This window comes from Coffea arabica, chromosome 1e (genome assembly GCF_036785885.1).
Source record: "Coffea arabica cultivar ET-39 chromosome 1e, Coffea Arabica ET-39 HiFi, whole genome shotgun sequence".
NCBI lineage: Eukaryota > Viridiplantae > Streptophyta > Magnoliopsida > Gentianales > Rubiaceae > Coffea > Coffea arabica.
Genome location: NC_092311.1, coordinates 50,171,651 through 50,415,794, shown reverse-complemented (window position 1 = coordinate 50,415,794; position 244,144 = coordinate 50,171,651). Strand labels below are relative to the sequence as shown.

At 37.0% G+C, this 244,144-nt stretch overlaps 28 protein-coding genes and 1 long non-coding RNA gene across 40 annotated transcripts; 20 read left to right on the top strand and 9 right to left on the bottom strand.

Annotated features, from left to right (window-relative positions):
- The first annotated feature begins 2,822 nt into the window (after positions 1–2,822).
- On the top strand, positions 2,823–9,851 carry LOC113712126 (uncharacterized). Of its 2 annotated transcripts, XM_072061439.1 has the most exons (10): positions 2,823–4,013; positions 4,871–5,056; positions 5,951–6,043; positions 6,188–6,370; positions 6,454–6,556; positions 6,709–6,894; positions 7,679–8,050; positions 8,234–8,802; positions 8,904–9,289; positions 9,382–9,851. In XM_072061439.1, the coding sequence occupies exons 1-10, from the start codon at positions 3,741–3,743 to the stop codon at positions 9,440–9,442; spliced, it is 2,412 nt and encodes an 803-aa protein (XP_071917540.1). In that variant the 5' UTR covers positions 2,823–3,740; the 3' UTR covers positions 9,443–9,851. The 2 variants fall into 2 exon arrangements, with proteins under 2 accessions (XP_071917540.1, XP_027091222.1); XM_027235421.2 differs by having other exon boundaries at positions 7,679–8,802.
- Positions 9,852–14,434: 4,583 nt separating this feature from the next.
- LOC113712119 (uncharacterized) lies at positions 14,435–38,805 on the bottom strand. 2 transcript variants are annotated; one of them, XR_003453234.2, is made up of 2 exons: positions 23,008–38,805; positions 14,435–20,880 (listed from the first exon to the last, which is right to left on the bottom strand). It is a non-coding gene; the product is annotated as an uncharacterized lncRNA (long non-coding RNA). The 2 variants fall into 2 exon arrangements; XR_011819873.1 differs by having other exon boundaries at positions 14,435–15,075.
- Positions 14,842–19,397, top strand: LOC113712098 (probable serine/threonine-protein kinase WNK4). Of its 2 annotated transcripts, none has more exons than XM_027235390.2 (7): positions 14,842–14,981; positions 15,784–16,049; positions 16,656–16,879; positions 17,264–17,421; positions 17,500–17,812; positions 18,111–18,389; positions 18,634–19,397. In XM_027235390.2, the coding sequence occupies exons 1-7, from the start codon at positions 14,880–14,882 to the stop codon at positions 19,137–19,139; spliced, it is 1,848 nt and encodes a 615-aa protein (XP_027091191.1). In that variant the 5' UTR covers positions 14,842–14,879; the 3' UTR covers positions 19,140–19,397. The 2 variants fall into 2 exon arrangements, with proteins under 2 accessions (XP_027091191.1, XP_027091205.1); XM_027235404.2 differs by lacking the exon at positions 14,842–14,981 and adding an exon at positions 15,382–15,577.
- Positions 38,806–41,799: 2,994 nt separating the features above from the next.
- On the bottom strand, positions 41,800–43,317 carry LOC113712088 (transcription repressor OFP3-like). Its single transcript, XM_027235379.2, has one exon. The coding sequence runs from the start codon at positions 43,139–43,141 to the stop codon at positions 41,927–41,929; it is 1,215 nt and encodes a 404-aa protein (XP_027091180.1). The 5' UTR covers positions 43,142–43,317; the 3' UTR covers positions 41,800–41,926.
- Positions 43,318–45,715: 2,398 nt separating this feature from the next.
- LOC113712079 (transcription repressor OFP17) lies at positions 45,716–46,875 on the top strand. The gene has a single exon (XM_027235370.2). The coding sequence runs from the start codon at positions 46,102–46,104 to the stop codon at positions 46,654–46,656; it is 555 nt and encodes a 184-aa protein (XP_027091171.1). The 5' UTR covers positions 45,716–46,101; the 3' UTR covers positions 46,657–46,875.
- A 1,144-nt stretch (positions 46,876–48,019) lies between these two features.
- Positions 48,020–49,375, bottom strand: LOC140019761 (protein GRAVITROPIC IN THE LIGHT 1-like). Its single transcript, XM_072071544.1, has one exon. The coding sequence runs from the start codon at positions 49,373–49,375 to the stop codon at positions 48,020–48,022; it is 1,356 nt and encodes a 451-aa protein (XP_071927645.1).
- A 9,891-nt stretch (positions 49,376–59,266) lies between these two features.
- Positions 59,267–63,814, top strand: LOC113712058 (polygalacturonase-like). Of its 2 annotated transcripts, XM_027235345.2 has the most exons (4): positions 59,267–59,941; positions 60,054–60,179; positions 60,423–60,472; positions 63,275–63,814. In XM_027235345.2, exons 2-4 carry the CDS (start codon positions 60,056–60,058, stop codon positions 63,521–63,523), a joined length of 423 nt encoding a protein of 140 aa, XP_027091146.1. In that variant the 5' UTR covers positions 59,267–59,941; positions 60,054–60,055; the 3' UTR covers positions 63,524–63,814. The 2 variants fall into 2 exon arrangements, with proteins under 2 accessions (XP_027091146.1, XP_027091142.1); XM_027235341.2 differs by having other exon boundaries at positions 59,268–60,179.
- A 4,089-nt stretch (positions 63,815–67,903) lies between these two features.
- On the top strand, positions 67,904–69,924 carry LOC113712050 (CBL-interacting serine/threonine-protein kinase 11). The gene has a single exon (XM_027235331.2). The coding sequence runs from the start codon at positions 68,141–68,143 to the stop codon at positions 69,464–69,466; it is 1,326 nt and encodes a 441-aa protein (XP_027091132.1). The 5' UTR covers positions 67,904–68,140; the 3' UTR covers positions 69,467–69,924.
- Positions 69,925–76,907: 6,983 nt separating this feature from the next.
- Positions 76,908–82,694, top strand: LOC113712041 (uncharacterized). The gene is made up of 12 exons (XM_027235319.2): positions 76,908–77,044; positions 77,243–78,187; positions 79,002–79,120; positions 79,245–79,364; positions 79,551–79,635; positions 80,332–80,423; positions 80,500–80,604; positions 81,264–81,373; positions 81,785–81,872; positions 81,963–81,998; positions 82,095–82,279; positions 82,367–82,694. Exons 2-11 carry the CDS (start codon positions 77,341–77,343, stop codon positions 82,176–82,178), a joined length of 1,686 nt encoding a protein of 561 aa, XP_027091120.1. The 5' UTR covers positions 76,908–77,044; positions 77,243–77,340; the 3' UTR covers positions 82,179–82,279; positions 82,367–82,694.
- A 4,236-nt stretch (positions 82,695–86,930) lies between these two features.
- LOC113712024 (uncharacterized) lies at positions 86,931–89,213 on the top strand. Its single transcript, XM_027235303.2, has 4 exons — positions 86,931–87,212; positions 87,404–87,542; positions 88,170–88,303; positions 88,394–89,213. The coding sequence occupies exons 1-4, from the start codon at positions 87,019–87,021 to the stop codon at positions 89,118–89,120; spliced, it is 1,194 nt and encodes a 397-aa protein (XP_027091104.1). The 5' UTR covers positions 86,931–87,018; the 3' UTR covers positions 89,121–89,213.
- A 569-nt stretch (positions 89,214–89,782) lies between these two features.
- On the top strand, positions 89,783–90,944 carry LOC113712013 (uncharacterized). The gene is made up of 2 exons (XM_027235294.2): positions 89,783–90,175; positions 90,548–90,944. Exons 1-2 carry the CDS (start codon positions 90,060–90,062, stop codon positions 90,771–90,773), a joined length of 342 nt encoding a protein of 113 aa, XP_027091095.1. The 5' UTR covers positions 89,783–90,059; the 3' UTR covers positions 90,774–90,944.
- Positions 90,945–91,495: 551 nt separating this feature from the next.
- Positions 91,496–94,885, bottom strand: LOC113712006 (CBL-interacting protein kinase 2). Its single transcript, XM_072061373.1, has 3 exons — positions 94,705–94,885; positions 94,492–94,541; positions 91,496–93,578 (listed from the first exon to the last, which is right to left on the bottom strand). Exon 3 carries the CDS (start codon positions 93,136–93,138, stop codon positions 91,690–91,692), a length of 1,449 nt encoding a protein of 482 aa, XP_071917474.1. The 5' UTR covers positions 93,139–93,578; positions 94,492–94,541; positions 94,705–94,885; the 3' UTR covers positions 91,496–91,689.
- Positions 94,886–106,681: 11,796 nt separating this feature from the next.
- Positions 106,682–109,347, top strand: LOC113711992 (LOB domain-containing protein 15-like). Of its 2 annotated transcripts, none has more exons than XM_027235270.2 (3): positions 106,682–106,976; positions 107,097–107,346; positions 107,561–109,347. In XM_027235270.2, the coding sequence occupies exons 1-3, from the start codon at positions 106,963–106,965 to the stop codon at positions 108,038–108,040; spliced, it is 744 nt and encodes a 247-aa protein (XP_027091071.1). In that variant the 5' UTR covers positions 106,682–106,962; the 3' UTR covers positions 108,041–109,347. The 2 variants fall into 2 exon arrangements, with proteins under 2 accessions (XP_027091071.1, XP_027091064.1); XM_027235263.2 differs by having other exon boundaries at positions 106,685–106,976; positions 107,088–107,346.
- Positions 109,348–113,784: 4,437 nt separating this feature from the next.
- Positions 113,785–115,901, bottom strand: LOC113711983 (peroxidase 4). The gene is made up of 4 exons (XM_027235253.2): positions 115,616–115,901; positions 115,098–115,289; positions 114,788–114,956; positions 113,785–114,459 (listed from the first exon to the last, which is right to left on the bottom strand). The coding sequence occupies exons 1-4, from the start codon at positions 115,850–115,852 to the stop codon at positions 114,068–114,070; spliced, it is 990 nt and encodes a 329-aa protein (XP_027091054.1). The 5' UTR covers positions 115,853–115,901; the 3' UTR covers positions 113,785–114,067.
- A 6,122-nt stretch (positions 115,902–122,023) lies between these two features.
- Positions 122,024–123,454, top strand: LOC113689847 (peroxidase RIP1-like). Its single transcript, XM_027207643.2, has 3 exons — positions 122,024–122,273; positions 122,424–122,618; positions 122,708–123,454. Exons 1-3 carry the CDS (start codon positions 122,061–122,063, stop codon positions 123,263–123,265), a joined length of 966 nt encoding a protein of 321 aa, XP_027063444.1. The 5' UTR covers positions 122,024–122,060; the 3' UTR covers positions 123,266–123,454.
- A 1,010-nt stretch (positions 123,455–124,464) lies between these two features.
- On the bottom strand, positions 124,465–127,600 carry LOC113711977 (cationic peroxidase 1-like). Its single transcript, XM_027235242.2, has 4 exons — positions 127,052–127,600; positions 125,952–126,143; positions 125,548–125,719; positions 124,465–125,082 (listed from the first exon to the last, which is right to left on the bottom strand). Exons 1-4 carry the CDS (start codon positions 127,277–127,279, stop codon positions 124,697–124,699), a joined length of 978 nt encoding a protein of 325 aa, XP_027091043.1. The 5' UTR covers positions 127,280–127,600; the 3' UTR covers positions 124,465–124,696.
- A 1,463-nt stretch (positions 127,601–129,063) lies between these two features.
- On the bottom strand, positions 129,064–137,480 carry LOC113711968 (protein TIC110, chloroplastic). The gene is made up of 15 exons (XM_027235232.2): positions 136,786–137,480; positions 135,882–135,941; positions 135,499–135,622; positions 135,311–135,379; positions 135,108–135,206; positions 134,841–134,907; positions 134,026–134,090; positions 133,817–133,911; positions 133,380–133,504; positions 133,102–133,202; positions 131,890–132,106; positions 131,501–131,655; positions 130,841–130,966; positions 129,726–130,697; positions 129,064–129,630 (listed from the first exon to the last, which is right to left on the bottom strand). The coding sequence occupies exons 1-15, from the start codon at positions 137,328–137,330 to the stop codon at positions 129,379–129,381; spliced, it is 3,072 nt and encodes a 1,023-aa protein (XP_027091033.1). The 5' UTR covers positions 137,331–137,480; the 3' UTR covers positions 129,064–129,378.
- Positions 137,481–144,073: 6,593 nt separating this feature from the next.
- On the top strand, positions 144,074–148,878 carry LOC113711960 (putative tRNA pseudouridine synthase). The gene is made up of 7 exons (XM_027235219.2): positions 144,074–144,532; positions 144,678–144,713; positions 145,254–145,366; positions 145,461–145,609; positions 146,557–146,701; positions 147,008–147,493; positions 148,158–148,878. Exons 1-7 carry the CDS (start codon positions 144,265–144,267, stop codon positions 148,572–148,574), a joined length of 1,614 nt encoding a protein of 537 aa, XP_027091020.1. The 5' UTR covers positions 144,074–144,264; the 3' UTR covers positions 148,575–148,878.
- Positions 148,879–156,198: 7,320 nt separating this feature from the next.
- LOC113711953 (protein NUCLEAR FUSION DEFECTIVE 4-like) lies at positions 156,199–158,356 on the bottom strand. Its single transcript, XM_027235206.2, has 2 exons — positions 156,978–158,356; positions 156,199–156,855 (listed from the first exon to the last, which is right to left on the bottom strand). Exons 1-2 carry the CDS (start codon positions 158,108–158,110, stop codon positions 156,429–156,431), a joined length of 1,560 nt encoding a protein of 519 aa, XP_027091007.1. The 5' UTR covers positions 158,111–158,356; the 3' UTR covers positions 156,199–156,428.
- Positions 158,357–162,830: 4,474 nt separating this feature from the next.
- LOC113711946 (RNA-directed DNA methylation 4-like) lies at positions 162,831–166,777 on the top strand. The gene is made up of 10 exons (XM_027235194.2): positions 162,831–163,117; positions 163,253–163,333; positions 163,509–163,600; positions 163,791–163,859; positions 164,273–164,314; positions 164,997–165,145; positions 165,228–165,346; positions 166,078–166,165; positions 166,246–166,316; positions 166,410–166,777. Exons 1-10 carry the CDS (start codon positions 162,859–162,861, stop codon positions 166,676–166,678), a joined length of 1,239 nt encoding a protein of 412 aa, XP_027090995.1. The 5' UTR covers positions 162,831–162,858; the 3' UTR covers positions 166,679–166,777.
- A 2,411-nt stretch (positions 166,778–169,188) lies between these two features.
- LOC113711936 (alanine--glyoxylate aminotransferase 2 homolog 3, mitochondrial-like) lies at positions 169,189–172,830 on the top strand. The gene is made up of 9 exons (XM_027235183.2): positions 169,189–169,563; positions 169,687–169,917; positions 170,049–170,219; positions 170,819–170,962; positions 171,053–171,232; positions 171,615–171,840; positions 172,048–172,161; positions 172,257–172,343; positions 172,439–172,830. Exons 1-9 carry the CDS (start codon positions 169,306–169,308, stop codon positions 172,480–172,482), a joined length of 1,455 nt encoding a protein of 484 aa, XP_027090984.1. The 5' UTR covers positions 169,189–169,305; the 3' UTR covers positions 172,483–172,830.
- Positions 172,831–175,320: 2,490 nt separating this feature from the next.
- On the top strand, positions 175,321–177,219 carry LOC113711927 (tetrahydroanabasine acetyltransferase-like). Its single transcript, XM_027235172.2, has one exon. It carries the CDS (start codon positions 175,495–175,497, stop codon positions 176,899–176,901), a length of 1,407 nt encoding a protein of 468 aa, XP_027090973.2. The 5' UTR covers positions 175,321–175,494; the 3' UTR covers positions 176,902–177,219.
- A 2,393-nt stretch (positions 177,220–179,612) lies between these two features.
- Positions 179,613–182,894, top strand: LOC113711918 (protein LURP-one-related 7-like). 2 transcript variants are annotated; one of them, XM_027235161.2, is made up of 3 exons: positions 179,613–180,141; positions 181,477–181,686; positions 182,593–182,894. In XM_027235161.2, exons 1-3 carry the CDS (start codon positions 179,854–179,856, stop codon positions 182,737–182,739), a joined length of 645 nt encoding a protein of 214 aa, XP_027090962.1. In that variant the 5' UTR covers positions 179,613–179,853; the 3' UTR covers positions 182,740–182,894. The 2 variants fall into 2 exon arrangements, with proteins under 2 accessions (XP_027090962.1, XP_071917414.1); XM_072061313.1 differs by lacking the exon at positions 179,613–180,141 and adding an exon at positions 180,160–180,636.
- A 10,017-nt stretch (positions 182,895–192,911) lies between these two features.
- On the top strand, positions 192,912–208,557 carry LOC113711910 (E3 ubiquitin-protein ligase listerin). Its single transcript, XM_027235151.2, has 16 exons — positions 192,912–193,261; positions 193,350–193,461; positions 193,818–193,880; positions 193,997–194,074; positions 194,669–194,760; positions 195,718–195,820; positions 196,306–196,458; positions 197,441–198,099; positions 198,256–198,736; positions 199,274–199,731; positions 200,920–201,652; positions 203,408–204,119; positions 204,686–205,728; positions 205,934–206,386; positions 206,968–207,198; positions 207,542–208,557. The coding sequence occupies exons 1-16, from the start codon at positions 193,206–193,208 to the stop codon at positions 207,767–207,769; spliced, it is 5,655 nt and encodes a 1,884-aa protein (XP_027090952.2). The 5' UTR covers positions 192,912–193,205; the 3' UTR covers positions 207,770–208,557.
- Positions 208,558–209,500: 943 nt separating this feature from the next.
- Positions 209,501–213,058, bottom strand: LOC113711899 (uncharacterized). 2 transcript variants are annotated; one of them, XM_027235139.2, is made up of 7 exons: positions 212,610–213,058; positions 212,334–212,497; positions 211,795–212,006; positions 211,317–211,571; positions 211,101–211,187; positions 210,405–210,580; positions 209,501–209,812 (listed from the first exon to the last, which is right to left on the bottom strand). In XM_027235139.2, the coding sequence occupies exons 1-7, from the start codon at positions 212,999–213,001 to the stop codon at positions 209,701–209,703; spliced, it is 1,398 nt and encodes a 465-aa protein (XP_027090940.1). In that variant the 5' UTR covers positions 213,002–213,058; the 3' UTR covers positions 209,501–209,700. The 2 variants fall into 2 exon arrangements, with proteins under 2 accessions (XP_027090940.1, XP_071917401.1); XM_072061300.1 differs by lacking the exon at positions 211,101–211,187.
- Positions 213,059–221,444: 8,386 nt separating this feature from the next.
- LOC113695982 (senescence associated gene 20-like) lies at positions 221,445–222,417 on the top strand. Its single transcript, XM_027215253.2, has one exon. The coding sequence runs from the start codon at positions 221,779–221,781 to the stop codon at positions 222,313–222,315; it is 537 nt and encodes a 178-aa protein (XP_027071054.1). The 5' UTR covers positions 221,445–221,778; the 3' UTR covers positions 222,316–222,417.
- Positions 222,418–223,995: 1,578 nt separating this feature from the next.
- Positions 223,996–227,905, top strand: LOC113711884 (U2 small nuclear ribonucleoprotein B'' 2-like). Of its 2 annotated transcripts, none has more exons than XM_027235128.2 (5): positions 223,996–224,311; positions 225,342–225,479; positions 225,803–225,887; positions 226,383–226,465; positions 227,351–227,905. In XM_027235128.2, the coding sequence occupies exons 2-5, from the start codon at positions 225,447–225,449 to the stop codon at positions 227,630–227,632; spliced, it is 483 nt and encodes a 160-aa protein (XP_027090929.1). In that variant the 5' UTR covers positions 223,996–224,311; positions 225,342–225,446; the 3' UTR covers positions 227,633–227,905. The 2 variants fall into 2 exon arrangements, with proteins under 2 accessions (XP_027090929.1, XP_027090922.1); XM_027235121.2 differs by having other exon boundaries at positions 224,000–224,311; positions 225,307–225,479.
- Positions 227,906–229,453: 1,548 nt separating this feature from the next.
- LOC113711863 (F-box/LRR-repeat protein 3) lies at positions 229,454–235,001 on the top strand. Of its 4 annotated transcripts, XR_003453168.2 has the most exons (9): positions 229,454–230,344; positions 231,096–231,221; positions 231,299–231,403; positions 231,501–231,894; positions 231,973–232,102; positions 232,917–233,211; positions 233,298–233,549; positions 234,380–234,521; positions 234,592–235,001. XR_003453168.2 is itself a non-coding variant. In XM_027235106.2 (8 exons), exons 1-8 carry the CDS (start codon positions 229,685–229,687, stop codon positions 234,413–234,415), a joined length of 1,995 nt encoding a protein of 664 aa, XP_027090907.1. In that variant the 5' UTR covers positions 229,454–229,684; the 3' UTR covers positions 234,416–235,001. The 4 variants fall into 4 exon arrangements, 2 of the variants coding, with proteins under 2 accessions (XP_027090907.1, XP_027090896.1); XR_003453171.2 differs by having other exon boundaries at positions 233,298–234,071; positions 234,383–235,001; XM_027235106.2 differs by having other exon boundaries at positions 234,383–235,001.
- Positions 235,002–237,525: 2,524 nt separating this feature from the next.
- Positions 237,526–240,578, top strand: LOC113711853 (WRKY transcription factor WRKY24). The gene is made up of 5 exons (XM_027235085.2): positions 237,526–238,056; positions 238,317–238,484; positions 238,584–239,203; positions 239,311–239,472; positions 239,957–240,578. Exons 1-5 carry the CDS (start codon positions 237,733–237,735, stop codon positions 240,378–240,380), a joined length of 1,698 nt encoding a protein of 565 aa, XP_027090886.1. The 5' UTR covers positions 237,526–237,732; the 3' UTR covers positions 240,381–240,578.
- Positions 240,579–244,144: the final 3,566 nt, after the last annotated feature.

Sequence of the window (244,144 nt, the reverse complement as noted above, 5' to 3'; positions counted from 1 at the left end):
TTCCTTCACTTTTTTTGCCGGTAGGAATTGTTTGCCATGCCAGAATCAGGCAATCAGCCACCAATTCATTACCAAAATGCAAAATCATCTTGCTGCTGAAATCCAAGAGACTTTCATTTGTTATAAGTATGGTTCTTTCAATCATTGTCACGAGGTTAAAGTGCCATTCCTATTTGCCAAAGAATGCAGAACTGGTGGCTGAATTTGACGGGTTTGGAGTGTAAAAAATTGAAAGGCGCAATTAATTGTGCATTGGACTGAAAATAAAAATATCTATCCACCACTAACTATGTACTACTATATCATAAGATTTGTCATGGTCAGTGCCTGAATAATTTATTACTACTAATATTATGTTATATCCATAGGATATGTCTAAAATCTAAATAATTAATTACTATTATGTCCAAATAATTAATTGCGGGTTGCGATTCTTTAGTCCATTTACCATGATAAAACATGTCACACGACAAAACCGACGGCGTAAAGCTCATACTCCATATATGAGACACATTGCAATTGAATCATCGTGTGATTCTCACATCAATTTATTTGCATACTTGCTAATTATTGTTCTTTTCTTTTTCTTTTCCCCTTAACTTTTTTAAACCTCTATTTTGTTGTTAACCTACCTTTCGTCACTTCGTTAGTGTAAGAAAAGACAAAAAAAATCATGAGTCATGACCTCGTTGGAGTTTGTGGAGACGTAATTAAGTGAACGATAGATTTCCAGAATTTGCTGAAAATTTTTCCAAAAATTACAACCGGGAAGTATTACTAGCACTACGTCGTTTTGACATGCTTAAACAAAATCCGCGTGGAGTCAAGGGAAAAGAACGGATGACATCCATTCACATCAGAATATATATATATATATATATATATACAGAGAGAGAGAGAGAGAGAGAGAGAGAGAGGGGGGTACCGGGCTAGTGTCTACTGTCTAGTAGTAGCAGTCCCGCGATGATGACATGCTCTTTATATAGGAAAAACAAACGTGGACATGTTCATCCAACATAGGACTCTTTGATTTCTCATCAAATTTAAGGACCCAGATTGACCCACAAGCAAAGAAAAATAAACAAAAGGATTGTATTTGTAACAAGAGGACAAAAGCGAAGGTAGGATATTTTGCTGCCACACAAAAAAGAGCCATCGATTATTCTGTACCATGTATTTTCATGAATGAAACAAACTATTTATTTCTTACTAACTACTTGTGATATGTCACATAAATAGCCACGTTAATATAATTACCATACTTTGCAGTTTGCAATCCAGCTCAACCCACCCAAAATTCACATTGTACTAGTGGTATATCTAAAATCACAAAATTATTTTTTTTTCTCGTATTAGTAGAAACGGTATTAATTAAGCGATTGTTAAATTTTAATTCAATCCTCAAAATTTTATCTTTTGCTTTGGATGGGAGTCCCTCTTTTTTTTTAAAAAAAAAAAAAAAAAAGCACAAAAAAGGGGATATTTTGAAAGACCTCTCTTGAGATTTTTAACAATTTTATCTAGTTTTGTTGAGGTTTCAAAATTACACATACCTTCCTTGAGTTTATTGTTTTGGTAATAAAAACTATTTAATGGTCAAAATTTTGAATGAATAACGCAAAATGCCCTTATTAGATTATGAATTTCATTTTACCTTTCTTATAAAATTCTAAAAAAAAAAAAATGAAACATGCACAAAATCTTAAATACATTCTCAATTATCATATCTACTATTTTAAATCTTTTATATTTCCATGTCTCAAAATAGTAACATAATCACCATGGTCATTACCACCATTAGTTTCTAAATTCTAAAACCTCAATCTTAGTTTAAAAAGGGAAAAAAAATCATCACTACTAAATTCAAAAAATTTCACTAACTGCATGAATGTAACATCATATCCCTTAAATGTTGAAGTTTTACCACCAGTCTCATCCTGTTTAAACCTTCATTTTACATCACTTTCTGTTCATCTTTAAATCCTCAAAGCAAAGCTAAAATTAATTTGTAATATATTTAAATTTTGTTTAGAACATAATTGGTTATTCCATACATGAATATTATTTTTGTTTCCACTAAAGGCTTAATTGTGTGATGCATTCATATGCACAAAAGCTTAGGAGCGAATTATTTAATTGTAAGAAAAATATTTTAATATTTTAAGATTATTATGGTCATTTTATAGAATCAAGGGAGGTAATTGTAATATTGGGTCTGTTTGGATATTTCATTTTTTTCAAATAATATTTTGTTTGCATCATAAACACATTTTTCAATCCGTCTTGTTATCTTACATACATCTTATCACAAAAAAAAAATGCTGCAATAATTATTTCAAATAATACTTTATTCAAGTGAAATTGTCAAAAATCTCAAGAGAGGTTTCTGAAATTATTCCGAAAAAAAAATTGCGAGCAAGGAGGGACCCACAGAAGAGACTAGGGATGGTTGGTTTGGCGGGTGACGACTGACATGTCATGTGAGCTACATCAGGAGTGGGATTTGCGCGGTGAATTCAGTTTGATATTTTTATTTGCATCTAATCAAGTAATTATGACAAATAAATACCATATCAAGGAGTAATAAGTAATACTAACCATATTCTGAATATTAATATAGAACAGATGTATTTATTTAATTAATTGATCAGAAAACCGAGGTACATTTGTCCCAGAAGGCCAAAAATATCTGGTTTACAATTTTAATCCGGAGTAACGGCAGACTGTACAGTAGGCCCCTTGTAGAACCGAAACGACGTCACCCAGTCCCAGCTGGATTTGGTACCACTAATATATATAGTACTAGTAAGACTGGAGGTAATAAGGTGTAGTACAGTATATGACAATATGGATAAAAAAGCATAGAATAGGCCACCGGGCACCGATTAGGCCTTTACTGACACGCTACTCAGTTTTGGGGCCTTCCTCATCTCATTCTCCGCTTCTCATCGTCTTTTTGCTTTTCTTTCGTCGCGTCGCATTTTGCTTCCTGCGGCGGACGACGACGGCAGACCGAAAACATAACGGATTTTGCTTTTCCCCCGTATACTTTCTCTTATTTTTTGGCTTTATTCAGCCCTTTCAAAAAAAAAAAAAAACCCAAAATTCCGATAGATTTTGTCTCGGCAGGGGTATAAATCGTATAGAAATAATAATTAAAAAAAAAGAAAAGGAGGAGGAGGGGAAGGGGGGCTTTAAAGAGGTCCGTTTGTTTGTTTTGTGTGTGTGTGTGTGACTGCTGCTGCAAGAAACAGAGCACAAAGAAACAAACTCAGATCGAAACAGAAAGAAAGAAAACAACAAGTCATCCTCTCCTCCTCCTATTCCAGTCCTCCCCATCATCACTCAACAGATACTCAGACGAAAGATAAAGTAGCCTCCACCCCAACCCCAGTTCTTAAATTCTCGCTCCCGAGTTTTACGTCGCCTTTTTCCCTTTTTCCTTATATGCAACGCACCTTCTTAAACGCACAGATACATACAAATTTGTGATGCACACAGATAAACCCGAACCCATTTCACACACCAATGCCCCATTCTCTACTTGTTCTTATTCTTCTCTCTAAACCCCCTTCTGATTTCGCCTCTGAAATTTTCCCCCTCTGGGGTTAATCATTAATGCCAGCACCAGCGCCCGCGCACCTATTTCTGTTTCATTATAGAACCATGGTGGCCTCTGTTCTTTTGATGATTTTTGTTATTTCTTTTTTTTTCCGGGTAGATTACTGAATTAGAGCTAGATGGGTGACGTAGGACGGGGTGGGGACGCTAACGGCGTGGTGGTGATGGGGGACGAGCGTCCAAGTTCGACGTATGATAACACCAGCCACCACCAACGGCACCCTGGTCCTGATCCTGATCCCTCCTCAATTAAGCTGGAGAATTTGGGTGTAGCTGAGGAAACCGCCCTGGAAGTACTTAATGCAATTCATCCTACCATGGACTCCGAAGAGAAGCGCAAAGACGTCATCGATTATGTCCAGAGACTCATCCGCAATTCTCTTGGATTTGAGGTCTCATTTTTTTTCCTCTTTAATCCCTGCATGTCTGATTTTTTGTCCTTTTTTATTAAGATTTTTCTTGTTTTGGTTACTGGAGTTATGCGGGCCCTTTTCAAAACTCGTGCATGTTTTTTTCATGTGGCTCTTTAATTGGATTGTACTTCAGAATGGGGTGTTGTTTAATCTCATCTTTCATTTCCCATTCTGTTATGCATGCTGTTTTGTTTTAATTACGAATAAATTATTTTTGTGAAGGTTGGTTTACTGTAAGACGAGAAGTTACGCGTCTGTAAATTTCGTTAATTAGGATGGCATTGGTTGGATGTTACGAGTTTTTATTCCCTGCAACTAGCCAAGCCTGCCTGCCTGCCTGGTGGAATTTGTTGCGCGTGTTTCATAGTCTACTGTGGAAATGCATCGGAACTGTGACTTTAATTTTAGAGGGGTTTTAAGCTGGGATTAGCCAATTTAATAATTGGATTGGATCTTTTGAGTGCTGTTTTTTGCATGATTTTCATTGATGTCAAGTAACAATAGCAACTTGCATTGCTGTTGGCATCTTCTACCAGTAGTTGAATCTCTTTCCACTTGTGCACGTGTGCAGCTCTGCATCTTATCTCTCTCTTTCATGTTGATGTGGAGATGTATCTCAAAGTTTGATTTCTTTAATATATCCCGCCAAATACCTTACTGTTTACTACATTCAATTCGTGCAAATACTTGTCTCTTTACTGGAATGGCATTCTTGTGTTCTGAAGTTGCGGTATAAACAACTTTTTGTGCTTTAGATGATTTCTGGATGCTGCAACCTTTTACACTTTTTTTTTATGTGCATTCAGAGTTTTGCTAACAGTCGACTCATTGAATAGGTTTTCCCATATGGTTCAGTGCCTCTGAAGACTTACCTTCCCGATGGAGATATTGACTTGACCATCTTCAGTAGTCCTTATGTAGAGGAATTTTGGGCCAGCGATGTCCTATCTATTTTGCAAAGAGAAGAGCAGAATGAAAATGCTGAGTATGAAGTGAAGGACACACAATTCATTGATGCCGAGGTAACTTGATGTTTGATGCTTTACTCAACTGTATAAATTTGTTGATTCTATTTAAAGGGCTGAATGACATTGCAGTTGATTTGCTATCCTTTTCAAGAATATCTTTTGGTACTTTTTGATGATTCCTTACTTAATGTTTCCATTTGGCAATACCTTAGCATATTTCGTTTACAACTTATTGAAATTTTACTGCTGATTTTCCACTTCCCTAGACAAGCATCTTTCATATATCCCTCCTTCAATGTTAGATAATGGCATGGACACTTTTAATCTTCAAGGTTTTGAGTCAGAAGCTTTCCTGATTGAAATTTGTAGTCATTCTACGACGCACATACCCATGGCTGTGCACACAACAATCCATGTGCAGTAGACCTTCAAGATTATCGGGTTTTAGCAGGGTTTGCCAATTTTAGAAGCTTTTCTAGTCATAGATTTTGTACTTCATAGTGTTTTCAGTTATGTTGCTTAAAGTTTTCTACCTAGTCTGAGTGCTTCCAGGTTTTTTAGCTCTCTTAGGTGCTTCTGTCATCTGCTACTGTCTCATGTTCAGTTTTGCAGCTACCTATTGGTAACTTTCTCTCTGTAGACAATTATAAACAGTCCGATCTATGCTACTTATTGCAGAGTTTGATGAAGAACAATGGGCATCGTGGAATTCTAAAATATTATATTCATAGAATTTCAGTATCAAGCCTTTACTTTCATATGTTGTGCTTGTAGATTGAAAATTCATATAGTAATCTACAATCAAGTACCTTTTGGGGGTGCATTGATCACTAATGTCATATCCTAATTATTTGCTCATTGAACATATTTGTATGGATTCATGCGTGAATGTATATATGCATACAGCTCTCTAGTTTGTTATGGTAATTTTGTGTTTATGCCTGGCAGGTTAAACTCGTGAAGTGCCTCGTTCAGAACATTGTTATAGATATTTCATTCAATCAGTTGGGAGGTCTTTGTACGCTTTGTTTTCTTGAGCAGGTAAAGTTTGATTATTTTCTTTTTAAACTTTCTTTTCTAGTTTCTGAATACGTGTGTTGGCTTGCATTATGCTGATGTTGCTCCCCAAATTTTCCCTGGTTTTTCTTGTTTCATGTACTCTTTTTTAATTATCGATTTCAACAGGTTGATCGGCTTGTTGGAAAAGACCATCTCTTCAAACACAGCATTATTCTGATCAAAGCTTGGTGCTACTATGAGAGCCGTATCCTTGGTGCACATCATGGTCTCATTTCTACATATGCTTTGGAAACACTGGTTCTTTACATATTCCATCTGTTCCATTCCTCTTTACATGGCCCTTTTGCGGTAATTTCTTCCAGGCTGACATCATACATAGATGTGAAATGTACCTGGGCTTTGACTTAACATGCTCGATTGCATGTATATAGGTTCTATACAGATTTTTGGATTACTTCAGCAAATTTGACTGGGAGAACTATTGTATTAGCTTGAATGGTCCAGTTTGCAAATCATCCCTTCCTGAAATAGTAGGTAAGCAGCATGTTTTGGCTTTCTGCCTCTGTCATATCCTGCTCTTATCTTCCATATGTGTTCAGGAACTCTTTTTTTGTATTGTACCCATTAGAGGTTTGAGGGGAAAGAAACTGTATTTTCTTTTAACTATTTATTTCACTCCTTTGCAGCTCAGACACCACATAATGAAGGAACTGAGTTGTTGGTTAGTGATGAATTCTTAAGAAACTGTATGGAAATGTTCTCAGTTCCGTCCAGAGACCTGGAAACAAACTCTCGACTGTTTTTGCCGAAGCACCTCAACATAATTGACCCCCTGAAAGAATACAACAACCTTGGGCGTAGTGTCCACAGAGGTAATCAAAACTTGCGTATGATTAGCCTAGAGGATCAATAATTGCGTATGATTAGCCTAGAGGATCAATAATCAATGGCCTCAAAGGAAAATATTCTGTTTCAACCATAGTTTGGTTTTTGGACAGTATGCAGAAAGTAAGTAATATGACACTTAATTCTGTTCTGTCTCTCCCCTCTCCCTCCCAGGCCTCTTTCCCTTGCTCTACGCTCTTGCTCTCTGGGACTTGTTTTGAATAGTAATTTTAGGCTTTTATTGAGGATATCTGTCATGGTAGAGGCTTTCACTTCTCAACCTCCTTAATGAGAAACAAGCTTGCTTGTTGAGGTAATATGACTTTCTTAAGAGCCCATATTTGGATATTTTATTGGCCAGTCAATTTCTAAGTTTGGGGAGACGTAGTTCTCTGTTGGAAGAATATGACAGACTTAGCATTTTCAAAAAGCAAGAAGAAAATGCCTTTGCAAAAGTCAAATGTATAATACTAGAAACATTTTTTCTTTTTTTCAAAGAAGAAATGCCTTTTCCAAAATGGAAACTTATGCTATCTAGCAAGCTGTTGGGCATTTCTTGCAGCCGTTGTAGAGTAACTAGTCTTAAGACACAGAAAACCATAAACTACCTTCACGCTTCATATGCTATGCTAATGTAATTAATCTGTATAAGAGTATCAATCTTTCTCGAACAGAGTTTACATGTTGCATTAGCAAGCTTGTTGTTCTTTGAAGAATATTGGAATCAAAATTCATTTTGTATGTTCATTTTCTGTTTGTTACTTCCTCCAGGTAACTTTTACCGAATACGTAGCGCTTTCAAATATGGGGCTCGCAAGCTTGAGCAAATTCTTTCATTACCCAAAGATGAAATTGCAGATGAGATCCAGAAATTTTTTGGTAACACTCTGCAGAGGCATGGACGCAATTGTGGGTCTGATACTCAAGATTATGCTTTGCTATTTGGTGAAGGGTCCAGTACACTGTATTCATCTTCTCCTGCTGCAGTTTTGAGTGAGGATGACATGCTTCTGAGATCATCAACTAGCGATTTGGAGAGTGATGGTCTTTTGATGGAAGGGCACTACAATTCTGTACAGCTGTATAGATGTTCCAGTGATTTAGATTCCTTACAGACGATGTCAGAACCCTGCTACTCTCTGGGTGGGACTCCTGTTTCAAGATATCTATGCAATGGGGATTCTTGTGACCTTGCAACGCATAATTCTTTAGACTTCAGGACTTCAAATGTCACATCTGATTATTCACCATATATTAATTATAGCGGTTCAGGTTTTGGCCAATATCTTCACCTATCACAATTGTACTTACCCAAGTCATATGCAGAAAATGGCCACTGCAGCCAGACTTACTCATCTGATGGTGAAGATGAAGAAGATAAGCTGGGCCTTGATCAATGGCTGGAACAGAAAGTGAATCACTTGGACTTGGTCGACACCTCTCAGTCATGTGCAGATAGCTTAGATGGCTTTTGTTCTCGTAGTTCAGCTGTCTCAAGTCCAAGGACCAATATTCTAGAGAATTTATTACCTGATATTAGAGAAAGGGACTCAGGCAGTGTAGTGGATGCAGAACCTTTAAACCCTTTGGCAAACCTCAGTGGGGACTATGATAGTCATATAAGGAGCTTGTTATATGGACAGTGTTGCAATGGGTTTGCTCTTTCAGCACCCGGGCTTTCCAATCCTTCTGTTTTGCGGTCCCGTTTTGGGAACAAGAAGCCTTGGGATACTGTCCGTCATTCTATGCCTCTTAAGCAGGGCTCATTTTCTCAAATGAACTCAAGCACTACTATTGTGGGATCACCTGCTAGCAGTCATGCACCACCTGTTTCTGCTTTTCCTTCTGAAGAGAAACACAAAGCTCGAGGGACAGGCACTTACTTGCCCATTAAGGTATTGCTACATTTCATGCCCATTACTGGATTTACTCAGCATGCCATCCAGTTATCCAAGTTACTGAGCACCCTATCTATCCTACTTTTTCAATCTTGCAGAATTGTTCTTCCAGGGATAGACCCTCACAAGGTCGGCCTAGGTTTAAGGCAACAGGGACTCCTTTTCAGTCGGAGAGACACACTCATGACAATGGCTTTGTTCCTGCTTTCATGGAGACAAACTCTTTGCCGAAAGGTGGCCGTGAGCTCTTGCATGCTTGGTGTCCTGTTCAGCCTCGCACAAAGTCTGGTGTATCCTGCCAGTCTCTCCATTCCAAGGCAGGTGATACTTGTGCCAATGGATTCTCCAATTCAATGCGCCGAATTGAATTCGGATCCCTTGGGAACCTGGCTGATGATGTGATATTAGCCCCTTGTAATGCTTGTCTCTTAAGTTCGAATAACCAGAAGAATGCTACGCCTGATTTAACTAAAGAAGAAGCAAGGTAGGAGAATTGGACATTAGTAAGATTAATTGGAGTTTTTTTTTTTTTTTGGCATTTGATCTAAATCTGTGCCTGTGATTTTGGGTTTACAGGGTTGCAGATCAGCTATTTGGCCTTAAGAATGAAGATGAGTTTCCTCCTTTGTCGCTATGAATGCTTTTTTCGTAGGCAGGTCAACTTGTATACAGAGATACAGAGTGGTAAATTCTTAGGTGCTAACAACCTACAGGACCTCAGTTAGACCTTTTTTTTTTATAAATAATGTTTTTGACTTTTAAAGCCCAGCTAAATAATCGTTTTGCTGTTGATGGTACAGTGTACAAAATAATAATCCGTGTTTTGTAGATCTTTTGGTGGTGGTTTTCATGGTGATGATCCCATGAATGACCTTCCAGCATGCCGTGTTGTGTCTAAGCAGTGTTGTAAAATAGTGTCTGATAATGTCCGCAAATGCTTCTCTTTCTGCTCCCGCATAGGCAGGTCGGGAAACTCAAATATGAGATGCAGATGATATGTAACGCTCTTCAAAAGCAAATGTAGTTACTACTGTTTTAATGTGCTCCTTGCTTTGACCTCTTGATGTTTCTCTATACAAAATTATTATGATGGTTATGATGAATGCATGCGGATACAAAGTGCATGGGTTTGAATCTAGTACTATATTTGATGAAAATTTTTATATGAATATGGAATAATATTCGGAGCAGAATTGGGGGTTAGGTGATGATGGTTAATAATCTATCTTCGATGGCTGATAATTATTTTCCAATTTTTGGGTAATGGAGTGAAGAGTATTTGACTCTCAGAATGCTTGGGGGTAGAATCATGGTCCTCAAGAAAAACATAATTATGGCCTAACATTTCCCAACTCCAGTAAAGTATCGAACACATTAGAGTATTATGGAAATCGTTGTCCTTGAAAAAAAAAAAGATATAATTATGCTCTAACATAATTTATCTAACTCAGGAGAACAATTCCTTCTATCTAGCTCAAGATAATTATGTCCACTTTCTTGATTTTAGAAATTTTTATATTTTAAATTACTTTTTATAGGTGGATTCGAGGATTATAATTTATAGCCTAGGTGAAAGGTGAACTAGTTTTGGGCCAACGTGTCTGCACCTTGAGACGAGTTGTAGGTTACCTTTGATATTGACGTCATATATTATTATTCTTTGTTATGCAGTATTATGTTCTGCTTTTGTTTTTGCCTTTGGTTATTAAAAAAATCTCCCGCACCAACAAACAAACACAGATGTAATTTGCCTGGAGAAACATTCAAGTCGCACGATTTAGGGACGTCAATGAACCTGTCGCTTTAGGGCCTCCACTTGATTATATAATTATTTTGAAAAGTACACGGAGTACTAATTTATAAGAGTATCATTAGGGCTTCAAATATACAAATATATACTTGATTACGTCTTTTTAATTCAGTTAGGTTGCCATTTTTTGGAGTTTTTGTAGAAAAATATACCGTAACAATTTGATATAAATGAAGTTAAAAGGCGATTGAAAAATGTGATTAGGAAAAAAGGTTAAAATTTTTCTTTGAAAAATTACAATCTCCGACCATTTTTCAGTTTGAAATTACCATGTAACCCACATGTAATTATTCTACTTTTTTGGGACAAAAATGAACATGAATTAGATCAGATCCTACTTTTTGAGGAAAAAATGAATATGATTCAGATTAAATCCTACTTTTTTTTAGGGGTAAGATGATTATGGATCAAGTTATTTATTTTATTATAAATGAAAATTAACTTATGTTCTGAAAAAATGATCATGCGTGGATTACAAACATGATAGATTTAGATTCAGACTAAATTTTACCAACTTGATTTCATAAGAGATGTAAACTTATTATTTTAACGGACGAAAAAATTCATTCAGTGAAGTGTGAAACACGTTTTGATAGATTTCCCCTGAATATAAAACTATGGGTATAAAGCAAAGCAAACGCGTAGAGAAGGATAATGAATATATCTCAGGGGTCAACTCCAAATTGAAAACAGCAAATCAAGACCAAAGAAGCGTAGCAATAACATCACCGGTCGGAAATCTCGTTGGAGAGAGCGAGAGTCCCGTTATCCCCATTGACTACGCTTCATACATACCATATGAAGAAGGAAGCTGATGAAATAAAGGAGGTGGATTATGGACTATGGATTGCGGATGAAGAATAATAACAAGAGGGAAGAAGACTTGTTTCTATTTGCGGAGCATCACCCATGAAATGATAAGTGTAGCAGAAATGAAAATGGTTTTGTATAAGATGCATTTATCTATGCATCCTTTCTGACACCAGACACGTCTTCTTTAGCTGCCGTGTTTGCACTTTAATTTACACGAATCCCATGTCAAACCATGAAACAATCCCCGGAAAAAGTCTCCATAAAAAGCTCATCAAACAAGTTACACCGGATTCTTTGGTACAAGTAACTCACAATTTGAATAGGGATAGAAGGAAAATAAATAATCACCAACTACTAGCTAACTGCTACAAGGCACTTCTTTGTTAGCGGAACATTGACAATTCGTTATTAGACCATATCAGTTCAAATTGCTCCATGTGGGTGCTGCCCAATTTGAAGACTGGTTTTCTCATTTCTGTCGTTGAACTTTACCTTCCGCGGGAATATCATTTATGGTGCGGCCAACGAACCCAGGAACAAATATCTGTAGATAGAAGAATACATATGCATATATATACTCTGTCACCGTCCAAACTTTGGGGTGGATCAGTTGTGAGCAAAGAGGCGGGGCCGGCCATGGGCGGTCTCTTAAGTCTTGAGCCCACGTGTTAATCATGTACTGCACCACGATCAAGGTTAAGCTCAATTTGGTCTATTTTTTGGCTTCTCTAATTTTGTACGTGATAAAAGGCCAGGTGTCACATTTATCCAATTGGTGACGTAAGATTTTGACCGCGGATGATTGGTCTATGCAGCAATGAAAAAAGAAACACACACACACACAAAAAAAACAGCATTATTATCGAGTCAACTAGTTATGATGTTGATTCTTTCTTATTCCGTGATCGTAAGGATTACATTGACAACAGCATAAGGCACATTATTGCTGCAGAACATTGATAAAACTGTCAGTTGGTGAGATTAAATTAAATTGCACAAATTCAATTATACATGTCTATATTGCTCCGGTCTGTAAATCTTACATGGGTCAAATGACTAAAAGATTGCACAAAAAACTATGGCCATTTTCATGCTTAACCAACAATTGAATCAGGTCCAGCGGTAAGCAGACTCTTAAGGACCCTTGTGGTCTTGGATTCGAATCTTACCCTGGAGTTAAACTCCCGTGACTCGCCCGAGATCGCTGCATGAGCCGTGGCTCACTTCTCCGATTTGGTGTGCTAGATCGGATCCTAAGGATTCGGGCATGTTCCGGATTAATTAAAAAAAAAAAACAATTGAATGGACAAAACTCCAAAAGTTGTTCTCTCCATTAATCAAATCTTTCTTCATAAAAAATAGTAGTATTCTTTTTAATGAAAGAAAAAGGTCTGGAGTTTACGTCCCTCGAGGAAATAACTTCTTATCTCGGGTACACAACAAAACACCTACTAAGGCAACAGGCATCCTAAACAGATTAAGATAGGACATATTTAATTTGTTGGGACATGTATACTTTCTTCCCCAATTTAGAAAGAATATGTATCCCCCCGTAAAGTTTCATTAGCATGCTCGTATAATATGCAACTATTGTCGTAATTACTTATCAAATAATTAATATGGTATTAAAAATTTGACACAGTTTCCTTATATTTGTACTAACAATTGCTTTGAAAAGTAATTAAACTTTATAAACTGAGAATATTTTAGGATATTCATTTAAATTATTGGCCAACTTTAAGGTTCGATTGGTAAAAGCGTCAAATTTAAAATGATAAGCATAAATTTTAAAATTTCAAAGAAACTCAGTAAAATTATCAGAAATTTCATGGGAGGTTTATAAAATTATCTCTAATATGTTTGATTATAAACTTGAAGAAATTAATATATTAATGTGGAAGGAGAATTCAGACTTGGTCTCCCCTCTCCTGTTAACGCCGTTAACAAACATATAACCTCAAATGACATGACACCACATATACATTGCGATAGGGCTGGAGACGCTGGAGTGGGCATTATTGCTGCTAGTGCTCTTTATTACATGCTCGATGTGTGTGTAATAAAAAAAATGTATAATATTTATAATAAATAAATTTTGTATGAATTTTTATTACTAAGGTAAATTTTAATCTCTTAAGTTTCTTCCACATAATAATAATGGTTGTATTGGTAGTTATAATACTTAGGATTTATCATGTCAAAAAGTAAATAATTAAAATAATTAATTAATCTTTTATACACTAAATTTATATACATTTTCATCGTTAAATGCATAATATATAATTTAAATTTAAATTTTTTATTTGTGTCATGCATCCAATTGTAATAATATATACACTGTCAATATATAAGATTAACTCTAAAATAAAACATGTTTTTAAAACAAAAGTAGTTTCAATAAGGTAAAAACTGAAAGTTGAAAAAGTGGCAGGATGTTGCCACGGAACCTCCCTCCGCTATCTTTAGATATTGTATAGATTATTATTATTATTGCCAACAACCCACGGAGCCTGCCAAGTGGGCAGCCAAAGTAGGCCCCACCCGCTACCTCCACAGGTTCCGTTTACGACGGAAGTCTTCATATTCCAGCCCCATCCTCCACTCCAGCATCCGTGGTCCACCATTTTTCAAGACAAATTTCCTTTCGATTCTCTTCACTTCTCAATCTTGCCGCTCTTACGTTTGTCTGTCGCTGTGAAATTCTGATCTTTGTGTTAGATTCCCTTTATTGGCGTTTTTACTTTTCTCCTCCTCTTTCAAAACCCAACGAATTAATCGTGTTGGTTTTGGCTTAATAGTTAATACTACTACTACTACTTCCTAAAGTTGCAAAACTTTATTACAGCCACAGAAATGGAAGCAGCTAAGCGCAGCCACAGATTCTTCAAGTTCAGGTCTCCTCTGCCACTATCTACCTCAAACCAAAACGTTGTACTCCAATCATCCTACTAGTAATTGTAGTATTATATAGCCAAACTTTTCTGATATTTTCCAAAAAGCCCAGTATTTTTCTTTTCCCTGTACCGATCACGCTAATTGGCATTAGTAACATCCCAAGACCACTTTTGTTTGTTCTGATTTGTGCTTGTCAAATCCATCACGTTTTTTCTTGTCCTCAATCAACCAAATGCTTACTAGGAATTACTACCACAACAAGGAAGACTTTTCTCGCGCGGTTGTGAAGATGGCCTGGATAATGCTTAGCATTGACTACTCCAGACTCTTTTGGCTCCTCTTTGGCGTCTTCTCTTACGAAAACCATGAAGGAAAGCCTCGAATTTAGTGGCAGGCTTCTTCTCTTTCTAACTCTCTTTTCGACTTGAAAAAAGAAAAAAGAAAAAAATTCCAGTTCCTCAAAACTTTTCGAATTTATTCATTAGCTAAAACATTCTTGAAAAGCTAAGACATCGTACTTTGTAGTACTACTGTACTCAGGTAGAAATTAGAAAACATGTACAGAGCCGGGAGGTTGTCAGACCGTACGGGCAGTACCGATGAATCAGAGGACGATCATGGATATGCTGAAACTGATCCAACAGGGCGTTACGGTCGAGTAAGTTCGGCTTCTTCTTCATTTCTTTTCTTCTTTTCCTCCAGTTTTCAGTTTTCTTGTTCACCGTTCTTGTTCTTCTGACACGCATGCAGAGCTACAAACACCAACAATCTCAGATTGGAGTTAAGGGAAGCAGTTGCTGGCCTTGACTTGATTTGATTGAATAATAAAATCAATTAGTTTGCCTGGTAAAAACTGAAAAGGAGCATCATGCATGTGCTTTCGCAATGCTAGAATGGGGTAGCATCTAAAGAATAACTTTTTTTAAAGTCAAAACAATAATTATAAGTAACTTTACAAAACTCGTTAGTGCCTTTAAACAAAGAAAACTTGTTAGTTAATAGGAATACCGCTGTAGTGCTACAAAAATTTGCTTAGCTTTTCGTGTATGAAATTTACTTGTTTGTCATAATTTTTTCTGTGTCACTGGTGAGTCAAGAAGTGATGGTTCTGACTCCCAAGTTAGAGTTCCGATAACCATTTCGTGAGCAGTTAGGTCCTCTGCTGACAGCCCGAGACTAGACCAGTTAGCATGGAGTTCTGGATCCTAGGATTACTTTATAATAATGAGGAGGGCTAACAGGAGCTAGTTTACTGTAAGTAGAAATTAAGGCCTATGGTTCTTTCGATGCTTCTCTACTAAATGCGATGATTTATCGAGTCCATTTCCACCATAAAGTTAGTTGACCCATCTAGTCCATCTGGAATTTTAGCTTCGGTCTCATGATTGATTTATAAATTGTTTCATATCTATTATTCTGCGGGTAAGAATCCTGACATGTCCCTTTGCATGCGTTGACAGTTTGATGAAATTCTTGGTAAAGGGGCGATGAAAACAGTGTACAAGGCGATTGATGAAGTCCTTGGAATGGAAGTAGCTTGGAGCCAAGTTAAACTCTCTGACTTGCTCCGATCAGCAGAGGACTTGGAGCGACTTTACTCTGAAGTGCACCTGCTCAGCGCACTTCATCACCCTTCAATCATGAAGTTTTACACATCTTGGATTGATGTTGAGCGAAGAACATTCAATTTCATCACTGAAATGTTCACTTCCGGAACTCTTCGACAGTAATTCTTTTTCCCCAACCCTAATTCATTGAATAAACTTATGGTTTCACCTGTACAACGAAGGTTTAAAAATTGATCTTCTTCAGATGTTTTGAAACTCTTTGGCATAAGAATATGTTTATCTTAGCTTCATACTTTGTCTGCAATTCCCACATTTGTGTTGGGAACATGAGGAATGACGAAATGAACTTATTTGACTGATTGGCCCCTTAATTGAGCGGGTGGCAGAATTTTGTCTCAGTCTTTACAATACTACGATTTCATCCATTGGGTCATGCTAGGTCCGGTTAATTTTGCAGTTTGTTTGAATTGTTAAGCATGGGAGCCATGAAATGTCTAGAGTAACCAACCTAATGCTAGAATTTTTCCAAATTGACTTGATTTTATTCCTTAATTTTCTACTGTATAGAGGCCTCTGTTTTCTTTTGTGGGCTTGCTTAGACTGCGATTTGGTCTTCCTCATGCAAGGTTATTTTCTCATTATTGTTTAGTTGGTTCTTAAATGGGTAGTGTCAAATAACACATTAACTGTTTTTTCTTCGTTATTATTGAGTTTCTATATTTCATGATAACAAGTGTCATGTGCATGATCGGGTAAAATTGCAGGTACAAAAAGAAGTATAAGAGAGTGGACATTCGAGCAGTAAAGAATTGGGCTCGCCAAATTCTTGAAGGCCTTGTTTATTTGCATGGCCATGATCCTCCAGTTATCCACAGAGACCTGAAGTGTGATAATATATTTGTCAACGGCCATCTTGGACAAGTGAAGATTGGTGACCTAGGGCTGGCAGCAATTCTTCGTAGTTCTCAACGAGCACACAGCGTTATAGGTTAGTCTGCTTCAAAAGTATACTGATTATGTGCCTATTGGACTTAAATACAAGAGTTACTAGCTGTTAATGAAGCATGTAATATGTTAACAAAGTCAGATGTTTGTCTGTTACAACTTGTAGGTCACCCAAAATCAATAGTGGATCATACATTTAGTTTTATTTCCAAGTTATGAAACTCTCTGTAACCTATGTGAGTGGCTTTTGAGGAAAACCAGTACATAAATTTGTTCACCTTTGGCAAACTTCAGGTAGCAACACATCTTAATAGACAAGGTGTGCATTAATGTTGCCTTTGCGAACTTGGACTCTTTAACTGATTGTGGAAGAATCATATTGTGCATGCTAAATAACTGATAGTGTTGTCTTTTATGGTGCTGGTAGGTACTCCCGAGTTTATGGCGCCTGAGCTATATGAGGAAAACTATAACGAGCTGGTTGATGTTTACTCTTTTGGCATGTCTATCTTAGAGATGCTTACTTCTGAGTATCCATATAGCGAATGCAACAATCCAGCACAAATTTACAAGAAAGTGACATTGGTAAAATGAGGTCAATTGGAGGATCATTTTCAATGAAAATAAATAATCTTCTAAGTACCATTTGATTTCCTTATTCAGGGAAAGAAGCCTAGGGCTTTTTACAAAGTTCAAGACTTGGAAGCTCAGCGGTTCATTGGGAAATGCTTGGAGACCGCATCAAAGAGGTTATCAGCGAAAGAACTGATGCTTGATCCATTTCTAATGGTGGATGATTTTCAAGACGGGCCTTTGAAAAGGATAGGAAGTCAAAAAGCTTTTCTCAATGACAACATTGGAATTGAGGACCTGCAGTTGAATGAGGATATACCAGAGACCAACATGACCATAACAGGGAAGTTGAACCCCGAGGATGACACCATCTTTCTCAAAGTTCAGATTACTGATAAAGAAGGTAGCTGGGAACCTTGTTGGTTCAGGAAAGATCTTTTATTCTTTGATGATTATTGGTGCTTTCCTGTAGATTGAGTGAAGGCATATAACTGTCTATTCCATCATGAGAGTAAAAAGACCAAATACAAGATTTTGGTCCTAGAGATATCCGTTTGGAGTTTCTAGAGTTTTATTTCTATAACCTTAAATTCGTTCTTTTTATGTGAAACCTGTTTTGTGGCTGTATGCTTTGCTGGCATAAAAACCCAACCGTTATTCCATCAGAGCTCAATCAACTGATTTTTTGGTGTTGTATACAGGTGCTACAAGGAATGTATTCTTTCCATTTGATATGGCAAGTGATACTCCCATGGGTGTTGCCCGTGAAATGGTGAGGGAATTAGACATTACAGACTGGACTCCATCTGAAATTGCAGATATGATAGATGCAGAGATATCTGGTCTGCTACCATATTCAAAGAAATGGGAGCATTCTCAGCCACCACGCTACCATATACTTCATTATGAGGAAGAAGAGGATCACAACCACCCTTTCGTTGATTTCTCATCTTGTTCATCATCCCAGGTCTCAATCTTAGGTATGTTCACTTTTCAAGGCATGAATGAAAATACTCATGATTTGGCATGTGTTCCACGCTATTCAATGTCAGGCATATAGCTTGAGACTTGACAGCAATAAATGGATTAACAAATAATATCCAATGTGAAATCGGGGGCAAATCACAACTTTTACAGTTACTTCTTATTATGATTTCTATAAGATGAGAAATATCGCTCAAGTAGAAACAGATATGATAAAGTTGACAACATCTCTTTTTGTAGATGAGACATTTGATGATGGCAGCTCTCAGAGCTCTTTGCACTCCGAAAAGCATTCCAACTTGAACTACTGCTCTGATGAATGTGATTCCCTGAGATTCCCAAGGCAGCAAAAGTTGCCTGCCACTTTAAGTACCCACAGTTCTTCAAGGTTCTGTCCTGGAGGGAATTCTAGCATGGCGCAATCCCTTGCTAGAATTTGCCCTTCATTGTCCAAGGGTATGCTAGTTTCACAAGTAACTTCCACAGGTAGTGGTAAATGCACAGTGGACTTGCGCAAATTGACAAGGAACAGATCCCTGGTGGATATGCGCAGCCAGTTGCTGCATCGGTCCTTAGTTGAGGAGGTCAGTAAGAGACGTTTGTCAAAGACTGTTGGTGCAGTGGAACACATAGGGTTTCAAGATCCCTGTCGAGTTTCCAAAAAGGCCTCAGGGACAGTAAATGGTGCAAGTTCTGTGAGAGTCACCGGTGATGTTAGAAGGCAGGGACAGACAACAAGAGCTTAGTTTCCCTTTTTGTCTGAGTTTGTAATTAGAATGAAGTTTCACTACTTCAACACGCACAATGGAATGTACATAAATAATGAATCAAACGAACGTGTGAAAACAATTGCCTTGATTCCAAATATGTAGTTGAAGCTCATCTCTTTGCCAAAAAGTGGTGAATCCAAGTTTGTAACCCCTCATTGTTGTAAGCTTGACATGTCATCTGGGGAGATATTTCCCTGCCGGTTTTAATTCTAAACCTGCACCAGCTTCTCAATATGTTCAACGCGACCATTACTTCCTTTTTTGAGTTTTAATGGCATTATATTAAATCATTTGTCATGCATGTTGGTCTGTGAGTCTGACAGCTTCTAGGACAGGAAGTTCCTTTGAATAAGTGGCCAAGTTTTCAGGTTCAGGTAAATATGACGGAGAGCATTCTCATGGCTTTCCGTCACTTTCTCATCAAGTAGCATCCAAGGCATTCCCCTGGCCCCGGCTTGAGGGGTCCTCCTCTCTTGCGAGGCTTCATGCCTAGAAATTTGACGCAGTAACTCTTAGATGTCATGCAACTTCACATTTTGGGAGACTGGGACCTGTTAGGACAGGAGGTTCCTTTGAACAAGTGGCCAAGACTTTTTAGTTCAGGTAAAAGTATAACCGATAGGCAATAACGGAGAGCATTTTCATGGCTTTACATCACTTGCTCATCAAGTAGCTCCCCAGGAGATGCCCCTGGCCTGGCTTAAGGGTCCTCCTCTTATCACGCGCAACTATAAATATTACAGTGATCAAGCTGAATTTGAGCCAAAGTTCGAAATTTTGCCCAACACAAAATGCTATTCGTGTTAGGTTTGACTTTAATTGACAAATTAAAATCAAGTTAAACTTGAGCCAAAGTTCGAAATTTGGTAAATTAAGATTGAGCAAACTCTATCCGGGATGAACTTGATTCAAGTATCTAAGTTGTAATTTAATTACCTTTCTGTCCTGACTAAATGTGGTCGAATACGTCTTAACGAAGAAAGTGACATCGACCAGCAAGGGTTCCATTCATTATGATCGTCATCAAGACTCGAAGAAGACGATTAGCTTAGTCAAAAAAGAAGTTCGTTTCTGCAATCCCCTCCAGCCTCCCAAGGCAAGTTCCGGGGCCACCAAGGCAATGCCCGGATGCGACACATGCACGCAATTTCCTTGTCCTGTGTCCAACCCGACTCCCCCCGAACCAGCCTTTTTCTTTAGAGATGAATTTGGAACTTCCATTTTCCTTTTGATCAGGATTTCACTGACTAGCACAATTTATTTAATTAATGGCCACGAGCACCTTTCTTTTATCCAAAGAAAAGGGCATCAATTCACTAATTTTTGGGTAAAAAATAAAATCTGGTTGCTGCCTTGGTTTATAACAAGTATAGTATAGCAGCTGAAGAGATGTTCCAGTCTCTTTTTTTTTTTTTTTTTTTTGAAAAAAGAGATATTTCAGTCTTGGAGCAACCCACGTTGTTTTTGTTTAATACGAGTATGTGGACTTCCGAGGAAGAAGACAAATTTGAGAGAGAGGACAAGGAGGTGGAGCATTGGCTGTGGTTGAAGACTTGAAGAGGCTGGTTGCTGTTGACTTTTCCCGTCTTTCGTTTTAAATTAAGATTTGGGCAAATCCACCTCAAAGATAGCAGCTTCCCTTGATTGCCTCCCGACCCGACCCGACCGTCTCGTTAATCATCAGGCATCTTGTCAATAAATCTTATCAACTAAAAATCTGTCGGAAAGAAAGAGTCGAGGCTTAGCAGAAAGTTTGCAAGACTTTACGACAGAATCCAGCAGGATTCTTAAACAACTCCAACATAAAAGTTGATGCAGCAAGTTTGATCGCCTGATCATGCGATGAAGTCAAAATGCTGGCTTTAGCCTCTTAACGGTCAAGTTTACGCAAGAGAGAGAACCATTATAAATTGATACTACCACTAGATTAATTTCATAAAAAGAGTTGAGCATATCGGAGATGTTGGGTTGGGCTTTGCCAGAGAGTCAAAAGCAGCATTCTATCTTGAACACGATGAATAACGAACCATTTATGGGGTTAGAGCATGCCGTGTTTCCATTCTGTCAATTCTGGAACAAACCCACTGCAGAATTATGCTGGTCTTGCATGCCACTAAAATTGAGCATTTATGGTGGATCCTTTCAAGCAATTATGATGTTCCGCCTTTTTCTAAAGGTCTTTTCGTTCTCTCTTGCTTTCCTGGTTTTTATTCATTTCTTTCTGGGGAACACAAATTTCCATTAATACGTGGGACTCAATAATTATCATAATAATTCAAGTCTATAAATCTGTGTTGCCTACTTTTTTGCAACTTGTGGAAGGCATGACATGCCGTTAATCAATACGTCACATTCCAGCAAATTCGTTTACGAAACCCATATTACTTTCGTCAACTGGTTGATCACATTTAATTCTCTCGGTGTGTTTGAAAAGAACCAGTCCGAAGAGTTATTTGTCATACTATTAAATAAAAAGAAAAGGACTCGTCGAGCGTGCAATAAAGGGCAGCTCCTCATCTTCTGTGTTTTCATTGATGTATGATATAAACTTTCGGAGGTGGGAGATCCTTACGGAGAGCTACTACTACGAAATACGAAGTAGTAGTAGTATACTACCTCCGTCCCACTTTGATAGTCCTGTTTTCCTTTTTCGTCTGTCCCAAATTGTAGTCCACTTTCCAATTGAACAATGTAGTTGTATTTTAATTTTTCTAAAATGACCTTATTCAATGTAAGTTATTGTTACTATAAACCTATCCCATTTAATGAGAGTTGATTCTTTTTTTACCATCAATTCAAGTTCCCATAAAGTTATACTCTATTTAATGTGAGGGTATTTTAGGAAAATAACAATCTAAATTTACTTTTCCAATAAAGTTAACTATTTTTTCTTAAACTGTGTGAAAAAAGAAACATGATTATCAAAGTGGGACGGGGAGTATATTTTGCTCTCATATTTTTTAGGCGAAATGGATGATCTTTATTCCATGTGAAGCAAAGGAGTCTTGTCTCTTTAGTACTTGCAGAATCTGACCCTCAAATCCATGACTTTTCCTTTGCCAAATGACCGGGTCAAGGTGCCCGGAGAGCCTTATCCTGTGCTGTGGAGTGTGGACCCGATTGTTTATGTGCCACTACTATAAAACCCAGCCCCCTTCCCCCCCAAAAAAAAGAAAAAGAAAAACCTTTTAAGTTGAAATCCCTTGTAACGAAATTAGAATGGTCCTTTCCACCAAGATGCCCGTGATTGAATAGGACGCCGAAAGGGGAATAAATTTTGTTATTTGCTAACCCTTTTGTTTTTTTGTTTTTATTAATAATAAGTGAGAGATTTTAAATTCAAAATATTTTAATTACAATCCTTATCATCTTACCACTCATCCCGACTCTTCTCAAGTTAATTACTGACCTTTTTTTTTATTAAATTACGCTCCCTCCGCTCGTACCATCAAATACATTCCTCCCTCTATTTAATTGCTAGCCTATTAATTTTTTGTTCTATACTTAATAAAACCGAGCGGGAGAAAGGAGAAAGGGTGCAAAACTTGATCGATATCTCATGCCATAGTAATAATAAAGGCAGGGATAATTTCACAAACCTTCCCCTGAGGTTTCTAACACTTGCCCTACACCCCCTGAGGTTTTAAAAATTTCACTGACCATCTTTGCTTTTGAGATTTTGGTAACAATTCAATCCAAATAAGATTAATATATTATTGTCATGACTCATGAGTGAGATGAGAGAAGATTGCAAGTCCTTAAAAGGTCAAAATAATTAGTAAAGTTGAAGGGGGGGGGTTAAATGCAATTCAGAAACTTTCAAGCACCACATGGGAACTCGTACCTTGATTTCTGGTTCAAAATCACCTTCACTCCCAACACAAGAACAAATCTTCACTTTTTCCCATTTTCTTCTTCTTTTTCCTTTCTCTTCTCTATTTCTTTCCTTCTAGTTATATGGCAACGACATCAGAAATGTGTTCAATCATCCTTATCAAATTATAGCTGTCAGAAAAAATGGTGCCAAATTTCTTCATCAATTGACGCCTTTGTGTAATGGAGTTTTATCAGCTTAATAAAACATCAAAATTTTGTTATTCTAGCTAAATGTAACTACCTAATTCAGATCCGTTTGTTCCCTAAATTTAGGTTAGTAACGAGCCCTGCCTTCACAGGACAAAGTGATTGTCGCGCCCCACTTTTTGATCGAGTGAATGTGAGTGATGTGTGTGTGAAGTGTGGTGTGAACGTGTGCAAAATGAAAAGTAAAAAGGCCATGGGACTTTGGAAAGCGACGATTTGGCCAAATGAAATTTTAAAAAGGGTTTTTAAAATATGAAAAACGGAGTCGCCACTTGGTATAGATTTGGGGTGTACCAAGTCACCCAAAAAAGTGTTTTTTAAAGACAAAGTAGTAAAACCCTTTTTAAAACGACTCCTAGTCCACGTAAGCCAAAGAAAAAGGTTCGGGGGTCACGTTTGACAAAGGGGAAGGCAAGGATAGAATCCAAGGCACCCCTTTGACCTAGCCAAGGCTAGTTGCGCGACTTAACCTTACCTTTCCTAATTTTCTACCCAATATATGTTCGCACGTTGGATATGACTATATGAATGCAATACGGAAAGAAAAATGCAATCCTAAATTCTACAATGTCTCTCGTGAGGCTTTTGGTCCCAAACCACATGAATTGTGGCGGTCAACAAAGGAAAACCCCATAGAGGTCGATTAATGCAAATGAGACTCAAATGTGCAAGTGTGGAAGTGTATGAAAGAAATTAAAAATCCAAGTGTTTGTGTGCAAGTGTATGAAAAGGTGCACGTATGCAATTGTATGAAAATTCCAAGTGTTCGTGTGCAAGTGTATGAAATATAGTGATAAGTGCATATAGGTGTAATTAAATGCAATTTTGTGAAGTAGAAATCAAAATGAACAATAAGGAAAGGAAAATGTGAATTGAAAAGAATGAGTGAGTGATAAATGAGAATGAATGAACCTAAGGGAATGCATCAGGTCGGGTATGGGAATGACTCCTAACTTGTCGACTTCGATTTTCCCTTTGATTAGAAGGCAAAACTAGCGTGCTAAGGCTATCGAGTAGCCACACTCGCTCGTCTCCCTTATCGGAAGGGGACTCTCAAGCAAAATGAACCCTATAGCTAGTATGGGATGCAAAACCTAAGAATGAGGGGAAAGGGGTTCGAGGATCATGCCAAATGATAAAACTAAGAAAAATGCGTGATATGTGGTGAACAAGCAAATGATATGCTAATGAGGGGAAATCCCTAAGGGTCTAGCATTGGACTAGCCCATTCTATGAATTCCGACTAGCATTGGACTAGCGGAAACGTACATTCATCAATTCCATTCATTCATGGCCATGAAAGCAAGTAGACATGCCAAAATACTCGTAAACACATAGCACATAGCATTTAACATGCTCGACTAGATGCAAGAGCCTAATAAAGCAATTAAACATGTAGCAACAAAAACAAGCAAGCAAGGGGAAGGGGAAGTGGACCAGATGCTCTCCGAGCCCTATCTATTACAAGCCAAGAGGTGTACACATACCCCATAAAAGCATAAAGGGGAAGGGGAAATGGACCAGGTGCTCTCCGAGCCCTATCTATTACAAGCCAAGAGGTGTACACATACCCCATAAAACTTAAATAAAATAAAAAGCAAGTAAATGCACGCAAGGAGGTAAGGAAAGCGGAGTAGGCATGTATATTCACATAGCACATTGGATCACATAGGGTCAAATGAAGTGCAAATGAGGGATAGAGTGTACCTCCCTTGGAATTGAGTCCAAATGAAGTGAAATTATTCAATTACCCTCCAAAATAATAAACAGGTCATGGCACCACTTTATTTAAGAAAAATCATATGAAACAGAAATTACACACAAAAATGGAAATTAAGCATGAAATAAGCATTAAACATGGAATAAATCGTGCAAGTGCAGGCGAACTCAGCCCCAGATGAAAGGTTCCAAAATCCTACGATGAAGTTCTAAATTGAATGGATTAAAGTGGACAAAACTTGGCTTGGGCTAAATCCATCAAAACACAAGATTAATGCACCCATTTAAAAGCAAAATATGAACAGGACAATTTGAATTCACCAACTCCTTCAAAAAATAAAATCAAGACACCACAAGTAGCTAGGAAGTTTAACCATCAAATCCCATCAAATGACCAACACGAGTCCATATTCATCAAATGAGATTCCAATTTGAAAAGGAAAGAAAATTCGAAGGATGAAATTGATTGATCTTTTCAAATGCTTGGGCCATGGTAGAATAAAGGGAAACTTGGGGAATTAAAGGGCAATCTTCATTTCTGTTTGCATGCATGCTACGAATGCCAAGCTTTCCTTACTTCTGCTATTTTTGCTGCAAAGTTTCGGCAGCTTGATAACAAGCCAGAAAAATGACCAAAACATTATAAACAGAGCACAAACTTCATCCATTTCTCTATAACCCACATTGACATGAATTTTATGTATGCAAACCAGAATTTGAACCAAGATTTATGCTAAAAGGATTCGGCAGCTAAAGCAGTTTTTTACAATAAATTTTCTGCTGCACACTTGCATTTTCAGCTCACGCAAATGAAGATCGCACAATGGCTCAATCACTTAGTTACCAAAACCACACACATCTCCCAAACATAATCATCCATCCCCATGAGATTTAATTAAAGCCACCAGGCATGAAATGCAGCAAAGCAACGTGGGTTTTAGCAGCAATTTCGCTTGACCAGAAACGTTCCCAAAGGTGTTGTTAGCAACACACAACTGCACCTAACTACTCTCAACGTGTCCAATAATGCTCTTCATACGAAAAATGCAACCCAAATGCAAAGCAATAAATTCAATAATAATGAAATGATCACTGCTGCAACAAAAAATGGAGCAAAACCTGTTGTTCGAAGCAGCTTTGCTCGAAAAAGTTCATATTTCAGACAGAAACATGCAGCTTTGCTCAACAATTCTCAACCAAAATCATAATTTTTAAACTAAACAACAAGACACTTGGCTCGGTCATCCAAACACACAAGCAAACGTAACAGAAATTGGTGCAAAAAAATTCTGGACAAACATTCGTGTGACAGTGGCTTAGCAACCTGAAATTTACTTTTTTCATCAAGCATTTGAACATGATTCAAGCATTTCAGTCTCTAAAGCATGCAAACCCAACACCAAATCATTCCATTTCTTCCATTCTACATAAGATTAAGCATGCCACTTAAATGCAAAAGCTCAACGAATCAGCCACAGAGGAGAAAACATCGCAGGAAAAATTGTAGTTTCTTTTCCTTTGCTGCAAATTTCATAGCCTCAAACTTGCGTAGGTTGTTGTGTTAAACTCACCATTTATTCATCAAGCTCACACACATCTTTAAACATACATCTTAACATAGTTTAAGCAGGATAGCCTATCCCTTAACCATCCCAACCAGTAGGAACCAAATCAAGAAAACGAGAAAACACAAGGGGATGCAGCAAAGCAAAAACATAGCTTGCGATAAACTTGGATAGCCCATTACGGTCAAAATGAATATTTCGGTCAGGACAAGAAACTCCAGCATAACGCAGGAAAAAGAGACTAATAACATGGTACTCTGAAAAGGATTAGCAAATAAAAAATCAGCGAGTAAAAGAAAAGAAAGGCTACCAGCGCTCCCTTGAATTGCAGAAAAATGGCATCAGGATGGAGGAACAATCAACCTCAGCGTAAGCCGAATGAAGCTAGAAAAAATTCCATCTTTTTACTGCAACTCCTTTACAGATTCGGTACCACCTCTCTTCGCGCTGAGTTATCCCCACGATGAAGCTTTTTCCTTTTCCCTTAGCTCTTCTGCTCTCTAGCTTTCCAGTTTTTCGTTCACCCTCGGTTCTGCCTTAGCCCCAGAAAAGCTTGCAAGCTGCTAACTCTCTCCCCGTATCCCACACTCTTGGTTTCTTGGACAAACCCTCTTGCTTTTGTCCTCTGTTTTTTCTTTCTTTCCGATCCTCTCCCCCGTCACCCCTAGCCGCCACTCCAGATTTTTCACACTCTCTGCCCGTCACTTTTTCCTCGTTTCTTTTCTTTTTGCTTTTGTTTTCCAGAATCTCCCCGTTGGTTCTAGCCTCTCTCTATCTCCCCCAAACTCTCTCCGTCGCCCCTCTCTAAACCCTCCGGTTTCCATTTTTCAGATTTCCTCCGTCACTCTTTCTCTCTCCCTCCCTGGCGGCTGTCCCCTCTTTTTCTATTTATACCAGAAACCCCCTCCTAAACCCTTAACAACTTCCTCTCTATTTGCAGCTAAGGAACTGCCTCAAAGTTCCTTTGCAAGCTGCAAAAATACAGCTTGCATGCACGTATCTAGCTTTTTTTTTTTATGATTTTTCTTTTTTTTTCAATTTTTCATCTTTCCCTTTTTCCTTCAAGAAAACATGGAATTTAAATCAAAACAACTAAAACATATTTTTTGAATGCTTTTCCTTTTCCTTTTTCTTCTTTTTCGAGAAATTCTATGCTAAAAACTTACAAATAAAAATAATAAAATAAAAACTAAAAAACTAAAAACTAAAAAGTGAATAAAACTTAACACGACAAATAAAAATTAAGACAAAAATAGTAAATGCAAATTACACTAAAATTTTGGTGTCTACAGTTTGCCCCTCTTTGTCTGAGTTTTGGAAAAACTTGAGACAAAGAAGTAGACACCAAATATTTATCTGCATTATTTGGCTGCGAATGATTCCAACGATGGGGACTGACCCATTTTGACGAGATTGACTGGGACGAGAAATTTATAATGGGCTGATCTGAACAAGAAATTTAAAACGGGACTGACCCGAACAAGAATTTAAAACGGGACTGGGCCGAACAGGAATTTCAATGGGATAGACCCACGGGATAGATCCGGACAGAAATGTAAATGGGATAGACCCACGGGATAGACCCGGACAGAAATGTAAATGGGATAGATCCAGACAGAATTTAAACGGGACTGACCCGAACAAGAATTTAAACGGGACTGACCCGAACAGGAATTTAAACGGGACTGACCCGAACAGAAATTAAACGAACTGAAGTGAAAATGGAGTGTTGGTGGGATTGACCCATGTTTATTGGTGAAGCAAATGCAAGAAGTGAAATGCTCACTGGCGGGACTGACCCACGCTCCAGTGGCTGTGAAAATGAAATGCTCACTGGCGGGACTGACCCACGTTCCAGTGGCGGTGAAAAAGAAATGCTAGTATGTATGAAGAGACTGTGTAAGACTTGCTCGAAAAATTATCCGAAGATTTGCCCCAGTGTGATGAATTGGTCAGTGGGTTTAAACCCAAGCCTGCCTTGATGATTGCTAGTACAAAATTCAAACCCAATGTGATGTTCGTGAAGTTGGCGGCACAGAATCCAGGCCCAACGGGATCTTGTGAATGTTGGCGGCACGAAATCCAGGCCCAACGTGATGATGTTGGCGGCACGAGGTCCAGGCCCAACGTGATAAAGTGAAGTTGGTGGCACGAAAACCAAGCCCAACGTGATAAAGTGATGTTGGCGGCACCAAGTCCAGGCCCAACGGGATCTTGTGAATGTTGGCGGCACGAAATCCAGGCCCAACTTGATGATGTTGGCGGCACGAAATCCAGGCCCAACGTGATCTTTGGAATGTTGGCGGCACGAAATCCAGGCCCAACATGATGATGTTGGCGGCACGAAGCTCAGGCCCAACGGGATGTTTGAGGTGTTGGCGGCACCAAGTCCAAGCCCAACGTGATTTTTAGAATGGTCAGTGGGATAAGACCCAATCTTGCCATCCAATTGGTCAAGAAATTGGATTTGATTTGTCAAGATCAAGAAATTTGATTTTCCAAGTAACAAAAATTTGAATTTTGATTTTTGATTTTTGACTTTTGAATTTTCTGATTTTTCGAGAGAATTTTTTTTCAAAAATAATTTGCCCCAGTGTAGGGCCTTCTCTTTCCCTTCTTTCTTCTCTTTCTTCGGCATCGCCCTTCCACAACTCAGAAGCTCTTTCGTCGATTTCGACTATGAATACCTGCACAAGGGGGCTTACATGCACTTCAAATTTTCATGAAAAGGGCAGCGTGATTGACTTGAAAAATACATTATTTGATTCTTGGACGAAATCCTCAATTGCATTACACAAATATTTGCCCCTGTGTGGGCTTATTTTGTGAAATCTCATAAACAAAAATTTGCCCCAGTATGGGCCCACTTGACTTCAAAAATTTTGCTTGGATGACGCTCCATTTGTTTGAACAAAGTATGCATAGCATGTGAAGAAAATTGAAATGTCTTGCTTAAACTCATATAGCAAAATTCATGATGAATATTTCCAAGATAACACCAAATTCAAGAAGATTTCTTCCTCACTTTTAGCATCGGTGCTTTGGGTAGTGGGTGACCCTTTCCAGTTGGCTCGTCTCTCAGGACCAATCAAGTGACTTTATTTTTGATTTTGCGGTGGTTAAGGGAAATGAGAGGCTAAGATTTATCTGGCTCTTGTGCTCAAAAAAGTAATCCATTCAACATCACAGCTTAGTGAAAGCAAAGAGTTTGTCATCCTTATTTCTTAAGAAAACCTAGTCAACGTATAAGCTTCATGGGCTTGCAAAATTTTGGGTAGAAATGATAGCTAAACATGTGAAATCTGGTTATACCCTCATGATCATGAGTGATCGATGGGTTTTTATGAGCATAATCCTCACTTTGGATTGTCATGAAGGAATAAGTCAACGATGGACTTTATTAGCTTGTAATGTGGATTGAAGACGACAGCTAAAGAAATAATTTCCAAAGGATATTGCACCGAAGATCGCATTTTCAACACTGCCCTCATCTGGACTCCAGATTCTTGGACTTTGTTTGACTTTTTATCATCACCCAACAGGGTCTTTCAGCATCAAATCTTTTTTCTTTTTCTTTTTGTTTCGTTTTTTTTTTTTGCATCTTTCTTTTGCATTCATTTCGCTCATTTTTCCTTTTCCCTTCTTTTTCAGAAATACCCTCTCGGGGTTTCACATGAAGAGCAGTGTCAACCTCACACCAAATCAATTCAGAAATACAGCTAAAATTTTCGACATCAGAAATTTTCTTGACAGGGCCATTGCAAAGAACAGAAGTCAGGGCTTTCGGCTTTGTAATGGGGTCAGGTGGGGTGCTTAGAAAAGTTAAGGTTTGAAAACGGATTTTGAAACTGGTTTGAAGAATCTGAGATCGCATCGTTGTGCCAACCCTACTTTAGGGTAAAATCAGAATTTGCCCCAGTTTTTGCTCAATTGAGGCTTTTCTCTTTCATTTTCTTTTCCCTTTTGATTTTTCGGCCTTTGCCGTTCTTTCGAACTTTCACAAAATTTGCCCCAGTTTATTTTTGAACTGAGGTTCTCTTTCCTTCCTTTGCCTTTTGATTTTGTGGCTTTTCACTTTTCCGCTTCTTGAAATTTTCCTTTTTCAACCCAACTTGCCCCCAGTGTGGGGTTTACGATTCTCAGGGGTTGCCAAACGAAATAATTTATTCTGATGGCTCAAAAGGGATAACTAGGGATAAAATGTTCGATTGGAAAAGAAGATGGCCTGACTTGTATTCCGTTCCTTACAATAACTCTGAAAGGAAATTTTCGCTAATGCGAAATTTTTTGCGTGTATCTGAATTAACTGACTGAGGAAGACCCTTGTTCGTCCATATTTGGGAAACGTAGGCGATCCGTGCGGACAAAACTCTTCCCTTTCTTTCTCCTTCTTTTTTTCAAAACTGGACCCCAAGTGGAATCAAATTTCCCCAATTTGCGGTTCCCTCCTTATTCTAGCATTTTTGCTTTTCTCTTTTTTCAAAATTCCCCAATCTCCTTCCCCAATGTGGGGTGCGATCATATGTGCAGTCGAAAAGAACCACCAATTTTTGCTCAAATGAGGATGCAAGGGATAAATAGTGTTTGGATTGTAGAAACGATGGCCAAAGTATCATTCTTACACTTCATGACAACCAAAGTAACGAAACGGTCATTGAAAATCCATTCCCCTATTTGATATTTGAAAATTTCCAATATAGGGTAGAGATCATTAAGGCCTTTATTTGAAACGAAATTATTCTTTCATAGGCTCAAATGGGAGAGCAAGTGATAAAAATCTGTATAGCTAGTGAAACAAATGCTCAAAGTATCATTCCAAATTTTCAAAACAAACAAGAATAATGCACATTTTTGCTTTCACTTAGATGTGAATTGAATCCGATTAAACCAATGGGGATTTTTCTAAGCAAAGAATGTCTCAATTTGCAATTTATCAATCAATGTGACTGATTTTATTTTGAGGTTAAATGAAGGAGAAAAGGTATCTCATTGGACCTTTTGAGTGACCATCTTTTTAGCACTCTTATTGGATGACTCGGATCAACAATCTGGTGTACATAAGGATTTTGGAAAGCAGACACTTATGATCATGAAGCTTCTCCATTTGGTCTTACTTCTTAAAATTCATCATGAAATCTCCAATGAATAAGAATAAAGAATGAAATGTACATAAATATACACAAAACAATAATTGTCCAAAAATTTTATTGCTGAAAAAGTTTGAAACAAAATTTCTCATTCAATTATGGTACAAATGAGAAGAGAGACTTGTAAAGAGCTCCACATATACACTTTTTGTCTCTTTTCTCTTGGGAACAAGATGTATTAACAAATCAAATATACAAAATTTTCCTTTGGAAAACAATTACAACATCTCTCAGAGGCTTTAGCGTAGAGCTTCCAGATAAATCATTTATGTTTTCGTTGTAGGATCTGCCCAAGAATCAAATAACACTTGCAGTTTTGACACTTTTATTAGATCAAAATTATTATCAGGTATAGAAGAAATATTTCCACCTTATTGAAATATTTTTATGAATGCAGGGGAGGGGGAAAACAAAAGAAAAATATCCAGAGTTAGTAATCAAGACTATAAAATCGGTATGCATGCCCTATGGGGGAACCCTTTTTATGCCAAGGGTAGGCCTAGCATGAAAATGCAATCCTCCAGAGCAGGCACTATACAATACCTGATGAATCCGATCAACCGCTAGAGTGAAAAAATGATTTGGAAAAATTTGGCCAATCGAAGTGAAAAGAGACATTTGTCCTAAAATGAGGAAAAAGTCCGAATGGATTGCTACTTTGAGCGACGCATGGAATAATGTGTAAAAGAGATTGCAATGCCTCAATTAATTTATTCGGTGACCCTTAGACTTAAACCCTAAAAAAGGAAAAAACGGGTCAAATAGATTGGATAGAATTGATGATTTATTTAAAAATGACCAAATTGCCCTAAAAATAGGTAAACTGGTCAAATGAATTAAATGAAATTTGATTTATTCAAAAATTGATCGAATCACCCTAAAAGGGTAGATTGGTCAAATGAATGAAACTTGATTTATTCAAAATCGATTCGATTGCCCTAAAAATGGGTGAACTGGCCAAATGAATGATTTATTAAAAAATCGGCCGAATGACCCCAAAAAGGGTAAATCGGCCAAATGAATTCAAAATCGACCAGGTGACCCTAAAAAGGGTAAATGGGTCAAATGAATTAATGATCTATTCAAAATCGACCGGATGACCCTAAGAAGGGTAAATTGGTCAAGTGAATTGATGATTTATTCAAAATCGACCGGATGACCCTAAGAAGGGTAAATTGGTCAAGTGAATTGACGATTTATTGAATGAATTGGCAAAATGGATTGGTTGAATTGTCCGGCCATTAGTGATTTCAGAAAATTAGTCTATGAGCCTTCTAAAATCAAGATTTGGCCTCCATATTTATCATCTCAACCATGAGGAATCATTTGTGAATTTTCTTCAAATTAATGTCCTTTACGCAAAGGATTTTTACCAATTTTGATAAAAATGGCCAAAAGTGATTATTAGATGCTCATATTCCAAGGATCACTTTATGAAAATGATCGGATCTTTACCTTACCTTGTGCACTACCCCTTCGGATGGTACGAGAAAGGTAAACGTGCAAGTCTCATTTGGATTATATATCCGAGACATGGGGTGGTTCATTCCTAACACGGGATCCCCTAAATGGCATTCCCTTTCTAGGGTTTATGCATGATGCCATTTTATTAAAGCGATATAAACATGTGACAAACATGGTCTAAAGGATATGAATAATGCATCGGGGGAAAAGGTCTAAAATGACATGTACTTATCGAAAATTCAATGTAATGACTGAAATTTAAACATGTGAGCTATCTAGTGGGTAAGTCACTAAAAGAGTGCCAAAGAGGCCTCTTATTGCTAAGGCATATGAATGCAAGCCAAGAAAACACAAGAATGGTTAGTGCAATTGATAATACACATAACACATTGGGAGCAATTAAGAAAAAGAAATACAATAAAGCAAGTAAAAGGGGTGGAACCCCCTCCCTCGTGCCTAATGTGCTTAAAAGGGTGAGGCTGACTCTAACCTAGGCAAACTTTAACATGGATGCATGAGGCTGGGGCTCACTAATGCAACTAGACTCGATAAGGTTTCGGCTCCCAAGCCTTCAGACCTAAAGGCGAAGGGTCATCACTCCCAGGGCCTTTGATCGGTGGCTCGAGTGATCCCTTAGGTAGCGCTATGGGCGCAGAGCACACCAGCCGCCTACCCAAGGCAATCGATCCTAATCCTACAAGGCGGTGTGGGAAACGCCCACGAAAAACAAAATAAAATGGGATAAAAGCAAGTAAACGTGCACGTATGAAGTGTTCCCCTATTTTGAGGGAAGGGGTTGAGAACCAACGTGAGGCTCTAAAGGTGACACACCCCCTCCCAAATGCAATGCAAGCGCGAGATAAATAAGTAAACATACATCCAATCAACCAATCACACATACGTAAGTGAGGGAAAAGTTTGATACGCGCGCGAGGCGAAAAAGTCCTAAAATAAAAAATGCAACCCTAATATCCAAATGCAATGCATAAAAAGGGTAGAAAAAGGAAACGAATGGCTAAGTCAAATGCTCGGACCCACTTAGGAAGTCCCCAGTGGAGTCGCCAACTGTCGCGCCCCACTTTTTGATCGAGTGAATGTGAGTGATGTGTGTGTGAAGTGTGGTGTGAACGTGTGCAAAATGAAAAGTAAAAAGGCCATGGGACTTTGGAAAGCGACGATTTGGCCAAATGAAATTTTAAAAAGGGTTTTTAAAATATGAAAAACGGAGTCGCCACTTGGTATAGATTTGGGGTGTACCAAGTCACCCAAAAAAGTGTTTTTTAAAGACAAAGTAGTAAAACCCTTTTTAAAACGACTCCTAGTCCACGTAAGCCAAAGAAAAAGGTTCGGGGGTCACGTTTGACAAAGGGGAAGGCAAGGATAGAATCCAAGGCACCCCTTTGACCTAGCCAAGGCTAGTTGCGCGACTTAACCTTACCTTTCCTAATTTTCTACCCAATATATGTTCGCACGTTGGATATGACTATATGAATGCAATACGGAAAGAAAAATGCAATCCTAAATTCTACAATGTCTCTCGTGAGGCTTTTGGTCCCAAACCACATGAATTGTGGCGGTCAACAAAGGAAAACCCCATAGAGGTCGATTAATGCAAATGAGACTCAAATGTGCAAGTGTGGAAGTGTATGAAAGAAATTAAAAATCCAAGTGTTTGTGTGCAAGTGTATGAAAAGGTGCACGTATGCAATTGTATGAAAATTCCAAGTGTTCGTGTGCAAGTGTATGAAATATAGTGATAAGTGCATATAGGTGTAATTAAATGCAATTTTGTGAAGTAGAAATCAAAATGAACAATAAGGAAAGGAAAATGTGAATTGAAAAGAATGAGTGAGTGATAAATGAGAATGAATGAACCTAAGGGAATGCATCAGGTCGGGTATGGGAATGACTCCTAACTTGTCGACTTCGATTTTCCCTTTGATTAGAAGGCAAAACTAGCGTGCTAAGGCTATCGAGTAGCCACACTCGCTCGTCTCCCTTATCGGAAGGGGACTCTCAAGCAAAATGAACCCTATAGCTAGTATGGGATGCAAAACCTAAGAATGAGGGGAAAGGGGTTCGAGGATCATGCCAAATGATAAAACTAAGAAAAATGCGTGATATGTGGTGAACAAGCAAATGATATGCTAATGAGGGGAAATCCCTAAGGGTCTAGCATTGGACTAGCCCATTCTATGAATTCCGACTAGCATTGGACTAGCGGAAACGTACATTCATCAATTCCATTCATTCATGGCCATGAAAGCAAGTAGACATGCCAAAATACTCGTAAACACATAGCACATAGCATTTAACATGCTCGACTAGATGCAAGAGCCTAATAAAGCAATTAAACATGTAGCAACAAAAACAAGCAAGCAAGGGGAAGGGGAAGTGGACCAGATGCTCTCCGAGCCCTATCTATTACAAGCCAAGAGGTGTACACATACCCCATAAAAGCATAAAGGGGAAGGGGAAATGGACCAGGTGCTCTCCGAGCCCTATCTATTACAAGCCAAGAGGTGTACACATACCCCATAAAACTTAAATAAAATAAAAAGCAAGTAAATGCACGCAAGGAGGTAAGGAAAGCGGAGTAGGCATGTATATTCACATAGCACATTGGATCACATAGGGTCAAATGAAGTGCAAATGAGGGATAGAGTGTACCTCCCTTGGAATTGAGTCCAAATGAAGTGAAATTATTCAATTACCCTCCAAAATAATAAACAGGTCATGGCACCACTTTATTTAAGAAAAATCATATGAAACAGAAATTACACACAAAAATGGAAATTAAGCATGAAATAAGCATTAAACATGGAATAAATCGTGCAAGTGCAGGCGAACTCAGCCCCAGATGAAAGGTTCCAAAATCCTACGATGAAGTTCTAAATTGAATGGATTAAAGTGGACAAAACTTGGCTTGGGCTAAATCCATCAAAACACAAGATTAATGCACCCATTTAAAAGCAAAATATGAACAGGACAATTTGAATTCACCAACTCCTTCAAAAAATAAAATCAAGACACCACAAGTAGCTAGGAAGTTTAACCATCAAATCCCATCAAATGACCAACACGAGTCCATATTCATCAAATGAGATTCCAATTTGAAAAGGAAAGAAAATTCGAAGGATGAAATTGATTGATCTTTTCAAATGCTTGGGCCATGGTAGAATAAAGGGAAACTTGGGGAATTAAAGGGCAATCTTCATTTCTGTTTGCATGCATGCTACGAATGCCAAGCTTTCCTTACTTCTGCTATTTTTGCTGCAAAGTTTCGGCAGCTTGATAACAAGCCAGAAAAATGACCAAAACATTATAAACAGAGCACAAACTTCATCCATTTCTCTATAACCCACATTGACATGAATTTTATGTATGCAAACCAGAATTTGAACCAAGATTTATGCTAAAAGGATTCGGCAGCTAAAGCAGTTTTTTACAATAAATTTTCTGCTGCACACTTGCATTTTCAGCTCACGCAAATGAAGATCGCACAATGGCTCAATCACTTAGTTACCAAAACCACACACATCTCCCAAACATAATCATCCATCCCCATGAGATTTAATTAAAGCCACCAGGCATGAAATGCAGCAAAGCAACGTGGGTTTTAGCAGCAATTTCGCTTGACCAGAAACGTTCCCAAAGGTGTTGTTAGCAACACACAACTGCACCTAACTACTCTCAACGTGTCCAATAATGCTCTTCATACGAAAAATGCAACCCAAATGCAAAGCAATAAATTCAATAATAATGAAATGATCACTGCTGCAACAAAAAATGGAGCAAAACCTGTTGTTCGAAGCAGCTTTGCTCGAAAAAGTTCATATTTCAGACAGAAACATGCAGCTTTGCTCAACAATTCTCAACCAAAATCATAATTTTTAAACTAAACAACAAGACACTTGGCTCGGTCATCCAAACACACAAGCAAACGTAACAGAAATTGGTGCAAAAAAATTCTGGACAAACATTCGTGTGACAGTGGCTTAGCAACCTGAAATTTACTTTTTTCATCAAGCATTTGAACATGATTCAAGCATTTCAGTCTCTAAAGCATGCAAACCCAACACCAAATCATTCCATTTCTTCCATTCTACATAAGATTAAGCATGCCACTTAAATGCAAAAGCTCAACGAATCAGCCACAGAGGAGAAAACATCGCAGGAAAAATTGTAGTTTCTTTTCCTTTGCTGCAAATTTCATAGCCTCAAACTTGCGTAGGTTGTTGTGTTAAACTCACCATTTATTCATCAAGCTCACACACATCTTTAAACATACATCTTAACATAGTTTAAGCAGGATAGCCTATCCCTTAACCATCCCAACCAGTAGGAACCAAATCAAGAAAACGAGAAAACACAAGGGGATGCAGCAAAGCAAAAACATAGCTTGCGATAAACTTGGATAGCCCATTGCGGTCAAAATGAATATTTCGGTCAGGACAAGAAACTCCAGCATAACGCAGGAAAAAGAGACTAATAACATGGTACTCTGAAAAGGATTAGCAAATAAAAAATCAGCGAGTAAAAGAAAAGAAAGGCTACCAGCGCTCCCTTGAATTGCAGAAAAATGGCATCAGGATGGAGGAACAATCAACCTCAGCGTAAGCCGAATGAAGCTAGAAAAAATTCCATCTTTTTACTGCAACTCCTTTACAGATTCGGTACCACCTCTCTTCGCGCTGAGTTATCCCCACGATGAAGCTTTTTCCTTTTCCCTTAGCTCTTCTGCTCTCTAGCTTTCCAGTTTTTCGTTCACCCTCGGTTCTGCCTTAGCCCCAGAAAAGCTTGCAAGCTGCTAACTCTCTCCCCGTATCCCACACTCTTGGTTTCTTGGACAAACCCTCTTGCTTTTGTCCTCTGTTTTTTCTTTCTTTCCGATCCTCTCCCCCGTCACCCCTAGCCGCCACTCCAGATTTTTCACACTCTCTGCCCGTCACTTTTTCCTCGTTTCTTTTCTTTTTGCTTTTGTTTTCCAGAATCTCCCCGTTGGTTCTAGCCTCTCTCTATCTCCCCCAAACTCTCTCCGTCGCCCCTCTCTAAACCCTCCGGTTTCCATTTTTCAGATTTCCTCCGTCACTCTTTCTCTCTCCCTCCCTGGCGGCTGTCCCCTCTTTTTCTATTTATACCAGAAACCCCCTCCTAAACCCTTAACAACTTCCTCTCTATTTGCAGCTAAGGAACTGCCTCAAAGTTCCTTTGCAAGCTGCAAAAATACAGCTTGCATGCACGTATCTAGCTTTTTTTTTTTTTTTTTTATGATTTTTCTTTTTTTTTCAATTTTTCATCTTTCCCTTTTTCCTTCAAGAAAACATGGAATTTAAATCAAAACAACTAAAACATATTTTTTGAATGCTTTTCCTTTTCCTTTTTCTTCTTTTTCGAGAAATTCTATGCTAAAAACTTACAAATAAAAATAATAAAATAAAAACTAAAAAACTAAAAACTAAAAAGTGAATAAAACTTAACACGACAAATAAAAATTAAGACAAAAATAGTAAATGCAAATTACACTAAAATTTTGGTGTCTACAGTGATAATTTCAGCCATCATGACGTAAGCAAAGCGCTCCAAATATCTGTCAGCTGAGGCCAGTGAAATTTTCAAAACCTCACGCAGTGTCAATGCTAGTGTTTTAAACCTTTGGGCAGTTTGTGAAATTATTCCATAAAGGTGTGATGGACGCATCACGCATGGTATCTGATCCTTGTCCCTAACGTGTTAAAAAGCGTAATACGGAAGCTAAAGCGTAAAAGCAGCGCAGCCAGCTGACCTCATTTTTCTCTCTACCAATTCAGTTCAAGGGATACATCGCATTTTGCCACATTTTCACAAAGAAAAGAGAAGTGGTTTTATCTAACAGAAATGCCTCTTGTTTTGGCGCCGCAGACATGCTTCAAGCAACCCTCCCGATTATGCCGGGGGGTTTCCTTTCTTTTCTTCTAATTTGTCTCGTCGGTTCGGGTCATTTTTTTTTTCTCAATTTTGTTTTTTGGGTCTTCAATTTTCTTCCGTTTCGCCTGTCTCCAATCATTGACCCTTGCAAAGGGGAGAAGAAATCAAACATGCCCTCCTACCTCCCCCCCCCCCCCCCCCAAAACAACAAACCCCGCCCCCATACCCAAAAAAAAAAGAAAAAAAAGGAGGGAGAGAAAAAAGTCCTAGTACTAAAATTGCAGAAAACATAACATAAACAACAGGAGTAGTTAGTTGGCCACAAGTAATAAAGGGACAAAACACCTCTAAGCGAATTCTTAGACACTCCGATTAACTAATTTAAAATTCCATCAGCTTCAATTCTGCCATCAACCAGCTGGCCTCCACATATAACTTTCTTAATTTGTTCATCCAAAACTTTTCCCCAACAAAACAATACTAGAATGCACTCTATTTTATTTTATTTTTATTAGGTCCTATACTCGAATATTCTGATTAAATTGTTAAGTCAGATAAAGAAAAGACAAAGCTCTTTTCTTCGGTTGGGAGTAGCACTGGCGACAAGTTATCCCGATTCCCATATAATAATCTCCACATTCTGGTACCTTTATCGTCCTATCGCACATGACACGATACCAAAGTCATGGTTATTTAATTTTGATTAAACTCTCTAAGTGCCGAAAAAAGGAAAATAAAAAAGGTTTGGTTGAATATATGATATTTTTTTTATTACGTGTTTATTAAGTACCTAAATGGTACTTTCTCATGCCAAACAAGACCATTCGAATTATACTAACCAGTACGTTTCTGGTACATGGCAAATCCTAAAATTTAGTTAGGTATTTCGGTACCTAAATACCTAACCTGCGTAGCTTGCGCCTTGCAGAAAGGGGACCTAAAGAGATAAATGGAAAGTTGGAATAGACCGAACCACCACCACCACCGATCCACCGGTTCAGATCGAAGAGACTGAACCACCATCGATCCAAATGGATGCCTACGCATCTACTGTCGAAATTTTCAAAAAAGCCTGAATATTTATAATGCAAATTAAGAGATTTGATCTCTTGATCTACACTCAAACTACTTACATACAAATACTATATGCATTCTACGAAAACTGTCCTACATACATCTGAAATCACCATACGGTATATTCATCAGCTTGGTGGTCCTTTCTCAAATTATGTGTGTAATGTGACAAGACTCGAGAGAGAGAGAGAGAGAGAGAGAGCAATATACATTACATGCTAAGATTGATAGATATGGTTCATCATGGCGCAATTTGTTTAAATTTGAGCAACGAACTACTGCGTGGTCCAGTTGCATGGCATGGCAAAACGCTTAATACTGAAGCCACGTAGTATTCGGAGCTCTGCCAAAATAGGATCTAACAACCTCTTTGCTCCCCGTGCATTTCCCCGGTGGTCCAATTTCCGCGTTTTGCTTAAACAAGTAGATTAGTGCTTAAACCGATTCTTAAGCCGGATAATTTCTGCGTTTGCCTCTTGATATAATACAAGAACGAGACACGTTAAGCAGGTTTAGCATGCGCAGTTGTCATGAATGAGGAACATAGAATTGAATATTTTATGTCCGGTATGCAAAAGGGACCAGGCAAAAATGATTTTCGTCCATCGAAACAATAATGGTATAGTAATCCATGCATGGTTCATTAATAATGTGATCCCGAGGGTCCATTTTGTTGTGCGCATCAATATCAAAGGTACCTTTTCAACTTTTAAACCAACTCTGCAAAATCAAAAAGCAGCATTTACCAATAATAGGATTTCTTTTCTTCTTCTTCTTTTTTGGTTTATTGTTTTCTCTTCCTCGTTTCCCTTGAAGACAAAACCGGAAAGTAGATGAGTTTCAGACATCAACCCCGGTATATGTTGTACAGGTAACGGCCATTTGTGCTCAAGGGCCGAGACCCATTACTCGCTTACTCATTCAAGTAGGGGTCCGGGGCTAGTAAGAAGCTTGTAATTTAGTCTATATCTCCAACAATTCAACAAAGCGACCTAGAATAATGCATAAATTAAGAGATGGGATAACATTTGAATCTCCTTTATTAGGAGATTAATTACCACACTTGAGATGATTCTCAGACATCCACAGCCGTAAGGGGGGAAAGTGTTTTTTTTTTTTTTTTTTTTTTTTTCCAAACAGCGATGTCTACACCTACACTTACTCCTATATACTATGAGTAGATCAGACGAGAGAGCACTCGCTGGGTTTAAGAAGTCAAGAAATCTTGGCATTTAATCCTGACAAGGAGATTTGATCCTCTAATCATCACCTCCAAGAGGGACTTGAGAGGGCCAGGTCCAGTGGTTAAGACTTAAAGAGGTGAAGGGGTTGCAATATCCAGAATCCACTTTCTAGTCTATGCCTACCAAAAGTAAAAAATGCAATTGCAATGACAGGTGTGTGTCGTGCAGTGACAGTTATGCCCAAATGGCCCCCTTATTCAGCATTCAACAACTCAATGCAATCTCTTGTCAGAATGTAACATTCCATAAATTTTTTAAGAAATCAGTTCTCACACGATCACACACAACTGCGCTCTCTCATTACTTTCTGCTCTTTCAGCAGAGCAGTTTGGACACTTTTGGATTCATCTGTTTTTTGTTCCATTGCTGACAGAACCTCAAATCTGGCTTGAGAAGGGACAGGACTGCATTTACATGTGTGAGCTTGTGTCAGTATATAGAACGTGGACTTTTGTCGGATATATAAGTAATTAAATTTTCTAGTAGTAATAACTAATAAGTGCTACAAGCTTACAAGTCGAGGATAACAGGATTTTTTTTTTTTTTTTTGTTAAAACAAGTTACAGATCAGGCATGTTGAACCAGATTTGCTCAAATGCCTTGATGATGAGCTCATGATACTCATCTGAATTTAATGAAAGATAACAAGCAAGAAGCTCTTCTAAATCCTTTGATGCCCGGATATTGTTTTCTACGATCATCTCCATCATCGATTCTCTGAAGTCTTTTTCAGGATCGATGGATGCTTTTACTATTGCAAAGCTCTCTGAGAAGCCCTTCTTCTGCAATGTCTTTGAACGCCTATTACCTGACACGCTCTTTCTGCCTTGACCCTGAATTTTCTTGCTTGCTAGTTTTGGAGAATTAGCCCTCAGCTTTATCCCAGTAGAGTGGGAAACAGATTTCCGCGTTCCAGGGCTGCTTGTTGTTTCTCTTTTTGCCTTGACAGTTTCCTCCCTGACAGTTTTGCTAGAAACTGAACCATGACGGGCTGCCGATTCCCTTTCCAATTTAGGCGAGTTCCTAAACTTGGCTGCTTTTTCTAATGCATCGTCGAATTTTGCAGGCTTTGTCAGAATTGGAGGGAGGTCCTCCAGCTCTGGCATTTTGTCAAATGCATCTAGCTTCTCAATTTTCCTAGTGTAGGATTTTGCATTCACATCAATAATGATATCAGTAGCCGAAGAACTGAATCCACAGCTGCAAGAACTAGACCTTGATGCCAGTCCATTGGGCGATTCAGGTGCATCAATGACATCGGACTCGAACACTGAGGATGGAGATCTCAGGAAGTCCGGCTCAACAGAACTATCAGTGGAAGAATCAAACAAGTCTCTGACCAAGGCTTGTTCAGGCTTCAGCCAGACTGAAGTTACCGAGGAGGCATGACAATTACAATGATCATCAGAGGCGAAAGAGGTCGTATTCATCCGTCTTGGAGAAGGTCTATAAACAGTCTTTCTTCTTGTTCTTCTCTTTGATGATCTTCTTGGTGGATCAGGGAAGTGAAGATGATCAGAGCCTTTTGGTAATGTGCTTCCATGGCGAAATTGGTGGCTGCCTTTTGTGCTGAAATCTGAGCTGTAGTAGTAAGATTGTCTTGGCTGAGAGAGGTAGTAGGGCGATTTCTGAGAGGGGGCTTTAGTACTGGTTGAGGATGACTTTTTCTTGGCAGGAGGATGAGAAGCAGCCCTGCTTCTGCTGCTCATATCTCTGAGCTTGTAAAACCAGGCATTTGGCATCATATCCGACAATCTAAATCTGTAATTCCCCATTATAACAATAAAGCTTTTCTTTCTTTCTTTCTCTCACTCCCTCTTTGGCTCTCTACCTGGTAAGCACGAAAGCTAAATAAACAGATGGAGATACAATGAGAAGTTCTATAGTGAAAAGCCTGGGAAAATAAAGCGTCCTCTATGGTAGCATTAAAATAAAGATGGGGACCCAATATGGACTGACAGCAAGTGGAGCAAGAGGCCAGGTTTTCTAAATTGCCTGCCTTCAATCATCACAAGCGGCGCAATCTTTTTTTATTTTTCCTGTCTGTTGATCCTATGCTAAATTAACTAAAACTTGATACTGTTTCTCCATCTCTAAAGCAAATATTATAGTTTTATTCCAACCGTGTGGCTTCAGAATCTATAATATGCCTGCTGTTGCTGTGGCTTATAGGATAAAAGATCAACCTGGGACTCCTCAATTCTGTGGCATTGTAGTTTTTGTTATCTGGCCACTAATCAGCTGCCATTTCACATGATTTTTTGGCATCTTAATCAAAAGATATTCCCATATGGCTCCTAATTTTTTTTTTCTGCTTAGTGGTATTCCAACCTTTGGATCAGACTAATCTCCTAAAATTATGTAGAGCCTTGTCCAAGGATATATAGCGAGGTAGCACGCGGAGGTCAGTCATGAAACCTGCTGATAACTATCATCAAACGATATGAAATCAATCGGACTACCCACGGAACTATATGACTCCTAATTACTCTACTTAAAAACGATAAAAGAAAAGAAGTGAGGTCAACAGCAAAAAAGGCCCGTGTCTCCACAAAGTGCAATTATCCAAAATTCCATATGCCCCAGAAAATGATGGCATGCAGAACCTTTCAACTGTATAGAGTTGATCCACACGCGTGCAGTGCTAGACCCTTTTAATTCATTTTAGGATGCCTGCACAGAATCACAGTCCACAGATGCATCAGAACCTTTGTTGAAGGAAAAAATAATGCCAAGAATAAAGGCAGGCAAAATTACACCTGTTTCAGTTCAAACTTTAGTATATGCAGCGGAAGACATCTGCAGTATTTATTTGGACCTTTGGATAAGAAATTATGTTAATGCGGTTAGTCATCCAGTAGAACAGCACAAAAATGTACCGTAATCACTAATCCCAACTGAATACTACATTTTGATTTCTTCGAACATGGGTTTCACTTTTCAGGCACTTCAAAATTTGGTAGAAGTATCTTCCATTATGAAACCAAAGATCGTTGGAACTTGTAATCTAGTGTTTGGTTTTCCCCCCCTTCTATTTTGAGTGGGATGCATCTTGGCCTAACTTGACTGCAGGAGCAAGAAACCTATATCGTGCTGCTCTTCTTGGTTTCTCCGACCCATCACCATCACGGCTTAGACACATGGACAACCCCGGACCAGCCTAGCTCTGACCCCAGTAACTTGGGTCAAAGATAATTCTTTTCCTTAATAAGTTAGAACAACTTTTGAATATTATTCATCTATTTCGAGCAAAAAAATTATTATTCATCTAAAAATAATAGTAAATGCAAAATTTACAACTCTAGACATGTGGAAATGCAAATTCAGTTGCGGCATAAGAATTCGGTGGGGATGCTATTTGGTCAGAACCCCATTCAGTCCGCCTAATATAATTGATTTTTTTTTTTTTTTTTTTTTTTTGCGGGGGTAGGAAACTCGAAGAAAACACCGATCGAGAGTTTATAGCTAACAGCTTCAATTTAAAAGAACACAGGGACTGTTTCTGGATAGCAAATCATTTATATTTTAAGCAAATTTATCTGATTACATTATAAACATATTTTTTTTCAGTTATCTTTTTATTTCATATATATTATATTAAAAAAATCATAAATATTTTGTAAAAAGATTATCTCAGATTATCGCCTATTCAAAGTTCAAACACACTCACTGTATCGCCGTAGCTGCTGAATTCACGTACTTGAGAGTTTTCCGATGATTTAATTGACAACGCATGATTGATTTGGTCCATCCCAAACCATGTGTCAATCGGAGAACCGTCCCAACTCCCAAAAATGAATGACACGTCCATTTCAGCTAAACTCAGGTTGAGGCCCGTTTGCATGTTTGCATGGCAGACCATCAATCCAATTAAGACACCCTACGGCCCAATCCAAAATCTCTGCTGCCTATGGTCTTGGACCGAATAAACTGGACCACGTCTGATTTAACAGTAGTGATCTAATTGCAGCCAGACCCAAAAGATAAATAAGTAAATAAATTTATGTAACCCTTGAGCGATTTTCACCGCAAAACCTTCTTTCATTTTCTCTTATGAAGCCCACGAGAGATTCGAGAAAATTTAGCAGAAAATTGGCGATGGATTTGACCTAATTGCTGATTCCTTCCCCCCCCCCCTCCCCCTGCGCGATTTTTCTCCTTCCCAGTGAATTCTCTCTCCATTTCTCACAATGCAAAGTATGATTATTTTAAATTTAACTAATTATAACGCTTGCCACTATTCCAAAGGAATGGAGGATGGAATGATCGGGTAACTGAAGATAACAGTGTTGAGAGTCCAATACTACCACAAAGAAATGTGACTTCAACATTACCGGCTCTGCGAATAAAATTTGGGCCAATTGAGTGGATCGCGATTACTGTGGGCCTCTCAATGGGTTGTGCTGCCTAGCTCAAACCCAATAGGAGCTATCAGCCATCACGGTCACTTAGTCTCCGGCGAGACGTGACTTCCACTTCTCCAGTAGCATCTGCCAACCACCACTAGCACCAACATGGCAAACACCTCCCACGCGATATATAATGCCACCACCGTTCTTGCCAGCGTTCCCCGTATTCCTTAGGCACCAATCGCCAAAAATAGTACCAATACCTAAACCTTCATCATAGCAAACGGCAGAAAACATACACTAACAACTGCTATCACTTTATTTCCATTCCTTCCCTTCATCGACACGCTGTCCTCCTTGAAAATCATTATTATTATTATTAAGTGATGAAGGTGAGAAATCCAAGTCCCTTCAAATGCAAGCTTTTCAATCCATGCAAAAAGTTGCTACATTTCTTTAAGCTTAGACTTGGGAAGCCCCTCTTTATAAGAGCCCTTCAGTTTCGTCGTTCCAAATATCCTCCCAGAAAGCCAAGAAAGCGAGTCCTTTCCATTTTTGATTGCCTAATGCCATCAAGAGACATGGATCGAGTCCTGGAGCTCAAGAGCTTTTCAGATGCTGGCCACAGCAGAGCACCATTTCCCTCGCCTCTCACGCCTGCTTCCGTGAAGATGAGGGCAGCCATTGAAGAGGTAGTTTCTGGGGAGGAAGAGGTGGAGGATGCGTGCAGAAGCTTCGAGAACCACTTGGTTGACATGATTGTTGATGAGGGGAAAATGAGAGATCTCATGGATGTAGAAGAGCTGCTCCATTGCTGGAATAATCTCAAGAGCCCTGTTTTCATTGACTTGGTATGCAGATTCTATGGAGAGTTATGCAGAGATCTGTTTTCCAACAGTCCCCAACAGAGTGCCATTGCTTCAAAGACGCTCCTACACTAGGCTCAGTACCATTTCCAGCAGCAATGTCTGTCTTCTTCAAGTTTCTGTGCTAATTATTCAATATTCGGATTGACACAATAAACCATCCTTCTAAAAATCACACATTTTTCGTTTGTAGCTCATCATTCTAAGTAAGCATGAGGCAGCAAGAACAAATTAATGCAATTGTCTGTAAGTGAATCTATTCAATAACATGGACTCGAGAAGTTTTAAGGAACAGCAGGCACTTGAGGTTGCATACAAGTCCATTGAAAGAGGGCTCCTCGATACGCTGAAGATGAACCCCAGAATTCCACGAACTAATCTGGAAGCTAAGCTACGTCTTTTCGTCAGGCCTCCAATTGCCTTCAATTATCCAAGCACTTAAAATTTAAGCAGTGAAATAATCAATTGAAGTCTGCGCTGCTTTGAGTATTATCATGTCTCAGCTCATTAGACCAGAAACGCTTTGCCGTGACGGGTGCTTCTGCACCCAAAAGTCAGCAAACCACTAACAATAGCATGCTCAGACATCCGTTGACTTACATGTGGATTCCACTTGGATTCTTGTTAGCTTCCACCAAAGGTTGGGGAAGTGACCCTACTTTTAAGGGGAATCCACAAGATGGATCATCCAAGGGCAATAACGAGGCAAGGTACAAAACGAAAGAGGTATGTATGAATGTAATCCCAGTGTTGGAACTTATATAAATGTTGTCCATAGAGAAAACAAATGCATTCAACCAACCTTATTTAGTATAAATACTTTCGAGTTTCGAGTACAGGGCAAGACGAGCCACTATGCAGAACAGGTTATAAGTTTTAATACAGCATCTAACTGCTGAATACACCACCCACTCAGCCAGTTAATCTAAAGTTCTTCTAGTTGTGTATCTTTTAAGCGTCGAACTGGTTCCCTTCCCACTGTGACACTTCAAAACAGACAACCAAAAGACCGCATTAGCGAGACAGATGCCATCCACATGGCTTCTCAATTTATCATTAACACCCCGGAAATGTACCAAGCTAAATTCACATACAGCAGTATTTTGGAGAAGATACCTCAACTAAGCATTTATCAATCAAACAGCAACTAAATTAGCTATGAATTTGCTCGCCACTATCTATAAAGGAGGCGGCAAAGATCAACGCAAACGTATTCAACAGAGAAGATATAATAGATGGCATGCCTAAAAAGATACATATTTAGGTTGTTACATAAGAACCAAAATTTTACAGCAGCGAGATAATTAATAGTGTAATCATAGCACCAGTTACATCACCACAGCCAGAGAAAGATAAGCATATAGATTTATATATTGTAATTAACTGCACTATTCTAAATTGTCTTACTTTACCAGAAAGCGCAAACACCTCTTCCCTATCAAGTAACATTTGAGGACCTCACTTTAGAAAGATAGACTTGAGACCTTATCAAAGTGTCACCGATTCTAAACCCAGGCAAGATCATAAACTCAACTTTAAACCTCTTATCTCCACGACTGACCATGAATGCATCATCCTTCAACTCCTCTACACATTCCATGTAACTGCCTGAGAAATCACTTCCTCGATCAACATAAAAAATCTCAACTTTTGGAATTGTTGCACTGTAAGTTCCTTGCAGGATCCAAACCCATCTTGCCATTCTGACAAATGCTCTGTAGAATGGTGTATATGGATGCAATCCATTCGTTACAAATGTTCTATGGTCAGTGTTACCGAAAAAGGATGTTTCCATCCACGGATGAATTAACAATAGGTACTTTTTTCTGCAAAATTTTGCAAACTCAGATTGTGGGTCCTCAATTAGAACATTAATTGGGTCATCAAGTGTCATTATTCTCTCTGTATCGCATGACTGGGACGAGAACCCATGAAACATTCTCCGGGCAATGTAAGCTTCGAATGCATACTTCTTGTGGGACCTCTTGGCATACACAACCTTATTTTCTATAGCATTTGCAGCGTGGTCTAAATCCCAACCCGAAACTTTCATTAAGGCAATCAATGGCTTAGCAAAATCGTGAGTTGCCTTTGAAACTGCTTTCACAATCTCCTCAAAGGAAGAAACATTCACAGTCTTTATACACTCCATTCCTCGTTTCTTAAATTCCTCACTCAACCTCTTGTTTTCCAACTTCAAATCCTCAAGCTCTCGATGCAGATTAACCACCTTAGCCTCCTTAGTTTTGACTTCAGACTTCAATTTCTCCAAAAGCCGCTCTTGAACTTGGATTTCTGCAAGCAAAAGAGCCAAGCAAGCAGAAACAGAATTCACTTCCCTCAACTGCTTTTCCTTAAAAGCTCGCTTAATCGCGCAGAGTGTTTCAAGTTGAGAGACCACAACTTCATCAGCTGCAACAATTTTATCAGGGTCATAAGGAATATGAGCTTCTTGAAGCTTAATATAAGCTAACTTTACAGTTGAAACTGTATCAAACAACTTGCAAATCTCCAAATGCCCACATTCACATCCTACACTCCCCTCGTCAACCAGATGGATCTTCTCATTATCACGCTCGGCCTCCGCAGAGAGACCACTGCTGGTTTCCTCTCCTAAAAATGCCACCTTTTTACCACCATCACTGCACTGGTTTTCGGCAGTAAAGACCCCAATGGACATGAACTTGCAAACTCTCGCAAATCTGGAAACAATGTCTGAAATATTCGAAGGGGTATTGGACGGTTTAGCAGCTGCACATTCCATCATCCCCTCATAATATGCTTCCAAACCCATTTTTTTAAAAAAAAAATCTGATTCCAAGAAACCAGACCAATGGGAAAGTGGGATTTCAGGAAGGAAGGAAAAGCATGATTCCCTCTGAAATTAGCCTTAAACAAATGGCCCAAAACAAATAAAGGTTCAAACTTCAATTCAGTAACAAGAAAAAATAATGCCAGTAGTATTAGTAAGATTCTCAACAAGTTAAAAGAAAAAAAAAAGAGTTAAATTAACAGCAAACAAGACATCTAGGTCTTCATAGATTTGTAACTTCACAAGCAAGTTAAAATAGAAAGATTCGTTAGCTTTACTACGAGGCTATTCAACCAAGAAATCAAATAGTAGCAAAAAGAATATGCAGATTGGGAAAAGATAAAAAAAAGATAAAAGCTTTGAAAGAAACAAAAGGAAACGACAAAATCTTACTGCGAAAACGCAATAACAAAAATCCACCAACTTTTACTGTTAACAAGCTCCAAAAAACCGAAGTGGCTTTATTCGTTGCTTGAGGGGCTGGGAAGTCACGGCGAAGAGAATCAATGGGATGGAAAAGAGGTTAAAAGGGAAAGAGAGGAGGCATTTTGATGATGGAAAAGGCCGTGGGAATAGAGACAGCAGTGAGGTTGCAGCTTTATTTGATTCAAGATGGTGGACAGCTGGGGTTCTGACACTTTGGGAGCAGGGACGACGTCCTGTGGTACCTAAACGGTTGGGTCGAGAGTCGAGACAATACTAAAGAAGTTGAGGAGAAGAGGGTGATTGGAGAAGCTCGAGCCTAGAGAGAGTTTCGAGTTTGGGTACTACGGCTATACTTTTTCTCTGCAGAGAAACCAGCGAGTGGGAAAGGGAAAGGGAAAGGGGCAAAGAGCTTAGAAGGGAAGAGAAGCTATGCCCAAGCTTTCAAGTGTCAGTCAAGGGCGGGACGACAGAGAGAGCAGTATGTTGTGTTTCTTTGAAGGTTCGTTTGGTTAGACTAAATTGAGCTCATTTGAATTGCTATTTTCTAAATTTTTTAAGTGTATATTATACTCCTGATTTGATGAATGTGAAATAAAAAAATAATAAAAAAATATATGTATGATAAATGTAAAAAAAATTTATGTAAAACGTGCAACAAACATCACAGACTACTTTTTCGGATTAAAAAAAAAAAAAAGAAACAAAGAGAGAGTGAATGGGCAGAAGTTTTCATTTCTAACTTGTAAAGTTCTGTAACCTTTAAATCAGACTAGCAGTAACTCGACTCATCGTATTCAGCCAGCCAGCCCAAAATTGGAAGCTTCAATCCCGCATTCGTATTCGGCTCTTTCTTTCAATTCTTTGGTCTTGGCCGAATTCTTCAGAAGAAAAGCGTATTCATGATTCATGTCACTGGCTTATGTATCCCAACATTTTCATTTCCATATTATTATTGGAATCCTTAACGAAGGCAGAGTTTTGAACACTTTGGTTTGTTTCTCTGATTTTAATGATCCATGCTGAGAAATTAGACGACAGGCAAACGACAAGGATTCATGTACGTTAGGCAATTCTGAGAGAGAGAGAGAGAGACAGAGAGAAGAAGAAGAACAATGGGTGATTTCTTGCCCATTTCTTGAATATATATAAACTTGCGAATATAAACAACATAACTTTAAGGAACGAAAATTTGTTCTTTTGGACTTGTAAGATTTAAGCACTGCTATTGGTTCTTTAAACTGTTACTATAAACAACAAATGAAGCGAAAATCGAAGACTAGACCATAATTTAAAATTTTAAAAATAAAGTAATTGGTAGACAGTAGACTGTCAAAGATTTATGTATTTGAGATAAAAAAAAGGGTAAAAAACAAAAAATTCCTCCACGACAAATCTAATATACAAAACAATTTCACGTAATTTCAAAACGTACAACGCAATATCTCATGGTTTGAATTAAATCGTAAAGATGACAAAATCTGTTAAATTTAACAGAAATGGACGAAATAACAAAAATGCCCTGATATAATTAAGCAAAAGACAGTTCAACAAAATCATTTGCTTTATTCTCTAGAGAGAGAGAGAATTGAGGGTTAAGGGGTAGAACAGGTATATTTGATAAAAATTAGATATAAATTTTTTTTTAGGTTCCAATAAGTCATTTCCGTTAAGTTTAACGGATTCAGTCACCTTTACAATTTAGTTCAAAGCATGAGGTATCATATTGTACGTTTCGAAACCACGGGAGGTTTTTCTGTATATTAAATTTACTACGAGGAGTTTTTTATTATTTTTACCCTAAAAAAATGATTAGAACACGTTTGGATTGTTATTTTTAAAATTTTTTTATAAAAAATAATATACTAAAATAATGTGATATACATTAGATAAAAAGGTAAATAAAAAATAGTGTAATTTTTTTGGTTGAGATAAGGGTATACCGACCAATACAGGCTCAGACTAGCCAGAATAACACATACTAATTTTTGGGTCCTGGATGGGCTCTCTGAAGTTTACGTAACTAGGCTAACATCATTCTGGAGGTCCAACTCTTTCTATGGTAAGTTGGATCACAGCTGTTAATATGGCACAGTTTGCCAGGTTATTCACGGAGGGTTGTCCAAATTCAACTTAGCCCAAACGAGTCGAGTGAAATTGGAGTCATCCTCCTGCTCATCCTTCCTTGGGCCCGTCTCTTTTTTTGATCCTTCGACAAGGCAAGGCGGTCACTGCTATCATTTCCATTGAGTACGCTAGGGGCGCGGGGAATGTGCACGCAAGTGGTGGCACAGATTACACTTGGAGAACAAATGCATAATGTATTGATTTTTGTTTTAATTTCCTTTTTTTTTTTAAGTAAGAGAGGAATAAGATTTAAGAAATGAGAAGAGAATGATGGATTTTAATTTTGAACCTCAGAATCTCTAATTTATTGATTCGATTAGTAAAGACAAATCATTTCTTGACAAAAAGATTGATATTAAGACTATGTCAGAAGATAATTTATAAGTATTCCTATAACCGACCGATGATTGATTGCTAGTGATGGTGATCGAAGGCAATATCACCTAATTTTTTTTTTTTGGTTCATTGAAAAAAAAAAAGAAGAAGAAGAGATTGCACAAGGAGGAAGTAAATAGAAACTCAAAGGCAACAGACGTACAATTCAACAAAACAATGTAAAAAACCATAATAAATATTCTACCCGTATGAAAACTATTTCTCATATTTGATCCCAACTATCTAAATTCAGAATAGCTCAATTTCCATTTTCCATTCTCAAGCTCACTCAATAATCACACCCGTGAATGTGATTCCAAACTCTTACACGGTCCACATTCAGCAGGGTCTTCCCCTTGATATCCTTTTTCATCTGAATATTTGATAGCGACCCATGATCAAGGTCCCTGTTCAGCTTCACGCTATATACTATTGTTATGGATGATATTAATGGTCTGAAGCTGGACTATTCATCAGATGGACTAGGAATTGAATGGTTGGGCAACTTATTTGTTTGGTTGATCTAGGCTATAACTGGTTCGAATCCCTTCTCGTTGGGTCAATTCTTGAGGCTCGGCAATTGCTTTTTACACCCTCAATGCTTTCAGTTATGAAGAAAATTAAAAAGCTTTCTTTCCGCAGAAAGATTGAACGTGTCGTGTCTGTCGTACTTCCTAAAGCTCGGAACTATGAATCTCAGCAAAGAAATTAACTTTTGTAGTTGAAAATTAAAATCGTATAAAAAAAATTAAAAGTTAAAATAATATCTCAAAGACCAAGGAAGCTGTTTTTATGTATGTGCCTAGCAATTCATTTTTGGTAATTGATTTTGTCATATAGCCCTTTTCCAAGAACATTAAAAGCCTAATAATTGATGTACAACGTGATTTGCATTTTTCTTTTCTTTTCTTTTCTTTTATTTTTTTTCCCTGGGGTGAAGAGCACTGATTGGACTTCCTATTGAAGTTTGAACGACAAACAGCCCATATAATCGAGCCCCCGATAGTTCCTGGCAAGTGCTTCTTATCTCCAAATTTGGGCCCCTCCTTTCCTCTTCATAAGTTTGTCTTTCCGAAGGAGTCGCTGTCCTTCATCTGTTGTTTGCTCAATCATGGATCCATAGAAGGAGTAATTGGGGGTTGGGGTGGCGGGAGAGTGATTGTACCATAATTATTGTGTATATTTACATTTTAAACTGCTCATCATTACCCCCAAGAACAGAAAATTGCTATCTTGGGTCTTAAATTTTGTTATTCACCACTGCATTGGGTTTTTATACGATACATGTATAAAAATGGTATATATGGAAAGGTAGTTTATGCACTCCCTTCGTGCACAAGTTGTGAAATTAGAAGCTGGCATGTTTTTGGAAAGTAAAATAATAATAAGGGTTTTCTAACGGGTGCCCAATAGACACTTATAACTAGGGATGTACGCGAGTTGAACTACTCGCGAGTATCTTGGTCAATGGCTTGACTTGAACTCGGTTTGACCGAACCGAGTTCGAGCCGAGTCTCGAACTACTCGAATGTACTTTCGAGTCGAGTTTCGAGTCAGTATTTTGGGGCTTGTAACTCATCGAGTTACTCGTCGAGTCAGGATATATTTAAATAATATATATATAATTTAAATAATATATATATGTATTATACTTATAAAATGACCGTTATGGGTATAATTTATACTGAATTTACAATATACTCTTCTTTATAATAAAATTCCATAATGACAGAAGTGTAAATTTTTCGAGTCGAGTCAAAAAGCTTGATTAGACTCGGCTTGATAAGGCTTGACTAAAGATCGAGCCTTATCGAGTCGAGTCTTGAGTTTAAAGGGATTTTCTCGAGTCAAGCCTCGAGTTACGATTTTTTAGGCTCGGTCGAGCTCGAGCCGAGTTACATATGGGTCGAGTCGAGCTCGAGTATAGTAATACTCGAGCTCGACTTGACTCGAGTACATCCCTACTTATAACACACATACAATTCACTTAATTTATCATATGTATATACATATTTTAATAATTGTTACATTTCGTTATATTTATATACTTTTTCTATTTAATCTTGGAAAAATGACATGTTTCATCCCTTATATTTCGTAAAAATATTCTTTCCGTCCCTCACTTTTAAAATGAAACAAATTTATCCCTGACATTTAAAAATTAAAGCTATTACATTCCTGAACATAATTTTCAATCTGAATCAAACCATCCAATAACTCAGTAATAAATTTCGAAAATAGAATTGACAGATCACTCGATCAACTTCATCATATTTACATGACATTTATTAAACCAAAAAAATAAAAATTATAACATAAAAGGCCATTCTTTGTCTTGGAATAGTAGATTTTTTTTTTGGTAAATCTTTTCATGCACTATTAGTATATCCGATTGCGAATTTAGATGTGTATCATAAATATAAAATTTGATGTTTAAATTAAAATTAAAATGATATGACGGTACATAAAACCGTCAGTGTATACAATGATAATGTAGGAAAGATTAATTTTTCTTTTTTATGTTATAATTTTTTATTTTTAGGTTTATTAAATTTCACATGAATATCAAGTTGAGTTAACCAAGTGATCTATCAATTACACCTCCAAAATTTGTAATCATGTTGATTGGTGGTTCGATTCAGATTGAAATTTGGATTCAATGATGTAATAACTTCAGTTTTTAAATGTCAAGGACGAAATTGCTTCGTTTTAAAAATGAGGGACGAAAAGAATATTTTTGTGAAATGTGAAGGATGAAACCGATCATTTTCCTTTTAATCTTCACTACTCTCTTTTGTATTTATTTACTTTCTCTAATTAATCTTACATTTTTTAAAATATACTTTAACGAGTGGCGGAAGGACACTTGATAAACTGACACATAATAATATTATAGTTGCTAGAAGTACAAATTACTCTAAGCAACTATTTTTTTAAATATTTGTTACCTTTGTATTTTAAGTATTTTTACTCTTGATTTTTACACGTTTTCGCCAATTCTTAAAATCCTAAACTATAAAACATAATGATTAACAAAATTTAAATTATATGCTTATAACTTTTGATGTTCAATGTGTGCCAATGTTACAATGAATGTGATGCTATTAAAATATTTTTCGAAAATTAAATTGGTAATGAGCAAGTGAATACGGGGGTCTTCACATTGGTGGAGACAAAACAAAGGCACTTGACAGTTGACACATGCACGAATGGCTTAGCAATTCCGACAACTCACCGAAGCCTTTCTCACTAATATGCGACATGTTTTCTCTGACGATGGCGATGCTTGAGGTGCTTTCGTTGTCGCGAGATTGTCACCATGGGCCCGAATAACTCCCCCTCACTGCGAAGCTTCAACAATCTCCACCCACTCTCCTTCCATCTTCAATCGCAAACGGAAATTGGTGATGTGAAGTAGATGCTGGTGTAACTTCAAATTTTACAGGACGACTTTTACTCACTGTAAAAGTTTGATACGCCCACTTTCTTCAAAAGTTTGGTACATCTAATGGTGTAGACTGTGTAGTCAGTAGTGAAACTGCATTTCGAGTAGCCATTAACAATCATAGTAAGGGTTCTATTTGAAAGTTGAAGCTCTAGCTTTGGTTTCCCCCCCCCCCCCCCCCAAAAAAAATGGAAGGATTTCATTTATGACAAGAGAGCAGCCGTTCCAGTAAATCAACTTGAGCTGCTTCAAGCAGCTACATGGAACTGCAGCTTTATACAAAACTCAATCAAGCTGTGAGAGTCACCAATTCATTTCACTAGTTGCTTGATTTTATTAACGAAAACGAAAAAAGGAATGCCACCTGCACTTGAATTTATCAGGGACTCAAGTGAAAGTACAGTGATGTAATAACCAAATATGGTACATACTTCTACCACCCTTCAAAACCCAGAGAACAAGGAAATGGTGTTAATGATTTGGACATGATATGTGCCAGTTAAGGTACGTTCGAGTTGGACTCAACAAGCGGGTGCGAAATCATGCCATAATGCCTTTTTTTTTTGTGGTAACTTTGGGACCCCAATCAATTCCAAGTACCACATGTGTTCTAATTTTAAGTTGTAGTAAAAGCCTTTGCCCCCAGCCCCCTTGCATTCTGGAATCTACGGAAGTGACGGAGGACAGAGATTAGAGAGTGATGGGTGTTTTCTGCCATCTGCTCTGCTTATTTGATCAGAGAAACCACATCCCTCCCATCCCTCTAGGGTTTCAGAATGTTGCAAGTTGCGACACCTCCATCAGTGGAGTATATATGTTAGTACTACTACTGTCTTACAGTATTATTAGTTGCTAAACCCTGCAACTAATTAAACTAAGCATTTAACGAGTGTACAGGCATGAAAAGTTACGTAATTAGTGTATTACCGAGGACCAGATTGTCCTGTTAGCCTATAATTCATATCATTTAATTCCGCTGTCAAACCCTTCGCATGCATCTCTAATTATAATTATCTTGTTATTATTCCCTTGAATTTCCATGATCATTCGTAATACTAGTACTTTTCACAGTCTAATGTGAGACAGAACCTGCCTGCAGCAAATCAGTTAATTATGTAGTGGACAGATATTTTGTCACCTGGTTCTTTTTGGATGAACATGAAATAGAGGCAAGCGATTGATTGACATTGTATTGTACACAAGCCTAATTAAGGCCAGTAAACTAATCATACGTGGTGGGATATCATCATATTTCTGATTTAAAGCCAGGAATATTTTCAGCGTACTCTTAAGAGTAAAAGTATTCTTCCAGGGAATTTTGATGTCTCACATTCTTGCGTTGCTTACCGAATTATCTCGTGCACATATAGTCATTTGTCTTTAATACTAGTCAAACCTCAACATTGATGGGAATAAGAAAGGGGCCGGAAAAGGGTCCGGCTGTCAGCTAGGATGCATCAAATCTGTTGGTAGACGTAATTTTAACAACTCATGAATTCGTGGCTTCTGCTTATTAGCAGGGTCGATTGCTGGATTTATGTTCCAAACCAAGCGTATCCTTTTGGTTCGAGCCCTTTACACATTGCTTCTTCTACGGGATGCAAACGAATCGAGCGGCTTGTGAGATCAAACATGTTCTTTTGGTTCGAGCTCTTTACACATTGCTTCTTTTATAGGAGTGTAAATGAATTGAGCGGCTCGTGAACTGCTCACGAGCTGATCGATTAAACAATCTACTTAACTTAGCATTAACCGAATTCAATTCGATCTCAAGCGGCTCGTTTGACTGCGTTGACCGAGTTTGAGTCGATCTCAAATGGCTCGTTTAACCAAACGAATCAAGCATCGATTATTTTTAGTTAAGGTCGATAGCTTGTTGAGTCTTATCAAGCAATACATACAATATATAAAAAATATATTTATAATACATACATATATATATTTGTGTATAGTAAATTACATATATAGCCATTAAATTCTTATAAATTTTCAAAATATCTCCTTTTCTAATTGAATTCAATATATCGAGCTCGATTGGGCTTCAGTTTGTTCGAACCAAATGAGTCGAACTCTAACATCTCAAAAACATCAACGAATCGTTCTCGATTTGTAGAATTTCAAGTTCGATCAAGTCGAGTTCAATCTTGAGTAGTGCTATATCAAGTCAAAATCGAGTTCAAGTATAACACTGCTCAAGATTGACTCCTTTCATTTGCACCTCTATTCTTCTACTCCTTAAAACTCTTCTACGCTTTTTTCTACTGGCAGGTACTTTTGGAAACAGCACTATCAAATTAAAACAATCGGAAATTTTCATAAAGTGGCTGAATTAAGTAATCTTATGAAAAAAAACCACGTGAAATAAAATGTGCAAAAAAAGATAATACGCAACAAATTGACAGATGGCTAGTCGAACGCTGAGAGGTGAGAAGATTGGATTAGGGAGGATGGCATCGGTTTGGAGCCAGTGCAGGGAGTGTTATCTTCGGTCAAGAAATGCACGTTGGCGCATCTCTTCAAAAATTTTCTGTGTCTTCCAATCGGAAGGAAAAGAAACAAAAAAAGAATTGTCGAAATTAAAAACTAATGATTAGGCATGTTAACGAGTCGGATATTAATCAAACTTATCATCCTGCAACGGAGCACTTCTTGTTTGGATTTGATTTTTCAAAATCAAATACTATTCTGATCCATACTCTATGAAAATTGATCACAATTCATTCTTTCAGTTTCATATTTTTTGCACGCAACACTCTTGAATTTGATTCCGTCATTTGAAAAATATAATTGGACTGCATTTTAGTTACCTTTGAATTTCATATATTTTTTTTGCTGTTTTTGAATTAAACCTCTTAATTACACAATTAGAGATACCTATAGATACTCATTACGTACCAAAATCCACAAGGATGTAGATCTAGATTTTGTTTTCGAGACCCCATGAAGGTCTAGATCCGGGTCTGGGTGTTGATAAATTTGGTGATTCTGAGTCTTAATCAAGTAGATCTAGTCCAAACCCGCCAATTGACATGCCCAACACTGACTAACAAGTTGCACCAAACCACTGCAGAATATAAATGGTTCCTATAGCAGAGAATCATTGAGACATTACGCCAATCCTGTGTAGCACACTCTGCATGGTGCTATAACACTGGTGCTAAATGTTCGCCTAGCAACAAACACAAGTATTAACATCGTACACGCATGGATATATTCAGATCTTAGGAAACAGGGGAGAAAGAGAGAGAGAGAGGGTGATGAGAGCTGTTGCAGCCATGGTTCAAAGTTGCGGTCGCGGTCGCGGTCGCGGCTTGGAACGTTCCACATCGGTCTCGGCATATCGGTCACGGTCTCGGTGAGACGCAAATTTTAAAGAATTTAATATTCTAAAAATTGTTAATAATATAAAAAAAGTATGCTAAAAAAAATAATAAAAAATAACCAAAGAAATGGCCGAATCAATCCGTCGCGGTGTAATTCGGCCAATTTCTCGTCTTGACTCGGGATAACTCGGAGTGACTCGGCCGAGTCAATCCGTCGCGGTGACGTCTCGGCCGATTTCTCGGCGAGATGAGTATCTCGGTCTCGATTCGTCGCGGTCTCGTCTCGGACTAGGCCGAGACGGTGACGACTCGGCCGAGTCGTCTCGGTCTCGGCCGAGTCTTCGAACCATGGTTGCAGCAGAGAGCTAGCAGAGGTTTGAGAGATAATAGAGAGTATTTTTTGGGGGGTTTTTAGTTAGACTTTTACTGGGAATAGGAATCGGTGAAGTACAGTGAAGAAAAGACTGGCAAAAGAATCTGTGGCCTAAATATGGCAAAGCAGAGGAAAACACCATCTGTTTAGTTCCTCGGAAACCTCCTCAGTCCTCCAGGCCCACCCCAAACCAAGGCGAGCCCTTCTTTCAGCATTATCTGTACCTACACTTGTCAACTACTCCCACTATTAAGCTATCTAGGATTCCCCGGTTGGATCCAAGAAGAAGACCTGAAACCCTTTGCAAATTAAGAAGAAGAGGGACCAAAGGGAAGAGTAGTTTGTCTGCAGGAGGAAAAGGGACTTGACGTGACCAGAAGAGTTGAATGTGTGCTGTATAGGAATGATTCTGCTGCGTAAGAGTTGTTGCATGGGGTGGGACTGGAGAAATTAATCGGAGCCTGATCAATTGGCAACACAGGGTTAGCCTTCGGAAGATATTAATTAATCTTGATTCAGTTCCTTTCCACTTTTTGCTTGCTTCACCTCCATCCGAGTTTGACTTTTTCGTTCTGGGCTTGCTTCAAATGAAAGAGATGGAGTATTGGAAGCTGAATAGTCTCAAGTTGACGAACACAAGGCTTCTTATGTACCTCGTTTCCATCGCCCTTATATCACTCCTTGCAATGCTTGCCAGCATCACCCGAATGTTTCCTCCAGGTAAGGGATCAGCCTTATTAGTAATCCTATAAACGCGTAGTGAGATGCAATTATTTGCATGAATTGTTGTTGTAAAATTTATTTGATGATGATTTGGATGAATGATTGTGCCGTAAACTTGGACAACTGAATTTCTTTCTGTGTTCCCTTTTTATTTTTCTTATTTTTGGGAGATATGGTTTCTTTAGTCTCTGCAACTATCTAATTCATGGGCTTGGCTGGTTCTTTTGTCTTCCTCTCCAGGTTCCAGGTCCCTGCTGACTAGTAAAGCTGATTTTCACTTCCAGCTCCAGGTGGGTGCGTCTAACTGTCTCTCTAATATTTACTTTGCACTAGAGTCTAGACAAATGAACAAACGGAGAATTGTAGGCAGGCAGTCCCAATTGGTATAACAAATTTTTACAGAATCAGAATTGAATATGGCAATTTACTGCACCGGAGTAGTAAATCAAGGAAGTAAATTGCAAATTCTTGGGCCAGGGCCAAGAGGGTCGTTAATCTTGTGAATCAAATGAATTCCTCCGAGCAAATGGTTCACCTGAAGAAGAATTCTTATCGTCTGAAACTGAAAGTTGAAGCTTGCAGGGGATTAGGACTCCATAATTTAGATAGCTGAATACACCTAGCTTAGTGAAGTGAATGTATAAATGGAGTCTAGGATGTAGCCAGGATGGTAAATGGCTGACCCTTCGGATCGCCAGACAATAAATTGTTCCTGGAAATCCCCGTTCAAAGTGTGCTTAGCTTGCTTGGTCTATGCTCCGCTTCATGCAGCTTGACTTGACCATATAAAGCTGGAGTGCCACCCTTTTTGCCCTTTATGGCCATCCCACCACGTACCTTCACATTGATCACCTGTTGAAAGAATTAAAAGTACCAGTACCATTGGATTTGGATGCCAAAATTTTTCTGCATATTTTTTTTTGCTCGAATTCTAAGTACTGGTATTATTGGATATCAATATTTTTTTTAACGTCATTTTTCTTATATCGCAAGCATGTTTTTCAATCAATTTTTATTTTTAATCTTTTCAATTATCTTTCTATCTCACACGTACATCACATTACAAAAAAAAAATATATACTTTACAATGATCTCTCATCCACACACATTCTTAGTTTATAGAAGAGAAACAATTTGTGTTGAACATACGTTAATTTAATGGTAGCTAAAATTATAAGTTTAAAAAAGGTAGAGGCCCTGGGTTCAAAATTCTTTGCTCCCTCCTCTCTCTCACCATCGTTTCTTAAATTCTCCTATTCCTCCTCTCTGTGTCGTTAATAAAAAAAAACAAAAACAATAATAGTAGTAAAAATGAAAAAGATATGTAGGGATGATGAGGTAGTACCGAGTGTTTTTTTTTAGGCGTTTGTCGTGTTTGGAATGAATGTGTGGGGCGGTGGGCTGGAGCTAGGGTCTTCTGTGTTGAAAACTTGACCAGCGGATTCAACGGAGCCATGTTCTCTGCTTCCGCCTCGTGATCCCTGGCCCGCCAGGTGACTGATTATGAGGTTGACAGTAGCAACACATTCTGCTTCTCTTCTGTGTCACACCGCCTGAATTTCAGTGTAGCCGCTGCCCTCCTCCTCCTCCTCCTCCTCCTCCTTTCATCGTTTCGTTCTGTAAGAGGCCCCGTCTCAATTGCCTTCCTTACAGAAAATGAAAATTCTCATTTGGCCTTCAGAACTGAGCAATCTGCGTTGAGTTCATCTTACAATCCGACGGGACAATAATACTAGGAGTAATATTTTGCGTGGTCTCTAGGGCTAACTGACGAATTTTATTGACTCAATAATAGTAAAATGTTTTCTTTTTTAAGATGAATAATAAAAAGGCGTTGTAAATAGCAGCAGTGAATCCCATTGTCGACCCCTCCTAAGTAGCTCGAGTGATTCGTTGCCTCTCTTTAGGATATGTCGACCACGATTCGAGTCCCAAGAGTATCTCACTCGGAGTTCAGGTTGGAAGCCTTTTCCCAGACCTTAGGGGATTAGTTGGACCGTAAGATCCGGACACCCCAAGGTGAAAAAAAAAAAAAAAAAATCTCATTGTCGACGTGGGATACAGCAGCAGCACAGGAACCTTGAATAGGTCCAAATAGCATTTCCGAATTCTGGGCTGGTGTGACTTGTGGGAAACCCATCGATATTAGATGTATGTAGGTTGGGCCTGTGGTGCGCTGAGCCACTTGGTTGTTTAGCCTGCTATTTAGCCTTTTACGACCCATTGCGATGAAATTTAATTGCTCAATTGTGTTTTGGAAGACTCGAAATCTGAGAAAGAAGGTGTTCATAAAACGCTGCTGTAGCCTGTACATAGCTGATGAAATCGAAAGAGTAGAGAAAACAAATTGAAAGAGATAATAGTTAGCCTATGCAAATTCAAAGACATGGCAATAGGATATACATATCCTACGCGGTTGCCATTTGCCATTTGTAGTTGTGTGACTGCTCATGCACTTGAACTGTTTCTTTGTTCTCCCCAAGTGGGAATTAAAAGCTTGTGGTACTTGTGCGAGTCACCGTTGAGCCCATGATTCCAATAGCAGGCCTCAACTCTTAAACCCACAGAGGTCGAATCATATTGTTTGCAAATTCCGCTTGTTTTCCAGCCCAAAAACTCCCATGTACATTTAACTTTTCAGCTATTTGCCCACTCCAACAATTTTTAGAAAAACTCCAAAGTTTATATATATGCATGTATGTATATGTGTGTGCGTGTATGATTAATTTTTTATACGTTGATAGTGTAGTGATTTTTTTACACTAACGACTTTGAAATATATCATATATACATGATTTAAATTTCAAATTTTAATTCATATTACGTGACATAATTTAAAACTATTGGTATAAAAAACATCATACATTGGCAGTATATAAAAAAAAATTATTCATGTAGGTATGTATGTATTTCACTCCCTCAAATTATTTCTGGTTCCGTCGCTGAATGGTCCGACTAGCCTCTTTTTTTTCTTTTTTTTTTTCAAACAACCCAACAGAAATCACATAATATAGTAGTAGCATAACAAATCCCACTAGCACGAATAACATGTGGAGTATTAATACTGATTTTGACGAATTTTCCGAACTCAGATCCAAGAGGCGCAGACGCTGGGGCAGAGGAATAATGGAGCAGTGGAGATTAAGCATTCCCTGGATGCAGGGGGAAGGAAGCTTTTAGGCGGTCCCGGTTCATCACCTCCTCGATGCATATCAAAGTGCGGTAGATGCACACCATGTCGGCCGGTCCATGTTCCGGTGCCCCCTGGAACGCCGGTGACGACCGAGTACTACCCTGAAGCATGGAGGTGCAAATGCGGCAATAAGTTGTACATGCCCTGAACCTGCTGATGCTTCATTTGGGGCATTGGGCTAGAGCATCATGTCATGTGTCTTCCAACTGGAGTAGCATCATCCAAGTACAACCAACGATCACATATCTACTTGCAGATTTAGCTTATTCAGAGGAGGATGACGCTACACAACGTCCTCATTATAGGATAGCACCATTCCAATTCTACTAGTATTATTATTATATATAATGCTCTATGACACTTGCTAGATAGTTAATGACATAATTTTATGCTATAAGCCCAACTTAATTAATCTTAAGGCTTCCTGTACCCTCCTTTATTTTCTTTTTCCGCCTTGGTCCTCTTCTTTCCTTTCATTTCTCTCCTTCAATCCAAACGGCACCAAACATCTTAAAAGTGCTTTTATCGATGAAAGGTGGCTTTGTTTGGATAGAGTATTATTCCAAATAATTATTTCGAATTATTACTATAATATTTTTTGTGATATGATGTATATGAAATAAAAATGTGATTGAAAATATAAAAGATGGATTGCGAAATGTGCATGCAAGCGATACTTAAATAGAAGTATCGCACCCTCAGTCGAGCTCTAAGGTAGGAACTCCACCACTCTTTGATTATAAAATAGTGTCCTAATGTTAATAATTGAATTTTTTGAGTTTGTCTATTGGAGAAATTTGGAATTTTAAGGTAAGGCGATGTCTAAAGAAGTCTTGAAACTTTTATATTTACGGGAACTCAGACTCGGAGGATGCTTTCGCTTGGATTAAATACATGATGACACGGTACTGTAAAAGAAGAGTTTTAGGGTTTGTGCTTATTCAAAATTTTAAAAAATAAATTTGAATTTTGAAGTTTGTTGAAAAAATCTAAACCACAGAAAACGAAATAGTTTCGTCGCCTCTAAAGTATCCATACGAATAACTACCACATTTTTTTATTTTCAAGTTACTGAATATTATGTTGTTTATTGAAAAAAAAAAAAAAAAGCTAGAAACAAGTGTAACATATCATTTTCAGGTTCTCTCTCGTATGGGTGTTTTTAAACTCGGACCGGACCGGCCGAACCGGGAGCCGGCCAATTGTCTGGTCCGAGTTAATCCTAAAAATCGGAAAATCAAAAACTCAATCAAACCAGATCAAAAAGCGGGGTTGACCCGATTTGACTGGAAAAATATGAACCCGGTCTCTCTTTTTTTTGGAAAGGTCAAAATATTTTTAATAGTATGTTTTGACCCCTAGGTTGTTAAAAATTATTAATATATTTCAAATATTTCACACTTTATAAATGTTGTCTTAAAGTTTGGTGTTATTTTTCAATTAAATCCATAATTTTAATTCTAAACTTGTTAATGCTCATTTAATAACGTAATTACTACTTGATTGTTCTAATTTATTTGTATTTTCTTGTTAAATATATTTAAAACATCAAATATATATATGAATATATCTTTATTAATATTAACATGTTATTATGTATTTTATATATAATATTTTAATTTTTAAATAATTTTTATTCATGACATTATCCGGTTCAATTCTGATCGAACCCGATTGAATCCATTAATTCCTGACCCCTGAATTCGATCGAGTGGATATTCGGTCCGATTTTGAAAACATAATCTAAGATCGCTCGCGCAGAAAAATTGGCGGGGCTTTCCAGTTACCATCACAGTCGTAGAAGATAGTAATAGTGAAGCCCTTAAATGGAGACCGAGTGATGGTGGGGGCTGCTTCGATTTGACAGATGAAGATGAGGAGGTAACGTTCGAAATGGTCCACTAGTCATTCTGTAACGTTCGAAATTCATGTGAAAACTCCTTTGCAATTTGCGTAAGCCCCCCACTTGATCTCCATCTGTCTCTTCCCTCAAAAAGTTTCTGATTTCTACACGTCTCCTTGCGCGTGAACGGAATAGTACCACGGAACGTAACACGAATTTCACGTTTCACAGTTCACGCCGCTTAAGAAAAAAAGAAAATCTACGTTAATATTTAATACACACAAATCCTTTTACTTTATGCTGGTACGGTACTGCCGTGCAAGAACCGCAAGCACCGAAAAAAAAGGGGGATGGACTGGGCTGTGTGAGTTGCTGTATTAATCAATTATTGGTTGGAAGTTTGATTTGGATAGCGACATATAGTAATTAAAAAAACTTTAATCATTTTAGAAAGCAGTGTTTTGGTTGATTAAAAAGTAGAATGAATCAATCACGCTTCATATTCATAATTTAGCTTCAATTATTTGTTTCTTGCCGACGCAATCAGCATCGTGTGGTTATGGGCCTTATGGCGGCAACCATGTGTTGCTGCCCGTTACCGATCCAATGGCCATTTTCGAGTTTTTGACTTGAGATCGCACTCCGAGCAGCCACCACTTTCCCTGCCGCGGCGGCAGAGGAAGTTCGACCTCTTGTGAAAGTTGAAATGACAAAAGAAATGATAAAAGGTCCATGATGTCAAGCAAAAATAATTGTGTGCTCCTAAATCCGTACTCGGAAGCTTCAGTTTTTGTCTAATGTTCAACATTTTGATGCAAAAAAAGAAAAAGAAAAAACGTACTAGCGGATGAGTTGACATTCCTTTGTGATATACTACACAATTTTCCACTTCTGATTGAAATCAAGAGCTATTTTAATTTCTCCAAGAAAAAAAAATTATATATATTAGATTTCATTCTTTTTCTATATTAGTGTACAATTACTAATTTTATATATTCATTTATTTGGCATTTTAATATCTATTAAGCTTATAGGTTAAATTTGGAGGATTTTTTGATAGATCAAAAGATTTAATATATATATGTGTACGCGTGAGTGTATATACATTCGCACATACATGCACACGACACGAATTTAGTTGAAGAAAAATTATATCCCAAGTTAAAAATGCGTGTATTTGGTTAGCAAATTATTTATACAAAATTATCTACTTTTATTATAAACATATTTTTAACTATCTTTTATCTCACATACACCACATAAAAAAAGTGTTTCAATATATTTTTTTTAAAAAGTTTATCTCAAATAATCTCCTACTTAGTATGATAATTCGACAGGATTTATGCTGGAAGCTCGATAGGGAGTTAGAAGAAAGAATATATCATTTTTATTTTTAAGGGATTCTTGTACCATTTTGTTCTTGATTCATTTTTTACTATTATGGCAAGAGTTTTGAAGTGATCTTTTTTTTTTTTTTTTAAGAGTTCTACGCATAATTATTAAACCTGGCCTGGTCCGGCGGTTCAACCAATCAACCCGTTGAACCGGCAATTGAATCGGGCCGAATTTTCAATTGGATCGTTTATGCATTGAAACCGTTGACTTTTCAACGGATTAATGGTTCAACCGGTTAATCCGATGAACCGGCCGGTTTTATGAGGAACCCGGTCCGCATGGAAAAATTTTGCCGAAATTTCGTCAAGTTGCTGAAAGGAAGATTCGAACATTAGATCTCCAATATGTTAGTACAATACACTCACTCACTCACCGCTTGACCAATCACCATTTGTTTATTATTGTATTCACCTTTTATTATATATTAGACTTTTATTGTTATTTTATTTTTTCAAAACAAAATTTATATGGAATCTTTAATAACCTTTTATTATTCCCCAAACTCTATAAATTATGCAATTGGCTTAAAAAATAACATATTACACAATTCTTTTTAAAGACAAATATCATTTTTAATAAACTTTTGCACTTAAAATTCATAAATAAACTAGATAATTACATTTAGATAACATTTTTTACTTGAAATTTGATAGATTACTAATTAAATTTAGGTTCTTAATTCTTATAAGAATTAATGATTTTATAATAAATTAAACTAACCGAATATTTGTTATGACATAAAAATTTATGAGATATAATATTTAAATATATTTAGTGATCCACCGGTTGGACCACTCACTCACTGGTTGAACCAATAACCCGTTGACCCACCTCTTTCACCGAGTTCCTCCCCGGGCCGGATTTAATAACTATGATTCTACTTCTACGTAATAGGATTATTACTAAGCTATGGCTTCAACTTATGTTTTTATTTTAATATAATTATTAAAAACAAAAATGCATCTACACATGTAATTTGGGTAAAGAAGTAAAAGCAATTTTTCAAACAAAGGGAAACAACAACAGAACTCATTTACCATTTTCGGTCAAATGTGCTTTAATCATCAGACTCAAGAAAAGGAAAACTAATATTCCACGCAATCAGATAAAGATAGAAGGAGGATATTGACACTTGTATTCTATGTATACCGCTCCCGCTTTCCAGCATAAGACTTTCATTTATGGAAAGGTAAATCAAATCATGCAGTAACAATTTTCCATATATATGAGCTAATAAAGAAAAAATAAATTGACGTATATATAGAGACCACTCAAACGCTCCGGAGGTTGTTCTTTCAAACTTGGACGATCTTAAACGCGCCAGCCGCAAGCGCAAGGTCCACAACCAACTACGACAACAAAGCAAACTAGAAAGCCAGCCGAAGCTGCAGCCCTGCCAGCTGCCCAATATAAATCTCCACCATTTACTTCCTTCTATTTCTATTTTTGGTGATTCCTTCCGTTTCTTAATAATCTCCCAAATCACACGTCTTTCCCAGCCGGTCTCTGGCTCACCCAGGCATCCCTATGCCGGAGATCGAGGAAGTCCCTCCGGCTTCGGCCGTATCGGAACCTCCGTTATTCGGCAAATACGAAATCGGACGACTTCTGGGCTGTGGCGCATTTGCAAAGGTGTACCACGCTAGGGACGTCAGAAATGGCCAAAGCGTGGCCATCAAAGTCATCAACAAGAAGAAAGTATCCAGCACCACCTTGATGTCCAATATCACGCGCGAAATCTCCATCATGCGCCGGCTGCGCCACCCCAACATCGTTAGACTCCATGAAGTACTCGCCACCAAAACCAAGATTTATTTTGTCATGGAGTTTGTCAAAGGCGGCGAATTATTCGGGAAGATTTCCAAGGGCCGCTTCTCGGAAAATCTCGCCCGTAAATATTTCCAGCAGCTGATCTCCGCCGTCGGTTACTGCCATCTATACGGGGTTTTCCACCGGGATTTAAAGCCTGAGAATCTATTACTCGACGAGAACGGCGATCTCAAGGTTTCCGATTTTGGGCTTAGTGCCGTGACGGACCAGGTAAGAGAAGATGGTTTCCTGCACACGCTTTGCGGGACCCCGGCTTATGTAGCACCCGAAATATTGAGCAAGAAAGGATACGACGGAGCTAAGGTGGACGTTTGGTCCTGTGGGGTGATTTTGTACGTTTTGACGGTGGGTTATTTGCCGTTTAACGATCCAAATCTGATGGCCATGTACAGGAAAATCTACCAAGGCGAGTATAGATGTCCTAAATGGATGTCATCCGAGCTCAAACGGTTTTTGTCTCGTCTTTTGGACACCAATCCCGCGACTAGGATAACTATTGAGGAGATCAAGCGAGACCCTTGGTTCAAGAAAGGGTACAAGGAGAGGAAGTTTTACGAGGAAGATTTTGTTGAATTTAATGATGACAAGGTTATTAAGGATGATCGGGTGATTCAAGGTTCCACGAGTTTCAACGCCTTTGACCTAATCTCGTTATCTTCCGGGTTGGACCTTTCCGGGCTGTTCGACGAATCGTGTAGCTCCGCCCGGTTGGCCGTGGAGGATTCTCCGGAGAAGATCATTGAGAGGGTGTCGGAGGTGGCAAAAGGGGTGGAAAACGCGAGGTTGAAGAGGAAGAAGGAATGGGGCGTGGAGTTACAGGGTCACCGGGATAGCGGTAAATTCGTAATTGGATTGGACGTTTTCCGGCTGACTGATAGTATGGTAGTCGTGAACGCCAAGAAAAGAGCCGGAGATGCGGGATTCTTTCATGAATTATGGGAAAAGAGAATTAGGCCGGCAATTCTGGGCCAACAGCAGGGGGTGGAATTGCAGGCTTCAACCTCTGGCTCTAGTTGCTGCTAGCGACGATTCTTTGCACCCGATGGCGAAAAAAAGTATTCAGATTGGGTGAACCCAAATGATGATTCATAATCATTACACAAATTTTATTTCTTGGTGATCATAATTATAGAGTCCGTGTTTGTCTGTACATGTATGTACATGATTGTAAACAAGAGGAAGAAGGTAATTCTTGTCTGGGTTTATCGATAATTACCTAGGCAGGATTTAAACCATTTTTTACTACTAGTTTTTTATTTATTTATTTATTTTATAGAGTCGAGCCTCTTACATGGGGAAGAAAAATGACTCGTTAAAGCATGAAATGGATTAGCGTCCAGTTATGGTGTTGTATTATTCTGTCAAAAGTGTATACACCATTATTAAGCAGCCGGCAAATGTATGCGGTGCCAACTGCCAAGTCCGATTTGATTCTCGCTGTACATATATTCAATAAAAGTCGACTGAATCATTTTGGCTAATATTATTAACTCACGTCGCTGTTTTTGCAAACATATTGGGTACGTTTGGATTGGTGTTTTTGAGCCTGTTTTTGAAAAACTGTTTTTCACATTCCAAATGCTACAGTAAATGTGTATTTCAAAAACAACTTCAAAAACACCAATCCAAACAATATATCAAAAACAACTCCAAATATATTTCAATTATGCATATTTAATTTGTATATTTTAATAGGTATATTTCAATTTGTATATTTTAATTATGTATTTTATATGTATATTTCAATTATATTTTAATTATATATTTTAATATGTATATTTCAATTATGTATTTTAATATGTATATTCAATTATGTATATTATATGTATTATATTAATATAAATATATTTATTTCAATTATGTATAATATTATATATATTATGTCAATTGAAATAAATATTATATATTTATATAAATACATTTATTTATATATAAATTTATAAATATATTTATGCAATTTTGTTTTATAAAATATATTAATATGTATATTTCAATTATGTATATTATATATAAATTATATTAATATTAATGTATATTATATATATTATACATTTCTAATATTATATATTTACGTATACATATCATAAATATTTTATTTTATTTAAAATATATTTTTATATATTCATAATATATTTACATAAATATTATATGTTATATAAATTATATATAATATAATATATAATTTATTATACATTTATATAAATGTACATTTATACATAATATATAAATATTTATGTATATTTATAATATACATTTATATTATATATTATATATAATATAATACATTTATACATTTATATTAATATACATAATATTAATTTTACATTTATACATAATATTAATACATGTATACATTTATATTAATTATATTAATACATTTCAACATAATATTAAAACATATTTATAATATATTAATTTATACATTTATATAATATTCATTTATAATTTATACATTTTTAATAACATACACTTATACATTTAAATATGCATTTATATTATGTATTATATATAATATAACACATTTATACATTTATATTAATATACATAATATTAATTTTACATTTATACATAATATTAATGCATATATACATTTATATTAATTATATAAATACATTTTTACATAATATTAATATATATTTATAATATATTAATTTATACATTTATAATAATATACACTTATAATTTATAATATATTTATAATATTCATTTATAATTTATACATTTATAATAATATACACTTATACATTTATAAATATATTTATATTATGTATTATATAGAATATAATACATTTATATATTTTTATATGAATATATAAATATATTTATTTATAAATGTATTATAAATGCATAAATGTATATTTATATAAAAATTATAATTTATAATTTATACATTTATATAATATTCATTTATAATTTATAATTTATAATTTATAATAATATACATTTATACATTTGTAAATATAAATGTATTATAAATGCATAAATGTATATTTATATAAAAATATAAAAATTATAATATTCTAAAAATACTCAAAAATATGTTTCAAAAATACCTCTAAAAATAATCCAAAAAAATCTACAGTAAAAGTTTTTCATATAATTTTTGAAAAACAACCCCAAAAACAACTAATCCAAACGGACTTGTTTTTCAGATTCGAAATGCTACAGTGGTGTTTTTGAAAAACAACCCCAAAAACAGCTAATCCAAACGGAGCCATTAACTGTTGTGCTTTCATTAGTCTGCTTGCTTTGACGGGTCAATTTTGTGTTAGCGGAAGTGAACCTTTTTAATAAGTTTTCCAAGAGTAGGTTTCAAGTTTTCTAAGCTGATTTGAGGCAAATAGTTGTTCAACTGTTTTGCTGTTGTAATCAATGCTATTAGTTGAATTTTGGCACCTAATTTGCCTTAACTGTCGCTGATTACACTTTACATACACAGTTGGGATCTTCTATGTCATTATTCAGTGTCAAATTTAGTGCTAATTTTACTTATCACGTGATGATAAAAGAAATTTAAATAAATAGCACATTACAAATTAAATAAATAGAACAGTTGACATAAATATAGAAGTGGCATTAAATTGTCACTGGAGAAATTGCACTGAGGATTCCGTGTGACACACACAGGCCCTGCTGGTTGAATGAATGGAAGTCCGCTGAATCCGCCCCATCAAGGAAGCTGCCAGAGGCAGATACAACGGTCATTAGGTGCCAACGGTCGTTAGGTGCCGTTAATCCATGTCGACACTTACCTTGACGTGCCTTTGATCTATGTCGTGCTGTCTTCTTCTTGATGTGACGTCGGGGAAATTTCATGGCAAGCGATCCAGTTTGTCATTTTTAGACGACTTTTTTTTTTTTATTCATAGAGTTCAACTCCAATTGAAACATTGGCTGGCACAAATATCTCAAATAATATTTCGTTTACATCAATATATTTTTCAACTCATATTTTTATATTCTCAATTATCTTTTCATTTCACATACATCACATAACAAAAAATGCTACAGTAATTATTCCAAATAAGATTTTAAATAATACTACTCTATCCAAACAAATCCATCCTCACTTTTACCGTCATAGAGGATGGTATCAAAAATATTTTGGAAAGCAATTTTCTAAAAAAAAAATTATTGCATTTTTCGTGAACACATTTTTCGATCATTTTTTTATTTCACATGTATCAAATTGTTATAGTAATTTTTCTATAAAAAAAAATCAAATAAATGCAATCCAAACGGAGCATTAATTGTTAGATTTTAATTAAACATTTCATGTCCACAACACAAGTACTTCATAATACTTTCATATTGAATGTATTTTCCCCGCTTTCAGAATCGACATTCACACTTTATCTTGAGATATGGCTTAGGTGTTTAAGGTTTTGTTTTAAAAATAAGAAAAATTAAATATTAGTATGCCGATTAAATAAGTATTAAACTGGAAACATCCATTTTCACACCTACCTGTTATAATCTCACAAATCAGCTAAATAATCAGCTTCCATTTTGTTCTCACTTGGCATCTATTGAGCGCATAATTGGACTGGAATCTTTACACACTACATTATTGCGTGTCTTGCAATTTGCAAATGTTAAAAAACGCAACGCATTGACAGATCTCAAATAAGCAATCGCGAGTCTCTTAATAATTAAGCAGTAGAGAGCGCTTTGATTGGTAAATAAGTATAGCACTAATTAACCTCTCTCTCTTTTTGCCGAAAAAGATGAATTATCATTCTTTAATCCTTTCTACGTGTGACTTAGCTTTTACTGTTTGCATCGAGTGATATACAATTAACCAATCAGGTCTACGAGCTGTACTGGAAAAAAGGAGGCACTTTTTTTTTTTTTTTTTGGTTGTCAAGGAGAGCTAAGCAGCTCAGTACATAGATACTAAACGCGGGGTGGTTACTCCCACAATATCTAAATTCATCCATCTCCGAACTATATCCGGTGGACTCTGTAAACGATATAACCCTGACTCCTTATTGAGGCTATCTTTAGCTAAACAATCCGCACTATTGTTTCCTTCTTGCCAAAGGATTGGCACCTTATGATGATAGGTATATATATCAATCAGGTCTACGAGGTGCAAAATTTTGAACAATTAGTTGTATGTTGATCGGTATTTATATATTCTCTGAATGAAGATGTGTCTTTTAAGCGACGTCACCAATTCAATTACACCTCAACAGCAAAGAATTTCAAAAAAAAAAACACACACACACACACACAAATCATTTGTATGCCATTTGTTGATACCAATAAAAGTCACCCTAATGGTTTGTTTGAATTGTAACTTATTTGACTGTATCATTAATACTTTTTTAATCACCTTTTTATCTCACGTATATCGCATAAAAAAAAGTACTACAATATTAGTTTCAAAATATTATCCCAAATAATCTACTATTCAATTACACTAACATAACCTGCAACTGTTCACTTCCAGTTTTTACCTTGTTAGAGCACGGCATCATAGTAAATAGTTGAATTGTTTATTTCTTCTCAATTCCCTTTTTTTTTCCTTTAGGTGCATTGGAGTGCCAAAGGCCCGTTACAAAACAACTAACGTGGGATAAGACCCCCCCTCCCCTCATTCATCATTTAAACTTCCTGTATTAACATCTGGTGGGCCAGTGAGAATTGTGAACTCAAGTTTCTGCTGGTGACTCCATTCAGCAAGGCAATGTTTTTAAATCCGAACCGAAGAGTGAACCGAAAAACTTTTCGATTCACGGTTTGACCAATTCGATTCCAATTTAAAAGTTTAATAATTTTTTATTCATTTTAGTATTAAAAATTTTGAATAAAATCAAAATAATTATTTTAGAAAATAAATACTTAATAAAAATCTATTAAGCCTCTTGATTTTTATAGGTTCTTAACCGGTTTTGAACGATTTAATTAATTCTTTGTTTTTTTAATTAAATCGGACTAAAGGCATGACCGGTTCGCGATTCAATTGGTTGGTCCGGTCCGATTTTAAAAACATTGCAGCAAGGTGATCTGCGCACACATTGCCTTCAAGGGTGGGTCAACCTGAGCTCCCATTCTCTACTCCATCCATTGCCTTATCCTGTAGACTGTCCCTCTTTGACCATATCTATGCTAGTTAGTAGTGTATCGCCTTGCTTGCATTCAAGACTTGAGCATTTTTTCAGTGTTAGAAAAAGAGGCATTGAAGTAGGATTGGTCAAATGAAAAGGGGATATCACATAATGGGGACAGCCACTTGGATATTACGAAATTTCTCTTCAAACGTTAACTGGTTCATGGAGAATTCTTGAAAATATTTAGTGCTTGTTCCTCTAAAAATTAAAAGAAATTTGAATGTAATCTCCAAATCTATGCATACACAGACATGTATGATTTGCCAAATCCTTAGCCTGGTGGCCTTAATTACAAGTAATAAGAGTCGATGCATTTTCTGTCACCCTTTAATCATGGATTTATCACAAGTTTTCCTTACATTTTATCAACTTTTTTTTTTTTCGAAACCATAGCTTGTATTAGTAGTGCCAAAATGTATAGTATATGGACAATAGTCCAAACAAAAAGGACAAAGGTCCTACCATCTGTTCCAATACTTTAGCACTAAAGATTGGGGTTAACCTATTTTTCATCTAACCAAATGTTGAGAGCATAATTGCTAATTTGAACAATCCTGTCATTCTTATCTATGTTAATGGGGAAGGAGGAGCACTGTGAAAACAATGTACTAAGGGATTGTATGTCTTCAATGATTGTAGCCAGTCGACTTCCTTGATGACATGAACTTTGAATGTAACTTATCAGCTTCTTGCTTTCCAACTCTATTCAGATATTTGTCCATCTTTGGTTTGCAGCTTTGATTATGGCCATCTTGACTGCTTCTGCTTGGTATTGCACCGAGTCTCCAGTTTTCCTTTCTTTTATTGCCCAAGTAGCCTGCAGTTGATCTGATTGATTCCTTGCCAAGATCCCAATGCCAACTTCCGGTTGCTTCTTGTTCTGTGCGTATGTATTTTGATGAACAATCTTCCTTATTCCTGCTTGTTCCTTAAGTGTGGCGGATCACATTAACGATCTTTGCATTGTCCAAATCTTCAATTGCTTTGGGCACACCGACACGCTCTTGGACGACCTTGACTAACGCTTGCAAAGATTCATTTAACTTTTTAGCTCGTGTACATGTCATTGGATCAAACGGAACCTTGACTCACTCAACTTACAGAGTTAGACCATCGACCTCATCATTAAGGTTGTCCTGTTATGTGCCGGTGTTTCTTGAGTGCTCCCCCTATGATCAATTTTCCTATTGGCTTCGTCGAACTCCATCCATCCCACTCGTGCCTTCCCAATTACTTTGTGAGGTTCTTTTTCTTTGTGGTTGAACAACTTGAACTCCCTCTCATTCCTGGCTTTTCAAATTTGCCATAGTACATTGATTGTCAATGGTATCTGGTCAGCCACTGCTCTAGATTCTTGAGCTTCCATGACTGCTGTCCACCATTTGTGAAAGTATTCTGTGAAGTTGTTTATGCCATCCCATTGTATTGGAGACGTCTTCCATATTTCCCTAACTTTGCTGCATTGAAGTAGCATATGTTCTACTGTTTTTTCCTTCTCACCGTAGCCGGACTAGATTGGGTTCCCTTATCTTGTTTTCTTGTGAATGTGATCCTTCACAGGGAGGGCATTATGTAAGCATTTCCAAATAAACTACAAAATTTAAGGATGTGTAACTACAAAACTCAAATATATGTAACTTAATAGAATATCAATTTTGACATTGTCTACTCTCATTTATGCATTCACAGATAGGATTGAAAGATGAATTAAACAAGTCAATACTTGAACGAGTTCAACTTAGTTAGAAGTTGTTTGAGTTTTGTTCGCCCACTAAACAAACTAAATGTGAATGGTATTTTTGTGTTTGACAAAGTTTCAAACTTAGGCTATGCTTCACTCAATTAGTAACAAAATATTTGAGACTTACGTCATAAATATTTGAACTAATAGAGCTCGATTTAAATTATACTCAATAAAAGCTCGTGAATTCGGCTCAATAAATAAATAAATCAAGTTTAAAAATATAAAAATATTAATCACACTCCAATTTTTATTAACGATACTATTACCATTTATTTTATTATGTAATTTAATAAATAAAAATCATATAATACAAATGATAGTGAAAGTATCATTAATAATTCTCAAATAAACAAATAACCTTAAACAAAGGAGTGTTGGGTTTGATATTTGATTCGTTCATTGTACCCCAATCTTCGGACACGAGCGTCATTTCGCTTGAACAAAATAAAAGGGCTTAATTATCAGCTTGCCTTGGGTTATTAAGCATTTTTCTGAAAGCGTCCTGTTTCGGTCCACCTTCTTGATTGGGCTCGAGTTAGGGTCCAGACACGACATAAAACTTGCGGAGTGGGTTTCGGAGTTAACTTAACGGCCGCATCTTAAGCAACGACGTCGCTTACCTTGTGGTTTCATTAACTCTGATGAGTGAAGGGCTGAGTAATCAAACTCGCGAGAGAGCGGCAAACTGAAAACGGAAAAAGCACTCAACAAACCTTCCAGAAACTCTGTAGATACTCGCAGGTAACTTTTTTCACATTGTTATACTGTGCTTGCCTGCTGCCTGTATGTTACGTTTGTATGGTGCCTATGGAGGAAGCTGCCTTTATGCTAATTGTCGTTGCCCTGCACTTTATTTATTCACACTCTCACTGACAAACCATCAAACAATTCACGTGCCAGCATCAATGGCGCATTTAATGGTTTGTTTGTTTAATATAGGTTGGCTTTCAAGGTAGCGGCTTAACATTGTGTCCTAGAGAGGATTTCTTAATGGGGTTTTGTGGGTTTTGAGGGTATGTATGTAGAACTTCTCGACAATGGTTCTGGGCAGAAGTCTGCAGAATAATAAGCAAGAGAAGAATTTCAAACCTGCAAACCGAACATTTGGGGGTTCTGGTGCTAGTAATGGAAGATTAGCTTCTAAATCAAAAGGGAATGGCAGAAGTAAAAAGGTTCAAACTGGAGGGAATAGAACTACAGGTGCTTCTCATCCTAGTCAGAGTAAAGTGACAAAGCAAGGGGTGTTTGGAAAAAGAAGTTTCAAATCAAAGATTAATGGTGAAAGCAATGGATACGTGACTAAGGGAAATAGTTGTTCTAAGCCATCTAATTCTGATAAAAAAAGAAAAAGAACTTATGCTGATCAGCCTCCAGACGAGGAAAGAGTGTCCAATGACAATGTAGGATTCCCAGCAAGAAGGTTTTCATCTAGAATCGTGAAGAATAAGCTTAATGATCATTATCATGAAGAAAAGCGGACAACAAAAGGAAACTCCTCTGGGTTTGGAGATTTGAGTAGAAAAGGTTCATTGGCTGGAAGAGGAAAATCCAGGGAAAGTGAGTTGGCGGGCAAGAAAACGTCAATAGCCAAGGTAAAGGCTGTAGATAAACTGAAAGATGTTGAAGTTGAAGGATTTAGGAATGATAAGCTGAAGAAAATTGCTAAAAGCAAATCCGACGTAACAAAGCAAATGGAGCAGAACCATGGCAAACATGCTGTCGGCTCTCCTGAAAGACCTTCCAAGAAGAAAGTGCAGTACAAGAAAAATATCACTGATGATTCAGAAGTAATGGATGAAAAGCCTAAGAAGAAAAAGCGAAGGATCAGGCTAGATCCTCATGATACATCAAATAAGAGGCTCGATGATGCAGCAGCTATTAATAGTCAGTAACATGATACACTTTGTCTCCTCCTTCTCACTCTCCCTCGACACTGATGCGAACATACACCCACAGACATATCTTGAGATGTCATTTTTTTTATAGGTTCATTTTTCGTTCATCAAAATGATGCTTTAGGCACATGCTTATCGCTATTTACCTCTTTCTTATTATATTTTAATGTCAACGGGGTTCATGCAAATAACATTGAGTTAGGTTTTCCTGGATACATTTGGAATGTAGGACCACTTACATTGTTAGGGCTGGTGCTGGTAATTAAGGAAGGGAAAGACATATTGGTATAGTTATTGGTATACTCACAGACATATTGGTATACATTGTTGAAAACACAAGAAGAATTATTATCTGTCCATATCAAGCCATTGTCTCTATGTGAAATTTGTGACAGGGTTCTCTATGTGAAATTTGTGACAGGGTAAGGACTAAATTACTGCTTCTTGCTCTTGGCAGCGCAATATGTCATTCAGTCACTCTAATTGAACTTAAACTACTTAAAAGGAAATTTGAACTTGAACTTTTTGAATTAGATAAGGTGGGTTCTACCTACTTTCTGAAGTTGCAAAATTTGCTGCAGAAACTCAGAAATTGTAAGTAAATCCTTTTATCTGAGCTAGGTGAAGTTTAAAACTATTGTTGATTATATATGTGATTCAAGCTATGTGTGTTTGTCCCATCCATTTGGATCAAGCATTCATACGTCTTCATAATAATCTGTATCTTGGCTCTTTTTAGAACTCTGAGCTGTTTACAAGTGTTGTTCATCTCTTTCTAACTTATTCTCTTGTTTACCTTCCAGATCAGGTTAAAAAGAAGAAGGAAGATGACTCAAAAACTTGTGTTTTGGAGTTGTCCAGAAATGCACAATTTCGAGCAATAATTCCTAGCCCCTCTATCCTTTCCTTTGTCGAAGACAATGTAATTTACCTATTTAGACGTTCTATGCTTGAATACCAACACCAAAGTCTATATTTTGTCGAACTCTACTTAGCCTACTCAGAGATAAAATTACGAATAAAGTGATTTTTCAATTCTTATACAGTTATTAGGCCGAAGACGAGAAATTGAATTTAGGAGGGCTGGCTACAATACTGAGCTTTCTGCTCCTTTAGACAATATTCCCTATTCATCAAGCTCTGAAAGGGAAAGGATTGAAGAAACGGTATGTTCATATGTCATGTATTGCACGGGGTTTTTAACTGGTATTGAACTCCTTTTCTGTTGAGGGATGGGTTGAAGGAAAATACAGGATAGTTAGGTGGATCCATGTTAACTATGCAAGGAAAGAATTTACTTCTGCGGATTAACTTTTTCGATTTTCTCTGTCTCGGTTCAATTTTCTGGTCAGGTATTTAGAAATAAATTGACATTTTATGCTGCTGCAAAGATTTCCTCATCATTTCCTCCTGAACTTCCAGAGATTGCATTTGCAGGTAAATCTCATGGAAAATTTTTTTTCATCTTCTTCGTGAACTCTTCTGCTTATTTATGGTTTGAATAAAGTAATTTTGTCATCCATAAATTGGCCTTTCAGTAGCTGATTAATGTAAAGATGATATGGGTTTATATGATATGGCGAGTGCACTTTCTGCTGGCACCATAGAACTATATTAGGACATAACAACTGTGTAAGTTGTATGAGAAAACATCAAATGCACACTGCTCCACATTAAAGCCATTGTACAAGACACATAGGTTTGCATGATGAAAGTTGCTTGTCTAATTTATGTTAACATGACAAAGCTTTTTGGTTACGAAGTTTCTGTTGTGAGAATGTTCTGTTTGAGATTAGTTCGTCATGACTTTTTAGCACGTCAGACAAGATATACGCTTTTTTGGCTCCTGTATTTTCTCAAACATGATGAAATTAAACATTGTTTTTGAAGTGGTTGTAGGAAAGAGTGTTATTTTATTTCCTTTCTGTCAGATAATCTTGCTGACTTCTCTTTTCTGCATTAAAATTCTTTTTTTCAGTTCTCTTTACTATTACTTTTTCATGTTTCTCATGCCTATTGAGGTTGCTCTAGTTATTTCATTGTTGTATAGTAAATTTATGGAGCTGTGCCTTTGAGACTATTTTTGATAATGATATAGTTGTAGAGTTTCATTGAACTCAATCTTTTTATCAGGGAGGTCGAATGTAGGAAAGTCATCTTTACTGAATGCATTAACTAGACAGTGGGGTGTTGTGAGGACATCAGACAAGCCTGGACTTACTCAGGTGTTACATTTATGATGTCCTTGGATTAAACTTAAAAGTTGCACATGCATATTATCAGCTTATGTTTTTCATGTAGACTATAAACTTCTTCAAACTTGGACCAAAGCTATCTTTAGTCGATTTGCCTGGATACGGATTTGCGTATGCAAAAGAAGACGTCAAGGAAGCTTGGGAGGAGCTTGTGAGTATGCAAATGGCTTTTAGCTTCTTTACAAATTTCTATTCCACTCTTTAGTCTGCTTGGTTTTATCCAGATACAATTGTTGCAATTATTCACTGACGAGTTAGGTCATCGTGAATATTTCGCAATTATGATTCAGATTTAGACTTATCATTTAGAACACTATGCCACTGTTTACTTTTTAGCAAAATTACTGTTCAATGCATTATTTTGGTCATAGGTGTCGGAAAAAAAAATTGGTTTGAAGCAGGGTATTGCCTTGAACTTTAATAGTCGTTTTAGTACTCACTTAAAATGGAACTGCAGTTTATACTGCATTTCCTGTTCTGGATTCTTTCCATTCTTCTCAATTAGTACCTTATTAAATGCTCATACTGAAAGGTTGAAGGTATGGGTTAGAGCTATAATTTCTTTTGGTTATTAGTCTTTAGTTGGAAATGTTAAATGTAAGTTATATTTTGTGGTAATTACCCTACTTGTTCTATTAAATCTAAGTTTTAGTAATTGCTGGTTGCCATTGTTCATGAACTAGATAATGCCTTTTCAGCAGTGCAGCTATCAATGATCTTCTTTTCCTGGGTTATAGCTGTATGATTCCCTTGTAACCTTGGCTGTAATTTGCTTTTTTTGAATGTCTTTAATATACTTCCAATCTCTAGGTGAAAGAGTACGTGTCTACGCGTGTTGGTCTAAAGAGAGTGTGTCTTCTTGTTGATACAAAATGGGGAATGAAACCAAGGGATCATGAACTTATTGATCTGATGGAAAGGTACAATAAGCATATTATCTGCTCATTAAAAATTTTCTCCCTATACAGTCATCTTCTGCTTGGTTTGGTCTTTCCCTCATGTTATTCAAATTGTTAGATGAGATTTTTACAAGAATTGAGGTTTTAGGTAAATAAAATGTAAAGGACACATATATGAATGTTTATGAGGTCTCACCTTGGACTTACTCCAATCATGAACTTATTGATATGATGGAAATGTGTAATAGTGGATGACATTTTTTACAAGAATTTAGTTTTCACCTTGGACTTGCTCCACATAATGAATGTTTTTGAGGTTTCAGCTTGGACTTGCTCTGTCAATAGTTGTTTCTGTAAAGGGATATATCTTTTTTCAAGTTAGATTTTGTCTCAACCTGTAAGTCTACTTTCTTCTGTATGGTTAATGTGCAGGTCGCAAACCAAGTACCAGATTGTTTTGACAAAGACAGATATGGTTTTCCCAATTGATGTGGCACGTCGGTCAATGCAAATAGAAGAGGTGAATGCAGCAGAAATAATTTCCCCTTTTACTTCCAAATGTTTTTCTACTCTTTGCTGAGACTAAAATAAGCTCTCTCTGTTGCTGCAGAACCTCAAGGAAAAGAAGTCTGCGGTTCAACCTGTGGTAATAGTGAACATCAAATAAATCTAGCTTCTTTCATCCTGTATTTATCACACTGAAAAAGCATCCCTGTTTTTTTTGACATTGGATTTATTGCAGATGATGGTAAGCTCAAAAAGTGGAGCTGGTATTCGAAGTTTAAGGACGGTTCTTGCTAAGATTGCTCGTATTGTGAAGCCTTAGGAGATACTGCTCAAGTGCACCTTTACTTTCCAAGCATATTAGTAGTATGGCGTTGACTAATTTGGTCGTCTTGATCTATGAGTGACTCTTGACATTGGCTGGTATGTGAATGAATAAAGGCTCATGTAATGTCCGCAGATTGATGATATCTTGGTTGAACGTCTAACCAAGAAAAATTTTGGTTGCAGATGTTGAAGGCGCATTGGAAATTGTTGCTGTAGGTCATTGAAGAGCGTTTGAATTCTGAACAGTTTCGAGTGTGAAAAAGTCAAGATTCAAGTTCTCTTTTTAGCCCAATACTTCATCAAGTTTTGGTCAAGAGGAAGAAACTTATAATATTGTAGCTGCTCATGGTAAAGTCGGTAGTAGATTTAACATATCTTACTGATGATGAATGAAGTGTACTTTTTATGGGGCTTTCCGGTGATTTTTAATTCCGTTCAATTTCCATATAACTACAATTGGATTCTAATGTTTTGAACTTTTGATATTCTGATTTTCACCTCTTCCATGAAACTAACTCTCTATTTGGTCTAAAAAACAAGATGATGTAGTAAAAGTAGCAGTAGTGTGTTATGATAAATTCGTGATACACTAAAGGATTATGGTGCAAAATTCTGGAATGAATGATGATATGAGGAGGGAATTGAATATATCATTGGTGATGCTCTGTCAAAAGTTTTAGTTGGGCTGTTACAACTCACAATCAACACCATCATCATATTTCATGAAGTTGTGTCTGTGTAGCATATTGATGAATGATGAGTGAGAAGTTCATAAAATTCAAGAACGGGTGGACCATTGGCGGTGATGATGCATTCTGTCAATTCAATTTGTGTGGATTTGTTCCATTTTGGCTTTGCCCACTACTGCACTAAAAAGTCTCCATTGACTGGGTTCAGTGTTCATGCAGCTCCATCTCCATTTCACTAAAAAATGCATGACGGTTGTGTTTATGAACGAAATTTCCACTACTATTAAATTGGTCCAATTGAGAAAAAGGAAAGGGGAAAAAAAAATGAATTAATTTAGAGAGTTGTTCACCTAAACCCCAATGAGATGCGTGTGTGTTAGAAAAGTAATCGGATTGACTTGTCTTCGTGCCTACGCTTCTCCCCGCGCTTTTGACATACGTGATTTCCAACTTCTGATATGCCTTGGTGGCCTCCATATCCATTACTAGCAAGCAAAATCATGCTGGTAAATGTACACGTTCTTGGAAGCTGATTGGTTCCCATTACCCTATTTTGTCAACTCCATTCAAATTAATTTTGTTACAAGATGAATTAATGGAAAGTCGCCAACTAACACTTGGAAAAGAATTATTATGGTCGTTGTGGAATAACAAATTCTTTTTTTTTTTCTAAAAAAAAAGAAAGGCGAATGCCATCCCAGTCAATCTCCATCATTGCAATTTTCTTTTATTCTTTTTTTAAATTCTTTCTCACCAATTAAAAAAAAAAACTAAATCATTTGAGATTAAAGTCTATAATAGTTACATACCTCCCAATAGAAAGCCATCCCTTTTGTTAATACTTCCATTCTAGAAAAAGATAGTAATGTATAAGTAAAAGAATTTTTTTTTTTTTTTTTTAAAAAAAGGTGTTCTTGAGGCACTTGTTACTATACTTTCTCAAATTAATTTCACTTTTTTGTCATGAACAAATTAACACCCGAGACCAAATCCACAAATAAAGAAAAGTCAGACCCAATCATACCATGCATTAACTAGTAGTAATATGAAAATAGAAACCAACTAATGATTTATGGATAACCCTAGGAAATTCTAATATGATCATTAATTGTTCTACGTAAATTCGTACCAAAAAAAAAAAAAGAATGTTCTATATAAATAATAATAATATGTGATTATATGAATCCACTTGATCATTTAGAAGTCGCTGGTGGCCACCAAATCTTTTCTTCTTACCCACCTCCTTCCGGAAAGGAACCTCGCACTTCCCACCTAGGCCTGCGCTTCCCGGTCTTTCTCTCTCTCCTCTCTTCAAAACCTCTCAAAGCAAAGCAGCAAAGGAGGGAAGAAAAACAGAAGATAGGCTAAGCTAAGAAAAGTAAAGCAAAGGAAAAAGAAAAAGAAGAATGTGTCCATTGAGAATTATCCTAATCTTCCTGTCTGCTACTCTTGCCGGATTCTTCGTCTTCCGAAATCTCAAATCTCAACCCACCACCGATCTTGACTCCGACACCGACACCCTAAACACTGTAGAATGCAATTCCCCAGATAACCTCTCAAAGTCTCCTTCTTTTTCCTCCAAGGTTCCCCCTTTAACTTTCAGCCTTTTTCCTTTTCTTTACATTGTCTAATTATCTTGGGTTCATGTAAATTTTTAACCCCTTCTCTCTTTCTGAATTAATAGGTATGTGGGGCAATTGGGAAAGGGTTTTGGACGTGCGTGGACATGGCAAGTGGAAGATATTTGTGGAGGAATTTGGTGGGCTCCGAGTCCTCTTCTCCAGCTTCTGAAAAGGCCGACTGATGATCCCGGTGGTAAAGGTTGATCATTGGGTGGGATTAGGTTTTGTGATTTGTTACTCCACTTGTTGTATTGTATGCTATGGACTGAACTCAAATTGTGTTCGCTTTCCATTTGTAATTTTGCTTTTCAATTAGGGCTACGAGTTTAGGAGTCTGTATCATCTTAATTGTAAAGCTTTACTGTTATGAAAATACCACGAGAATACCTGCGTGGAATGTAGGTTATTTTTCGTAATAATATACATTGTGTTGGGAATTTCTTTCTTGGTGTCTCTTTATGGATATATTGAACTTACTGTCTAGTTGAGCCTGAGCAATGTTCTGTTTCTTCCTTGATATCGAAGTTGGTTGACTTTGGAAGGAACATGTTTGGATGGAGGCTTCAGTTTAGTTAAGCCTCAGTGATTGATCATTCGCTTTGGATAACCAGAAATCAAACCCATTAGTCAATAATGCTAAACGTCTTTAGAACTCAATCTTGTGGCTGCTTTGGTAGTAATTGTTCCTCTAAACGTTTTCTCCTTTTTCTGAACTTGTTCAGTTGTGTACTAGGTAGAAGGAAACTCCACTTATTGATGTTTCTTTCCTGTATGAAGCTGATAAAAGAGCTAGTAAGTTGTCCTATTGTAAATCTTCCTGTAGACGAAGCTTTTACATGTCAAAATATGGTTTGCATGTGTCTAGTTGTTATTACATTGAGAGATCTTAGTTGATTTCCTATCTCTGGATAACTTCAGAAGACTTTTCTTGAGTATATGGATTTTCGAACTTTATAGATGTAGAGATCCATTATCTCTTGGAAATTTGTCAAACTTTGTTGCTTTTCACTGGATATGAATGTTCTCTGGTCTTGTATCTGAGAATGTTTATTCATGCAAGAAGCTTGTCAACAGGAAAATTAGGATAATTACTTGTAAAAGTTGTTCTGTTAGGATCATTGCTTGTAAAGGTTGTCTTCTGGGAAACATCATTTACAATTGTTTTCTTGTTGACCTCTTAGGGCTCTAAGAGCTGCAAAGATCCAGTTAAACCAGGCGCATTCGGATGAACATCTTGATAAATTGTGATTGATTACGAGTGTTGTAGTCAACATATTTAAGATTAGTCACTGTGTCCACAAGCAGATGTGTAGATTACATTACAGCATGTCTGTTTAACCCCCTTTTCTACTAAAGACATCGCGCTGGGTAATGTTTGTAGGGGTTTGCTTTCTTTGATGGGAATGGGCATCTACAAGCAAATGGTATATCTGAAGTACATCTATGTTGTAACATCGCAAGGTCAAAAACGTGTTTTAGGAAATTGTAATCTTTATGGATCTTGTTGACAGGCTGAGACTAAGATAGATGAATTCCTTTTCCAACATACTGGGAATTAAATTTGCATGTGTGTGTTTTTGTTTGATCTTATGCCTGGAAATGGATTGCCAAATTATTTGAATCCTTAACTTTAAACCGGATATGATCCATAAATGATGGCGTGTTTCAAGAAAAGCAACTCAGATTGACTTGTAGATTTCATGCGAAGACGCTGCCGTACAATGGAGTTCCAGTCTTCAGTGTGTGTGATGCATTGGGCAATAGAAGCAGTTCCAGAATCCGAGCAGTGCAAGTTTTTCAATTCAATTTTGACATTGAAATTGGACATCCATACGGATACCCTGCAGTTTCAAATAAAAAATTTTTTTTCTCCGGGACAGACATATTCAGGAGTTAATTCTTTAGAACCATTGCAGCCAACAGCCTCTTGGGCTCTTGTTAAGTCTTGGTGGGAGTGGGAGGTCAAGGGTTTAACCCTTGCTTTCCACCGTGCCACTTAACTGTGGCTTCCTTCAATTAAAAAATCCCATTGGCTTCTCCTTCCCTTAAACTAGGTTAGAGTAGGTTATACAAATGTTATGGTTGCGACCAAAAAAAACTTAACTGTGGCTTCCTTCAATTAAAAAATTCCATTGGCTTCCCCTTCTCTTAGATTAGGTTAGAATAGATTATACAAATGTTATCGTTGCGACAAAAAAAAAAAAAATGTTTAGAACCATTGCACTAGTATGTTGACCTTGAGGGTATTTAAAAGAAATTAATAATAAATAAAGCAAACCGGTTCTAACCCAAATATACAGGGTACACGAACTATGGGCTTTTTAAACTGGGAATCGTAAGGCCCAAACAGAAAAAAACGTTCTCATGTTCGTTAGCCCGCTATTGGAGCCAGTCAGATCTTTATTCGAAAAAGGGACGCAGAATTCAAAATATTGATCCAATCACAACGGTCGAATTACGCCTGATCCAAAGGATAGCTAGCAAATCCATAACACAGAGAGGAGAGAGAGAGAGAGAGAGAGAGATGGGGAGAAGGAAAGGGCGAACAGAAACACCGGAAACCCTAAATCCCGAACAAGGAGAAAATGATCAAACGCCACCGACTTTATGTGAAGCAGAAGGAGAAGAAGAAAGAGCAGGAAAAGGAGGGAGAAAGTTTTACGCGGTATATCTACTAACTTCGCTTTCCCCAAGATTCAAAGGTTCCTCTTATATCGGGTATGTAGCAGGTTTGGATCCCCGTCATTTCTGGATCCATTTTTGAAACTTGAGTTGGTTCCCTAGCTTTATCTTGGGAGTGTTTTGGAATCAGGGGAATTGATTAGTGATCGGTTGCCAAGTTTCTCAATTTTCTTTGTATACAATTTAGCATATATTTAATGTCGTGGAGTGTTGGGTGGGTGCTGTAGGTTTACAGTGAATCCTCGTCGCAGAATAAGGCAACACAACGGGGAGATAGGGAGCGGTGCTTGGAGGACCAAGAAGAGGCGACCTTGGGAGATGGTCCTTTGCATTTATGGCTTCCCCACCAACGTTGCCGCTCTCCAGGTACATGTTACACGATTCAATTCTGTTGCACTAGCAGTGAGTTAGATGTTACCTTTTGTAAATGTCGTTGACACGCCTTGGACTGCTTGTTTTTAAGTTCATTTTTTTAAAAAATTTTAAGCTGCTAAATTGAGTGCTATACTGGTGAGTGGTCGTAAGATTAGGCCTTGCTTGGATTGCTGTTTTCCGTAGAAAAATTTCGTCATTTTCCGTGAACACATTTTCCTATTACCTTTTTTCCTCACATACATCAAATCGCTACAGTAATTTTTCCATGAAAAATGACGGAAAATACAATCCAAACGGGACCTTAGTGTTTATGAGTTTTTTTCTGTGACCGCTTGGTTAGCGTAGGCAAAATCATTTTTGCAGATTGTGGATTCTATGCAATAGATTTGTTCTTTTTAGCTCCATCTTTTGTTCTCCTCTCTGATTTGCCCTCTTCGTGCCATAGTTCTCTGTTGACTTACACTTCTGAATTCTAATAGCTTTGTAACCCACAGCAAGTACAAACTTTTTTTGATCATTGATGGGCATAGAATGATGTTAACATGAGAGCCAGTTCTTTTTGCCTTAATTATGAAATGAAGCAGCATACTAATTGCTGTCTAATGAATCGAATTGCAGTTTGAGTGGGCCTGGCAGCATCCACTAGGATCACTGGCGGTAAGAAAAGCAGCTGCTACCTTCAAATCTCTTTCTGGGCTTGCAAATAAGATAAAACTTGCCTACACTATGCTCACCCTTCCTTCTTGGCAGAGGTATTACAGGATTCCTAGACGTGCTAAGCTTGAAATACTCACTGAATTTTGGTTATTTACTGATGGCTAAAGTGTTGCTCCTGTATACAGCTTAAATCTCAGAGTAAACTACTTTTCCACAAAATACATGACGCTCACATCTGGTTGCCCTAGCCTGCCGGAACAAATGAGGGTACAGTTTGGTTCTATGGATGAGCTTCCGTGCTATACAGGGGGCAATTTATGTGCGGGAGAAAATGATGACTGGGATCCTGCTGGTGACGACTGTGAGCACAGTGGTGGATCTGAGGAATCTGCAGAGGATGGGTCAGCAGATGCACAACCGCTGAGCAATATTGAACTTGTTCAAGATGGCTTCAAAGAAACTGAAAATCTCGGTCTGTATAACTGGACTGAAGCAATTACTCACCAACAACAAACGTCAACAGAAAGCAGCGTCTTCGAACTGCCAAAGAACTTGCAAATTAGCAAAGAAGAGGCCCAGAAGCAGTCATTCCAGCTCGACGACTTTCTGGGCAGAATTTCACGTGGCTCTGTTTTCAGCTGCAGTAACGCAACAAGAATTGCTGAAGATACAGGAACATTCAGATTGTATGATGAGTTTAACGTCGCAGACCCTCAACTGCCCAGGCAACAATCTGTACAAAATGTAACTCTGAATAAATTTGAACTCCCTTGCACCTCATCTGAAGTTGAGGTAATAGATTTGTCTACTCCCTCACCTTGCTACAATGTGAGTACAGGGAATAAGAAGAGAAGACTCTCTGTTGGATGTCCTGAAATAATAGACTTGACCAATTCCCCCATGTTTGTTTAAATACAGAAATATGTCTTAGAATAATGTAATTACTGCTGGATGATGCAAATAATATATGCGATCCAGAAATAAATTGAGTTTCTTACACACTTATTTTGCGACTTCTTATTTTCATCCATCTGAATCTTACCCAGGGAAATTGGATTTCGTAGAGATCTGTTACTGGGGCTTTGCCATGGTACTTTCAATTAATATGAGTGCAAAATGGCTTACCCAGGGAAATTGGGGTTTCATAGAGATCTGTTTCTGCCTTACAGGGGATTTGGTACCTGAATGAATGTGAGTGCAAAATGGCATTCCTGCTTTATACAACAGCTGATCGCTAGATGAGTGTCATTCCTGACAATTTAATTCCTTGACAAGTGTTGTTCTCGACAGTTGACAATTTATCACTATTTAAAACGGTCATTCACACGAAAACTGCCGCGCATAGGATTTTGCCTGGTTCAATGACCTTTACTAATTCATTTACCAGGGAATTTCCATCCAAATCGATATTGATAACCTGATAATGATGAAGGATTAACCAAATTTAGAGCCCTGAGGTTTTGCTATAATTTCATTCGCACCCCCGGGATTTCAAGAAATAACTAAACCCCACCATCCCCGTTTCACCTTCCCTCGCTCAAGAAGTCAACTTTTATTTTTTTTGCGTTGTGGATAAGGGATGATGGACTTGTGGCCATCGTTCTCTTTAGTGTAGATCGCAGACTACACGCTACGCAGCATGGCACACTATTTGATACAGTAGTATAGTATGGGCTTGCGCCTTACAGGAGACGAGCAGAGAGAAAAGCCACACTAGCCATCCCCGGCCTCCTCGCACCAGCAGCTAGAATTCCCGGACTTCTCCTTCGCCGGAAATTAAGTTCCTATCTCAGTATTGCAGTCATCAGACAGAACCTGTTCGTGGACATAAAAAAGGATCACCGAAAAAGAATGTTTGAGCACGTCACCGCGAATGAAATAGCAGGGTATGGTGTCGGTGCTTTGCTACTTTTTGCCACAATTTCAGCTCCCAAGATTGACTCTTTAATTGCAGCTTCCCAGCGTAGGTAATATTATTTTCTTTTTCCCCTCTTTCGCCTTATATCATATGTCACATTCTGCTCTCTCTATCTCTGCTGTAAAACCTACTAGATGAGTAGGTTGACAAGGATGAGGTCGTTAGTACTAATCCTGATTCTGCATGGTAAATTTTTTTATGGCTGTTTGTTTTTGCCAATGTTTACGTGTGCTTTTTGTTCAATCACTGTGAAACATAGCGTTCATAATCTGCCAATTACCACATCAGGAAAAGCTTTAGCTAGTTACTGCTTCAATTTAGAGAAATGGAAGTGTTATTCTAGCTGAAATTGAAGTGACTAGCTATTTGATGAATGACACGACACGGTAAGATTTCTTTGTGCATTTTCTTGGACAAGCAGTTCATTGGGCATGTGCAAGAGATGTGGTGATTTGAGGTTGATAGCATGCTCAAGATGCAAGGGATCTGGTTCGATCACTCGAGGAGGTCCGTTCAGTCTCAATCCAGTAGATGGTGCTTACCAGTCCTTCAGGGTCAAGTCCAAAGAATTATCCATCTCATGCACCAAATGTCAAGCCAAAGGACATTTTGGCTGCCCAGCTTGTTCTCGAGTGCCCCAAGCATGATCTTCCACACGACATGAAAACCAGAGCATAAGCAGTTGTTATCAAAATGAGATGTTATGTGGTAACATACTTGTGCTTCATACTAGTGCTCGAAAGGGAAATCAGTATTCTACTAGAAGTTCATGGAAAGACGTGACCACGTCTGATAATATCAGAATTTATATTCATTTACTTGCATGTGTCATAAACCTGCAGAAATTGGCTATAATGTCCTCAACCGGATAATTCTAGCCAAATTGAGATTTGAGAACCGAATCTCCCTCAGAGCTAGGACAAACTATTGAATCGGCCAGACCATACAGGTTGCTTACAGAGAAGTATTTCGTCTCTAAACAGGAGTTATTTCTGGATTGTTCTTACTTCGTCGGCAAGGACAAAAGGAAACTAACTCTTGCCCAATTGAGTTGCTATGTCTATGTTCAGTTGTAAAAAAAGCTATTTGTGGGACATCCGATTAGACTCTTCTACGAAAGGCTGATACTCGAGGCACACTGATTAAAGCATATCAGATCATTCCTTATCAACCCGGAATCCATTAATACTATAGCCCCAGTGCATGAAACAGCAAATACTGCCCGTCAGGTCCTTTTTTTTTTAAAAAAAAAAAAAAAAATTTGGCCTGCCATTGGTTCAATGAAGGAAAATGTCTTAATATGAATAAAAGGCCTGAAAGTCACCATAAATAAATTAAAAACTGGGATTCTTTAACATAAACAGAGGTATGCAGTGGCAGCAATTGGTTGAAGGTACCCATAAAAATACTTCAAGATTGAGACGTTGGTCTACAAATGCATAGGCTATATTTACACATGCATTAATATGCTACATACAACCGAAAGTAAGGGATTTGGAGTCGGGGAAAAGGGACACCTTGAACCCGTAAAAATACATGACAATATGGTATACAAAGACAGACTCAAGGTAACTTATCCTGCAGTATCAGCAGCTGCGGCGGCTGCTGCTGCTGTTGCTGGTCCTCCGAAACTTGGGTTTCCAGCTGTCGATGTTGAATTTGCTGCTCCTGCTGTTCTGACTCCTTGCGTTCTTGTTCACCTTGCCAAACCCAGACAATATCCTGCAGACCAGGTCGTAGACCGTCATCTAATATCTTCAGATATTCCAGTGTATCTCCACTTGATTTCTTCATCTCCACCAAATGAAACTCAGGAGTGACCTCAAAGATCTCCGCATCAATGGACAATATTCCCTTTCTACCTTCTTTTGTTCCTTCAAGTTTAAACAATCCTCGATCCCTTTTTGTTGTCTTTAGCTTCAGACGCTTGGCAACTTCTTCCAGCTTTGAGATTATGACAGCTGCTGGTTGCCAAGAGGTGAATCTGGCTTCTTTCTTTCGTGAACTTTCTTCAAACAGTCTGGATAGATCAAATCCAGCAGAAAAAGAGATGATATCAAACGCATTTAGGTTGGTAACTGCCAACAGGTCTTGTGTGCCATCAGTGGCTCTACTGCTATTCTCAAGGGATCTGGTCCCTGCATCTGTACTTGAAGAAGCAACTTCTTTGTTTTCTATATTGGGCTTGACTAATTTTGAATTCAATCCCCCCTTAAACCAAGGATGATCCTTGATTTTTGCAATTGAGATTCTAGTATTCGGATTTGGATCCAATATGCGCAAAAGCAGACGGCGCACTTCTGGTGGAAACCAATTGGGGCACTTGAACTCTGCTTTGCCAATCTTCCGATACATCTCCATCAAATTTGAGTCATGAAATGGAAGATAACCAGACAATAGAACAAATAAAATCACCCCACATGACCAAACATCAGCTTTGGCCCCATCATATCCTTTCCTATTAATGACCTCAGGAGCAACATATGCAGGAGTACCACAAGTGGTGTGAAGAAGCCCATCTTGGCGTTTTGATTCAGCTAGGGCACTTAAACCAAAGTCAGATATTTTCAGATTTTCATTCTCATCTAGAAGTAAATTTTCTGGTTTCAAATCCCGATGATAAACCCCCCTGCTATGGCAGAAATCAACTGCATTAACCAGCTGTTGAAAGTATCTTCGTGCAACATCTTCCTTCAGCTTTCCTTTAGCAACCTTGTAAAACAGTTCGCCCCCTTTGGCATATTCCATTACATAATAGATCCTGGTCTTAGTGGCCATGACCTCATAAAGTTGAACAACATTAGGGTGCTTAACAAGTCTCATAACAGATATTTCTCGCTTGATCTGATCAATAAGCCCAACCCGCAATATTTTCTCCTTATCTATCATTTTAATGGCTACACTCTGTCCAGAACTAATATTCCTACCATAGTAAACCTTAGCAAATGTGCCTTGTCCTAGTAATCTACCTAATTCGTATCTTTCCATCAATACACTCACTGTATTTTCCATTTTTAAGCTACAAAATCAGTTATTTGATTAAATATTTTTTCTCCTGTTGATGCCGTACATAAATTGCAAGCAGGAGTGTTAGATACTTGATATGGCTCACCCGTCCTCACATATGTCATGCTTTAATAATACCAGCACTTTAAAACTTCTTGGACCAAGTTTTCCTTTGGCATTAGATGCAATTAAATTATGATCTAAGCTAGCAATACCATCATGGATGGAGGAATGAGAATTTGCAAAGGTCAAAACCTCGTCAATATCGGAGGGAGGCTGTGAGATGCTCAAGCACATCTTTCTGCATTCCCTGGTTTCTCCCTTTCAAAGATCAACTGGTAATGCCAAAAATATGTTGCTGAGCAACTTAATGAGCTTGGTGCCACTTCAAGAGTAAGCTGAGATAGAGCAAGAAGTACGATCACCAGACCAGATAACCCTTAGGCCTGTGGAACAAGAAGGATAAGGTATGTGTTTATCTACAATGAGATAAGACTGCAGTATGATTGAAAAGAATTAACATAGTGAACAACAAATGATTGCAAATTCCCCTTCCCCTCCCCACTTCTTAAATCCCACCCGTCCCCTGCTAGAAAAAATTTAAAAAAAAAGATTGCAAAAATGTAGTGTCAAGAGCAATCGACATCCACCATTTCCAGCGACAGGAAACACTCAAAAAGCATCAGTACACTCAATGGCAATAATTTCACCAATCATCCTTTTGAAAAATGCTTATCATGAAGACCATTTTTGTCTAATATTTAAGGTTGTGAGAGTAATTACATACTGTAGACAACATATTCAGAGAAGAACTAATGGAATTGGCTACTTCAACGCAACTCTAACATAGTTAGCGTTCATGATTATGATTTAGTGGCCAAATAATATTCTTAGGAAAATATTATTATTTTCTAATTGCTACAAAATCAACAAGATAATTCATTTCTCGGAGAATTACTATGAAATTAACTAAAGTTGTTCTCAAGCCCATATGCATGTCACGTAGATATCCTTCCTGTTCATCACGAGTCAAATCTATACACCCAGTATTACACTGGGGACAAATAAGGACACGAATATCAGAAAAAATCATGCTCAATGTTGCCTAAAATACTAACAGAAACTTATAAACCCCAATTAACAGGCTAAGGATTTTCAGCCTTCTTCCTCTGTTGCTCTGCAATCAAGATTCAAGCTTTCCACCCCATTAAGACAAATAGACAATCCAAAAAGGACTTTCAGCTGATCAAAAATTGAACATGACTAATCTCATCTCAGCAGTTTAGTAGAAATGCAATAAAACATAATAATCAAATAGTAGTAGACAACCATAAAATTGACCCCAAAACCGACACTTACCTCTCTATTTCTTTGAGCAGAGATAGAAAGACCCCACATAAAATCTGCAACTGTAAAAACAATGGAAAGATGTCCGGCTAAGAAGAAAGGTCTTTCTTGATACACATATAGAGAGAGAGAGAGAGAGAGAGAGAGAGAGAGAGAGAGAGAGGGAGGGGGAGAGAAGAAGAAGAAAACTAAGAAGAGGAAGGAAAAAGAATACAAGTGGCCAACCATATATGGGATGAAAGTGCGAAAACAAGGATGGATGTGCTAGAAGACAGCGGGAGGAGGAAATTTCTCGTGTGGGCTCGTCTATGATAAAGGCACGTGAGGTGTCCTCAGGATCCGGAATCTGTCCTGAATTTCATCATCTTTGTTACAGGAGCACTGGGCACTAAAAGACGAATCTTAAAGAACTTTAATTTGATCCGGAGTTGTTGGAACCCACATCGCCCAACCCGGTCGGTTCTTTCATGGTACCTATGATCCCATTACTGTAGTTAAACTAAATATGCAGATTAACAATATTGAGTTGCCTTAAAAAAAAAAAAAGAAAGAAAAACAATATTGACTTGTCTAGACAATGATTTTATTTCAATTTATTATTTCATTATTCGGAAATCTTTTGGTTTTCTTGTAAAATATTCCCTGGATATTTGATCAATGTAGAGATATCCAACGTATAATCTTGGCTTTGTGAGATTGTGATTGGAGCGTTCTTAATAATGGATGAATATTAGGCATAAAAAGCAATTCAAAGGAGGTATGAAAAAGGAATTATTCTATTTTGGTGAATCAACTAAAGAAACTTGTATGTGTTCTTAATTTTTAATTAATTATTGAGTAGTATCACATGGTACGGGAAAAGACAAAAAAAAGGAAAATTTGAAGATAATTGCACATGACACTTCTTGAATTTCATCAAGTTTTGACTATCAAGTGAAGTCAATAGCTAGTAGTGTTCGGGATATATAGCCCAAGATGGGGGATGATATGACTGAAATCACGGTGAAGTAGAACATTATATTCACCAATTGGCTGGAAGTGGATTTCTCGTGGGTTTCCCTTAAATTATTTTTTACTGTGTTGTTTAACCGCTAATCTCCTGAGTGTTTCTAATCTAATTGGGTGCGTGTGTTTCTATCTCTTAACAGAAAAAAAAAAAAAAAAAAGTAGAACATTGTATTCCATGAAAGGGGATAATTTCTTGCTAAGTTGATTGGCAAATCACTTAAGACCAAATTTAAAGATGCCTCTTTGAATAATCAAAATCTCTGTACCACTACACAGCAACAAGTAATCCCTGTTATTTTATTTACGAAGAGAAATGTCCTTAATTCATTGTCTCATGACTTAATTGAGCAAACTAATTATGATGCTTTATGGCCCGAAACTGTCGCACAATAACTGTTCATGCATATGACTTTGAATCTTTGATTGCATTAAGATTTCAAATGCTACGGCTCAGGATGTTTAATAATAAGAAATCCGTCAACCTCCTCCAATGCACTCAATTGAGTTAAGCGAGTCTGTATTAATAATCGTAATAACGGCAAAGACTAAAGAAAACTGCATCTCTAACGCAGGAAAATTCACCAACACATCAAAGCAAGAAATGCTTCCCCATCCTTCGACTGTAAATTACCAGAAGAATGGGATGCTGCAACAAAAACTGGGCTCTAAAACTATATGATTCAAATAAATGCGATACATCATTGTCATTGTCATGTGAAGAAAACACAAAGAAATGGACGCATCGGGAACATTGAAAAGGAAATGACGGGGGTTGGCAAGTTTGGACGAGTAAGAACACAGGAGTTAGGACAGGTGGTGAAACCGTGATTAAGTGGTTACGTTTATTAATTCAGAAAATTGAAAAGGTGGAATTTGTGGGGTGAGTTTGAGCCTACGTGGGGGTCGGAGGAATGGAGACAGACAGTCAAATGACTTTCATCTTTAGTGCACCTAATTCCCAGCATGGTGCCACGTAGCCAAATCAAGTTAGAGATAATAACGGACCTCCTGTCCCACATCCTGTACCATTTTTTATTATATTGCTATTTCTCTTATATAAATATCATGTTTTAATTCTTTTTTGTTTTCTTAAGATTCAATAACTATTAATTAAGTAAAAAATAAATACAACAACTTCAAAAAAGCAATATATAATAGAAAATTAAAAAATACAGCAGAAAATTCATAAAAAATCTCATTTTTTATGCATTTTGATTTTTTGAGTTTGTTAAATTTTGTGTATTACTCAATTAATAGTTATTGAATTTTAAGAAAATAAAAAAGAATTAAAACATGATGTTTATATAGGAGAAATAGCAATATAATAAAAGATGGGACAGAGAGTGGCACAGGATGTGGGACAGAAGATCCGTTGCGGTTAACGACTCAAGATCATGACTCCCTCTCTTCTTCCTCTTCTTCCTTTTTCCTTACCCCTAATAATTTATTCATTTGTTAAGATGAACGTTTGATTCTGGAATCTCAATAATCTTTCTACCTAGTTATGAAGAAGTCCGATTGAGTATGAATCAAAATTGTAAGCAAGAGCTGTATTTTGGTAGGAGCATTACTCTTGTAAAATTGAATGTTGGTACTTCTTTGATTTACAATGCAAAAATAAGCCCGTCGCATTTCTACTTTTCATTGTTGTAACGCGAAAATCTGAAAATCTTTAGTTGTTGATCAGAATCAGATACTCCTATGTTTTTGAATTTATTCAGGCAAGGATCAATACAAACACATGAAAGATAATCGTGAGCTTGTAAGCTTATAGAGTTAGAAATTGCGGTGATATTTCCTCTAATTAGATCACTAAAAGTAATAAAAACCTGACAGGCCACCAAATGTTTAAAAGAGGAGCTATAGTAGGAACAAAACAAACATGAAGGGAATTCATACTCGCCCTTTTTCTCATCGATGGTTGCGCATATATAGAACATAACAATACCAAATATATAAAGGAAATTTAAAGCAATGAATTATGCGATTTTTGCATTGAATGACAACTGTGTTGATGGACGATTTGTAATAGTAATAGATATATATATATATATATATATATATATATATATATATATATATATATATATATATATATATATATTGGAATTGTGGGAGTGTAGAAGCTGCCCTTAATGTCTTTCATGGCCTTCAAGCGAAAAACGTTATTTGCTGGAATTCTGTCACCGTTGGCTTGGGCACGTATGGTTATGGAAAGGAGGCTATAGATATTTTTGTTTCAATGGAGAAGGGAGGGATGAAACCAGATGGCATTGCCTCTGTTGGATTTTTATGTGCATGTAGCCACTCTGGGATTGGTTCTTGAGGGCAGAAGTTATTTCTCACGACTGCGTGTAGCTTTCAATTTCATGGCGTTTAACATTACGGTTGCATGGTTGACCTATTGGGTCGATCTGGATTTGTGGAAGAAGCGCTGAAACTTGCGAAGACCATGCACATGAAGCCTAATGCCGTGGTCTGGAGAAGTCTGCTCCAGGCATGTCAAATTTGTAAAGATACTAAAATCGGTGAGAAGGTAACTCAGAATCTCTTGGAAGTGGATCCACGTGAGGGGGGAAATTATATGTGTTTTTATCAAAGTCTATGTGCATCACCCAAGTGACGTCAATGTATGCCGGAAGTTAATGATGGAGAGAGAGGAGTACATAAAACCCCAGGATGTATTTCAATTGAGGTATAGGCAATGTTGTACACCGATTTCTAGCTGGGGACACTTCACATCCTCAGTTCCAACAAATTTATTCATTTCTGGATGAAATTGAAAAGGAGCTACAGGCTCATGGGTACCAGCCAGCCAGATATAACTTCAGTTCTTCATGACGTCGGTGATGAAGACAGAGAGAGTGCAGCCAGATACCACAGTGAAAGGGTTGCTGTTGCTTTTGGGCACCATCAGGAGAGAGAGACTCTCCGTGTAGTCAAGAATCTTCAAACTTGTAAAGCTTGCCGCTTAACTATTAAGCTTAGTTCAATGTTATTTAAGAGGAGAGATTATAATGAGAGGCCGAGATCAGTTTCACCATTTCAAGGATGGGTTTTGTTCTTGCAATATTTGCTTTGCTGAAGAAGATCATCCTGATTCCTCAACCTACAGAACATTGGAAAGATGTTGGCTTTGCCTTTCAACTGGTGATTTTTTTTTTTTTTTTTTTGGTTCCTTTAACAGGGAAGTGATGAACTTTAAGAAGCAGGGAGAAGAAGGGGGAATTAAATCCAGAACCTCTAATTCCTTTTAATTGGTGAATTTTTTTTTCAATTGGTGATTTTTTTTTTTTTGGTTCCTTTAACCGGGAAGAGGTGAACTTTAAGAAGCAGGGAGAAGAAGGGGAAACTAAATCCAGAACCTCTAATTTCTAGAATCTCTGCTTTAACCATTAGATCAAAACCTTCTTGACGGTCCACTTTGATGCATGGATCCTCAAGAGTATGACGATGATGTTTTGATCATAATACAAAAATAAAGTTTGTGCATTCACCGTGCACCATGAGATGTTAGATGCTGTTGTTTACAATTATACATGTATTTGTTTTATGCAAGTGAGCCAGTTGACTCAACAGGAATGCGAGACTTAAAAAAACACTTGTGTTGAAGAGCTCCTATATTTGTTTTAGGCTGCCTGCTACATTTTTACCATTCACTTCAGATTGGGGCAAATTTGAAGCTCCATTTCCTTATAACTTCACTCCTCCTGGTAGAAATCCATTTTCTAACTTTGTGACCGAGGGTTATATGCGTGCTGGTGTACCAGAAACATCTTACTTCGCTCCGTCAGTCTGTTGTATCATTTCTACTACTAGTAGTAGGTATTTTTGCAGTCATGTATGCATGATCTACAGTATCATCATGTTGTATTCTACTAGCAAGGTTGTTCAATGTACCAATGAGTAGTCCGGTAAAGTAAATAGACTAATTTGCTAGAATGATGATGAGAACCTTGATTTGATTGCGATTGAAAGTCATTATTATTATTTGACGAGGGTCCCCTGCTTTGAGAAAGTATGACCGGGTGACTTTGAACTTTTTAAGATTCGTATGGCACAAACCACAAAGTACTCCGTATTTGGTTCAATCTCAATACAATACGTCTGTATTTGGCAAAAATAAAGTGGCAGTCAAGGTGCATTAATTGAGCAAGTGTTGTTTGGATTGTGAATTATTAGAGATATTTTTACTGTAGCACTTTTTGTGATGTAATGTATGTGAGATAAAAAGGTAATTGGGAAGATAAAAAGGTGTGTTGGAAATTGTAATGATGATGTAAGCAAATATATTTTGGCAAATAAACCGCAATCCAAACAATGTCCTGGTAATTCAGCGTTACATTACAGAGCAATGGAGTCGAAGCCTGTATTAAACTCCACGAGATTTTAGGAGGTGCTCTAATCTAGAAAATTCCGAATTTAATCGACTGCACGTGCATTCTTCAACTCCATCGGCAGGATCGAGATTGCAGGTTTCACATTCACATGCCCAGCCACCCCATAAATTATGGCCAAACATACATAGTGTCATTTTCACATGCCTTTTTTTTTTTTTTTTTTTCCCTGAGACGATAAACCTAATCTATCCTACACTAAAGGGAAGGGGGCGGACCTAAGGAGATCCACGAATAATTCGGAAGGGACTGAACTACCACCGGATCAGACTGGTGCACAGCACACCCTTGCCTCCCAGCTTACCAACTAGGTGATGGTCACTGAGCCATTGGCCCAGTGGTTAACATTTTCACATGCCTGCTTACGAGGTAGAAGTTAGAACAAATGTCAGCCTTGCATTTTAATTCAAACCATTTACGCTTTGAATTGGATTTCGTCTTCCACTGGATGCGCATACAATCAATTTAGCGGGTTTATAGCTATAAGTTACTATAACATGCCTGTTCTGATAAAAGTTGACTTGAAAAATTATTCTTAGATAGTCGCTGAATTTCCCCCTTCGTGCATGCTTCTGTATTCTTTATCTACCGGACAGGATTGGAATGTATTAAGAAACTTAAGCTTCATGGATAGGAAGGATGGCTGTGGGTCGGATACCCTTAAATATTCCTCTCACTTCGGGTTTGAATTATCATCGAATATCCTCTACCTACAATTTAAATAGTTTTAAAATAAGGGAATTAACTTTTATCAAAACTAAACTTAATGCATACATGTTAAATCAACACACTTTATTGAATTTTAAACTTGAGTAGGCTTATAGAGAAATTCGGCATTTTATAAAGGGTAAATATACAATCTTTTAAAAGAATATTTAAACAATTATCGTATCTACGGAAAAGATCTTAGTCTCATAATTAAGATTAAAACTCTACAACGTAGAGGTTTTGAGTTCTTTTTGAACACACATACATGTACACATATAAGATCCTAACGGGTTATCCAACGTCGTCCAACTAAGTGATTTGGGTCGAGTACCCCGTGGGTGTTGAGTTTTACCCTGCTTGCCATCCCTATGCATGCAACCTCTCTCCATACGGTTTTAAATGAGAAATGAGAAGGCAGCTAGTTGAAATTTAGAGAGATAGGGTCCGTTTATTATTTGTAATTTATATTTGATTAAAGTGAATGTGGTTAAAAGAAATCAAAAAAACGAAACAATACGTTATAACTTCACTAGTTAGGACTACCGTATTCTTTATCGTAGTTTGATTTGAACCCAAAAAAGAAAAAGAAAAAGAAAAAAAAAAGATTACTGTATTCTTACCTGGCGCTACCTTTGCCCATATGATATGACCGGGGCGCCAAAGCACAGGGAATAAAGACAAAAAAGAAAAAGCCCTAGGCAAATAGAATACGAAGTCTGTATTGGGAATCTAACTGTATATAAAGATGGTGCACTCACATTCATAGTCTGGTGTCTGCTTCTTCCCTTCCCCGTCCTTCAAACATTTATTATTGAGGAAACTTAATCAGACATTTTGCAGAAGTAATCGAAAGAGAAAATGCACACGCGCATGTCGGATGTTCCCATAAAGCCCATGAGAGTCAAGTCTGAGGCCAAACTATCCTCTTGCTCTACGACTCTGTTGAGGCAGCCATCAATGAGCAACTCCTCTAATGAAGTCTACTATGCAGATTCGTCTGCCGGCATCCCATTCAGGTGGGAATCTCGACCTGGAACGCCTAAGGTCAAGCTCAGCGAAAGGGAAAGGCGGCCGCTTCCTCCTCTCACCCCTCCACCTTCATACCTATGCAGCCCTGCTAGGATCTCTGTAAAGAAGCATCCATCGGAGGCGCCTACGCCTACGCCTACGACTGCTAACCCTAGTAGCATCTTGCAAACTGTTCTTCCTAAGCTGAACGTAATCAAGAAGAGCAATGCGCAATCCTCACCGTCGTCGTCTTCTTCTTCTTCATCCTCTCCATGGTCTTCTTCGCGTTCAGTTCGCTCATCTCCTTTTACTCCAAAGCCTGCAGGCGGGAAACAACGTAGAAAATTGTCTTTTCACTCATGGGGGAAAGATGTTGAAGGTGATGAAGACGAGGGATATGTATTCCATGTCTCAAGTCTCTGCTTTGGCGGTGTAGGCGGCCGTTGCTCCTCCAATAGTGTTACGCCGAGCCGCGGCTCTGCTAATCTGCTCAATTTATTGCTAAAAGAATCTGCATGATCGATTCTTCATAGCCCTTGTTGTTTTGGGAAGCTACGTACTACTACAATTTATTGCTACAAATCTGCTCTTCAGTTCAAAAAAGTGTGTGGAATCAAGTATGTGGTAGCATGTAAGATAGCACTGTCATGTACTAGTAATTTTCAAGAAACATAATGGCACTAGCAATCACTAAGTTATTACAGCTCTGCTTTCCAGTTCTCCTTCAGTTTTTATTAGGATTTAGAGATTGTGCTCGATCTCTTTTCGGGAAACCTTGAAATGAAAAGTTTTCTTGTAACGCTGTTGACATCTTTCATTTCTGTGTCTTCAATTGCCCAGTTGAAATTCGGAAATGAAGGAAGGCTAAACAAAGCCTATGAGAATCGCATTTCAGTCTGTAGTAAAAGCAGGTTGATCTGTGGCCTTGCATTGCCATTAAGGGCATAAGCAAGAGCGAAATTTGGTGCCCCACCAAGGGGGTTATGCAATTCAAAGCTGAATGACAAAATATTTTGTATAAAAACTCCAGGATTTCATCAGAGTCCAAAATGCTGCATCACAATCTTAATTCAAATGATGATCTACTATTGATCTCATTAAGATTCAAAAACTAAAGTTTATGTCCAAGATTTCTGGATGATGACATTTTAAGAGGCAAAAACAGATTTAATCTTAAACAAAAAAGTTTAGGGCACAACCCCATCGGCATTCTAATTCTACTCGGATCGGCAAGATTTGTGCTGCTGCGTAGTAGTGTGGATCTTGTAGGTTTCCGCTTTCCAAGTAGCAATACATCCAGGTGATATGAATTTTACACCGGTACGAGTGCTTCGGACCACCTGCTGTCAGATTTTCAATTCGTGTGTTGTACAATATACAGGCAGCAGGAGAGCACGTGAATAATGGGGAGGGGACATTCAAAAAAATGGAGCCCAAACAGTCGACGGAAGCTTCTGATTTGGATTCATTACTTATATATTTACCTATTCAAAAAAGTAGAGGTCCTATGGCGTTTACCTATAAAATGGCGTTTACAATATGGGCTTGTTATTGTGATACAACAAACTCGGGCACCTAAATCTCTCTTTTGACTATGCCACTGGACCGGCTTAGTGGGCCAGAATTGTCCGTATCAATTCAGCGGGCCTAACAATGCAAAGGGCCAAGTGACGACGGTTGCTACCTGTTAAATATAATTTCTCCTTTTCGTTTGCTTATGTGATACAATTACCAAAAGGGCCGTTCGATCCCTTTCTGTGGAGTCCGTGGGAGCCCATATATTTCACTGAAAAATAGCAACAATTTTAAATTTAAAGTTTGACGTGTTATTTCCACAATAATTATCCAATGATCAGAAATTCAGAATGCATTTGTGCAACCCCAAAAAAAAAAATTTACATAGCGTAAATCTCAAAATAAATATGTAATGTTGAATCTGAAACAAACGAGAGGTAATTCTCGTCGAGGCTGTTGATGCCAGTCTAACAGTTTTGGTCTGTGAGATGAAATTAATGTATGAAATAATTAAAAACAATATAAAATTTTCTAATTGGTGCCTGTAAACCAATCTAAATTACAGCTAACTTATTACATTAGTGCACAGAAACACTTTCTCTACATTTAAATGCTTACTCAGATTAAATCTATACATACTCTTATTTCTACTCCCATGCTAATCTATTACAGGAAGATTGATCTAACACGATCACGAAGAACTCACGATAACTATACGAATGCATTACGCACCCATATAAATTGAAGAGAATATATATTAAGTGACAATTTTGACGGAAAGTAAGGTTTGAATCCATCCCCACAATATACAATATATGTGGTGGTCAAAGCTAGCTGGTTAAATATAAATAGCTCTGTTTTTAAACTCGCACCAGATCGGCCGATCGAACCGGGAACCGTCCAGTTGGCCGGTCCGAGTTAATCCTAAAAACCGAAAAATCAAAAACTCGGTCAAATCAGGTCAAAAACCGGGTTTGACCGGAAAAATGAACCCGATCTCCCTTTTTTTTTTTTTTTTTTTTTTACTTTTTTTGAATGGTCAGAATATTTTTAATATGATGTTTTGATCCTTAAGTTGTTAAAAATTATTAACATACCTCAAATATTTCATACTTTATAAATGTTGTCTTAAAGTTTGGTGTTATTTTTCAATTAAGTCCATAGTTTTAATTCTAAACTTGTTAATCCTTATTAAAAAATATAAATTGCTACTTGATTGCTCTAATTTATTTGTATTTTCTTATTAAATATATTTGAAACATCAAATATATATGAATATACCTTTATTAATATTAACATGTTATTAAGTATTTTACATATAATATTTTAATTTTTAAATAAATTTTATTTATGACGTCATCCGGTTCAACCCCTATCGAATCCGGTTCAATCCATTGACCCCTGACCCTTAAGCTCGACCGAGTCGATATCCGGTCCGGTTCTGAAAACATATAGATAAATAGGTATGAGGGGGCCAATGTAATGTATTCGGAAGAAACAAGGTTGCGATTTCCTAGGCTTAAAATACGGGTCAAACGATAAAACGCATCGCTGCATTGCCTTGCATTTAAAGCAAGTCTTTACATCACACTAGCCATTAGTATTTACTACTTGCAAGCATATGCAAATGGGTAATGGGGATTTGTTTATCCTTTCCAATGCTCCAAAACCAACCCTCCATTTTCCATTCCCTACTCCTCATCTATGTCAGGTCATATATACCCTTTACTGGTGTCTCTCCTTTTCTGCACCTACTCTGTGATGCCAACTTTCGCGAGAGTTGAGTTTTTGTCTGGCCAACTTCAACCCACCACTTTGACGCTCACTGGACATGCCCTCATTTTTTTTTTTTTTTTTTTTGCCCACCTATTTTACTCTTCACTGGAATCATGTACACTGGGGAATTTTCGAGAACTCGACAAAACAATACACTAATTAATTGAAGCCAATTAAAAAAATTTTCTCTAGTTTTCTTTGAACAGTATAAACTGTTTAAGTTTAATATATACTTTAACCTTGAAAGTAATTATTTACCCAAATTTAGAAAAACCTCTGACCGGTAATTTCTTTTCTTTTTAGGTTGCCTTTAACATTGAAGGTATGTGTATTGCTTCTTGTTGTAGCAAAGTAGGTTTTACTTCCTTTCCTTTGATATGAAACAAACGATACACATGGAATCTCGTAGATATTATACACTAATAACAGTTTATGTTTTACCTTCTCTTTTTTCCCCTCATGGGCGTACATGCAAGCCAAAAGGTTGTTTTTCTTACAAGAACTTCAGCCATTGTATGCCCTCGGATATGTGGACTTGCATCCTACTTTGTTACGCTTCATTTATCTAATTCCCAGAAAGATTTTTTTTTTTTGGGGTAATTAAAGATCAAAGATATATAAGTTAGTTAAGAACCTTGTTCATTACAAGATTCTGGGTATATGTCCTTTCTTACCTTGACATGCCACCCACGAATGACAGCTTAGATCAAAGATGTGGATGGCGCTAGTACAAGTTATTAGCTGTGGCTGAAACTGTTAAACACGTTTTGCGAGTCAATAGTTACTCAAGAATAGACTGTTTTGAGGGTTTAGCTTAGGTATAAATTGTGAACACCGTCAAGCAATTCAAAACCTTTTAGACGAAATCCCTTTTTGCTACGACTACATTTGCATAGGGATTCGATAAGAAAAAAAAAATAAAAACTTTTGTCATGCCTGGCAGTGAATTTCCGAAGCAACTCTTTTTTTTTTTCTTCTTGAAAGCCGACTACCCAGAAAATCTCTCAACTATTAAACTCCTACTTTTTACTGCAAATCTATTAAAAGAATAAAAATAATAAGTTCCAAAAGAAAATGTATTTTTGACATGTCTATCTCAAAGGATAAAATTCTTCTCCAGTTTCTTCTAGACACTAATTTCTGCCTCGTATAACAAAGGAGGAGAGCCTCGTATAAACAATTTCTTGACATTACAAATTATGAAACTAATGAATGAATGCTACCGTTTTGCAATGAGAAAGGTTTAATTCTGTTGCTTGGAGGAGTACTTCGCCTGAAAATTCCAGATCGTGAAGTCCATTGCTGTATTTCTCAAGGCGACACGACATGTATCACATGAGAGGTGGGTTCTAGGACATCGACCCGGACTAGGAAAGAAAACAAACCAAAAGATTTTGCCTGGAGGAACTAAATCTTTAGCAGTACCCTGCCTCAATAAATCTACCTTTAATATCTAGACCTTCACATTAAGTCATCTTTGTTTCATCAAAGCGATCATCATGTTTTCTTTACGTCTAAAATTAGATGTTGAAAAACACAAAAGAATATTGTTAAGACAAGAAAATCTGTCCATTGCTAAGGCTGAAACCCCAGTTGGCTACCGTCAAAAAAGTCAATAGCCATATGAAGTCACACGTGGGGGAAAGCAAGCTAGCTTTGACGGAACACCCCAAAGGGAGCGTGGGGGCCAATGTAAAAATTTGTCCAAATCTTCAAATTCAATGATGTATTGATTATCACTTCTTTCCATCATCACTCTCGATCTTCTAATTTAGGCCGCCCTATTCTTACTCTAGCTCATAAGGTTGGAGTATAATATTTCACCATCTCAGATACACTTAATTTGTTAGTTTGTGATGAAAAAACATTGACCTACTTTTTCTTGATACCTTGCCTTTTAAGCACTCCTCTTTTCCCTCAACTGGTTTCTTTCTTTTTCTTTTTCGTTTCTCCTCCTCTCCCTTGAAACTTGAAAGTTGAAGCTTTCTCTCCCTCGCCTTTAGTCTGTTCCCCCAATCCCATCCCCACATCTAATTTGCAAGCCGGCCGTGACCTACACTAGCATTCTTGGATGTCCAGAGAAAGGTATGATCAAGATGGTGATAAGGCACATATACAACCTTGATTCTGTAATCCGAAATTAAGCAACTGTTTCTAAGTGTTTTTTTTCCCTTATATTTCTTTTGGAATTAAAAGTATATACAGGGAGAGATTAGATGAGATAGCAAAGAAGTTGAAAACAGAATTCGATGCATCGTCACAGATGGGAAGGAGAAACATGTTAGGTCCTCCAGGAACCTTGAATACCATTACTCCATGTGCCGCTTGTAAGCTGCTCAGACGAAGATGTGCGGAAGAATGCCCTTTTTCTCCTTATTTTTCCCCACATGAACCCCAGAAATTTGCTGCTGTTCACAAAGTTTTTGGTGCTAGCAACGTTTCCAAGATGCTCATGGTAAGTAAACCATTTAATCTTAGATATCAGATAAGAATCGAGAAATTAGTCCAACATAAACCCTCCTTCTCCACCTTCTTTTCCTCTTCCCTTTTCAATTTTTTCTTTGATCCTAGGAAACAGTTATTAACGAATTGAACTTCTTCTGAATATGTGAAACTATTTAAACACTGCAATTCTTGTTTTGTTTACTTCAATTCTTTGAAATTTGTAGGAGGTCCCTGAGAATCAAAGAGTTGATGCTGCAAATAGTTTGGTATACGAAGCAAACGTGAGACTAAGAGATCCAGTATACGGATGCATGGGGGCAATTTCAGCATTGCAACAACAGGTTCAATCTTTACAGGGCGAACTTCATGCAGTTAGGAATGAGATACTGAGATATAAATATAGAGAGGCTGCAAATAATATCATAGCATCTACTCATGCTGCTTTGGTCTCCTCTGGAAATCATGTATCTGTTGCTATGATGCCACAAGCTCCGGCTACTCCAACTCCCACCCCCGCTCCCGCTCCTTCTACTCCCACACCAGCTCCCGCACCACCTCCTCCACCACCGGCCCAACCTTCTGCTTCTCTTGTTGTTGTTTCCACCACTTCTTCTGCTCCTTCAGCTCCATCTTTGTACACCCCACCTTCTAGCACAGCTAGTTTTAGCACTATCACAAACAATAATATACCCTTTTTCGATTAATCTATCAATTTCACCCACAGATTTTTTTCCCATCATATCTCTCCGTATACGACTTCGTTTGAGCTGAAAATTGCCTATCAACAGAAGTAAATGACCCATTCATTTAGTTAGGCAGCACGAGTCACATTCTTAAGACATCAAAAGTTAGGTCAAAGCCAAAGAGAAGATAAAGAAACCGACCCTATTATCCTCATCCTACACAGAAAAATACCAGTGTACTATTTGGCCTTAAATATTCGGATTGTAGATTCTTGTTTTTGTCTTTGCTTGACTTAGATGAATGGTGCCTGATTAGAAATAAAAAGAAAGAGGACTGAGGTTAATGAAGCATAAGCAATGTGTTTATTGAAGCCTTTTCCTATTCTGTTTTTATATATTTATTTCAGGACTTTGTGTTTTTGTTTTTCTTTTCTCGTTCAAAAAGAACTTTTCTTGAAGAGACAAATTCTTGTTAAACTATCGGTACCTGCAACTACTGACCTTCATTAGGGTTTCTGAAGGAAACTCCACCCTTTATACATCTACTGGGCTTTCCGTATTTGCCGTCCCTTTGGGGTTGGAGTTGATAGTATCAGACCAGGTTTCTGTAACTAAAGAAAAAAAATCCAAATGGAAACTAGCTGGTTCCCAGAATGAAAATTCTGAATTTCCGAGAGCTAGCTTGCCTTAATTTTCCGAGGAGGCCTTTCTTTCCCCTGGTTTCAAAAACTTCAAACACGCGAAGATCGAATGGGAGCTTGCACGTGTGGGGTACAAGGACAATGCCCTCAGTAGTGAACTACAAATTGGAAGTCTGAAACTGTCTGCTGCTCATACATGCAAGTCTGTGCCCGTTAAAGGAACTTCAAGATTAAGGAATGCCAGAGACTCCAGAGAGGAGACAAAAAGTATTGTACATGTGCAAGATCAGAAACATGACCCCGAGTTCCGGTCAGAATTGCAGTGCCGTAACGTTATATTATTTTCCTCCTTTTTGTTTTCGTATTGTGAATTTTATATCATTATTCTCCCAATAGATTTTTGTAGTTTAGATTCTTGTTCTTTTTTTTTTTTTTTTTGCCTGGAATGTGAAAAAATTTATGCTACTTATTGCCCAGGATTTAGCTACAGCAAGCTTGTTCTACGCGAGTACTGAACTCGCATCTAAGGTATCGTACTAAGTTGGTGTGGCTGTGGCTGTGGCTGTGGTGGTATATATGACAGAAAATGCTCTGGCAATGTGTTATATTCTTGTTCGTCATCTCTCCAATTTTTTTTTGTTTGTAATTTATATAGGATTTACTTATTATGGGGTTCTGTCCTTTTCAGATTATTTTTTCGTATTTAATTGCATTACCACTCACACTGGAGTGCGTGTGATTGTGCCGAAGAAGTCATTTCGTTTGCTTTCGTATTTTGTTTGGTTCATTGATTGGGTTATGGCGTATTCCGAGTAATATTAAAGAAGTCGCAATATCTCTTACTCTCCTATTGGATCCTATATATCTTGTTCTCTCGTAGGTAAAAGAATACGTATAAAAAAAAATTCCAATTTGGCAAATTTCTGGTATATTCACTACATTAATTGTGTGATACTTGATGGATTGACAAGAAAGACTCACCACTGGGGTCTCTGTACAATTTGGTTGAAAGGTAAGCATCATATCCTTCACTGTCAATCCGGTTTCTGGGCAAGCAAGTATCAGGCTCATCATGCCCAAAAACAAGTGTCATCAACTGCTCCGACCACTATCTTAGTTCTGAATTTCTAAAGGTGAATCAAGAGGAAGGCAATTCTTGCAAAAAGTATATATGCACAGATGAATGCTTCAATAATTGCAAGTACATAACAGTACTAAATTACTAATATATATATATATATAGATTCAGTGTTTTTTTTTCCTCCTGTTTATAACAGCTGTATTGAAAGGTGGTTCCAAATTGGCTGCTGTTGAAAAACAGAATGCATATGTTTGTGATAGGGATCCATTTCACAAGGGAGAGAGATACAAATTAATTAAGGATCTCCAAAACCCCATATCAATTGCTTTGTGTAAATTATACTATGTGCTAATTAATTGGGTTGTCAACGAAACTGCCCACATCCAAGGCTTTAGTACTATTGATTAGTGGCATAATTGTTAGAGAGTTTTCTTGGCGTGTGGAGCTCATCCAGAGTAGGAGTAGGAGTGATAGGTGTAGTAGCAGGCATTGGATTTTAATATTGGGCACACCATGCTCTTGCTAGAAAGTTAGCGGAAGCTGTACGTAATACTACGTGTATTTACAGTTTTATTCCAATTTGGCTTTGAGAGGAGCGTCTGGAATTAAGATGGAATTTGTTTTCACGTCATGGTTGCTTGAAGCAGTAGTGGCTTTTTAGCTTGTCGTTTTATTTATTTTGTATGGTCAAACACCAATCCAAATTTCTCATATTTCTGCGAGGGCAACTAAAAGAAGTTAGGGTGTGATATTTAGAATAATTACTGTAATTTTTTTTTATGATATGATATACGCAAGATAAAAGGAAAGATGATTGAAAAATATGTTTGTGATATGATACGACAAGTATATATATATATATATATATATATATATATATTTTTGTAAATAATGCCAATCTAAACACACCCTTAATTTAACTAAATGTTCTCCCCAAAGGCTCACACCACTGCTCAGAGATTTATAAAGTAATAGAATAAATTAGAAAGGTCAACATTTAAAAAAAAAATGCATTTATTTATCACTTGGAAAAACCCTTGTGTCCAATAAAAAGAAAGAAATGTAATTAAATGGAGCAACAGATAGGGGCAAGTAAAATGTACTTCAAGAGCTTCCAAATTTCCCAGCTTCTCAATCCTCTGTTCCCTTTTTGCCTTTTGTTTTTTTTTTTTTTCAGATTAAACACAACCAGAAGTCAGGTTCATGTTTGGTAATGTTGACTGGCTCTGGTCGATGGACAGATCACATTCAACAAAGAACTGAAATAAGCACAGAAACGTGTTTAGAAGTTATACAGCGTTCATCTTGATGATAGTCAATGACCGGTGTGGCATTGACAATTTGTGTGTGATTCCGATATCAACAAATGTAAATAAATATAATTAAGTTCCCGACGTAGGATATTGAGAAACTGCTTTGCTTACTATCACATTTACAACAAAAAAAGAAATTATTATTCAAATCAAGCTATTTAGGTATTTTTAAATATTCAGAGACAGAAGTGATTTGGATCAATCAATGGTGCCTAAATTCCCATCTCCTCCATTTATTTATGTGTTGGAGAGAGGCGATTGCCACCACGACTTCAATCTCTGGGCCTAAAATTAGCGTCCGACACTGTTCATATTGCTAGGTCATCACATGGTTTGTTTCAATATGAATGCTTTTCAAAGTTCGGTCGCTTCTGCACAGTTTAATTAAACTAACTATTTGCGAAATCTTTCAAGTTTATGGATGGATTAGATAGACTATTAGCATAATTACAGACAGAATTCATTAATTATATAAGCATTCTCTGTACTGGCAAAGGGTGTTGGTGAATATACTTAAATGTTATCCTCCGATCTCAAGGTCATTGCCACCCAATTGAACACACACAACATCGTTCCAACGCTCAAAACATGAGTTGACTTTCTTCGCAAAAGTGTTGATTAGTGATTTAAGTGTGGTTTAGAGTTCAGACTCTATTAGCCGAGTCGGCACTTGTACCGATAGTGCTGCCCTTAATTATATACTAATTGGTATATCAACGGTTGTTTAGATCATCTAATTAAGCTCCACCCCCTCTAGTCATCTAAGGGGAAATCTTCAAAAATCCAAAAATCTTTGCTCATTTAGGGGTGCAAACGAGCCGAATAGAATCGAATTTCAACTTAGTCTTATAAAACTCAAGCTCGACGAGCTCAAAATGTAAAGCTTGAGTTCGAGCTTAAAAATTAAAAAAAATTATTATATTTTTTTAAAAATGAATAAAATAATAATTTTTTAATAAATAATAAAATATTATGGATATATATGTAATTTTACTATTAAAAAATATATATATATAATTGAGCCGATTCGCGAGTTAACGAGTTGAATATTTTTGAACTCGAGTTCGACTTGATTAACTCAATCTTGACTCGAGCTCGATGTTCATCAAAATCGATTGGACTCAATTCGTTTGCAGTCAGGGGCGGATTTGAGGCGGGGGCACAGGCCCCCTTAAATTTCTATATTACTTGTACAATTTTGACATAATTTTAAGTGTGCTCCCGAGTTTTTTTAGAAAAGATGTGAAAGAATGGGTCACAAAATTTAGTTTTGTTACTTATATTGAGAAAAATATATTTCGTGAAATTTAAAATGAGAAAGTTATAAACCGTTATCAAAATATGAAAACTCGTCGTGAGCAATTGTAAATAGTTTAGTTTGTTTTTGAAATAAAATTATTATTACATTAATAATTTTGAGTTTGTCTTTTTATGTTTTTCATGGAATATACGTATCATTTGTACTTGTTGATGAATTTATTATTATTATTTTTTACTTAAAAAACTAAAAAAAGAGTAAATAAAAAATTTTAGTGTTATTTTTGTCCCACTAAGATTTTTTTCTGGCTCCGCCATTGTTTGCAGTCCTAGCTTACTTACACATCCCATCTATTTCCTGCCAGGCAACATGGAAGAATCTAAATCTTTTATCACAGCTTTTGTGATAGAAGTGAGGCCTAGTCTAGTTTGCTTTCTGCTTTCTAGAATTACTTGTAGAAAGGTCAGTGTTAAAAATGTTGCTCACGAATTTAAGGATTTTTTTTTTTGAAAAGTAGAAATTTAAGAATGATTTTAAAAGCGGTTTATAGAGTTAGCTTATTTATATGAGCTTTAGATAGAAAAATCAAATGAAAATAAAAGTTGTTTTTTATTGGGCTCAATAGGCCCATGTGAAGTCCCATCGGGTGTTTGGCGTGGCTTGGCGATCGACGGATAGGTACTGTTAGGGGAGCCCTTAATTTCTACAGGGTACTTCCAATAGTAGACTCTTTCCAAGTGGTGACAAATCTAGGACTAATTACCCCGTTTCTTACTCAAAAGGCCCAATGTTTTGAGTGCCCCATTTGCTCACTGAATCCATAACTTGACGTGGCATTAAATCATATATCTACTCTCTGCTACTGTAGCAATTTTCGGAACCAATACATTATTTCATTTTTTTTCACTAAGAATATTTTTGTTTTTGGTTTTTTTTATTTTGTTATTAGATTTGAATTTATTTCAAATCTGATTGTCAAATTTGAAACTTTTTGGATCTTGGATTTATTTCGACAAAAGCTTAAAATTGTTGATTAGCAGATTTGGCGATTGCAATATCCACACAAGAAAATTATAATAATTTATTTCTTGTATTTTTCAAATATGTTAACATTTTGTAGATATATTGAATCTGTTAAATTGCAAATATGTTATTTCTAATACGTGTTTAACCTATCATTAATAATGATGTAAATCAAATTATGCATGACGATTTTCAGCAATTCATTCACGAAATTTGCTTTTTATCAAAAAAAAAAAAGACGACACAATTCTTGGCAACGATGATCCTGTTGAGATTCAATCATGTACATGGCCTAGAACTCTATTCCTACACTTTGAGCTGGCATCCAAAACTTTAAACCTAAAAAGCGACCATATGATTAATCAAAAGAAAAATTGAAAAACATGCAAAATTTATAAGTTGGATATGCTGTCACAAGTCTCAATTCATCTAATATAAAACTATTTAAATTTTGTAAAATCACTAGTAATACGTATTTTTCTTTCTTCAAAGCAATACATTGAAGTAGAAATTAAAATAACTATACTCACTTGGTTGCCTCTTTGGCCTCCAGAATACGGAATGGTAAGTACAACTTACTTCGAAAAAGAGGATAGAAAAAGACGAATTGAACGCTTGGTGGGGGGAAAAAAACACAAACCAAGGAAGAAAGACTTCCCAAAACTCAATCAAAACTTAAAACAACGTCCTACACACAAATTAATCACCACGTGCAATTGATGCTATGATCAATCAGTTCAGCTTCCTACAGTTTTTCCTTATCTGGCCTTGAGATCGCGTAAGAGGATTAATATCTCCCATCTTGATCATTGCTTTCACAAAATCAGAGTTGAAGGTCTTCGAATCCTTGCTGTACTTTTCGACCAACGAATCGGTGGAGCCGCCGTTGTATAAAACTTGATCAGAGTGTAGGAGGCCCCTCTTGTGGATAAGGTTCTGGAAGTATTTGGTGTCAAAACCAGTAGGAGTTTGAAGGTCTAATGGAGCCAAATTGTTGTTTCCTCGGCCGACGGTTGCGGGACATTGACTCCGTCTGGTTTTAGCAAAAGAAGTGTCTATATTGGTCTCGTTGTATATACGAGTCCGGAAGTTGGTACATCTCGCTTGCCCGATGGTGTGCGCTCCTGTTGTTAGTAACACCAAACATACAAGGCAGGCATTTTAGAGATTGACCAAAATATTAGCATTCAAGTGGTCTGTATAGTTCTCCAAATTAATTGTATGAGCCAAATTGTAAGGATTTACACTAAAAATTATACAAATTACATAAACTGATTTGAATTGGATACAACTCAACTCATGAGACCCTAATTCATTGTTAGTAGTATTTAACTTCTTGCTTGTAATTAGTCATTTGTTGCATGAGAACGTCGGTGCCAATCCTAAGTGGTAAAAAGGTAAAAGGAGAAAAAGAAAAGAAAAGAAATGGCGGAAGTATGGAGAAATGAGTACCAGACAAGGCGACCATATCCTTTGCTGAGAGGCCGACGGCTTGAAACCTATTAATGAGGTTAGCGAGAGTAGATGTTGGACCCGGAAGACGGCCACTATTGGCTTGAGAAAGGCTGGCCGTTTTGGAGTCCCTTCTCCCAAGTTTGACATCCCAACTAGGTCCTCCAAGCTGATATGATGATCCAATGAAAAATAATAAAAACAGTGAAATATAGGAACTTTATGAGCAATGGAAGTTTTTGTTTTTGTTTTTGGGGTGGGGGGGGGGGGAAGAGGAGGAGGAGGATACCATATGCATATGTAGACTTACAATGACAACGGAATCACGAGCAGCAATGGCAACAATATCGGCGCAGGACACTACACCTGGACAAACTTTTTCTACCTTTTTCTTGATGTCATCAATTACACCGAATCCTCGTATCGAATTAATGTTGGGAAAAGCAGTCTTTTCCCCCTTGAAAGAAGAAGTGTCGTCTAGGAGTATAGATGCATCGCATCCCTGAAAAAAACATCATTCATGCACCTGGCAGACTTTAATACTGGTATTATATGGTTGCATATATGAGGATTACATATATCTGATTCTTGTCATTAACTTTTGGATGAAATCGAACTGATTATAGTAATTAACCCCCATCAGAATCGTTGGTTCTTGTGGTGTTGCCGTGCATGGTTGGGGACTTTGGGGGTGCCCTCACGCATTAAAGAACATTTTGAAGTCGATTATCCATCGTTTTAAAAAAAAAAGTTGTTTGGAATATTTGAAGAAGTCTAAAGAGATTTTTGATGGACAGAAATCATGAAATCAAATGCTGGAAATATTACTTGGACAAAACAATCATGAAAGAAGAGCCGAACAAGCGAAGCCCCCATTCTTCTTTCCTTGGACACGGCTGAATGAACTTCTGATCTTATGGTACCAATCACTTTCGGACAACTCTTAGAATAGAAGCTAGTCGAGAGTTGGGCAGAGGCAAAACTCATCATTGAGCACATAACCATAAGTAACGTGACACTGACCATAGTAAAGGAATTACGGCAATAATTAGATGAGGACGCCATTTCAAGTTTTGGTAACAAGTCGATATTTTTGAAGCTTGTAGTTGAGTCACATACACCTGCAGTTTATATAGACTCCTAGGGGATGTTGTTTGGCGCAGGCATCTCGCCTAACAATTTAGACTACTGCATGTAACTGAAAATTTTACCATATTTTACAAAGAGTGAAAGCAAAACTAAAATTAACAGAGCCAAAAAAGAAGCAGACTTGGAATTGGATACTGATTGATAATATATGCACGTGAAATGAAATGGTTCAGTTTTTTTCTTTTTCTTTCAGCTGTAAGAATTAGAAAGTAATTCTTGAATTGAAAAAGGAAAAATAAAAAAGAAAAGAATTATTGGTTGATTGGCTTGGGATGGAAAGTGGTAGGTAGAGCAATCTGTCAAGTTTTGTCTGTTACGCATGCCTTTTGCTTTTTTGATAGTATATTCTAACCAAGAAAACTCCATGCAGGATGGGACATCTTCACGTAGAACATCGTAGACAGTTCAGCAACCTTTTGGGACCGTTAAAGCAGCCATTCATAGAGGATAAGTACTCGAGAACTTTTGCTCGTCAGCTGCGTGATACTTTAATCAGTCTTAAGCGTCCTTTTCATCCTTTAATTTCACCAAGCCAAAACTATGACGGAAGAATATGCCCCCCCCTCTATAATTAACTACGATAATAAAGAGAAAACTGTTCAATGGGCTTATAGAATTAGTAACTCGTTGAAGTTTTACATGCTTTTACAAGTTACTGTTTCTTAAAAGGATATGTATGTTTCAGACAAGTCATCAAGGATATTTGGACAGCTCGAAAATTATCTTTAACCTCGTGAAACAATTGAGACTTTTCGAAAGCAACACTTTTCCCGCATAGTGAACTTTGGTCCATTTTTGTCTTGTCAGTATGCTTAATCAATATAGGTTGATGGAAAATTTTTGGTTTGTTTCGGGAAGTCTTTGCCGCTTACTATTCAAAGGTAAGAGAGGTGGAGTGTTGGCATCAGCCTACTAGCCAAGCAATTGAATGAGGCTATCATTTAATACTCCTGTAAGTTTTAATCTGTCAAATAAAGCTTCGTATTGAGGATTACCTTATCCAGAAAGAATATCCAGAAAATCGGTGGGGGTAACCGTTTAAACGAAGACAACAATCTTAGGGCTAGCTCATAAATGTTTTTCTTCAAAATTACTGTTACGACCGTCTAACCATGGGCGAAACCTCAAAAAAAAAAAAAAAAAGTGTGTTAATTTCAGTAAATGTGTTTGAAGAAATTGGCCGCGACCATGTTCTCTTTTACTAATATTCAGATATTTCACCTCTAAGTTTTTGGGCTAAGCTCGAAAAAATGGATAAATAGAAAATTAAGAAGTATGATTAATTGGTAATTTAGTTATTTTTTCAAAGTGCACAGAAAATTACACGGCCTTGTTTTTTCTTTTTGCGTCAGGCCCTTTCTTCATATGCTTAAAAGAGTTTATCTTAAGGATTTTTACCACAGCTAAATCACAACTAACTTACCATGTTAATACACGCATGCACGCACTCACAATTAGTGCACCTCCCGCATTTAGACGCTTTCTCAAATTAATTACACTTTTTCAAAAGATCAACATCCGAATCACCTCTTAACGAATGCCCATTAAGTACTAGTTAGTCAAATCGATCATATAAACAAGATTTTAAAAGCAGGATAGAAGGGTAGAATAATAAAATAATAATTTAATAACTGCATAAGTATCATGTCAATTGGGAGTACTACCTTTAAAATTCTCAATTACTTAATTTCTTGAAGAAGCGTGGGGGTGTCAGATCCTTCATGTACGTGCCTTGGATCCACACTGGTTTGATATGTGCATAATTTCATGAATACAAAAGGGTTCTACTGAGTATGATTGGATGAGCTTACGTGCTTAACTATGATATGTGCATAATTTTATGATTGATCCCGTCGCTGTAAACAAGTAAAAAGAAAAGCAAACCAGTAATGTGATGATTTATAAGGTCAAGCGTGATCATGCGATTGCCAAGATAGACTCGCAATAGCGTAGACATACATGAATTAGGTTCACCATTGAAATAGAGGCGACGGCCGACGGCTGACGGCAACTTTTTTTCGTTCAAAACCAAATGCCTTTTGGTTCCTTAATTGGATATTCCAAATCATGTTTAAAAAAAAAAAACAAGGAAAATGTAGTTTCAAATCATTAATTCAGGTAATCTTCACTTCTTCGGTTCAACGTTTACGATAATTAAAGAAGAACATGCATTACTTGATCAGTTGCCAACTGCCGACAGTTGTTGTATCCAAGACTATCATGCTAATCAATTATTTATGAGCTTTTCTTTTTTTTTAATCTTATTATCCTAATGTAATTAGGAAAACAAAGTCCCCCCGAGTCCATAAGATGAGTTTTGATTGGTCTCATGAAAACAGTAGAGTGCATCACTGCAACAGATGTGTTGATGGTTATTTTGGCTATTCATTCAACTTTTAAATTTGGCACGATCAGAGCAGGAACTCAATTTCTCTAACCCGATTTTGTTCATCCAATTAAGCAAGGGAAGTCGATGAATGAATGGAAATCTACATTCATACCACACACTTTCTTGTTAATAAACTAAGCAGCCTTATTTTTTTTTAAAAAAAAAAAAGAAAGCAAGAAAGAAAGAAGCTCAAGCAAACTTTGGCTGCTTTTGAATTTTCTATTTGGTAGCAAGTAGCAACGTTGTCAACACCTAATCCTTGATGTTATCTCCTTTATAATATGAGAATCTAGGTGTCTAGGACGCATGCCCCCGATTAGACTTGTATTGACGACTAGTAGTTCTTGATTAATAGCCTCGAAAAATTAAGCAACTGTAGAAGATGGTCATGTTCTTTTTTTCTTCCTTCTTTTGATAACTCTTGTCCCCGATGAAAATTACAGCTTAACTACTTCGGCAGCTTTTTGTTCCACCTGTCACACCATCATAAGGCAAAAATATCAAATTAAAACAAGATTTTTTGGTCTGATCAATTTATTTTCTAATTTTAGATTAAGGGACTTATTGTGCCGTACGTATGAAGTGCTAAAACAAATGCTTGGACTCAAAATAGGTGATTTATGCAAGTATTTGAACTTTGAAGGCTAGCCATGGCCCTTTTTTCTTCCCTGTGTAAGAGCAAAGACTTTGTAATGGTAAAATCTTGAGCACTTGCTGATAGTATAAATTTGTACTAACACGTAGTAGTGCTACTACATAAACATAATAATATATGGACTAAATATACATGCAAGTATTATGGACTACATAATAAAACCTGATCCGCAGCCATTTCCTAAAGCACTCAATTTGTAACTAAATGTGATATTGCACCCAGCAAAAACCAAAATTTCCTTTTCCCTTTGTAGTTGTAGCCAAGTCAATTTATTAGAGGAAACAAAACTAGGGCCGACAAAACTATTATACATTCCTGGCTGCAGCAAATAAAACTGTCGGTGGCGCATAGGGAAATGGAGTGGTATATATATTCCAGGCAGTTGTTACAAGAAAGAGCACATATATAATATGGCAGATGTTTGCATGGTTGTTGCTGCTGAACGGAGAGGGGTGGACCAGAAGATGCAGGAGAATGTGCATTCTGCATAATGCATTGAGAGTGAATTTTTCTGTCTTTTCAGTTAGTTAGATGGCTGGAACTGGTTGAATTCTGTGGTTCTGATACTGAATAATACTTTTGTACTGGTTTGGGCGTTCACCTCGCTCGTGTATGCTTAATCAATAATAGAAGGAGCTTACAAAAAAAATTTTAAAAAAAAATAAAAACGACGAAAGAACACGTATGAAGTGATTTGGTTCATACCAACATAACACGAGAGGAGACATTTTACGCACATAAAAATATTCGTGGGAAAAAGAAATAAATTCAATAATATTCGACAGTTCGCGTCCCACGATAAATCAGGCATTCTCTCTTTAAATGATAGCTACATCGAATTATTTCATCATGCATTCTGTCTTTAAATGATAGCTAGATCGAATTATTCTTTCAGTCCTCGATGAGCATCCCAAATTCAAATTGGAACTTGCAATCGTACATGCATATGATGATATACTGTGAGTTTTGAAGCAAATCACTACGTACCTATAATTCTTCAAACGCCACTTGTCATGACATTCACAAGCCAGCAAAACGTTTTCCATGCATCACATATTAAAATAAATATGACTAATTATTAGCTCATTCTCAAACTGAATGTTATTAATTAACCTGGTTTTCTCCAGTGATTTCCAAGGCACATTGGCCAAATAGCTCAAGTATTAGCCCTTCAAGACTTATTATTATATGCAGCGACCGGCCGGGGTCCAACATTAGGTATGAAGTACTGCTTCAAAAAGTAGTGGTTCAAACTTCAAACTTCTATTAAACATAAAAAATAGTGAAATGATCATGGATTGATTTCTGTTAGTTTGTGCTGAAAAGGTCAAGAATATGAAATCCTAATCACAAGAAGTAATTCAAAATCTGTAAAATAACAAGTCGGTGGATTTCGGTTCTACCTGCCGTTATCCCTCTTTTCAATATGATATTTTTAGGAAGTCTTCAAATGCCATTCTCAAAGATGAGTTTTTCTTTTCCCTTTTGTTGGGCATATCACGTAACTATATCCTAGGAAAGAGAAGCAAGGCGGTGCAATAATACTACTAATAAAGAACACTTACAAAAAAAGTGAGGAACAATGTTAAGGAAAATACTAGTGAGGGTAAAATTCGGGTATATTATGAAAAAAAAGGGTAATACCAACCACTTGATGAACCTCGTTCTTTCTCAAAAGGTAAAATACACTTTACCCTTGTGTAATTTACCGATTTTTCACATGACCTCCTATAGTTTCAAAAATTATAAATAACCGCCTTGTGATCTTAACTAAAATGTTAAAATAAGGGAAATGATCCTCTGTAACGGAGCCTATAGAAATATAGAGATTACTCTTGTTTAAAAATTAAAATGGCTAAAGTGATCAAAATATATAAACATAATATGCATGACACTTTAACTCCTTTTATGAATTTGTGTTTTACCACATAACCTCCTTATAATTTTGAAAATATATACATGATCCCTTGTGGTTACTAAATAATTTTTAACTTTACATAAGGGTTCTTTTGACATTTTAGTTGACTCCATTATAAAATGTAAATGCGCTTCATTTTGATAATGTAATCTAAATCATAAAAGAGTTATGTAGAGCTCAGAAACTTTCAAACAACTATGAAAATTAAAAAGAAATAAAGAAAGGAGCAGTTAAAAGTTGTGGCTGAAGTAGCTTCACCAGTTGTTTAGTTTCGCAGATGGAATTCGTCGACATCTTTCTCATTTCATGTGTAAACGCTCCAAGACTGTGTATCACCCTCTGATCGATCCACCGAAAGTAATTTGCAAAGTTCATCATGTCGCACGGGGCGACGCCAAACAATTGGCCGGATGTGTGATGCGATTAATGTGGCTATCCAGAAATTGTTTTGCATGCGATTCCATTTGGCTATTTTGGAACAAAGTCAAAGCATTTACTTGGAACTTAAAGTCTTCAAGACACCTAATTAAGAAGCTTACATCCACCAAATCTTAAATTGTTTATGCATCAAGTTTTACGTTGAACTTTAAAAATTTTCATCTGCAAACTTGGGATTCTGATTTAGCAAGATTTAGAATATTCTACTGCTCCTGTAAGGTCAATGAAACAACTGCTACATTATTTTCGACAAGAAATTAAGATTAAGACGTGATCGTCGCACAAATTAACTCCTCAGTCATTTACTCTTTCAATTACCTGCCTAGCATTTGCTCGCTGCAGCCAATGATCGATTAGTAAGTAAAAATAATGATATTCTGAGATTGTTTGCATGGAATCTACGCGGGGCAGGTAGATACATCCGGGTCATATCACGCGACGAAGCAAAGCCAAAATCTAAAAAGATTTTTGGTGAGCAAATTTAACAAGAAGGCCATGGTCAATTATCCACTACTGGAAGAAATGAACTGGTCTAATACTATAATATTTACCTTGAAGAAAAATTTAATAATTACTATAACAACTTTGACAACAGCCATTAGGGCTGAAAAGCGTATATCTTGAGATTACTATAAATATGACCCCAGTACTCTCTTACCAATCTCCAAGAAAGAGGCACCCGATAAATTGACTGAAATTTCTTCCTCGATCGCTAATAACCACAATGTCTAGATTCCAATGTTCTCCATTGTGTTTGACGGTTGCTGCTATTATTGCATTTACGCATACTTGTGCACAACTTACTCCTGATTTCTATGAGCATGTGTGCCCAGATGCTTTGCCCACGATCAGAGGCGTTGTTGAGCAAGCAATTCAGCAGGAGCCACGCATGGGTGCGTCGCTGCTTCGCTTACATTTTCACGATTGTTTTGTCAACGTAAGTTTTTTAGTAGTATGTAGTTCCTAAGCTAGCTAGATCATATACGTTAAATGTTGTACATATCTTCTTACTGATCAAAAAGTTTTTCTGGAGTACCATAATTCACATGGTTAGATTGATATACAAAATTTCATTGTCTGGTGCCAGGGTTGTGACGGATCAAATCTATTAGATGATACCCCAACTTTCACAGGAGAAAAAACAGCCGGTCCCAATCTTAATTCCCTGAGAGGATTTGATGTGGTCGACCAAATCAAATCAGAGTTGAACTCAGTATGCCATGGCAACGTAGTCTCGTGTGCTGATATCGTCGCAGTTGCAGCTAGGGACTCCGTAAACATTGTAAATTCACAGTTATACTTCTTTTGCGTCAAATTTACGTGCTTATGTCTGATCACATTCTTGTAACTACTTTTTAATTATGTTTCCAGTTTGGAGGTCCAGCCTACCAAGTTTTACTAGGCAGAAGAGATGCAACAACCGCCAGCTTCAACGATGCTAATAACGATATCCCCCCTCCATCTTCGAACCTCCAAGCCCTTTTGTCCAATTTCCAAAATCATGGGCTGAATTTACAAGATCTGGTGGTCCTGTCCGGTGGCCATACCATCGGTGTTGCACGGTGCGGTATCTACCTGCCCAGGATAACCAATGACACAAATATCGATTCTGATTTTAGAGCCTCATTGCAGAAGGGATGCCCTAATGCTGAAGCTCAAAATAATAATACCAACCCTCTTGACTCCACTACAACATTATTTGACACTGTCTACTTCAAGGATTTGTTGCAATTTAAAGGTCTTCTTCACTCTGATCAAGAGCTCTTTAAAAATGATGGAAGTGAAACGGATGGCCTAGTGACACTCTACAGTAACAACCCCGAGGCATTTTGGGCTGATTTTGGCGCCTCTATGATCAAGATGGGCAATTTGAAGCCACTCACTGGCCAAAATGGTCAGATCAGGCAGAATTGCAGAAGGGTCAACTAAGAGATTACCTAACGTTGCTATTTTATATATGCTCTCTTATTTTCATTAAATTTGAGAATGTGATTTGAGGTTGTTTATTGTTTATCATTCCCTAAGTAAGCAATTCTTTTCACCATTATTGCTTGAGAGAATTGTTTGAAATGTATGTCCTATTGGACGGAAGCAATTTGAAGTGCTATATATATATATATATATATATATATATATATATATATGAAAGTAGATATTTTAATCAGAGTTATTTTTCACTCCTATGTACCATGTCTAATTGAAGAAAATTAACGGGTTATAGATCACTTGGGTTTTACCCATATTGAATCCTATTTGGACTATATTATATGTTTAAAAATTATCTCTAATTTTAAAGTAACTTTAAAAAATAACTAATCTTATCTTAATGACATTGCTTTAAAAATCAACTAATTTTATATTAATGATTTTGCTTTCTATCAAATTATTATATATAGAACTATAGTAAAACCTCTTTCAAATCACAATTATTGAAATGTTACATATTCCATAAATTATTTCATTTCACCACTATATCATTGATTAGTATTCAAATTGTTCATCATCTCTTTCCTTAATTTTGAATTAACTTACTGTAAAATAGAGAATTAACTATTACACTGACAGATTTACCAATATTGTTTGAAACTAAATATTTATTAATGAAAAAAGTGGATTGTTGGATCTTTTCTACTTAATTAAATGCGAATATATAGTTCTAAGTTTATGGTCATTAGAAAAATTTAAATTATCTAAAAGAATATTTATAAAAAAAAAAGAATATTTACCAAGTTTTTTATATGAGATACATTATTTGATGTATACTAGTATATTATAGTGAAAGTATGTAGACAAATTTTTAAAAATTAGTAAATAATTGAACATTTAGAATACATTAATTTTTTAAAAATTAATATGAATGAACATGTATAATTGTTGTTAATTTTTGTATTTAAATTATTCATATTTGTATAAATTCATAATAAATAAAAAAAAGACCGTGCTAAGACACTGGCAAAATTCTAATTCTTTGTTTAAAGTGATAACAAATCTCCTTGTGCTTACATCCTTCTTTAGTAAATTCAAGAAGTCAAAATTTCCTTTCAAAGTAGCAATAATTTATATCAACTAAAAGAAAGAAAAAAGACAAAAAAGTGACTGACATGCATTTGAACAAGTACACCACAAAAAATTCAAAATCACTCCCAAGGAACAACTTAAGAAAGATAAGATTGAACAAAGTTTTACATTGCAACCGCAACACACCAAATTATAAGTTTGAAATATCCAGAAAGCCCCGCTACAAGATTGAAAGAAAGTTTTTCTTGCCTTGCACCTAGAGTTTCCAGATAGCACTTTATTCATTGCATTATCAACTACTGCACTTACAACAGTATAGGCATCTTTTAAACCAAAGCCAAATCAATTGACTTTCCTGCAATTAGTTCTGATCTCGCCATTGTTACCGGTAAGTGGGCTGAGATTTCCCATTTTGAGGATTGCATTGGCGAAATCGACAAAGAAAGTGATAAAGTTGGCTCGATAAGCACTAACTTGAGAATCCGTGGACCCACCACTGAAGAGTTGTTGGTCCGAATGTAGAAGGCCTTCGTTTTTAACAAGATTATGGAAATAACCGTTGTCAAATAGAATCGGGGAGCTGGCGTCCAGTGCAGTAAGGTTGTCATCACCAAGTGTGATAGGACAATTAGTTTTCAGTGAAGTAGCGAATGATGCATCAATCAGAGTCTCGTTGTAGACGCGATTGCGAAATGTTAAGCATCTGGCTTGGCCTATTGTGTGAGATCCTGCATACAAATATATAGATTCTTGAATACTATTGAATGGGAAATGAACGTGATTCCCTTGTATCTATTTGTCATTTTAGTTTGGCAGGACAGAAAGAGAGTGCAAGTCTTTTGAAGCACATGCAGATTAAGAATAGAATTGAAATCCAAATCCAAACGTTGTGCGGTCACAAGATATATAATTGTCTTTTTTCTTTCATTTTCCATGCCAGACCAAACGTTGAGGTAAAGAATTGATGCCTATACCAACAAATCGAGTTCTTGAATTGGTCATGGCGGGACTTGAGACAAGATTAAATTCTTCATGATTGTATTTTGAAAAATAAAAACTAAAAAACCCTCCAATAATGACTAACCCCAGAAGAGAAAATCTAAACTTTCTGCAGAAAAATGAAATTGTCAGTCTTGTTAAGAATAAATGTGTTCATGTTTCACTCAGCATACTTAGTCGAGTTTCTTACGTACCCAAAAGGGCAACCATTTCTTTAGTGGTGAAACCCTTGTTGGTAAAGACGGTTATAATGTCACTGAGATCCATTGCAGGCGATGGAATGTTGGCAACTTTGTTTGCATCATCAAGACTTGCCGTGGTAGAGTCTCTTCTGCCTAATTGAACGTTCCATGTCGGTCCACCCAACTGATCATTAATCAACACAATCTCATAGTCAACGAACAACAGCACACCTCTACGTACTTGATTTTGTAACTCTACACAATCAAAGTGAACCTTTTTTTTTCTTTTCTTTTTTGTAGCCATATGAAAGAAATAAACTTGAAACTCATTAAATTGTTAGAATCCAGGGTACACATAGAACATATTCGAATTTTAGAAAGATTTCCAAATGATCATATATGGGGAAGATGCTTACAGCAACAACTGAATCTCTTGCCGCAACAGCCAGAATATCTGCACAAGAAACTACACCCGGACATATGCTCTCTAGCTGAGTTTTAACGGTGTCAATTACGTCAAAACCCCTCAAAGAGTTTACATTTGCACCAGCCCCCTTTTCTCCAGTGAAACTTGAAGTATCATCCAGCAAAACTGAAGCATCACATCCCTACAAATGAACCACACGCATTAATGATTCTAAGCACCAGCAGGAATGCGGTTTTTTTCCTTTTTTAATTTTTGAGTGTGGCACTTTTATCTCATGGTATTTCACTGTATTCGTATAACTATTCCCCTTGATGCAATTCATTTGTAATTATTACTATATAAAACCAAAAGGGAGCATAATTGTTAATTGTAATGTATCGAAGGGGATGAGGGAGCGAGATTTTAATCCAGCGTTAAGCTATAGACGACGATGGAGTAGTTCGGTGGATGGGGCACGAAGGCGTGCAACTTGTTTTGCTATAAAGTATCACGCCATCAATTAAAACAGCAGCCAGAAAAAAGAAAAAAGAAAAATAAAGTTCCCCTTAACCCTGAGATAAAGTTGTACAAGAAGCAAGCCTGTTGTAATGGCTGATTTTCAGTTTTCATAACAAAGCTTCATATTTCTTATCAAAAAAGATCTTATCATATGGGAATTTCAAAAGATTAAAGAAGTGCGCCTGATAAAATTTGTGCACAAAAGCTACAGACTCAGTAGCTAAATGACTAAAAATTACTTTTGATTTTAAAACTATCTATTTTTTTTTTCCTCTGGAGAAGAATATTTATTGACAAAAAATATAAAGATACGATTCATAGAGCTCTATGGTCTACTATGCATGCATGTGAATCTCTCTCGTGCATGAAGAACTCAAACTAACCAACAACATGCAATTGCTTCCACTTTGTTATTCAACCAAGAACCATGCGTAGCTACTATGAACATGAAGCATGCAAGAAGATCTCAACCCCCCCCCCCCCTTTCCTCTCCCAAAAAAAAAAAAAAACTAAACGCATGCATCCAGACCATGGATGTATTTTATGCAAGAAAAGGCGCGCATGAAGGAGATGATGAGATGATGGACTTGCATTGACAAAGCAATCATGGAAATGAAGGCGGAGCAGGGAGGCCCCCATGCGATGCTCCTTGACCACGGCGTTACTGACGACATTTCTGATGGTGTAAAGAGCTTTGGGGCATGTTTTTGCATAGAAATTTGCGGACAATTGCGCTGACGAGAAGTTTAAGACAAGTAGTACTAGAAAACAGGATGAGTAGACGAAGCTGCACTTCACTGATGAGTGCTCTATTGCCATGATTCAAATACGACGATGGTAATTAACCAGTAGAGAGGAGAGAAAGGATGTGGCTTAATTGCCTAGCTATTTGTAAATGTGCAACTCCAAGTTTGACGACAATGCTGCAGGAGTCACCCAAGGGATTTAAAGACCTAGCCCATTGACAATCTGTCCACGGTCATTCACCATTTTGGAGTTAAAAGACACTTTAAAAAGAATAAGTAATGAGAATACCCTTTGACAAAACCGAGATCCGCACAAAACTTGCCTGTCTGTGTCGGAATATGCTGTGGTTTTCAACTTATAATCATGTTTATGGCTTTTCAATTCATTGAGAATGACGGGATTGGACTAGATCGCTCACTCTTAATTTGGATGTCTTAGTACTGTAGTATATCAGGCTTTCTAATCCTCACAGCTTCTCATTTGATTAGCAAGTCGAATAGCTTAGAGTATTTCACACTTTAGTATACTTAATTACGATAACATTATTAACAAAAATGGATTTACGAAACTCTTTTTTTTTTATGGAAATCTCTCTATGATTGAGAGTGATTATACTTACACGCTGATAGAATTAGTATACATGGTGATATTTTTTTTTCTCGACACGATAGATTCTATGCAGGAGAAGGGAACTTAAAGAATTCAAGGAAAATCCGATGAATCATCACTGATTCAAACAAGTGCCTACGCACCCATTAACGAAATATTTTCAAGAAAGTTTAGATATTGGAATGCAGGTCAAGAAATTTGATCTCTTAACCTACGTCAAAGTAGAGTTTTAAAGATTTCTTGGTTGGCTAATATACATGGTGATAGTAATTGGTGCACGTAACATAACCACGCATCTACCTGCCCGAAGAGTTTATTTGTATGGCACGTTACCCCTTTGATTGTATGTCATGTTTGAGACCAGGTGGGGAAAGTCTAAATTGTTTGGATAATGGAGAGAAAGAAGGTGCACTAATATTTGGACTTTTATGCTTGGAATTAATTGACAAATTTTGTATTAGAATGAGGTTGTTGGCGTGGTGGGTTGGTGTGAACACAGGTTTCTCGAGAGAATCTCATCATTAGTCAGACGTATTATGCTTCTTTAATTAAGCTTCAGTTTCTGTGTGTTCAGTTGAATATCCATTATGTGCTTTGCGAGGCCCCCAAACTTTAGAACCTTCTCGGGTAGACTGAATGACATAAAGCCCACCAAATACACTAGATGTAGGTGGCTGGGCAAACAAATGTTATCCCAACTCTTAACCGGGACTTTCACTCGGCAAATACTATCTGAATTATTCGCACTCTTAGATTTCCAATGAGGTGGTATCCACTTGCAGGCTTAACCCAGAATTTTATTAGCAATTGGTAGCGTAAATTTACCGACTTTTTATCGTTCTGTGAATTTCTGCATACACATATAAAAGAAGAGCATAAGTTAATCTCGTTCTCGAATTTTTTTTAGTTTAAAATTTATTTACCTAGCCTATAGCTGCTTATAGACAAGATTCTGGTTTTTCAAACTTCCAAGACAAGATTTTCTTGATATTTATGGTTTGTTTAATAAAACTGAAATTTGAAAATTTAAATCTAAAGTTTGAATTTATTAAATTATTAAGTATTACATCTAATATATTTGAATATATATCACATTCAGTAATAAGTAAATAACTAATCACTTAATTTTAGAAGCAAATTTTGCATTAGAAATTCAGTATCAGTTAATTAATTTACATGTTCAATTTTTTATTATCAAACACATCTGAACATGTTAAGATCTAAATCCATTAAATTTAAATGCTGAATTGCGTTATCAAACAAAACCTTAAGCTTATTATCAGTCACTGTACCATCATACCAAAAATCTGTCATAATATATAATTTACAGAGGGGGAACCCCAAAAAAAAAGGTGAGGATATTTGACAAGTGCGTGTTGAGGCTCTTCTTTTTCTTTTCATTTCAAACCCAAAGCATTTTCAACTCAAGCCAAGAAATTACTACGAGCCTATAACCCATTAATGGGCAAACAAAATTGTGATCTTTTCCTTTCCATCTACAAGGAAAAAGGGGCGAAGTAATGTGACTCAATCAGGGTCACAACCTAACGTGGTTGGACCCTTCAAAATACAAACTCTTCCTCACCAGCAGCAGCATTTCCATTTGGCAGTGCTCTATCCTTCATTGCTTGTAAAGCTTCTGCTGTTGAATCACTTATGTTCAGTAGATACTGTAATCTGGACAACTTTTCTGGTGCTGGATCATTTTTCAGATATATAACGTACAGATCAGCCAATTCCTCTGGTACCTCCCATGTTAATGAGGTAGAAGGAACAGCCTTGTCACAGGCTAACAAGTCGTTCAGTGAGGATGCCTAAAACAGTAGGAAGAAGCATTAAATCTAAGACATATCAAGCGCAAATACATTAGAAAACCAGTCAAAGAGATTCCAAGAATAAGCTTTCTTACCACCCCAGTATGATTTCTCTGTCGAAGAAGTGCCACGGCTTGAATAAGTGAATTTGACAATCTACTCCGTGCAAGATCGTGAACAACTCGTTTAGCTTTCTCCACATTGATGTTTAGATCTTTAGGAATTTTCTCATACACTTCCTCTACATCAAACTCTCCAGTACCGGATGAGAAAATACTATCTACAGTTTTTTTGAAAAGATTCTCTCTTAAGCTCTCAGAAATCATAGTATCCAATTCAACACCAGCCTCTCTCAGTTCCCTAATTTCCTTTATGCTAAGCCTCCCCTGTGCAACAGCTGTTTCGAGAGCTGCTGCCATTTTAGTTGTTGTAATGCCCTTAATAATCTTTTGTGCATACTGAGGCGGCAGGCCAACATCCTTCTGCAACTCGTTGAGCTGCTCAATTCGGGCTTTTGTCAATTGTCCATCTGCTAAAATCACCTCTGCCTTTTGCCTAAAGGCCTGCTCCGCTAAGCTTCTATGTACTTCAACAATCTCCTTAGAAGTCAAGCCAAGTATGCCTCCCAGTTGGTTCAGCAATACATATTCAGAATCATCCTTCTTTGTGGTGAATTGGGTACCCAGAGGGATATTGGTCACTTCTCCAGTTATACAATAAAGCAGATATGTCTTGTAAAGATCAGTTCTGTCCCTTTCTGGTAGGTCATCTTTAAGGTTTATCTCTGTCTGGCCTTTCTTTGCCAAACTTTCTTTACCAGGTCTTACTTTCCTAAGTGACTGCAACAACTCCCATTCCTCATCCTCGCCCTCATCAACCACTTTTTCTTCCTTTTCCACAGGGGGCTCTGCAGGTGGAGTATCAGATGACTCGCCTTTAATATCTGCCACTAATTCTGTCACAACCAAGCTGTTGAAAGCAATCATCTTTTTGAGCTCTTTTGCAGATTCTGTTCGGCTACCAGCTGCTCGTGCTCTTTGGATGTAACTAATAAAGATCTTACGGACCTGAACATATGCAGTGCAAATGGGAGGGTAATTATTACTGGTATTACCGTGATTGACACCAGAAGAACACGGGGCTTGTTCAATAAAACAAAAGGTTCTGAAGCAATAAGTAAAGTGAAATGTAGCCAGGATCTGATACTTACTGCCTTGCTAGCTATATTCATAGCAACCTCTCTAGTTAAGCGTAAACCAAATGCAGCCTTTCTCACGGATTTCTTGATTTCAGCATCATATCCATCGACTCCAGCGGCAATTGCTTCCTTAACAACCTGGAAAAAGAATCAGGCCAGTATAACTGTAGACATTGCAACTATATAGAAAAAAAATCTTCGATTCAAGACAATAGGGCCTATATCCGGAACATGAATACAATACACTAGAAGTTCTTAAAGCTACACATTCTGAAAATTTTAATACCATTTTGAGAAAGCCACAAGTAAGCATTTTGTTGGAAAACAAGCTGGCAGTGTTTCTCCCAATAAGCACACAAAGGGCATCACTACTTTAGTCATAACATGTTGGTACTTTATGACTCCATCATTCATCAGAAATCTCAGTGACTATCAACTCTAATCAAGGTTGTAAAGATTGAAAAACACTTTACCAGTTATGAACATCAATATGTATTTTAAACGCTTGCCAGATGCACACTTTATCTTTTCTACCAATTTACCAGCCAAGCCATGTGTAATTAATGGAACATCAGGTCATTTAATCCCTGATGGAAATGGCCTTCCATCTGTTTTCCGTACTTCCAATCTGATCACAGAGAACGACACCAATGGAATTCAAACAGTGGTTACCTTCTCAAATAAGCTACCACAGATGTCTGCATGAGCTGCTTCAACTGTTTCCCTTGGAATGCAGAACATAATCTGTAACTTTTCCAACACTTTAACAACCTCGTCACTTAGTGCTCCATCAGCTACAGCTTGCTGAAGCTTTTGCCGGTAGATTTCTGTAAATCAAAAACATGATCTTGACAAGTTGCTCAACTATTATATTAGGAAATATACATTTAAGAGAACTTTCTGCAAATTGTTAATTGCGACCTATACCATAGAGCATACAGTCACTAAAGTAAAAGCATGTCATGATAGAGTTTTAAAGGAAATAGTAGAATATTTATATTTAACCAGCCCGTGCAAGTTGCAAAGACAGGAGAGCTGCCACTTATTTGAACCACTATTACCTTCATGGATCTCAACAGCCTTCTCCGCATCAAACTGCAACTCTTCACAGAGGTTCTGAAGATAAGCTGCTTTACTATCAGCAGCAGCTAAATCACCACTAGATACAGCTTGAGCAAGTTGCCTGCGATACACTTTTGAGGTAACCTCCAGTTTAATGGATTCTGCTTCTCGCATACCTAAACCGAAAATATTCCTCAACTGGTTCAGTGCAGTGAGCTACAGTAGAAAAGAAAGTCAATGTCAATAGACACAAAAAAAAATAAAAAACAATAACATGTAATATTGACAAACAACGTCCAGCAAAAGCTATCTTTCACTCTATCTTCCTTTCTTTTTTTCAATACTCTCCATTTTATGTTTCAACCCCAAGGGTTCTTGTCATTTCTGTGAAGGTTTGACTTCCAAATGGAAGTATACCACTCAAATAAAGTACGTTTTGACTGATATTTTACATCTGACAAGTGATGTGGCCACTGACTAAATAAAATCTTGTTTCCTGAGCACCAACAGTCTTACATCTCCAGAAATAAAGCCTTCCTTTGCACCCAATCTTTAAACTATTTATGTACACAAAATATCATTGAATGTGCTCTAGCTTTGGCCAGCATTTTTGCAACATCTTACACACAGTTATGAGCTTTAATGGGCAATCCACAATTTTGTCATACATGAGCTCTGATAGTCAGCAACAAGCTTGCCAATTACAAAATGTCATGAAAGAAATTCTGGATTGTCTCAGTTGTAAATTTAACAGGTCCCCATACCCAAACATACATTTTATACTCAAGAATCTTGAGCAGAAAAGTATTTGCGCTACAAAGCAAAGGAAAGAAGATCAAAAAGAAAGGGGCAAGGATTGCAGGGGTCAGGTGGGAGACAAGCATGCAACTCGTGTTTCATTAGCAGTCAAAAATTGTTCATGAAACAAACTCGTGCCAATGCGAGGCCACATGTGAGAAATCTGTTCTGGGCATGCATGATAATGATAGTCCTCATTCCATGAGGCAGGGCATAAAGCATCATTCCGTAAAACTCAGAACTCTTAACACTACCAAGAGTTATACAAACAAAAGAATGCAGGCATGAACCATTGCAGTTTGAGTATAACAATTTATAGGTTAATCTGCACATTTTGTCTCTGAACTTACAAACACACACACACATATATACAGGTTGCATGTGTTTGCAAAGGAAAGAGGTCACTTAAGCACCTTATCTTCTTCCATCCGACCGCTTGATAATGAGTCCCAGACATAGGCTCTGTATAGGAGCTTTAGGTCATCTATTTTTCTGTCAGAGTCGTACTCCCCACCTAGGCAATAATGTCACATTAACTTCAGCTGAAAGTTTAAACAGTATACATTGAAAGAACCAAGGTCCAAAATTGCAATCAATTACAAAACAAAAATAACAACGAAAACAAGGAAAAAGAAGAAAGCCACATCATCATTTGCGCAGACAAGTGGAAAGCAGTTAGCATCCTCCTTACCTAACAAAGAAACTGGCCCAACTCCCCGAGCAAAACGGTTGGCTTCAGGATGGTTCTTCAGCGAAATAAGCAAATTATTAAATTTCAGCACCTTATTGAGCTCTTCAACAATACGAGTTGCTTCCCTGCAGGTACCCAAATAGGTTTTCGTGAAAATGATTCTACAAGCTGACACAAGGAAAAGAAAAACAGTGAAAGATATCACCACTGATAACCATAGTTGGCCAAACCCACATTTTCTTACTGACTTGTTCCATAAAAGTTTGAAAACTCATCTTCAGTAAAAACTAGGGATTCTTAAAAGTGCGTTAAAAGGATGCCTATCAATTCTAACTTTCTGTATAGATGCAAGTTTACCTCCTACAGACTATCTAGTTCTGACCATGCGCTTCTCATCCTTTCTATTACCAAGAATCAAGAAGGAAAAAAATACATACGATGCTCTTGTCCTGGATTTTAATATGTTAAGAGCAGTTGATATATTCTCCTCTACAAGCTTCCTTGTAAGCTCTTTAAACATATCCTCAGCAAGCTGCAAAAGAAGGGTAAGCGATGAGCCATCAACATTCATGTGAAATACTATATGTCTTGTTTTTGTAACATGCCAGACAATTGCAGATAAGATCAAATATACAGATGGCAGTACCTCATCTGAAAGCCGATACGCAAGCTGTGCTTCTCTGAGGCCAACCAGCTGGTCAACATTAACATCTAACAAAAATTCCAACTCTTGTTAATACAGAAGAGCAGCAAGTGCAATTTGTCTAAATTACAGTATGGCAATACAACTTGAAAAACCCAGCAGCTCATCCAATGGCTCTAAAAACAAGCAGCAAAATGGAAATAACCAGACCCAAAAGCGGATAAGCAAAACTCTTACGAAATTAAAATTAGAGAATATATCTTGAAATAAGTCTGGATACTAGCAAACCGATCAGAGTTCAAATAAAACCAGTCCATCATGAAAGCCAAGGACTTACAAATACAAAAGAAGTGATCAAAACATTTGCATGTTTTCCAAGCCATTTCCATATGAATATGGAAGGAAATCAATCATTTTAGAATGAAACAAAAAAATACAAAGTAAATTAACCTTTTTGATCCTTCCAAGCTTAGATGGCAGCGTTTGATTTCATAGAAGGATCAAAAGCCAGACTTTTGCATTTGAAGTTGAAATGGCTTCAATTATTAGAAATTCAAAGTTTAACACAAAATATTGCATTGAAGATTAGACTAAAGCATAAAAATTTGCTTTTCTGAGCTGATTATTCACTACAGTTTGTATAAACATGAAAATGAAAGGAATACACTAGTGAAGTTTACTGGATATTTCTGCTTGGGCAATGTATTGTTATACAAAGTGAAAAACATGTCGATTTGGGACATTCCCTGCCACAAATATATGTCAAATATTACAAAAGTAAAGGCACATCAAACAAGCAGGAGAAACTCAGCAGTTACCTTGACCAATTGATTTAACCTTGAAGCCATACAACCGCTGTGCATTGTCTCTAACAGCAAGTTCAACCTAATGAACAAGAACATTAAAGACATTAAAACATGGCAAATAAATTCAACCTTAGGCATGCCAGCTCTGTTCACAGTGCCTTCAGAAGACCAAATGATGCTTAATAGTAAAGCATATTACATGAGAAAGATAGCAAAGATCAAAACTTTGCAAGTTAACAGGAATAGAAGTCCGTGGAAAAACATGAACAAACTAGATACCTGTGCATCAGTGACTTTGAAAACTCGTTTCCAAGGTAAAAGGAAAGAAGATGCCTCCCCAAACACAAGAGTTGAAACATATATCAACTTCTGAAATGCCTGCACTGGAAACACTGAGAACGGTCAAGTTCCAAACCTTGTTTTATAGACCTGACCACCTGCTAACTAACTGTCTTAGTAGATTTATCAAAGCAACAACATACCCGACGCTGCTCCAGATCAGCATCACGGTCTCCAGTTTCAAGCCTTTGTCTGAAAATTCGCCTACCAATCTGAGAAATTAACAGTTAAATTAGTTCCAAGCAAAAGGAAATATGACCTCTCCATTCAAACTTAGCAATGGAAAGATTCACATCCTACATAATAAAATCAAAAGAACAATCATACTTACCTCCATGTGCATAGCTGCTGCATCTGGATCATCGATACCCAATGCATTCTTAAACTTGATGATTGTCTCAACTTCATCACCTTTGAGATCTTCATTTCCCGGAGGAAGGATGGAAGATACATATCTGAAAAGTTTGAATTGCATAATGCAAATCCAAATATATATAGTTCCATTATTTGCACATCAAAGCGACAGTTTAAGATCAAAGAGAACCCGAAGAACATACAGACCACTACAATCACTAATAGTAGTAATACGGTTTTCTCTTTCCTAACAGAAATTAGTCCAAACTGACAACAGGCAAGAATACTAATCATTAGGAGAAATTACTCGAAAAGATTAATTATCACAGCTACTTTTATAGAATGAATTTCTATCCTCACCTGCAATATATATCACAAAGCTCTGCATTGAAGGCTTCATTTTGTTTGCTAATACCATATCTGAAAAGATGTGCGAAATTAGAAATAAAACAAAGAACATACTGTTGGGTGACTAACTAATACTAGTGACAGCACAATGTCAAAAACTGAGAAAGTGCAAAATATGCAACCAAGACAAGATAAAATTAACTAAAAAACCAAGATGAAAATAAAACACAGCTCATACATAGCACATCAGCACATGCTTTCTGCATTCCCTGAGCAAACATGACACCAGTTCGTTTCCGGCAAGGAAAGTGGATGCCAGACAGAAAGTCAAAGCGGCCTAATCTGGCCTATAAAATGCACAAGCAGCTAAGCTAATACACTCTAGTGGGGCAGCCAAAGTGCCAAACCAATGGGATAGAATACGAATAAGCATAGCAAGGCGATGAGTACTTTCAAGCTGACCTAATTGCTGTATCTTGGCGTAATTCTCTGATCTAAAATGACGGTGATTAGCAAAATGAAATCAAAAACCATTCTCAATTGCAAAACAAACTTGTGTTCCTCAGAAAAGCCTCCTTGGTACAACTCAATCCTAACTAAAAGTAAGAAACTTTTAGAACAAATTCACCATTCCCATTATCAGCTTTTGGTACCCCTGAAGTATTTCAATTCATAATAGCTACCAGTGTTCGAGTGTTCAATCACCAGATAATGTGAATTTATCATGATATAGAACCTTAATAAACAAATATTACTCCACAATACGAACAAAAGAAATATCAAAACTTAAGGCGACCCTTCCACAGACTGATACTTTGAATTTCTTTATAGACAATTTTTGAAATAGAAATAGCTAAACCAAGGAAACAAGCAAACAAGACCATTCAAAACAAAATTTTGAACCGTCCCAAGTTACCTATTTGCTATTACTTCAATATCTTCCTTGTTCAAGGCAGCAGGGTCATCAAAATCAGCCACATAATTATGCAAATTGACAGCAGCAACTTCAGGAACGCAAGAATTCAATGCGTAGGCCACTCCAGCGCCGGCAGTGCCAAGAGCCACGGCCCCACCCATGGCCACGTTGCGGGACCCACCAAACTTGGACCCAAGTCCATATCCAGCAGCAATAGCACCAGCAAATATAAGGGCTGAGCTTGCAATTCTCACAGTCGGCGACATTGCATCCACCAGGGCTTGGAAGCCCGTGAGCTCTTTCTTTCCCCCAAATACATCCGGTTTAATGGCCTTGATGGGCTGGTCCGAAGATGATGACGCGGACAGTGAGGTGGGTATGCTGGCGGAGCGGATTGTGGATATACGGTAACGGCGGCGGCGATGGCTCTGGTGGTAAGCTAGTGTGGTGGAAAGGCGGAGCGGGTTTGGGGGAAGAAACGGGGAGAAGAGTACTTTCGGTTGGGCAACGGATGGGCTAGCTGTGAGGAAAATGGATGTGTTCATTTTTGGTTAAAATAAGAAAAAATATGTCTTTTTTCTTTCTCTTTTCCCTCTATTTGTTGGTGGTGGAGGGTTGGGAAGAGAGAAAGGGAACTGGGTGTTGGAAGGCAGGGGTTAGCAAAATGGTGGAAGTGGGGTTTTATAGGGTTTAAAGAATGTTTTGTCAGAAAGCAGCGGGGAGAAGATAGGTGAGGGATTGGAGCTTGGGGTGGAGAATGCGAGGGAGAAGATAAATTGCAACTGTCAATGTAAAACCCCAAATTTTTACCTCTCTTTGCTAATACCAATTTAGTTTAATCACGTCAATTATATTTTTAGAGGATTTAATGGTATCCTATCTTATCTCAACCACTAAGGATGGTGGATGTTGAGAGGGAATGTTTTGTAACTCACGAAGATACCTACTCAAACTAACCTACTCTTGGATAAAATAGTAGTAGTGGGAGTCCTTAAACAAAATGATTTTGCCAAAGTATTAAACTACTACTCAACAACCTATTTCTTTCCATAACTTCTAATTTGTCACAGACCAAAACCCAAAAGAAAGAAAGTTGTGTGCAGATGGTTATGCAAAATAAAAGGGAGGAATTATGCAAAAAGAAGACAGAATGCAACATCCTTAAGGTGTGAACATGTAAGCCTACAGATTTCGTTATTATTTCTTTAGTTATATTATTTATTTATTTATTTTATTTTTCAAGGTTTTGGATTCATCATTATAAGCCTTAAGCATGTCTGGACCGAAGTAGGTTTTACATAGGTTTTGGAAATTCTTTTCACAATCAAGACCTGATTGGCTTCACGGCTGACTACATGAAATCTATATGTTATACAATGTTTTTAAACTCGGACCGGTCAGTGAACCGGAGAGGTGGCCGGTTCGCGGTTCGACCGGTCCGACCGGTCCAACCGGCCGGTTCAAAGGTTCATTGTTTTTTTTTTTTTTTTTTTTTTAGTGTTAAGTACTAAGCAGGTTTCATTCTACACTTGAACTTTACCAACATAACTTAATTTAAGTTATGATAATAATAAATTTTCTAAAAGTTATACACAAAACATGGAATGATAAATATAATTAAAATATCATAATTCACCATAAATTTTCATAAATTCATTATAAACATAAAGAGATACAATCCAAATGTGCACCAATTATCACAAATAAAAACACAAAAAATAAATAAATTAAATATTGAAATTCTTTTACAACCCTTAAAAAAATCCATAAAAGAGTTCAAATTAAGACAAACTATTTGAATAGCAAACTTTTATCAGTGGCATGATAAGCAACCACACCACCTTCACAATTTCATCAACTTAAGCTGAAAAAGTTAAAATTTTATTATAAAAATATAAATCTAATTGCTCAAACTAAAAAATTTTGAAAAACAAATATACAGTTAAACACATAAAAAATTAATTGCTACTAAACATAACTAATTAACATGTTATATTAAATTCAATGATCCTATACCATTAATTATTTTAAATTCAATTATCAATAGCTTCGATTATGTGCCAACTACCATATTTTTGACCAACCCAATGTTATTATTTGTAATTCCTACCCAATTCCTACACGGATGTGCACTACTTTTGCAAAAATTTCATCCTTAATTAATCGAATAAAAATAAAACAAAAATGAGGGAAACATATGAAAATTGAGGGGAAAAAGAAGAAAATGCAAAAAATCAACTAAAGATAATAATATAGAAAAAAACCTTGAAAAGAAAAAAATTAAACTTACTAAAATGTTGGAAAACAAGAAAAGTTGAAATTTTCAACTTGTTTACAATCTGCTAAAGATAATAACCTGATAATAATGGTGAAGACTTGAGAAAATCTTGTTGTGGATATTTGGGTTAAAAATGGTTAAGAAGAAAAAATTGAAAAAAAAAATAAGAGAAGAACTTGATGTTTTAATATATTTTTTAGTCAAGTAGAATTCTCAACAAACTTAAGTACAGTCTAGCGGTAAGATTGTCATATTTAAACTTGGAGACCCAGGTTCGAATCTTAGCTACACCATTCTTGATATTTTGTTGAAGAATTTAAAAAACCGCCGGTTCACGGTTCTTAACGGTTCGCACGGTTCGTCCGGTTCGTTCGGGTTTCAACGGTTCTCCATGAACTTCCGGCTTTAACATTAGACCGGACCGGTGACATGGCCGGTCCGGTCCGGTTCTGAAAACATTGATGTTATACTTCTAGTTGGGATCATTACACTCTTCGACATTTAATATTGGTACTAATACCTTACTTTTGTCAAAAACCGGATTGACCGAAACTTGTAAACATGAATTTGTCATGCATTATTCCAATGGGTTCTTTGGTTCGGAAACACAAAAAAAAAAAATAATAAGTCTTTCATCTTCACGCCTTGAACAAGTAAGGCTCTGACTCATAATTTTCTGATTTATTAATTTTACGAATTTTCTTAGCCTAGAATTCACTAAAAATATACCTGGAAGTGTCTACCACTAGAGCCTTTTAGTTCATAGTCCGTAATATTTCAGTCAGTGTAGGGTATCAGCATTTCATCTTGTGCCGCTAGTTAGAAAGTAAGAAATTTTAAGGCTTTGCATGAACTAAAGTCAGGCCTCGGATTTGGATAAGTTAGACACAACCACTGGATCTTATTTGGTTTTCTGCCAAAAAAAAATAGAAAAGTCTTCAAATCGAGGAACTTTCTAAAAAAAATAAATGAAACTTTCTAAATTAGGAAATTTTGGGTAGGGGAGCCATTCTATTTTTATTGGGAAACTATTCAGGTGCATTTTAGAGAATACGCAAACATGTTTTCTAGGTTGTTTAAGGTAGGGTTAGGCACTTTAAGAATAAGATAATTAAATTAATTAAGGTATATATATTATTGGTTATAGGCTTGAAGCAAGTTTAACGGTGCGCTAAGAATCTCTTCAAAAGTGCAGTTTGAGGTAGGTGATGCTTACCCCTCTGTATTTTTTAAATGTTAACTATGAATATTTTTCGAGTAAGAGCTTTATTTTGATATATGAAGAAATGGATTGTGTATGCCTATTTCAAATGTTTTGCAAGCATGAAATTACGAATACTTGAAATATTTTGCTATGCAATATTTTATGGAATGAGTGGCATATTTTCATGAAACAAAATAAAGGTGCATGTGACGTGTGAAATGATTTTATGTTACGAAAAGCTCAAAACAGTTATGGAATAGACGGTAGGGGCTATAGTCCTGTCTAATTGTCATGGTAGCTTGGTATAGAGTCCGACCGATTGAGAAGGTCATGGTAACCTGGTATAAAGTCCGGCCGATGAACCCATGTATGAAATGAGACTAATCGATAGTTGCGAAATCTATTGGTCACCCACTTAGAAGGGATTTAATCTCTAGACTGAGTACTCATAAGCCAAATATTGCATATGCTTGTTTATGAGCTATGTTATGAAATGAGATGACGTGATTGATATAATTTATGATTTGCAATTATGTTCAATGAATACGATCATGTTATATTATGTATATTTCTAAGCTATGTTCGGCGGGGGCCACCTCTAGGATCTACGGGACTAAATGCCACGTCGGATAAATGGCACTTATGTATAAGCCACTCACTTTCAATGAAATATACTTATGTAATATATGAAATGGGATGACAAATGTTTTTAATTGCTTTTTGCATGTGGTTTGGTGTGACCGAATTTGCAAATGTATATAGTATGTATATAACTACATGATCCGACAGGGGAGTAAATACTACCTACTGGGCATATGTCGCTCAACCCATGTCTATTTATCTTTCTTGCAGGTTAAGAAAGCCGACTCATGTACATTTAGAAAATAAGTGAGAAAGGTATATAGATAGATGTTTAAATTCTGAGGAATTAGAATAAAGCATTTTGTAGTGGTAATTTATTGAAGTTTATGTGTCTCATTGGTATATGTAAGTTTTAAAATTTTAGTGGATTTTGTAAGTTATGATTATGGTGCCTTATATTTATAAGAATAACGTCTCATAGATACGGCGTGCTAGGTTGCAAATCGGGTCCAGGGATCCGGATTTGGGGCGTGACAGTCAAAGTTTTGTATAATTAATTATTAGCCCTCTGTTTTTCAACTAAATGATTGTTGCCTCCATCATTGACTACTTTGAAAACTCTTCACACTTATTTTGTTAATTTTCTCTAATATTGGCCTACTAAGAAAACATTTGTACTGAGTTTCTTACACAATTAGAGCAATTCTATCATTTTTATACCTTCTTTTATGTATTTTTTTCGAATTTCAGGATTACATTTGCAAGTTTTTAATTTCCTTGCACAAACCCAAAAAAAAAAGTTTTTACTTTTCTTATTAGCTTCAAAATTTTGCCATCTGATGATCATAAAGTAAAGAACTCCTTTACTCTTTGTTGTGATCATATTAGTGTAATTTCAAATGTTACAATATTTAACTCCGCACACACAATAAAAAGATACATTCACAAACCAATTATGATTAAATTGTCAAATCGTCTAATATTTTTTTTCCATTACAAAAGAGGTAATATTTGTTACAATCATCTTAAAAGTGTTTTTCTCTTCTTTTATACCTATTACTGAAAATCTGTTACCTTAATGAAGTTATGATCCCAATCTTTTATGGCAAATATTTGCCATGGTCTTTTTTTTAACAAACAATTATTTTTTAAATATGTAAATGAGAATTGGAACGACATAAATTTGAAACTCTTCACTTACACTCTTTTCTTTTATACCATCAAACTCATTCCTTCCCCAATATTATCACAGTCTAAATTTTATTTCCACAATAATTTTGATTATAAAATAAAACTATCCTTTTGGAGTTTATCTTGTATTTCGGCTTGAGAGGTGTAAGTTTGAACATTTAAATGCAAGAACGCTCGTGAAGATGGAATTTGGACCATGACATTGGCTGCGGTCATCTTTTATTCTTACCCACACACGTACTAATCTTCTTTTTGTTCTGGCCAAAAAAAATAAAAAAGAAAAAAAAAACCTTTTACTTTTGTATATGGGATAATTGCAGAAACCTCCCCTGAGTTTTTTAACACTAACACTCACCTCCCATATGATTTCTAAAATTGTATTAACCTCCCAATGGAGGAAATTGGACCTATTACTAACAATAAATTGTATGATTTTACTTTTATACCCTAACTAATTGTAGAAACTTAATGAAAGAATTTTAGAAAAGAAAATTTATTTTTTGTCAACAAATTGAGTGACTAATTAAACTAGATTACCTGTGAGTTTTAGCATCATTAGTTATTGTAAGCAAAACTAAGAATTAGTGTCAATTGAGGGGAGAAAACGACGTACATGTTTCTATATTATGTTTTTTAAACCATTCAATTTAAATCTAATTTTATACAACTACAGAGAGGAAGTCCAGTAAGCAATTTTGAAGGTTCTATTAAAGTAAATACAAAGAGAACTTGCACAATATAGTTGCTCAAGTCTTTTCTATTTCAAAATTTCTTGTAGTTTAGTCTACTACTACTTCTCGAGTTGCTACATCTCTTTCTATTAATACAGTTACAATCCTACAATTTGAAAATATCAACAGTGGCAGCAGTTTTAGTACGTAGTTCTAGTGTACTTATTGCAGATTTCATTTACTAAAGATAACTTTATCTTATTAGCATGCACTTTTAATTACTTGTAACTAGGCTTATTTCATGCACGGTAACTTTTAGTGATGTTTAAGTATGCAGTTAATTAGCTGATTGTTCAGCAATAATTTTTTTGTATATGATTGGTGCTGACAACATAAGCAGTTATGTTACTCCTATAAATATCTATTCATATTACTAATAGAAAGTTTTAAAAGTGACACTTCTTTATAAACTTTGCTGCAAGAATTTGGATATATAGTCATTTAACTAATCGTTAATATCCAATGTTGTTTCATGTATTATTGGTAAATTTCATTCAGTTGCACTTATACCCCTTGATTTTGCTAATTCTTAATAGTATTTCATATTTTGTCATTCCTCTGTTAATATAATTTGACAAGCAGCATGAAGGGCAAATCTGATACAAATTTCTCATCTCACTCCTTAAATTTTTTTTTAATGATAACTTTTTTGGCATGGACTAAATCTGCAACACAAACCTTAAGTTCAACGATGGTAAGTGCTATTTTCTAAATCATAAGGAAGATGAGTACTAGTATCAGAAACATCAGGGAAGGTTTCTGTAATTATCTCTTTGTATATTCTTTGTAATTTGCTTGACTTTGTTTGGATTGCATTTTTCTGGATTTTTTGTAAAAAAATTACCGTAGCAATTTGATATATGCGAGGTAAAAAAATGATTGAAAAATATATTTATAGAAATATAGCAATTTTTCAAAGCAATCCAAACACACCAAAATTGCCGCAAGCACAAAAGCATAGCATCCTCCTGGGGTCTTTCAAGGCATTTTGCCAACAACAGTAGACCACTGCTGGGAGTAATCGATTAAATTATCAGCTCACAATCAGTATCAACTCTTAGGCTTAGTTTGGGAATTTAGGATAGAAAAGAAAAAAAGGGAAAGCTTAAGTTACAAGAGAAGACAAGAGAAGAGATTGTTATGTTGTTCGGGAGTTTTGAGAATTAGTGGAATAATTTTGAATATGAAAATCATTAAATATTTGTTCAAGGCATTTTAAGGACAAAATAGGTATTTTAGAAAAATTAACAAGCTTTCTCCAAACTCTCTCTTCATTTCCTTCCAATTTGGGAGAAAACATTTTGGTCACTATTCATCCTCCCATTTGCTTTCTTTTCTTTCCTACTTAAAATTACCAAACAAAATAAAAGCAGGCTTTCTCCTCTTTCCTTTTCTCTTCCGTTCAAATCCTCAACTCCCAAAGGCACCCTTGACGATCTAAACTCCGTTTCAGATGGTTACAGTAGCAGACCGGCAGTGGCTAAAGCAAAAGAATGGCAGTTATTCCATTACGGCTTCCGCTATCACCGTGGCTGGCTGCGCGAGCAGCTCCAACAACCCTCCAATTCTTTAACCCAAACAAGCCTCTCAAACCAATTCTTCTTCGTTTCTCCACTTCAGCAGCTGCCTCCGATGCCGCCGCCCAAGACTCAGTCCCTCTGCCTCCCTCTTCTTCTGCTAGCCCTCCCCAAAACAAATGGGAGCCTTTTCGCAAAAAGAAAGTGGTAATGCGCGTTGGTTATGTAGGGTCCGATTATCGAGGTACTATACCTATCTCTTCCTCCTTCCTTTCCGTTGAGAATTCGAGTCGTTCTTTTCTTTATTTTTTTCCATCACTAGTTTTCAATTTTCAATTTTGGTGTGATTTGTTAGTGTTGCTCATTAAATAGTGATTGTTGGTGGGCAGGTCTTCAAATGCAAAGGGATGAACATGCATTACCCAGTAAGTTTTTTTTTTTTGTCATTTCCCTTTTGGATTGAGTTTTTATGGCATTGTCATTCGTGTCTGGGTGCTTCATTTGCTTTCTTGATCATTAGTCTTGCTTGATCAATTCTGCTTCTTTAATGTCTTTGGCTGAGCCAGTTAGACTTTGAGCTTAAAAACAAAAATTTTTGGTGAGTTTGTTGGCAAAAATGGTCCTTTTATTATTATTATTTTTTTCAAATCGACATATTTCCCGACTTATTTGGTGCTTATCTTTCCTGAACTGCAATTGGATTTTGTTTTATATGAAGAAGTGCAGGCTTTTGCTTGCTGTGAAATCTTCTGTTGTAACTCTTATAATTGCATTTGCTGCGGTTTAAGAACTGAAGAGACTTTTGATTATCTTTACCTTCACAAAAAGGAGGGAAAAAAACTTTTGGCGACAATCTCTACCATTCTAATGATATAACGTCCTGTTGACTCGTCCATATTACATATCTCATTAGCATAACTAGCATGGATGGAATTGGGCTAAAGCATTACAATTCCGTAATGCAGCTATTGAAGGTGAACTGGAGAAGGCACTTCATAAAGCTGGCGGAATTCGTGATAGTAACTTTGGAGACTTGCAGAAAATTGCTTGGGCAAGAAGTAGCAGGACTGATAAAGGAGTATGTTTCTCAAACTCCAATTTATGCTGATATTTTGCATTACATGACCTGTTCCTGGCTGCTTGTTGGTCTCTCAAGATAATATGCATTTCAGGTTCATTCGCTGGCTACGATGATATCTTTTAAAATGGAAATCCCTGAAAATGCTTGGAAGGATGACCCCAACGGAATTGCTCTTGCTAACTATGTCAACTCATTTCTTCCGGAAAACATCTGCGTGTTCAGCATTTTACCATCACAAAGGTGAGTTTTTGTATTGTGTCTTTACCACTCATTTCATTGTCTTGCATTTGTAGCTGTCTAGAGGAGACACTTCAGCTTTCTAGTTAGTCTCCATTCTGATGCTTTAGAATATCTGACGATATGAATTTAAAAAGCATGGTGCATTTGATTCATGAGTGCAACTTGGTTTTAAGTTTAAGCACCTAGGATATTGATATATCTGTATGAACCCTTCTTGCGTGGCTCTTTTGATCTTATTACAGTTAGTTTTGTAGAGAATTTGCAGGAAATAAGGAGAAATATTGTAATCAGATTGCAATATCTCTTTCATTTTTAACTTTCCAGAGAAGAAAGATTGAAAATATAAATGACAGGTAAAAGAATGTACAAGGAGTATGAGCTGCTTAATCCTGGATAAGTATGCAAATTGTAAAAGCAAAATTCAACAAACAATATTAATAGAAAGTGCTCTATAACACAAACAATGTTAGTAAATGGTATTTCGATTTAAGTACAAGTTTCTCTATCCCTTTGTACTGTTATTTAAGGATGATATTAATAGGAGGCGCCCAATAACATGGAGATAGAAGAGAGGCCTAGAGATTGTAACAAGCCTGGAAAAACATCAGATCATTTTCCTCAAATGAATCCAAGTTGGAGAATGAATTGAGTGTCTTGCAATACAATCTTCTCACTAATGCCATTTTCTAACATTTTGAGGACAGCTGAAGTTGAACTATGGAAGCCATCAACTCAATTTTTGTGCCATTAGTGATCTCAGGAATAAAGGCCTGCAACTTTTTAGTTTCCATTGCTTCTCTGAATAGCAAGGGTAACACGGCCTTCTTGCAATGGCGGTATATTCTTGGTGCTTGTCTGCCACCTGTTCAAAATTATGGAGTTCTTTGTTTCATGATGTTTTTGCTCTTACAATTTAGTGGCATTTACTTTATTTGGGAGATTTTCAGGAGCTTTGATGCCAGAAGGGAATGCGATGTCCGCAAATATTCTTATCTTCTTCCTGCTGAAATTATTGGCATAAAGAATGAATTTACTGCTGCCGAAGTTGATTTGCATTTATCAGAATTTAATGGATTCCTGAATTCTTTTGAGGTCTGTTTTTAATGAGTAGACAGTCTACCATTCCTTGCTGAAGCTTTTGCTTGTGCCACTTACCAGTTTGAGGTTTCCCTTTAAAATGTAGAAGGAAAATAATTTTCCATGTTCAACAGAAGTAAGTCCTTAATAAAACATTGATGAAAAGAATTCCAGTGTAATTCATGTTAGCATTTATGGTTGTCTTAGTCTCCACCAGAACTTCACTGAAATTCGTTGAATTGTCATTGTTAACCTATTTTGTGGATAGTTCACCTAAAGAATGAATTTCGTATAATTATTTTGTCATTATGGGTGGTGTAGGGAGAACATCCTTTCCACAATTATACAATAAGAGCCAAGTATAGGAAACAGTTACGTACCAGAAGCTCTAATATATGTGACAAGGGAGCAAGATCATCTGATGAGGAAGCAGCCTCTGAGCATGAAGGAAGTGATGGAGATTTAGTTTCTGAAGGGAAAGAAGTTGATACAGTTGATGAAAGTGATGGAGTTGAGCCTATCGATGGGCAAAAAGTTGCGCCAGAGTTAGTCAAAAGGATTTATGATTCTTCACCTTCTTTTTGTGAATCTCCATCAAGCAGCTATGGTGAGGATGGAAGAAGTTTGAAGAAACAAAATTCTGCTTTGCCAATTGCACGATGGTTGTATGAACCTGATGCGAGGGATAAACTTAGTGCTGCCCACTTCAGAAAGATTTTTCAGTGTTATTGTGGAAAGTTGGAGCGCATGTGTGGTATGAATTATGTAGAGATCTCGATTTGTGGAGAATCGTTCATGTTGCATCAGGTAAGTCTCTTTTGACATGAGTGCAGGACTGCAAATTCTCATTTTCTATCAAATGCTTATATTCTGTGACGAAACTTCAAAATTTTGTGGAGGCTTACTTCGGAATATGCTATCAATCACCTTCTTCATCCAGCATAAAATTTTAGTTCTGCAGAAGAAGAAAAGTCCTTTTGTTTTGACTTGTTTCTCTTCTCAAGTCCGCAATGAAGCTGTTGAACGATTTTTGGTATTCTTGATCGACTTCTTATATTCTTGCACATTTTCCACTAATAATATATGTTCCTGCCAGTGCTATATGCTTGAGATTATTTTGCTAGTAACTGAAAAGAGTTAAGACTTTTCCGCCAGTTTTTTTTTTTTTAAACAAAATCATATTTGATTTGATGATGTGGTTCTTTACATTACTTCTGCGAGTTCTAATTGGGCATTGGGGTAGCAGGAAAAGAACAAAAGAAGTTTCTTGCCATAGCAATGGCATTCTGGATGACCATTGTTCAGCTGGATTATTTGCTTAAATTCGCGACATTTCAGCTGTCAATTAGTTCATTTGTTCCATGCACGATATACTGAGATTTTTGTTAATGTAAATGGTTTTTGACATTGATGTTGCATATGCTGATATATTTTGCTGCATCTTCTATGCCTACTTGTGGCATCAAATTAGATACGCAAAATGGTTGGGACAGCTGTGGCAATAAAACGAAAATTACTTCCGGTTGATGTCCTGCAGTTGTCTCTTTCAAAGTTCTCGCGGATTGTTCTACCTCTTGCTCCATCTGAGGTTCTTATATTGAGGGGAAACAATTTTGCTTTGAGAAAACGACCTGGGAAAGAAACAAGGCCAGAGATGTTGACCCTTCTTGAATCAGAAGAAATTGTCACTGCAGTGGATGAACTCTACCATTCTGTAATGTTACCTCAGGTGTCTACTTTCTTGAACCCTTCAAAGTACCCTTGGAATGATTGGGTGAATACTTTAGATGCTAACACAAGCATCCCAGAATTCCAACTGGCAGAAGTCAGGACTGCTTGGAAATTATGGAAGGAAAAGCCAGAAAATAAAATCAAGGCTTTCTTGTAATTTCCTTAATCTACCATTTAGCTGTTTTACAGTTCTTTGCAACCCCCCCCCCCAAGGCGCCGGGGTTGGGGGCGCGGGACACAAAATTTTGTCTTTGCAGTTGGTTCTTCAATTTGTAAAGAAGATTATCCCCTGCTGAGTAGCAAACCCCAAATCTCTTCCCCTACAAATACTAGTGTGTAAAGAATGTGATGGAGTTATGGATGCTTTCACAACAGTAGTTAGTTCAGTTTTTGATGTTTAGTTGATTGCGTGAGTGCAGATGATCAAGAGGTACAACACTTTGCGGGGTGTGAATTGACTACCTTGTGTGTTCCCCAATTTTTGAACAGAACTCACTTGAAGGTACTTTCTGCAAAGCACCGAAGTTGCCAGCGTTTTGCGAATCATCGAGCAAAAGCTGTTGCACACTATATTTTGCCATGTCTTTTACATTCTCTTGCGGTGAAATGCTAAAAATCTGTTTGGATTGCATTTTTTGTTATTTTTCATGGAAAAATTACTGTAGCGATTTGATACATGTGAGGGAAAAAGGTGATAGAGAAATGTGATCACGGAAAATGATAATATTTTCCGACGGAAACAAGCAATCCAAGCAAGGCCTAAGTAAGGACCAGCTGCGTGGCGATTATTATATAGTCTTTGGTCTAGCTTAAGGTGCATGAATGTTGGAGAAAGTTTCATGGTAGTCCACAATGATTGGATGTCCAAGTTGTTCTCCCGAAATGAATTACTGAATTAGTACGAGGATTATATACGCATGGCAACTAAAGAGATATGCTTGATTAACTTTGTTTCCCCCCTTTTTTACCTCTGTTACTTTTTTCTTTTGCACAATTTCCTGTTCTTGTCAATTGGCTGTACTTGTACTAGTCTGTTCAGTCTGTATATGGGTGTAACAAGAAATGCCTTATAACTAACTACGTCTTTACTTGTTGACATTTGCCAGCTTTTAGTTTTACCTCTTAATTTGCAAATAACTGGATAGAGAAAAGTAGTTGTTACTCTCTATTGGTGAATGGTTTTTAGACCTTTATGCAGTCTATATTTACGGATGTATTAATGTCTTGAGATTTGGGTTTTTGCCGAAGTTTGTCTAACAGGACTTGGGCTCTGGGCCTGTCGATCATTTCCAGTTCAATAAACCTCGTACGGCCCTTTATCTCCAATGTCGAGGTTTCCCTGCTCATTTTCATCCTTTATAATTATCTTTCTTAGGGATGGCAATGGGGCGGGGTTGGGACGGGGGACCCCTCGCCCCGCCTCGCCCCGCTTCCCCCACGGGGTTAATAAAATTGTTCTCGCGGGGTTAATAAGATTTTATTATAATTAAATTTTAATAAATAATCAAGTACTAAAATATCAACACATCATCAAGTTATTATTCATTGTAATTTTACAATTGAAACTCATAAAAATAATCAAACAAAAGTTATTTGAATACAATCCAACATGATGAAATAAATACAACTAAAATAGTCAAGTTTTCACTTTTTGTACAAATACAATCACTAATTCATTATTGTGTTTGTGCTTTTTTTTGAAAAAAAAGTGTTATTCTATTAAGTGTAATTAGAAATTTAGTATAAATGTATTAGTAAATTTAGTATAACTAATTAATAAATTCTATTAGTAGACGTGTCTAATTATTCATATAATTGATAATATCAATTATATTACATACACTAATATACATTATATAATACATCTAACTAATAATATTATTATCATAAGTTTATACCTAATTAAATTACATATTATATATATTTATTTATATATATATATATATTTTTTTTTTGCGGGTGGCGGGGAGGGGGTATACTCCCCTACCCCCGCCCCGTTTCTAAACGGGGGGGAAAAATTCCCCCCCCCGGCCCCGCCCCAACCCCCGCCCCGCGGGCAACCGCCCCCATTACCAGGGCACCCGCCCCCATTACCATCCCTAATCTTTCTCTGTCTTCCAGCTCCTCTGCAGAGTAATCCATCTTCCGTCTAAGATGAGATTAAGAGGTACCATATATCGCCCAGTGCATGTATATATGCAATCGAATTCCGTTGTCACATCCAGCAATGCTGAAAATGGTGAGTGAAATTAAAAAATAAGATAAAAAGAAAAAAAAATTGGACCGCAGACTGTTGCAGAGAAAAAATCAGGGTGGGCTTCCCCGCCGTGACATCATCAGAAAAACATATAATTCAAGAAACCTGGATACAGTGAGAGCAATATACTGGCTGAGCCGTTCAATTGTAACTGATGTGTTGCTAGATTACTGGGACGGGAATGGGGTCAATGAATTCATGATATTGCTGGCTGGGGGATGGCAAAAAGATCAGATGCTGATGTATCAATAGAAACTTCATGGGGTATAACGGAACATTAACTCTAGTTACAGATAGGGAAGGAGTGGGTGGCACTACTGCTGCATGTAGTAAAAGATAAGATAACTCGGAATTTTCCACTTTGTCTACTGTCTGAAAAGATAAGAACTCTTGATATTGGGCACCATGCCTTTTTTTGTTTTTTTGGTTTGTCCATTCTTAAAGATTGAGTTACCCTCCCGTTAAAAGGAAATAGGGAGTTTGAAGGTTGAATTCACGAAAAGAAATCATGATCATTCATCGGTAGCCCATGCCCTTTTCTTCTCCTCCACCTGCATGTCGTGCGAGACCACTCGGGTATACAGATGCCACGTTTTCCTTCCAGTCAAATTTATTGAACCCCTTCTATTCTTCCGATTATTTCCAACACCAAATTTTGTTCATCATTGCAGCTCTTCGCCGAAGCATTAATTTGAGACCCATACAGCGCAACATGTCTTCTTGTATTGGATCAAGTTCACAGATACACGACACGAGGCAGATACTCTCCTAAGTAGTTGTATGTACGAGGGTAGTTCATTAATTTCTGGCACCTAGAAAAATGTGCCTCCTTACTCTGCGGATCCTTGGCTTGCATTCTTGTCCAAAATTTTTTGAAAATTTCATCAACGGGGAGCAGTTCAGTTTCTTTCGGATTCTCAATAACTCCCTTTGGGTTTATCGTGTTCAGAAAAAAAAAAAAGATTGTTTAATTCACTGTTTCGTCTGCTTCGCGGGATATTTTTTTATCTATGTGGAGGCTTTTTATTCATTTATTTTTGCCATTTTTTTGTGAGATTTGAAATTTCATAGATCTAGTAGTGAAATTTCAACCTTTTATCACATCAAATTAAAATTTCTGAATAGGTTTGAAGCAACGTTTTATTTTATTTTAACATAAGAAAACATGCATAGATTTATTGAGTTACAATAATTCTTTGGATGATAAAGATACATTCGAGTTACAAATAATGTTATTTTAATGCGTGATGATTTATCAGATTTGCTACATCCATTAAATTTTAGACGTCAATGCACTATAATTATAACACGATGTATTTTCTAAGTACATAATTATTGCAATCTAGCCTATGAAATGGTGAATATTTTCGCGAAGTGGAAGTGTCCTGTATAATGCCGCCATTAGGCATTCATGTGTAGATCGAGGTCACAAAATCGTAAAATTCAACAATAATTTATGACCTGTGCGTCTAGTCTGCCCGTCCATTTCTCGCCTGTGGTCCTAATCATTTACTCTCAGCTCCAAAAAGTAGCCGACTGGTCATCCTCGTGGTTTTTTCGTGGCACAGGATCTGCCTTCTTTTTTTTACTTTCGGTAGATGCTCTTTCTCGTCCAGCTATGAAGTACGTAAACATTTTGTCACACATTTGACTACGAAGAAGCCGATGCAGATGCAAGGAATCATACTATAAAAATATCAAGATTGTAAGAAAGAATTTCGATTCAAAGTCGTATTTCATTTTGCAAAAATGTATGTCAACTTTTTTTTTTTGATACATAGTTGGTGATTGAACCTTGAGACTATTGTCTGAGAAGCACAAGTATATGGGGACAGTTTAAGAACCTTAGGTTGAGTAGCACGTACGGTCACTGTATAACAACTGTAGCAAAAATTAGAAAAAATTTTCTTCTTTCCTGTTTACGGAAAACACGTACAAACTTTTGGATGAAAAATTTTTGGAAGGATAAGGATACATACTTAGGTAACATGGTGTAAAGAATTATCTTGTACAAATAACAAACCATATTTAGAAATGTATCTTGAGAAGTGTGAGACTTTCAAGAAGTGCTTCCTTGAAAATTGAATTTAGAACTTTTAATTCTCGAATTTAAACCTTAATTATAAGGTGAGGAACTAGGCTATACTCGATGTGTGTGGAGGTCAATTGTGGATTTGTCCACCTCGGCACCGTTTTGGGGTTAAGGGTGAGCCCTTTAAACTCTGGTAGCGCTTTTGGAGGGACCTCCCTAGGATTCGAACCCTTGACCTTTAAGGTTTTTGGGTTGGAATGCCTGGTATCACTTGGGCGCTAGGGTTTAAAGGGCTCATCCTTAACCCCAAGACGGTGCCGAAGTGGACAAATCCACAATTGGCCTCCACAAAAAGGCAACCTTTGAGGTTGGAATGCCTGGCTTTTTTTGTGGAGGTCAATTGTGGATTTGTACACCTCGACACCGTCTTGGGGTTAAGGGTGAGTCCTTTAAACCCTAGTAGCGCTTTTGGAGGGGTCTCCCCAGGATTCGAACCCTTGACCTTTAAGGTCTTTGAATTAGAATGCCTGGTACCACTTGACCTCGCCCAAGTGGTATCAGGCATTCCAACCCAAAGACCTTAAAGGTCAAGGGTTCGAATCCTTGAGAGACCCCTCCAAAAGCGCTACCAGGTTTAAAGGGCTCACCCTTAGCCCCAAGACGATGCCGAGGTGGACAAATTCACAATTGGCCTCCACAAAAAGACACTAACTCAAGTGGTACCAGGCATTCCAACTCAAAGACCTTAAAGGTCAAGGGTTCAAATCCTGGGAAGGCCCCTCTAAAAGCGCTACCAGGGTTTAAAGGGCTCACCTTTAACCCCAAAACGGTGCCTAGGTGGACAAATCCACAATTTGCCTTCACAACGTGCACACTTCTTCGTTTAAGATTAAGAATAATCTCATAACATGAATCATCCAGATTAATGATTAATAATAATGTAGCACATAACATGTCACATAACGTACATGAATCATCCAATACCTTTTTCTGGATTAAGATTTAAGGGCTGGCTTTTGTGTATGGCGCAACATAGACTCTCATATAGGCCTGTCAATCGGGCCTAATGAGCCGAGCTTTGATAAGCTCAAGCTCAGCTCATTTAATTTGAATCATTTTCGAGCTTCGGGCTCGTAAATGTGAACCTCATACTCAACTCACATAATATTCGGGTTGTGAGCCTTAATCGGGCTTAGCCCAATCTCACTTATTACTCCTTAATTTTCTTAATATAATTACTATAACTATTAAGTTGTAAAACTAATGTAACATTTACAAGACTATAATATTAAAACTAAACATGAACAAATAATAGTTCTTAAAACGTATATAAATCAAAAATTTTTCAACAATATTTATATTTAATCCATTCAAAATGCATGAAAAATAGTAATAAAACATGCAATCATAAGCCAATACATCTTTAAAAGTTGAAACTTTTTTTATAATATTGTGATTTAAATCCAAATATGCTTGATGATTTTTGTGTTTGTAGACAAAAAAAAAAATCAACCAATATTATGCCAATACAAAAATTTACTCAGCCAATAAGAAAAATTAGAGATTTAGTTATACATTACCAATATTGGCTCTCAAGAAAGCTCATGAAAGAGTTTTTAGATGTATTTTTGTGTTTTGTAATTTATGTATATATTTAGTATTTAGTAATAATATATTTGGATATATAATTATACATAATATCAAAATATAAATATTATATATATAGGTAATTAAAGGGCCGGACCTATATCGGGTTTGAGTCTAATAAGGCCCAAGCTCGGCTCACATTTTATTCGGACCTAATTTTTAGGCTCAGGCTCAGACCGGCTCACTAAATGATCGGGCTCATCGGGCTTTCTGTCGGGCCGAACGAGCCGAGCTTGGGATGGCCCAACCCCATCGACAGTCCTACTCTCATACAACAATACAATAAATGCAGATACTGAACTAATTGTAGATACTAAAATACTAGCAACACATAAAAGCACAACCAATTTTTGTTGCTTATTAAAATTGTTGCCAACAAATTCAATCATAGCCATCCATTTCAAAATCACACACCATCACTGTCAACTGTGACCGCAAAGATCCAGATTCGTCAATGATATGGTCCGTTGGTCCAATCGTAGGTCAAAAAAGCCGGACAAGGTAAAAGAATTTTCCAGATTTCCGTCTTCAACAAGCGTATCAGTCATACTCAAACAATTAATCGACCCCACTTAAGTTAAGTCCCTCGTTAACCTTTGTCAATAAGCCAAGAAGTATAAAAAAGAAAAAAAGGATCGTTGAGAGCCAGATAACCCCCGAGTTTCGACCATGGAGCCATCTTTCAAGACATTTACCAATCACCAGCGTTGGGTGGTCGGATACATTAATGTTGTACTTTTTGCACTTGGGATGGCAGTTCCCTCCGTCATATGTGGCGCTCGGGTGGCCAGAACCGACGGAGCCCTTCTGTCGTGCCGACTTAGGATTTAATTTCATCAACCTCCAGAATTCCAACATTTCTCAATCCTACGCCACGAGTTGTTGCTTAGGATCCGATTAGCGGGAGTGAGGGCCAAGAGGACGAGCTTAGCAGAGTTCATTTCGGACATTCCTAATACGTCCCATAAAACACGTCCGACGTACATTTGCAACGTTCTGCGAACAGGAGGATCAACCTGTACTAGTACTAGCTCTCTAGACGTCCAGTTCAATCATGCTTGAATATGCGTAGCAAAAAATGTCACGGTACGTGGGCAGCCTGTATCATGAGATTAATCTTCAAAGAACAAAAAAAATGCACGAAAAATTGTAAATATTTATAAATACAAAGAAGCCTCGTTCTTGCTGACTACGACCGGCGCCGCTATAAAATGTACTGGTAACAGATGTTCCAGCGGGCAACCACACATGGAAGCTGCTGTAATTGCGATCATTGATGGAGCAGTGCAAGTGTAAATGGATTTAGGCTAAGACGCAAGCATTTGCGTTATCTAACCGCACCCCACCCCACCCCACCCCACCCCACCCCACCACCAAGAAGCGTAATTACGGCAACTTCCCCACTTCTTAATGAACTCTATGAAACTTTTCGTTGCTCCAGTTTACTACCAAATTGATCAGGTATGATGCTGGATGACGTCAACAGGACGTCATGCCTAATAGTTCCACTCAGACTGCTTCGTTTACAAAGGTTGAATTTTTGGTCATGTCACGCACGCCACAAGACGACAGCTTGGTATCAATTTCCGTCTTTAATTATCGGCTCAGATCAGAACGGCCATAAAAATCAGGATACAGTGCCAGGCAACAATTTGGTATCAGAATTTTGTCGCAATCTGCCTTGATTTCGATGTTTAGTGAAGAATTAACAGGTGAGATGACGTGAAAATCAAGCTCAGCTACAAGTTATAGCTATATATCTCGTGTACAAACTACTTGTGGTCATTTGGAAATCCCGCATTCAATGTTAATAAGCAGATCAATTCAGAAGAGTGACACAGCAGAAGAAGTAATACTCGATCGATCGATCGATGCTGTCATGTATCATTTACTGAGTCACCATATATATATGTATATAGCTGTAGTATATCCAGCTGAAGGTAAAAAAAAAAAAAAACAAGTAATAATAATAAATAAGGAAAACAAATCTTAACTTGGTGAAAAGAGAAAAATTAAAACAAAAGGAAGTACCATCTGGTAACTTTGCAGCTGTTCTTCGCCGCCAAGCCAACTAGCTATACTAAATTTTGGGAATAGAATTTTCTAGTTCTTGCATGGAGAATAACAGCTAGTAAAGTTCCAAGAAGGCATAGAGAACCCCATATGATAAAGGTAGTTTCATAGCATTTTACCCCCATACAGCTGCCATCTGCTGCGGTTTCTTGATTCTTATAGAGTATAGCTGCTAGATCACCAAATACAAATGAGCCCACTGGGATATTGGTAACCAATATGTTATGATTTACACCAAAGTTTTTTGCTCCGAACAGCTCGGTTGTGGTAGGGACAGAGATAGAAGTGATTGCGCCTGTGCATGTACCTATGATGGCGGTGCTGATGTAAAGAGAAAGATTATTCCCCATGAGAAGCAAGAAAAAGGCTCCAGATAACGGGATCATCGTCAGTGCAATTGATGCTGGTCTTGAAACTACGTAGTTTTTTCTGTCAATTCAAGACAAGTAAAGCTGGAAAATGAGCCATCCCAGTCTCAAGAGAGAAAAATCAAAAAAAGAGAGAGGAAAATATTCGAGTTTAGCCTCTCTTTTTTCAATTTTTTTACTTACTTGGTCAAATGATAGTCCACAACTGACGGAATGAGTCGACCGAAAAAAGTAAATGATGAACACAACGAGACAAGGGATGAAGTCCTTGAGCTGCCGCGAGACTCAACAATCTGTCCCAAGTTATTGAGATAAACTAAGCCAAGGGTTGCTCCCAACAGATAGGCGAAGTAGTACAACCAAAAATCTACTCTTTGTAACATCAATCTCACTCCCAGTTCCTCCCTAACACGCACGTTATAGACTTCGCTTCCATTTTCTTGCGCCTCTCCACTCTCCATTGATCTCATGATATTGTCATCGTTATTTTCCGTGGCTACATGGCACACTCTCATTTCTCTTCTTAACCAACATTTCTGCTGTAACGATTCCCTGATTTTTTCACCCAATGGAACTGCGAGAGGGACGGCAAGAAATAATCCCATTCCAATAACCATAATCACCGGTGGGAGTGAACTTGTGATGGAGCTAAAACTACTTAGAATAGCATAGATTCCCGTCAATGTTGTTATGACAAACATAGCAATGAACCCACCTGCCAAGTTCTTTGATTTTCCTATCTTGACATGCTTCGCGATAGGTGAAGTTGCAATACATACTAACAGAGGCACTACAGCGTTGAGGAGTAGGTAGGTTTTGGCTCTGTGACTTGGTGAAGTGCGACTAACAACATCAACAAGGACCGTGAAAATCTTTGCAGATAGACCTTGGTAACTAGTCGATAAACCCACAGCAATTTGGCGATCAAAAGGGAAATTTTGAATGGCAATAATGTAACTAACAGTGTTGATCCAACATATGCCATTTCCAGCTAAAGAAGTCAGTAAAAATATGTGCCAGTAAGATAAACCGGAAATTTGGTTTGTTATGAAGAGATATTGAACCCCATAACCCATAAATCCAAGAGTTGCGCCGATCATAAGGACTAGCCAAAGTGGCAAATAAGCCGTGGCGATCCCAGAAAGCCAACCGAGCAATTTCCCGGCATCAGAAGCAAGAGCCAAGTTGTTCAACTGGAGTTGCGATAGTGAGAGAAGATGCTTGAGTTGGGAAGAATAAGCAGGAAAGTTTGTGTTGGTTCCATTTATGCATTGTAGCCAAATGGCAGCTATCAAACTAAGCCACTGTATGGCCATAGAAGGCAGATAAAACGTAGCTTAGCAGTGGAATTGGTTGAAATTCTTTCAAAGTGATGAATATATATGTTTATATAGCGTGTTTTGTTGTGGGGTAATATGTGGAGTTAAAGAGAGTAAATAGAGAGAGTCGAGATACAATGGAGATGAACAATTTTATATTGTGGTGGTTAGGCCAAGAATGTGTTCGTTCAAGGACCACCACCTTTGCAATTAATGGCTTTTGGGTTTGATGTGTGTGAAATGAAAAATAAGGTATCAGCAATGCTACGGATCGTTAATTGTCAATGGTGAAGGATGGTAATCTCGTAATTGGGCAATCAGCAGCGACTAACGGCCACCGTTTCCGTGCCGTCGCCTAATGAAGACCTGTAATCTCTGGCGAATAAAAAAGAGGTTTATAACTTGAAGTTATTGGCGTCATGCTCATGCACGAGAATACGTGACTCGTCCTCCTCCTCCTCCTCCTGTTTTTTCGAATTTGGACATTCCCAGTAGATTTGTTTTGAATAAAGGCCTCTGCATCTTAATTTTTCAACTTTAACTATTGTACTAAAATCTCTTCGACAATAGGACAATTAGCTTAAACAATACTTTTGCGAGAATACACGCATGCAATATATTCAAACCCTTAATTTCCCGTCTTTGACCTTTGTAAACTGTGATTGTACTTGTAAAATCATGCATGCACACGCCAGAAACCAGTTAGTGAACGAGATTGTTATTACTAGCAAATTTTAAGATTCCCTCGGATCGACTACAAGCAAGACGACGATTAAAAGATCTTTCTGGGTTTGTCTCCTCCCCTCTGTCAAAGCATTCGGCATTCTTGACCGTAATCCAGAAACATGGAAGAAATATTTTGGTTTTGAAACAAGAATTCCGCCACGGAACGGACCCCGATCGCCAGTAAACTAACACCGCAGGTGGGAAGTGGGCTTAAGTATTTTACTAGTGATTATACACCACAACAACAAAAATTTGACAGAAACTAGACAAGAAGTAGTATATTTTTTTTCTTTTAATCTCCCACCCTTTTCATCACTAACTATCAAGTTCAAGATTTGATTTCTGAACCTAACAGCAATGTTTTCAGAACCGGACCGGACCGGCCGGTTCGACCGGTTGGACCGCGAACCGGCCATGTCACCGGTCCGGTCTAATGTTAAAGCCGGAAGTTCATGGAGAACCGTTGAAACCCGGACGAACCGTGCGAACCGTTAAGAACCGTGAACCGGCGGTTTTTAAATTCTTCAACAAAATATCAAGAATGGTGTAGCTAAGATTCGAACCTGGGTCTTCAAGTTTAAATATGACAATCTTACCGCTAGACTGTACTTAAGTTTGTTGAGAATTCTACTTGACTAAAAAATATATTAAAACATCAAGTTCTTCTCTTATTTTTTTTTTTCAATTTTTTCTTCTTAACCATTTTTAACCCAAATATCCACAACAAGATTTTCTCAAGTCTTCACCATTATTATCAGGTTATTATCTTTAGCAGATTGTAAACAAGTTGAAAATTTCAACTTTTCTTGTTTTTCAACATTTTAGTAAGTTTAATTTTTTTCTTTTCAAGGTTTTTTTCTATATTATTATCTTTAGTTGATTTTTTGCATTTTCTTCTTTTTCCCCTCAATTTTCATATGTTTCCCTCATTTTTGTTTTATTTTTATTCGATTAATTAAGGATGAAATTTTTGCAAAAGTAGTGCACATCCGTGTAGGAATTGGGTAGGAATTACAAATAATAACATTGGGTTGGTCAAAAATATGGTAGTTGGCACATAATCGAAGCTATTGATAATTGAATTTAAAATAATTAATGGTATAGGATCATTGAATTTAATATAACATGTTAATTAGTAATGTTTAGTAGCAATTAATTTTTTATGTGTTTAACTGTATATTTGTTTTTCAAAAATTTTTAGTTTTTTTTAGTTTGAGCAATTAGATTTATATTTTTATAATAAAATTTTAACTTTTTCAGCTTAAGTTGATGAAATTGTGAAGGTGGTGTGGTTGCTTATCATGCCACTGATAAAAGTTTGCTATTCAAATAGTTTGTCTTAACTTGAACTCTTTTATGGATTTTTTTAAGGGTTGTAAAAGAATTTCAATATTTAATTTATTTATTTTTTGTGTTTTTATTTGTGATAATTGGTGCACATTTGGATTGTATCTATTTATGTTTATAATGAATTTATGAAAACTTGTGGTGAATTATGATATTTTAATTATATTTATCATTCCATGTTTTGTGTATAACTTTTAGAAAATTTATTATTATCATAACTTAAATTAAGTTATGTTGGTAAAGTTCAAGTGTAGAATGAAACCTGCTTAGTACTTAACACTTTAAAAAAAAAAAAAAAAAAAAAACAGTGAACCTTTGAACCGACCGGTTGGACCGGTCGGACCGGTCGAACCGCGAACCGGCCACCTCTCCGGTTCACTGACCGGTCCGAGTTTAAAAACATTGCCTAACAGTGGACAGAGGTCTAAAAGCCCCGTTAGAGCTTTCTCCGGACCATTGGATCAGTTACCGAAGTTAATTAATCATGTGTATGATAAGCTCATGTGCACGTAGGTTATCTAAAATTTTGGAACTCCTGATTAAGATATCCAAATCAATTGGGGACATGAGTTAACCAAACGTGGAGTAGTCCATTTGCATTTTGAACTTTTTGAATTTTGAGTCAAACACAATAGTATCATGTGAAATAAATTCTCCTCAAGAGGGGCATATGAAATGCCAGATCGATATAGAACAACCGAACAAATGCTCACCACGAAATCACTGGCCCGCTTGGCTTGATTGCCCTTTCTCAGACAATTTAGGCCAAGAAATCACTGGATGCATTTGATAAAATTGAAGTTTGAATTCATTAAATTATTGAATTGTTAAGTATTAAATATAATATATTTGAGTGCATATTACATTCAGTAATAAGAGAATAAGTTATCACGTAACTTTAAGAATAAGTTTTGCCTAGGAAATTCAATATCATTTAATTAATTCAGATGTTCAATTTTTTGCTATCAAACGGTTTGAATATATTAATATTTGAATCCATTAAATTTAAGTGCTGAATTGGATTATCAAACAGGGTCTTAATCCGACAGATACATCTTGGACAGCATCTGTATTATTCTGTTTTAGAGTTTACATTTTATTGCATGGTAGAATCACGCTTGGCTTAGATTTGTCATTTTAATACGAGTACTTACTTTACATCTAAGCTAGCTTAATTTCTTGACGATCAATCTCAGTACTTTGGCTAAGGAACTTTTATTACGTGGATTTGATTAGTGTATTAGAACATAGCACAACTTATAAATGTGGTACAAAAACTTAATACACAAGAAATTTTGTTTAAAGCTCCTGAAAGACTACAGAACAAAGTAGTTTGTTTAAAAAGCTATACATACCTTCAGAATAAGGAACAGGCGAGTGAAAACTCATGAAAGATTAAGAAAGGAAGGCGAAAGGCTTACCCTTAATACAAACAGTGAAGGATCCTTTTTCGTCTAGTTCAAGTTTTGGATATTTCTTCACGGAAATAATCGTCTAGCAGAATTATTTTAACACGCATCATTCAAGCGTTTCTAAAGTTCCGGTCGAGCACAGTTTAGACTTTAGACATGCTTTTATGAAGGAAAAAGGAAAATCCACTGTTAAAGAACATGATGAGCAACTATGTAAAAAGTCAGAAAGTGTACGTGGTTAGGATATTACTGTACGGTAAGTTAAACGGGGAAACGGGAAAGGTGGTAAAAAAAAAAAAAAAAAAAAGGAAAAGAGGGAGATTTAGTGTAAATATATTATTTGTCACTTTTTTAAACTTTTATTTTTACCCTTATAGAAACTACTTTTATTTTTAACTTTCTAAAGACATATTTGTGATTGATTATCTTGAAAACATGTGTTACTTTTCAAGATGACTAATCCTAAACATTATTATAACTAACAATATAATAATTATTATGTGAAAGAAACTTAAGAGATTAAAGTCTACTTTAGCAATACAAAATTCATTTATCATAAATATTATGCATTTTTTTATTACACACTCGTAGATATATAGAACTCCCCATACGATGCATTTCTCTAATTTTGTTTAAGTATCGGACCTGAAAAGTCACATTGCTTGTGCCACGTGTGGGTAGAGCAATTTGAGCTACATGGGTAGGCTTTGATTCAGGAATATTCTTTTTTCATATTCGGCAACACATTTATTCTTGTATTTTGGTTTTGACTTTGACCACAAAAAGAAAAAACTGACCTCGATAATCATGAACCATGATGCTAAAAATTGAAGAACAAAGCATGATACAATAATGTACCGTAACACACGTTAAGAATTAAGATTATGATAACTACTTGATGGTTTGTTTGTTGTTTTTTTTCCTAACTCGCTTTAGAGAATTCAAACTTGACATTATTTATTGGTTATTTTCTATGTCACCTTGAATACCAAATTCAAACTCTACTTTGACGACCAAAAGATAAAACAAGTGAGATTCACGCCAAATCGGAATGAGGGCAAAAAAAAAGTAAAATGGAACCTTCGACTGACGGACTGGGCCTGGTCACCAAAAAGTAGATGAAGCAAGTCCATAGGCTTGTCGCATCTGTAAGAGTCACCCTACTATTTCTTGGACAGGTTTTATTGGGCTTGGGCCACAAGGAGATCTTTGATTCAACACAGAAGCAACGAGGCACAGGCCCCGCGCGTCGGGAGAAAAATGTTCCTTCGTCTTCTTCAGAATTTTACTGACTCTGAAGAACAATTCCCGTTCGTTATTTATTTATATAAACAAATAAATAAAAAGAACTTAAGAAACCCACCTAGTCCAAAATCACGCTGGTTTTTGTTTCCTTCCTTCGAATTTCCCTTTTCAATGGCTGCTACGGCGGCGAGTTCTTCGACTCCGGCCGAGAATGACAAGCCCGTAATTGTCAGGGTTAAAAGGAAAGCTTCTCAGTCGCGGATCGATGCTTTCTGTGGGTTAATTCTACGGTTTACTCTTGCATTTTATTTCAGCTTTGTATTTTTCTCCTCTGTTTACCGGAATTCTGGCCGAATTTACTGATTTTGAGATATGAAGTTGCGCTTTCTGTGACTGTTGCTTGTGGTAGGGCTCGAAATTAATGAAAGGCCTTTAAAGCGCCCATTGCTCGACTTTGAGAAGCTCTCAATCTCCGATTCTTCTACTAAAGGTATGCTGAAAAACCGATGCTCTTGCTCTCCGTCTACTTATGCTGTAAGCTTATATATGGCGTAAACGTGTTCAACTTTACATGTAAATGTTCACAAACATTCTGCTGAATTATCGTCCTATTGGGGATGGCTAAAATTAACTATTTATGGTAATGCTTTTCTAAAATTTGGCAGTTGAGGAACTGAAGAGTAGAAAGGTCTTTGTGCGACATGTGGAGACTGTGACGACTTCGGAGGTCACTGTCGATATTCTGCAAACACTTGTGGTGAGTGTGGTTGCTAATCCCCTTATTGTTATTTGATGCCATGCTGATTTTCTTTTATGTGCTAATTGAAGCTTGCTTGTTTTGTTCTTTATCCTTCAGTTCCAAAGGTTAGCTTAGTGATAATGAAAAGGCTACTTTTGTTTAAAGCTCTACATATTTAGTAGTCTGACATTTGCTCAATTTTGAACAGTCTAATCCAGCAGATGAGGTGGAACTTAAAGGTAAAAATGAAATCAAGAGGAAGTTTAAGACTGAGAATGTAAGTTCTCTTTCTATGTGTGATGTCTGTGCATGCATGCGCAGACTTGAGATCAGTTCGTAACGTTCTTTTTGTATTGATACTTTCCTTGTTTTAGATTTACAATTGGAACGATAAACTTCCTGCTCTGTTTTTTAAGAATTATCAGCCAAAACCATGTCATCTTAGGACTGCCATAGGAAATATTGTTTAAACTTTTTTAAAATGATATTTTATGTATAATCATTTCGATTGAATTTATTCATTGAATCTTATTTTGTGCTTCATCTACACATGAGTAGTTGTGGGTTCATCTATTTGTTTTCTGTAAAGCTTCTTTTTGCCTCATGAGATAGGCATAATCGTTTCGTACTTCAGATTATTAGAAGACTACCTTTATTTGTATGACTAATCCGTCAATGTGATGTCTACAGAAACAAGAGAAATTGCTTTCTAAAGCAAAAGAACAGCAAGAGGTATGCTGAACTGTAAACCTTGTTTCTATCCATCTACTTCTTGAATTTTTGGTGTGTAGTTATTTGTAGAACCTACTTTTTCAGTTGATAGAGAAGACAACAGCTGTAGGTTCTCTTGTTCTGTATTTGTCTTGTGTTGTAGGCTTTAGTTCTATCTTTCTTTTGTTTTGAGGATGGTATTTGTCTGTTTAGTGGTCTCCAATTTCTTTAGTCTTTTGTACTCATGCACCCTTTTTTTCCCACTAAGTTATTCCTTACCATTGAGCTTGTTGAGTTGCCATATTTCTTTTGGCTGTATTTGGGAACCAAAAAGGTCAAAGCCATATTCTGGAGCCCACCTGTCAAATAAAAATTCTGTAATAGTTAATTGAGAATTTGTAAATGTCAGAATGTTGTTTATGGAGGCTGCAATAAATATCAGAATGTTGTTTATGGAGGCAGCAATATATTTATTTTATCCTTACATTTGGTGTGATAAGATTGTAGATTTGTTCCTTTTTGAATCACATCAGAGAACAAAAATGTTATTCCTGTGAATTGTAGTTGATCTAACCATTTAATGGTCTTCTGAATCTTCTGTTTAAAGAAGAAAGACAGTCTTTCCTTGTTTCCTGATGTTTAAAAGTGGAAACCTTACCATTTTCAATTTGCCTTAGACTTATTTGGCTTTCTCTTCCTCTAGATTTCATCAAAAAATGCTCGTTTTGAGCAAATATGGAGAAGCAGAAAGCAGAAGAATGAGTATGCAAATGATGATGCTCTACAGGAGATGTGTCGACTCTACGATGTTGTTCGTGTTGATGTTGAGAAAAAGAGTGAAGTTAATGTAGAGTAAGTTCAGTACATGAGATGATATTGATAGCAAATTGCAGAACTTTTTGAGAGTAATGCAGCTTCTTTGATTTTCATGCAGTTACTCTGAACTTGAGGACTGCAGGATGATGTCTGAATATTTGCCTCTCTTAAGAGAAGCCCTACCTAGTGTGGCAGTGGAAATTGAAGCCGATATTGTTGGCTGCATGGCAAAAGGAGGTCTTGAATCTTTATCCATTTTTTCTCTAGGGTAGAATGTTTGGGTGGGCTTGGCCTATTTTCCAGTTTCTTGCTGTGGATGGAGTAATTTGCTTCAAAAGTTTTTGCCATTCCGAAAATTAATTTGTTTATTAGCGTTATCTAGAAATAGAAATTTAAATGCTAGAGAACCAGTGGTTTTCTCATTTATTTCTTATGGAATACTTCACTGCTTAGAGGAGCTAATGAAACTGGATTCAGAATTGTTAGATTGCCTGGTATTTCTACCTCTAAAACTGGTATTTTGGTTCTTTACTTTTCTTCTCTTGTTAGCATGGTTGTAAGTAAACGAATCTAGTTAAGATTCTCCTGGAAGTATATAATTAGTTATGATAGAGATGGATCACTTGAACTGAATGTCTGACCAATGAAGGCAATAGACAGGAGGGAGAAAACTTATGCAGTAATTTATCTGTATGTCATGAAAAACTGGGACTTGATTGTTGTAATTTGTCAATTTAGGTTTGGTTTCTGATCCCATGGTACATAAGGAAATGCTGGTTTTCCATGACATCAGTGAGGATAGAGCTGGCGCATTTAAGTCTACTTCTTTGTGTTTTTCTTTCTTCTGTTTTGGTTTATGATGCCCATGGAGGATTTTTTTTCTTAAAAAAATTTTTTTTTACTTGGATAGTTCTGCTCATTCATGCCCTTTTTGAATGATGTGAGTTATTATCTTTATTATTGTGCAGAGTTACCAGATAAATATGTCTATGACTATTATGCCGTTCAGGATGACATGGATATCACTGAAGAAAATGCTGCAAGCCCATTTCCTTTGTAAGAATTTGTGGTGATAGTCAAACGTAATGATCTCATCTGTTGCCATTTTCACTAAGAGAATGCTTTAACTGTTCCAGGTTGCAAGTGGAGGATGATGATTGCTATGATGGTCCAGATGATTCTGAATATGAAACTGATGATTCTAATGGTAAGGCATTTTTCTCTTCTAGTTTTGACTCTCTCCTTGTGTCCCTGGAATTGAAGGTGCTTATCATGTAGTTGATATGCTTTGCATTTTCAGCTGAAAACAATCCTTTGAATGACTATCCGGATGAACAGTCCTCAGACGTTGAGGATGATGTTGGTAGCAAATGCTCCGAGGATGATTCAGAAATAGACGGTAGATCCTCTTGTCATCAATCAGAAGAAGCTGAAAGTATCAGTCAAAAGTCTATCGAATCTGGACTATCGGGACAACATGATTGGTCTGAAGATGAAATGTATGATGACTATGATGGTGTCGAAAGTTATGATTATGGTGATTTTAGTGACCTAGAGGAGTGGAGATGACCAGAACCTTGGTTTTGGCCTGGTAGGATTGTGTATTAGTTACTGTACGCAAGATTGCTTTATATATTTGGCATCGTGAATATTTGCCAAGTTAGTACATTCTTCTCCATGCTCCCCGGTGATTTAGAAGCAACTAATCTGACTTGGTGACACTAGTGGGCACTCGAATTGCAACACTGTAAATTTAGACGAAGGAAAAGGCCATGAATGAACTTAATATGGAGTTGTTTGAAGAAGATGAGCGGACGTATGAATTTGTTGTGCCGTTTTCTACGTAACTTTTGCCTTGCCACTTACGCGAAGTTGCAATTGGCTTAGCACTTGTGCTGTCCCGACCAATGACTTTTCATTGATGTGTCCTGATTCTATATATGTATGGAGTTACACTCGTGTGGAAGAATGCGAGTGTTTTCGGCCTTCAACTGGAGAAACAGGACACGAATGACTCGTAGTTTTAGCAGATTCCTCGTTGCACTGAAGCGGCATCAGTTAGCATCAAGAGTTTAAAAGCTACTATTGATTCCTCGTTTACCAAACAGCACATACTTTTGTTAGGTACGTTTGTATTTGTTGTTAATTTTGTTTTATCTTCATTTTCTTGAGTAAATTGTCTTCTACCAAAAAAGATTACTCATATACAATAGGTCAATTTATTTTACTCAAACAAAGCACTAACCAAAATATCATCTCAAACGAGCAAATCAACAATAGAGATGGATTTTCAAATGAACAGATTACAAATTCCAGTAATTTAAATATTTTGGCTGCCAAGAATTATCACGAGAGCGAGACTTATAATTAGCACATATAATTTGGGTAAAGTCGATATACTCGAGAATTTAGGGGTCAATTGTTGAATTTCCATTTTTCCTTTCTCCTTCGCACAAGGAGACCCACTAGTTTTATATATCTTCCTATGTCTCAATGGAAGGTATCGCCGTTTCTGTAGTTTTGTGTTCCATCTCTCTTTCATAGAGAAGATACCTTTTTGGTGGCCGATGAATTTTTTTCTCACACGCAGAATAGCACGAGTAAGTTGGTCTTTATCACGGCATTGGAGCCATCGTCGTGATAAGGACAGACATCCACAGTTCGCTATACATGTGTGTGCATGATTTCTCTTTCCGAAGGCGATGGTGGAAGACAGCGATGTCATGTTTCTAACATGCTTCATGAGCAGAAAACCATCTCAGCCAAGCAATAGAGACATGGAACGAGGGATGTCAAATGACTAGTAATTTGAGGGAATTTCAAATTCATATTCAAGGGTTAACTACAATTGATCCCTCTAAAGTATAGTCTAATTTTCGCTTTATCCTCTAATTTTGATTTTGTGTCACTTGACCTCCTAAGAAACAAAAAATACCTTTCTACTACGATGAGTTTTTTATTTTTAAATTTTTAATTTATTTTTTAATGAATTTTAACCTATGATTTAGTTTTCACCACTCTAATTATTGGTGATAAAGTTTCACATGAGAGGAGTATATTTATTAGAGAATACATTAACAATTGATTATTTTTGCAGAGAGAAAAAAAAAAAAGCTTGTGAATGTCCACGTAGCTAGAAATCCTAAAAATGCAAAGAAAAGATCCTAATAAGCTAAAATCTAATACAGGAAAAAAGAACAAAAAATGTCCACATAGCTAGCTTGTGAATGTGTGATTGTAAACAAATGAAAATTGACTTTGAATTTCTAATTATAAGAAAATACAATATAATTATTTTCTTAATTTCTTAAATTGGAAAGTACATGAAACTAATTACATAAAAATTTATATAGTTCCTTCAATTTTGTACTATATTACAGAGTGGGAATCCAAAATTTTTTTGTTAGATAAATTTTCTATTTTGGATTAAAACAAAATTTTGAAAAAAGAAAACTAATTTGGAATAAAAAAGAAAAAAAATTAGCATGGTAAGCTGGTATTTTGAAAATTCATCAAACTTTGAAAATAATGTGGATAGTTGTGATGAATGGTTGGTGTAAAAAAAAAAAAAATCATAGGAAAGGTGAACATGGGTCAGTTCTAATGTATGTTGTCTCTCCTATGTCTTCTTATTAATGATGTGTGCCCTTCATGCGTTTTATTTCTTCAAAATTAAATGATCAAATATCAATTTCTGCTAAATTGAGTGATTAAACATCGATTGTCCCTTATTGACCAGTGAGTAAAGGGATGAAATGTATTTCTCTTGAAACAATTGGGACCAAATTGGTCAAACCGTCAACATGGGGATGAAAAGTACATTTTTTGAAAAATCCAAAAGAAAATCACATCAATCCCAAAAAACCATTTTTTTTTTTGGCTGAATGAAAAGCAGGTATTCGGGTATTGAATATGTGATGACACATGTAAAGCAGGTGTTCGGGTACATTCCGAAGAACATGACAAGGGCCAACTCAGCAGCCGCAAACAAACAAATACCGATGACGCTATCAAGTCACACCCGAGTATTTTCTGATTGAATCTCCCGCACAGGGAGTATTAAATACTCAAATTCTGTATCAGCCTCTGGCATTTCTGCCCACCCCACCTTTCAGTGTCTTGCCAAAACAAGATAGCCAATATCTTTTCCTCTTCAGTGCTTCATCCCCCGGTCTCATTATTGTTTCCCTGAAAAAATGCAGCGAATCATCAAACCCAAGGCGGTGTTATCAAGAAGAAAGCCGATCATCTTAAGCCGTCAATCTCTGTCCACGCTATCGCAGCAGTCCCATTCCAGTACGTCTATCCAAGAAAATGACGCATTTGTTTCCGTTTCCCAAATGCCCCCCTTCGACTACACCCCACCTCCCTATTCCGGCCCCTCCACCGAAGAAATCCTCCGGAAACGCCAGCAATATCTCAGCCCTGCCATCTGCCATTTCTACAAAAAACCTGTAAGGATCATTTATTCATTCTACCTCCGTTTCTGCATTTCTTTTCCCTTTTTATGATACCAAGTTTAGGTCTTTTTTTCTTTTCCTTTTTTTTTCATGTTGTGTTTGGTGGGCTTGGGGCAGTTGAATTTGGTAGATGGGAAAATGCAATACTTATTCGACGAAAAGGGTCGTAGATATTTGGATGCGTTTGGCGGGATAGCAACTGTGTGTTGTGGGCACTGTCACCCTGAAGTGGTGGATGCAATTGTTGATCAGACTAAGCGATTGCAGCATTCCACCGTTTTATATCTCAATCATGCCATTGCTGATTTTGCGGAAGCTCTTGCATCTAAACTCCCCGGTGATCTCAAGGTCTTTTTTTTTTCTTTTTAAATTTCTGGTGTTTTAACTCTCGTCTTCGTTCGGTGACATTACCTTTTTTTAATCTCTTCTAATTCTTGGTTGGGATTATCCGATGATTGAATTTGGAAGTTTTTGTGTAGGTTGTTTTCTTTACAAATTCTGGGACAGAGGCGAATGAGTTGGCAATGCTGTTGGCACGTCTGCACACGGGTTACCACGATATCATTTCTCTGAGGAACTCTTATCATGGAAATGCTGCTGGAACAATGGGAGCTACTGCTCAGAGCAACTATAAATTCAATGTTATGCAGGTACTTGAAGCTATCGCAACGTGAAATACGTATTATTCTTTCCTATTTTCTCTATGTACGAGAAAACTGGGGAACAGTAACACTAGCTTTATGCTTTGTAATCTCAGAAATGAGATTGTCGAGAACATGGTCTGTACATTAAAAATGTTCTAAGAAGATCTTTTGCCTGTTTCTGTCTCATGATGTTGTGATGACAAAAAGATCACATTTTTGGCATGCTACATGCAGATTAATGCCTAGTGAAAGTACTGATATGATGCTTTCTGGCATTTGCTACAGTTATGGCAGTCGGCTAGGCACTTAGTAGAGGACCAGGTGGTTTTAGATGCTAGATTTCGCATAACTTGAACTGGTCAAGAGCTGAGAAATGTTCTTTGGTTATTTTAGTAGTAAGCCAGTGACATATCTAGTTTGTTTTTTTTTTTTTTGATGTGCAGGCCTTTATGTTTTATGTGTGATATGAAGTATGAAGGTCATATGAATTTGTCTTCTAACTTGTGAAGAAACGTTTATAGTGGTGATTTTTCTTGTGTAAGTTTTTTTGTGATTCTGTGTTTTGTTTGGCTTTCTTATTCTTTTATGGCATGATGGGTCAACAGACAGGAGTACACCATGCCCTAAACCCAGACCAGTACAGAGGAATCTTTGGATCTGATGGACCTAAATATGCAAAGGATGTGGAGGATCTCATTACCTATGGGACTTGTGGCTATGTTGCTGGCTTTATTGCAGAAGCTATACAGGTAATCATTCAACCATGCGGCTACGAAAGCTAAAAACATAGATAAACGAATGCATGGCTTTCTCAGGGTCAGTTGTGTGCCTTTTGACAGGGTGTAGGTGGAATTCTAGAGTTGGCCCCTGGATATTTGCCTGCTGTCTATAGCACCATTAGAAAGGCTGGTGGCCTCTGTATAGCCGATGAGGTTCAGTCAGGTTTTGCTCGCATTGGAAGCCATTTCTGGGGTTTTGAGGGCCACGGTGTTGTGCCTGATATTGTTACTATGGCAAAGGTAGAATCCTCATCCGTGAATTCTGACAGGCATCTTCATGAACATTTTGTCATCATCACTACATCTACTTACATCCAGTTTCATATATTCTGTTGGTAAAAGTATATTAGACATGTCAATGTCTAGGAATTTTATCCTTATCGGATGGATATCTCCATTACTATTATAAATTTTGGATAGTTTAATGAAACTCTTTCTCCTTCTATCTATGCTATAAGAGGTGATGACCTTGTCTCAAGTTTATCATCTCTAGCTGGATTTGTGAGTTCTTTAAAATTTAGACATGATTTTTCTCAAAGATGTTTTGTCCCTAAAACATTGGTTATTGCGTTAAAGTCTTTCTTGCTAGGATGCTTTATCTTTTACTTCTTTTGTGCTTCAGGGCATTGGGAATGGAATTCCAATTGGGGCTGTGGTTACAACTCCAGAAATTGCGAATGTCTTGACTCGTCGCAATTACTTTAATACCTTTGGAGGTAATCCTATGTGTACCGCTGGTGGCCTTGCTGTTCTTAGAGTGATAGAGAAGGAAAAGCTTCAGCAAAATGCTTTTACCGTGGGTTCATATCTGAAGGAGCGTCTTACATCACTCAAGGGGAAGCATGAGAGTAAGTTTTCTTGGAAATGTAGGAAATTAATGTGGAAAAATGTTTGGTTTAATCATGCGGGATTGGCCAAAAATAATAATAATAATAATAATGCAAATCAGGTTGAGCCTAAGGTAAGTCACGCGAATGAGTAGGGAGATCAATGGAAAAACTTCAGATTTGATTTCTCACAATAAATTTTGTTACTGACTCTGCCTACTTTTGTAGTCATTGGTGATGTAAGGGGCAGGGGTCTGATGCTTGGAGTTGAACTTGTACAAGATCGCGAGTTGAAAACTCCAGCTAAGGTTGAGACTGCTCATTTAATGGATGAGATGAAAGGTAATGCCTCTCTTTTCTCTGCTTATCTACAGACTTGTGAAGCCCGAACTCTGTATCTTGCATGTATTCTGACTGATAGTTCCTGATGCTTTCAGAGCTGGGAGTTCTTATTGGGAAAGGTGGTTTTTTTGGAAACGTGTTCAGGATAACTCCTCCCCTCTGCTTCAAGAAAGAAGATGCTGGTCTGTTTTCCTTGCATGATTGTCGTCCTCTGTTTCTCCTCATTTTGCCTACTATTTGCTCACTAAATCAGATGTCTTTTCTAACCCTATTTTAGATTATTTGGTGGACGTGATGGACTTCGTGATGTCAAAGATGTGAAGCTATTGCAGTAATGGAAGAAAACAGATGTTTATAAACTGCCATAATTATGTACAAGCGCGCAGCTCTCTCTGGAACTCTGTTCGTATTTGAATTGTATATTTGCCTTCTGGCAAGGAGATGGTGAGGCATCACCTCGTTGTCTCCCTCTCCATTTTATTTAAACGTGTGGTAGACTTCTGAGTAATCTATTTCTGGAAAAGCTGTATTGGGCTCGAAAGAGTGAAGCATAAGCAGAATATGATAACACAACAGTCCAAGAACCGGAATTCACTTTGTATATCTACTATCTAAGCAATGAAAAGTTTTTACATGTGTGGAGGGGAGCTTCAGGGCTATATTCTATTCTATCGCTCGAGTATTCTTCCTAAGCCTTGTACCATTTTATAGTTGCTGATTTTACAACGTTAAGATTGCCAGTCTTCTCAAGATGTAAGCAAATCTCTCTTCCCTTCCATTTGTGTGATTCTGTCCGAAGTCTCTAATCTCCGGCGTCCTGCTTACAGCTAAGCTGTATAATTCGTTTTTTAACTAATGAAATGCTTATGTACTTACTTATTCCTGTCTAGGTACGTTGCAAGGTCCAAGAGCAATTTCTTTATTCTGTTGAACTAAATAATACATTTAAGATCTGCTTCACTCGGAGCAATTTTTTCTTGGCTATTACTGGGAGCATTTTCTCGTGTTTTCTAGGGAACATTTATGTACAAAGGATCACACTGAATATTACAGCTGAATGAGCAGGTTTAAACAACTATTGACTTGGTATTTCTTTTAGGGATAATTTTAGAAACCACCCTTGAGATTTTTGATAATTTCATTGGCCTCCCTCGAGGTTTCAGAAATATCACAAGTCTCCCCTAATTCATACATTTTAGTACATGTCTGTCCAAACCAAAAAAAAAAATGAGAATAACTTATTAGTTTTAGGAGAGAGAATAGATTTTAAACCCAGAAATGCCCTGTTTTTTCTTCAAATCCTTATCTTTGACTTCATTACAAATTCCCCGTTCAATTAGGAATTGTTAGCAATCTATTCCACATGCTCAAACAATACACACATGCCACTTGACGGCTAACAGTCAACCAAATAGGTCAAGCAATCTATTCCATACGCTCGAAACGGTACGGTACACTCATGCCTCTTGTCAGGCAGATTGGTCAACTCTAAGACGGCTGTAAAAAATATATATATAATTATGCTCTCAAATTGGAAATTCATTTCCTATCCCTATATCGCTAAATACTTGCCTTTTTCTTTCATATTTTTTCTTTCTTTCTTCTTCATCGTAATAAAAAAAATTTCTTTTCATGACTCGTGCTCTTGAGATTTCCATTGAAAGATCTGTAATCATCATCCATGATCATAAGACATTAAAACTATCTAGTACGAACATTTAATGTAATTTCTTTTTTTTATTGACAACACATTATTGTGCATTAATTTTTCATAAAATAGATATTAAAATCTGAGTAAAAGTATTTTACTTACACCTTTTTTAAAATTTTTTATTTTATCTTTCTTCTTTATTATTATCAATAATTTCTTTTTTGACGTATATTTTTATTTTGTTATGAAACATATGTAACCATTATAAATTAACAAGTAGTATATATTTTTAAAAAAATTAACTTATATTATAGTTTTCTGACTTGTTATCACGAGTGCCTAATTCTTTTGTCACAAATTAGTAATTTAAGAATTAGAAACTATGAAGAACAAATAAAGAAACTATTGCATGATCATCCGGTGAAGCATCGTGTAACCTTCATGTGTTGAGGATAGAATTACATCAACTTACTTAAAAATTGAAACTAAAAAGAAAATAGATAATATAAAATACATATTTGGCCACGTATTAATAGAGCGCGTTAGTCAACAAAGGGTAATGAGCATATGAATAATACTACTAGTTACCAACTCTTAATTACATGGGATCAATTTGTGATTAAGTTTAAATTAGCTATATCAATTTAAGGCGGGTAATAAGAGTCATTTTATCATCGGTGATGTCAGCAATGGATCACAATTGATTGATCAGAGAGGTATGTGATATTTCCAAAAATTCAGGAGAGGTCAATAAAATTATCAGAAATCTTAGGAAGGTTTCTGAAATTATTCCTTTCTTTTACAAGAAAATTGATTATGACAACTTTCAAGAGATATGGGAATCCCTAAAATCAAGGAAGTGGATTATTCTCGGTTAAGTCCTTTGTCACCTAAAATAGGATTTTTCCAAAAGAAAATAAGATTTTTGCCTAGAACATATATTTGGTGTGTCGACCTACATGTATAATTAGCTATTTCTTATCCAATGTACATGTATGATGTATGTTTGTATGCGGTCCTCCCACCTTTTGTGGTCGGCCTCCATATTGATCCGCAAGATCATATGATGATAAGAACAGTATACTTATGCCGGACTGTGATGCAGTCATGATTTATGAGAAGATATGCTGCACTATCTTGAATTGATGTAATTCGTGAGCTTCCAAGGTCATCTCACACATGGGGGTGGGGGTAAAGGCATGATGGCCTTCACCTTCGAGTCCAAAATTAAAATTAATGGGGTGTACGCGCAAGCGTTTTCCTGTTAGTTGGTTCCAATGCAGAATGGTATGGTCACATGTGATATCACCACTCAGTTTCTCCTCGTTGATCCTGCTCACCAACAATTTTCTCTAAGTGGGTTTGGACCATTTGGGCACAAGGGAATGAGGGATAGATTATGTATTATTACATTCCTATAAATTTATTAGGGGTGGTGGAACTATTTAATGGCAATACATCATCATCTATGGACAATGATGTGCTTGTTCCTTCTCGTTAATACGACATCTTTTGAAGGCTCTCGTGTCTGCAACAATGATACAACACCTGTATATATAGGAATGCTTGTGTCTTGCAGAATATCGGCCACATTGTCCTACACCATAATACAGCATCTATAATACAACCCCTTTGCCATTTTCATTCTTCTCGTTAAAGGCTCTTGTGTCTGCAACACCTTAATGGCAACACAACATAATACAAAATTCCTTCTTCACAAGAAGGATGTCGTGCTTGTTATGCCTGCAGAACCAACGCCGTCAGAAGTTCTTTCTTTGTCCACAATAGACAATGACTACAATATTGAGCTTCTCTGCCAGACCCTTTACGTCTACCAAGCGAATATCAGTTCCTATAAAAGCAAGAACCATGATGAAATTGGCAAAGCACAATTGCAGCAAGAGCCAGCTTTAATAGTGAAAGAAGCCCTTTCAAAGGCTTTAGTACACTTCTATCCCCTGGCTGGAAAGCTGAAGAGGCAGGCTGATGGAAGGCTTCAAATTACATGCAATGGGGACGGTGTCCCGTTCTTGGAGGCGACTGCCGATTGCCATCTTTCATCGCTCAACTATTTTGATGGTATTGATGTTGAAACTGGCAAGAAATTTGTCTTTGATTGGTCGACTGATAGTGAATATGGCTATCATCCACTGGTCCTTCAGGTGACAAAATTTTCTTGTGGCGGATTCACCATTGGCATGGGATTGTCACATTCAGTGTGTGATGGTTTCGGGGCAGCTCTCTTCTTTCGAACAATGAGCGAGCTAGCAGGCGGAAAGACTGCGCCAACCGTAAAACCTGTGTGGGAAAGGGAAAGGCTCGTGGGGAAGCCTAGCGATCAAGAACAAGTTCCAACTTTCGACAAAGTCTCCTTCGCCATTTCGCCATTTATTCCCACTGATAAAATTTCTCATGCGTGTTTCAACTTAGATAGTGAGAGTATACGAAAACTGAAATTGGATCTAGTTCAGGAATGTGATCATGAAATTCCAAAAGAAAGCTTCACCACGCTTGAGGTTCTTGGTGCTTACGTTTGGAGGTCTAGATATAGAGCTCTAAACCATAATCCCGATGGAAAAACCATGTTTTGTTTAGCTATAGGGATGAGAAACTTCATAAATCCACCGTTGCCTGCTGGATATTATGGTAATGCCTTCGTATCTGGAAATGTTGAGCTTTTAGGAAGGGATTTAGATCACGGACCACTATCTAAAGTTGCCAAGTTAATAAAGGAGAGCAAAAGAATTGCTTCCAGTAATGAGTACGTATGTCGTACATTGAACATGCTCGAGAAACTTAATCGGCAAAAAATGAAGATTGAAACCTATGGTGCTTCTCTAGTACTGACTGATTGGAGACAACTGGGATTGCTGGAAGAGGAGGATTTTGGGTGGAAGGAATCTGTGAATATGGTGCCACTCCCTTGGAACATGTTCGGGTACGTGGATTTGTGCATTTTCATGCCTCCTTGCAGAATTAATGCTTCCATGAAAGGAGGAGTGAGGATACTCGTCGCCCTTCCTGAAGCTGCAATGAACAGGTTTGAAGAAGAGATGGCTGCTCTGAAGATCATCTCGGATCAACATTGACGGGTGATGAGAAATAAAGCAGCGCAGCTTGTTTATTCTTGCATTCATGATTTGCCTTTATCTTTCTTTCTTCTTTTTTTTTTCCTTCCGGTCTAGAGGGGTATCCCGGAATTATCCAGATTAATCCTCCAAGTTAGACAGAACTCGCCCTAAAGATGCCAGTAACGATAGCAAGTGGGGTCAAACCTGAGATCTTACTGTAAAGACAGACGATCAGTCCCAATCGAACTACCCAATGGGGGCTTCGATTTGCCTTTATCGTTTGATGGTTATTTGATGTTAATTTTATGTTACTTTCAAATGTTAATTTTATGGTTATTTGATGTTATATTTATGTTGATGACTAGGGGGGAGTGCGCGGGTGTTTGGTCCTTGTGAGGAAGGAGGTTTTTTTGTTGAACAAACAATAGTACATTGTGAGAAGAAATAAAACTTAGTATGAAAAGATAAACAATATAATCAATTAATTCACACAGCGTTACAATAAAACTGTGTCAAATTGAAGGTCGTTGATAATGCAGAAAGGCAGAGCAACACAGAAAACTAACCTTATTCCAGAATCTCCACCGAGAGCTCTTACTTGCTATTGCTGCAAACCTATAAGATTATAACCAACCCAAACCAATTGGGGTTAGGCAACGCGATAAGAGTCGCTAATTGTAGGTACTAAGAACACACCGACAAAATTAAGGGAGGAACTGAAAAATTGAGGGGGGGTGAAATCTAACCTCACGCTGAACCACCGGAAGTAGCTGGGACTGAAGAGCATTCTGAGCTGATTAGTATGAAGCCAGGTAGAATTATCCCAATCCTAAAATGCAAACAGGGAGAAACTAATAATCAACCGTTTAGGCATTAATATTAGGGGTGGCAATTTCCGACACGATTTGAAAACATGACACGAACCTAATATGAAATTAATGGATTTGGGTTGAGGTTTCGCGGGTTCGGATCAGAATCGGGTCGAACCCCGATGGACCCGAAAAGAAAATGGATCGAATTCGGGTCAACTCGTGGGTGACCTGATATGACCCGATAACCAGTTTTATGAATTAAAAATAATTTAATAAACATAAAAATTATTTTATCTAAATAAACTAAGTTATTCTTTTTTTCCAAAGGCATTAATCACTTAGTCCTAAATGAATTTATTTAACTTGTGTGAAGTTGAAATTATTATATTTGAACAAATAATGTATTATATTATATTTTACTTTTATACTGTTTTAATTTATTTTATATTTGGTTTGGGATAAAACACTTTTACAATGTTTTAATTTATTTTAGATTTGGTTTGGGATTATTTATTTAAATTTTTATTACTTGATTATGTAATTAGTCTTGTACAAAATTGATTTTATTAGAAATTACAGTGATAAATTAATAAATTAAAATTAAATTTCGGGTTATTTCGGGTCGACCCGCCAACCCGCAAGTCCGAAATTTTCGGATTCGTGTCAGGTATTCTGATCCGTTTCGAGTTGGCGGGTCAGGTTCAGGTCAGCGGGTTTTCTGTTATACCTGAGTCTCAACACGACCCGCCAACCCGAAACGGACCCAATTGCCACCCCTAATTAACATACCAACAGTTGACAATTGAATTGGGTGTAATTAATAACGAAATAATAGATAATTTCAGAGTTGATCTCAGATGGAAGAGAAAACGATGAGGCAAATCGTTGTAGACAAAGGCAAAAAGGGAAAACTTAACTCCTGAAACTGAAAGGGGATAAACTGACCAACGTTTGTGGCTCATAAATGCAGATTATAAATGATAGAGAAATAGGTTCCTACCATTGATAGAGAAATCGTTGGCTCATTTCCTAAATCCGATTGCCATTCAAACGCTTCAGACAAAGCAACATCTCAAACGGTTATCTGCGGTTGAAAAGGGAAATTATTGGTAGTTAAGGGATATTCCGGTAATTACACCAACACACAAGCATATATGGGTTGTACAAAATGCAAAAACAGTTGCACACTAATTAAACATTCCATCAATACCCAGATGGCTCATCAATGACAACTTTAAATGTATTAAAATGAGGTTATTTCAGTAAACATACCCAAATACATGCTTCCTTAACTTGTACCTAAAACTTTTAAACTAATACACAATATTTCATATTTCCAGAAAACCCCCACCTATGCGGTTGAAATTCAACCTATTTTTTGACCAAAACTCAATCTTATATAGTATAAGGATGTTGATTTGATAGTTTGATGGTTATTTGATGTTAATTTTATGTTATAGACAGTAATGCTGTTGCTCTGTTCCGGATAAATGCAAAGAATTATGGATTGAGTATTGTATTATGATCTGACACATCCATAAACAGGTCATTTTGCAAGATCACCATTATTATGGCATTCCGATTCTTGTCATGGCATTCAATTTGCACGGCACAAATTTCATAAAAATTTATATATATATTTTTAACAAAAGGTAGTGAGAAATAAATTAATCCACAAAAAAAGTATATATATATATTTATATATACAAGAAAAAAAGCTTGGGCTGAAAACTTGCTAAGCTCAGTACGACCCACTTGGATAATGGGCCTCAAACTAAGGTATAGGAAATGCGTCGGGCTTTGGCTGAAATGGGATGAGATTAGTGCGATCCTTTGTGAAAACAGGCCTTAGAATTGGCCCATATTCAGACCAGCATATGGTGCTGGCCGAGATCGAATTTAACAACGATAGACAATCCTGCCGGCGGGCAATGAACTTTATTATTGTCTCTACTCCTTCTCTCGCCTGCCTCCGAAACGGCAACAAAAAATAAAAATAAAAAAAACCCCCTCAAATTCGAAGAATCTCTGCTCTTTTCGGCGTTTTCTTTTTTAATCAAATCCATTACCGTGATCTGTTTTCTATCGTCCTAAGGATCACTTTGTACAGTTCTTCCACCAGAAAAGAAAACAAAAAAGAAGAAGAAAAGATTTCTAGATGGGGAGCTCTAGTGTCCCAGATGAAAGTGAACAATATGTAGATGATGCCAGGTTCCGAATACCGTTCGATCTTTTTGTGTCAAAGAAACAAAAGAATGGAATACTGGGCAGCGGAAGCTGCATCAGATTCAACGATTCTTGTGGAAATTTAGTATTCAAAGTCGAACGTCCCCCACCACCAAACAGCCGCGACCAGAAGTCAGCTGCAACTTTTCATCAGAACCCTCCAATTAAACTCATTTTTAATGCTTCCGGGAATACTCTTTTTTGCATTCGTAAATTAACTGTGAGATTCTTTTCCTTTCTCCTTTTTCCATTTTGTTAGAATAGTCAAAAACTTTAACCACGAGCTCTTTCAATATTGTACAAAAAGTTGGGATTTTCATTTTCTTTAAAGTATCTTGAATCCTAAAAACGTAATCTTTTTTGGTTTTGGCATGAATGAGAATGTTGAATCAGAAGCAGAATTATCTGCGAATAGAGGTTGATGAAACGGCTTGAAAAGGATTCTGAATAAGGGAAAAAAAAATATAGAAGACAAACTTTTTTATTTTTGGGTGCTTTAGGTCTAAAATGATACCATGAAGTAAGCTGAAAAAAGGTAGAGTTTTACAAGCTCCTGCTGAGACTTGGCTGGAGAAGGAAATTTTAATCAAATGCCCGTTAATTTATTGAGAAGTTAGAATGCGTCCGATGGTACTGGGATCAACCAGTTTAGACTCTACAGCTGCTCTTCATGAATGTGTAATTTGCAGCTGCAACAGGAATGATCAATGTTGAGGTGTGGTCTTCTTTGAATTTCAGATAATAGCTATGCAAATTAATCTAACTTCGTTAAAAGCATCTGATTCTGTGCGAGGTTTATAGTACTTCTCTAACCGCACCTCTTAACAATTTGCTCTTTCTCAAGTTGTTGAATTAGGGTATGCCTGCTGCCATGTTCTTTTGTCTGCTGCCATATTGTGCTACACAGAATATATTTGGATTTATGAAGATTACACTTGTAGAAGTACCAAATTTTATACTGAAGGCAGAAAACTGGAGAGCAACTTCACTTAAAAAATTCAGTTACAATTTTTTGGAACTGCAATAACAGTCACACAATTGAATAGCTAGAAAATTGCAATAGAGTTTCCAGACGTTCAAGATTTCACATGTATGTAGAACAGCGAACAAACTTGCTGATAGCTAAACTAGCAGCTAGCTTAAAGCGGAGATTTGTATGGTGGGATAATTTTCCCTCCTTTTTGGTTAATGCTGCATCTGCTGATTTATATGAATGAAAGTATTCATCTTTTCCCTCCAAAAAAGAAAAAAGATCTAGGATTTCAGCCTATTTAAGCTCTCAACTGACCATTCTTTGCTTGATTACTTCATTTAACATCACATTATCATTATTCGAAAAAATGAAATTTATTTCAATATTGAAAACTAGGAGGGGCATAAGTCCTGCATCTTTGTATGAATAATGCCTAAGAGTGGGGATGGAAGTGCAGGAAGGTCAGTATTTGTTGAAGCCATGTACGAGGGTGTCAGAAAACTGGATAGGATTTGTTTTAGGAATTCTAGAATGTGATGGTGTCTGCCACTTTAGATGTAAGCTAATATTTTCTTCTTGTAGGATGGATCTTGGCAAGGCTTTAGGGTAACTGATTCCAGGGAGGAATTGATGTTCAGAGTGCAAAAGACTGTGGATAAACTCACTAGAACTGAGTTTGAGATATTTCTTATTGGTGAAGAAAGTGAAGACTCGAAAACTGATTTCAAGATGAGAGGTTCTCCATTCAAGAGATCCTGCACTATCTATAAAGGCAATTCCATAATGGCCGAGGTACTACTTGTAGAATCTAGCAGTACTAATTAAGTGATGATGGTAATTTGGTTATGTCTGAATCATATCATTTGCACTACTTATTCCCTGGAAAAGCTGAGTTTAAGTCGGCATGGTCTTTTTCATGAACTTTACTAATATTTAAAGTAATAGATAGAGTTTGAAGCTGATGGAAATGGCAAAACTCTGGGTTGATATATAAGTTGCAATGGTTCTTCTGTAACCAGTACGCGACTTTGTTTCATTGGACAAAAAGATTATATGTGAGAAATGTTTAGTAACATCAGTTTAGATTAAATGCACATACCATCTAAATTTGCTTGCGGTATTCGTGAGTCCAAGTCTCATAGGACGGTTAACAGTTGATATGAATGCAATTTGCACTAGTTTAAAACTCGTCTTCTGTCTGATACTAAACTCCCTCTTTCATGATAAGATGGAGAATCATATACTATCTTGTCAAAATTACATATATGATTTCTGAAATGATGCAAAATACGGATGAATTCTTCTTGAAGTTAATGTGAGATCAAGTCCAAGTTTTCTGGCCATGATCTATTGTTGTAATTCTTCAATTTTTTTCTATGGTCAATGTCTTGAGCTTGAATTTGGTTCTAGGACTGTGCTTACTCCTGTTTGATATGAATAATACCTGACTTTCAATTCCATCAGTGTGCAGTGTAACCCCTAGTGTGCTATTGAGTTTGAATTTGTATCTAAATGGTAGTAACTTCATGATTGTTGGTTATGCTATTCCAATGTGTCACTCAATGACAACATTCTAAATAGTGAGATATTTACTTTTTCCATCTCTTTTTATTTCCCTTGTATTGTTGGTGGGAGATACTTTCCAATGTTTAAATGTGTTGGAAAGTAGATATTGTCTGACTATTGAACTTGATGCAGACCAGTTTAATGTACAAGATGGGGATACAGAAGGCTTTTGTTCCAAGGAGTAGATTTCGAGTAACCATATTCCCTGGACATATTGATCTTGCTCTGGTTGTTTCTCTGGTGGTTATATTTTTTGATGGACGGAAACTCTGGATATAGATTATCAACATTGTACAAAATAAGTTGCCACTCATTACATTACATTCTCCATTGTTTTGATTACAGAAGTGGAAATACTCCAAGGTCATTCCACGGAGACTCTACTTTTCTTTCCGGTATGCTACTCCAAGGTCGATCACACGCACTTTTTTACACCCTTTATGAGACAGTCCTACACTCCTACCTGTTAAATATTATTATTGTCTGCGCTATCATCAACTACCATTCCCTGCATTTCTGCCATAGCCCTCATCTAATCTAATCAAGAACTAGTAAGCGATAATAGTATACATGTCAAATTATGTTCCCAGCTCTTAATAGTGTGCTTTCATCTTCCTCATTCCATCCAGTTCCAGAAAAACGTCATATAATGTTACTTTTTTTTTTTCAACAAACGGCAATATCATTATATATATTAACACTTGATAATACAAGGATTAGTTACAAAAAGGGGCATCAGCCCTCTCATCTTTCCTAGCTGCTTCTATCAACCAACTTGGGAAATTATTTACCTAATCTATGTCATTAACTAGCTTTATTCCAAAATGTTCTAGCATATGACTTGCTACATTATACGTTTTAGGTACAAAAGATACTGTGCATTACTCAAAACCTTGTGTTAGATCTTTAATGTCCTCCAGAATGGTTGCTAGAATACCATCCTGCACATTGTTGCTTTTGATTTGGTCAGTGGCTGTTTTGCAGTCTGATAGGATTGCAATTTTCCTCCAGCCTGCTTCTCTTGGCATTTGGAGAGCCATTCTAATGGTTAAGGTTTCTTCCATTAGAGCTTCACCCTTCTTCTTTTCTACTATTCCCGTTGCTCTTATAATCTTTCTTGTCCAGTGCCTTGCAAGTATTCCTTTCCCTATTCTGATCATCCTTGCATTGGCAGCAACATCTATATTAATTCTGATGACTCCTTCTAGTGATGGTGCACTAGTCTGTTCATTCTGGTTTGGAACTACTCTTCCCTGCTTCCTTAGTGTTTCCTGTTGCATTGTCTCTTCAAATTCAATCCATTCTTGTTGTGCCCTCAGAACTATGTCTCTTGCTTCTCCTCTTTGCTGTTCAAACACTGACTTGTTTCTTGCTTTCCATAGCTGCCATAGGATGTTTGCAGTCAGGCTGATTTGTTCCATGCCTTGTTCCTTTGTTCCTGTTCGAGCTACAGCCTCCCACCATCTCCACATATTACTTTGGGGATCCCTCAGCCCATCCCATTTAACTGGTGCTAATTTCCACACTATTTGGGCAATTGGACATTGGAAAAACATAGTGTTCTATTGTTTCTACCTTCTCTCCACAAACTGTACATACATTGTCCCCTTTTCCTGTTCTTTTATGGAGTGCTTCTTTAACAGCTGCCCCATTTTGTAAACACTTCCAGATGAAGTGTTTCAACTTGTGCTTTAAACTCAGATTCCAAAGTTGCTTCCAGATGCTGTGTTTTCGGATTTGCCAGCTTGTTTCCTCTTTCAGATTCTATCTTCTTCTATCTGTATTGCTTTCCTGCACAACAATTGCATAACTTGTTTTTACTGTGTAGAAAAGTACCAGAAGAACCTATCTTGTCTTTTAAATACACTGAGAGGCATATTGGCTATTTGCTTTCTGTCTTTTTGATTAAAAACTTGCTGCAGGGTATCCTTATTCCATCTTCCTTCTTGTATTAGCTGGTCCACTGTTTACAAAAGGCAGTTTGGAGGGCATGTTGTTCATACTTTTCCTGATTTAGAGCCCATCACATATTTGTCCTCTCATATGTTCACCTGCTTTGCATCCCCCACTATTTTCCATAGACCTTTTTGGATCAAGTTCCATGCACTATGAATACTTTTCTAGGTCCAAGAAGCTGATTGAGGAGGGTGGGTTTCTAGTGCTTTAGGATCTCTTAAGTATTTGGCCCTAATCACTTTCTTCATAAGCAAATTTGGGAAAAAGATGATCCTCCAAAGTTGCTTAGCAAGTAAAGCTTCATTAAAAGCTTCTAAATCTCTGAACCCCAGTCCCCCTTTCCCTTTGACCTCTGCTAGTTTCTTCTAACTTATCCAGTGTAATTTCTTTTCCTGCTGATTACTACCCCACCAGAAGTTGGCTATACTCTTACAAATATCCCTACACAGTCCTTTTGGCAGTTTAAAACAAGCCATGGCATAGTTTGGCATTGCTTGGATCACTGACTTTATGAGTACTTCTTCCCCAGCCAAACTCAGCATTTTGTTTCTCCATCTTTTCAGTTTGTTGGTCACTGCACTTTTGATGTAGCCAAACACTTGGTTCTTAGTCCTTCCTATTGCCATTGGTAGCCCCAAGTATTTGCCATTAATTGCCTCCTTCAAGTTTCCTAATTCTTCACAAATAGCTTTCTTGATTGGGGTTGGAGTATTCCTACTGAAGTACACTGCTGATTTTTCAAAATTCGCTAGCTGTCAGGAAACCACTGAGCAAATCTTTAGCAAGTCTTTTACCTATTTAGCCTTCTGGATTGTTGCTTTGCAGTAGATTAAAGAATCATCTGCAAAAAATAAATGTGATATCTGCAGGCTTTTCTGGTACACTTTGATTCCTGTGATTATTTTTTGGTCTACCTTCTTGTTAATCAGATGAGACAATTCTTCTGCACAAATTAAGAACAGATAAGGGGGGAGGGGGTCTCCTTGTCTCAGGCTTTTACTGGATTTTATATATCCCACTTTTACTCCGTTAAGATTAAAAGAATAAGAAACTGAGGATATATAGGACATGATCAACCTAAAAAAAATAGGACAGAAACCCATGTAAATCATCATTCTTCCTATAAACTTCCATTCAACCATGTCATAAGCTTTAGACATATCTAATTTGAGAGTCATGAATCCTACTTTTCCATTTCTTTTGTTTTTAAAAAAAAATGCATCACTTCATGGGCAATGAGAACATTATCAATAATTTGTCTCCCAAGGACAAAAGTAGATTGGGTCTCACTGATGCACTTGTTCAAAACTGTTCTGAGCCTATTAGCCAGCATTTTTGAAATGATTTTATACAAAGTATTACACAAACTAATCGGTCTGTACTAAGTCAATTGATAGGGTTTTCCACCTTAGGGATCAGAGTAATCAGAGTTTAATTAACAGCCTTTAACATGTTACTAGTACGAAAAAAAACTAACAACTGCATTAACCACATCAGAGCTGATCTGTACCAATTCTTTTGGAAAAAAAGGGGAGACATACCATCTGTCCCAAGGGATTTGTTTGGATGCATGGGAAAAAGTGCTTTTTGGATCTCACTTTCATCCACTGGTTTAATCAGGTGCTCATTCATCTGTCTTGATATAGTAGTGGGAACACCCTACATTGTTTCCTCAATCTGCTCTGTGTTTGCTGTGGTGAACATCTTCCTATAGTATTTACATATTTTTTCCATCACTTCCTGTTCAGTATTGCACCAGTCTCTATTGTCCCTTTGCAAACTTGTGATTTTTTTTCTGGTTTCTCGCAGCCATAACACTTGCATGAAAGAAAGCAAGGTTTTTGTCTCCTTCTTGTAGCCACCTTGTCCTTGCCTTTTGACTCCAGTAGAGTTCCTCCTCTATATATGCTTTACTGAGTCGTAGTTTCATGTCTACTATTTGTCCCCTTTTTCCTATATTGTCAGAGTTCTTTATTTTTTGCAGTGTCTATTTTATGTGCTTGATTTTCTCCCCAGAGTTTAAGTTGTTCCTCCTGTGCCATGTCAAAAGAGCCATTCTACATTCTTTTATCTTCCTTGTAACCTTAAACATTCTTGAGCCATGCTGTTCAATTCTCCATGTTCTTTCTATTATCCCTTTGGTCTTCTCATTTCTAACCCATCTCTGATCAAAGTAGAATTTTTTTTTTGCTTTCTTGTGATTTGGATTAGTATCCAATATGAGCATGCTATGATCTGATGCTTCATTTTCCTGGTGAATACACTTTGCTCTTTCAAAAAGTTGGTACCAGCTCACATTTCCAAGGCATCTATCTAATCTTATCTTTACTTCCTCATCACCTTCCTACTGATTGCACCAGGTCCATGGTTTACCTTCAAAACCTATATCTACCAACTCATTTTCCCTTATGAACCTATTGAACTCATTAAAACTACACTCAAGTCTCCTTCTCTCTCCCCATTGTTCTTCCCCAGACCTTGTATCATTAAAATCCCCAACCATAATCCAATGTTTCCCCCCTCTCTCCTTTTTTGCTCTAAAATCTTCCATTGTTCCTTCCTGACATTCTCAGCTGTGCTAGCATACACCCCCACCAGCCACCACACACACCTTGACTTTGTATCATTTATTTTTGCCTCTATGAAGAAACTCTTATTTTTTATGCTTACCACTTCTACCTCTTCCTTCTAGAACAATGTAAGACCACCTGATTTTCCACTGGGATTAATGACATGGCATTCATCAAATTTAATCTGTCTTTGGACCTTTTCCATTGCTATTTTTTGATTTTTTGTCTCACACAAGAAGACAATACTTGGAAAGTAAAGATTTATCACCTCCTTTAGTTGGAGAATTGTCAAGGTCCTCCCACACCTTGACAATTCCACACCAGAACCTTCATTTGCACTGTGAAAGCTCTGTTGGGGTTGCCTCCAGTTCCTCTTGGTTAGTTGTTTTCTGGTTTTGCCTTCTCACCTGTTTCTGCAGTGGTTCATGTCAACCATATTCGTCTATTGGTTCTCCCTCCTCTTTTTTTGTATTCTTCTTCCTTTAGCCTCCCTACTCCAGCATCTGAATGTTTTCCTTCATTTCTCCAAGTGGGATTCTTTTGATCATATGAAATTTTTTTTGTTGTTTTCTTTTGTCTTCCGCTTTTGAGTTTGATGCCTGCAATTTTATTTTTTGGTGCTCCCCTTCCTGTTCTCCTTGCATACTCTCCATATTTTTGGCTGTTTCATGTTCTCTTTTCCAATTTCACCTGTTTGCATTTCCACGTCCATTTGGCCCTCTCCTTCCCTTACAAAGTCCTCCTCCTCTTGTATTTCTCCTTATTTTTCTTTTTCCTGATCTTTTTTCCTCCTTTCATTTTTCCTTCCTTCTTTATCTGTCGCTTTCTTGTTATTTATTGCTACTTCGTCCCGCATGTTTCCCACTTTCCTACTTGTTTCCTTCTTTCTATCCCCTACCCTTCCGACCCCCTCTTCTATTGGCTTTCTCAAGTCTTTTAGTTCTATCTTCTCCAATTTCCCGTGAACCTTTCTTCCTCCAGTCTTTCCTTCATCAGATGTTTGGGGTTGTCCCTTAAGGATCAGTTCTTTTCCGTACTCGCCCCTAAGTGGGGACATCATAATGTTACCTGCTCTCATCTATGGCCCAAACTAGGTTTCTTTGTGAGGTTGGTTGGAGTTCATTTTAAGTCTGCAATTCTTATCTCCATGTCCTATGATTTCACATTTGGAGCAGAAATCTAGACACCTCTCGTATTTGAATTCTATCCACACCATCACTCCATTTAGCTTCACAATGGTCCCTCTTGCAAGTGGTTGTAGCAAGTCTATCTTAGCAAAAATCTTCACGTCTCCCCTCTTTTCTATTCCCTGGTGGTAAAAGAACTTCCTTTACCTTTCTAAACATTTCCCCTATCTTTTTTTTCCTGCTGCATTGCTCATCCAGTGAATTGGTAGGTTCCAGATTTGTATCCAGAGGCAGGAAAATCTAAAGCACTCAATATATTTTTTCAAAACCTGCACACCATTCTCTAATCACCAGAATGTGGTTGTCAAGATCCAAGGACCTCCAGATAGGACCTTCTTCCGTTCCTCCTCCTTCTCAAACTGAAATTGAAACACATTTGGGCCTATCTGAGTAACTCTTAAGTCTCTGGGATAACTCCAAGTATGATTGGTGAAGTTTTTAAGTCCAGTGAAGTTAGCTATCTTTTCTTCCATTATTCTCCGTACTAAGCTACCTTTACAGTCATGTACACTTTGTTCCATATCTGCACTGCTTAGATCTATTCCAACCACTTTCGTTTCTAACAGATCAAATCTTTGCAAGGCACTTTGCTAAAGCTTTCTCCATCTTCCCCAAAAACATGTAATGTGTGACAGCCACACCTTCCCCTAAGGCGAACCAAAAGGTTTGGCGGACCGCTTGCCCAACTCTCGTCAGGACTCATTCACTCGTTTCAAACAAAATAAGATATAACCTAAAGAACAAGTAAAATAACAGTTCTCAAACTTAAAACGTATACTTACATTTCTATTTCAAATAGTAATACAATCCCAAATAAGACAAAAGTTCTTAGTTCCCAATACATTCAACCCTATCCAAACACTAGCGCGAGTACAATCGCAAAAATTCAAAAGAACTAGATCATGCTAGTCTGTACAGGACTCACACCCCTGCTCGTATCCCTTGTAAGGAAAACAAAACTAACGAAATGAACTAAAAGTCCAGTGAGGTTCCATACACATAATCAAATAATTAAATCCAAGACATTAATCATTCAATAACAAATAATCCAGAAAATATTTACAATATGAAAGCAATGGTAACACATTCATTAAAAGGATACATGCTCATGTAGAGCCATTCGTTCATTCATTTGCCAATCATTTTCCTTATTCCTTCAATTATTAGAAAACATATTTGTAAGTGAAAACCCCTTCATTGTTCTTGTCATTCGTTCATTCATTTTATTTTTCTCTATTAGTCAATTCACTGGCCAATCTCCACCAATCTTCGTGGTCATACTCGAGTATACCAAACATTTTTCCAAGGTTACCAGTCGCCCAACCGAGTCTGTTTCTGGCTCGAGTCGACCGGCAACGAAGGGCATGGACCCAGTTCAGTCAAAAGATTTACATTCATGTACAAGTAGCATTTAATTATCTAATCTTTGAAAATTTCACATTCATTTAGGTCGAGTGCGATAAAGTATACACTCGCTTAACAAAATTCATTTTTAGCAAACGTTGGTAATATAACGTACATCAATCACCCATTTAAGCATCAATCACATAGTCATAACAATTCACATAGTCATTGATAACATAACGTACAAATAACACTCACCTATGTAAGCAAAATAATGTCCAAAGTATCCTTCCGGATAACACCCTCAATCACCAAGAAACCCTAAGAATAATCAAGAGAAAATATTACAGTTCAACCATCTAAAGTTTAGGTGAATCAAAGAAAATCCGAATAACTACTAATACAATGTATAAGTATGATTTTGGGAGTGAAAAGAGTACATTTAGACCAAAGGGCATGAATAACTAAGGGTTTCCCAAACCAAACATAAATTTAAACTCAAAAGGGTTTAGAAAATCCATCGGAAAACAATTGAAACAAATGCCACGTCAGAATTCGGCCAGAAGTTGGCCGAATATCCGACCGGATTGGCGGCCGGATTCAAGGCAGTGAGCAATCCAAATTTTTTTTCTTCTTCCCCTGTCAGTCCGGCCAATATGTGGCCGGATATTAAAAGGCAGTTTTTAATTTTTTTCGTAAAACGTTTTGTTTGGCTCGAAACTAAAACATATGCAAAGAAATAACGTATAATAAGTGTCTTGAGTAAAATCATATGCAAGAGGAAGACACAATCCCTTAAATTCACACCTAAAGCCTTGCTTGTTAAAATAGAAGATTTCGTGGCCGAGAAACCTATGCCACTCCTCTTTGCTTTGGGAAGAAAATGAGTAAATATTTGAAATTCAAAACTTGACATTTGTAACTAAACATCATGTTTAAAGTGGAAATGTATAAGTGCAAGTAAAATATAGTTCATCTAACACCACTAGAGTGGACCTAAGTATGTCTAAACAAAGTAAATCCAATGCATCATAAAATCACATTTCCAAATCTCATTTTTACTCACTCAAACTTCAAGAAAATAAAGGGACAGCATTTCTCTTGAATTCCTTTACTTTTCCATCCTAGAATCAACCACCAATCTCATAACAATCAACCATAATTGCATATACACATCATAGGTTATCAAACACCCTTAAAATACAACCAATTGGTTACCCTAAACCTAACCTTAATCATGCTCAAATTAGAAATCCTAAAATTGAAATTGAGTAAGTTGGAAATTCCTTTAGGCAAATTAAACTAACACCAAATATTTCACATATCAAAGTTAGGAAATTATGGCCAACCCTTAAGCTTCATATATGGGCAGAATATTCTCTAAGAAAACTGAAAATCCACATATCACCATTTCTAACCAAGAAATATTGCATAAAACTATTACAGTGGCAACCACAAGCCACCAATTTATAACTATTAGAAGCAAAGAGGGATGTTCTTAGCAAATTACCTTGGAACCTCAAGAACAATGGTAGTTTAGTCTTTCCTCCTCCGAAATAACTCCACCAAAACCTTTAAACTTCCTTAGTGAATACTTGTATGGAGTAGTTTCCAATTTGGTTGGCTAAAACTCAAGATTCAAGCAAGTTTAAGAGCTAGAAATGAAGTTTTTCTTTCTTGTTTTTCTCTCAAGGTGGCCGGCCAAAGGAAGAACAAAATGAAGAAAATGTTGGTCAAATTTTGATTTTATTCAAGAGATAAGAAAGTCCTTGGTCAAAGTCAAAAATCCAATAAGTTTAAGACAAGTGGCTAAATCCTTATCTTATTGTCTTCCAACACTAATCTTCCTAGCACCTTGTAAAATAATATTCCTGTACAAAATTTCACTAATTGATAAAATTTTATCGCACTAACCGCATTAGCGGGTCCCACGTCTATAATACACTTCAAATTTAACGTACACTAACTTATACAAAAAAATGATTTAAAAACTGTACTTACTTAGAAAAATATATAGAAAATTAATATGTTAAAGGAAAGTATAAAAATGTACACAGAAAAATAAAATAGTGCCTAGAAAATGTAAAAATTTTCAAGTTCTCACACAATGTTCCCACTATTATCTCAAAGATGGAAAGAAACTCCTGTTTAACCTGGGAATAAAAGGAAAGAAAATAAAGCACCACAAAGACTAAAGACAAATGAGTAAAACTAATTAGTATTTAAGTAAACCGAAAATGGAAAAGCAAGGTATAAGGCCCTTCCCCTCCCCCCAACTGGGTTCCTGGAGTTCCGTAGGTCTGAACTCTGTGCATATGAGCTTGCTACTACTCCATGATAGGTGGATTTAGAGACGTTTGAAAAGAGAGGGAAAGAAAGAAAATTGACACTCAAGAGAGCTACAGAAGCAATTTTTGATCTGAAGAAACTACATGCTATATTCTTTAATGATCCAGGCAATTAAGCAGATCATCGATCCGACAATCTTGAAATAGCAGAATTTTAAACTTTGTATTCTTGAATTTTGAAAAGATGTTCAAAAGCTGGGCGAGAAAGTGAGAACAAAGAGACGTGGGAAGCAGATACAAAAAGTGGGAAGCTCCTACACTGAGGAGGGAAGTTCTCACTTTTGGAGAGAGAAGCTCTCACTTTTAGAGAGAATTGTTTTTCCTTCTATCCTTGCAAGATAGATATATAATATGTTACTGGACAATGATCATTTTCGTAGTGGTTTCATAGCATCCTTAATCTTATATTTTTTACGAGTAATAATAAGAAAAAAAAAGAGCAAAACCTTTACTTTTCACAAATCATTCCAAGAAGTTTGGATGGTGTTTTCTTTCTTCTTTTTTTTTTTCTTTCTCCATTTGCTTCTTTTGTGTTCCTTATATATATATATATATATATATATTCTATGATCATATTCGCACATAATCAAATAGATTAAATAATCATAAAATAATATGCTTCATTAAAACAAAGTAACTCGGTTAGATTTTTTTTCTAAAATATGTATATTATTTGTGAGATTGTAAACGAAAGTTTTTTTCATATAAAGAAAATTAACTTTGCAAAGAGTTAGGCAATAATTCATGGCATGTAGCAAATTTCAATAAAAGAATAAACAGGAAGAGAGAAAGAGAAATTGTACTTATTCTTCTTTTGAGTTTCAAACAAAAAATAGAAAATAAGTAAAAAATTTTATTTATACTTCTCCTTTTGGCTGAAATATTAAAACAACACTTGAGGTAAATTTTCCAAAACCTATGCAAAATCAGAAAAAAAAAAAAAGAGAAAGAAATTGGGTGGCCAAAAAGTGTGTGTGTGTGTGTGTGTTTTTTTTGTGGGGAGTAACTTTTCTTTTTCTTCTTCTTTTTTTTCCCTAATAATAAAGAACCAGAACAAGAAAAGACAACGCATTGAAGAGAACAAAAGGCGGCGGTGACTGAAAGCCTCGCTAAGCTAATTGCTAACTCTGGAAACCCTATAAATATCCGACAGCGCCAATTTCTTCATCATTCTGTCTTCCTTCTCGACACTCGGGAGCTAAGAAGTGAGAACTTAGAAGCCCAATTCTTGTAATCTACCGCATCAATCGTAAATATAATTGAGGAAAGAAGGACGCATTCTTAGAGAATACGAGGAGTAGGGTCGAAGAAGAAAGAAGCAGAAATTTTGGGAATAGCGAATGGGAAGGCCAAAAGGAGACGGAGCAAGAAGCAAGTCTCGTCCCTCTAGCAGCAGGTTGTCTTCTTGGTTCTGTTATCTTCAGGGTTTGTCTCGTTATTTATTTTGCGATGAAATTGGCTGTAATTTCGATCCTATTTTGCAGTCTTGCTGCGTCGCTATTGCCCTCAGGTGCTGCAGCAGTAGGGTTCGGAGGCTATGTGGGTAGCTCACGCGTCGATTCTTCTTTCTCGGCTGAGGCTCCTACTGCTTCTTTGGTAGGAGACTGGTTGTCTATCGCTATTTTCAAGCTCCCATGTATTTGTAGATATGGGTATATGTATAATGTTAAAAAAAGGAATAAAAAAATCGTTTTTTGGTTCCCTCCTTTTAACAGGGAAGTACCTTGGTTAATGGTTGATGTTGAATGTGGCCTTAGAAAATGAGTCTCTTGAAAGTTCAGCATTAGCAGTTTTCAGGAACTTTTCACAAATTTTGATCGGCCATTTGCCAATTCTGTTAACCTAAAAATTTTTTATTCTCTGTCTCCACCTTCTTATTATTCTTTTCTTTGCCCCTTGTTTGATTGGGCTTGTGATGACTCTTAGTTTGGGGATGAAATTGATAAAAACAGGATATAGATGGTGAAGTGGCACAACATTTGAAGAGACTTTCCAGGAAGGACCCCACCACTAAGGTAATGCTTGCATTTGCATCATTCTGTCTCGGCATTCCAGTTCTATACATATTCTGCCTAGTTCACTTTCTCTTGTATGTCTTACGAGCTCATCGACTCTCTTGCTGCTTCATCAGCTTAAAGCATTAACCTCATTGTCTCAACTTCTCAAAGAAAAATCTGCGAGTGAAGTTGCTCCTATAATTCCGCAATGGGTACGCTACTACGTTTAAATCTAGATGAATGTCAATACATCTTCATCAGGCTGGTTTTGATACGGTTATTACCGGTTTGTATCATGCTTATGGTTCCGGATATTACTTGGGTTAAGATAGTTGACATGCATGAATGCATCCAACTAGGCTTTTCTCTTGTGTATTTGGTCTTAACTGGATTGACATATGTTTCTATTTTTTTTTAGACTACAGTGGGAATGAAGAACAATCTTTTTTAAGTGGAACTCTAAAGAGCTGCAATTCTAGTAAATATAGTCCTTGTTCAAGTGGTAAAGGAATTAACGTTACAAAACGTATTAATAACAGACACTGCAATTTTTAGTGCTGCAAATCCTTGTAGTTGCAGTTCAACTGGGGACCACAAATACTCTGGTCTATAATAATAGAGAGCATAGCTGAAGCATAAATTTTTTGGAAGTGGTGGGAGGAATCTTTTGATTTGTACAGATTCACTCCGATGTCAAAGTGTGCTGCTAATGCATGGGTTGCATATTGGGTGCAAATTTAAATTCTGTATTGTGGTAAAAATAGCATTTTTTGGGGCTTAAAGTCATTTTTTTGCTTTCTGTCTAGGCATTTGAGTACAAGAAGCTGTTGTTGGATTACAACCGCGACGTTCGGCGAGCAACTCATGATACAATGGCTTATCTTGTTCGTGCAGTCGGGTTTGTGAACTTGTTTTATGTGGATGAAGACAGTTTCACAAATTTACATTATTTTTTGTGTACTAAAAACATGATTTCATTAAAGGTCATGATTTTTAACTGTCTGTAAATGGTCTATTTCTATGGCTTCATGCTTGAGATGAATGGTGCTTGTTGGCAAGGTGACATCTTCTATGTATAATGCGGAAGGAATAAAAGATTTGGTCTCTTTTGTGCAACTCATGTCAAGTTACAGGAAATTTTAACTTAAAAAGTTTTTGGATTTGAGAAAGACATTGCTAAACTATCATAGTTCTTGCATGCTTCTCTCTCCTATCAGAACTGAACCTTTATTATATCTGTTTATTGTATTCCTCTATCATTTAGTCTCATGAAGAGTACTTGAACAAAAGTTCATTAAAGATTCTAGCAGTTAATGTGTAGTTTCAAAAGGTTGACAAACCGCTATTCAAAAACAATTTCATGGTCGCACAATCTCAGAGCAGGAATGCCTTTTATGTAGAGCATTGGAAGCAGTAGCGCGAAGAGAACTGCCCTCTTATGTAGGCCTGTAACTTACCTTTCTTGGTGGCTTGATGCTGAGTTTTGTGTTACATGGCTTACCTCTGAAAGAGATGTTCAACAAAACCAAGGGGAAGTTAATTTGCATAACTGATGAGAAACTGCAAATGTAGTGCAGGCATTTAGTCCAGTCAAAAGGATCATATACTCTCAAACATGATAAATGTATTGCAGTCCCTTTACTCATTTTTCTTTGTGTTCACTAATATATGATTGCATGGTGAAGGCCTGTGGTTCTTACCTTTTGTGTGTTCAGAATTTATTATTCTTGATTTATTGCATTACAAACTTTAACCTTCAATAATACACTATGTGCTATAATACTAGGATGCTCATTTTGCATCAAGTCTTTGAATAATGTTTTTGCTCATTATTCTTCATTTATCCTTTTTCCAGAAGAGACTTAGCACCACATCTCAAATATTTCTTGGGACCCTGGTGGTTTTCTCAATTTGATTCTGTTTATGAAGTTTCTCTAGCTGCAAAAAGGTCATTTCAGGTTTGCATCTGTTTCTTGACGATGTGGACTCAGTGAATTCACGATGCTGTTTTGTGTGCATTACAAGTGGCAATAGGATGATACCCTTGCTTCATCTCTTGCATTGCCTGTAACAGCTGTCTTTTAATTATCTAGTGCAAAATTATTCATTTTGTATTTTGTGCATGGTTTTTTAGTTTGAATAGATGTTCTTGTTTGGAATCTTTTTAACATTTATCTAATTCCATCTTACCTGCTTGGATCTCTGCATCATTTCAGGACTAAAAGCTTCTCTATTTGAGCATTTTTTTATATTTGAATTTGTTATACATTTTATAACCAACCCAGTGATGCAATGAAGCTTCAAAAGTATTTTTTTCCATACCAAGAAGATATCTTTTGTACAGTTCTATTTCCTGTCACTTTGTTTGTTTGAACTTTCCTTCCTGTTTATCAAAAATTAATCCAGAAAAACTTGACTTTGCTTAATTCTGATCTTGGAAAAGGCAGCGTTTCCAGCGCAGGAGAAAAAACTAGATGCCTTAATTTTGGGTACATCTGAAATTTTTATGTATATAGAAGAAAATCTGAAGCTCACACCCCAAAGTATGTCTGATAAAGTGACTGCCACCGATGAATTGGAAGAGATGCACAAGCAGGTACCGATTTATGTTCTCATTTCCACACTATGATTCAGTTGCATTACCTGGTCAACTATATGTCAATAACTTGCCTGCTCCATGAAGAAACTTCTGCATTTTGCTCACAGTTATGATTCTCACCTCTGTGCATGTCAGAGCGAGAGTGAGAGAGTACAAAGACATGGTCTTTAATTGGGAATCCCTTTAGTTATTTTTGGAGTTCAAGTCTCCTGCTTAATATTATTTTTGTTAAACAAGGTCCAAGACTGAAACTTAGTAGTAGTAGTCAAAGATACTTGATGTGGTATTTGAGCGCTTCAGGCATTTGCTCTGCTCTACTTGATTGTCGAAGAGCAGAGATTCAGTGGTTGAACGGAGAAATTTCACCTTGAATTTGATGCAATTGAAATACCTTGCTTTGTGTATTAACAATCATGACTTCTTTGGTTCTGTGAAATTTTTCTTTTCATGTTTTATTATTTTTAAAATGAGATTGTGAATCTCTAATTCATCATTATAGTGATCTTCATCTTTTCAACAGATGCTTAAGTTCCTGTCTTATGATTAACATGCATCTTCATTTAACTTTACTTTGGACCTCCTTTGTGATCTGGTTGTTGTCTTGTTATTTCACCAGAACTCAATAACACTGTTCAACTCAAACACTACTAGCTTGGATGTCTTGGTTTTTGCGTTTGTAATTACCAATTTTCAATCTATTGCTAGGCCAAAGAGTCGGACTTGAGTTATGGGGCATAAGCATTAAATAGTACAACAGATGATGTTATATTGTATCTTATTTTGTCCCTGTTTTGAATTGTAGGCTTGGGTGTTTTTCATCACATTTGTTTCTCTCTCTCATTTGTATTTTAGTGACATTACATTGTAATTTTATATAAAAGGAATACTGAGCATTACTGTGATTCCGGGTCGTATATTCTGTAGTATTATTTTCCTTGTTCCTAATGGTGTGCATTTAATTATTGTTACTGGAGAACAGGTGATCTCATCTTCTTTACTTGCTTTGTCGGCTCTTCTTGATGTTTTGGTATGCCTACAATCTGAAAGACCTGGTTTTGAAAACATAAAAGCTGAACCAAAGAATGCTTCAAAAGCTAGAGCTACTGCTATAGCTTATGCCGAAAAGTTGTTCTCTGCAAATAAGTATTTTATAGACTTTCTGAAGTCTAAAAACCCTGGTGTACGGTCAGCTACATATTCCGCAATGAGAAGCTTCATCAAGAACATTCCTCATGCAATTAATGAAGAAAATGTAAAAACTCTTGCTGTGGCAATACTTGGTGCTTTCCAGGAAAAAGATCCCACATGTCATTCTCCAATGTGGGAGACAGTGTTGCTATTTTCCAAAAAGTTTCCAGAAAGCTGGACATTGTTGAATGTTCAAAATGTCATTCTCAATTGCTTCTGGCATTTTCTTAAAAATGGGTGCTTTGGCTCCCAACAAGTGTCATATCCCACTTTAATTCTGTTTTTAGATGCAGTACCTCCGAAGGCAATAGTTGGAGAGAATTTCTTTTTTGATTTCTTTAAGAACCTGTGGGAGGGAAGAAGCTTGTCTCATTCCTTAACTGCAGATCAACAAGCATTCTTTCTGGCATTGAAAGAGTGTTTTCTTTGGGCCTTAAGAAATGCTTCAAGGTGGGAGTTCAGCAATCTTTAGTTTACATTCAAATATGATGCTTCATGTTCATGTGGCGTTGTTCTTTGCTTTGGGCAATTTCCTCTTTTCTGTTTCATTTGTCATTCTTCAACTTTTTTTTTCTTTTTTGTGGTTATAATCTTTTTTTCTGCCAGGTATTGTGATACATTAGATGCTATTCAGCATCTGCAGTATGCTCTTACTGACGAGGTCCTGTTGAAGCTTATTTGGTGTGAGTACTCACAGTTTGTTAGCCCAAAAGACAAGAGCGCAATGGTTCCTGGGGCTTCCCCTGTTTCATCAGAGGATACAATTCAGACTTCCAATATGGAAAGAACAGAAAACCTGAAGATGAAGTATCCAGTTGGTTACAAGCAAGATCTTGGGAAATGCATTGTTGAGATTCTTTCTGGTGTGTATTCTCTGGAAAACAATCTGCTTTCAGTGTTCTGTTCTGTCTTTCAGAATCACTGCATCGAAATATTTCAGCAAATTGAGAGTTCTGGAAATGTTGAAGTAGTCATTAGATTTGTATTATTACTGGATCAGCATGTGGTGAAGAAAGGTGAAACATGGCCTTTGGATTATTTGGTGGGGCCAACACTGGCAAAATCTTTCCCATTGATTAAGGAGCTTGTAAGTTGGTCTTGGAAACTTTTGGTATCCTGTTATTAAGTCAGTTGCGACTCTTTTTTTTTTTTGATAAGTAGGAAAGAATGCATTTGCCAGTGAATTTTGGAAGGCTGCCCACTTTGAAATATTATCTTGGTTGGTCTGTTTCAACCTCTTAAATGTGGTGTTGATTTTGCGAAGCTTCTAATGCGATCTCGTAATTATTGTGGTCAGTTCATGCCATATTATTGCTGCTACTTAGGATAGAACTTCACTACATTGTGTTGAAATTTTTTTGTTAACTACCTTAAATCACGAGAATCAAAGATATTGTAGGTAAACAGTTTGGCTTTTTAATATTAGTTGTAATAAGAATAGATGGTTTTCATTTGATTGTTTCTACTGAATACTGCATTTTCAGCCATCTGTAAAACCTTCATGCTGGGGATATATGAGATAGTATTTGAACTTCTAATTGTGGCATTTCAATTTGCCTTTTATCGTATGTTTAATGTTGTTTGAATATTTAATCATTCTTATGCCTGATTTTGCCGACTCCAGGACCCACCAGATGCTTTGAGATTTATGGCTGCTGTAGCCTATGTATTTGGACCTCACAAGATAATTCAAGAGCTTATGGGCATTGAATTGGGAAAAGAGCAGTTTTTACAAGCTTTCAATGAAATATTTATTCCTTGGTGCTTGAAAGATTGGAGTGTGTCTACCAGCGCCAAATTGGATTTTTTGCTTGCATTAATTGACAGTGAATATTTTTCAGAGCAGTGGAATAGTATTGTTACATATGCCATAAATCCAAAGGATAGCACTTTGAGGACTTCGGATTCCAAAATACCTGTCCTGGCAGTGCTCATGGAGAAGGCAAGGGAGAGACTTAGAAAGGCGAATACTCTACAAGGTTCCCAACCAGAGGACTGGCAACACGAGTTTCTAGACATTGCTGCACTATCTGTTGTTAATGCCAACCCTCCCTTTGGAACTTCTGATGCCCGATTTCTACGGTATGCAGATTATGTCTGTGTATTGTTCTCTCCACAGGACTAAATGTTTCATAATAGTTGGGGGTTTGATATTGTTTTGGGTAACTTGAGCATGTCTTTTATTGTTTTCATGCACTTCTAATCAATTAACCGGCCACCCTTTTTTTACTGGGTTTTTGGTACGAAGAACCATGCACATTGAAAAAAAAAAACTGTTGTACAGCATTTTTTTTCTTTGTAAAGTATGCGAAAGACATTGATATTATACAGCAATAATGTCGTGTTCTAAAGGGAAAGAAAAGTTTCTATGACTGAAGCTGGTTAACTAATGGATGAGGCTTTCTCCATTCCTATGACTCTTTCTTGGTAACCCCATAGTTTATGTTATTGTCATGATGCCAAATTCCCCATTTTTATAGGGGATTGAATTTCTAAATTCTCCTATTTCAGGAGTATTATTTGTGGGAGATATGAATTTATTTGCTGGTAATGTAGTGTCATAGCTGTGATTCAGAAGACATCCCCCCCCCCCCCCCCCCAAAAACAAAAAAAAATTTCTGAGTCTATATATATAGAATATATGAATTTATTAACAAATCAAAACCTTTTTCATCCAAAAAAGGGACGAAAGAAATTCCATAGGTAGGGTCACCACTTTTATATTTTAGCGGTCGGAAGGTACTGCTTCGTTGACAGATCTGCTTCCTCATTTTGCTTCTAACTTTTCTTGCTTGCCTGAAGGCTTAGTGTCCTTTTTGCTAGGTCCAAAGATCTGATCCAACAAAAATCCCATCCTGCATATGGAGCATTTCCCCCCACCCAACCAAAAAAAAAAAAAAAAAACTAAAACAAGGAACAATAAAAATAGAAAAAAGAGAGAACAAAAGCCCTGTCGCATGCCTGTGGCTTCATATTTGTCATGGTTCTTTTCAAATATATATGCCTCATTTGTTGTTTCTACGATAAATTTTACTTTTTGATCTTTTCTTTTTTTTTTGCGAGTAAATTTTTTTTTGGCTGTTTTGCTTGGACATCTTTTTGCAGATCTTGTGTCTTTTCTAGAAGTATTATAAAGTAATATCTTTCCCTCTGTCTAGATGCCTGGTTTGTTCAAAAAGTTTTTTTTTTAATTTTCATATATATGGACATATTTGCATATTTCTCGTCGCATCATCTGTATATTCAGTGTCCTCTTCAACTTGTGTGCAGTGCTCTTATTGGTGGGGAAACCAAAGAAGAAAGTTCCTTCATCTCCAGAAATACATTAAGTCTGATATTCAAGGAAGTACTTAGAAAGCTGCTGACTTTCGTTGCAGATTCAACTTTTGCATGGGTCAATTGTGTGTGCTCTCTGATTCCTTGTGCAGGAAAATTGTCAGAAGTTAGATGGAGATCTTCTAACCATGTTCTTGAGGAAGCTAATTTTGCTCTTGAAGTACTAACTGGTAGTTTCTTCTGCTTGAAGAAGTTAGATTGTGAAATTGAGATGATTGCTGGTATACTGGGTGCTATTTTTGTCATTGATTGGGAGTATAATAGCATAAGAACTGTTATCAGCAGTGAGCTTGATGTTGAATGCATGGAGCAAGTGAAGATGAGGATGCCTTTCTGTGAATCTGTGCATGCTTTTCGCAGTAATATAAGCTGTCTGTTTTTAAAGAGCTTCTGCCTTGAGATCCGCAAGAACTTGAGGAGCATTTTGGTTCATATGGGAAGGTGGGCTGTACTTAAGGAAGATAAGTTAGACATTGACAAAATAACCTCTCTATCCTGCCTATGGTTGCATGAAGTCATGGAATGTCTATGCTTAGACCAATTTGAGGAACAAATGTTGTTAGATGAGTTTTTGGGCAGAAGTGATTTCTGGCCATTGTGGATAATGCCAAATGCCAATTCTCAAGAAAGATCAGCTGTATTGAACACTGATTGCACTACTATCGATGTAAGTGAAATTTGCTAAGTTTTTTTCCATAAACTACATATATCATGTGATTTTGTATTTTGTGTTCATAGGTAATGTCTTAGCCTATTAATAACAAGCTCTCATGACCATGGTGATCTGGATCTTCTGACATTGAGCTTCAACTAGTTAAACATTCATGACCCTTGCTGTTAACTTCAGTCATCCCTTTTCTCTGTTGCATCCGTTCTTGTCAAAATATAAAGGGTTAAATACAAAAAACCCTCCTGTGGTTAACCAAATGTTCACCTTAACTCCTTATTGTTTAAAAAGCTACATTAAACCCCCTTGTGCTTTAGACTATAGTGAAATGTTAAATTTTGTGTTACATATAACAGTGTTAAAGGTTAAATTGACAAATTCATATTACAAAAGTTAAGACTCTTCTTCTTCTCTTTCTTTCCATACCCCCCCCTTCCAATTCTTTTTTCGTTTTCTTTTTTATTTGCTCTCACTCCTCACATATGAACCTCCTCTGCTAACCTAGACCAACCATTTTCACAACCAGCAGACTTGGACCCAATGGGAAGGGGTGGCTGGATTGTTTAAAGAAACCATGAGAAGGTGGGGTGGCTGAATCAGCAAATTTTCTCTTTTTTTTCCCAATACTTCCCTGGTAGTTTGAGATGGGAAGCACTCTAAAAAAAAAAATTCTCCGGTCAAGTTGTTGGGCTCCAAAGTCCAACATGCTTAAAATCCACATGCACAATTGTCTCCAATCGAAAAGAAATATCTTGGGCATGATTATAGCTTCGATTGCATCACAATTGAGGAGCAATTACTGTCTTGTTAAATTGAGTTTTTATTACCAAGCTTGGACAAGGCTTGCTTGGTGCTGCAATGGCAAAACATCTTATGATGGCTTCTTGTAATTGCTCAAACAGCATTGATCATTTCTGGTCATTGACTAGTTTTTTCATTGCGCTTTTTGAGTCACTGACCAGTTTTATGAAGTTTTCACTTTTCTTAGTAATAATCTTATGGTGTTATGAAATTTTTGTACAATATATTATGACCCTTTGCGAGATTTCAGCCTTTACTTAATTAGCCGAATAGCGGCTTGGCACTCTGGTTTTCCACAAAGTTGCGGTATATTTTTCATGTAATTATGTAACCGTTGGTGGTGGCTGCCAGCATCAATTATTCTGGCACACAGCGTAGTGCAAGAGACATCTCTGGATCTTGGTTGAAGAAGAAGATTGGAGAGGACGAGTAAGGTTTTTTTGGTGATATTCTATTGCTACCTAAAGTCAATCTGGAATCATAGTGTGACCCCAGATTTTCTTTAGAATCTCATTTAACCTTAGCTTAGAGAGCAACTTGATAATTTCATCATTGTTTTCATTAAAAATTTTGACTATTTTCATTTGTCTGTTAAATTGGATGGAAAAACTAACGGTTTCAATTTTCTTAAAACCATAAGGGGTAAATTGTAGGTTTCAAACCATAGGGAGTTAAGGTGAACATTCGCTCAACTATAGGCGGGTTTTCTGTATTTAACCCAATTGTAAATGGTGGAATTCATGTCTGGTCTCTGTTGTCTAAGTTCTGAAGCCTTTGATAGAGGTGAATCCACCAACTTGTATATTGCCACCTTCAAATCTTGTAGTACAAATTGGTGTGCTAGTTTCTATGCTTTACTTAGGCAGTTGCGGAGTTATTGCTGACCTGTCTGTGGGTTACACTGAACAAATGATGACTGCAAGTTTTGAAAGCTTACTTACGGAATGTTTGCAGGAATCTGGAAACCAGAAGTTTGTTATTTTGATTGACAAACTTATATCCAGAATTGGATTTCATAGAGTTATTGCTGGTGCTGTTGCTCACGATTCTCCAACTGTGTCTGAGGAGCCTACTGTAAATCTGACAACCTCAGAGGTTTCTTATTCTCGTGCCTGGCTGGCTGCGGAAATATTATGCACCTGGAAATGGCCTGGTGGTAGTGCTTTTAGCTCATTTTTGCCTCTCCTAAGTGCTTATGTAATCAGTCAAGATTATTCTCCTGCTCATGGCCTTTTAGATTCTATTGTTTCCATTTTGCTTGATGGTGCTCTTATGCATGGAGAAAGTGGTGAACTGACTCCTGGAAATGTATGGCCTGGGTTGTATCATGAGGCTGAGAGTATCAGTGAGCCCTTTCTAAGAGCGCTCATAGCATTACTCTCTACTCTTTTTCAAAAAAATATATGGGGAAAGGTCAAAGCTGTGTCATATTTTAGGATGCTTCGAGAGAAGCTCTTTATTGGTGAAACAGTGAACTTAAATTGTTTGAATGTTCTTCCTGCATGTATGGAAGTTTTTATAGCACCGCTGAGCATTGCTTCTGATGCATCCCACAAAAGCGACCAGCCTGATGATTTCATGGAATGTGAGCTACATGTTACTGTTGTGGACTGGCTCAGGAAAACTGCATGCTTCCCTCCTCTAAATACATGGCAAAGTGGAAAAGGTATTGACACTCTGAAAACTTTATGATGCTAAAACTTTGTAATGATATACTCCCTCCACTTCAGTGTCCTAGTTTCTTGGAACATAAAGTTCAGAATGAGTTGAAAGTATAAATTAGATACATGACTAAGTCAGGAACATGTGAAGCTCCCTCTTGTTAAATGAAAGCTAAGCAAAAAATTAATAGGTGGGGAGGATGCTGGACTTCTACCTATTTTTGTTTACTTAAGTACTTAATTGGAACAAATAAAGTAGTGTTTAAAGTTCCAATTTAGTGAAAGTGCATTATCTTCTGTAATTAAGCCATTGATTTTTGGGAACAGCGACTTGTCAATAGCAATTTGTCACATTGATGAACTTTCTGATTTTCACCTGTTGGGTAGAGCATGAAGTGGCAAGTCCTCCTTTTGTCCAAATTAGCAGCGCATGAATAGCCATAGTTCTTACCAACTAAAGAAAGAAAAGCCAAAAATATGGGTGTTTAATAGTTTCTTGTATTTAATTTTTCCAGTTTCTGTTTCAAATGACACCCTGATTTTATTGCAAGTACCTGATTATGTCGTGCAGATATGGAAGGTTGGTTTCAGCTAGTTTTATCCTGTTATCCTGTAAGTGCAGCAAAAGGAGTGAATTGTATAAAGAAACAAAGGAGTATTGACTCTCTGGAGAGAGGTGTTCTTTTTGAATTATTTCGGAAGCAAAGACAAAATTTTGGTGCAGCAACTTTGATTAACAAACTGCCCATGGTCCAAGTTTTATTGTCAAAGCTTCTACTGGTTTCAGTTGCTTATTGTTGGGAGGATTTCAATCATGATGATTGGGAGTTTGTCTTGTATCGCTTAAGATGGTGGATCGAATCCACAGTTGTAATGATGGAAGAAGTTGCTGAAAGTGTGAATGACGCTATTACAAGCAGTTCAACTTGTAGTGATTTGGAAGCTACTTTAAACAAGCTTATGCTTACAGCTTCAAATGTAGACCATTCTGCTATAAATATCGCAAGAAATGCTCTTGCTGCATTTTCTTTGTTTTGTGGCCATCTTGGGAATGAAAACAATGAACTGGAAGATAATTTAAACCCATTGAGGAATGACAGATGGGAGATCATGAAAGATCGAATTTATGAGTGTATTCTTCGTCTGTTTTTTTCTACTGGTGTTGCTGAGGCGATAGAAGGCTCTTTCTGCGGTGAATCTTCATCTTTTATAGCAGCATCTAGGCTAGAGGATTCGCAGTTCTGGGAGCTAGTTGCTTCATCTGTTGCTGAGTCATCATCACACGCAAGAGACAAAGCCGCAAAATCAGTTGATATGTGGGGACTAAGTAAAGGGCCCCTTGATTCTTTATATGCTATCCTCTTTTCTTCAAAACCCCTTCCTCATCTGCAGTTTGCTGCCTATACTCTTCTCTCTAGTGAACCTATATCACGTGTGGCTTTTATAAGTGAAGAATTTAAAACATCATTTGATGAAGATACTTCCAGTAATCAGGGTTCTGTCCTTCCCGATTTGGCTTCAGAACAGAATTTCCGTTTGAGGGACGAAATCAGTTTCATGTTTGAAAGATTCCCCCGTGAAGTCCTTGATATGGATTTATTGGCCTGTAAACAGGTACGTAGTCTTTTAATGTACGACAAAATATTAAAAGCTGCTTTTGCATGTATAAATTTGGTACTTTGGACCTTGGATCCACCTCCACTATACTCAAGGCATCCTTACCTAGCCTAAATGGAAAAGAAAATATATGATGCATACAGCAAATGACTTGTAGGAAAGTTAATTTGGCATCATTTACAGATTTTATGTTATTTCACAGGTAAATCTATTTGTTATTTGGTCTTTGTTGCTATCACATCTAGCGTCTTTGCCGTCGTCAACATCTGCAAGGGAGAAAATGGTTCAGTACATGCAAGATACTGCTGATTCAACAATACTGGATTGCATTTTCCAACATATTCCATTGGAATCCTTGGCTGGGTCCAGCTTGAAAAGGAAAGAACTTCCACCTGCTGTGTCAAGGGCAGCAACAGCTGCTGCACATGCCATCACTACTGGTTCAGTATTGCTTTCTGTAGAAAATCTTTGGCCTCTTGAAGCAGAGAAAATGACTTCATTGGCTGGTGCAATATATGGTCTAATGCTCTGCATGCTTCCAGCTTATGTTCGAGAATGGTTTAACAGTATACGTGATCGCTCTAGGTCATCTATGATTGAATCCTTCACAATAAGATGGTGCAGCCCTCTGCTGATAAAAAATGAGCTAAATCAGGTGTGTCGCAAATCACTCCAATCTTTTGAAACTACTGCTCTGACCATTTCAAAATGCTATTCCTATTTCAAAGTTACATGAATACTGGACAGAGTAGAGATGTTGAGGCCTGTCCTAGGTAATTTTAATCGCTGAGGAATGTGTAAGCATTGAGAAAGGCTTACAAACTTAAAATTAGAGCTGTCTTTTCATGGGCAGTGGGCAATGAAGTGGAAACTGACTGTATACTACTGTCATAAGCCCTTGGAAACTAGTGGTCCATTTAAATTCAAGAGGGAGTATGTTTGTGGGTAAGGAAGAATAAGCTTATTATGGAAGTTTACGTGATCGTCATTCCTTCTGCTTTTGTAATGGCTGAGCAAATCCAACAGTATCCAACTACCTGATTGGCTGACCTTTTTTTTAAATAATAATAATTTGGTTCTTTTAATGAAGCAAATTTTCCCTGATCTACTACTACTAGATGATGTTTGGGGTTTCTGCCTATGCTTGATAACATTTTTTTCAGTATCTAATCCAGCCTATATGTCCATCTCGTTGACTATGGAATTAATTAAGGAATATAAACCTTGAATCTGCAGATCAAGAAAGCTGATTTTGCTGATGAGAATTTCTCAGTTAGTGTGAGTAAATCCGCCAATGAGGTCGTGGCTACCTACACAAAGGATGAAACAGGCATGGATCTAGTCATTCGACTTCCTGCATCTTATCCGCTTCGATCTGTGGATGTAGATTGTACTAGGAGCCTTGGCATTAGTGACGTGAAGCAGAGAAAGTGGTTAATGTCAATGATGTTATTTGTTCGCAATCAGGTATCTCCTATAAGATTCAATTCATCTAATTTTCCTGTGAAATTGCTTATGGGCTATAAAATGGTTTATAAGAAGTGAGAGTTGTTCAATTAATCACTAGTCCTGTATTCAACGCGGGAGGTATGTGATGTTTGTTTGAAGAATTCAGTTTTTCTTTCAGTAGCTGAAAGTACGAAGTAATAGTTTTTCACTTGCCATTCATCTGAGATTATGTGATTCACCTAATGTTGCTTGAGCAATACTGTATTTGTTGACCACTTATTATAATCAGCCATTACTTGAACGATTGATTTTCGTCAGCTTGCAACTATGGACCTGATAATCTATTTTTCCTGTGATGCAGAATGGTGCCTTAGCCGAATCAATACGAATATGGAAAAGCAACTTTGACAAGGAATTTGAAGGTGTGGAGGAGTGTCCCATCTGTTACAGTGTCATCCATACTTCTAACCATAGCCTTCCACGCCTAGCATGCAAAACCTGCAAGCATAAGTTCCACTCAGCCTGCCTCTACAAGTGGTTTTCGACTTCTCACAAGTCTACTTGCCCATTATGCCAGTCTCCTTTCTGATCTCGTTGAGTTCAAGCACAAGACTGGTTACCATGGAGCCTGCCTTGGAAGGGATTTGCAACTTCTCAAAGAAGCTTTTTTGTCCAGTTTCTTTGATCTTTGATGCATAAGGAATTGGTTTTTGATCTTGCACCCGTAGACTAGTTTATTTGTAACCGAAAAAAAAAAAAAGAATGGGCTTGAGGCAGGATTAGTAGACCTTGAAGAAAACCAAGCTGTGAGCTTCATGAGTGGGTAAATACTTTCATTACCACGAATGGTTTTCCTCACCTTGTCAGTGAAGTTCAGCGGAGAAAGAACACTGATATATATTTTGAGATCCCTGAGTGGAGAATATTGATATAGATTTTGAGAACCCTGTCTGGCTTTGTTGGAGACTCAGTATACCTGGAGATGTAGAAGCTTAGATATAGCTTTGTAGAGCAGAATGTTCTGGAATGATAGTTTCTGGCAATCCTAGAACTGGAAGCGAGGCACATCTGGTTTAAAGTGACAATACTGTAGCAAAATTTGTCTCAATCAGTTTTATGTACAATAGAGATGGATGAACAGCCCAAAGTTGTAGGAAGAACGTTCTGTGGAGGCTTTTTCTTTTTTTTTTTTTTCTTCAAAGGTCTTGAATTTGGGATCTTTCACTATACTCTCTTTTTCTGTACCATCCAATCCATCCTTTCCCTCCATCCTTCCCTTTACGCATCGTGGAGTTTACAATGAGTATCTCTCAATGGTTCTCCGATCTATTTGGTCTTCTGCAATAGAATGCACTTGATGCGTTTTGCTTCTTGATATTCTTGCTTCCCAATTTTTCTTTCTAGCCAATATTCTCTATATATATTTTTTATTCTTTTTTTGAAAATCGAAATTTAAGAAGTAAAGGTGGAGAAGGAGAGAATTGAATATGGGACCCTTAATTTGTGGAGCCTCAACTTTGTTCTAGCCAATATTCTGCTTGTTATAAGTAGAAAAAAATGCATTATCGCATTCTTCTTGCTTGTCATTTTTCTTCCCCAGTGACTTCATATCCTTGCTTTCAGCCGATACGAAGAAAGTCTACGAGTGATAGTCGTTCATTCTTTTTTTCTTGTGGCAAATATGAATGCCACTAAAATATCGCTTGGAACAGCCACCAATTTTATCTCGTGTTCCATCTAAAGACCAATAAAATTATGCCATTTTGTACCATTGTTAAAGCAAGGATCAATTTTTTAGTTGAATTTAGTCAAGAAAATCATTTGATTGTTAGAAACTTCTTCCCTTTTCGGATTGCTTCAAGAAAAAGAGTAACAATCTTCAGGAGAAAATAAAACATGAAACGTCAAATCAATAATTATAATCCTTTCCTTTCTCAGCCACTCTGGGCGGCGCAAGAATAAAAAATCCATTAGCATCATAATTAGCACGTCCTTTACTACCAATAGCAGCCTGAGTTCTTCGAACAAAAAGTTTCTCATATTCCATGCTGAATTGAGGATTTTTCTCATTTTTCAGGTCATAAACAACCATCACTAGTGAAAAGGTAACAGTGAACAGTCTTGCAATTGAAACAATTTAAATGAAAATTAAACAAAAAGTAGTTCTCCTACAGCGACATGTCACATATGTATATTTTATGACAAGGACTGGAAAACAAAGTAAATAGGGCTAAGACGGATATCCTTGAAAGGATGCTAAAAAGTTATGGGCAGGCAGCACTGTTCTCAATTTGTAACAAGAAGGAAGATCCGAAACCTATTTCCAACTGATCAAAGATAAGGGAAAGCTAAAAAACATTCCCCCAGTCGAACCAATAAAAACAGAGAAGCACCAACTTTGTCAAAATTGTATGATGAAAACATCAGCAAAGCAGCCATTGAACAGAATCACCAAAATCAAGAGCGTGAAAGAGTGGACTCTGCTGAACCACAAGAAGTTGCACAAAATGTTTTCTGTGGTCATCTCATGAAAGGCATTAACTGTCTTATCTCTGATCCATTGCCATTGGCAAGATAGTATATCTTCTTCCAGTTGTCCTCCGAAAAAGCATCTCGATTTACAAGTTGTTGCCTGGTAATTAATTAAGCAGAAAAAATGAGTCACCAAGTCATGATAGCAAACCTTGCAGACTAACAGCATTTTACATTTCTAAGTACTATCTCGTAATGCATACCCAATCATGCACCATGCTTGATTTAGTACTCTTGAATATTAGGTACAAGCAATTTAATAGCTAAGATACACCCAAACACATCTTCACAAGAGTAAAACATCAATCAGTTGTACACAACATAAATATACAGGCCATCATCTTTAATTTGAAAACCGTATCCATGAGACTCCAGGTTTGCACAATTTAACACTTAATCCCAATTTCACAAATTGCCTACATAGAAGGAAACTCAAAAATGTTGATTCCCAATATATATATATATCTGACAATTCTTTCTGAATTAAGTAGCTTCAGTTGGAGAGGGATAACTTCACCAAACTTGCCAAAGTAAACTCATGTGCTACACCTTACACCTCACAAACCAAGATAAAAGCAGATACACTTTTTTGGCAACTTGATAATTGAAAACTTAAGTTAATCTGGCACATAAGAGATGACATATGTACCTAACTTAACAATTGATCCTAGCATAAGAGATGGCATATGTACCTAACATAATAATGACAAACAGTAGCAGCTTCATCGAAGTTGTAGCGAGGGAAGTTGATCCTAGCATTTGGTGGAACATCTGGTAAGTCCTTGCGTAGTTTTCCTACTGCAGTTGAATGAGAGAGAGCACCAACCATCATCAGATCCTTGTGCATCATAGACCTAAATGCATTCACCTACAGTTGGTAGATAACAAGGTACCTTAAAATCAAGCAAGTAAAGCAACACCTAAGTTCAATCAATCAAATAGTTTGGCAAGCACAGAAGAAAAAAAGAATAGAGACAGAGAAATAATCTAGCATACAATAATGCTACCCATAAGAGAGCAAAAGAGATGTGAAAAGAAACTTATTTTCTTCAAATGTGACCACCAAAAAAAAAGGTAGAGATTAGTTAGGCTCGCTCGCTTTCTCTCTCTCTCATGTGAACAAAATTAGACTAGTACTCTAACTACTTGAAATTTTCCATCCTATTCCTCATATTCCTAATTCGTCATAACAATATCAACATGATGTAACAACTCGTGGACCGTGTATAAACACAGTCAGTAACACTAGCCGTGCAGATAAAACTTAGGAACCAAAACCATAATCTGATGATATTCGTAAATGAACTCAAGAAGCAATAACAAAAAACAGGGAAAAGTCACTTTTTCATTAGCGTTTACATTGTTGAAGAATCATGTTTGTAACTTACAGTTGTGAGCTCTCTAGCGTGAATTGGACGGCAAGAACGAACAGTAACCGGTTCCTCATACTCACTAAACGTGAACCAACTGTTATACTACCAATGAAGAAACCAATAAAAAGAGTCAAAGTCATATGCATACAAAACTAGCTTATCATTCAACATAGAGAAACAAATAGATAGGAGAAAATAAAGAAATATATGATTGGCAAAAAATTAGCTCACCTGATCAATTGCAAAAAGTACAGGATATTTTTCTACAAGCAATAACTCTTCCCTTAAACGAACTAGTGCTCCAACAGAAGCATGTGTGTGTTTGATCCCAGACTGAACTAGGTCATATAGTGTGGATCCTTCAGGCACTGTCATTGTGTCAGCACCCTTCGCCCATCCAACACCAGCACCCTCCCCCAATGGGATAGGCTCGGTTAGTTTGCAGTGCAGTTCTTGCAAAGGTGTTTGGTTATACTTCATAAAATCCTAATAAAGAAAAACAAAAAAGTCAAGAGAGGGCAAAAGAACATATCAAACTTCAATTATAAGCAAATCAGAACTGTGAAAACATAATGCCTTAAACACAACATTAAAGCCTGTTATTTCTCAAGAAGGCATTACAAGTGAGATGATATTTAGGTAGGAGAAAAAGCTGGTCAAATTATTTAACTTGCATATTAGAAAAGAGGAAAGAGATTAGAACTCCTACCTGAAGAACATTTGCTGCCTGCACAGGGGTGTCCCATAAACCTGTTCGAGGATTTCTATAAAAGAATCCTCCATGAGTCCATTCTCGTCCTTTGGGAACATAGAGAACCAACCATCCTTCATCACGAGCCCAATGAACAAGCATTGCAAGCGCTATACTCTTCCCACAACTTCGATGCCCATCCAATACAATTTTCCTCCTAGTTTGTAGGACTGCAAAATACCAAGACCGACATAACAAGCCAATCATTTAACAAGTAGTTACAATTTGTTTTAGGAACTCACTCCCCAGCTTTCCAAGACGAACAAACATGACAAACAAGCCAGAGAACTCCTCAGAATAACATCCTAATACGTTACATGAGTTAAACAACAATCACGGAAGCCCTTCCAATGTATAAAAAGAAAAGCAATTCTCAGCTTGCTCTGAAGCTTTTCCACATACTATATTACTCCTATAAAAATACGAAATTCTTTCTGAATAGAAGACACGTCTCAAAACAACAAAAATAAACAACAGAAAGTTGAAAAATCTCTCACTTTTAGCAGTGGGATACATGGGAGGATCAACAGCCCTTCTGAAATTATCTCGCAGGTCCAGAAAACTCTGCCGAATCAGCAACGCGTGTCGCATTGTTTCCTCGAACTCCTTCCCCATGCCCGGCGGGAATCCCTCCGGCAACACTCTTTCTAGCTCCTCCTTGCTAAACAAATAAAAGATGAGAATAAATAGTAGCAACAACGACACCATTTGAAAACATTTATAGCAGTGTTAATGAGTAGCATCTAAGAATTTCTCAGAAGGATTCACCTCACCTGAATTCCATATAATGGCACGCATCTTTACGGGTGAGCTCCGAAAGCGACGGAGTGGATGTGAACAACGGACGGCCATTGGGGCCCACGTCGAGGGCTTTGTTGCCGGCGTTCTGGGCCAGGCGGCGGCGGTGTTCTTCTTCTATTTCGGCGACCAATTCTTCGGTGGGAGTAACTAGGACATCCTCCGGCCTGACTTTTTCATCGGGGCCATCTTTTTTACCACCACCTTTTTTCTTTGCTTGGGCTGCACCTGCATTTGATTTTGACTTTTTTGAGGCGAAGCTTCTAGAAGCTGTGAACTGAGCTGGGCTGGCGGTTGGGAGTAGTATCTTTGCGAGGTTGGACTGCGGTTGGGAAGCGGCGACCGATCGGAGAAGTGATCGGAGCATTTCTACCAGCGCTTCTTCTTTTTTTTTTTTTTTTGGGGAAGAGTTTGAATCACTAGTTAGGGGTTTTGGGGAGGTTGGAGCAATTGGGAATTTGGAAATGATTTTGGGGGTAATTTTGTCATAGAAATTGTTGGGCTACACTATGGCCCCATTAGAGATTGTTCATGATGGATCTTGGGTATTTGCATGCGGAGACTCCGTGTTTTAGTCATCTCTGAAACTCCGGCCGTACAAGTAAACACGGACCAAGGCCCATTGGATAGATCTACACCAGAGGGTCCATCCTCCCGTAATGCATAGACACCAGAAGGTCCACCCTCCCGCAATGCATAAATATTTCTCGACCATGGAGAGAATATCAATGCAGTGGAGCAATTTTCTTGTTTTTTGCAACGATTAAAAGAAAATATTATTTACACTCTATTTTTTTTGTTATTTGAACTTCCATCATCATTTATTTTATTATATATTCTAATAAATAAAAATTATATGATTAAAATAATAGTGAATGTGTGATTGACAAAAATGGGAGTATAGATAACATTTCCCCAATTAAATTAAAAACGATTTTGCTTAGAGAATTTTGTTTAGCTTTTGTGCCATGTGAATAGTTGATTCAAGTAGTAGCAATTTTGTTTGGTTTCTAGGACGGTGGTAACCATTTGCTGATGACTGGAATCTTACTGAATTATGGTTTTATCGAAACGGATTAGCCAATAAACCTGATCCTTATTCGAAAAATTTGCATCTGCATCTGGTATACAGGTTTCAACTTTCATCCAGCTGCTCCCCGCCCAAAAAAAAAAAAAAAAAAAAACTATCTTCTTCTTTGGACATGTTATAGGTCGGATAAAACAAAAAGGAGTGGTTTCCACATAGCAGGACCGATATGCTAAACGCGGACCACGGGCAGGTGCAACCGTTCCTAGCGATTTTGTGCATTTTACACATCATGTAATTTTATTTGTACAAGGCGTAACTTCATTTGCACAACGTGTAACTTTAGAATAAAATTTTTTTGATCTCACACACGTTATTAAAAATGAGGTACAAGAAATGATCTGAATCGTATAATTTTTTTGGACCAAATTCTGACCGTGCACTGTTCAAGGACGGTCCTTCTGATTCTGATGACCGTCCTGCCCTGTCTCCTCTAAACGCATGTCAGCTTCAAGAAGTGCGTTTTCCAACTTTTGCAGAAAATGTATCATGTTTTTAATGATCACCTTTCCTGGTGAAAACTCTATATCCAAACTTTCTCCTGCACCTGCATACAGATAAATCTTTCCTAAGATAAGGATGCAGATGCAATAGTAAATAGTCAGCTGTAAGCCTAGCCTAGCTCTGACCTGATCAGTGTGCACTGTGAAAAAACGCAATTGATAATTAAGGTTGTGAACAATTCAACGTTTCTATTGTGCAAGTGCAAATATGGAAGATTAAGAATACATGTCATGTTGTACTCCTTTCATATTCAAAGTTTTGTCTTGCCCTTTTAAAACGAAAGCCCACCGTAATTCTGCCACCACTTCTTTTCATCCTGTAGCAGCAGGCTATAATATAACTCTAAGGCAGCTAGGCGAAGGTAAAATGCCGTCCTTAGTACCTATGTTGTGATGCAATGTGTAGGAATGTAACGGAGTCGAACCCGAGTACGACTTATAAGAAGGATAGTCGAGTTGGAAATCTTTATGGTAGGAACCTGCCTATGGTAGGAATGCCGGCAGAGAGCGACACGTGTTGGGGGCAAAACGGTCCAAACGGAGACGTTAAATTGTTGGAGAGCGCGTGCATAGGGAATCAAGTAGAAGCGTGTACGGATGGAAGCAAATAGCAAACTGACTTCCGTACTATGTTATTGCAAGTCTTTCCTTTGTACCAAATATTTGGTGACCCCACTTCTTCCCCATAGCGTCTGAAGTAAGCTTCAACTTTGGCTTTCCATTATTGAAGTTCGGCTTCCACTATGGACCCGAATATCGGATGACACAATGTAACTACATTCATTTTATATTCATTTTTACATTACATATGCATGTCATTCTTTTTAGTGGTTGCACCTTATATTCGTGAACTATCTGCAGAAAAAAAATAAAATTTTAAACTATACTAAATTTGTTATATCAAATATGTTATTCTTATTATTGTATTATTTGTTACGCCACTTTTCTCATTTTGTTAGGTCTACATTAATGCAAGTTTAATTCTTATTATGTCTCGTGTATCAGAAAATACATATTATCTTATTGACGTTGATACGTCTAATAGGTAATCAAATTGATGCTAAAATTTTAGAATGAATAAGTTGCTTTTGCATAACGGTTGTAAAGGTTTCTTGAGACTTTATGAATTATTCTTCTTGCGTTTGCAAAAACAATTGCAGAAGATTTTTTGTAGTGGAAACGGAGTTAAAACTTGCTATAGGTTACTTTCCTGTATTTTAATTTTATCCTAAAGGGTAATTTGCTGTTCAACCTAATTTTATTCCAATTTTATCCAACTAGTAAATTAACTTATGAAAAATAGTGAAGTGGATAATTTATGGAGGCAAGCCGTAAATAGTGGGTGGTTAACTATAAAACGCCTTTATATTTATTTTATTTCGATAAATAAATTTGTTTTTTAGAAAATGGGTATTCTTTCCTTATAATGCAGGAAAGCCATAAACAACGACTGTTTTATTAGAAAACGGGCTTATTTTCTTTTTTTTTCGAAAAGAAAATTTGTTTTTGGAAAAATGAGTGTTAAAATAAATTTTCTTTTAATCCGATCAATAAATTTTATCTAGACATCCATACAAAAATTTATTTATCGGATAAAATAAAAATAAACCTGTTTTTGAATACAACACTAGCTCTTTATGGCTTTCCGCCATTATAAGAATAGAGTACACATTTTTTCATAAAAAAAATTTATGGATAAAATAAAATTATGCATAAACCCATTTTCCAATAAAACACTAGCTCTTTATGACTTTCCTCAATTATAAGAACATAGTGCCTGTTTTTCTCATAAAAAATTTTATTTATTGGATCAAATAAAAATAAACCCGTTTTTCAATAAAACACTAGCTCTTTATGATTTTTTTCCATTATAAGAACAGCATACCCATTTTTCTATAAATAAAAAATTTTATTTATCGGCTAAACTAAAAATAAGCACATTTTTCTATAAAATACTAGTTCTTCCTGACTTTCCTCCATTATAAGAATAGAGTACCCATTTTTGCATACAAAAATTTTATTTATCGGATAAAATAAAAATAGATCCTTTTTAAATAAAACACTAGCTCTTATGGCTTTCCTCCATTATAAGAACAGAGTACCCATTTTTCATAAACTAATTTATTTATTGGATAAAATAAGCACCAGCTACTTATAGCTTTCCTCCATAAATTATCTATTTTCTTAAGTTAATTTATTAGTTGGATATAATCAGAAAAAAAAAATTAGGTTCAACAACAAATTACCCTTTACGATAAGATTGAAATACAGGAAAGTAACCTATAGCAAGTTTTAACTCCATTTCCAATACAAAAAATCTTCTGAAATTCTTTTTGCAAACGCAAGACACCTAATTCATAAAGTTTCAAGAAACCTTTACAACCGTTATGCAAAAGCAACTTATTCATTCTAAATTTTTACCTTCAATTTGATTATCTGTTGCACGTATCCACCTGAATAGGATATTATGTATTTTCTGGGACACGAGACATAATAACAATTACACTTGTATTAATGTAGACCCAACAAAATGAGAGAAATAGCGTAACAATTAATACACTAATAAGAATAACAGAGTTGGTATAACAAAATTAGTATAGTTCAGAATTTTTTTTTTCTGCAAATAGTTCATGAATATGAGATTGAACCACTAAAAAAAGACATCTATATCTATCTACTAGGGAGGGATAACCCGCGCGACTCGCGGAAATTTAGTGCTTGTGATTCAAGATAATTAATAATTATTGTTTAATATTTTGTAATATAGGAACTGAAGTATGATGATTTTATCATGTGATTTTAATAGAAAAATCATAAGTTACATAGTAAGTCAATAAAAATAATGTGCAATGAGACATCCTTATCGTTATACTATATAAGAATCCGTTGTGATCAAATGTTATATTTGAATTTCAACTGCAAAGATAAGGGTAGTTTGAAAATGTAAAAATGTTTGAATTGCAATTGAAAAGTATCCAAAGGTCTCTTATAAAACTTATCCAAGATGATAAAACATTTTAAAGTATCAATTGGACCCTTCATCTCTCGAATCTATATATATTCGTGAAAGATCCCTCAAGCAATGCTTCTGATTTCTCCCTCGACTTAAGTTCAATCTGAATTATCAAGTCAAGTTTATCCATCAATCACTTTGCGTCCAATCTAATCTAAGATAATTTTATTTTTGACTAACTATTTATATAATTTGGTGGGTATAATACGACTTAACCACATGTTTCTTACAGAGATAATAATGCCCAAAAATGATAGATAGATAAGAAACTTAAGTAGTCTTTTTCAAAGTTTTGTATAAACTATTCAAATGTGGTGTTTTTTGCTAGGGGCATTTCTTTATAATCTCATAAATAAGTTCAAATCTGCATAATTGTTAAAGATCTGAATTGAAACTATCTTGATTATAAAAAATTGGTGCAAATAATATTTTCTAAATTTGAAATTGTAGAAAATGATAACTAAAATCAAAAGAAATTTCTCATATGAATTCGAATTGCAAACTATAGGTAGAAACTGTTTAATGATATTTTTCAATATTTACTTGTATAAGTATTCAATATAACATCTCTACTTAATTGACTCGTTTGAACTATGGATAATAGTTGCTTCAATCAAATCAAGAAACATTATTTATTATTGTACAACATACAATTATGAGTAAATGAATTAATACAATACAATCAAAATGGTGCTGTAGCTAAAGCATCTAAACTCATCAAGTTTCACTACAAATTCTTTTTGATAGCATAAAAAAGTAAATTTTTTGTATTTGAAACTATATAAACAGTATAATACAAGAACGAGATCATAACATGGAAAGCAAATAGAGTGCAAATGACATCTTAGTACTATGTAGCATGATTAATTTTCTTTTTTAGTTTCAATGAAGTACAAAATTCTAAGTTAATAAATTTTACAATCATAAAATTTTCAATTAAAATAAACACAAGCTGAATTCCAAATCATATTACATGAAAAAATAACTACTTGAACCATAACTGCTGGAATGTAGTCAACAAATCCCTAAAGTCAAGAATAATAGGAGAAAGTTCATGAGAAATAAGGTTATTTGACTTAAATAAAGAGATAATACCTTGGTTGAGGAGGAGAATATGATAAAATTGCTGTTCTGATTATTTTAGAAAGTGACAACATTATCTCAAATTGTACTTTGACCAGAGACAGAATCTCTGGGATCTACTAAGAAAAACAATACAATTAGTCAATTTTTGGAGTTAGAAGTATCAAAAGGCAAACTATATGGAGTTCTTGAATAAACCAATCATCAGAAAAAAAAAACTACAATCGAAGAAGACAAATCCAAAGAACTCACCTCAATTTAAAGGAAAAGCTATGAATTCCACCAAATATTTAATAGCCATAATAAAATCAAAGAGGTGAAACCGAAAAAAGAATAAAGGGTATCGGCTAAACATGGGGACATAAATATGATAATTGATTGTTCAGATAATAATTAAGTTAATTAATTGTAATTAAAATCTAATTATGTAAACATCCAATTAATTCCTTAACGTATGAGAAAGGTTTCAGGAAATTGGAAGGCTTGGATGTTAGTATAACAAATGATTAAAAGGACTTTTATGTAATTCTATCAAAATACAAGCTTTATTCAGTTGTACTTGATACTCAACTTGATACCAAACATTGTAACATACAAAACCTGCCCCTAACCTTAAATGTCTGAAAGGTTATATAAGTAATTATAGTGAAATTAAAGCTATAATGACTTGTACTCAATGTTCCAATAACTCTTCAAACACTCACATTCCCAAAATAGCCTCACCCCTGCGGTTGAAATATAGTTCTAAACTCGTTCTTATATAGTATAAGGATATCTATATAAATTTGAGAAAGAATTTTTAGCAACAAGCCTTCACACGTCTTCCCACTACCAATTCTATTTTTCTAGCATTTCACATTTAATTTAATTTATAAAATATATTTCTCTTAACTTCCACATCTACTCTTCACGTTTGAAATTGTTAGTTACTTTTTAAAATCATTTCATTTCAAATTGTTGGTTAATGTGCATGTTATCTTATTTGTACTTCAACCTATCACGTTTTCGATTACCTTGCGTTATTTATGATTCTACTCCAATTAAAACTTCTATAAGACCATAACAAGAGATAACAAATATGACATCCTTTCATGCTTTCTTATTAATTTAAATAAGTAAGATTATTTACACTATATTTTTGTTATTCACACTTCAATAATCATTTTGATCATATAGTTTTCATTAATTAGACTATATGATAAAACAAATGGTGGAATTAAAAATAATAAAAAATGGAGTGCAAATAACATTTTTCTAAGTAAGAAGTGCCTTCCATACCTTTCTAATTTAAATAAGTAAGAAGTGGCTCCACTTATATAGGAATTTGGTTTGAAATTTATTAGTGGGAAGGTAAATAAAGAGAAAATATTACCAAACTTAGTAAAAGTAAAAAAGTAAATAATAATATTTTATCTTTTAACTTAGTAATCCTAAGTAAAATAGCAAAATTATACAGAAAACAAAAGGAAATAATGTCGTGGATTTAAAAAATCAAGAATGGTACCATTCATGAAATCTAAATTATGAAATCACTAAATAAAAAAAAAAGTACTACTGGCCTTTTAACGTGGAAATTTTTTTTTGATAAATATGATAATAACAACACCAATTCTACCAAAAATTTTTAAAAAAGTAACATTATAGTTTAAGAAAAAAATATAGAACATTCGACCCTAACATACTACTTAATTTGTATATATCTAACCCAAATTTGACCCTGATTAGATTTGAATAAGAATGTAAAACCCAAACACTAAGGATAACTTTTGGTATCATTAATTATTTTATGTATTCTTATTACCGTCTTCATATGTAAATATGTATTTGCTATGTTAAATAAAAGTTATATTTAATTAGTTGGCAATATCTAGGCAGACTTAGTCTTTCAAAACAATTGACTATTGTATTCATATAATAGGTAATATCCGAACCTGTGCTTTTACCTTGCAGCCGCGGACAACATGTTAACGTTGCATCTCCACGCGCAATTCCACGACTTAACGTCTCCGTTTGCAATTCATCCACCTGCAACACGTGTCGACCTCTGGAGGCCTTCGTACCATAGGCACGGTCAACGCGTTCCTACCACAAAGGTATCCTAGTCGAGTTTGAATTGGATGCATTGTTCATAGAGCTCGAGTTCGACTAGCATGAGTTTAAGTCAAAACGAGCCATATCTAGCTCGAGTCAGGAAGATTTTGGAATTTCATTTTTTCGTATCAAATTTTAAGTGAAAAAACATTATAGCCCTTCAAAAAATTTCATACAATCTAAAACATTTCGTAAATTCAACCACGTACTTTTATGGATATAGGTGTAATTTCATAATAATAATATATTAAAAATTAAATTTCAAAAACTCGATAAGGCTCAATGAGCCTTCGAGTATTGCTACTGAATACTCAAACTCAACTCGTTTGACTTTATCGAGTTATTCAAACTCGATTAATGTGAGTTCGAATCAAGTTTTTTGATCGAGCTGCTCGCAAGCAATTTGCGAATAGTTACAATCCTTAGCAACGTGATTCACCCTTTGAAAGTTCTCACGAATTGGCGACAGTAGAGTTGGATTTAGCCGCTGCCCCATCTAACACGGCCGGACAGAGACGACCCCGCCACCCTGCGATAACTTAAAAAACTATAACCACGATTGTCACCAAAACAAGAAGAACGGGTAAACAAAGTCGCGACCGGGTGCGGGTAGGCATAGTCAGCCACGGTCAATGTATGCTTGTTCAGTGATCGGGGAATTTGACCAATTACACATCTTTTATCTTCCCCAACCCAAAAATGGTTGCAAATGAGTTGAAAAAGTACAAGTAGTAAGTCGATGCTTAGCAGAAGTAAATTTTAATTATTAATTGATCCAAATTAATTAAAACAGGAGAGGAGAGTCATACGAGGGATCGTACCCAACAGTTCTATATCTCCAGCATTAGTTAAAAAACTTGTTAAGGCTCCATTCTTAATCTTTGCAATTATCAGCGAGATTCAAAAGTGACACAGTAACATACTACTCCTGCACACGAAAGAATTAATTAAAGCTGCTTGACTACTGGTCCAAACTCCAAACATTGGTCAGCTCCGTCTCACGGGTCACACCACATAAGACAGTCCATGAACCTCGGAGTCGGGGCCACACACTGTTTTTTTTTCCCGCTTTTACCAGGTCGCGCCTTCATTGGCCCTTCTTTCGTCTGCCAACGCCTCCTATATAATAACTCCTTCTCTATCCATCATCATCAGTTGATTCAGTTTCACGTAGATTCACCATAATACACTAACTAGCAAGGTCTTGGCAAAGTTGGGATCATAACTTGCTAGGCCATCATATACAGTGTATTATAAGTGCTACATCATCAGGTTTACACACACAATTGACCGTATTGTATCGATCATAATTGAAGTTCTGTCTAACTACCTTGTATTAGGCTTGTTTGTGAAATTGCAGCGCCAAAATGGCAACCAAGAAAGCAGCAGAAGCAAATGAAGAAGCGAGCTTCAAAGAAATGGAACCGAACAGCCAAAAACTTGTGTTAGCCCTCTACGACGCGTTGAAGGCTAAAGATGTTGGCACGGTTCAAACGTTTCTAGCACCGGACATCGACTGGTGGTTCCACGGTCCACCTTCCCACCAGCAGCACTTGATGGGCTTACTGACCGGCAAGGACTCCTCATTCGTCTTCAAACCACTCTCCATTGCGGCCTTTGGATCACTAGTGCTAGTCGAGGGTTTTGACCAGAAAAACTCTTCGGTTTCTTGGGTGCATGCATGGACCGTTTCCCAGGGCAGAATGATCACCCAAGTAAGGGAGTACTTCAACACACATGTTACGGTCACCCTCTTGGGAAGTAGCACTACTAAATCTTCTAATGAGTCGGAACAGCCACAGGGGGCATCGTCTCAGGCCAATCCCCTCAAGTACTGCCAATCTATTTGGCAGAGTAAGCTGGTTGACAACTCAGTCGTGCCTGGTCTTGTTTTGGCTCTCTAGCTAGTACCATAGCAATCGCTACTATTAGTAAATTTACTGCAGTATTGTTTCCATGCCTCTAGACTCTAGCCTTTTTTTTTTGGGGGGGGTGTTGGAACTAGATGCAGAACACTGCATCTAGACATTTTTAGTTTGTTGTGTGATTTGGTTTCGTCATGATCATGCTAATAGTTTCAGGTGTAAAGAGCTAGCACTACTCGTTTTGTTGTTTGTCAATATCTCGTACATGCATATTGCGTATGCATTCCGGCTTTATTGTATCATGGTACTCCAGTGGATGTTGTTTGCTGATGAGTCTTAAATTAGATACTAGTATTGTAGATATTACGCCGGCCGTAAAACATATAAATAGCCGTCAAGGAAAAGTCTTGAATTATACAGGGATCTGAATTCAACAACTCTTTTGCGATTAAAATTTATTTTTCAAATGTAACGACGGTTGTGTACTTGTAATCGAGCTTAAAAAATATGATGGACAGACAAAAGGAGAGTAGCTCAATAGTTTTGGACACCTATTATTTGAAAAAAAAAATTACTGTAACACTTTTAGCGATATGATGTGATATATATGAGATATAAAAAATAATTAAAAATATATTTATGATATAATCGAAATAATTTTTTCAAATAATCAGCTATCCAAACACTCTCAAGTCCCCCCGCTATGCGTCTATGAATAAAAGTAGCCGGTAGCAATATCACAATAATCAGGGGAAATTTGGGATTGGGGTAACCTTGTCATAGAAATTTGGAATAGGTATTGGGATTTTTGTTGCCCTCTTTTCATCGGATCCGGAGCTGGAACGGTTATCAGAGCAACCGTTCCGGAAGGTGTAACACCATTTGCACATGGTGTAACATCATCTGTACAAGGCGTAACAATAGAACAACAGCGAGTAACACTAGAACAATATTTTTGTGAATCTCACACGGCGTGAAAATCGAGTTACAAGAAGTGATATGAGCCGCACAAATTTTTTTGACCTAATCATGGCGGTGAACCTTCCGGAACGGTTGTCTCTGACAACCGTTCCAGCCCCTCCTCCCTTTTCATCGGATCCGGAGCTGGAACGGTTATCAGAGCAACCGTTCCGGAAGGTGTAACACTATTTGCACATGGTGTAACATCATCTGTACAAGGCGTAACAATAGAACAACAGCGAGTAACACTAGAACAATATTTTTGTGAATCTCACACGGCGTGAAAATCGAGTTACAAGAAGTGATATGAGCCGCACAAATTTTTTTGACCTAATCATGGCGGTGAACCTTCCGGAACGGTTGTCTCTGACAACCGTTCCAGCCCCTCCTCCCTTTTCATCTTCGTCGGACAAGTGCTTAGTGGGGCAGTCCATTAACGAAGGAGTCGATAGCAATTTTATTGCAAAAGGGGAAAAATAGGATTTTGGTAAGTATAATGGGGTTTCACTTAAACTAAACAAAATAGAGTGGTGTTAAATTTGAAGAAATGCATAAAAGAAAATGGAGAAAAAGTGTGTAAAGGTGCTTTTGGATACTAATAAATTGCATGTAATATATATATATGAAAAAAAAAAATCCTACAAGTGAAGATAGTTGTAGTGGGGTCGTCGAGAATATCCGACCATCAAAGGGACTAAGCAGCTCACCAGCGTCAGTAGAAGTCTAGAACTTAAATCCAAAAGCATGACAAGCCCCAAAACCTAAAGGCCCATTGGGCCAGAAGACAAGATCGACGGAGCCATTCCATATACGATGTTTCGCGTTCTACTCTTCACAGGCCACCGCCAAAATCAAAAGCGCAGCAACGTTGATTCTAACTCTTTCTAGTTCGACGAGTAGTATTAATACTAGTAGACTTCTTGTTGTATGGTGGAGCTAGGGCTGAAAATTTGAGTAACACAACGCCACACAGACAAAGGGTGAGGGTGAAGCAGAGGAAGAATGCTGACCGGAGATATACCCCCAAATCAAACCATTTACATTAAGAACCTCAACGAGAAGGTTAAAAAAGAAGGTAATCTTCGCAACTAAATTTGTCTGTTTTAATTGGACAATTTTTTTTTTTTTTTTTTTTTTTGTTATCCTGAATTTCTACTCTTAGGCAGCGGGGTTTGAAAAACTTTCTTGGTGTTTTTGTTGGTATTAGAAGCTAATCTGTGCTTCAGATTTACTTGAGATAACTTCTTTCTTTTTTTGGGCAGCACATGCATTACGTTATTCGTGTTAAATCAGCTGTCCCAACTGCTGGGCTTTGGTTCTTCTTTGATTTTTGAGCCCCCTTTGAACCTAGTGGAATTATGTCCTTCTGTTTAGTAAATTTAGGAGTTTTGCTGGCCAGGACATTCACTAGATTCCGTATTGGATTTACCTTTTTCCCCAATTCTGGATTTCTCTTTTGATTTTTGTTTTGGCTACTTTGCATAGGCAACTTATTGGTTCGTTTTTTCCATTACTTGCTTATGGGGGCTATATGATCATGTTAATTGGCATTACAAAGATAGAAAGCTGGGAAATATATATATATATATATATTTTTTGGTGGCAGCGTATTAGTACCAAGCTCCTTCATTACGTGTCATAAACATACCATCCACTTCCTACTAAATTTCGTAGCATAGATGGCAGATGCGAAAACCTTGCCCCTGTGTAGGCCAGCGGGATTGGAACAGAGTAAAAAGATGCAGTGGAGGCCAGTAAAATGTATTTTGGCTATGCTTTTGAAACCAAAGATCAAGAAGTCCAACTTACACTTACCAAGTATAATTCTCAGCCAGAGCGAAAAGGGTATTTCACAGGAGGCTAGATATCAACTGTTTGTTGCGCTAAATCTAAATGTTTTAGTTAGCGACTCGTGTATGCCTATTATCTCCTTGTTATGCTGTCTTGACTATTGAGAGCTGAGGCATCAGCTGGTCTTATTGCTGCCTTCTCTTCTACTTTGCAATCTCGTTTACTTTACTTTGATGATTTTGAACATGATGCCACATTTCCCTTATATTTCTTGAACAGAGTTGAAGAGATCTCTGTATGCATTGTTTTCGCAGTATGGGAGGATCCTGGACATTGTTGCCCTGAAAACAACCAAACTTCGAGGGCAGGCTTGGGTTGTATTTAGTGAAGTGACCGCTGCCAGCAACGCAGTGCGCCAGATGCAAAATTTTCCATTTTACGATAAGCCTATGGTGAGTTATCACACTAGCTGCCTGCATGTTAATGGTTCATCTCCTAATTGGTGGTAAATTATGAAGGTATATTCAAGGCTACAGTTCCAAGGATCTTGTTTAACCCTTTCACTTGTGGAAAAACCCAAATGCATTTTTTTTCCTCTTCACTTGAATATCAAATGAACTTGCAACTATTCACTTCCACATTAGACAATCTGTTTACTTCCATTGTTTTCATTTGATTTTTGATAAAGCTTTAGCTCTTTGTTTCTCTTTTTTTTCTCCCTTCCTTCTGCAAATTGGATGCATGAAATTGACTATTTAACTTTTCCGCATTACAGCGGATCCAGTATGCAAAAACAAAATCAGATTGTATTGCTAGAGCCGAGGGTACTTATGACAAGAAAAAGAAGCAAGAAGAGAAAGGTAAAATCATCTTACAATTCCAGCTTTCTATTCCTTCTAATTTCCTATTCATACGTCTCATTTTCATATCAGTAATTATTCAAAGATATGAATATCCATCATCTGCCTACTTTTCCATTTGTTTGAGCATGATTCACATTGCATTTGCTCTCTCTCTCTCTCTGAATGAGACGGTGGTGGTGGGTATACTCATGCATTTACCCAGATACTGTGAAGAAGTTTGGTGAGGGGGATTTTTTTGGTTGTACTTTCTTGTCTCCTAGGAGGCCTTAAGCCATAGTGTCTCATGAACTTCTACTAGTTTTACTGAGATGCTAGTTCTCTTTGTTATGGCTCCTGCTTGATGGACCTATGAATTATTTATGTTCATTGTTCAAAGGTATTTTGGTACATCATGTATTTGTTCTCCAATGCATGATCTAATGGATCTGTTGGTTATTCTCTATTCTGATGTTTTTAAATCAATTTTTTGCTTGGATTGGTATTTGCATTCAGCTGAAAGAAAGAGACGTGTTGAAGAAGCTCAACAAAATGCTACTCCTAATGGTCCAAGAGCTGAGAGCAATGGTGGCCCAGCTGTAAGTTGCTGCATTTGAGTTACTTCATTCTTTTTAGAGCAAACATGCTCATGCACTTGGCCTGAGAAGGACATTACCCCCATCATGTGCTTAACTTGCTTTGCAGTCACAATGAAATTACCACCTGTGTAATTATATGTTTGTTTTTGCTAATACTTTGGACAGGAGGTTATTTGCCCAAATTTATTTGCTTACTTCACCATTATAATTTCCAATACACCTTTTTATTTTCCCAATTACCTTTTTATCTCACATACATCACATCACAAAAAATGCCACAGTAATTATTCCAAATAATATTTCAAATAATCTCCTATCCAAACACACTCACTTTTTACACATCTAGATGCATACAAGGGAGAAGAAGAAGATTTAGATAAGATTCCCATTGTTTGTCTCTGTGCACTATATTATTTGTACTACAAAAGAAACATTTATATCTGTGATTTGTTGGTCTGTTTTCACATGATCTGGCCTCGTTGGCTAGTTTTTTCTGTGGCAAATATTTGTATACTCTGTTTTCTCACTTTGGCTAGGGGGATGGGGGGAAAGGTGGCAAATGACCAATGGGTGTTTACTTGGGGATAGGGGGTTCTCAAGGAATAGGGTGGGTAATTTCATGGTCGGCTTTTGAGGGTTTGAATCACAGATGTCATAGGCAATAAAATATGCTTTCTAAAATTTTAGCTTTGCTCTGTGGTTTAGAGACTAACTGAGGGGTGCTTAATTTGCCATGATGGTAGATGTAAGTTTTACATTCTATAGAGTTGAATGAAAGAAGAAAGCTCATGAGGTTTTCTTCATAAATTTGCTTCTGTTCAATCTTTCTGTGGTTTTTGGTCTTCGTGGAGTTGCACTAACACTTCCTCTGGAGGAATTTTGCAGGCTTCCTCTCGTCCAGGACGGCCGAGTGCTCAAGAAGCCGTTACTGATCCGAACAACATACTCTTCATACAGAATCTACCATACGAGACAACAAGCATGATGCTGGATGTCCTTTTCAAACAATACCCTGGTTTTAGGGAAGTTCGAATGATCGAGGCAAAACCAGGTATAGCCTTCGTAGAATTTGAAGATGATATACAATCTTCAGTTGCCATGCAGGCACTACAGGGCTTCAAAATTACCCCCCAGAATCCTATGGCAATCAGCTATGCGAAAAAATGATTGATCTAACGTCTTAGGTGACTTAGCGCATTTTACACCGTTTGCTTGGGTTAAACTGAGGAATTGCAATAGTTCTATATTTGGATGTAATGTATTCTATGAGAATTGTTGATTTACATCACAGTTTTGCTTGTTCGGGTAACTATTTCTCCAATTCTGGTCTCGCTACTTCTGTAAAAATATTAATTAGTCCGCAGCGGTTTGTTGGAACATACTGACTAACTGTTACGGAAGGATGTTGTGGTATCTAACCAATTCTTTACTTTTCTTTTCTTTTTTGTCCTACTTTATGGGGATGGGATGAAGGGAAGGGACAGGCTCATAAGATCAAATGAATGCACCATGCACTTCTTTGGATTTAAAGAAACCACATATTAGTGGTATCCAGCCAATTCATTACGTGTGATTTGTTGGGGACGAAGCAATGGGGAGAGACTTCATTCATCTCTATATTTGATCCGCCATATTTGGTTCTTCAAATAAGAAGCACCAGAAATCAATTCTACCTTGCCGTTCTATTGCACTCTCTCCGGCGAGTAAGCTTTAGTAGCATACGACCAAAATCAATTTGGAGTACAAAGGCACGAATGACTCTGGCTTGGCTCCACTAAAAGAAAGAGGTCAAAGGGGTTCTCGCTTTCTCACCATCTCACTCGGCTGTTCAACCCGATTGCCGTCACGTTAGGTCCCAGGTGGAGTACAAATGCACAAATGACAACGATGCAATACTTACCAGGTCTGCCCTTGAATTCACCCCGCCTCTACATCTGGCTGCCCCTCGTTGATCTTTCTTTATTAGCCAAGCGCCTATGCCTAAGATCTCATTGACCCTCAGTTTATTTTCCTTATTTGCCCCCTCTGGCTCTGACTTTACGCTTTACATTATACAAGTACTAGTAGACAATACATTAATTTAAAAAAAAAAAGAAGAGAGTATACGATGCTTAAGGATTAGAGTTGTCCTTAATTTGATGCCATCAATACAGCCAATTAAAGGGTTAAGAAAAATAGAAAAATGATCAGTTTCATCCTTCATATTTTATAAAAATATTCTTTTCGTCTCTCACTTTTAAAATGAACCAATTTTGTCCGTGACATTTAAAAACTGAAATTATTACATCCCTGAACCCAAATTTCAATATGAATCAAACCACCAATCAACCTGATTACAAATTTTAGGGATGTAATTGGTATATCACTTGGTTAACTCAACTTGATATTCATGTGCAATTTAATGAACCTAAAAATAAAAAATAAAAAATTATAGCATTAAAAAGAAAGAGTAATCTTTCCTACATTATCATTGTATATACTGACAGTTTTATGTACCGCAATATCATTTTAATTTAAATTTAAACACAAAATTTTATATTTATGATACACATCTAAATTCGCAAGCGGATATACTAACGGTGCATGAAAAAATTTATCAAAAAAAAAACTCTACTATTTCAAGACAAAGAATGACCTTTTATGTTATAATTTTTATTTTTTTTTGGTTTAATAAATGTCATGTGAATATGATGAAGTTGACCGAATGATCTATCAATTCTATTTTGGAAATTCATTATTGGATTATTGGATGGTTAGATTCAGATTGAAAATTAGGTTTAGGAATGTAATAGTTTTAATTTTTAAATGTTAGGGACAAATTTATTTCATTTTAAAAGTGTGGGACGAAAAGAATATTTTTACGATATCTAAGGACGAAACATGTCATTATCTCCCAGAAAAAAGATAATTTCGTTTTTCGTATAGTCAAAGATCCAATCCAACTGAGAAAGGTCAGCGTTGTAATTTCAGAACATCATCTTCGTCAACTGAAACCAACTTCCCCAGCTCAGGTCATCATCATTCCAAACTTTTCTACTAATTTTTCTGTCTAACCCCCACAATTGATCTCAGAATCTTTTTATTAATGCTCCCATTCAATGCCAGTTCATTTACTTCTCAAAAACTTCCAAAAATACTCAACCGCTAGAAAATTTTCCCCCACCATTCCTCCTGGATCAGCAACATAGCTTTTACCTGCAGGAGCCTGATTATCATCTCATGAAGAACCCCCGAACCATGCAACAAGTTCACCAATCTCCCAATCTCTCCAACCCTTTTGAAAATCTTACTGAAGAAATCATATTTAACGTTCTTGATTTCCTCGATGAGGACCCACAAGCCAAGAAATCGCTCTCTCTTGTTAACAAATCATTCTACTCTATTGAATCCATTCACAGAAGATCTCTAAGACCTCTACGAACTAATCTCATTCCAAGTACTCTCCGAAGATATCCTCATCTATCTCACCTTGACTTCACATGTTGTCCTCGTGTCGAGGATGATACTCTTTTTGCTATAGCTGATGTATATAAGACTAGTTTGAGGGCCATTGACCTTTCGAGGTCTAGGTTCTTTAGTAACGTTGGGTTGTCGAGTTTGGCTGGGAAATGTACAGGTTTGGTGGAGATGGATTTGTCCAATGCAACAGAGCTAACAGACTTGGCTGCTGCAGCTATTGCCGAAGCTAAGAACTTGGAGAAGCTATCATTGGCTAGGTGCAAGTTGATTTCAGATATCGGGATTGGCTGTATTGCTGTTGGTTGCAAAAAATTGAAGTCGGTTTGCTTGAAATGGTGCTTAAGAGTTAGTGATTTCGGTGTTGGCTTGATTGCTATGAAGTGCAGAGATATTCGCTCTCTGGATCTCTCTTACTTGCCTGTAATTTGCCTTTTCTCCTTCAGTCTTTTCCTTTTCCCCCACTATATTTTCCATAGCTGCAGTCAGCTGTTATTTGTTCTCTCCTTAGCTAGACCACTGGGAGTTTGAAGTTGACGTCCTTAAAACAATTATTCGTTAAACGTTACAGTGGTCATTGATGTCAACAGAAAAGGAAATAATTCTCTCTCTCTCTCTCTCTCTCGTGGTAATATCTGAGCTAGCTGATTAGCCTTGACCTGGAAAATTAACTAGTCCTGGTAAATAGACTCTACCGATTGGCGGATCATGCCCCTGGGTGCATTTGTATCTTGACAATAAATTAACTGCTCAGAATTTCCTAGGTTTTGTAAATCTTGAACTTTTCTTCACCTGTCAATTGTGGGATTCTAATTTCTAAATTCTATCTAGGAAGTTAAGCAACCATGAGTCATATTCGACTGGTTAAGCAAGTTAACCAGTCATATTCTAAATTCTATCTTGAACTTTAGGAAGTTAAGCAATCTTTCACATTGTTTCTAAATATTAACACAGAGCTAAGCTATTCTTTTGTGTAGGATGATGTGCTTATATCCTAATTCTTAGATTGTAGTTTTCTGACATCGGAGTTCAGTGACCTTATACTGTAAATTAATCAGCAAATTGTCACAAGAACTTGAACATAGGTTTACTTATTTTATATAGTGAAATTGTTTCAAGAAATGTCGTTATCTTGAGAAACTTTTAACATTCTTCTGGATTTTTTTCTTAACAGATAACAGAAAAGTGCCTTCCACCCATCCTGCAGCTTCAACAACTCAAGGAATTGGTTCTTGTGGGATGTTCTGGTATTGACGATGAGGGTCTTGTCACCCTGAATCAAGGATACAAACCACTAGAGGTTCCTTCTTTGGTTCCTGTTTGTCCTTTTTACATCCTCTCTTGCAATTCATTGATTCCATCTGATATTTGTTGCAGATGCTTAATATATCAATCATTCAAAATGTCAGCCACATTGGTCTATATTCTCTAACAAATGGCATGAAACACCTAAGCCATCTCAGTCTAGCATATGGTTTTGATGTAAGTATAGAACTTCTATTGGTGAATTTTCCATTGCAAGTGTTTCTGTTATCTCTCATCTTAATTTTTTTTTCCCTTTTTGCAAACCTTGGTTCAGGTTACAGTAGATCTAGCAAAATGCCTGCACAATTTTCCGGGCCTGCAGTGCATTAAATTAGATGGCTGCCAAGTCTCATGTGCTGGGATGAAAGCTATTGCAGATTGTTGTGTATCCTTAAAGGAGATAAGCTTATGCAAGTGCATAGGAGTGACAGATGAGGGTCTCTCCTCCATTATGGAGAAGCACAATGGATTGAAAAACTTGGACATAACTTGTTGTAGAAAAATAACTCATGCCTCTTTAGACATTATAACAAGTTCATGTAACTCCCTTATTTCCCTCAAAATGGAATCTTGTAGCTTGATTCCTGAAGATGCTTTTGAATTGATTGGGCAACGTTGCTCTTTGCTGGAGGAGCTGGATATTACTGATAATGAAGTCGATGATGAAGGTTCCACATGAAATCTATCATCATCTTCATTAAGTTTACTATCCCTAATGGTGACTAACTGCTTTTGCACTAACGCAGGGTTGAAAGCAATCTCAAGATGTTCCAAACTTTTGAGCTTAAAAATGGGAATATGCACGAAAATCACTGATAGCGGACTTTTTCATGTTGGAATTTACTGTCCAAAACTGACACAACTTGATTTGTACAGGTTTGCAACTTTACAATAAAGATTATTATCTTTTTCATTTTTTTTCCAGCATAAGCATGGATCCTGAATTTTATTTTATTTTTTATCTTTTGTAGGTAATTTGATTTTAATTTGACAATCTACGTCCCAAGAAAGTATTTTCTGCTTAATCAACTACCCCCCCATATCTCTCCTTCAATATGTTGATACATCATTTAGATTTTCATTAATTTCCATAAATGGAATTTTTTTTACCAGAACCCTTGTAAGTTTAACCAGTGTCCTAATTCCTGCTTTACCATCTGAAATGAAATTGTAAGCAAGTTTTCTACTCTATGCTTTTCCATGAAAATGGAGAAAATGTTTTTGAGAAATCTTGATCACTACTCTGTACTTCTAATTGTTGGGATAATAGAAGCCTGTCTTTTGCTAGTTTCAAAGAACTAACTTCTGATACCTTATTGTCCGCTCCACCATGTTGAGTTACCGTTTGGTGACCTTCTTCCTAAAAAATGAAAAAATTTTGAACAGTATGGTGAGAAGTGATCTTGCCTGCAGTAGGTTTAGTTGCTACAGAACAAATAGTCATAGAGAATCAGTTTACCAGTATTTGCTCTGGAAAATGAATAAATCCTAACTTTAGCGCGCACACATACAGGGGAGAGATGGGATTTATGAAGCGGAGAGAAGGAAGGGGGATTTGAAACTTTAGCCATCCTATTTAAAGTTTCTAATCTATAACTCCATATCTCCTTCTTTCTTGTAGATCCCTATTGTTGATCTGGACAAGTTTCAATTTACTCAAATATAATGACATTTTCCCCCCTATTTTCAGGTGCACAGCAGTTACCGATGTAGGCATTATGGCAGTTGCAAATGGTTGCCTTGGTTTGGAGATGATTAACATGGCTTACTGTGAGAAAGTTACTGACAGTTCATTGCGATGTTTATCAAAATGTTTAAGATTGACAGCACTTGAAATTCGAGGATGTACTCGTCTATCTTCAGGAGGATTATCAGCCATTGCTGAAGGATGTAGGAAACTGACCCTTCTTGACATTAAGAAATGCTGTAACATTGATGATGCTGGAATGCTTGCTCTTGCACAATGTTCCCAAAGTCTCCAGCAGGTTCTCTCACTTCCTCTCCTTTTATGAAAGAAGGCTAAATAAGTCTGCAGCGTCTTAAGTGAACTAACTGGTCCATTTATTTGCAGATTAATATATCATATTGTTCAGTTACGGATATTGGGCTAATGGCACTGGCCAGCATTAACCACTTGCACAGCATGACTATCTTGCATGTAACTGGACTGACTGCCAGTGGGCTTGGTGCCGCTCTGTTAGCTTGTCAGGGACTGAGAAAAGTGAAGCTTCACTCAACCTTTAAAGCATCAATGCCTCAGGCTCTCCTGAATCACGTAGAAGCTCGTGGCTGCATCTTTCACTGGAGAAATAAAGCATTTCAGGTTTTCGTTTTATTTACATTTCAGTAGTGGCATGCAATTATTACTGTTTCAGTTTTGAAAGTGATTTCTACTGGTATTGGCAATTCATTTTCTTCATTCAGCCAAAACCCTGTGGGTTTCATTAGCGCTCTCTTATCTTGTATCTTAGTTTTCAAACAGCTTCGGAACCCGGGGCCAACTTTTTACTTTTATACAATGAAAACTGGTAAAAATTAAGCTTTTCCCGGATTCTTGTATTACTCGAAAACTGAAGATGCTTCAACTTTCTTTTCCACTTCTTCCAATAGCTGCAACTGTACCTGTTTGTAGAAGCTGCAATTTTAGTATTGCAATATGTTGAACTGATAACTAACCGTTAGTGATGTAGACTTGGAACTTGTAGATGTTTCTGGAAGAAAGATGAGTATTCTTGTGCTTCTGAAAATGGCAACTATAAAAGTTACGAAGCATACAAATATGTCTATCCTTCTTCAGTGTGCTGGTCACTTGTGAAGGATTGATCTGCAGGCTGGCAGATTCTAGGTTTTGTTTTTTGTTTGTATATTCATTTACCTTTTTTTTTGGTGGGGGAGGGGGGGGGGGCATAAACTAGTATATTGATGCAAAATTCTTGTATCCTCCCTTCCGCTTATTGGACAATGATGCTAATCAACTAGTTTGTATAATCTTAGCTTACAAGCAAAAATCAAATGAAGGTACTGCTGGCTGTAAATTTTTTTGCAAGATAAAGAAATATTTCTGATAGTTGAAGCTTATACTTGCAAGATGCTCTCTAACATGTGTACTATCGTCTTACTTGTACTGATTTTTGCATTAAATTATGTACGTAGCAGGTGGATATAGATCCGAAGGGATGGCAGCTATGATTATAAGTGAAGAATTCAACATTTTGCATCGTGAAAGTTGTTGCCTTGTTGCCGCTGATAAGATTGCAGCTGAATCAAGGAGTCAAAACAAGAACATTTTATTCTGGTGATGTGTTCATTTACCTGAATGTGCCGTGCCAGTGATTGATTGGTCATAGAGCTTGTTTGCTGTCCAGGTTCCAAAATGGGGAAAACATAAGAGAATGTTCTGCATCAGACTTGCATCATTTGAGTTGCTGCGATGGGTCCAGTTCCAGAAAGATGATTTCATACTACTATCTATATTCTTGTTGCTGCTGATTCAGATTTGAGTCTTGAGCAATTTAACGCGGTGTCGAGACTGAGTAACTTCTTGATTTGAAAATAGAACGTCCCTATAGGATTTGCCTATAATTCTAATCTGACCTTATTCAATCTGCTCAAACATTTGACCATGACCATATTCTTTTTCTCCTCTCAAAATATCCTAGACCGATCGAGTGGAAGTAGAACTATGGCAAAGAGTACCACCCAAAAGTCAAATATGTTTGGACTTTACTCGCTGAGGTCTGTATATTCATCAAGTGAATAAGAATATATTAACAGATATTGATTTGTTCTTTCAAACTTCAGTTGGGCAAATACAAGCCCAACTTAAAAAAGCCACAATATAATTTTCCCTGCGAAAATGACTCCCATTAATCTTTAAAAAAAAAAAAAAAAAAGCCCACAAGTCCAAGCGTCTTTATAATGTTAAAATTTGCATCCTTCTGATTGTGAAATCCGTACATAAACAAATAATTACTCTTAAATGCAGATGCATGCATGCATCTTGGTACCAGTCGCATCATGTATAACCCATAATTTTGTCACTATTAGTTTTTAACACCCAATAGTTAGTTGTTGCCTTGAATGTAGGATGCTGTTTGTTCAATAATTCTCCACTCCATGCACATTTCTCCAACTCACCAGATTCATGTATAAACCTGGAAGCCTTGTTGTGAGGGGCAGGAGTCTAGTCCGCGGAAGTGACTCCAATAAAGAATTGATGAATCATGAATGGGGTTCAAAAATAGACTTTGATCGATTTCCTTTGTTGAAAGGTAAACCTTATCAATTTCAGATTGAAAATTATACTAACGTTATCTTCTCGAAGTAGCGGGAGTGGGAACAAGATACTTTTAGTGGAGACTGGAGAGTGGTAGACTGCTGACTTGCTTTTTCCAAAAGTCAGCTGGAAATTTGTTTATGTTCAGATCTTGCGAAAAATGAAATTTTGACTGATCACCCTTTTAAATTATTCCTCTGACCGCTCCATTTGCGCCTGGAATTTGTCATTAATATGTTGTTATGATTCGTTTGATCACTATCAATTAGCCTCAATCTTCCAGAATCACACGGGCGATGCATTTCATTACCACACCCCAAGTCAATGTTTTCAACGTCAAGCGTTTTCATGGACACATCGTCTTCCACGATGTGATTCAATGCATGGGCAGGGTGATCACTGATTCAGAACGGAAGCTGCCCAGAAAAACCAAAAAAAAAAAAAAAAAAACAGAATACAGAAGAATGCAGATGCTGTGGATCTTGGACCAAATTGAATTGAACATGAGCGGCAGCAGATTCAATTCTTGTTGGATTTTGGGTAACCACCAAAGCATTTATGCATGTGAGGTGAGAAGTGGCGGCCGTGGCTGCCGTTTCAAGAATTTTGTTTGGAGGAGGAGGATACATGGGAGATTCTTGAATAATGTGACTGTAACTATAATCTATTCGTGTGGAAAATTCTTTGTTCACTTCCACACGAATGAAAATTGAATGAATTTAACGTGGCATGATGCAGCAGCAGCAGCTGGTGGCGGATTAGTCGGAGGTGAAGATGAAAACAGAAAAGATAGAAAAGCACTACAATGACCTGTTGTTGGAGTTGGAGTCAACAATAATATACATGACAAAACGCACGGCATACGTTGGACTGAAAAATGAGTCCAGTTACCTTCTTGTCTCACAAAAACAATGAACAAATTCGTCCAAGTGACTACTTTTTTTTTTTTTTTTTTTTCGACACAGGGTGTCCGGATCAATCCTTACGGGGCCCGACTAATCCCCTGCGGCTCGGGTCCGGCGCCCCAACCCGGCTCGAACACGTTAAGTGCGTGGAGGAATTCAGCGGAGCGGAGACTCGAACTTGTGACCTCAAGATTCACTGGTGAGAGGCGCTACCGCTGGACCATTCACGCGAGGGCTCGTCCAAGTGACTACAAAATCATAAAAAATGGTGCAATCCCAACATGTTCTCTTCCTTCCTGTACTACCACTATTAAATACACTACTATTAAATGTATTACAACTTTTTATTGCATTCGATAGCTATAGCTGGTGATCAATCCATGCTACAAACATTAAATGTATGTTTTGAAACCATAATTTCATTGCAAGAATTACTGCACGATATTACGAATCAAAATCAGTGATTAACAAATAATGGTGCGCCTCTCTCTCTGTAATTTCTCAAAGCAACGAGAAAACGCAGGATGCGATTAATTAATTACTGTTCACAAAGTTTTTAAATGGGATTAATTTTTTCTACACTATCAGTGTATATACTGACGAGATTGGATGAATGCCACATCATCTGAATTTGAATTTAAATATCAAATTTTGTATATATGATATGTATTCAGATCCGTTAGTGTATATATTATCAGTGTATAAAAGACTAACCCTTTTTAGTAAGATAAATCTAGCTAACATTCACAAACTCTCTTTTTTTTTTTTGGCTACCGTTTACATGCTTGTTTATCTAGAACTCTCCTGTTAGCAATAATCAAATAATTCTCTGTTGCTAATCCTTTACAGAGACAATACACCCAAATTGAGAGCGACATAGCGCGTTAGCTTTCCAAATCCAACTCTCAGCCGCCGCTCTCTCATTTCTGGATGAAGCCATCGTGGTCAAACCCACGAGTTTTGAACCAAAAAATATACTATTATACTATTAAATTATTATGTACTAGTATTTCTTTTTCCACGGTCAAACATCTGCTGATCTTCGCAGAAGATGCCTTACTCACACTAGCCCCCCAAAACGACCCCTAAAAGGCTAAATCCCCCAAAACGAGAGAGAGAGAGAGGGAAGGAAGGGAAGGAAAAAAAAAAAAAAAAAGAGAAAAGGAAAAACCTCAGCCTAAGGTTCAAGAATTGCCTCGCAAGATACGTGTAAACGTTCACCCCCTGTCTCATTGTGGTAGATTCTTTCTCTAACCAGTCCTCCTGACTTGATATAAAGCTACAGCTCTCTTGGTCTAATCATCCCTTCCTTCCTTCTTGTTCAAATGGCCGCCTCTACAGGAACCTTGGACACCGCAAATTTCTCATTTTCTCCTACTTCGTTCATGTCTACTACTTCCTTCACCGACCTTCTTGCATCTGATGGCTACTCCATGGCCACCAGCACTGGTATGGCAGCAGAAAGCAGAGGACTTGGTGATCGAATTGCTGAGAGAACGGGGTCTGGGGTACCTAAGTTTAAGTCACTTCCTCCCCCTTCTCTGCCCATTTCTCCGCCCCCTGTTTCTCCTTCTTCTTACTTTGCTATTCCCCCTGGCTTGAGCCCAACTGAGCTCTTGGACTCTCCAGTTCTCCTCTCTGGTTCTAGCGTATGTGTCTTCAACTCAACTTTTCAGCTTCTTCTCGTTGCCTTTTCGTTTTGTCTTGCTGCTTGGATTCCAAGAATATAGATGAAGGAAATGAAAATGAAAATTGTGGGAATTGTGTTGACGAGTTTCCCTTGCTGCATATGATTACTAGAAAAGTTTGAATTTTTATCATACTAAAACCTTGTCGTGCTTTGATTTAAGAGAACCAACATTAGATGTGAGTTATGACTGCTGAACTCCCATCTTTAATTGGACTGCAGGTACTTCCATCTCCAACGACAGGGTCATTTCCATTTCAAGCCTTCAATTGGAAGAGCAATTCCTACAATTCGCAGCAGGGTATCAAGCAAGAACAAAAGAACTACCAGGACTTCTCTTTCCAGCCCCAGGCAGCTGTCTCTAGGCCACAGACCAACACAATTCCTGAGGTACTTTAGCAGTTTCACATGTTTCGCTTGAAAGCCTCTCGCTTTACACCGGTAGATTTTTGTGTTTGTTTCAATACTGAAATGGTTCAAATTTTACAGGGACAAATGCAGCAAGCTTGGAACTATCAAGAACCCGCCAAGCAGGATGACCCTACCGTAAAATCTGATGTCACTTCTATGCAAAGTTTTTCTCCTGAAATTGGCAACATCCAGGCCAATTCTCAAGGAAACGGCGGATTTCAGTCGGATTATAACAACTATAACCAATCTTCACAGACTTTAAGTGAACGGAGAAGGTCGGAGGATGGTTACAATTGGAGGAAGTATGGGCAGAAGCAAGTTAAAGGGAGCGAAAATCCGCGAAGCTATTATAAGTGCACGTATCCCAATTGCCCTACTAAGAAGAAGGTTGAGAGATCTTTAGATGGACAAATAACTGAAATAGTTTATAAAGGAAACCATAACCATCCCAAGCCTCAATCTACTAGACGATCATCGGCTTCCTCAACAGCCTGCTCAGTTGTCATCCAACCTTACAGTTCTCAATCTAATGATGTACCTGATCAATCCTATGCCTCCACTGGAAATGGGCAGATGGATTCTGTTGCAACACCAGAGAATTCATCCATATCGATCGGGGATGATGATTTTGAGCAGAGCTCTAAGAGCAAATCAGGTGGAGATGAATTTGATGATGATGAACCTGATGCTAAAAGATGGTAAGCTTAATTAGTTGATAGTGTTAATGAAATTAAGATTTAATTTATGTGTTTATGGATTAGGGTAAGTCTTAAATGTTTGACCGATGTTCTGATACATGTTGCAGGAAGACGGAGAGTGAAAGTGAAGGAATTTCAGCTCCAGGGAGCAGGACTGTGAGAGAACCTAGAGTTGTTGTTCAAACCACTAGTGATATTGATATTCTTGATGATGGATATAGATGGAGAAAGTATGGTCAGAAGGTGGTGAAAGGAAATCCCAATCCAAGGTAATAAAGATATATCTTGATTGCTCTTTTAGTTCCCTCCACATTTATCTAAGAAGATAGTCCTTGAAAGTTTGAATGATTGATCCTAATTTTCAGAAACTTGCAACTTCTACAAACCCAGCACCCAGCCTTTGTGGTGCCTTGGAATTGAATTCGTCAACTAGTCTTGTCTTTGGGCAATTGTTTATGTGAAAGACCGAAAGTCCTAACGAGAACTTTTTTGAGTCTCAAGTCCTTAGCTTGGTCCGGTCCCTCTGGTTGAATGTTTTGACTGACCATTGAAGCATTAGCTCGACAGTTCTAAGACCATGAACTTCTATTAGTCATGTAGTTTTAGTCTTCGGGGGTCTTTTAAATTGCTCTTATGTAGGACAAAATCCTTTTTAACTGCAAGAAGCAGGGAATTTTTTCTGTTTCTCTTAAGTGCATCAACATTGACAGATTAGTCTAATCTAATTGTCGGGGGTTTGTTTCTATCGTCCAGGAGCTACTACAAGTGCACCAATCCAGGTTGTCCTGTTAGGAAACATGTAGAAAGAGCCTCACACGATCTGAGGGCGGTGATAACAACATACGAGGGCAAGCACAACCACGACGTGCCTGCTGCTCGTGGTAGTGGTAGCAATTCAGCCAACAGGCCTGTGCCTAGCAGCAATGCACCCATGGCCGTAAGGCCTTCAGTAATGTCTCATCAATCGAACTATCCAATTCCAGTTCGAAGCTTTAGGGCACCACCACCTGAAGGGCAACAAGCTCCATATACTCTAAAAATGTTGCAGGATCCAGCTGGGAATTATGGCTTTGGGAATTCAATGGGATCTTACCTGAACGTGCCCCAAGCAAATACCTTCTCTAGAGCGAAAGATGAGCCAAGGGATGATATGTTTCTTGAGTCATTGCTGTGTTGAATTGAATGGGGTAGAAAAGGCAAAAGCTTTGCCTTTTGGGATAGGCTAAAAGACATTTTGCTGCTGCAATAAGACGGGTCTAAATTCATTTGTTCATTTTGTGGGTTGGTTTGTTTGTTTGTTTTGATGTACATTATTACCCCACAGGGATTTTGTATATTCAGTGCCTTGTTTGGATTGCGGTTTTTCGTCGGAAAATTACGTCATTTTCCGTAATCACATTTCCTTATTACCTTTTCTCCTCACATACATCAAATCGCTACAGTAATTTTTCCATGAAAAATCATGAAAAATGCAATCCAAACACAATCTTAGATTCTTAAGTATATGGTACAGAAGTTCCTCAGATTCTTGTTCCCTTTGCTCAAAAACAGCCCAAGTTGTCACCCCCACATGACACAGTCAATTCTTTACTACTATTTTTGCCCTCTTTTGCTTGCTTGTTTGACAAATGATTGGAGATTAATTCATTTCCAGTGGATTGAGAAAAATATTAATTTATTTCTTTGTTGCAATTGACGTACTACCATCTCGGAAGCTCTAGGTTAGTAATTACCAAAAGCAAGCTTAGCAGCTTCTGCCTCAAGTTTTTATGCAAGTTGGACCATGCATTGTCACAGACTTTACAGCTAGTAAAAACTAAGGCACTACTTTTTTTTTTTTTGGGTGTAATGGCATGTCTAATCTAGTATAATTTAATTCTACTCCTTAGAGAAGGAAACTACTCTATAGGGTGTTACAACTGCGTCAGGAGACTCTGACGGAGACTGAATCACCATCATATCAGACAGGTGTATCGCACATCTATATGAATATAGAACAAATCTTATATTGAGGCACATTGATTGTAAGTAAGGTTTGAATCCTTGACTTTCCATTCCACGTATTGAGGTACTGTTTGAATTCTAATTTTTGGGAGAAAAAAAGTTTTATATTTTTCATAATTTTTTTTACATACTTTTTGATCTTTTTTTTTTTTACTTTACATACGCTGCACTATAAACTCTTAAAAAATATGCAATCCAAACAGCTTACGAGGACGGCAATAGATAGAATTTCCTTTGATAGAACTAAAACGATCGATCACAAGTCTATAACAATTTACAATCTCGTGTTACTTCGCAAGAGTGATGTCCATAAAAGATGTGAATGAGCTGCTGCCAATAGATTTGCTGCATGGGTGCCCCTCTCTCTCTATATATGTATATATATCTTTCTCTCTCTCTCTATCTCTTTTTTTTTTTTTTGGTTATTCATTATGGTCATTTTAATCGCGGGAATGCAACTGTAATCTGATAATGTTAATTAAATGGTGCGAGAATTCTAGAAGCAATCACAAAGTCGTTGCGAGTTACAGTAAAGTAGTCGTCGCATAGTATAATCGTATAATGGTTGTGCCTAAGGAGAACAGAAACCCCCAAACAAAGAAAGCTAGATCTGTCAATAACCGGGAAGGGGGGGCTGGAGGCGTGGTGGTATGGTATCGGCGGCGGCCAGTTACGTCATCAGTTACATCATACATGATCCTAATGCAGGTTTGAATGGGTCAAAGATTTGGAGCTCTAGAAGAATTAGAACTACTACTACCTATATAGTGGCAGTAGAGTATTATTATAATATAATAATAGTAGTAGTAGCATTTGCTTGTTGAACACGTTGGTCAAGGTCAACTTGTTGCCGCTAATTTACCACCAATACCACTATTTTTAACTTTTATATCATGACAGAGAGAGGGAGGAACTTGCTGGGAAGGAAGGACTCTTCTTCTAATCTACTTCGCCCTCGGTGGTGCAATGTGGGAACCCACCCACCCAGCGAAGGAACTCAGGAGGCACCCCGTACCTGTCCCTCCTCTTTACAATTACGATTCGCCTCCCCCACCCCGGCCCACTAATCGCCTGTGGCCCTGCTGCTCTTTACTGCTCCTTCATCCTCTGGACCCTGCCTTCTTGCTTTGTCCGCACGCCTCTGCAAATTGCGATTGCGAGTTGGGATTTGGTGCAATCGTTTGTATGTAAATAATTTTTGGGCAAATTTTATACTACTAATTCATCGTTAATAGTTTATGGATAATTTGTTCATTATTCACGTGAGCCCGTACGTCTTTAATTGTGCATCGGAGTTACTTTGTAAGTGATATATATTCTTTTGTCCTTACAATTTGAGTGCTGGCATTTTTTTTTAAAAAATTTCAACACTATATAAAGATGCAAGACGTGTGAGATGAAAAGATCTTATAAACACTGAGAATGTATACACTGTCACGATTCGATGAATGATACATAAGTAAAATTTAAATTTCACGCATGTGTCATATATCTAACAGTAATAGTGTATACACTGATAGTGTATATAAGATTAATCCTAATTAATTAGAGAATATTTTTAAAATCCAAAAACAAATTTTTTCACACTACCAATCCAAACAATATAATGCCTAAATAAATACCACTACTTTCTCTCTCTTTCTTTTTTTACTATAATAATATTGCATTGTATGGCATGGTAGAGTAGTCACTGATACAATAAATGTAGATACTAAATGAAGAAATGCAAATACTAAGCACAATAATATCAAAAAGTGTAATAAATTTTTGAACACATATGTCAAGAAGAGAGAATTTACTGTGTTTTTTTTATATTATTATTTTAGGGTTTATATTTATTGATTTAATATTTACGCCTGCTATGCTACTAGCTACGCTGCACCGAATCATTTTCACCGCTGATTGTTGATCCAGTTATAATACGGACAAATTTATATAATGCTGAACATGAGATCAGACGAAATCATTGAAGCAGACACGAGTTTAGCTAATTTGTCATTCGACACTGATTACATGCAAGACCAGGGAGGGTGGGGCTACGGGGAGGACTTTTACGTGTCGAACACGGAGCATTTAGTCCAGCTGGTGGCTTATGGGCCCGCCGCACACCCACCCACCGACCTAACAAATTGATCCCTATCTCCATGCAAGCCATTTTTCCAATTTGTTTATTTTATTACTATTATATTTTTTGAGCCAAATGCCGTTATCCTGGAATTTGTTTGGAGATTACATTAATTCATAACAATTATTTATTTGTGTCACAAACACATTTTTTATCAACTTTTTTATCCTTTTAATTACTTTTTTCTTTCATATATCATAAAATTTACTATAATAAATATTGTAAATGATATTTGAAATAATCTCTTGTCCAAGGATTGAGGGTAGGAACAGTTGCAGGAAACAATCGTTCCGGAAGGTTGATTGTCAAGATTTAACCAAAAAAAATGTAGGGCCTGTTTGGAAGCCAGGTTTTTGGACAAGTTTTTTACCTACTAGTTTTTTAACAACTTTTGTTACAGGAACCCCAAAAAACTTCTCAAAGTTTTTTACCTACACACTTCAAAATACCCAAAACACACAAAAAAAAATTTTTCCTTCCCTTTTTTTCTTCTTTCTTCCCCATCCCAACCCACCACCACCGCCGTCGCCAACCACCACCGCTGTTTCCTCCCCTATCCTGCTGAGATGCGCCTGGCTTGTTGAGAGGTGCGCTGGTCGCTCGCTCTTGCTGGTTGTGGGCGCGTAGGGGCGAGCAGGGGCACGGAGGTCGCGCGACTGCGCTCACGTTGCGGCTAGGTCGCGAGCAGGTCTGGAGCGCGCTGTGGAGAAGGCGTACGCCTGGTGCTCGCGCTTGGGAGCTGGGCTGGCTAATGCGCACACGGAGGAGATCGCACGCGCAGGCGGCCGGGGCTGCATCTGCGCGGGTGAGCG

Bases quoted from the DNA above. Each gene is read 5' to 3' on its own strand.
- LOC113712126 (XM_027235421.2), top strand. From the start codon at position 3,741: ATGGGTGACGTAGGACGGGGTGGGGACGCTAACGGCGTGGTGGTGATG. The intron at 6,557-6,708 runs GTAAGCAGCATG...ACTCCTTTGCAG, and splicing joins ATCCCTTCCTGAAATAGTAG to CTCAGACACCACATAATGAA. The intron at 8,803-8,903 runs GTATTGCTACAT...TCAATCTTGCAG, and splicing joins GCACTTACTTGCCCATTAAG to AATTGTTCTTCCAGGGATAG.
- LOC113712098 (XM_027235390.2), top strand. From the start codon at position 14,880: ATGTACAGAGCCGGGAGGTTGTCAGACCGTACGGGCAGTACCGATGAA. The intron at 17,422-17,499 runs GTAAAATGAGGT...TTCCTTATTCAG, and splicing joins TTTACAAGAAAGTGACATTG to GGAAAGAAGCCTAGGGCTTT. The intron at 17,813-18,110 runs GTAGCTGGGAAC...TGTTGTATACAG, and splicing joins TCAGATTACTGATAAAGAAG to GTGCTACAAGGAATGTATTC.
- LOC113712088 (XM_027235379.2), bottom strand. From the start codon at position 43,141: ATGGGGAATTACAGATTTAGATTGTCGGATATGATGCCAAATGCCTGG.
- LOC113712079 (XM_027235370.2), top strand. From the start codon at position 46,102: ATGAAGGTGAGAAATCCAAGTCCCTTCAAATGCAAGCTTTTCAATCCA.
- LOC140019761 (XM_072071544.1), bottom strand. From the start codon at position 49,375: ATGGGTTTGGAAGCATATTATGAGGGGATGATGGAATGTGCAGCTGCT.
- LOC113712058 (XM_027235341.2), top strand. From the start codon at position 60,047: ATGAAAGAGATGGAGTATTGGAAGCTGAATAGTCTCAAGTTGACGAAC. The intron at 60,180-60,422 runs GTAAGGGATCAG...CTTCCTCTCCAG, and splicing joins CACCCGAATGTTTCCTCCAG to GTTCCAGGTCCCTGCTGACT. The intron at 60,473-63,274 runs GTGGGTGCGTCT...TTCCGAACTCAG, and splicing joins ATTTTCACTTCCAGCTCCAG to ATCCAAGAGGCGCAGACGCT.
- LOC113712050 (XM_027235331.2), top strand. From the start codon at position 68,141: ATGCCGGAGATCGAGGAAGTCCCTCCGGCTTCGGCCGTATCGGAACCT.
- LOC113712041 (XM_027235319.2), top strand. From the start codon at position 77,341: ATGGTTCTGGGCAGAAGTCTGCAGAATAATAAGCAAGAGAAGAATTTC. The intron at 80,424-80,499 runs GTGTTACATTTA...TTTTTCATGTAG, and splicing joins ACAAGCCTGGACTTACTCAG to ACTATAAACTTCTTCAAACT. The intron at 81,873-81,962 runs GTGAATGCAGCA...CTGTTGCTGCAG, and splicing joins GGTCAATGCAAATAGAAGAG to AACCTCAAGGAAAAGAAGTC.
- LOC113712024 (XM_027235303.2), top strand. From the start codon at position 87,019: ATGGGGAGAAGGAAAGGGCGAACAGAAACACCGGAAACCCTAAATCCC. The intron at 87,543-88,169 runs GTACATGTTACA...ATCGAATTGCAG, and splicing joins CCAACGTTGCCGCTCTCCAG to TTTGAGTGGGCCTGGCAGCA. The intron at 88,304-88,393 runs GTATTACAGGAT...TCCTGTATACAG, and splicing joins ACCCTTCCTTCTTGGCAGAG to CTTAAATCTCAGAGTAAACT.
- LOC113712013 (XM_027235294.2), top strand. From the start codon at position 90,060: ATGTTTGAGCACGTCACCGCGAATGAAATAGCAGGGTATGGTGTCGGT. The intron at 90,176-90,547 runs GTAATATTATTT...TTGGACAAGCAG, and splicing joins ATTGCAGCTTCCCAGCGTAG to TTCATTGGGCATGTGCAAGA.
- LOC113712006 (XM_072061373.1), bottom strand. From the start codon at position 93,138: ATGGAAAATACAGTGAGTGTATTGATGGAAAGATACGAATTAGGTAGA.
- LOC113711992 (XM_027235263.2), top strand. The intron at 107,347-107,560 runs GTAAGTAAACCA...TGAAATTTGTAG, and splicing joins ACGTTTCCAAGATGCTCATG to GAGGTCCCTGAGAATCAAAG.
- LOC113711983 (XM_027235253.2), bottom strand. From the start codon at position 115,852: ATGGCGTCCTCATCTAATTATTGCCGTAATTCCTTTACTATGGTCAGT. The intron at 115,290-115,615 runs GTAATATTTCCA...TGTTTTTTTCAG, and splicing joins TTCATGATTGTTTTGTCCAA to GGATGCGATGCATCTATACT. The intron at 114,957-115,097 runs GTAAGTCTACAT...TCATCATATCAG, and splicing joins CTCGTGATTCCGTTGTCATT to CTTGGAGGACCTAGTTGGGA.
- LOC113689847 (XM_027207643.2), top strand. From the start codon at position 122,061: ATGTCTAGATTCCAATGTTCTCCATTGTGTTTGACGGTTGCTGCTATT. The intron at 122,274-122,423 runs GTAAGTTTTTTA...GTCTGGTGCCAG, and splicing joins TTCACGATTGTTTTGTCAAC to GGTTGTGACGGATCAAATCT. The intron at 122,619-122,707 runs GTAAATTCACAG...TTATGTTTCCAG, and splicing joins CTAGGGACTCCGTAAACATT to TTTGGAGGTCCAGCCTACCA.
- LOC113711977 (XM_027235242.2), bottom strand. From the start codon at position 127,279: ATGGCAATAGAGCACTCATCAGTGAAGTGCAGCTTCGTCTACTCATCC. The intron at 126,144-127,051 runs GCAAGTCCATCA...GTTCATTTGTAG, and splicing joins TCCATGATTGCTTTGTCAAT to GGATGTGATGCTTCAGTTTT. The intron at 125,720-125,951 runs GTAAGCATCTTC...ATTAATGATCAG, and splicing joins CAAGAGATTCAGTTGTTGCT to TTGGGTGGACCGACATGGAA.
- LOC113711968 (XM_027235232.2), bottom strand. From the start codon at position 137,330: ATGAACACATCCATTTTCCTCACAGCTAGCCCATCCGTTGCCCAACCG. The intron at 134,908-135,107 runs GTATCTAGTTTG...CTTGTTCATTAG, and splicing joins TCAAAGTCACTGATGCACAG to GTTGAACTTGCTGTTAGAGA. The intron at 133,203-133,379 runs GTAAGGAGGATG...ATTATTGCCTAG, and splicing joins TGGGCCAGTTTCTTTGTTAG to GTGGGGAGTACGACTCTGAC.
- LOC113711960 (XM_027235219.2), top strand. From the start codon at position 144,265: ATGGCAGTTATTCCATTACGGCTTCCGCTATCACCGTGGCTGGCTGCG. The intron at 144,533-144,677 runs GTACTATACCTA...GTTGGTGGGCAG, and splicing joins TGTAGGGTCCGATTATCGAG to GTCTTCAAATGCAAAGGGAT. The intron at 145,367-145,460 runs GTATGTTTCTCA...TATGCATTTCAG, and splicing joins GTAGCAGGACTGATAAAGGA to GTTCATTCGCTGGCTACGAT.
- LOC113711953 (XM_027235206.2), bottom strand. From the start codon at position 158,110: ATGGCCATACAGTGGCTTAGTTTGATAGCTGCCATTTGGCTACAATGC. The intron at 156,856-156,977 runs GTAAGTAAAAAA...TTGAATTGACAG, and splicing joins GTGGACTATCATTTGACCAA to AAAAAACTACGTAGTTTCAA.
- LOC113711946 (XM_027235194.2), top strand. From the start codon at position 162,859: ATGTTCCTTCGTCTTCTTCAGAATTTTACTGACTCTGAAGAACAATTC. The intron at 164,315-164,996 runs GTATGCTGAACT...CTCTTCCTCTAG, and splicing joins AAGCAAAAGAACAGCAAGAG to ATTTCATCAAAAAATGCTCG. The intron at 165,146-165,227 runs GTAAGTTCAGTA...ATTTTCATGCAG, and splicing joins AAGAGTGAAGTTAATGTAGA to TTACTCTGAACTTGAGGACT.
- LOC113711936 (XM_027235183.2), top strand. From the start codon at position 169,306: ATGCAGCGAATCATCAAACCCAAGGCGGTGTTATCAAGAAGAAAGCCG. The intron at 170,220-170,818 runs GTACTTGAAGCT...ATGGGTCAACAG, and splicing joins ATAAATTCAATGTTATGCAG to ACAGGAGTACACCATGCCCT. The intron at 171,233-171,614 runs GTAGAATCCTCA...TTTGTGCTTCAG, and splicing joins ATATTGTTACTATGGCAAAG to GGCATTGGGAATGGAATTCC.
- LOC113711927 (XM_027235172.2), top strand. From the start codon at position 175,495: ATGGCAACACAACATAATACAAAATTCCTTCTTCACAAGAAGGATGTC.
- LOC113711918 (XM_027235161.2), top strand. From the start codon at position 179,854: ATGGGGAGCTCTAGTGTCCCAGATGAAAGTGAACAATATGTAGATGAT. The intron at 180,142-181,476 runs GTGAGATTCTTT...TTCTTCTTGTAG, and splicing joins TTTGCATTCGTAAATTAACT to GATGGATCTTGGCAAGGCTT. The intron at 181,687-182,592 runs GTACTACTTGTA...AACTTGATGCAG, and splicing joins GCAATTCCATAATGGCCGAG to ACCAGTTTAATGTACAAGAT.
- LOC113711910 (XM_027235151.2), top strand. From the start codon at position 193,206: ATGGGAAGGCCAAAAGGAGACGGAGCAAGAAGCAAGTCTCGTCCCTCT. The intron at 198,737-199,273 runs GTAAGTTGGTCT...TGCCGACTCCAG, and splicing joins TCCCATTGATTAAGGAGCTT to GACCCACCAGATGCTTTGAG. The intron at 204,120-204,685 runs GTATTGACACTC...TATGTCGTGCAG, and splicing joins TACATGGCAAAGTGGAAAAG to ATATGGAAGGTTGGTTTCAG.
- LOC113711899 (XM_027235139.2), bottom strand. From the start codon at position 213,001: ATGCTCCGATCACTTCTCCGATCGGTCGCCGCTTCCCAACCGCAGTCC. The intron at 211,188-211,316 runs GTGAGCTAATTT...CTTCATTGGTAG, and splicing joins TACTTTTTGCAATTGATCAG to TATAACAGTTGGTTCACGTT. The intron at 209,813-210,404 runs GTACATATGCCA...ATTAATTACCAG, and splicing joins GTTTGTCATTATTATGTTAG to GCAACAACTTGTAAATCGAG.
- LOC113695982 (XM_027215253.2), top strand. From the start codon at position 221,779: ATGGCAACCAAGAAAGCAGCAGAAGCAAATGAAGAAGCGAGCTTCAAA.
- LOC113711884 (XM_027235121.2), top strand. From the start codon at position 224,239: ATGCTGACCGGAGATATACCCCCAAATCAAACCATTTACATTAAGAAC. The intron at 225,480-225,802 runs GTGAGTTATCAC...TCCGCATTACAG, and splicing joins CATTTTACGATAAGCCTATG to CGGATCCAGTATGCAAAAAC. The intron at 226,466-227,350 runs GTAAGTTGCTGC...GGAATTTTGCAG, and splicing joins AGAGCAATGGTGGCCCAGCT to GCTTCCTCTCGTCCAGGACG.
- LOC113711863 (XM_027235095.2), top strand. From the start codon at position 229,685: ATGAAGAACCCCCGAACCATGCAACAAGTTCACCAATCTCCCAATCTC. The intron at 231,404-231,500 runs GTAAGTATAGAA...ACCTTGGTTCAG, and splicing joins GTCTAGCATATGGTTTTGAT to GTTACAGTAGATCTAGCAAA. The intron at 231,895-231,972 runs GTTCCACATGAA...GCACTAACGCAG, and splicing joins TAATGAAGTCGATGATGAAG to GGTTGAAAGCAATCTCAAGA.
- LOC113711853 (XM_027235085.2), top strand. From the start codon at position 237,733: ATGGCCGCCTCTACAGGAACCTTGGACACCGCAAATTTCTCATTTTCT. The intron at 238,485-238,583 runs GTACTTTAGCAG...CAAATTTTACAG, and splicing joins AGACCAACACAATTCCTGAG to GGACAAATGCAGCAAGCTTG. The intron at 239,204-239,310 runs GTAAGCTTAATT...TACATGTTGCAG, and splicing joins GAACCTGATGCTAAAAGATG to GAAGACGGAGAGTGAAAGTG.